This window comes from Patella vulgata, chromosome 6 (assembly GCF_932274485.2).
Source record: "Patella vulgata chromosome 6, xgPatVulg1.2, whole genome shotgun sequence".
NCBI classification, from domain to species: Eukaryota; Metazoa; Mollusca; class Gastropoda; family Patellidae; genus Patella; species Patella vulgata.
This window is the reverse complement of record NC_065884.2, coordinates 46130864-46341438: the sequence shown is the minus strand read 5'-3', so window position 1 is coordinate 46341438 and position 210575 is coordinate 46130864. Positions and strand designations below refer to the sequence as shown.

The 210575-nt window shown below is 33.6% G+C and overlaps 6 protein-coding genes across 12 annotated transcripts; 3 read left to right on the top strand and 3 right to left on the bottom strand.

Annotated features, from left to right (window-relative positions):
* Positions 1-13418: 13418 nt before the first annotated feature.
* LOC126824547 (gastrin/cholecystokinin type B receptor) lies at positions 13419-16119 on the bottom strand. The gene has a single exon (XM_050553780.2). It carries the CDS (start codon positions 15578-15580, stop codon positions 14477-14479), a length of 1104 nt encoding a protein of 367 aa, XP_050409737.1. The 5' UTR covers positions 15581-16119; the 3' UTR covers positions 13419-14476.
* Positions 16120-22711: 6592 nt separating this feature from the next.
* LOC126825606 (putative transmembrane protein 183BP) lies at positions 22712-38554 on the bottom strand. Of its 2 annotated transcripts, none has more exons than XM_050555297.1 (5): positions 38499-38554; positions 32085-32171; positions 30457-30567; positions 27860-28088; positions 22712-25592 (listed from the first exon to the last, which is right to left on the bottom strand). In XM_050555297.1, the coding sequence occupies exons 1-5, from the start codon at positions 38503-38505 to the stop codon at positions 25016-25018; spliced, it is 1011 nt and encodes a 336-aa protein (XP_050411254.1). In that variant the 5' UTR covers positions 38506-38554; the 3' UTR covers positions 22712-25015. The 2 variants fall into 2 exon arrangements, with proteins under 2 accessions (XP_050411254.1, XP_050411252.1); XM_050555295.2 differs by lacking the exon at positions 38499-38554 and adding an exon at positions 36033-36178.
* On the top strand, positions 36257-137424 carry LOC126825605 (liprin-alpha-1). Of its 6 annotated transcripts, none has more exons than XM_050555292.1 (27): positions 36257-36782; positions 57945-58046; positions 72667-72831; positions 89183-89257; positions 95099-95251; positions 100894-101115; positions 101693-101839; positions 102524-102658; positions 104675-104758; positions 105204-105398; positions 108263-108339; positions 108692-108773; positions 109327-109344; positions 114746-114963; positions 115556-115613; positions 120627-120716; positions 121306-121451; positions 121964-122145; positions 122528-122609; positions 122893-122974; positions 123468-123668; positions 124214-124389; positions 125557-125654; positions 126949-127124; positions 127350-127422; positions 129213-129235; positions 131233-137424. In XM_050555292.1, the coding sequence occupies exons 1-27, from the start codon at positions 36543-36545 to the stop codon at positions 131431-131433; spliced, it is 3501 nt and encodes a 1166-aa protein (XP_050411249.1). In that variant the 5' UTR covers positions 36257-36542; the 3' UTR covers positions 131434-137424. The 6 variants fall into 6 exon arrangements, with proteins under 6 accessions (XP_050411249.1, XP_050411251.1, XP_050411246.1 ...); XM_050555294.2 differs by having other exon boundaries at positions 115556-115742; positions 127350-127418; positions 131233-131255; XM_050555289.1 differs by lacking the exon at positions 109327-109344 and having other exon boundaries at positions 115556-115742.
* A 2540-nt stretch (positions 137425-139964) lies between these two features.
* LOC126824317 (uncharacterized) lies at positions 139965-160187 on the top strand. Its single transcript, XM_050553518.2, has 13 exons — positions 139965-140416; positions 141465-141486; positions 144034-144105; positions 145228-145358; positions 146303-146405; positions 147339-147454; positions 147752-147824; positions 152183-152344; positions 155646-155868; positions 156488-156621; positions 157614-157701; positions 158416-158545; positions 159022-160187. Exons 1-13 carry the CDS (start codon positions 140361-140363, stop codon positions 160127-160129), a joined length of 2418 nt encoding a protein of 805 aa, XP_050409475.1. The 5' UTR covers positions 139965-140360; the 3' UTR covers positions 160130-160187.
* A 5034-nt stretch (positions 160188-165221) lies between these two features.
* On the bottom strand, positions 165222-182718 carry LOC126824352 (eukaryotic translation initiation factor 4 gamma 2; the record flags this gene model as incomplete). The annotated part of the gene is made up of 21 exons (XM_050553563.2): positions 165222-166401; positions 166785-167003; positions 167398-167509; positions 168455-168659; positions 169280-169538; positions 170002-170081; positions 170372-170507; positions 170802-170900; positions 172866-173167; positions 173595-173720; positions 173875-173973; positions 174233-174368; positions 174700-174771; positions 175048-175158; positions 177030-177199; positions 178112-178204; positions 178658-178724; positions 180163-180273; positions 181907-182009; positions 182334-182474; positions 182606-182718. Coding segments are annotated over 21 exons (2823 nt in total), but the record flags the coding sequence as incomplete, so codon positions are not given.
* Positions 182719-185384: 2666 nt separating this feature from the next.
* Positions 185385-205469, top strand: LOC126823702 (zinc finger protein 76). The gene is made up of 15 exons (XM_050552657.2): positions 185385-185471; positions 194306-194454; positions 194979-195148; positions 195736-195850; positions 196474-196554; positions 196914-197018; positions 197726-197853; positions 198308-198376; positions 198889-198999; positions 199583-199784; positions 200723-200902; positions 201804-202025; positions 202539-202660; positions 202977-203165; positions 204024-205469. The coding sequence occupies exons 2-15, from the start codon at positions 194319-194321 to the stop codon at positions 204195-204197; spliced, it is 2004 nt and encodes a 667-aa protein (XP_050408614.1). The 5' UTR covers positions 185385-185471; positions 194306-194318; the 3' UTR covers positions 204198-205469.
* The last annotated feature ends 5106 nt before the right edge of the window (positions 205470-210575 follow it).

Sequence of the window (210575 nt, the reverse complement as noted above, 5' to 3'; positions counted from 1 at the left end):
GTCCAGGTTCATAAAGTTCCAGTTTAGCGAAAACAATGCAATGATGGATATTAAGTCATTGTTAACATGAATGGAATTTAGTAAATCATCATTGATTCTCGTAATAATAGTGCCAAGGGTATGGCCAGCGCGTGATGAGTAGGTTCATTTATATGCTGAGTAAGATTAAATGCTCAGCCGTCGAGCCTACACCACTGAAAAGGTGGAATATTAGTGGTCACGTTCAGGCAGTGCTCACTCCGGGTTTCATTATTTTCCGACAATTTTTTATTTTAATTTATTAACCATATATTTTTTCCGCCCAAAAACCCCTATCTATTAGGTTTCTTCAGTAATTTTTATTGCATTTTTTACTTTCAGTATAAATACATACAATATACATACGATGTTGCAATCAATACCTGTATTGGGAAAATGATTTAAAAAGGTTGTTTGTGCATGTGCATTGACCCGTTCAATAATTGGTGGCAAATTTTGTCGGACTGTATGTACTGGCCATTAAAGCTGTATTTAGAATACCTATTTTTATATTTATACGTTAAGATTTAATAATATGATAGATATTTTTTTAATCAATAGAACGTTACAATCATCACCATGCTTGTGTATGTGTGTTGTTGTGAAAGAAAGGAAACATATAAGTGTTGAAGCGGAATAATCTTAATATTTTAGTGTATTACACAATCGTTAATGTATAGACCGGGATCCAAATATAATTTTAAAGCTAAAATACTTTTTTCACTTTTTTGTTTTCAGATGATGACATAAAAATACATTTCTTTGAAACCAGGAATGTAATTCAATATAAGTATTTTTATAATACAAAAACTAAATAAAAAAAACTTGTTGATCATATTTTAGATACCAGTGATTTTCATAAAACGCTATAAGCCATTTTAAACACCAAAACATGTTATTTCGAAATTAAGATATTTTAAAATTATAATCTTGGTCCCTACTTAATTGAGTAGGATTGGATCCATATCCATATTGTTTGCTTTGTGTGGTTTGGGCAATATTAAAGATGCATTATGTAAGATTTAGATAATGAGTTGACAGTTATCGCTATAATAGTTAAAATATAGATAATGAAAAAGCAATATTTGTAAATTACTTCATTCCATTTAAATCATTAATTGCTAAATTAAATCATTAACTGCTAATCGTATTTAAATCTGTTGAAAATCAAAATCCTCCGAAGAGATGATTATGGGCCTGACATGTCTAATTAACGATTTATTGACAGGTCTGCATTAGGCTGATTTGGCTCTATGCATCTTTAATAAGGTGATTGAATATGGTCCAAGCCTGGTTTGTTGTTCCTTTAAACAGCGATTTGATATTCCGGTAGCCATTGTTGTTTTAAAATACAACAAAGCTTGGCCGGTAGAAGATTAGCGTTTGATAATGATATTCATTTTGTGAATTTAAATGGGTGACATTGGGTCCATTGATGACCAAGGTTATCGTGAATGGAATAATATCTTAAATGGAAAAACTCTAATAAATATATACTAAACAGCAAAAAAAACGTCAGTACGATTTAAAAATCAGAGAGGCACTTTAATCAAATCATTCTAGAAAACGACTTACTAAATGGATCAAAGCAATTTTTTGTGAACAGTATGTTGACACGTTAGTGATTAATTCATCATAATTCCAAGACATACGAGAAGGTTTAGAGTCTGTACACAGTCTATACATCAGTATCTGGTGTGTCCACCGCGAGTTTCAATAACAGCAGCGCAGCGTCTGTACATGGAGCGGACCAGACGATTGAAGAACGTCATTGGCACCTGGAACCACACTCTCAGAAAAGCCCGGCGCAATCCATCGGCTGTGTTTGGTCTCGGTACGACGTTATTAAGTCTCCTCTGAATTCCATCCCAAAAATGTTCAATCGGGTTTAAGTCCGGACTAAGGACTGACCAGGGCATAACGTTGACACCGTTCTGCTGTAGAAAATCCCGAGTAACTCTGGCGGTGTGGTCACGGGCGTTGTCATACTGGAAAACGTTGTTTCGATGACGTGCGAAATGTGGTATGACGTGGGGTCTGAGAGCTTGATCGATGTAGCGTACTGCTGTGGTGCCGCCTCCTCTCCCTGGACCAAGATTTTGAAACACCACAGGACCCACTCTCTGGTTCAGGCGGATTCCACACCAAACCATCATGCTTGGACCTCCCCATGAGTCTCTTTCCATGACACACTGGTCAGAATAACGCTGGCCACGTCGACGCCATATTCTGATCTTGCCATCTGCAGTTGATACGCAATACCGACTCTCATCTGTGAACAGAACAGTTCTCCATTGCCTGTGTTGCCAGTTATGGTGTTGTTGGGCAAACTGCAGACGTTCACGTCGATGGCGAGGGTTGAGGATCGGTCCACGGTAAGGTCTACGGCAATGGATGTCCTCTCTGATGAGAGGTCTGTGCACTGCATCGGTACTGATGGGTCTTCCGCGTGTTCCCCTTGTCTGACGTGCTGTTTCAGATGCCTGTGTGAAGGGATTCTGCGCAATATGGCGGTCTTGTCGCCTTGTGGTAACCCTTGGTCCACCAGTTCGGGGGCGACCATCCGTGGTGTTGGTGGCCCGAAAGCGTTGCTGAAGCCTGTAGATGGTCCGAACATTGACCTGGAAGTGATTGGCAACGGCTTGGGCAGTATGACGTTTTAGTGGGAATGATTCAACCAGGTATGGGGGTGCATTTTATAGGGCTGGTCCCGGTGAATAGCACGTGCAGCATGAGTTACATGAAAATCATGGAGAACACATTACCATCTCAGAAGTCAGGTTGCGTTTTTGAGAACATTTCCTGGGTTCAATTCTGTGTTTTGGAAGAAGCCTTATTTCTCTGGTAAAGTTGGAGATGTGGTCACAAATATACAATAAAAACATTTGGCAAGTTTTATGCAATGCGTCTATTCAGAGTAACATACCAAGCTGACGTTTCTTTTGCTACTTAGTATATAATTCAATTATTCTAAATCTATTAATAATGTGTCATTAATACTTATAAGCACCTTATCAAATTAATTTTATGCTGGAGTTGTCAGGATAATAAACAGATTTATGGTTCATGAACAATAAGCTGTAACGTTATAGCGGAGAATGATTTCATTACCTTTAAATGTATACGGAAAATATCAAGTCATCCATTCCGTCAGAAATTTCCGCTGTCAGGCAATACCATATCGATTATTTTTGATTCATTTGATAACAGTTCAGAATTTCGTTTAACGGCTTCTAATCAGTTGTTTGGGCCAACAAATATTCCATAATGCATTGAGCAGGTAGCCAAACATTTTGTAAACGCCTATATTATTCATGTAGGGTTTATAGTCGTCATCCCCGCCCGTCGGTCCGTCCGTCCGTTCGCCCGTCTACAATTTTTTTAACACTCTAGACCTACGGTTTCTGGGATTGTGTTTCTAACTGACTAGTGATAAATATCAGTTCTGTTGCTAAAACCGAAACGGTCTACAGGATTTCTTTTTCCAGAAGTAGATAGGAAATTCAGATTCGCCTATCAAGTTTATTCGTAGTTATTGCCCTAACCACGAAAACTTGAAATTCATTTTTCGAATATACATAAAATTTCACGATTACCTGGACTCAACATTGCAATTTCAACGAATTAGTTCTGTTTCTGTCTATAATAGCCAACCTGGTCAAGTGTTGGTAGTTCTTTTAGTTTCATTCATTTTCTAAAGTTTATATTATACTTTGGAATTTTACTATTCACGGGAACCTGAGATAAATACTGCAGGTGTATATGCAACTACATGTATTAACGGTGGGAGTATGATGTGTATCGTGGATTTTAGAAGTCCTCTATTATAGTAAATGCAGAAGGTACACATTACACGCAAGCCAAGCAATTCCTATAAGACAACCCTGATGACAAGACAAAATTAAAATATAAGATAAATCATTGACACACCAAAGTCTTTATTAATAATGATCTGAACAATTACAAAATCTAAACATGGGTGGAAATTGTATGATTTGGAAAGCTATGAAAGTAAATCCCAATTTGAAGAAATAGTAGACTGTCTACTGCCTGTCCTAGATTCTTAAGAATCTCTTTCGTCTTCCTTAGTCCCGTTGGAAAAGAAAAGTTGGACGCCAGTCCCTTCTTTTTCATTCATTTAAGAATGTTCTATTGGAATAACTTGAAACTGTGTCTGGAGATTAAACAATACTTCATTCATTTTGGGGACATTTAAAACTATACAGACAATAATGAAATGACCCAGTTTGTAATAAATAGTTAAATTAACTTAAAGGAGAGCCCCAGACTTCTCCGCGTGGTCATTGCAAATGTAAATGGGGTTTTGTCTTGTCTGAAAGTCACAGCAAAAAAGTAATGTGCCGATCGGAATTCACATCATAAATTGCTCAATGGGGTTATGGAACTAAAATGAATAATATGGCTTATTCTTCGTGTGTAATGAGGGACATGTTAGACGAAAGAAATGCATATTTATCCAAGCATCACTGCGGAAGTCCGTATAGAAACAGATTTGTTCGCGTGCCTGTTCAACGTTCCTGAGAATCATTCACAAATAACTGGTCAGTTTCATACACTAAAATATATCTGGGACAGTTCTTTTTACAGCTATCACTATAAAATAGCGATAACGGGTGTTCGCAATGAAAACGATGATAAATTTTAAAAAAACATGAAAATCTTTTCTCCGTGGTGTAACCCTATTTTCTGCGGTGATCCTCTTCTCTGCTATGAAAACCTCCAGTGGAAACCTTTTCTTCGCTGTTCCTACGGAGGAGAAAATTTTCCTGCCACGGAGAAAAGGTTTAAACCGCAGAGAAATACAAACTAGTATTATAATGCGAGGTTCCCACTGTCACGGTTCGCGCTACGATTGAAATCCTTGTTTTAATCGTGGAGTAATCGTGGTGATCCTATCAATAGGGACAAACCTAACGTAACGCATGCACGACAGTGGGAACCCAGCATAAAGTAGAGTATGAAAACTGCAAATTGCGATAATAAAACAAATATTTTAATGCAAAGGCAGGTCATTAGCAAAGTGCTTAGTACTATGGACCGAGTCGCAGATACATTCTCCTGATTAGGCAGTAGTTTTCTTATTTATTACTTACTACAAGGCCCGTGTCTTATGTGTGTGCCTTTCTTGTCCGCTGGTTTCTATTTACCTGATTGTGTGTTGTGTGGTTCTCCCCTACACTTACTGTTTCATGTGGAGCAAAAATATAAGGTCGATATCCTTTTGTGGACTGACAACCTGTATCTGTTGAAGATGCTGCGTCTATATGGAACCACGTTGGTTCAGTGAATAAGGCGCTCGTTTCAGGTGTTGGCCGCGTGTAATGACTTCCCCTTGGCGGTGTAGTCTTTCAGATGGGGCGAAAACCCGAGGTCCCGTATACACGCTTGTGTGTACGTAAAAGAGCCTTTGACGATGAGTAAGCACATCACGTGGTGTATGCCCGTCTTTATTTGCCTGGTTGGTACATGACGTTAAATCGCATTTCATTTTCAGTCTATAGATAAAGCCATCGTCGAAACAGACTGCTCAAAATTTATTGAGACTGTACGTGACTAATCGAAATAACACACCAGATCGGCCCAATTTATTACGCTGTTTCCATTCAAACTAACTAGGTTTAGCTCCTTTAACACAGGACTGAATTATAATTCCTCTCACTTTGTTAAGGATACAATGAATGTTAATGCACTTTTGTTTTCTATGTATACTCAGAGTCTACTAATTAGATTCCATTATGTGTTTCGACTACAAAAAAAGTAAAAAATAGCCTATAGATGATGGTCTAATTAACAGACAGGGAATGACGAAGCAATTCCATTATACAGTATACTCAAAAACTCTCAGCGTGACAGAAAACAAAATAGTAAACGACTCCTCGTGGCCAATAGGTCTTTAAAGGATTCCTCATACTGAAATCACATCTACTTGTATTTATATATTACTAGCGGTAATATAGCCATGAACCGGCAATGGCATAACTCCGAAATCGGAAGAGGTAGTCCATCGCCACCAGGCCTATGTTGCTCCCCTGTCCGAGCTACCACTATACATCAAATGTCAGCCTCGGGGCAGCCCTAGCGTGGCCGCCCATCCAACCCTGAAAAGACATACAAACAAACAAACCGACACAAATATTAGCATCGATGTTTGTGGGTTGTTCAGTAAGTGATTCTCTGGCTCACTAGCCAGTAGGTCCCGGTTTAAATCCTCGTGTTGACAGAGGAAGTATCTCGATAATTTCACAGCGTGGCGTCCCCATGACAGTGTTAAAAAACGTAGTGGCTAGTCTTTGTGATGGCACGAAAAACAAGGTTCCGTGAACACGTTGGAGTGTAGGCAAATGGCCGTTGTCTGATGGCAATCGAAATAAGTGTAGGCCGTAGCACCGCTGTCCTGGCAGCAATATATACATAGGACACTGCATGGCTTCATTAGCCCCTTTGGTGCAGAAAAGGGGGACGTTAACCCCATTTCATTTAAAATGATTTCCCTAGTATTAAATAATGATTTTATAAATATGCGATATGTATAAGCCTAATGAGATTATATAAATATTGTTGCCATGTTATGAGTAGATGTTGTAGGTAAAACACAATATACATGTACACTAATTAGCACCAGGTTCGTTTAGTTAAAAGGATGCATACAGAGTAGATACTTTTCTACGGCATTCTCTTTGACAGCTCTAATTAGGAGGATTTAAAGAGCAATAGAAAATCAGTATTGGAGTTTAGTCCCATTTGACTCCGCTAACTTCCAATGCTTGACCTGTAATGCTGTTACAGTTATTTATTTTTAATTTTCAATGAACGTCATGAATTCTTTTTTCTTTAAAGCTTATTTAATATATATTCAGAAACCGTTGTACCTATATCATTAACATTTCGCACGTGATACAGTATTGTAGGCCCATTGCTCATTTAGTGTTAACATAATACGAGTTTTAAAAAAAGAATGTAAAATTATCTTTGCCCGACCTAGAAGTAAAATCATACTCACTTCAGTTTACGTAAACAAATAATGGTCAGTATCCCCCCCCCCCCCGTCTGGCACTATAATATCGTATTTCTTCTTAACTTATTTCTACCCATTTTGGCTGAATTGTATCCTCCAGTTCATTTTCCGTAAATTGTTTCGTGTGCCATTCCATAAACCTTTTCCAAGAGATTGTTCCAGATGGTGTAATCCATCGGATTCAGATCCTGGGACTGCGGCGAACTCTGGTCTTAGTTTAATTCTAGCATATTCACATACTTAATCTTGTTCTTCGGTAGTTCCTCTCCATCGGGTACCACCCTTATAAACCGATGCTGGTTATTTGACCTTCAGTGGTATAGTGGTTTTATGGACAGGCAGATTGGTAGGATGAACATAGTGTATGGGATATAAATAATCTTTAACGCCCCTAAAACACCGTTAATTTGCTTCCATACACAGATCTGTAGGTGTATGAGGTGCGCCTTCGTCCCAAGGGTTAATGTTGGTCATGATCAGTAACTGTGCCTTCCTACTACACCGACTAATATTAGGTATTTGTGTATGCAAAGTCGCGTGTCGTATTGGGATATGTGTATGTTCCTATGTAAATGATTACTTACTATCACATTTATATACCTCTGTACCACACATCCTTGCCTCATAGCCACCAGTTATTTTTGACCAAGTATGGTTTAAGCTTTAGAAATAATGTCCAAACTATTGCTTTGTTTAGGTAAATTATAAGTAGTAAAGATTCTCGTGGGCGAGGCGGGTAATCTCGCTATTTCTAAGACGCTGATGCCACTTTCAATTCGAGAAGCTCACAAATAGTCCTAGCTAAAAACGTTTCCTTGTGTTGCAGACAACTAAAATTCAACCGATGTGGAATAATGAAGATTCCTTAAAATAAGACTTCGCGACAGTGCTCACCTTGTATTTAATTTTTTCCCGCCAATTTCAAAACCACATATTTCTTCTGCTCCAAAAAATATTTGAGTTTTTTTTATAACAATTAAATACGTGCAATATAGGCTACATTATACAGTTGTAAAATAATTTGTAAATTTATCCGATTCACATGTGGAACAAAAAATTTTTGGGTAGCTGAATCATACCTTTGCCAAGGAATTGAAAATGTCCCTTTATCCCCAAAAGACCTACATTGTCAAGTGCGTATTGAAGATATTTTAAAAGCTATTTAGTTCAATAACATGCCAATGGGTTTTTGTGCGTTTTTCTGCAATTTCCAGTCAGTTTATTCTTTAAATCTAAATCAATTAAATTAATAATATTTTTTTTTGAACGTCAAGACTATAATGATATGGTATTTGATGTATTATTATCAAATAAGATTATTTATTCATTTAGTGTATGTATGATTTTTTAGAATGTAATTTACTCAATTCAAAAGCACTAGAGATTTAGAAACTACTGTCATAATTATTTTTAACAAACGTTTCCTTTTCTTGATATGTTGTTTTTTCTGACGAATGCTTCGAATGTTTAGGTTTTTTTTCGTTGCTGTTGTTTTTTTTTTATCAAATTTACAATGTTTAATGTTTTGAAAATGTTTTAGGTTATTAATTCATTGGTCTTACTTAATGTGTCAATTGAGTTTTTATTACCAGGAAAATAAAACTCTATTAAATAATAAGATAAATGACTGCGAAAATTTCTCTCAGTTGGTCTTTTACAAAAAGCTTCTTTTCCAGTTTTGATGTGGCTGTAGTCCAGAAAAGAAGCGTGTTGCTCAGGCCATTTTTAAAGGGAATATGAAACATGAGGTGTAGTGTCGGGTGGGGGGGGGTGTATAGAAGATTATTTTTTAATTTTGGCATACCTTAGAGTGGCGTATACCTGAGTAGTATCTGGGGAGGGGCGTAGACAGTTGTCAGAGAAAGATTTCAAACACTGTGTCGGTTGCTAGAAATCTACTAGCTGCGCTTTAGATCATAGGGTTTGTCATTTGAGTCAAGTGGCGTGGTTTTGATCCCACACTAGTAGGGTCGCATGCCTAACCTCATTGGTTTTTGTCCGGGTATTCCAGTTTTCTCGGGGGGTTGGGTGGCTGAATGGTTAGCACGTGCGCGCTGTACCATAAAGTCTGTCATTGAGTCAACTGGCGTGGTTTCAAATCCCCGGTTGTACGTGGCAAGGAGTAGGGTCGCCTGTCCAACCTCGTGGGTTTTCTCCGGGTCCTCCGGTTTCCTCCCACTGCTAAAGACCCATGTGTTAGTCCCGAAATGACCTAGTTTGTGTCGAGTGGACGTTAAACCCCATTTCTCTCTCTCTCTCTCTCTCTCTCTCCAGTTTTCTCCCACCAATGCCTGGTGATAATGAGTAAGCGGGTAACAATACTCATGCGCCACTACCACAGTGACTTTTGCGCCATTTTTGCCATCACCTTGTCTCCTGAAATCAAGATTGGATTTTTTTGCAAAGCAAAAAACAATTCTTCATACTCAAATAAAAAGTAACACCACTTTCATTTTTCAAGTGGACGAAATTCAAGTTTGTTTGATTGTTGGTTGGGGTGAAGGTCACTCTAGAAAAAATTTTTACTTACGTGTTTGAACGTTTAATGGAACAATCCTTCTCTTTTTCCATATCATTCATTTTCAATTCAACTTTCAAATTTCAAAGTTTGATCCGAAAGAGTGGATGCGAAGGAAACGTGGTGTATTTTTGCGCCACAATGTCTAGGCCGTACTCAACCTAAAATGACCATCACAAGGTCCCTGCCCCTCACTGATAAAAGGTCCCCCGGCGCAAGCAATACAACTGTACCGTATGTAAGTCCCGTAATTACCTCTGTATTGAGTGGACATTAAACCCCATCTCTCTCAAAGTTTCCCACCCACCCTTTCCGAAAACATTGTTTACGCGATTGAGGCTACAGTTTTTATTGGATTTTTTTTTTTAATTTGGTGTGAAGCATTAGGACTGTGAGAGGATGAATCCTATAGATTTCAAACTTGGTGTCAAACACTGGTATCGGAGAGGCAGAACACTGTTGATTTTCAGCATTCTAGGACTCACGTGTCCGGAAAGCTTGTGAATACGATGGAAATTAAGGATCCTTGTCGAATTTGGTCAACATCCAAGTTTTCCTTTCAGATAAGCTGGTGTCTATGGGTATCTTTTTGTCGAGACAGCTGCTGTGAGGGCGTGTTTGCACGCTGTTGTGTTGTGTAATACAATACAATGTACACATTGGTGTGGACGTAAACGAACTCTTGACGGTTGGAATTCGACATACGAGTAGGCTGTAGTGCCGCTGTCTGGGCAAAATTTCTCCCATGTACACTGTAAGCTGTATACACATCTTCAAGAGCCCAGTCGGTGCAGAAAAATAGAAAGTTAAACCCCAGTTCATTTCATTTATTTACAGCGTCCTGTGAAATCTGGGATTAACCCTTAAAGTGATGTAAAATTTGTAACTCCATAATGTTTTCAACCGATGACAGAAAAATACATGATTTAATTAATTAATAAAAATACCCGGCCTTGGCCGGAGGCTTAATAAGTATAGATTAAAATGAAATCACATTAGGAAGCGGAATTATTTTTAATATATGTTATCCACGGAAATATTGTTTTGTAAAACACTAACAGTTAAAGAGAAAATATAGCTCGGGGATTTACTACATATTTTGGAATGACATTAGAAAAAGTGTCATAAACTCGCTACACCGAGTAGCCTAAATATACTCTCCAAGAAAAATACATGGGGTTTCACAGTCACTGCTAATTAATATAAAAAATCGTAATGGAGGTCGATGTACCTTATGGCAGGACATGCTGTCCTGAGTAACATAAATTATTGGAAACAGGCTATGGGGGTTCTGGACGGGTAGGTATTAATTAGTTTAATAATTGTTCCGGGAACAAGCCTCCCAGTAGGCTAGCGCATTTTGGTTCGCTAAGCTGACGCCCCCCCCCCCTCAAACACACACACACACACACACCCATCCACCCCTACCGGGCCATATGGATTTCTTTCCGATGGACGTGGGTTTAATAAATGAGTTTAAAAGAGTTCACAATAACAGATATATTTCAGTGAATAAAAGTGTGGGTAAAGTTTACAAACAATATAAAATAAAAGAGTTTACGCAACCTCAATAAACTGTTTTGTCCATCAATTCCAAACGGCTCAACAGGATTTTTCTTTATACTTATGCGAACTTTTTTTTTCAGGAAACTGAACTTAAACCGCAATTTGTCCTTTCAATGTTGATTAAAGATAATCCTTGCAATTCCAGCGTGGGGACGTTAAGAGAATACTTATCGAAATGTAGCCTAAATTAAAAAGTAAGTTTGATCAATATCAGGAGGTTAACATACCTAAAATAAAGGGAAGTAGGCCAACCTGAGTCAATACCAGGAAGTAGCTATAGGTGCAGGTCAAGGTCGTTTAAATTTTATATCCTGTGATCGTTTTACACATACAGGTGTTTAATTTTACAGTATTATACAGATTCGAGTTGCACAAATTTAAATAATTTAAATATTTATGCAAGTTTTCCTACCGTGATCACAGTTCAAATTTTAGTAGACTCCATCTCCAAGTAATCTGTTAGAGATATGGCGCTTTGCTAATTTGATCACAGTCTCGATTTAAGTTAAATCCATCTCCACTTAATCTGTTAGAGATATGGCATTTTACTACTTTGATCACGGTCCAGATTTTAGTTAAATCCATCTTCGGGTTATCTGTTAAGAGAATGAATGAATGAATGGGGTTTAATGTCCTACTTTTCTGTACCTATACTGGGATAATTAAGACGGGTATCTGTTAGAGATATCGCGTATAGTTCATCTGATGTGACTCCCTGACCTTATAAATTACATATGGTCCATATAGACATATAATTACAGCGGGGTTCTGTTTTGGTCATTTTTTTAGTATCTAGTTCTTCTACATAGGCCTAATCTACTTACAATATAATACGAGTTTCTAAATAGTTTGTAATGGTATTATATTATATTATGTGCTAAAGACCCCTTACGCGCTAGTGACGAGTGGACGTTACTCCTCGCCCCCCCCCCCCCCCTCTCTCTCTCTGTCTCTCTCTGGATAACTTTCCAAGATATTACAAACCCGTGATAATATACTTTACCTCTATAATACAAGCCTTTAGTAAATGATTTAAAAAATCCATATAATTGTCAGCTATGCGCCAATGAGTGAAAAGAGAAGGTAAATATCAACTATTTCGGTAATGTATCAATCGACCTGAATAGAAACTTATATTCTAGCTTTTAGGGACAACACCTTATATAAACAGGAAGTATGCACAGGTTGTTGGCAAGATAAACTTAAAGCAGTTAAATATGAGAACTTGACTGCTGGGTATAAATTATGTCTCAAACTTCGGCCATCCGTTATGTAATAGGTTGTGGTGGTGGCTGTGTTGTCGGTATAATTAGAATGCCCCGGTTCGAATCCTAGTATGAGCATGATTTCTTAGCAGACCCATCCTGCTGTAAATCTACTATAAAAAACGGGAACAACTTAAGAAGTGCTTTTTACGATCCTCAAACACCGATGAGCTTCGTGCCTTTCACGCTGGCAAGGAGAAGCTCCCTCAAGTCCATTCGTTTGACACTTTCCTCTCTAGCCGGATAAACTATTGATTAAGCGACAGAATTATCCCGGGGGCGGGGGTGGGGCGGATGGCCGAATGGTTAGCACGTGCGCGCTGTATCATAAAGTCTGCCATTGACTCAACTGGCGTGGTTTCGATTCCCTGGTTGTACGTGACAAGGAGTAGGATCGCCTGTCCAACCTCGTGGGTTTTCTCCGGGTCCTCCGGTTTCCTCCCACTTCTAAAGACCCCTACGCGCAAGCGAATTATTGAAATAAAATGTAACCATGTGTTAGTTCCGAAACGACCTAGTTTGTGTCGAGTGAACGTTGAATCCCATGTCTATGTCTGTCTGTCTGTCTGTCTCTCTCTCTCTCTCTCCAATTATCTCGACGATCGGTGCCTGAAATACTGTCAGACTGCATTTCCGGCAGTCTATTTTTTACAAGTTTTCTGGGGGAGCCCCCACCCACTTCGTCGACCACGAGTGGTGGCGCCGCCACTGGAACCGAGAATAATATTAGGGATTTTTCAAGCTTGGTTCTCACTTGTCATGTATGGTGCCTACACAGCTCACAGCGAAAGTGTTTGTAGCCCGTTCGTACAGAACAAAAAACACAACGTCCTGTGTTCAAATTGGTAGTGCGCATAAAAGATCCACGGGCTGTTGGAATTCGAAGAAGAGTAGGCGGGCCCCAAATTTCACGATACCCCTACCACCCACGCATTACACACTTGGCCTTAAAATAAAATTATAGTATGTTACTCTCAAAACCAAGTAAAACCCCATTGCATTCCAAGTCGCTTCATATAATACAATATATATTTATTTGGTAGATATACTTAAGCACATAACGCATACATATATATAAATATATATAATGATGATATAAATATAGATAACATATGTAAATAATCATGGGTATAGTATCCTGCGTTCGAATCGTGTCGTATTTTCTACTAGCAAACTCTAAAGTTATTTGACAATGAGATTTTCAAATAGAAAACACAATGGATTAGAGAGCCGTAAATACGACATAAATCGGAAGCAACGTTAAAATCTTTGGAAATGGTTTTACACAACAGACATGTCACCGAATCAGTTGCGCATAGGTATACATGCATTTTATCATTTGTTAATGGTTGAACAAAACAAAAGAATACAAAAATAGAAATAAACGAAACAAAATATCAAAATCTATTCGTCCTCATGAATAGTATCACAATTTATGATCGGGTTCGATGTTCACCTATTTTAAAATTGCGCAATATTAGCGTTCTTGATATTGTGGCACTTTTAGTTTATATGAAAAATCTATCACTGAATGAGAAAATAAAAAGCGAAACAATGGTTCCCATTTAACAGTAATGTTTGTATCAGAGTCTGGTGTCATTGGTTTTAACACATTCGAACTGTCAAAGTCTTACACGAGCGATTTCTGAAGTTAGCATGGTGTCGTTTGAAAGGGTGTGTTTACCGGTAGAATATTGTTAAGAGTTCTGTTCATTTCCATGGCCGGACTAAGCTAGTGCAGGGCCATAACTGTTACAAAATGCACATTAATATTAATATCACATATATAACACATTACTGTGTTAAAATAATAAAACTAATTGATGGTGATCTTTGACCAAATTAGCTAATTTTAAGCAAGATGTTCATAGAAGTAGAACATTATTCTATAGTTTTAGAGCAAGAGCAGAAATACTATGTAGAATTGATAGTTTTTTTAGCATTCAGTTCCGGATGCTATTTTTGTCTCTGGTCTAATCCGGCACTAGGATTTACATTTCGGTAACCGTGCACTATATACAAATAGTCATTTCATATGACACAGTGGCCACACCTTTAGCGTTAACAAACACTTTAACTTTTTAATCTAAACAACCTCCTAAACGTTTCGGCAACTTCGAATCTGAATTCTCCGCTACATAGTGCGTATATAATAGGGTTAGAAAAACTGTTCATGTAATAGGAACGAACGAGGACACCAAAGGACGCGGTGACTGCTAAGTTGATAATATCGTCCATACTGCACAGTAAAAAATACATCGAGTAGCCCAGGTGCGGGAGGTAACTACATAAAAATAAAATTGTCACTAAAAACATCATTAGCAAACCATTGTTGGCACTACTTCGTTCTCTGCATCTGCCCGCAGGTTTTAATCTTTCGGATTTAGGACTTTGTGGCTCATGAACAAATAACGACATTGACTTTTGTGTTATCGAATTCTTTTTTCCAGCAGATATCATCCCCATTTTACTGTCATGTGTACTTCCAGGGGTGTTTCCAGTAGATGTTTGGTCACTTTTTTCCATGATGGAAGCAATGGCAATTGATCTGTTCCTTTTATTTTTTTGCGCGAATACCTTATTTCTGTTGATCATGACCCGCGCAATCACAAGATAGAACACAACCAGTGATATGAAGTTCACTAAAAACAGACCGAGGAGAACAGAATGGAAAGCCAAAGCATAGGTCGTGTAGGCCTTATCATGGATGCCGCACATTGCGATTTTCCTTCCCTCCTTGCTTGTAATAGTTTCGGTAGTGAACATGAAAATAATCGGCCATGATAATCCCACAGCTGGTATTATGGCAAGAATCCCGATCCCCTTAGCTTCTCTTATGTCGATATTTCTTGAAAGCGGTTTAGACACACCACGATATCTCATAATAGCTATGGCTATTAATACGATGCTGGCAGCAATCATAGTTACAGACACCATTGTACAGGCAGCTTTACAGAATATTGAATGAGGTAAAATCTCAGGTAATAACATACCAACAATGTCCAAGGGCATGTGTATTATACATGATAATAAGTCATATATGGCTAAAATCGTAATCAGCATATTGAACGGTGATTTCCGATATCGAAATCCAAATATATATATCACTAAAGCATTTCCGATAGTCCCAATGGCCATGGCTATACCCACATAGGTAAGTACACTTTCTTCTGTCATCTTAAATCCTCAAAAGAATCCTTCACTCTTTAGATTATCCCCAACCTGAGCTAATATTTAGAATTCATACTCTATGTAACGTTCGTCGTTTATTAAATCACATCACATTTCTATAAATATGCCTTCAGGCGTATACATCTCTAATGTCATAAATTCTCGCCACATCCATAAGAAAGTATAATTAGAAATAATTAAGATGACAAATAATTCCCCACAACTAATATATTATGATGTTCGCAGCTTTCTTCCTTGTGGAAAAATGTTTAAGCTTTCTTCCTTGTGGAAAAATGTTTAAGCAAACAAAGTAGACTACACAAAAAAGTAAAGTATATTATATTTCACGCATAGCCTATAATACACATACGAACAGGATTTTAACGCTATGATTAAAGTGAAGCCATTCTGTTGTGATGAATTTAGTTGGTTTACGCATACGTCTGAATATCCAATCAGAAATATTTAAACTGACATCAAACAGTTTATATCAACGTTAACGACTGGAGAACCAAGACATGTCTGTCATGTGACAGTATAATACATGTCTATGTAGAAGGTAAAAAAGTCAGTAAAGGTCGGCTGCGCGCTTCTCATTTTATATTTTATTCGTTTGTGATTTTATATTTTATTTGCTTGTCATGTTATATTTTATTGGACTTGCTGCAATTATTATAAAGAACCAATAAACACTTCTAGTGAAAGCAGCAATATAAATACATGTATAATAATAATAATAATATTTTTAACCGTGTAATTAAGGTATAACTAATATCTTTATGAGTAATGGACGGGCGACGATTTGAAAACTCATCACAAATCATCAAATCATGCGCCAGTTATTAATTATCGCGTGTCTCTGTCCGCAAATAACAAATGAATTTAACAGTATGGACAACAAAACAGGTAACGGTTGTGAAAATAACCCAGAAATTTATTAGTTCAAGCTCATCACTATTTGTTATAGAGGCAGTATTACTTTCAACAACAAAAAAACTTTGTTATGTGAACCCAGATATTGTGGTATTTCCCAGATGTGGAACTATTGCGCTAAATTGTTACTTTATATTAATGTTAACTGAATAGTGAATACCAGAGGGACGCAATGGTGTGCTTTGCGTTCCCTTGAGCTTTTGCGCACCTCGCAAATCAATTTGATGAAAATACAGATCTATATTTCGTTTCGTTTTTTTATACTTTCGATGGCCTACACTACGTGAAGATCAGGCCAATTTTTTTGTTTTTTGTTTTGGGGGGGGGGGGAGGTCGCGTCAGAGATTATACGAGCGGCTTTTGACCCTATGACGTCAGACAATTGATTATCTAATCAGCATTGATGTTTACTTCGCCGTAACATTGGCTAATCCCTCGCACCATCCTGAATACGTCAATGATATCAACTCTTCCAGATCCTAGTGTAGGAAAGGTAAGTAAAACGAAATTTTGAACTATAAAGAACGAAACGAAATAGGATCCGTGTTTTAATCAGATTGCTCGCAAATGGCAAAAATATCACGCGGCTTCAATGCGGTTTTCAACATTATAATCATAATCATAATGCCCAACCAGTGTCAAACATATAGTGTTGGGCAGATATGCAACAAATCGACTCTAGCATGTTCCACACAGCCCGATATTACTGATGGCACTGGGAGGGACTGCCACCCCACCCCCTCCCCCGCACACACATAGAATATTGTTTTGGGGACCCGGACGGGATCTTGTTCCTGATGCAAAATAACGGGTCACCACGCCCCTGGTAATACCCTTTAGGATGGATGGTGTCTTTATTTACTTTTTTTCAAAATACCTTTTAGGATATACAGTACCTTTATTTACTTTAATAAAAAAAAATATATAATTTATTCAAAATAAATACCTTTATTTACTTTAATCAAAATATTTAATTTATTCAAAATACCATTTAGGATGGAAAGTACCTTTATTTACTTTAATCAAAATACCCTATAGGATACAAAGTACCTTTATTTATTTTATTCAAAATAAACCTTGACTCGAATCAATGAAACTTAAAACATGACAATGTAATTTGCACACACTCGAAGCAATTATATGTCGATGTTACACCAAAAAAAATATATTTTTACTAACAGGCAAAATGAAATGAAATTGGCTTTAATTTTCTACGTTTCTACTCCATCTAGGGGCGTAATTTTTACTGTGAATCCGTACACCTAAATTGCAACGGTATAGTATGACATAACCTAGTCAACTTGTCATGTTTGAAAAAAAAATCCCTGTTATGAGTATGTTGGTCTAAGGAATTGAGAGAGCTTCCGAAGATTTTGATAATTCAAAATATATTCTTGATTATCGTAGGAACAGTTGGTAAGAAGTTATCGGAAGCATAGTTTGTTTCAGAAATACGTAAACAAAACCTTTAAATTATGAAATGTTAAGGCGATCTATTGAACTTAAGAATTTTTACTTGTTGCATTTTTAATCCCAGTAGAAATTAAAACGTATTTTCTGACCATCAGAATTCGGCAAAATCTTCCCCAAAGTCCAGTAAATGGCATTTCAGAGACTAAGTAAGTGCCCCCGCGAGTCCCCTCAAGACCAGTCCCAAAAAATTAAAAGCTTAGTTACATAATCTAAAAAAGTTCTCTTACTGCGCGCAATTCCATTATGTCATCATTTTTCAACTCACCTCTCTTGTACAGTGAATCGCCCTTGCAGTAGTAGTGCGACTAATGTGAGTCGTGGCGTGGAGCGACAGACTGTAGAAGTCTTGTTTCATACTCTCATAAAACAGGCGAAATTGACAGACAAACCTTACGATTCTGTCCCATTTCTTATCCTCTCGTTAACGAGAATTTGGTCCCATCTGTCATGACATTGACTAAAATTTTCAGGCGCTAGATTCCATTGTCCTTCCACTCCTCTATAGTCTTATACTGTACAGTCTGGGGGCTCAGACTGTACAAATGTTCTGCCAACTATTCAAATAGATAGGCTCTCCCGATTTCACCTAAAACAACTAAAATGTACTCATATTGATTATTTAACATTTAATAAAGAAAGCAAATTCAAAATAGATAATTTCCCGGTTTGGATTCAATCAAATTTAAAACAGGTCCATAAATTTGGTTCACGGCAAATAAAGATGGAGGGGGTCTGTTACATAGGGAGCAGCATAGATTGGTGGAATTTTCAAATCGTCATAAAACGGATTCGGTGTGAGAGGCAGGGTAATGTTTTGTTCAATGACAATCTAGAATATATCCTATATGAAAATCGGTTGATTTGTAGATTAGGCTTTATATACATTACCTAATGAACTTAAAGAGGCCTCAGCCTAAGTGTTTAGACTATTGGGGTTCAAAGATATAGTTTATGATATCCGTCGAATGGTTGAGTCAGGGCGGCCTGAACCTGCACCGAGAGGGTGACAACAAACATTTAAGTAATCAATTGTATCTTCATATCAACTGGCATCCTTCTTGCTTGAATAAACATTTATAGATATTTAAAATTGAACTCGTGTTTCTAGGAAAAAAAATTAAACCCATTATGAGAGTTAAGATCTGTGGTTGAATAATGCACGTCACATTGACTCACGATCATTTGTTAAACGATTAAATTGGTGCAAATTACAAGGAAACAAAACAATATACGGTAACGACTGATAACATCGACAAACACCTCAGTTCAAATGTATTTATTAAAAATATAAGAGGGCTTGTCAGACCCTTACATGACCCTTTACGGCTATGAACTTTTGCGTGGCATTTAATACTTCAAAGTAGGGAATAAGCGGAGATTTAATCTCGAAAAATTCAGAATTACCATACCCATTCTTTATTGCAAGTGTTTATAAGGGTTCTGTGTCCAACATCGCGTTTACCAAATTTTATAAATTTGGTTGCAAAATGAGAGATAACTGTTATTTTTCCACATTCCACAAAGGAGAATCCCATAATGTTTTCAGAAGGCCTATTCCATAAGGAGTTCATTCCTGTAAGAATTAATGGTTTCGACGTTTACACAGGCCATATTTTGGTAGAGCGTTTGCGGGCAATGGTGGCGTCAGAGTCCTGGTCATTAAAGTAGCAGAATTGTTATTACTTTTTATAAATAAAACGTACAGTCTTTGCGCGGAGATGAAACATACTTCACTATGTAATGGATAATGTCCGAAGACTGTTTATTATGTGACAAGAAAGCATGGCTGAGAGGCGTGAGCCCCGAATCCTTGCTTTCGAGTCACATAATGGACAGTCTGAGGATTTTATCTTACTTAATACATAGCTTTCTGTTAAACAATCTCAGTGGTCAAATAATGTCACCATCACTCACACCCCAAACACCACTCACTGTGTTAAAACACAAAATAATGAATAGTTTCATAAAACAGCATCCATTTGTAATTATACACTTCATAGAAGTAGTTCAGTTTAACCATGTCTTCAAGTGGAGGGGATATTTTTATTACTCAATCTAAAACAATATATAATGATAGTACTGATATAGATACAGACAAGGTGTTGAGGGACGTTTTAGACATACAGGAAAATCAATTAATAAGCTTTCCTAAGTTTGATTTGGAGTATAACCTGTATTCTGACATTTCTGACGGGGATGCAAAATCGGATGAAAAACACAGTACAAGTAGGTTTGCTGAACCTCTTCATTAATCGGACCTAAAAAAAACCTTGTAAGCAATGGATTATGCCAGCAAACTAAACAGAAGGCGAAATGGGCAGTGAATTTATTTGTGAAATGGTCAAACCAACGACAGAATTTACCGTGTAAAGATTTACTTTAGATGTCTCTCAAAGAAATGAACGAATATCTTATTTATTTTATTGCTGAGATTAGGCAGGCGCGGATCCCCCCCCCCCCCTCAGCCCAGTGAGACTGGTCATCACTGTTCAGACCAGCACCTAGCAATGGGATTCACAGATTTTAGTTTCTGTTTAATGAGGCCGCGACGAAGACCAAATACCCTCCTGCGACAAAATGGAATATTTGTGAGATTTTTAGATGACATCTAATTTCAGGAACTGAGGAATGTGCTAGATGCCAAAATGAAAGATCTTTCAAGGAAAGGTATTGGATTAGAAAGAAAACAAGCAGGCATTATAACTGAACAAGAAGAAGATATCTTATGGAATAAGGGGTTACATGGAGAAAGTAACCCACAAACTCTTTTGGACACTCTTGTTTACCAATTTGGTCTTCATTTTGCATTGAGAGCTGGTAAAGAACATCGAAATTTGCGTGTTGGAAGATTTTCCCAGCTATCACTTGGTACTGACAGTGATAATAGGCGTTATATTCAGTATATGACAATTTCAAATACTCGCCCATTTACAATTGCGTTTTTTCGTTGGTTTTTTTTTTATTATTTCGGGTTTACACATTCACATGGTGCAGAATCGGGATATAAATTTCGAAATTCAGAATCTGTCGCTTTCATATCATGGACGTATTTCTCGTTTATGTTCTAGGTAATGGAATCGGGGTCTTTGAGTAGGAAAACTAATTAACACACCCACTGTTAAAACACACTCGCTTGCTTTCACTCATGTCAAAAAAAAACCTGTACACCCACCTACCCCAAGGTTTGAAAATAAATCTTGATAAAAAAAAATATTGAGCCCCTGTTTGCGCAGGTGAAAAATGACACTTTCTCATGTTATGTCAACTCTCACAAAACGGACGGAATTGACAGGAAGGCTTCAAGATCCTGTCCCATTCTAATCCTCTCGTTCAAGAGAATTTAAAGGAAATAACATCCCAAGGTGTGTAAATTTAAATAATAGAGCTGTATTGCCTATTTTCAAATTGACAAATTGAAAAATTGAAAAGGTAGTTAATAATAGTTTTATGTTTGACAATTAATGAAAATGTAAAGATTATTTTGTTGTAGTCACTGAGAGGTGAAATTGAGAATTTCAAGCTCAGTTTGGTTCAAGCTGTAATCTTCCCTTGAGCAATTGATTTTATGCTTCACTTCAATATATTGGTCCAGAATCAAAGTAGAGTGTTTAAAAAGTTGACATCAGCACGCCTATACATTTCTTTGAATGAATGAAATGGGGTTTAACTAGATAACAAACCTCATCTCTCAATCCTACGTCAGTATATCTCAACATTTTTAGCTAGGTTCTCGTAGCTAGGGTTTAACCTCCTACTGCTCTGCTCCGAACTGGGCTAATGAAGACGGCCATAATTATGTCATACAGTGCTATGAGGGAAATTTTGCCCAGACTACGGCCTACTCTTATATCGAATGTCAAGGAATCTTTTATGTGCGCGCCAATGTGTACACAGGACCTCGGTTTTTTGTCCCATCCGAATGACTAGACAGCTGTCCTTGTCAGGCCCTCCGTCAGGCATTACTGACAAGGGGGAACCATGCCTGAAAATCTGGATGAACTTTCTCGGTCAAGCAGGGATCGCAAATCCGACCCCCAGGCTAGCGAGCTAGCGTCTTACCCACTTAGGCACCGTGACCCCCACATTTCTTTGAACAGATTAAGCTTGCATGGGGCCCCTGGCTAAAATGTAAAAAGGTGCCCTTGCATCAACAGTTAAATGGAACATTCTGGTCATTGTCACACTCACACAAATGCAATTTGTATGTCAGTATGGAAGATAGATTTTTAATAGACTTAATAAATAAACAAAATAATTTTTTTTTCAAACTAATTTAGGGCCCTTAAGGGTCACTGGAAAAGCTTTACAAATTGTTTGTATGTGTCAACATATCCTTTCCATAAGTATAACACGAACCCGAATGTCAATACATGTATTACCTGCAACAAGTAAATTTCAACGTTAGTAATTTCTGCCTTTCTCCGTGGGAAGTCGTAACTTTCCATCAATAAACAATCTGTGACGTCATTCTTTTAGTCCTGCTCATATTCTAGTCTATATTTCTAAACTTTAATTCAGGCTCACAATCAGAATGCCCCAGGTTCGAATTGCTGCGTTGAGGGGCTGAGTCTGGCAATTATCATATGTATATAACTACTGGGTGAATTATAGATTTCTTACTCAACATGCTACTGTCATTTCTACTGACCATATAAAAAAAAAAATTCCTTTAGTGTATTTGATTTTTCTTAATTTTATGTTTAGTCTCTAAGTAAAAAATTATAGACACAATTATATATTTAAATTAGGTTTATTTCAATAAAGTAATAGTATATTTGTATACTTTATAAAATAAATAAATATTATAACAAAACAACATGGAATGAAGTCGTTTAAACATCTTTATAAATGCCAAACCTCAATTCTAAAAACAACTATATTTTGACAGTCATGACATTGCACTGCAACTTGAACACAACAACAATTTTCTCAAGATGTAGCTTTATATGCATCTGTCTCTGTCTGCATATTTAACAATATCAAAACAGTCTAAAATGTTGGTACAAAGAATTGGAAATTGCATTCATTAAATTTTGCTTGGCTGAATAGTCCTCAGACGTAGATATTTCAAGGGATTAACTCTATATTTTGGTGTGGTTTTTTTTTCCTCCAGACACTCATGTAAATAATAGGTTACCAGGCAACGAAACATATGCACACAGCAGCTAAATGGTTCGAGCGGCTGACAAGGGTTGTTGCATATTTATTCTTTTGTAGGTAATGAGGGGCATTAACAAGACAATTTCATACAGATCAGATTATACTTTCCGTTGTTTGAGGTTTCACAATAAAAATGTCTATTCAATAGACTTCTTTGTTTCACTCATTTAAAATTTAAATGATGCATATAAATTTCACACAGTTCGGATAATAACTTTTGTCATTAGAGCATTCACAAAGTTCATCAAGGTTAAACAAGGGCCATAACTCGAGATGTAATTGAAGGAAATTGCTGAAATTCAATCGGTTTCTTCATCTTACTAATTTTAATGATGCATACAAATTTTATACAGATCGGATGACAACTCTTTGGTGTTAGAGCGTTCACAAGGTTCAAAGTGAAAGAAATTGAAATTGAAAGAAATTACTGATATTCAAAAGGCTTCTTTGTTTCATTCATTTAAATTTCATACAGATCTGGATAATAACTTTTGTTGTTGGAGTGTTCACAACATTCATCAAAGTGAAACAAGGGCCATAACTTCAGATGTAATAAACGGAAATTGCTGAAATTAAATAGGCTTCTTCATTTTACTAATTGATGCATACAAATTTCATACAGATTGGATGATAAATTTTGGCGTTAGAGCATTCACAAGGTGCAACAAAGTGAAACAGGGGCCAAAACTACAGAAGAAATTATTGAAATTAAATAGGATTCTTCATCTCACTAAAGTCAACAACATATATCAATTTTAAAACAATCAGATGATAAATGTAGCCTGTAGAGTGTTCACAAGAAATTGTGATGTTGGACGGGCGGAGGGCGACAGCAATATACAACCACATATCCACTTTGGCGTATAAAAATGAAGATTTTGCTATAACTTGTACAAGTATTAAGAATGAGCTCAAGGTCTAGTGTTGAAAAGATTTACAAAAATTGGATTGACTTGAGTGTAATGTTTTCTTATAAGAAATAATTTCACAACCAGCATAAAAGACTGATATGCATGCTAGCTTATAACAAATGAGATACCAATAAAATTGTAATCGAAATACTAGAATCTAAATAATTATACAGTATTAAATCAAGATACAGCCTTGAAAAAGGTGATAAAAATCAAATAACAAATCATACAACACTGTTTAAAGTCAGCAGTCCACTAAGCCAATATCTGTAATGTCAAACTCTAATCTTTTGAAGAAAAAAGAAATCAAGTGGTAATAATACATAGGAACTGGATAAAAATAGATCTGATAATTATAGGTTACCTCAATAATTCTGCCTACAACACCAATGTGATTAATCGGATATTACATGATATTGGTCATATCAAATCCACAAATTATCATATTTTTGTATATATATATGGCTATTCACACAACAAACAGGGTTGGTTTTATTTTAGGCTTGAATTTTAAATCAGTCTTAATATTTGTGAGTTTTTTTGATGGATTAGATTGTTTCATTCATGTTTCAATAACTACATGCTGACATTCTACAGAATTCAAAAATCTGACCAAGACCTTTAAAACATTACAACTTTCATCGGAACCTTGCTAACAATTTTTCCCATTATCCCTACATTTTAACAACAGTCAATGTTTCTCCATTATCCCTAAAATATAAACAATAATCAATTTTCCCCATGTTATTCTTACAATTTTAACAATAGTAAACATTACCCCTACAATTTTAACAGTAGTCAATTTTCTAATTACGAATACATACGTGCCGAAACATTGGTATTATATGATGTATTTAAACATGTACATTAAAAATAAACACAGGAATTTACTATAAAAAAAAACCCATGGTACAATGGACATTATCATTAGATAAAAATTACGTATCTGAGCTATAGAATGAAATCAGGTTGTAAAAGGATATTTTGGATCCCACCAGGGAATGACTCGTACATTTATCACTGGATCTAAAACTAAAGCTGTCCCAGAATTCATAGACTGATGTTGATATCGGGAATCAAACATCAAACGAAGTGTGTGATATCGCATACCCTGCCCACTGACTGTCAAAAATACTCTGTTTAATACCATGCCCATGACTATTGGAACTGATAGAAAGTGAGTGCACGTCACTTGGAGGATTGTACAGCCAGCTTCTGTATTGTACGAGAGATCATCATAATGGTCAATAATATCTCGTTGACTTGTTAAAGTGTTTTTGCCTTGATGAAGAAAACCAGGTTTCACAAACTTAAAACAGAAATTCCAGTAGTTTTTAACTGGTTGATACCAGAGTAGTAAGCATCTTTGTCCAACTAGACTGTGTGGTTCACTTTCAAATGGCACAGTCTGAGTGAGTCTTTCTATGAATGGAGGATAAAAATGATAAAGAGCACGAACTACATTTGCTTTAAGACCATGTATTCTCTCAATACAGACAGGCTGTAATTTTTTGGGTAATTTGATCTTTGAGATATAGAATCTGAAATGAGATTTAAGAAAATAATTTACTCTGTATGATGCATTTCAACTAAAAAATGATTTCCTTGGAAGGTTTTTCAGACCTCTAACCGTAAACCTGACTTGAAAAGGCAATAGTCTTAAAATGGCTGACAATGATAACTGCAAGGTTTTGATGAACGCATAAGAAAATATCTCAACCAACCATAATAGCTGAAACATATTGGTTGTGTTTAATTCCATCACAATTCTACTCACACCACCTCCGTTGTCGGGACTGACACAACTGTGATGGGACTGAATTCCACTTCACAAGATTGCAATTCTGTCAATCCGGGACGTTCAGGACTAAAAATCAAGCATCCACCAAAAGTAACTGAATTCCATAGAGTTCATCCTTTAGCTTAGTCAAACACCTTCAAAATGTTCACCATAAAAATCTCAAAGAGATTTAAAGGTTTAATGGCAAGGGCAGTAACTTTTCCCACATTTTGTTGTGCTGAATGCTTTTTACTACAGACAGAGCAACAATTGGTCATGTCTTTACTACAGATTTTGTGTGAGGTTGATCAATGAACTTTTGAGATACACAAACTTGAACTAGTATACTATAAGCATGTAACAATTCGTCATATATATATCGGCGTAACCAACTTCTTAACTCTATTATACTTCTGCCTTTAAATCATGAATATTTACAAAAACCTGGCAAAATTTTTTTAATTCGAACCCTCTTCTTTGATTCTAAACCAACAAGCCAACAGTGAGGCTGATGTCCCCGCCGAAATCCCAAAATAAATAGATGACACATATTAATTAATCGCACATTTATTTTTTTTCAAAAGTATCAAGCAATGAAACCGATTATCAACTATACACCAAGTTTCATCACTCTCTATCAGATAGAAGCAAAGTTATCTGGTCCCAAAGCATCGACCAATAAAATTGCTTAGCTTTATTTAGCTTTCGCTCGAATCGTTAATCATTGAACTCAGTCAAGACATTCACCTAATGAACATCAACATTAAGTTTAAACATTCTATCTCAATTAAAAGCAGAGTTGTTATGTTCCAAAGTCTTGACCAATCAAATTGCTTATCGATCCTTAGCCTAAGCAGAAAATTCTCATCATCGAAATTAGTCAAGGTAATAATATAATCAATCTATACTCATCACTCTCACTTAATTAAAATCAAAGTCACTGGCCCTAAAGCATCAACCAATCAAATTCCTTATCTCTGCTTACCGTAAGCAGACGATGTCTATCATCCAACTCCATCAAAGTTTTCACCTAATGAACGCCTACACCAAGTTTGAACATTCTACCTAAACTAGAAGAAGAGTTATTGTGTTCCAAAGTCTCGACCAATCAAATTGCTTATCGCTTTGCTTATTGCTCTGCTTACCCTAAGCAGAAAATGCTTATTATCAATTTTAGTCAAGGTATTGATGTGATAAAACTATACATCAAGTGTCCTCACTCTCACTTAATTTTAATTAAAGTTATTGTGTCCCAAAGCATCAACCAATCAAATTGCTTATCTCTGCTTACCCTAAGCAGAAAATGCTCATCTTCGAACTCCCATCAAGGCACTCACCTAATAAACACCTATGCCAAGTTTGAACATTCTAGCTCAATTAGAAGGAGAGTTATTGTGTTCCAAAGTCTCGGCCAATCAAATTGTTTATCACTTTGCTTACCCCGAGCAGAAAATGCTCATTATCGAACTTAGTCAAGGTAATGGTGTAATGAAACTATACACCAAGTTTCATCACTCTCACTTAATTAGAACTAAAATTATCGTGTCCCAAAGCATCAACCAATTAAATTGCTTATCTCTGCTTAAACCCTTAGCAGAAAATGTTTGTGGTCAAACGCCATCAAGACATTGATCTAATAAACACTGTACACCAAGTTTGAACATTCTAGCCCAGAAAGTGTGACGGATTGACAAACAGACGGACGGGCGGACAGACAGACAGACGAACCCATGTAAACGGTCATGTAAAAGGGCAAAAAGGGAGAGAGAGAGAACTGCTATAAATAGACACAATAATTTGTGAGGTATCAGGATGGTGAAATTTGATGGTGGTCTGCCTCCAAATGATGTATGTGTGACTCTTAGTCTTAAAGATGCATTATGTAAGAGATAAATCTACCTATTGCTGGTCATTTTATTGGCAGATACAATATATCTGTGTAAAGGATGCTGACATACATTTTATTCTACTTCTGTTCAGAGTGAAAGTGATTGCTTTTTAACAAATTTCAATAACAATGTCAATTACCTTGTATATAAGTTTCTCCAGAAAGAATTTGTTGAGACTATTCTGCTGGTTGATTTACACAGACGAGCAAACACTGAAACAGTTTCTGGATATATATAGTAGGACAACTGATACCATAAATCTACTGGATAATCAATGCCATCTTTTTCTCTTAACTGGATTTGCTTCCCCTTTCTTGATTTTCTATTTTTTCTAGGAGTTTGTTGCGCTACTTCTATTTCTACATTGTCTGGTTTAATAATAAAAAAAAAAAAATATGCTATAACAATATATCTGTTTTACAATAATTATGAGATAGTCTAGTACATTGCCCAAAAAGGAATGGGGCTTAATATGATCCATTAACAAAATACTTCAGTTATCTGTATCTCCATGGTTACCTATGCAAAACGAAGGGGATTAATTTTGACTTAATATCAACAGTAATCTGATTAAAATACAGATCTATATTTCATTTTGTTTTTTTATACTTTCAATGGCCTCCACGACAGGTTGTAGTGAGAAGTCGCATCAACGTGTCATGAGCGGCTTTTGACCCTATGACATCAGACATTTGATCAACCAATCAGCGTTGATTTTTGTAGTGGGATACCCCCAGTTCTGTGCACCACAGACCTTTTCATTGGATAAGCCCTCACATCAACCAGAACATGGGTTAAAGACAATTCAAACGAAATTTTGAACTATATAAAAAACAAAATGAAATAGGGTATGTGTTTTAATCAGATTGTATCAACAGCTAATTGAAGCAAATAGTTTAGGGCATTTATTTCAAAAATTGAAACTGTTGGATAGGAGATAACGTCAATGTAATGACCATCAACTAAATCCAAAATAGTCAATCCAATTGTTAATTAACCAAACAAACTTTGAATAGTGAATAGTAATGCAATATTCATCTAAAAATTTTCAATAGTGTTCATCCTAGGTAGGCCTTAGAGAAAAAAACAGACAATGAGTAGTCTAAAAGTGGTTGTGATCATTTCATTTGTTGACAAAGCGGGTATCAAAAAGACTAATGATTTAATTGGAAACAATCCATAATCAAATCGCCACTGCAACAATTAACTCGTTTACAAAGTTGTAAAGGCAAGGGCAATAACTTGATAAACAAGAGCATTGCTACTGCTGCAATATACGTCCCATTCCTGCTTTGATTGATATGGTACATTTTAAAATTAAGACTATGAAATATGAAATGGCTGCAATGACTGTAATATGACAAGCGGCAAAAAAGGCTAGACATTGGGTTTGTTATGTTAAAGTCACAGAATAAATATTAACAAAAGATAAGTTGCTAGGCAACAATAAATATACGCTCAGAGCAGATAAATCGTCCGAGCTGTCACATATTTATTCTTTTGTAGGTAAATGGGGGCATTTACAAGATAATTTAATACAGATCGCATTATAATTATAATTTTCATCGTTTGAGGGTTCACAAGGTTCTACAAACTGAAATAAGGGCATTAACTCTGGGAGTAATTAACAGAAATTGTTGAAATTTGATAGGCTTTTTCGTTTTACTAATTCAAATAATGCATGGGATGATAACTTTTATCATTCAAACATGCAGAAAGTTCACAAAGTAAAAACAAGGGCCATAACTCTAGAAGTTAATAGACCTCCATTTCACAAATTTAACTAGTGCACATAAATTTCATACTTATCTGATGATAATCCAGCATTAAAATGGCTGAACAAAGTGAAACAAGTGCCATAACTCTAGATGTAATTAATGGAAATTGTTGAAATTCAATAGGATTTAAATGACGCATATAAATTTCATACAGATTGACTGATAACTCATGTTAGAGCGTTCATAAGGTGCAACAAAGTGAAACAAGGGCCATACCTCTAGACAGAGAGAGAGAGAGATAGAGAGAGAGAGAGAGAGAGAGAGAGAGAGAGGTAAATGGGGTTTAACCCCCACTCTACACAAATTAGGTCATTTCAGGACTAACACACAGTTCAATTTTATTTCAACAATTCACTTACACGTAGGGGTCTTTAGCAGTGGGAGGAAACCCACGAGGTTTGAAAGGCGACCCTACTCCTTGTCACATACAATCTGGGAATCAAAACCACGGCAGTAGACTCAATGACAGACCTTATGATACAGCGCACATGTGTTAACCATTTGGCCATCCAACCTCAATTAGAAGGAGAGTTATTGTGTTCCAAAGTCTCGATCAATCAAATTGCTTATCGCTCTGCTTACCCTCAGCAGAAAATGTCCATTATTGAACTTAGTCAAGGTATTCATGTTATTGTGTCCCAAAGCATCAACCAATCAAATTGCTTATCTCTGTGTACCATAAGCAGAAAATTCTCATCATCGAACTCCGTTAAGACATTCACCTAATAAACACCTAAACCAAGTGTAAACATTCTAGCTCAATTAGAAGGATAGTTATTGCGCTCCAAAATCTTGACCAATCAAATTGCTTATTGCTCTGCTTACCCTGAGCAGAAAATGCTCATTATCGAACTTACTATGCTGAATTATTCAAAATAGCTGCTTATGGTTTTCACAGTTAGAATGCCTGTTGTTTTCTGCTACTTCTGACGAGTTTAAAGAGACTTTTACATTTTACCTTCTGTCTCCCCTTCAGTAGTTTCTGTTTTAATTTCAAAATCATCCAGATCTTTCTCAAACCAACTTAAATCTTCTTTACCAAGATTTGACACCTTACTAATTTTATTTGCTGAAAAATAAAATATTTCATGTTTTGAAAACTTTGGAGAACTATATAAAAAGTGTTCCTAAAGTTACAACTTTGTATCTTTAAATGTTGATGTAAGCTTATGAAAGTTGAAGCTTATGATCTATGCCGACAGTACTGGACAACCAAACCACTAGAGCATTTTAGACATAGTTATTATGTAGCCCATCCAGAGCAATGAAATGAAATGAAATGAAATGGGGTTTCAACGTCCTACTGTTCTGCTCCGAACTGGGCTAATGAAGACGGGCATACGCCATACAGTGTGCTATAAGGGAAGTTTTGCCCGGACAGCAGCACTACAGCCTACTCTTATATCGAATTCCAACTGTCAAAGGATCTTTTTTAAGGTGCACACCAATATGTACATGGAACCTTGGTTTTCCGTCCCATCCAAACGACTAGACTGCTGTCCTTGTCAGGCCCTCCGTCCTGCATCACTGACAAAGGGGAACTACGCCGGAAAATCTGGATGAGCTTTCTTGGCCAATGCAGGGATCGAACACCTGACCTTCAGGCTAGCGAGCCAGCGTCTTACCCACTTAGCCACCGTGCCCCCCTCCCATCCAAAGAGACCATTTAAATTTAAAAACAATATTGGTGTCAGTCATTATCACATATGTAACAGTACTGGTTAAATACGTTCCAAATATAATTTTAAAACAGAGATCATTGCTACAATATATGCGTAATGAAGATTTCAAGAAATGGAAGTAACGAAAGCAAAAGGAAAACAATAGTTATCCTTCTATATAACTGTCTGAAGTGACAGTGATAACCAATACACAGACAAATTTCTGCTCACTAATAATTCTCACTGTGAGAGGACATCTGACAATTCAAAAAAGTAATTGAATGTCACTAAATAAGAGAAAACGAGAAAAATAGAAATAGTCCGTACATTGTCTTGGTTTTATTTATTCTAATTCTATACTTAACAAAAAGATGGTAATGCTCGGACATTGTTTTTTTTTTAGATACTGTACTCATTGGCATGCAAATAAAAGAACCCTTGACAGTTTGAATTTGAAAATTGAGTAGTAGGAATATTTTATACGGTGATTTAGGAGACCAGATGTAGGGCCCCCCCCCCCCACAACACCTGGGTCCGCCACTGTCAAAACCCATTTCATTTCATTTGAAAGTGATAGAGAGCTAGGTTTATTTAATTCAGTATCTGACAAAGAAAAACTTCCCCAATGATGTCCAAATATCAGAGCACAGTTTAAAGGCAATGCAGTGAACGTTTGGCCGAGTTGGCGGGCACGACATTATATTCAACATATAGTTCAGTTAGTAAGTGCAATTCAGAATTTGTGTAATCCAATCATTAAAACAAATACTAAGATTTCAGATAAAAAAAAATACTCCAAAAATGCAAACAACAGGGGACTGTATTCTCAAATACTGATAAGTATCAAATTATTTTTTACACTTCTTTAAATCAATCTGCTTAGCCCCCGATCTCTAATGGATGAAAATGGGAAATGATTACTTACAATCTAAATGGACATTGAAGACACCCTTCTTTGGATGAGCACTAGGGTTGGACATTGAGGCATTGGCAAAATCACTCAATTTTACATCTGAAAAAAATCAATTGGATGTTTGAGTTTAAAATATAATTTACATTTCAAATTACATATTTTTAAAAAAAAAAACCCAGCAAAGTCTTAAAGAAACTTTCCTACAAAAGTATTTATTGGGTGGTTATTTCCAATAAAAGCATGGCAATTTTGGTATGGAAAATAGAGACACAAAATCTTACTAGAACAAAAGCGTCACTAAGGCTGCAATATATGTCCACATTCCTGCTTTGATTGATATGGTACTTTTTAAAATGAAGAGAATAAAATATGAAATGGCTGCAATGACTATAATTAATATGACAAGAGGCAAAGAAGGCTAGGCATTGGGTTTGTTTTGCAAAATTTACAGACTAGGGGGTTGAGGCATGCACCAACATCAATAATTGGCGCCTTTGGGTAAAAGGAATAAGTATACATGTACCAAGTTCCAAGATAATCCATTCAGAATTGTGGCCTTTGGGACGCTAAACGCAAAAATTGGGTGTGGCTATGGCTCTTCCACTGAGGGTCGGGACATGCACCAAAATCAATAGTTGCCGTCCTAAGGTTATAAGGAATACATGTACATGTATATATGCCAAAATCCAAGCTGATCCATTCAGAATCGCGTCCTGTATACGACAAACACAAAAATTACGCTTGGCTCTGCCTCTGGGGTCATTTCAGGCGACCCACAGACATACATATACACACACACACAGACAGTGGCGACGGCATAAATGTGGACCTATAAAAATACTGGATTCCTTGAAAGACACCCATGGAGCGCACACAGGTAAAAAATGAGACGGTGTCACTAAATGGCAGCCTGACGATTAAGGGCTGTCTGCTTAAGTGACGTCAAAGATGCATGTGTAGATTGTCTGACCTCTTGGTGTGTATGTTGATAAACTTGATGGTGAGCAGATGTTGAAAAAGTGAAAGACTGAATCATACAACAGTTTCTGAGATAAAAACCACGGAAAAAGACGTGGGCAGGAGATAATCAGTGAATTTACTTAGGCTTCGATATTTATGATAAATGGACAATGATTAAAGACACCAACAGTTTCTGAGATAAAAAGCATGAAAAAGATGTGGGCAGGGGATAATCAGAGAATTTTACTTAGGTTTCAATATTTATGATAAATGGACAATGATTAAAGACACCATATGCAATGAATTTTCCTACGCCTTCGCACCCATTGCTACATGTAGGTACCGCGACAGCCAAGACATATGACACAGACATGACTTCTTTTAATAGATTATTTGTTATTTTATCAGACTGATCACAGCAAACAATCTTAAACATACATTATGCAAGAGCTAAATCTGCCTATTGCAGGTCTTTATTTAGGCCTGTAATGTATTAACTTATCCAACCCATAATCAACTCTTGATGTCAATGCTAGCCTGCGATGTTTACTGGATTAGAATCCCATTTGCTGCTCCACTTTCATTCTTGATTTAATCATAAAATGGATGATCGAGACTACATGTATGTTTTTTATACGGTACCGACTTTAGGAATGTTGATCGGGGCTAGGCCGAAAATTCAATCGCTAAAATCTTGGTTCAGAGTGGAAAAATTTGACTGAAATTTTCAGCAAATTCCTTTTACATTATCTATTTGTTAACTATTATGGTGAGAACTGTCAGCTCCCATAATGTATCTTTAAGTTTTTGAACATTTTGTTGAGATTCCGAAATCACTTCTTGCTGAAAACAAAAGCGTACCTATTAGTATTACATATGTACATGTAGTTATTAAGAGAACAAGATATGAAATGAAATGGGTTTCTTAATGTCCTACTTTTCTGCTCCTACCAGAATAATAAACATGGGCATATGCCATGCAGTGTGCAATGAGGGAAATTTGGTCCGGACAGCGGCTATAATAATGAGAACAAGATATTTGCACAAAATTGATCATATGAGAGAGAGTGAGTGAGAGAGAGAGAGAGTTTAACATCCACTGACACGCTAAAAAATTATCGAAATGTAAGTGAAATTACCGTTTATGTACGGGAGACGCTTGCGGGAAAATACTGCTCCGACATCACATGGCCGTAGATTTTCCATAAAAGCAAATTGCTACGGCTCACTTCACTGGTGAATCCGCACCTTATAATTAGTTTCTGCGTGATTTTAATATAGAACCAATCAAAAGATAGGTAACATTTTTGTGATTATTATGGTGCGTGACACCCTGAGCTACGACAATTACAGTCGTAGAAAACAGGATTTATCTGTTTTGCAGAATGAAATTTGCTAAATATCGACTAAATATAGCCTACTCTTTTTGTGGTATTATCTAGTTTATAAATATTTGACATCGAATTATTATGATTTAAAAAAATCTTAGCTGACTATAACGTGCAGATTTCAGTTTTAAAATTGGTACTAAATATAGCCTACTTTTTTGGTGGTATCATCCAGATTATAAATATTTGTCATATTATCATTCAAATTATTACGATTTTAATAAATCTAACCTGACTATAACGTGCAGATTTCAGTTTTAAAATTGGTACTAGTGATTCTGATGGGAAAATACCGCTTAAAACGTTACTCAGATATGTCTGAAAAGCATTTATTTTGGAGCCATGCCATGCATTGACTGGTATAGAGCATTTTGATTACATTATTGCCGTTGATTTCGGATTTTAAAATTCCATAATTTTGGATCTAATTACAATATTTTGAGGAAATAAAAATTTGGGGGTAGCATTTTATGTATATTATCAAAAAATATTTTTAAAAAAAATTGTGCTGACATCATTTATATTTTATTTCAATAATTCGCTTTAGCAATGGGAGGAAACCCATGGGGTAGGACAGGCAACCCTACTCGTCACGTCCAACCTAGGAATTGAAACCACACCATTCGGCCATACAACTCCCCCCCCTTAGTTACTAAGTTAGGGCCTTTCCCAAACTGCACGCAGCAATCCTTCTACGTCATACTTCGAGATAATGATCACTGCCCCAAATAGACTCCATTTAAAACGCTCACGTGATCATTTTGAGGCAGGACTTATCGACGGGACTACCGCTTTGTGTACACAACAGAGTAAAAATAACTTGATGAAGCACATGTATTATGTAAACACGTGTCATTGGCAAACTGTCAACTTCTGCCACTACGTTAAAAGCGGTATATAATATGTGCTAGTGGGTAATATTACAATACATTCTTTGCCATTGTAAACTGTCGCAAGAGTTTCAATCTGTTTATCTTTCAAAACAAGGTTAGATACTCCTAAATTTGTCTTCGCAAACAAAACCGCCTCTGTGAAATTATGTTTCATGGGCGCCGCCATATGGAATAATTAGAGGACTATTTTGTGATTCGGCTTTGGTTAGTTTGACATCTTTCATACACACAGCGGCTAAATAAAACATATTTAATTTCATTGAATATGACAATAGAAGAGAAATAAATACTTTTAAAAATTACTAAAAGCATACTCAGTGTTTTCGACTAAAATCGTCGATGTAGGAATTAAAATGTTGGTTAATTAGCTTAGGGAATGTTCTCAAGCGGAGCTAGCTGTAGACAAGACAGGCAGCCTAAGTTTGGGATGCCGGATGGGCCTTTCCTTTCAGTTATTGATTATAGTATCAAGAATAAAAACTAGCAAGGGTAAAGGTTAGAAAAATATGGTGTAGGGATTCTAAAATTGCTTTTGTTTTCAATTAGTCCAAACAATGATGTTTTACTCAATAATGGCCTCTTCTTGAATTTTGAAAACAGACTCTACAAGTTGCCTACTAAGTATTTCTACTTGCGATTTAGCATTTCATCATAAAATGTTGCTATCGATAGAAAATTTAATATCGGTTACCAGAGCGAAAACAATCGTATAGTAATACCATTTATGACCATTCGCTCACTCAGAGCAAGTTTGCGGTCCTTTTTCGTCTCCCTGTGTCTAGGCATCTTGAAAATATCTTAATAAATTCAAACAATTCCATTCCTTCACATTTTCGCCGTCAATCGTCTTGCAATACCAGCGCCCTCTGATGTTAGCTACGAGTTGTCGCACCTGATAAATGTATTGAATTATGGGATTGACACACTTTCCCGTAAAGTAAAATGGCTTCTGCAATAATCTAGTGATGGACAGGAGTAGCCGGTTTCTTACAAGAATTACACCTGGATTGGGTGTTAGGATAGATTATTGATGAAGCGGCGGAAATATTCTAGTGTTTTTGGACTTATCAGAAAGAAAAATGAAGTGATGGTGGTGTAAGGAATCTGGTAATTGACAGTGAAACTTGCATGTTAGAGGAATAGACCTCTTCAAAATCCATCCCTGGTTTGGGTTGATTCCCCCAGTTTCCAAATTTTAAGAAAATCTGCGAATAGATAATATCGCCAAGATGATGTGCGATGTGATGCCCACGATATCTGAGGATGGTACGAATGATAGAGACTCACAGGATTGTGGGGAGGACTCGAACTTTGAACAATTGATGGTGAATATGTTGGATGAGAGAGATAAATTGATGGAAACTCTTGGCGAGTCTCAAGAAGCTTTATCGCGAACGCAAGCAAAGTTAGCCGAAATAGAAAAAGACCGTGGTTATCTTCAGAAACAACTGCAGATGACAACGCCACAGGTATGTCACATTTTCTTTGATGTTGCGGGGGAGGCGTGAGACTGGCATCGGTAATATAAGGGATCTGATTATTTCAATGACAGTTCCATATATGGGCGCCATATTGTATAAATTAAGCCCCCACTCGTGTCGAAAGGGAGCATTCATATGGTATTAATGTGAAATAACCTGTAGGTTATCAGATTTACGTTGCTTACTGTAAAAAAGAACGGTTTTCTTTGATAAAACATGACCCCAGTAATGCATAGGATATAACTTCCTACAAGAGTGATGTCATACCTAACCTCGTTCTGGCACTGATTGGTCAATATTTTCCAATTTTCTTCAGAATTTGTGAGTTACATGTGGATGATCTAAATGTGAATGAATCAGTTTCTATTTTACCTATGACTAATTCAAGCCTTTCTGATAAGAGAATTGATAAACCTTGAAATATGTTTACACATATCTTGAATTATTTCCACTTCTGTTCACAAATGAATGGGCCCTATAATCAAATTTAGGACAAGCAAAGTAATGTAAGCAAATAGGGGGTGTTATTCAATATTGTGTCTGTTTATAAGACATTCAAAAGCTAGACCTCTACTTATAATAAATTATTAAACAGTTGAAATGACATGATTGGGGACAGTCTATCATACATGTAATATATTGTGTTCTTTATTTTGAAGATGTTATTTTCTGAAATAAAAATTCAATTCATTTCCAAATAATGACCCTTTTACTATGACAATGATTAAATTTAAACAAATAAATTAAAATGCACCTCAAGTTCATTAGCATGTAAAATTATCACCCTATTTAGATACTGTTGTGTACATGTGCATATGTACAGTATTCTGAACTTCTCAGAACACCTGATACCACTTTGCATCGGTTGGAGACTTTGCAAACACACACACACACACGCTGACATAACAATATTTGTAATAGATTGTTTGATGTGATTGCTCTAACATGTATACTTTACTACTATACTACTAGACCATACACACTGTTAGAGCTGGGCGGTATTTTGGTTTTTCGATATAGAACCGTTACAGAAATAAAAATTGTCAAAAACACTTTCTTCAGAAAAATGTTGAAAAACCGAACATACCACGATATAACGCTGTTTTGATTTTTCAGGATGGTATTTAACATAAACTTTGAAAAAAAAATGTCTTCCATTTTATGTTATTTAGGATATTTCATTGCATAATGATGGATATATATTAATATAGCAATAAATACTGTTATAAATTCCGGAGTGTTCATTCAACAAAATTAGCAAATGCCGATAAAGAGCTTTGTTTACATCACTTGACTTCTCGCTCAATTTTCCACCCGACCAATACCGTTAGAATTATCCCTGCTTCTATTCAATTCCTTGACGATCTAATTTTTTATTCATGCTTTGATTTTCCAAAGGAATCATTGATTTTCAAATTGAAATATTAATTATAGTGTACATGGTGAAGTACACGTACATGTATGGGTACATTACATGTATGGGTACATTACATGTATAATAAACACTATGTAAGTTTCAAATTCTTAAACTAATTGAGGTGAGAAAATTTCTAGTACAGTATTAAAAACCTAAGGTATAACTATAAGAAACATGTATAGGGAGAATCTATAATAGATAATTTGCTGTCACTCATGTTAAGGTCATTTGTTAACGATCTAGTACCGTAAGCCTTTATATTAGTAAAAAAGGACATTCACTCCTACCTTGCATGGTTAACACATTTTCAGTAATGAAGAGAAATCTAGACTATGATTTTGTAATATACATGCAATGTATATTCTATAAATAGTAGTTAGCTCATAACTAACCAATCATAACATGGTGTGCATGTACATTGTACTTAATCTTTATTGACCTGAAGATAAGTTACCGGTATATTATATTTGGTGTTCTCTATATGTATGCCATCTATTAATTAGGAACTATGATTATATTAATCTCGTTATGATACATGTATTTCACATCATGTTAGATGAAACATGAAGTCAGTTAAACCTTTTTCATGGGTGTGCATATATAATTAATTTTATATTGTATATTCTTAGTTCCCTATATATAGATCATTTTGTTTACTTCCCATCTTCATTAGCCCAGTTGGTGTTAAAAAGTAAAATTTTAGATCCCCGTTTCATTTCTTTACTACATGTACATGTAGTATGTGCGCGCAAATGTTACTTTAGTTTAAATTACTGGTACGTGTGTATTTTTTTATTAGTACAATATTTGACTGTTAATTTTCTGTATAGTTTTGTGAGTTTGCTGACCATCTGAATTTAAAATGTTTAAAAAAGAATAGAGGGCCATATTTTGATAAATTAGTTATTTTGCATACTAATTGAATTATTTAACTGACAATGTTGGTTTATAAAATTGATTTGCTAAAGTTGATATGCTAACACAAAAATGAGAATATTGTAACATTGTAATTATTGTCCAGTTTAAATATGGATAGTGCTACATGTATGTACTTACATTGCCAATATTTATATCCTTTAAAATGCTTTAAATCATATTGCATTACAGTTATTTTCATGTCTTTAAATATTAGATCATAGAACCTGTACTGTTTATATTCTGGTTAAATGAACATGAAGACAGACACAACATTAATTACTTAAGACTGTCTCCAATATGAAGATTATAATATCTAATAACATAACTGTCCATCCAGGGCTATGTTTTTGTTGTTGTTAACGATCAAAGTTACCTCTGAGCAATGTTTGTATTGATACCGAATGATTAGAATCTGTGGAATCAGATGAACTGTTTTATTTGTGATCTCGTGGTTGCAGCAATACACTGAGAGAAAAAAAAAACATTACCTGTAATATCTGCATTCAGTACACAGGTGGGCTGACATCTTAAGCTTAACCAATTAGTCTAGTTTGTTATGTACATTGTATATTGCTTCCAGTTTATGTGTGTTTATGGTTGTGTATGGTGTAGTCCTCCTGCACTAACTACTGTTTGTTGTGTAGCTTATCCAACAATAGAAAAAATATGTAGGTGGGCCGATTTAAAAAAAAAAAAAAAATATCAATTGGATAAGAAATGAAAAATCAGGTTAAAGACTAGTGGTACCGTAGTTGACTATACATTTGTGGATGTGTGTGGTTTTATAGACTACTTACCATAAACAAGTAATTAACAATCTGGTCCTATATAATAAGCTGATCAATATGGTTTAAATATAAATCTAATTGAATAGTTAAACAATTTGACCATCTGTTAAATATCAATAATCAGCCAGATTCAAGTATTCTATGACTGTCCCAGATTGTTATTAGTGCAACCTGATTTAGATTGTTTAAATACTTATAAATCAAATGCCAAAATATAAAGAATTAGCCTATTTACCATGCCCTACATGTATATGTATGGTACATGTACATGTAAGTAATAGCAGATAAAGATTGCTGTAGACATACATGTGGGTCATATGAGGGTTGCATGGTGGTCTGATTAATTTCAGTCCTGATCAAAATAAGACCGTCATTTATCTGATTTTAATTGTTTGTTTGTGTACAGAACAATGCATAAAGAATCTATATTATTTCCTGCTCTGTTTAAATCACCTAAACCATGAATTAAAAAAAGAAGTGAAATCAGGTTGTCCGGAGATAGTTAGCACACCTTTCATCATACATAATATCCATCCATCACCCCTTACTGTGATTTAAATGGAGATAAATAAAGTAAGCCATTCAAACACAAAGCCTATTGAATTTCAGCAATTTGCAATAACTACTTCTAGAGTTATGGCCCTTGTTTCACTTTGTTCAAACTTGTTAATGCTCGATTGGTGAAAGTTATCATCCGATATGTATGAAATTTATATGCATCATTTAAATTTGTGAAACAGAGGTCTATTGAATTTCAGCAATTTCTGTCAATAAATTCTTGCGTTATGGCGGTTGTGAACGTTTGAATGACAAAAGTGATCATCTGATCTGTATGAAATTTATATGCATTATTTAAATTAGTAAAACGAAAAAGCCTGTCAAATTTCAACAATTTCTGTAGATTACTTCCATAGTTGAGACCCTTGTTTCAGTTTATAGAACCTTGTGAACCCTCAAACTTCAAAAATTATAATCTGATTTGTATGGAACTGTGAGTATTGTGGTCAATTTACTGAACATCAAGTAAAATTTAGCTCACCTGTCGCAAGCGACAGGTAGTTTTATTTGCTACCTGTCAGACGAAAAAATCGCCTGTCGGCAACAGGTAGACAGGCAAACATTTCGAGCCATGATCCGGTAAAAAAAACAAAATTGCTGATTATTCATAACAGGTTCAGTAAGCTGCTTTAGTAAAAATGACCCACGTGGCAATCAAGCATCTTCCACACTCCGTATGAATTCCAGGTACCAGTAGATATTAAAATAATAACTGGATCATACATTGATTGATTCACTGACCAATTTTTAGAAAAATTTAAATGTTCATTGAATATAATCCATTGATAGAACACCGAATACACAGAGAAACAGTCATTAATATAGTTTCCTGATAGAATCTCCAATGCCGAATTCCAATGACATGTGACATACTGTATCAGTTGGAATTAGATCAGTAAACGATTTTTAAATAGTGTTTTTATTTTATACACATTCTGACAAAGGCTTAATTTTTTAAATATTGTCGTTTTTATTTCAAAGCAATTTCAATTATGGTTGTCATGTGACAATTGTGCCATTTGTCTTTTGTCCACGAATGAATAAAAAACTTTTGCAAGTTATGTGACTAGTTACGTGATAGACAAAAACTAAAATTGTGTTATGAAGAAATGCCATGGACGTGCTGTATCAGCTTATTTTGGCTACTGCATTTTCTGATACTGGCATTAGTAGAAAAAGGCTAATATTTTAGATCATCGAACGTGAACGTTTCATCAAATAAATGAAGACAGTAATTTATCCTGGAATACTGATGTGAACTTAAAGCTGGTAGGTGAATTAGATGTGGAAAATTTTCAAAAGGTGTACCTGTTGTTATTTTTGTGGTAATAACATGCATTAAAATAGACATTCTCCATAACAAATTACCTAGAATTACTTTAGTTGAAGTCTAGTTATATTAAAGGGAATGTAAGCTTATAATTAATCCATTTCCTACTGGACCTCATGTGACCCACTTCTGTCCGGTTCGTTTCAAAATGGATTAAGAACCCTGATTTTACTACTACATGTATATACTCAATGCATGGTGTAACTTGAATGTTGACGTGACAAAGCGTGACGTGACGTGACATACCTAAACACGTCAGTATTCCTTAGGAGTTCTAGTTGTGGTTCCTATTGCAGTGCCGCTAACTGACTAATCTGTTACACATATTCTAATCCTGAGTATGATGCATTCAAACTTCAAAGGCTGATCTGAATTTGGAACCTACATGTACATGTATATGGTCCAGGTAAACTCCAAGTGACCATACATGTAGCTATCGCTGTTTGAATTTTCACTTGACTATCCACACTAATACTAGGTAAATTAGAACCATTTTATGGTCAAGCTTACACTATGTTTAAATAAAAATGCAATAATCTTTTAGGTAACTGTATGGGAAAAATGGCGACAATCTATAGTCAAACAGTATGTTGGATTATTGTAGGAATTTAAATAGTCAAAAAATAAATTATTGTCAGTAAAATTTACATATTGCAATTATTTGATTTACTGAAATTATTGTCTGGCCCCATACTTAGTATTATAAAAGTTATAAACTACTTGATATAAAGATACATGTACCAGTTTATGATGTGTGATATAGATAGCCCAGTAAAAAGAACTGTAGGGGTTCTCTTGGTACATATATCATTGTAAACATATGGAGTATTATAGAAGTTCACCTGTCAAACATATACAACTAACTTTACTGTATTTAGTTTCCTGTTTATATACCTTTCTTCTTTGTCATATTCAATGAAATGGTACATTGGCCTTTATCTTATATATAAGAATATTTGGCACAACTACTCTTACACAGGTGTTCCTCCACTCGCACTACAGAAAAAACTACACAAATAATTGTTGTACCTCGACCATTATGATTTTGTTACAAATTATCACGTTTAATAGATTTTAAAAGATAGCTGACTCAACCTTCAGACATACATATGTGTGCAATGTGTAGCTTTGCCAACTTTTTATACGCCCAAATTTTCATGTGGATGAATATTGTCGTCGCCCCTGTCCGTCCGTCTGTTCATCCACAATTTGTTTGTGGACACTAACACTGACTACTGAGAACTAAGAAGGGGTTTATCTGTGCATGGAGTATAGACCATATATAAATCGCTGTCTGGGGTGTTGTTTGTACGTCTATTGAAAGAAAATATATTTCCCCATTATTACTCGGCATTACCTCATTGAAATTGTAAATAAAGTGCGTTAATTAACAAGGGTGTGAAATTAACTGAGAGGTGAGTTAATTAAGGCTACGAGTGAAAAACTGTGTCACGGTGTGTTAATAAACTGACAGGTAAATAATGAATGTCAAAGGTGTGTATTATTTAATTGGTGTGTTTTCTCGATAGTTGCATTAACTGCACCAAAAGGTGTATAATCATGGACCAGCAGGCTTTTTCTGACACATACATGTTAAATTAAAATTTGGGACGTAAAACTGTTTTACCATGCGATTTATCATTCAACCGTGTGTTTTACGCAGGTCTTTGTATAACTAAAGACAGGTATTTAGAAAGCCATGTGTGCTCGCTATGATCGACGTTTCTGTTATGTGTCTTTTGTATTGTACACCATATATATATATACATGTAAAGTTGCATTTAATGAAATAAAAATATGGACCTTTATCTATTGTACGGAAAGGCGAATTTACTGTCGTCATTTATAAATACATGTACCCAGCAGTCAGAGCCCAATTTGAATATCCACAGGAATAAAGAGAGAAAATCCAGCAAAAATTAATTTTTCTACAACCAAAATATATTACTGCTTTATAACTAAAAAGACGTGCATTGACCGTTTCACATTCATTAAGATTATAAAAATGCGCCACAATGCGTAAATTGTGTGTCTTACCTTCAATAACAATATCCATACAATAGAAATTTCCATATTGATAAATAATATGACACACAAATGATATTTTAAAACTAAAATTACTTTAGCCTTTCACTAAAATTACTTTAGCCTTTCACTAAATTTACATTGCTTACAATCGAACGATCCTCATTTCAGAACTTTGAACTTATAATCTAGCCCCGTGATATAACAAATCAAGGAAACACAGACGCTTGAATTCACAGTCAATACATCCATATCTTTTGTGAAATAGGTTTATTTATCTGCGATTGCACCGCAGTGATATCATAGTAAAATATCAGCTATTACGGCATAGAAAAAATGATTGCCAATTTACCGTGGTTAGGAACGCAGATTTTACTGGCTTATAACTTATAATGAAAATATAATTAATATCAAACATTGGCAGGCCTAGTTTTTAAATAATGAATTAAATAGAATTTTGCCTGTACCGATACATTACATGTTCGACATTTTTTAGACTTGCATCGATCGACTATTTCATACTCATTCCAATTACAAAAAATTTCAAAATGTGCACACATAGATGCTGCTCTTACTGTGTGCATAATGTAAGTTTTATCCATTAATATACATGTAGCTATTCCCATTCTAACAAATAAGTTACACAATAAATTTTAAATCGGTAAATTACACCTGAAGTAATATATATTCGGGTTTAAATCATAAATGAAGGTTCGGCCTTCGTCTCCTGTTTTTAAGCACACATCACCAGAAGTCACTGTCAACCTACCTGAATGCATGTACATTAACACATATCGTCGGATAATACATGTACCTTGATGACCCTTAGGAGTCTTAAGTCAGTGCATACTGTCAATCAAGTTTCCAAATTACATAAATTTACAGGTGTCATCAAAAGGAATCTATAATTGACTAAACTAGAAGCTCCTTTAACAACAAATTGTTACCATGCTGTAGTCTTGTAGACAATAGTTTTATTGTAAATTGTCATTAAGTAATCCTTACCCAAATTGTTGACCTCATTGTGAAATAACAATTACAATTGGTAAGCGACCAATCTGGATTTTCACGCAAAATAGGTGCCGTTTGTCATGGCTAAATTAAAAACGGGCTATGATGGATAGCACATCCATTTGACTTTAAATTTATAACATAACACTGTTTAAACATACACTATGAAAGAGCTAAATCTGCCTATTGCAGGTCTTTCTGTAGGCCTGAAATGTTATACATGTATAAACTATTAATTAGACCTTTATTAACAAAACAAGACCATAATCGACTCTCGATGGCATCGGATACTCGAGATTTGAACTAGATTAAAATGGTTCGCCATAGGAAAGCGAGGCTAAGTCCCGATTATACCAGTGCCCTGGTGACAACTGTGCACACATTTTGTCAAAACTACAAACAATGATACATGTAACTTGGCTGAGAATGAAGTAATTTGAATGAAATTTTCAATATTTTCTTTTTTTATCATCTATTTTTGAATTATTATAGCAAGAATGACCAACTCTAATTTAAACTCTTAACTAATGTATCTTTAAGTTCATGAGATGAAGAAGCCTATGGATTTTCATCGATTTCCGATAATTACCGCCAGAGTTGTGACTCTTGATCACTTTGAAAAATCTCATGGGCACTCTTAGAGGCTAAAGCTAATATCCAATTGACTTTAGATTTATACACAGTTCTAAAGGTTATGAGATGAAAAAGCCTATTGATTTTCACCAATTTCCGATAATTACTGCCAGAGTTATGGCCCTTGATCACTTTGAAAAATCTTGTGGATGCTCTAAAGGCGAAAGTTAATATACGATTGTTTATGGTCTTGAGACGAAGAATCCTATTGATTATCAGCGATTTCCGATAATTACTGCCAGATTTATGGCCCTTGAACACTTTGAAAAATCTTGTGACGCTCTAGAAGCTTATGACTTCAGATTTATACACGGAGTTTAAGGTCTTGAGACGAACAAGTATATTGATTTTCAATGAATTTTGATAACTTGAACAGCTAAGTCCATGATATTAAATGTGTTGTATACTAAACATTAGTATGGGGCAGAACTTTATAAAAACTAAACAAATTCTAATGATTTTCTGATACATGTACATCTAATTACTTAATGAGTTGTTACTCTATATCAGATTTTAGTGTAATATTATTATGAAAGTTTCATTACTTAAAAAAAGTAAAAATATGCGACAACTGTTGTTAACTGCCTGGACGATTTAACTGTTGTGGGTGTATGTTTTGTTGCCTGGCAACCTATCTTTAGCTTGTGGGCCCTGTAGAGTCCATTTTTATCACTGTTACACCCTAATGACGGACCGAAACTGCCTGATAAAATGGCCGCTTCTTGTATGAAGTTTCTTGTACGCAAATAATGTAAAAGTATGTATTACCAAGGTTGTGGACCCTCTAGAAGGCACAATTTTTATCCGATTTTGATGAAACTTAAAATATATACATGTATTTGCATATTTGAGGCCATAAGTTCCTGGATTATGGCCCCAGATCGTATGAAAAATCACTTCTTTTTTTTAGCTTGTTCTCTATCCATCTTTTGCTAAATGTGGTCATATCTTGCCTGGCAACCACTGGTTTATTTGATATAAATTTATCCCAGCAGTAGACATTCACAGTTACACGGTTTAGTATTGGCAAATGCAATATAGATGTCAAACATGTCCAAGTATGAACATGGCCTTAGATTCACGATAACCCAAGTCTTTATAACAAAATATACCAAGTTATTTATCAGTATAGGCGTGTAGGCCTACATGTAGGTTCATGGAATGAGATTCTTACATGGATATCTTAAAGATAATTTTATGCTGAGGACAGGACTTGGATCAGTGTGTAGGCTGAGACTGTTGGTTATTTTCAATGAAATAAAAAGTTTATGGTGTCATTCATTATATAGAGGTCAGTGACTGCCTTCTTGAGTTTAACATCAATTTACTAGCAAGCTATTTCTGCTTCTTATTGATTGGCACAATTTCTCTCTTCTCCTTATATATACCATCTTACTGGATACTCGCAATTCATTCCTTTCTGCTTGAGTACAGCCATATTTCTTACATTTAGCGGAACCTGCAACACACAGCGCCAAATTAATGATGGCTGGCGAAAGAACAGGAGACACAGACATATTCCGCTATTTCAATATTATTCACCTTCATTCCTAAAATAAGTCTATCGATTGTATTTAATATTTAAATCAAAATCAAAAAAGACCTGACTACCATTGTAACTATTGACAGGCAGCAAATTAGAATAAAGAGAAAAAATTCAAAAAGATTATTTTTGGCATGTGTCTTTGTCTTGACAGTAAAAATTATTTATGGGATCCTTTCTTCCTTTCCATGCAAGCCTGTGCCAGGAATAACTTTTAATAATAAATATTGAGGAAATCATAAAGTTCAGAAGCATGATGACATTGTAAGTTGCATAATGTGACCTTTTTGGTTCGTAAATTTCAACTGCAGTACTGACTAGCTATTATCATTTCATGAAAGCAGCATAGACAATATTATTGAGCGTGAATTAAAAATTCTGAGAAAAATTGCTTACAGTATTTAATTTAAAGGTCTAACTACAAATTTATTCTTGCAGTCCTCAAGCAGCTTTTGCTTCAGTTGTCAAACATTTGACTGGTGAGCTGCATGTACATGTACATGTAATGTCGCTATATAAGATACATGTAACTACATATCATATTTATGTGATTTATGGGAGATTTTTACTCCTTTCAAGCATGTCAGATATAAATGTAACTAATGATTAGACCCAACAGTTATTTTTTGATTCATAAAGCATCCTCAATTATTGATCACCATAAATAAGATTCAGCTGTCCCTTGTGAATGGTAGTGCAATAAATATAGACACTTAATCAGGATTTGTTAGCTAATCAGTTTGTAATTATATTAGTTTATTTTTAACTATCGGTTATGCTTGTTATTAAAAAGCAATTTAATTAACACAAAAATGAGCATACTTGTAGCTGAACTTATGGTGTATATACATGTGAGTGATATTTTTTGTTCCATTAATCCACTAAATCATCCAATCCAAATGTACATGATTGTAGGGATTTATTGACCCAATTTGTTTTATGATGCTTGGAAGATACTGCCAGTCTTTTGACTCTTTTAGTACCAGTGTAGATTTCCTTCAATTGGACATTACACAAGCACTGACCTACTTACAATATTTTACATAACTTGGCAGAATGGTCTCAAATTTTGCTACAGAATAAAAAATTTTAAGTCAAGTCTGTTCAAATTGAAAATTATTCTGTTATTGACTGGCCAAGTCCGCCATAGTGCTAATGTCAATTCAATTTTGATTGTGCAATTTAACCAATGAAGGAGAAAATAAGGGATGGATTGATGAAGATGAATCTTGAATTGTACCTACAATCATCAATACATGTATTATTACTTAAAAGGAAAAATAGTAGATATTTATCATTTTGCCTGTAGCATTTTAACATATTACAACTGAACCGGTGTATGACCTTTTATCATGGAAACATGTGTAGCTGTTAAGAAAACAGAAAGCCATCTGGTTAAGTTTGTGATATGCCATTGTTTTAGAGTTTTGTAATATTGGGATATGTTGGAGGATACAGATATTCAAGCTGTCTGTTTCTTCTTCTTTCTTTGACAGCTGAACAGATTTTATTCAGACATTTATACCTTTGAGCCAGCATTCTATAAATGTACACAGTTTACATTAACAACATTCGTTATTGTTAGTATGATATTTTACTCATAAAATCTGTAATTACCTTATACACACGGATTTATCATTTTTTGTAATCTTAATTGTTTTCCCTAAATGAAAAAAACAGGATTTTATTTATAATTGACCACTCCAGGGCTGTCGGTAGTTTTTCCAGATGATTTTGCCAAATTTGATTAGCATATTTAAAAATTGATTAGCAGTTTTTCAGTTTCAACATAAAACACCTAAATAACAAGATTATTTTAATTTCAGTTTATAACAAATGATTAGATTTCATTCTTAAGATTTTTTAGAATTTTAGCACTGCTACAGGTAACTGTGAACATTTCTGAATGTAGACTTTTGGTTACGTCTTATATCTGAATCCAATTCTTGGCAGTGGCTTCAGAAGTCCCACACATTTTAATTCTTATTTCTTCGTTAGAAAACAATTTCGTCTGCTTTTTATCGTGTGTTACTATTTTTGTTCAATCGGACGCACATGGTACTTGTATTTTACGAATAATCTCGATTAACTAGACGCACACGATATAAACAATAATATTTTACGGGAATTCTTACTTTGATGTCTCATTTTACAATACATATTTATTTTTTATATTTTATTTACAATACATGGGGGATACACTGAATTTATTTTTTTTCAAATTGAATACTAATATAATTACTCGAAATTGACATGTCTCGCAACATGAGTGGTACTACTTGATTCCCTATTTCCGGTTTAATAGTCCCAATTCATAGAGTTATGTCCCTGTATTATATAGTATAATGAATTGGGTCTGGGTAGTTCGAGAAGAAAATGTCACATGGAGAATTCAGTTTTGTTTATAAAATTTATTTGATATTTTATACGTTGAAAGTGTTGAGAAATGTGGATAAATCTTTGTGTCAATATCCAAAATGACAGGCATATTAATGATTCGCAGTTACTGCAAATTTTTGATTAGCAACGGACAAAATATGTATCGCAAATTGCGCTGCGATACTGGTTGTTGGCACCCCTGGACCATGCACTCTTTTGATAATATATTCTCTTGATGTGTTTTCTTAAAGGGGCTAAATCTCTAACTCAGTATTTTCCATAACATTCGAAATTAAAAACATGAATTTGAATTCAATATTGGACCATTGCAATCAATGTTGATGTTGGTAACTTACTGTGAAAATTATGGGATCCTAATAGCCAATATCTAAGACACAATGAACATTTTATAATCAGTAAGGTAGCGTACATGAGTCTTGTATATTTTATGTTTTTGAGTGCCATTTGTATAAACATAGAAAAACATACACTACAAGTCAATGTAGAATTAATTAGTAATGGCTGATTTACAAATGCCAAAATAATAATACAAAAATGTGTAGAATGGACTAATCAGGCATAAATTAGTCAATTTGGACTGTGTTACAAGATTGGTAGAATTTTTGCTCTTTAAATTAGTAGCATTGTATTAATAATATCTTTAGCTAATTATTTGATTCACACATTGTATAGAAGTCATATCTCATATGCTATTGAATCAAAATGAGTGACGGATTTAAACATAAAAAGAGTTATAATTGGGTAAACATAACTGGTTCTGTGGGATTCAGAATATCATGTTTAATACGTGATTGAAAATTTACTAATTGCATCATACACTGTAACTATTTAAGATTGAGATATTGTTGGATTCTGTAGAGTTTACCATCTGAGTTCCTAGACCATATGTTGTAGCAACTTTTTTCAGTAGACTTGCCCGAGCGAGTCTTGGTGGAATGGGATTGAGATAAACATGTTAATTGAAGTATACTATTTTAATCTATTTATGCAAAGAAGACAATTACAAATACTAGACGATCACAGGGCTGTTCCAAGATATGTAGTAAGAAAAGAGTGCATGGGTCATACGTAGGATGTGGCGACCGGCTTTAGTACGTGTCCGCTTTCCACGCCTGACAAAAGACCAATGGTACTACAACTGTTCACGTATTTTACCGAACATACATGTAGTTGATTAGAAATTACAATAAATGTTTTAAAAATTGAATAAAATTTACATTAAATACATTAATATGCACTTTTTAGAGTTTAGACCCATTTTTGTCTATTTAAGGTTCCAAAGAATAGAGCCATACACCCTTTAAACACCTACAGAAATATAAAGTAGTCAAGTTTGATAGTCATATTTAGAGTCTATAGCTATAGCCTTGCCTAATTATCAAAAATTCTTTCACTGATAAATATGAAGTTGAAGTAGAGTATTATTCACTAGCTTTCTAAAACTACTTGGGAAATACTAATAAATTTCAGTTAAATTTAGTGTCATATTTTGTTCAATTATTGCCCCTGTCCTTGAAATTGCTTTACTACATGTACATGTTAAAACTTGATATAAAGAATATTTTTCATGCTTGGTGTGATCACAGTTTGAGATAACTGGTATTGCATCGCATTTTGTGCTGAAGAAGTGACTCAACATCCCATTTTGTGATGGAAAAGTGGCTCATCACAGATCACAATAATTGCAATCCATAATCTTGATAGAATTGTTGTAATCTATTCATGGTACATGTACTTGAGATAGAAGTTCTGAGTTTTAGTGTATGTATGTATCCCCTTAAGCGGTTTTTGTGTTTATTTGCTGACACCCATGTCGGTGTGTTCGGTCACATTTATTTGTGGATACTCTGCAGATCACAATTTTGATCAAACTTAAAATATATGTTTATATCCCAAAGATCTTGGATACTCTGCAGATCACAATTTTGATCAAACTTAAAATATATGTTTATATCCCAAAGATCTTGGATGGATTCGATTTTAGCACATATCAGACTGTAACTTCCTGAATTATTGTCACTGATGGTGTGACATCTTGTTTTTAGAGCCCACAATTTTTGTCCAATTTAGATGAAACATAAAAGCCTGTGTCATGACAGACGCTGTGTAGCAGGACTACATGTATATACTTTACTTTTTTAATGACAAAGTAAAATTACAAGTAAAATTGTAGGCATACACAATAAAAAAAAAGAAAAGGAAATAAAATTATTATACATGTACTAATAATTATAACCAGTTGGTTTGTCGAAAAGCTTTCTAGTGGAGCGGTTCATAATATAATAAAAAGTGAAGCTACATGATAAACCAGTTTTCGGTTGTTATAAAATAAGTTTGATATGAACACAGTAAATCAACAAGAATTTGGACTGTACAGCGCAGTGGATGCTTATTACTACCTCCAGAACAATTCTGTTGATTTGTAGTTTGATATTTTTAATATTAAATTAAACCATACTGTATGTTAGTCCTGAAATGACGGTTTGTGTTGAGTGGACAGTAAACTTGATTTCTGACTGTACATGTACTGTTTAATCTGCTGGATTTCTAAATTATAGTTATTTCCCTTGAATCAGTAAGAACATACATGTAGAAAGTGTTATTTTACATTCATGATTTTATTATGACAACAGAAATATTGTTTTATGTAGAAGCATGGTAGATGTATTTATTGATTACATATTATACATTACACATAAACATTTATATCACCTAGAGATTGACTCTGCCCTCTTACATACTGTATATCTGTAACTGTACATGTATATCTGGATATTAACATGCTTGCTTTATTTACAACTAAGAGGGTTTCAAGTTTGTGTTGTTCATTTAAGACATTGATGTCCGGCTCAACAATACAATTAACTTCTTGTAAGCTTGGTTTCAAACATTACCCATTTCACAACATTATGCTTGGCGGGGATCTTCGGACGCATCCTGACGTCCGGCTGTGGTCGTGGATAACAGTCAATTTAAATATATTTGAGACTTCTGCCGTCATAGATTTTATAAAGAGAACGGAGGGGGGTGGGAGGAGGTATTAGTCTTTTGCCGGACTATGGGGTATATTGCGGTCACAGCGACAATATTAATGAATATTCTTGTATAATAATAATTGTATCAAATGCTAATTTATACAAACAAAACGAAGCCTAAAACTACGAACAAAGTATTTGTAATAAAATTATCATCAAACCCTAGACAGGGTATTTGTTCAAATAACAAATATTTTGTAGGTGTACGAACATCCTCGGTTTTGTCCTTTGAGAGGGGTTTATGTCGCGCTTGCGGTGCATCGGACTATGTTTGATTGGGTTTGGTGCAACTGGATGTATCTGAAAGTTACATGAAAAAGGCGACATAAAAGATCTTGCGGCACGATGTGACTGTGAAAAAAGTCAGTTGCATTTAGTTTCAAATGTTCTACCTTCCTACGATCGGTTGCAACATACATGTACATGTAAGTGGTTTTGCAACTGAATGCAGATTTTCTCGACTCTCCGTTATGTCATTGTGTAATGTCCCACGACATTATCGAAGAGCGATTGGACAACACAAATGTATTAAATTTGTATTCAAACAAAGGATAAAATACCATGTAATAGCTTTAAAGAAATTTATTGCTAACCTTAGACGATAGCATCACTATTTTGTACTTATCACATGGCCGCCATGTAATTCCTTTGACCGTAGTTTGGTGTCAAAGGGGTTGGTTGCCCACGATCATAGTCGACATAAGCCATCAAAGATTCAAGTTGCAAGTACATGTAATTGTTCATGTACTTGGTTCCATTTTAGTTAACTTCAATATCAGGCAATATCGCTTTAAACCTCATATATTATATTCATATACACAAACTGAAGAATCAGCAACTAGATTTCAAATATGACCTGAAATATGATTAGCTGAGGTTGAATTTCAAATGAACCTGAATTATTTCTTTCATGTGAATCTCATAAGGGGAGATAACTATATAATGATTGCTTTACTGATGATTCTTCTTTCACTGTACAAGTGAATATAGAGTAAAGTGAATTATTGTAGTCTGTGATAACCTGCATTTCCTTCAATTTTAAGATAGATCCGTAGATTTGCGTAAGAACTATAAACAGTATTATGCATTTGCAGACGTTGACAGGGTTGGTCAATTTATCAGTTTTTTTTTTTTCAAAGACTTAAAGCAAAATTTCACGTTTCCATACCCCTATTTATTTCAATATGGTAACTTAAAGTAAACAACAGCAAATGTTGCTGGGAAATACATTTGTATCAGTAAATAAAACAACCAGTTTTCGGTAAACACTGATGATGGTAAGGTGTAGGCCTACTGCTAAAATAGAGCAATAATACAAATGTAAGTTGGACTGTACCTTGTCCAGAATAACTTGTTTCTAGTGCTGTAATTTATTTATATTTATAAGATTACAAATGAAAATACTTGTTGACATGTTTTAATTATATATGTACATGTATGTATATGTATTTAAATCACTGCTCTGGTGGCCTTGAGAGGTCATGAGGTTGTCTTCTTCAGTACCTTCTAAATCTAGTCTTAGATAATTTTACCTTTTCTACCACTTCTTTTGGAGTAGTACACAAATCTAACCTATTTTGTTATGTGTTTAAAATGAAGTCGATGACAAGCGTTAACGAACGAAAATAATGTAAATAACATTACGAATTGTTAAAAAAAAAAACAAGGTGAAGCGAGAGCAGGTAAAATCGAGGCTTCAGCAGGCTTTGCATTCCTGTTCTTTTTTTTTATTATATATTAATATATTGTCTAGTTGAGTATGGTGTATGCAAATATATACTGATAGAAGGTCAGATTCCTGTGGCTGGAGACATACAAAAATATCAAGATAAAGGAAATTTGATTGATTTATATGACTAAAATCGTTACATATACACTACGTTCTCTTGTATTACATACAGAAGTCAGAGTTTTATTGAAACTGGAGAACAATAATAAATGATTTCCACTGCTAGTTTCTAAGAATTATCGACACGTCAGTTTGTTGAAATTTGTTCCATGGGCCACATTTAAACCCTTGGCAGGCCAGATGTTTGACACCTCTGGTATACAAGATCTGCATGTAATTTTTTTATGTAACTACTTTAATTCTTTGCTGGTTATAAATTGTAATCATCTTTTCATTGGCTGAGTGGTCAAGCAAGGTCATTTAAACAAGCTTCTGGTAGTGTAAATATAAATGACATAAAAGAAAGAAAAGTATGGTCTCATTTTAATTATACTGCCCAACAACCTAAGAATATTTTGGTCTAATTTGTTGTGAGAAAGTAGTGTCTCATTGATCAGTAGTCAAACAAAGTGACAGTGATAGGTTACTCTTAACTTGTGCTTCCAAATTACAGTCGAGAGTATCAATGTTAAAGAACTATGGTTGTCAAACCAACTCCAAGGCTTTTCTCGTCTTGATTTTAGTAACTCTAGATATATCAATAACAGACGGGATTAGTGACTTTAATTATCTGGCATTATAGACTTCCTTTTTATTTGTTAGCTGTATTAATTTACTGATAATGGAATGATTTCCTTTCACTCATTCCAATCAATTATATTGATATTTCACTATATAATTCCCCGGCTTTTTACTCTCAAGCTCACCAGTTACTAGTACACACTTTGATCTCCACGCTGGAATTGACGCACATGTACCTCCTCGGAATCTGAAGTTCTTGCTCAATTCCAGAAAACTTTTTATCAATTTTTTTTTGTCTTTGATACTTGAAATAAGAAGGAAGTTGGTCATTAGTTATAACTTCTGCAATGTGTGGCACACAGACGGTCTAACTCTAACAGACTTCACTTTCTTAGAGTTGTTACAGTATGTGAGTCCTGTAGTAAAGCAGTTTTTCATTGGTCATATGTGTGTATCGTTTCTATGGTTATGTTTAAATGGCACAGCCCACTTGCGATACCCAGGACTGAGTTAAAATTTCATGTTAGATGTATTAGCTGAAACACTGTGATATTGATTACAAAGCAGCTTTATCAAGCTTTTACGAAGGCTGACTAGGAAGATATATATGTGGTTGTACGTAGGATAGATGAAAGGTGTTTTTACTTGATCAGTACAAATTGACAACATTTACCTTTTTATTACCTATATAGTGTTATTCCTCCCACATCAAGCTGTGTTCAATATACAGATTTATTTTTGTATGTCATGTTATTTTGGAGTGAATAAAAATTTCAGTGTGACATTTCTTGATTTATGAGGTGGCTGGGGATTTAGTATAAGTATGGAGGTGTTTTAAAATGTTCAGTATTCCAAAGATATCTATTTAAATGGCACCATTTCTCTAGGATATGTTCTGATCGAGTCACTAATATGGAGTGGAGGGAAGATTGTTCCAGCTTTTCACTAAGTGGAAAAGGATAGATACCTTTGTGTGTTGTGTAAAGAAATATTTTTTTTTTTAAATCAATTATTTCCATGATCCAAACAAGGCGGATTAGAAGCCAGGAGTGAAATCGTCAAATTATAACATGTTGAAATATCCTTCCAATTCAATTTGGGAATTTAATTAGTTATTCGTATTTTGGATACTACCCCAGTCCAATGGCCAACGGTTTTAATTTATATACAGATCTACAGTATCGTGGTTTGGATTTTGTTGTGTATCGTTTAAAAAGTTTGGATGATAAGTACCTGAAATTCTTTATACAAGTAGGTATTTTTTCAATGCTGGGATACTGTAGAATAAATTTCTTTGTTTAAATTTAGACAACCTACATCTTTCTTCAGCAAAACAATTTAATTTTTCACGGATTAAGAAAAAATTATTCATGTTATTTTAAGTTAACTGTCAAATTAAAGTCTTTTTACATGTACCTTAAAGATTTTTGTTTACAGTTCAAGAAAATAACAGAAAAATATAATTATTTGTAAATTATTACAAATGTATTTTTAAGTCACAATTTTAATTGCTTTTGATTAAATGCAGATTCAGAATATTGATCAAATTTTAAATCATTTGATGATCTAAAAAATTTAATGTGAAGTGTGCAGTTATTTGTGGTTGCTTCATCGACATCCCCTTTATTATAAGAAGTGCACTCATGAATTATACTCAGAACAATACCTACTTCCACTAAACTTCTAACTGAATTTATTGCACACAAAGCTTATTTGAAGGGTTGATAAACATTACTGATTGATCGGTTCTTAATTTACTTTTTTTTTTCTTAATGAGAAATTCTACTGGACATATCTGTGGTATTTTACCTGCGAACACATTAAATGATTTTTCTTAGCAGGAAAATTGATTTTAATGTGATCGAAGACATCATGAAAGATTTAAAGAAATGTTACCAAAGTCCTAAGAAATTTGTAAACTTAATGTTTAAGAAATTGGTTTAGGGGCAAAATTTAAATTTGAAGTCTTTTGATTGGATACCAAATGTGCAACTAAGAAATTAAAAGATCAAAGACTCCCCTGAACATAATATTGACTCTTTCAAGAGTTAAAAAAACATTTTGTTTGATGGTGTGGACAGAAAAATTGATCGTTTTTGTATTAAGAGTTGACAGAGGTAAAAGAGTGTAAGGTTGGCTCGGGAAAATATAAGTTATATCGACAGACTAGTTACTACTGTTTCTCTTGGACATCAAACTTCTCAGTTTACCCAACTGAATTATTGATGCTCTTTTATTTCTGCCATCCTTACGTTACATCAATATAAACTATTCACATCTACATGTACATTAGAAACTAAAACACATGTATACACGTTAATAGATAAAACAGAATAGATTCTTACATGTTAATTGTACATCAGGATGTAGTGAAATAGTCTGAGAAACTTCTAAGCCATGTACACATTCTTTATGGCTGCTCTTCTAAATGGTAGGATTTCAGTTTTAGAAGTGCATTTTAATGAATGTCCTACAGTACCATAGGAGTAGGACATACAAGTAATTAGATTGTTTTTAAAAATATATTTTAGATTAGTTACAAGAAGATTGTAGGAAAACATCTTCATGTTTATACTGGTACACACATGTACACGTAACTCAAGAATTGTAACTGATTATAATTTTTTTATTGAAATTATATACTACTTTCTTGACTAAAAGTTATTTAATATTTAATAAGAATGTATCATATCTACATGTAATGTTTTGGCATCCAGATGAGATCATTGACCTCCATTTTGTGACTATATACATGTTCTGGAGTGTAAACATAGGTTTTCAACTTGATAATTACTCTATCATTTCCTGTGTATTTACTATTATTTCTGTGATTTATTCCCTAGAAATGCAGGAGACAATTCACACACTTTTGAAAATAAGTTGCGTATTGAATTCAACTGTAAAGGTACACATGTACATGTACATCAAAATTTAAAAGTATTTTTACTTAGGAAATGTCATTCACATCAATCACTATAGTTACGTATTTTAGGGAAGATTATTTTGTATGGTGCATATTTTTAGAGTTTAAGCCGATTGATTCTGCATAAAGCATATCATTTTCTTGTTTTTCTATTGTCAGGAATTAGCAACAGTTACCAAAGAATTAAATCAATCCCGAGACCAACTTTTGGAAAGAGAGGAAGAAATAGCTGAATTAAAAGCCGAAAGAAATAATACAAGGGTATGTATATCAATGTTTTTGCTTCAAAATTCTGGGTTAGTATCTACACCTTGTAAACAGGATGTTATACCCAAAACTGTTGTTTTATTATGAAAAAAAGGCAATTCTTTTGAATCCTGAATTTAGTTGAGTTGCATTCCACTTGCCAGTCAAATGAACATGAATTTTTAGATAATTTATCTTTAACATTGCTTTCCTGCATATGAACTGTGTGATTTGATGATATTTTAGCTTGTATTTGTGTCGTAAGTCGTTATCCATTTACAGTTATTGTTTTTTAAGGCGAGCGATCGCTCTTGAGTGCCTGTCACTCCCCTTAAAATTGAAAATCGCTCTCCTTTACAAAGTCGTCAGAGGTTTATTATCATTTATGAAACCAGGAATGACCTCCTAACATGCAGTTATTGATGTTCAGAACCATTTCCCATACACACATCATATCACTCTCCTTAATATCAGATCACACTCCTTAATTTCTAAATCACTCTTATCGAAACTGGGCAAAGAACTTTTTTTAGGGGAGCGATTTTTTCAATTTGTTGATTAAGGGGAGCTTTTTTTGGCTCTCCTCTAAAATACAAACAATAACGACTGCATTTACATGTACCATAAATATCAAAGCCTAAGTTAAATGAATTCTTGGATTATCCTTTGCCAACTTCAAAGTGTAAGTCTCTCAATGTTCTCACAACCGTTAGCCATTTGATGAACACACAAGAAACGCTCCTTTCGTCTGCCAGTTAGGGATACCCTTAAATGTTTTTACTGTTGGAGCCACATGGGTATTTTTCAGTCAATCCAGTGTTTTTCTAGTAAGTTTTCTGTCTCTATACTCTCTACATTTACCAAATATGCCATACTTTTATTGGAAATAACCTTATAAATACTTTCGTGGGAATGTATCTTTACCTTAAGATCTTTCTAGTCAATACTAATAGTATGGATGTGAACATAAAGATACAAGAAATTTAGTAAATGTACATGTACATGTAAGATACAATATGTACTTTAAAATTCTTTCTGTCATTAAGTTTGAATGTGCCATTGAGGAAGCTGTGAGATGTGAACTATAAAATATGTTTTAATGTTGCGTAAGATGGTATGATTAGCTATATTGCAAAATGAAGTTAAGAAATGAAATAAAACAGCAAAGAAGATAATATCAGAGATGTATATTTTAATGAGCAGACTAAGTTGATAGGTTTGATATTTTGTACATAGTAACATGTACATGTATGACATGGATGTGTAGGGAGTGGTTATTATTAGGCAGTACAAAAAGGACTAGATTTCCTGATACATGTACATCTTTATGTACATTAATTCTTTTTCTCCTAAATTTTCAGATATTCCATTTGTCCAAATTTTTAGATGCGTTAAGATTTTCATTCATTTCATTGCATCATTTAAGATACATGGCAGTGTTTTCGCCTACTCAGTAGACTTTTCCTGTAGTCATTATTTGATCTACACAGGGTTCATACATTTCCTGGAAAAAATGGAAAGTCATGGAATTCCACCTATGCAAATTTCAGGCCAGGAAAACCCGGAATTTGAGTATTTGACCATGGAAAGTCATGGAATTTTCCCCTCCATGGAAACGTGAAAATTTTGTAAAAAAGATAATATTTTGATGGCATTTTCTAGGGTTTATGATTATAATTTGAATGGGGGTTGTGTTTTTAAATAAAAAAATAAACAAGCTATATTCATATGTACAAATGTCAACAAGAATTTTGATTGGAATAGTGTAAGCACTTATTTTAGACGATAACAAAAGTTTGAACAATGACGAATGTCGTGCTTTGACATTGCCCTGCGCGAGTGCTATTAATTAGCAGACGATGTCACTCAACATGCTAGAGCGACTGTTACCGACAGTTATTTTTTTATATTTACCTTCATAATTTGTAAGAAGTTGATTTTATTGCATGGAGATGTAGATTAACTTAATTATACATGGAGATTTAATTCAGTAAAAATACTACATAGAGCCTTGGTTATGGTATACTTCTCATAAAAAACGTCACTGCACGCAAGGCGCTAATTTTGGTCCTGCAATATGACGGTTTTGGTCCTTGAAATTCATGGAATTTCATTCATATTTTAGCGTACGATCCCTGGCTATGTACATGTACATGCATATTTGTTTTATAATTCATGATAAAGCTATCATTTCAACTGTCAGTTATGTCATTTCAGAGATGACCACTGTGTCTTCAATAAGTTCATATGGAAAAGAAAATTTGCCACGGGCTGTTATTGTTATTTTGAACAAACGTTATTGTGGTATGTTAGAGAAATTGTTTAATTCCCCCATGATTGTAGTTATTTAGTGTACTTATTCCTACGATAATTCTCTCTATTTTCCTAATTGATAATGAGAATATATTTTATATTGGTACTTTTCACTTTGACAACGGCTATTTGCTCCCTGGGGGAAGAGTAATAATATTTATGTGGCAGGAAAATCCAATGGTGTGGTCTGAAATAACAGTTCAATGGTACCAAACCGATACCATTTAATTGTTCGTAAACAATTTTCTAATGTAGAAATGGCACCGTCCTCTTTTTAGCCATTCATGCAGTCGCTCGAGAATGGTGAATAATTTCTGGCTATTGTTCTGGTAATATATTTCCAATGGATCATAATTCCTATTTCATTTATTTTGCAGCAGACAAATTAGATATTGATATTAGGTTATCAAAGTATCTCAAATTCTAACAATTTACTTCTCATTCATAATTGATTCATTTTCATTGGCTAAAGTTGTTGGCTAGATGGAGTACACGTTTAGTCTCGTGTTGACGGTGTAATATCACACAGTGGGATGTTATTATATATGAGAAGTCACGTGTAGATTTTTACCAATCTATGTCTGTCATGCATTATTGAGTAGAGTAGTAGTCTCACCTTAAAACAATTTATATAATAAATTTATATGATAAAGTTATGGAAACCATACATGCGCATGTATAATGACCCTCTTTTTTTTATTCTCTGTGTTCCTGATATATGTATCACTTATATTTTTAGTAGTCTGTCTTTCATGTATTATTGAATACTGTATTCAATAGCCTTAACCCAAAAAAATTTATATACGATGTAAGATCATAAACTATATGTTTCCCATTACACAATTACATGTACATATGCATAGATTGTTTATAATCCAATGGTTGTGGTTCCTTTTGATATTTATGCATTTCAGATCATAGCTTTCTGGATTATGGCCCATGATTGTATGAAAAATCGCTTTTGTTTTTAGCTTGTTTTCTATCCGTCTCTTGCAAAATGTGGGCGCAGGACAGTTGCCCCGTGCTTTTAACTTTTAAGAGAAACAGGGCATATGCACTCATAGTCTCGTTGTTTTGCCACCCCTGTTGTGTTTCTTGTTGATTGTGATTCAATTTTTGGCTAGCCACGATCATCATTACTAACGTTGGTACGATAATAAACAAAGTCACAATTATTCATTTTTAGTAATTTTTAAGTTAAATTATCCATCTCAAAATGTATTCATACGCAATAAATATCGCAGGCTGACAATGGCATCGAGAGTTGATTATGGTTTGGATAAGTTAATTAATGTCTAATTAATAATTTAGATAACATTTCGGGCCTAAAGAAAGACCTGCAATAGGCAGATTTAACTATTGCATAATGCATGTTTAAAATATGTTTTATGTATCTTTGCTTGTGTTACACTGGTAAGCATACTTTTAACACAAGCTTAAGCAGGCTTTCATTTTTAAAATATGCAATTCAGTGGCTAGACACTTAATCATTTTTACATCAAAATACAATTTACAGCAAACCTTGAGGCCATACATTTTGAAACAGTGTAAATACATGTAAGTCTGTATGAATTGCTAAGTTCAGAAAATATTGATCATAGAATTTCTAAGAATTAACTATTTGTCCTAAGGGGTATTTAGCTAAATATAGTTTTACATGTACCGATATGTGTATATTTCAAAGTTCTAAATATTTTTGGTCATTTTGTGATGGGTTTAGCCCTTAAATTTATTTTTTTAAACCAACAAAAAATCATTATTTTAAAAGCATCAATTGCTTTAGTGATAATTATAATATAATATATTGGACAAACGATAAATAATCTTTTTTTTTTTTACCAAAAACTAGATTTCTAATGAATGGGGAAAATAAAGGCATTGTAATATATCATATAGATTTTCCAATAACAAATAAATAATTGTAGAACAAATAACATTAATCCACCTTATTTGACATGCTGCTATGGATATAATAAATAACATACTGTGTCTTTGCAATGGATACAATTCACATCAATTCTAACATAATCTTTATTGATATAAAGAAGGATTTAATGAATTAATACCAATTTTCTCACCCACACCCACACATTACATCTAAGTCAGGCATCTTATTATGTTATGGCTGGATAGGAAAATCTTATCAACAGGTCTAAGATGATGACGAGGTTAATAATTGATAGTAATATTATATTTACTTTAGTATTACCATTTGCAAGAATACTTGAGTTGACAGCGATCTATCATACTGTGCTGTGTAGGTTGGTTTTCACATATTATCCATATATGTACCCTAGCTGATGTTGCAGTTTGATTTAGTACCCTGTTTGGCTCAGTATATTCATCTTTTTCGTTGCAAAAAAGCAACCTTAGCATTACATGTTAAACATTATACATGATACAGTTTTCAATAGACCCATATAAACCTAATGATAACTACACCTGCATGGCTTTCAGAAAACCTAGTTCATTCACCGGGCTATCCAATGATACTTTAACTGTTTTGATACAGCAATATCTGATGGAGAAGTCACATTTTTCACCAAAAACATTTTTATGAGAATATCTCATATTTTTTCGACTACTTCCGGTTTAAGGATCATTGTCAAGATAGTTTTAACACGTGGCTTTGGCCCTTAATTTTCTGCACCAGAAGTTTCCGAAACATCCATATCGCATTTTTGAATAGAAAAAAAAAAATGTACAACTTATTTCAAAGATTGAGGCCCTTTTTGGACCACTTATGGCATCTAGAGGATTTTATATTTGGATGCACACCCTAGACCACCGATAGGACTTTGAGTAACAAAAGTTTTACAACATAAAATAGGCTCGGTTTTCAAGATAAAAACATCTCAAAAGGCTCCAAATGGGAAAATACTAGATTTTCGGCGTATCATAATTTATTTCCTAACAATTGGACATTATTTCGACTTCCGGTTTACAGATCATGAAACGTGAATTGTATTATAAAATAATCCTGGGCAATTTGTTATTTTCTTCAATCATTTTTGTCCAACCACTATAGCTTTGATTGCCCAAATTTAAATTATCTTCTTTTGCAAAAGGCGAATTGAGTTGAAATAACAGAATGCAGCCAAATGAAATTTTACATCCTGTCTACATGTACTTGTGGCCCAGTCTTTCAAGACAAGAAATGTGCGCCTGCATCAATCATTCTGCTGCTGTACATAAAGCTTACATGTAGTGAAAAGTTGGAACTTAAATTGTCAATTTCCACTTGGCCCAGGGTGTTGTTAATTGTCACAGAGAATTGTCAAAGGATCCTGAATGAGGTTGAAGTAACCCTCTGTAGTTCCACTTGTAAGAAGACACATCATCAAGCAAACTAGAATATTGGACTATTTTGTAAATGGTGATCAGCTAGTTAGTTTCTTATAAAAATATATTTTATTTTACTATCTAGAATTGAGCAGTATTGTATTAAACAATATTATTAAGATGGTTTTGTTCCATTTGTGAAGGTCTTTCATACAACGTTTACTCTGCTATATTCAGGGTATCTCAAGCATAATTTTCTGAATAATAAGAAGCAAGAACATTGTATCTCCAATAGAATATTCACAATTTATGAATAATAAAAATAAAGCAGATTCAATCCTGTGCAGTAAACAAGACAAATAAATTCTGCCAAATTGAGCTGTGCAAGCAGACTGTTGTCACATAAGAAAAATCTGATAATTGTTGGAATTTATATTTCATATTTAACTGTAAAGAATAAAAATAACTGTGTTAACATTTCTTGGAAACGAAGATCCGTAAATTACTATAGGATCATAGGTTATTTTCACAAAGTTATTAATTGGCATCTGAGGTGAAAGTTATAGACTCAATCTATATCATTATAGACTTATTGGTCTTTTGCGAGATCTTTAGGCTAAATCTAGATATCCTTTTCTTTACAAAAGTGGCTGTGGGAGAGAAAAAAATCTGGATAATTTTGTCTATGTTGATATAAGCCAGACATCATTAAGTACATACAAACTTGAACAGAATTTAGATAATTATTAGTGATTTATTCAATTTTTGGAGTTGCATTTTTGTGATTTGCTAAGATGTGTTTTGAAAATTATCCTGGAAATAATTCATGCTAGTCATAGATATTTAATTTATGTCCCCCGCCTTTTGAAGAAAGCAGGGGACTATTGAAATGGATCTGTCCGTCCGTCCGTCTGTCTGTCTGTCTGTTGGTCCGTCCAGCTGTCTGTTAGTCAGTCACACTTTTTGTGACACATTAACTCTCCTTCTAACTGAAGAAGAATGTTCAAACTGGGTGTACATGTAGGTGTTTATTAGGTAAAATGCTTTGAAGGAGTTCGAAGATGAGCATTTCCTGCTTAGGGTAAGCAGAGATAAGCAATTTGATTGGTTGATGCTTTGGGACACAGTAACTTTAGTTCTAATTAAGTGATGAAACTTGGTTTATAGTTTTACTACCACTACCAGGTACTTTAAAACCTTGACTGAGTTTGATCGTGAACATTTTATGCTTATACTAAGTATACATAATCAGTTTGATTGCTTGATACTTTTGAAAAAAATAAATGTGCAATTAATTAAGATGTGTCATCTGTTTATTTTGGCTTTTTGGCAGGGGACATCAGCCTCACCGTTGGCTTGTATTTAACTGTCACAGCTAGATGTACCCGTATTAAGGGTATAGAAATCTGGCTATGTTCATAACTGTATTTTAATAATAATAATACCGGTGATAAAAGATTTTGATTTGCTTTAGCGATGGGCTTAATGATCAGGAAACTTGCATGGTGTTGGACTAAATATTTGACAAGCCTACACGATTGCATGTTAACATTGACTCTCATCTATTTTATAATGATCATGCAACTACATGTGATTCAAATACCAGTAGGAAACATAATAAATTAAATCGAAAACCAATCAGGAGAGATGAAAAAAGTTTAGTTTGAACTATTTATTCTGTTAATAATCGGAACCAGTACTTAAATAGTTGCTCTTATTTAACCTAAAGCAACTAATGGCTCCATCTGATGAGTTAGAGACCTATTATTTATTTTGATATCTGTTTATTGATTTGGAAACATTCTTTAAATAGCCTTAAATAACAAAATTAACATACACCACAAATTGATTGAATTATTCTGACGAGGATAATAAGAGAAATCATAGTTAAGAAAAAAAATCATGCAGCAACAACAAAAGATATTGATGGCATTGTATTGTAAGTATAAACTCTTGAAGAGCTCATAATAGACTCATGATGAGATATTAATATAATTTATTGACCCACTCTTTACAAGAGGGGAAAAAACTGTCTTTATTTCACTTAGTTCATAAGTCTATAGAATAGAAGCCCAACCGATTCTCCTGTTTGGCCTGTACTCGTTGACTTGGATTGAAACAAACTAACTACATGTATACTACTTAATATAACAATAGTTAGAGCAGGCCAATATCTGTTATTTATTGATTTCTGCCGGTTTTTTATTAATTCTATTGCAATAGAAATATGGGATGGGAATAGGGAGATATATATATTTAGCTGAGCACTAATCCCAATTATTAATTACAATAAGTCATAATTATAAAGAGATCTATGAGCAAACATAAGGTTGCCCCAGGTTCAATAGCAAAATACAAACAACTGTTTAGGTCAGGTGAACTAAAAAAAATTCATATTGTTTAAAAACTCCAATGAAGCATTTTGAGTGCATGAAAGTTTTGCATCTGGGACTATATTGCTACTCCAACGGTACATTTTGTGATCTATAATTGTTTATTATTCCAACAGTACCTGTTATAGTGCTCAATGGTTGGTTGTTATTGCAACAGTAGAGCCTACATGTGCTCAATGTTTTGTTATTCCAACAGTACTTGCAGTACTCTGTGATTTTTTTATTATTCCAACAGTATGGTCTTTGATTGGTTATTATTCCAACAGTACATGCAGTACTCAGGGATTTTGTTATCATTCCAACAGTATGGTCTATGATTGGTTATTATTCCAATTTTCCAACAATTATTCGAACAGTACGTGTGGTGCTCTATGATTGGTTATTATTCCAACAGTACATGTAGTGCTTTATGAATGGTTATTATTCTAACTGTACGTGCAGTACACTTATGATTGATTTTAATTAAGCTAACAATACATTTATGTACATGCAGTGCACTATGATGATTGGTTGTTATTTTTGTCTGTGATTTAGATGAAAGCAGACGTTAAGCCTCACTTGTTATTCCAACAGTATCTGTAGTGCTCTGGTGTGGAATTTAAACGCTTTCAGATATTTAGTTTATTTATAGAATAATTAATTAGTACAGTCATTGATTAATAATATTTTCTGAGATCAACCATGAAATTCCTCTTGTTCCTAAGGTAAATGTCAAATATAATTTCGATTTTACTTATAACTACACTATTCTATCTCATTTGATTCAATAATTTGTGATCTCACTTATTTGATCTATATTGGTCCACTGTGATATGTTTCTAGTAACAGATCAGTTGCCTTTTACAAATTCTGAACTATTTTTGAAGTAGGTTAATGATAAGATGGCATTGGTCTCTTTGGTGTGTGGATTATACTTCAGAAAGAAAATTAAGTAATAATTGTCCCTTGAACAAAGTGTTTTCCAACACACCATCTAGAGCTGCCACATGAAAATCATTGTTTACTGAAATGATAATATGAATAGTACAGGTTCCACCATTCTGTCATGTATTCCTTTTATTGTCCCCTGCCTTTCGAAGAAAGCTGAGGACTATTAAAATGTGTTCATCTGTCTGTCTGTCCGCCACACTTTTTGGGACCCAATAACTCTCTTTCTAATTGAGCTAGAATGTTCAAACTTGGTATAGGTGTTTATTGAGTCAATGCCTTGAAGGAGTTCGAAGATGAGCATTTTCTGCTTAGGGTAAGCAGAGATAAGCAATTTGATTGGTTGATGCTTTGGGACACGATAACTTTAGTTCTAATTAAGTGAGAGTGATGAAACTTGGTGTATAGTTTCATTGCATCAATACCTTGACTAAGTTCGATAATGAGCATTTTCTGCTCAAGGTTGGTTGGTGCTTTGGGAGACGATAACTTTAGTTCTAATTAAGTGAGAGTGAGGACACATGGTATATAGCTTTATTACATCAATACCTTGACTAATTTTGATGATGAACATTTTCTGCTCAGGGTAAGCAGAGCGATAAGCAATATGATTGGTCGAGACTTTGGAACACAATAACTCCCCTTCTAATAGAGCTAGAATGTTCAAACTTGGTGTAGGCGTTCATTAGGTGAATGCCTTGATGGAGTTTGATGATGAACGTTGTCTGCTCACGGTAAGCAGAGATAAGCAATCTGATCGGTTGATGCTTTGGGGCATGATCACTTTAGTTTTGATTAAGTGAGAGTAATGAAACGCAGAGTATAGATTCATTATATCATTACCTTGACTAAGTTCGATGATGAGAATTTTCTGCTGAGACTAAGGAGCGATAAGCAATTTTATTGGTCAAGACTTTGGAAGATAACAACTCTGCTTTTAATTGAGGTAGAATGTTTAAACTTGATGTATATGTTCATTAGGTGAATGTCTTGACTGAGTTCAATGATTAACTTTTCAAGCTAAAGCTAAGCAGAGCTAAGCAATTTCATTGGTCGATGCTTTGGGACAAGATAACTTTGATTCTATCTGATAGAGCGTGATGAAACTTAGTGTATAGTTGATAATCACTTTGATTGCTTGATACTTTTGAAAAAAATAAATGTGCTATTAATTAATATGTGTCATCTATTTATTTTGGGATTTTGGTGGCGGGACATCAGCCTCACTGTTGGCTTGTTATGTCAAGTATTCCTTGTATTGTATTCTTGAATTAAGTTTGTGCATGATAAAACACAAAATACAGAATTTGAGAATAGGATAGAAGTTGTTCTTGCCCCAAGCAGGGTTGGATGGCTGAATGGTTAGCTTGTGTGTCTTGTATCATAAGGTCTGTCATTGAGTCAATTGGCGTGGTTTCGATTCCCTGGTTGTACATGACAAGGAGTAGGGTCGCTTGTCCAACCTAGTGGGTTTTCTCCTGGTCCTCCGGTTTCATCCCACTGCTAAAGACCACTATGCGCAAGCTAATTATTGAAATAAAATTGAACCATATAATAGTCCCATAATTATCTTTTTTTGTGTCAAGTGGACGTTAAACCCCATTTCCCACTCAGTTTCCCCAAAATATTTTGAATTTTTATACGCCCACATTGAAATGTGGTCGTACAATGTATATTGTCGTCGCCCCCGTCCGTCCGGCCGGCCGGCCGGCGTCCACAATAGCTTGTGGACGCTCTAGAGGCCAAAGTTAATATCCGATTGACCTTAAATTTGTACACAGTGTTTAAGGTCTTGAGACGAAGAAGCCTATTGATTTTCAGCGATTTCCGATAATTACTGCCAGAGTTATGGCCCTTGATCACTTCAAAACATCTTGTGGACGCTCTAGAAGCCAAAGTTAATATCCGATTGACCTTAAATTTATACACAGTGTTTAAGGTCTTGAGACGAAGAATCCTATTGGTTTTCAGCGATTTCCGATAATTACTGCCAGAGTTATGGCCCTTGATCTCTTCAAAAAATCTTGTATACGCTCTAGAAGCCAAAGTTAATATCCGATTGACCTTAAATTTATACATAGTGTTTAAGGTCTTGAGACGAAGAAGCCTATTGATTTTCATCGATTTACGATAATTACTGCAAGAGTTATGGCCCTTGATCACTTCAAAAAATCTTGTGGACGCTCTAGAAGCCAAAGTTAATAACCGATTGACCTTAAATTTATACATAGTGTTTAAGGTCATGAGACGAAGAATCCTATTGATTTTCAGCGATTTCCGATAATTACTGCCAGAGTTATGGCCCTTGATCACTTTGAAAAATCTTGTGGACGCTCTAGAGGCCAAAGTTAATATCCGATTGACTTTAAATTTATACACAGTGTTTAAGGTCATGAGACGAAGAATCCTATTGATTTTCAGCGATTTCTGATAATTACTGCCAAAGTTATGGCCCTTGATCACTTCAAAAAATCTTGTGGACGCTCTAGAGGCCAAAGTTAATATCCGATTGACCTTAAATTAATACACAGTGTTTAAGGTCATGAGACAAAGAATTCTATTGATTTTCAGCGATTTCCGATAATTACTGCCAGAGTTATGGCCCCTGATCAATTTGAAAAATCTTGTGGGCACTCTAGAGACCAAAGTTACTATCTGATTGACCTTAAATTTATACACAGTGTTTAAGGTCATGAGGCGAATGATAATTACTGCCAGAGTTATGGCCCTTGATCACTTCAAAAAATCTTGTGGACGCTCTAGAGGCCAAAGTTAATATCCGATTGACCTTAAATTTATACACAGTGTTTAAGGTCTTGAGACAAAGAAGCCTATTGATTTTCAACGATTTCCGATAATTACTGCCAGAGTTATGGCCCTTGATCACTTTGAAAAATCTCGTGGACGCTCTAGAGGCCAAAGTTAGTATTCAATTGACTTTAAATTTATACACAGTGTTTGAGGTTATGAGACGAAATATCCTATTGATTTTCAGCAATTTCTGATAATTACTGCCAGAGTTATGGCCCTTGATCAATTTGAAAAATCTTGTGGACGCTCTAGAGGCCAAAGTTAATATCTGATTGACCTTAAATTTATACACAGTGTTTAAGGTCATGAGACAAAGAAGCCTATTGATTTTCAGCGATTTCTGATAATTACTGCCAGAGTTATGGCCCTTGATCACTTTGAAAAATCTCGTGGACGCTCTAGAGGCCAAAGTTAGTATTCAATTGACTTTAAATTTATACACAGTGTTTGAGGTTATGAGACGAAATATCCTATTGATTTTCAGCAATTTCTGATAATTACTGCCAGAGTTATGGCCCTTGATCACTTTGAAAAATCTTGTGGACGCTCTAGAGGCCAAAGTTTATATTCGATTGACTTTAAATTTATACACAGTGTTTAAGGTCATGAGACGAAGAAGCCTATTGGTTTTCAGCAATTTCCGATAATTACTGCCAGTGTTATGGCCCTTGATTTTCAACAATTTCTGCTCTAAAGGCTAAAGTTATCACCCGATTGACTTCAGATTGATACACAGAGTTTAAGATCTTGAGACAAACAAGTTATTGATTTTCAATAAATTTTTATGACTTGAACAGCTAAATCCACGATATTAAAAGTTTTGTATACCAAACGTTAGCATGGGGCAGAACTTTATAAAAAACAAACAAATTCTAATGGTTTTCTGATAATTACTTCATGAGTTGTTGCTCTTAATCAGATTTTAGTGTATTATAAATGTTTCATTACCGAAAAAAGTAAGAATATGCGACAACTCTTGTTGACTGCCCGGACGATTTAGCTGCTGTGGGCGTATGTTTCGTTGCCTGGCAACCTATCTTTACAAGGAGTTACAGTATATGCTTGTAGCCGAAAAATAAAACTACAATTTGTTAGCACACAGACATCTGCTGAATATTTTGAATCAAAAATTTAGTTGTTTTCACTTGTCCATATACCAGGACTTCCACTTTAAAATTTTCACTGCCGGTCATTTTTGATAACCCACGAAAACTTTTCAAAGTAAATTCATATTTCATGTTTTTTATTCATGGTAGGGTATTGTGAATTCACGTTTCTATACCACTTCGTCAGTATGGGGTACACAAAAAATTATATATTGGACTTAAAAATGAAATATTAGTAAGGCTTATGATAATTATTTATTAATTAAATATTCCCTTTTGGATACTTAAATAATCGAAATAATGAATTGGCTGTAGAAAAAAAACATTCCAGTAGCTCACACGTAATTACCACATGCTCTATAGAAAACACACTGACCTGGATAATTTTGAGTTGTAATACAATAACTTCGAAATGAAGATAAATATATAATTACCCACAGCAAGTTAACTAATCTCTAGGTTTTATGTCTACAATTCCCACAAGGCAGTAATACCGCTATAAAAAAAATATAATGCATTTACGTAATTTCTATGCTGTTTTTATTTAATATGACAGTTGGTTGGATTCGAAGAGCATTACTTCATATCAATTGCTATTTTTTCGAAAATCATAATAATCTTGTTTACATCATGCGTGACCGTAATTGCGGTAAACGACTTTGTTGTAGAAAATTCTTATGATACATGGACAATATGGGGGTGCTCAAATAGTGAATGATTTACAATGGACCGCTTCAGGCCATATCGATTAACTTTCATTGTTCTACTACCAGACACTCATCATTAATTATCAACACAACACTCAGTATAATCTGTTGACGACTATGTATACAACTCTATAACACCAATCACGAGATTATGTGGCTTCTATACGTGTGCATTATTTTGTACTGGCCGTACAATTGTATAGTTACATAGTGGAGGTCGATCATAGCCATTTTTGAAAATTGGGTTTTGAAAAAAAAAAAATTCTTTTTCCGGCGTGTAAAATGACCGATGGGTCCAATCTGGTTACGGTCATTTTCCATAGACCTAGGTCTTGACTGGCATATACGGCCGACGTGGAACCCATGCCATATACTGATCCAAATAAACATAAGATCAACCCTATTAAAGATGGGTTCCCGTGTACAAACTGGTTGATTTAATGGTTTATATGGACCAAAAACATATTCAAACTAATTAATTTGTCACAATTATGCTTCAAATCCTTCTCAAACATTGTAATTGCGAAAGAATGCCCTGCTATTAAAATTCAATCAAACCAGGTCATGTTTACGTCACGTCTTGGGAGCCTGAGGAGAATTCATTGCATACATAAGACGATGTTGTCTTTAATCGCTTACTATTTATTACAAATATCGAATCCTAATTAAATTCTCGGATTATCCACAACCCGCGTCCTTTTCCGTCATTTTTATCTCAGAAAGTATTGTACGTCTAACTCTTCATAAAGTTTATCAACTTGTACATCAAGCGCTCAATGTTCGCTTGTGACCTTTGACATCACGCGTGCAGAAGTCCCTAATCGTCGGGCTGTTGATTAGGGGAACCCTTACATTTTTGTCCTGTATACGCTCCATGAATGTTTTTCGGGGAATCCAGTATTTTTCTAGTAAGATTGGATATCTCTACTTTCCATATATACCAAAATTGCCATACTTTTATTGGAAATAACCACCCGATAAATACTTTTCTGGGAACCCATCTTTAAAAACTTTATTTTGTACAAAGATAAGGTTTAGCTCCTTCAATATGTTTGTTTGCACTATATTCTTAATTTTTATTGTTTATTTTTTGCAGTTATTACTAGAACATTTAGAGTGTTTGGTATCAAGACACGAACGATCTCTAAGAATGACTGTGGTCAAACGACAAGCAACATCACCAGCTGGTGTTTCTAGTGAAGTTGAGGTGCTAAAAGCCTTAAAGTCATTATTTGAACATCATAAAGCCCTGGATGAAAAGGTAAGGTTCTATAAATATTTTAATGGGAAATGTGAACATTCAATTCTTTTACTGAATTTAACTCCTTATTTATAGAAAACTTAAATCTTATAAATTTGATTTTAACTTAAAATTATCTATTGTTTCTTAATATTCATCAAAATCAATATTTTAAAGCCTCTGTTTTTTTTATCATGAAATGTCTCACTAATCTTTAAATAAATGAAATTGAATATTCACATAGTTTAGCATGCAATTTCAGGAAAATTACAGACAAGTAATCAAATGTCAAATTTTTTGTTTCTTTTAATTATCTTTTTGTATTGTTTACATGTACAGTAAGGTCTAACAATGTTCGTCTTTAAGGAGTTCAAGTTCAATTTACTTCACATGATCTGTCATCTAGCCGGTGAACAGATGCTTTGAAAATTTTGTTTAAATTACTTTATTCTGAGCTCACTCCTATTTTTTATGCCCACATTTTTCATGTGGATGCATATTGTCGGTGTGTCCGCCTGTCCACAATTTTGACGAAACTTGAAATATTTATCTCCAAAAGATCTTGGTTCCTTTCGATATTGGCATGCATCGTATCACAGGCATCTGACCTTCTAATCGTATATAAGCATACACCATACCGAACTAGACAATAATATAATCCAAAAAGAACAGGAATGCAATGCCTGTTGAAGCCTCGATTTTACCTGCTCTAGCTTCGGCTGGGGTTTTTTTCTCAACAATTCGTAATGTCAGACAATCAAACCTCTTGTTGATTCACTGAGATATGTTTTTTCTTCAATCTAGCCATTTTGATTTGCATAAATACTCCCCACAAAACGAATCATAGCCACTTGTTTCCAATAATTACATTATGGTGTATGCATATATACGGATAGAAGGTCAGATTCCTGTATTCGGATTGAAACTTTATTGATTATCGCCCCTGATTGTACGAAAAATCACGATTTTAGCTTGTGGATACTCTAGAGGTCACAAGTTTTATCCGAATTAGATGAAACTTGAAATGTATGTTTATAACCCAAAGATTTCGGCTCCTTTCGATATTCGTGCATATTGGACCCCAACTTCCTGGATTATGGCCCCTGATTGTTTTAGCTTGTTTTAGCTTGTGGTGTCTTTAGAGGTCACAATTTTTATCGGATTTAAAAAAAAAACATTCAAATATATCACTGTTACACCATAATGAAGATTGATTTAGAATTTCTTCAAAATCGAACCAAAACTACCCGACAAAATGGCTGCTCCTCATATGCAAATAGTGTAAGAGTATGGTATACCAAGTTTGTGGACCCTTTAGAAGTCACAATTGTTATCCGATTTTAATGAAACTTTAAATGTATGTTTATAACCCAGAGATCTTGGTATCTTTCGATATTCGCACATATCGGACTGTAACTTCCTGGATTATCGTCCCTAATGTGTACAAAAAATCACATTATTTTTTTAGCTCGTTCTCTGTCCATCTCTTGCAAAATGTTGGCGTTTCTTGCATGGCAACTGTGTCTTAAATTAAATCATTAAATGGCCGAACCATTCTAATTTAGTTAAAATCTTGAGCATCTGATGGCACTGGGAGTTGATTATGGTCTTGTCACGTTAATAAATGTCTAATCGATAATTTATATAACATTTAAGAGCTGGCAGTTCTCACTATAATAGTTAAAAACTCGATAATGTAAACACAATTTGCTGAAAATTTCCGTCAAATTGATCCACTCTGAACCGAGAATTTAGCGATTGAATTTTCGACCTAGCCTCAATCATCATTTCTAAAGTCGGTACGATAAAAAACATAGTCTTGATTAAATCATGAATGAAAGTTGAGCAACAAACCAGATACTATTCCAGTAAATATCGCAGGCTAGCGATGACATCGAGAGTTGATTATGGTCTGGATAAGTTAATTAATAATTTAGATAACATTTCAGACTTGCAATATTCAGATTTAGCTCTTGTAAATGTATGTTTAAATGACTTGCCTAAAAATAACAATATAGCATTAAAGATGTTAGATCATAAAATAAGGCATCGATAAATACAGCCACAAAATAGTGATTCTTTTTGCAATACAAACAGTATTTTATTTCTTCAGGTGTCTTTAAAGATAATTCCCGGGTACAAACTGGGTGATTTGATGATATATTTGGACTAAAAACATATTCTATTTAATTAATTTATCATAATTTTGCTTCAAATCCTTCTCAAAACATTGCAATTGTCAGGGAATACCCGGCTATAAAAACTCTATCAAAAGAGGCCATGTTTGTGTCATGTGACACAACGGGTGCGATGTCGGAGGAGAATTCATTGCATACAAAAGACGATGTTGCCTTTATCGCTGACTATTTATTACAAATATCGAAGCCTAATTAAATTCTCGGATTATCCACTTCCCGCGTCTTTTTCCGTGATTTTTATCTCAGAAAGTGTTGTACGTCTAACTCTTCATAAAGTTTATAAACATGTACATCAACGCTCAATCTCCGCGTGCAATCTTCAACATCACGCGTGCAGACACTCCTAATCGCCGGGCTGTCGATTAGGGAAACCCGTACATTTTTTGTCCTGTATGCGCTCCATGAGTGTTTTTCAGGGAATCCAGTATTTTTCTAGTAAGATTGGATATTTCTACATGTACTTTCCATATATACAAAAATTACCATACTTTTATTGTAAATAACCACCCGATAAATACTTTTCTGGGAACGTAGCTTTAAAAAATTTTAAAGTTAATAACTAGATGTGTTCATTGCTTAGGATAAAATTATAGACAATAAAACAGCATTAGGAGGGTTTTTTTTTTTTTTTAAGTCTGTTAATAAATGCTGTTAGCCTTCCTGACAAAAAGAAACTGTTGACATTTCTGTGTCTGAAATTCGATTGTGATTTCTGTGTGTGTGTGAAAAACTGCTCTCTTTATCTCCAATGACCTTCAAACTCTGCAAAAGGGAAGGAGTCAAGCATCGAGAATCGGTTGGCATTTGATTCAACTAATGTGACCTCTATTACATAAAAGTTATAATCTATGGAAGAGCATAATTCCCTGACGTCCAGTCCATGATAATCTACTAATTACCCGCAAACCATCAAATCAATACAATAATAATGACGATTTATAACCTAAACCATTGTTCACCATGTTATGCAAGTATTTGGGCCATTTCTATAAATATTTCACCCAAATGTACCTAATTGATTTTGTAATTTTGCTACATATCAATTCTTCATGCAAGCCATGGTTTAGTATCTTGATTGACATCAGTATATGTTAATGGTTCCCAATGAACCGCTCCATACACTCTATTACCTATTGATGTTATATTGTGAACTGTAGTTAACACTTCAGCAAGTGATGTAGAGGAGCTAATTATTCATGTCCATCTGTTATCATCTTGTCTAACAGTCTGTAATGTTTGATCTCTGGTACCACTTGTAGTGTAACCATCAGATAAATAAACCATTGTTTCAGACAGCTCAATTGCTAGACAGAATTCGCCACTACTTTGTACCACAGATACTTTAAACAAATGTTTATTTTAACACTCTGGGCTACTTGACTATCAGCTTAGAAGGGTTTATAACTTATGCCATACGGAAATGGGTTAATACCATTGTAGTAATAACGAGTCTTCAATCAAGGATCCTATCAGCCATTATTAAAACAGTAAATTGAAAATTGCTGTCCTTCAATAATGAAGATTTGAAAACATATGATATTCCAATGTTGGTCATTCGGATGGTACAAACAAAATGAGGTCCTGTGTACATATTGGCATGTAGTAAAAGATACCTTGACAGTTGGAATTCGATATGAGAATAGACTGCATATGCCCAGATGCCCAGTTGAAGCAGAATTGTAGGGTGTTATACCCCATTTCATTTCATATGATATTTAGATGTTAAAATATTGGTATGTTCATTTTATAGGCTTGGGATTCATAGACTAGTTTTGATGATGATTCCCTCTCATATTAATTCAGATAGTTTTTGGCATTTATTTTCAAAGATCATTCAAATCCACTTTGAAATTATGATATTAAGTATGTTATTAAAATCTCAAGTCAAAAATCGAGAAAATCTGTATCAACTCTTCAAATGACTTAGTTGCTGGTGGGCATTTGTTTCACTTCCTGGCAGTCTATGTTAGTTTTGTCATCAAGGTGGTATTGTTAACAAGGGAGTGTATGCTTACTTTTTTCTGAACACCTTACATCACTTTCGACTCGTCTTACCCATTACACACGAAAATGATGCCTGTCATGTCAGTTTGTATTCATCTTGATATTTGGGGTTTGTGGAATTTTTTGTGTAGTCGTGAAGGGCATAGCCACTTAAATTACCACACTGATCAGCAGTGAATATTCGCTAGGCCGCTGCAGTCACTGATAAGGATGACATCAATGTGACTTAATTTAATGAGTCCCCAATATTAACTTTTTTCCTCCGACAAATTAAATTCTAAAACTTTTTTTTTTATGTATTGAAAAAATAAATAAAGACATTTGAAGTATTTGTAGATAAAAAATATTTCCTATTTAGTGTAAATGGGTATTAAAATGAGTAAAAGGCACCATTTTGCCCGAACGAGTTACATCTTATGCAAACAATGCACGCGCCATTGAGCCATTGATTGACGCCGCATGATGTGATTGCACGTGTTGATGACTTTTACAGAGATATTAGAAGACTTTCATAATTCTCTGTGAAACAGATTGTTAAATTACCTGTCTCTATTGTTGTGTGTTGTTGGGCATGAAGTGTACTACCTGTAATCAATGGTCTTTTATTTTTAACCAACTCCTAATAACTGCTAAAGCTGAACTAATTTTCAGCCGGACATTTCAGATTTTCAGGCGGACAAATACTTTATATGGTACATGTATATTATACCAAACAACTGTTAAAATTTATTATGTTTAATCTTTATTATGGTACTGTATTTTTCGGGGTACAAGTCGATACTTATTTACGCGGAAGTCAGGCCTTTGCCTTATACTCCACATTGACTTATAGATAAAGATAAAATAAATTACCACCTGAAAAAATAATTATCACACTTGTAGTTGTACGATATAGTCAAGTCTTTTACTCTCGTCTAGAACTACTTACGGTATTCCAATACAAATACAGTAAAGTCAAACTTTTACTATCGTCTAGAACTACATGTACTTAGGTATTTCAATACAAATACTTGTTGACATTTCTAAATATAGCTTGTATAACTTGTATTTACAAACATGACCCCCATTCAAAATATAATCATAAACGATAGAAAATTCCATCAAAATAAATCTTCTATCAACATTATGGAAATTTTCATTATGCCATCTCTCGTAATTTCTCCTGTCTCGCGAGAGTTCTACTTTATTTCTCAGTTAAATTAACCAATCTACATACATGCCATCTATTTAAAGTAACATTCAATTATTACCATGTGTGATCACAAACAGCGTGTGTATTGTCTAGTATTTATTGGAATTTATTGGATATATTGAAATAGAAACTGGTTCAAGTTAGTCCTACTTATAAACTTATTAATTTAAACAAAATTTGTCTCATATACTGCTCTGACTTATATATAGATGGAGGTTTTCACTATGACTCAGGTCGTTTGATATTATTGCCAATAAAGACATATAGAGCATTTTAGGGCCTGGATTTTCAAGTCTATTAATTAACGATTGACTTCGATGGATACGTCCTGCTTTTGCGAATGGAAATTAATATTTTTGACTTCATTTTTTACAAAAAAACTAGGTCGGACAATCATGTCCAGACGAAAGGCAATTGAACCTGTTAAAAGGAGTCATTTCGGCCGGACATTGTCTGTGTCCGACCACTTATTTCAGGGCATGTTTGTAACAATTATTCATCCTCTTGTTCAAGGAAGCTGACTCTTTATAGACTGTTGAGATTAGTATTTGGATACATATTGATTGTGTAAACTTGGGTGTACATTATCTATATTTCTACTGTTGAAATCTTTTTGATGTTCGTTTACTAGATGTTTCAACACTTGAACGATTGATAAATAGTCAATATTCACTGCCTGTATCTCTTCAACCGCTCTCCCATGTCAATTAACACTATTTATTGTTAGCATTTTACATGAACACTAATTGATTTCTTTTTTTAAGCCTGACTATCACCATAGGTTTTACTCTATACAATACTCCCACTTTACTAATAAATTCCCTTTTACATGAAATAGGCCACATAGGAAAATAGATGTGTAACACAAAAAGGAAGTCACTCCCAAAGGCTGTAGAGAATTTGAATACCAAATGTTTATATTGTTATTGTTAATTAATTAGATATAAAGGTTATGTTTGCCTTTTAATTAGCAATCATCTTGCCAACCATTTTCATTCTTCCGATGTTTTTCAAAAGTGTATTGAAATTGTACTGAGCAGTGTCACATTCCTAAATAATCATTCCTTTGTTCAGCACTATGTAAATCTTGATAGAAACTTTAATGGAAAACAAAGGTTCCCGCCAATGTAAAATTGAAGAAGACCCCTATACACTATTAAACATCCTTTTTCCTGGCTGTACTAAGAATTTAGATATAGTCAGGACAAGACATCGAACAGGCCATTAGTCAAGGTTAGCAGACACTAATTAGTTAACAAGTAATGTCGAACATGGAAACATCGTTTTCACTGATGGTTCTGAGAAGCTACCTGTAACTCTGTTTCTAACTCTGTCTTGTATTCTACATGTACATATATACGGGTATGTATTATTAGAAACATTCATGTGTTCTTTGTGTTAGCTTGAAAAAGATAATTTTTCTGTGTATGAATGGCACAATATGAATTAACCTTGATCATATTTTTTCTTTGACTAGATCTGACAAAGTCAAATAATATTTTCCAATTACAATTGGGATTTGAGGCCCAGAATGAAATGGGATTTAACATTCTACTTTTCTGCAAGCCCAGGAATGTGATGCCAAGATCATGTAATCAGGAAATAATGCCTTTTGTCCAGCTTCAACCAGAACAAGCCAAAGTTAAAAAAAAAATGTAACAAACAAAAATAGTATCTGTCTGAAAGGACACTCATTACATAAAAAACAAACTGTAGGTACTTATTTGAACAGCAGGAGTTTGTTACATTGAATACTTTAGTTAAAGAAATTTGGAGCTATGAGTATGTTATACCTCTAATCTGAAACACTGATGTTTGGAACATCCTCTCAACCAATGTTGACATATCTGAACTTGTTCATGTGTACTTGATCATGCCAGCTCAGCATAACATGCAAGCTTACTTAAAGTTGCGTGAGATTAACAATATTCTACAATTCTTAAATAGAATGCACAAGATAAACTCTCATCGCCCACTGCCGGAAAACATAACAGCTTTGCTTTGTTAATTAATTATTCAATTTTACATTTGTTTCTTAGCATGTTACTGTGTACCCCAACTAATTTTAATTTTTACCTTTGTTATTAGCATTAGCATTCATTCTAATGTCACATTAACTTTACATGTATTTAGCCTGAGGGGTACTTAATTGTGAGTGAATCGTTATTTCTGGTTAATAAAAGAAAATAATTTGATGCCTACGTTTAATTTGTGAGATAAATCCCTGCGGGTGTACTCTTAATGCAGATCTAACTTCATCTAAAAATATGTCATGAACTGCATAATAGTACAACGACATGAAAAAATGTAGGATGACATTTGTCTGATTTTTTATGGTTCCACATTGGACGTAGTATGCCATCGCCCCTGTCTGTGTGTGTGTGTGTCTGTTGGTTGGCTACAGGGTGCAATTCTTAATGGATTGTCTTGAAACTGTGTATACTTGTTCCTTGTACCCTAAGAATGATCCAGATTGCTTTTGGGGCAGGGCCATTCTCATTTTATATATGCCCACATGGAAATGTGGTCATATATTGCCGTTGGCTTCGTCGGTCTGTCGTCTACACTTTCTTGTGAACACTCTACAGACTACACCCACTTTTTGCTAATATTTAGTAGGGGTTTCAGGTCACGTGACTTTTAGCGTGAAATCAGACAGCCAGCGGCTGAAATATAGCCCCCTTCAATCTACGATTCTGAATTACTATTTTATGTAAATGTATTACTAACAATTGTATTGTAATAGTTTAATATCAATCTCAATATCTACAAAGATTCAGGCTGAAAAATTATCTAAATGTAAGCGAAATTACCCTTTGTTTACATGAGACGCTCTCGGGAAAATACCGCTCTGACGTCACGCGGCCGGAGATTTTCCATTGCTACGACTTACTTCATTGGTGAATCTGCACCTTAGTTTCCGGTGGAATTTGATATAGAACCAATCAAACGATAAATAACATTTTTGTGCTTATTATGGTCTTTGATACCTTGAGATCGGACAATTACAGCCGTAGAAAACGTGATTTATCTGTTTTGATGACTGAAATTTGCTAAATTTCGACTAAATATAAAATACTTTCTTGTGGTATCATCCAGATTATAAATATTTGACATATTATCATTCAAATTATTACGATTTTAATAAATCTTAGCTGACAATAACGTGCAGATTTTAGTTTTAAAATTGGTACTAACGATTCTGAAGGGAAAATACCGCTTATGACGTCACTCAGATATGACTGAAAAGCACTTATTTTGGTGCCATGCCACGCATTGACTGGTATAGAGCATTTTGATTACATTATTGACGTCGATCTCGGATTTTAAAATTCCATAACTTTGGATCTAATTACAATATTTTGATGAAATAAAAAAATTTGGGTAGCATTTAAAAAAAAATTTTTCTGTCATATGAAACTTTGACCTGAAACCCCTATATTTAGTCTGTAAATTTGGCAAAACAAAACCCAACACCTAGCCTTCTTTGCCTCTTATTATAGTCATTGACTTATTGCAGCCATTTCATATTTTGTGCTCTTCATTTTCCGATAATTACTGCCAGAGTTATGGCCCTTGATCACTTTGAAATATCTTGTGGATGCTCTAGGCGCTAAAGTTAATATGGGATTGACTTTTATACACAGTGTTTAAGGTCATGCCTTGCCCTTCTGGACGTCCGTCCATCCACAATTTGTTTGTGGACACTCAAAGATCTCGATTCCTTTAGATATTGGCATGTATCGGACCATAACTTCATGGATTATGGCCCCTGAAAAATCACGTATTTAGCTTGTGGACACTCTAGAGGTCACAATTTTCATCTGAAATGCATGTTTATAATCCAAAGATCTTGGCTTCTTTCAATATTCGCACATATTGGACCCCAACTTCCTGGATTATGGCCCCTGATTGTACGAAAAATCATGTTTTTAGCTCGTAGATCATGTATGACTTCTTGATATTATGTAAGAGTACATGCAGGTCAGATCAGAGACTTTTACGAAGGCACTTTCTTGCTTTAACATGTAGAAGCATAGACATAAGAAATTTACCTCGGAACATCTGAAGAACTTTAAGGTGCAATGGTGGGGATTGTGTCAGTGGTGTCACTAATTAATCAACTGAAAAGAATCGAACAAACTTCTGATTTATCCAAATTATCTGGTATTTGAACACTATGTAATATTTGTCTGATTAACCAGCATGTTCTTTTGTTCAAGAAGCGATTAGGATTGTCTAAACATGCACGAGTAATCCATATGTCATCACCCTTCAGTCTTAACCATCTTTTAATAAGAGTTTAAACACATCAAATTTCCTGTGTTCAACAAGGATCTGTAGTGAAGATACAATAATATTATTTCTGGAACCTAGCAAGATAATGGGCAGTCGTTAAATTGATAATCAACATTCCAACATAACGATGATATCAGAGTACTCAACAACAGATTGGCCATATTGATTTATTTCTACTCCAATCAAGAACTGTAGGAGGCCAGTTACCTTTTATTCTTCCTGTATTTCGTAAAACCCTTTCATCTCTCACTTGCATCATTGACATCCATATAATACAAATATAAATCTTATAATTTAGAATATAAAAATCTAATATGAAAATCTCAATATCAAGCTGTTTTGATTGACTTTGAAGTGGATGACTGGTTACAGTAAATACCAGATCTCTGTTGCTCAATAAACAATTATTGAGTTTTTATGATGGGGGAAAATACCTGATTGTTCTAATAGTGGTGTATCTATTTCATTACATACATACCAGAGTGCTATATTCAATTATTAATATTACGTTCATTTCACCACAGTTAATATGTAGACCTTAATTATATTTACCTGGCCAGTGGGCGTTGCCAATAATCCTATACATCTCGTTAATTATATTGAAAAATGAAACTTACACTTTTATTAATTTATTTTTTTTTAACCTGTAAAAGATTTATCCACTTACGTAAATTAAATGAAGTTATTCTATATTTCATGTATATTAAAGATGCATTCCCACAGAAATATTTATATGTTAGTTATTGCCAATAAAAGTATGGCATATTTGATAAATATAGAAAGTATAGACCCTTTATCATACCAGAAAAATACTGTGTCTACAGGACACAAATGTAAAGGTATCACTAACTGGTAACCGGTCTGCTTATTGTCTGCTCAAGTGCCTTAAAAAGAGCGCTTTGTATGTGTTGATCAAATGGCTAGTGGTTGTGAGAACACCGAGAGACTTAAAGGTACAGCAGACTCTGCAATTAAACAGCGTAAATAGAAGTTGACAGAGGATAATCTATATGTACTTAGACTAAATTGACAGCGAGTATCGACAAATGCAGGCTGAAAAGGATTCTTCCACAGTCAATTCAGAAACAAGCCAACCTAAAATGGATTCTTACGAATTGGAGTAATTTTCACACGATTAAAATCATAGGTCACTTATTAAAACTCCAGTACTGTAACTTAAGTACGATTATAATAATTATATTCATAGACCTATTTAGCTTTTTATACGTGTATGTACAATCATTGGTACAAGTCAGAACTGTCAACTCTACCGCATCACCCGGTAAAGTGACGCAAAAAGGCCTCATGTACCGCTGTACTGTGCGGTAATAGATTTCTACCGCATTGTCAAACAAAAAGTTTTTTTTTAAATTTTCTCGCCAAAACTATGGAAGTAAGGGAGGCAACTCTTTGCATGTAAACAAGAAAGGTTGCTACTTACGGTTATCAACATCGATTCGTGATATTCTAAGGTGTAATTTAGGTAATAGATTTGTTATTAAATTGTTTGCAACCTATTTTAGAGTTAATAAAGCGGACATAATTATTGGCACTTGTTCCAATACTCTTAAAATGTGTATCGATAAAATAAACAAACAGCGACCTGTCTAAGGCAGCAATGGCTGACATTTTCATTCGCGCGTACAGCATGAAATACAATATTTCGAAAAAAATCCTGTACATTGTGAGAGGATAATTGCCATGGGGAGCATGATAAAATCGATGCCGATAGCCTATTAGTATTAGTCGTTATGCAAAACTTATTTTTTACCGCATGCCCCCCACCCCCCAATTCCTAATGTAAAAATACTATAAAATCTGATAAGCATGATAAGCACACCAATTATCTTATATGAAATGATATTGACAAAAAACTTTCAGAATGGGGAACACAAAGATATTTTTAAAAGTTAAATTTAAGTGGAAATTTTAATTTTTTTTGACATTATGTCTTTCTGTAGGCTACATATTCAATTTTGATTAATTACATAAATTTTATATGGTTACCATTGCTTGTGTATATTTTATATCTATTACTACCAAATCATGGTTTCTACTGCATTTTTTTTTACACTACCCTACTGCATTGCAGCTCTGAGGGGTTGACAGGTCTGGTACAAGTACATGTACATCTATGATAGGTACAAACTTTTTGCCAGATCAAATCAAGGTGTGGGCCTGAAATCTTTGCTAAGTGTGCAAATATTGGTACAAAATTTATAGACAGATCAATTCAACCTTTTAAAAATGTATGTAGAGCAATAAATTATTTATGTTATCTATCAGATGTTTTATTAGCTTCATTATGATGGCAATAATACTACAGTAGGTATAATGTCAAACTTATTTACTACAATTATTTTGTAAAGTTTAGAGTTCAAACTGGTCAATTGTCACACTTTATTTTGCCTGTATGAATTTTAAAGTACCTTTTTTTTTTTGAATAATGTAAATATATATATTTTAAAATAGAGGGTAATTACTGTTATAGGTTTACACAAACCACAGCGATGTACTTTTCTCTTTTTTATATTGATTTTAGGTTTTCTTTAAACATCAGATGAATGCCTATTTAGCTTGCGTCTAAGAAAAAAAAAATGTCAAATGTATACTGTTACAACTTACCTTATTTCTAGACTATTAATTATCTTTCAGAAGTAGTTTATTCCTGGAATTTTATAAGACATTAATTTACCCCAACTGTTGCTTTTTCTCTTTCACTGATTGTGCAATGGATTTCAAGCAAAATGGTTAAAATAAGTATGTTTCTGGGTGATGCATAATTAGAATTGATAAACTATAGTTGGTTGGGCCCAAAAGAATCAGGAAAGAGACGGGCACCGTGAATGGGCGTTGGTGTGAAACCCTATTATTTTTGTTCAGATTATATTGCCTGCAAAACAGTTACATAATATTGAATTTTACCTTATTATTTTTGTTCAGATTATATTGCCTGTAAAACAGTTTAAGTAGTATTGAATTTTCATAGTCTTCACTGTTTGATGCCTAATGCAAATACCCTTTACATCAAATAGATTACAATTAAACATTGCCATAGGAAGTGACACCATTTTGCCAAAAACTGTATGTTCTATAATACAATTTTAATATTTTGCTGATAGCATTGTATAAATAAAGGAAGCAACAGAAGTTGTCTTTTTCACTGGACACCATTACTGGCCTCTGTCTGTAAAGATTTCAACATTTTAATCAATATTTCTGTATTACTGTCAACAAGTTTCATTGGTAAGGTGGGGGAGGGGGGAGTGGTAACATTGTTTTAAGGTAAAAAGGGCACTAATGAAACCACCAAAGTAAAAAGAGCACTAATGAAACCACCATAGCAGTGTTACATGTCTAGCTTTATTCATAATTTTGCATAATATTTTTTTTTAACTCGCATCATTAACAAGATTGCCATAATGATATCTAATTGTACAAAGATAAAAGATAGGAAACACTTTTACATTTTAATTTCCGGTATTTATTTTTTCAAAATTACGTCGTCGCCACCTTATCAATAAATCAAACAAATTGTCTGCATTTCTTTCCAGTAGAAAAAATTTATGTTGTCATCGGATTCATCGAAGTCTGAGTCATTTACTTTTGTCGTCATCAAATTAGTTGATCAGTTATTTAATGTGCGCGCTAGTTTGTCATCATATCGTGTAGGTACACTGTAAATAACAGTGCTAAGGTGATGGAGACCTGACAGTCATGACAGAAAGTCTCGAAGGACACATTGGCTAATCTTTCATAATATCACCATATCTTAAACTGTGATGAAGCCTTATAAAGAAAACCAATATCGTTACAAGAGTTTTTTTTTGCGTAAGACTAAGACTGTAAACCCTTCTCTCCAGGGACTGCAGTATAATACAACATAGTAGTGTGTCTTTTAGCTTTAAAGCAATTTTGATTTATCTACATTACAAATTACTGCCTGATTACTTTAGGTATGTAGGAGGAAGATGTTTTATCAAACGATTGTTCAAAAACAAGATATTTCATATAAAGATGTATCCTTCTATGGTTTGTAACTAACTGTCATACAAACTTGATGTTCATCTGATGTGGGTAATGTAGATTGTTCGGATTTTGATATACTTGTACATATGTTACATGTATCTTACTGTAATAAAATAAAGTGGAGCCCTGACGTTTGGATGAATAGTATCAGTAACAAAACTTAAACTGTAAACATATTGGTTAAACCAAATTATAAATACATTTACTAATTGTCAAAACTTCTCTGTGATCAACTTTAGTTCTCGGACACTATTGTGTAATGTTACCTGACAGACGCTTTATGATTAACTAACTATATACTATATGTAGTATTTAAATTTTTGTATCCAAAACAAATGGAACACATTGGAAAAAAAATCACATGCATGTACAGATATGAGATGTTTTTGATCGAACCATAAAGTAAATGTATTATTTTTCTGACAAGTAAAGAACTGCATACTAGATTACTACATAAATCTTATGATTACTTTAAAATTTATATGCAGTGTTTATGTTTAATGTGATAATTACTTTTGGAATTGTTGTCCTTTATCACTTTTAGTGTCTTGTGAACCCTCTAATGAATAAAGTTATAATGCGAATGCGATTGATTTGAAATATATACAAAAGGTTTATTTTCGTTATATTCATGAGATAAAGAAGCCTATCAAATTATAACAGGTACTTTTTTTGGTATGATAAATGTAAGAACTAGAAGCCAATCAAATTTTTTCATTTTTCTGATAATTAATTTGTGGGTTGTTAATCTTGATCAGATTTGGGTGTCTTGTCAATGATCCTATTACCCAAAAAAAGAGAGTAAACCTTTGTGGATTGCTCAGACTAGTTTGATACTGTGAGTGTGTTTCGTTGCCTGTCAACCTATTTTATTTTAAATTGTAATTTTAAATCGGATGTAAATGCACCAAATTTATAATACCCTACCACACCTACAGGACATCGGGAGTAGACAAATGACATAGCAAATTATAAATTTGTATAAATTGAACGAGCTGTACTTAATGTAGTATAGAATTGCCAATATTTTCTTTTTTCTGTGTGTGTATATTTTTCTTTACTTATTTTGTTGACCTGTTTCTGTCAATTAATGACATTTTGTAGAAGTGGAGAATCATGAATTTTACATAAGCTGTAATGGTGATAAGATGAACCATGCATAAAACGTTCTATTAATAAAATATATTATACAGTGACGTATGCACTTCATCATGGTCTATATTATTACACGCTTACTTCTGCTTCGTGGAACTTTTACTAAAAGATGTACATGTATACTGTTTTGTTGATTTTTTTTTTTCTTTACAAGAATGGTTTGTTGTGATTGGTTATACTTATTTATAGACAGCAATAAAACTGAGCTAATTGAATATTGTCGAAGCAATCGATACATATACTCTAAGAAGATAAAACTTCTGAAAGAAAAATATTTGATGAAAACATCTTTGGTCGATTAATCAATATTTATAATTTTGGTTTGCTTTTACACTTTATGAGTTTTTAGCAGATCTTCAATTGTCAGTTGTTGTTTTTTCTGCTGTGGTGAACCTAGTTGGGTAGGGTTGACTGTCTGACAAGGTGGACTCAAGGGGCTCTGTACACAAATGAATTAAAGAATTAACTTTGAATAATTGTGAGTCAAAATAAAGAGTTCAGTTTCATTTATTGTTATAAGTGCATTTCCAAGAAGTTAGTAATTTAATATGAGAAAAATGAGTTTGCAATGGCAAATGAAAGGCGTTGAAGAAGTACGTGACAAAACACAAACCATAGACCAATGTTTTTAACAAATCTTCATAGCTGTCATGTTCTTTTTTTAACACATCACAATACAACTATATTAATAAATTTAGTATCTAAGAGGGTTTTCCTGTCAAATTTGGTTTACATGGGGATCGCCATCTTGGTTCATGTCAGGCAAGAATATTTGAAAACTTAAAAAATAAGACAAACTTTTTTATTGGTCAAGAAATAATAAGACACGGCTTTCAATCGGTGCCGTTATCGGAAGTAGTTGATAATATTCCGTACCGAGTTTTGTGGACAAATAAAGTTGCTAATCAAATTCTTTTTTAAAAGTAATTTTCTTTTTGGCCAGATATGTCATTGAGGCCCTCTTTCCAGCAGAAATCACAAGTTTTATGGAGGGCAAGGGCTGCTTTTTTGTTCTGTAATATTGAAAAGAATAAGTACATCATTCTAATAAAGGATAAAATTTAAAAAAAAATAGAAACATATCCTTCAAAATCATAAAGATGGCGGGAATTATAACAGCATTTTAAACCAATGACTTGAATTCCAAACTAGTTATATACTTAAAAAAGACTGTGACTGGCTGTTGACCATTTGGTTTTACTTACAATAATGTAGTAGAAAAGCCGAAAATAGTTCAAAATAATGACATAAATGTATTGTGACACCAATGTAGCTGACACCAATTTATTTACCTTGATATTTTCTTGCAGACGGTAGGCAGGAATGGATTTATGTATGATTAAATACATGACACCATCTATGTTAAGTTAATTATGATTTTGAAAGGAGTGAATTGAAATGGCTTTGTCAAAAATAGAAATATATATCATTTTTATGTATAGGGGGTTCTTCTTACTAGTTATACTTAACTTTTGTTTTGTCTTGTTATTTTTAGGTACGAGAGAGATTAAGAGTAGCATTAGAAAGGGTTGCCCAGTTAGAAGAAGAACTAGCCACAGCTAACCAAGAGGTAAGTCCAGAGTTAATGTACTTATGCAATCAACGAAGACAGATCACAAACCAGCCGATTAAGAGACCGTTTGCCAACTATTTAATTAAAATACAGATCACAAACTATTTGATTAAAATCAACACAGATCACAAACTATCTGATTAATAGACATAACACCAGCTATCTGATTAACAGGCATATCACCAGCTATCTGATTCAAAGGCACTACATCCAGTACTCACTAAAAGATAGAAAATATTATAAACTGTCAGATATTAGCGGACCAAAACAACTAAAGTGTCGTTGGATTGTCCCATTAATGGACTATCATATGACATCTCGATGGTTAGGAAATAAGTTATGGTACCCCGAAAATGTAGTATTTACTATTTTGGCGCCTTGTGAGGAAGGCACCTTTTTTCTCCAAAAAAAAAAACGCCTACAATTTTTCTTACTCAGAGTCCTACAGGTGATCTAAGGGTGTGAATCCAAAACTAAAAGCATTGAAATAATATAAGTGGTCCAAAAAGGGCCTCAATCTTTGAAAAATTGTTAAATTAATGAAAATGCTCTTTTATTTTGCTTTTTTTTAAAAAAAACAGCTCAATGAATGTTTTTGAAACTTCTGGTACAGAGAGTTAAGTATCCAAACAACTTGTTAAAACTATCCCGACAAAGATCCAAAAGTAGTTGAAAAAATATCAGATTTTTTGAAGAAAAAAATAGTGCTCTTGCAATAAAAGTGATTACTACACCAAATTTCACCGGATCAAAACAACTAAAGTGTCATTGGATAGCCCGAATAATGAACGATCTTATGACATCCAAATGATACAAATTCCCAGGTTTGACAATAGATTATGGGATGCTGAAAATCTAGTATTTTCCTTTTTCTAGCCTTTTATCTTGAAATCTTCTCTTATTTCTTTTCTTAAACTTCTGTTACTTAGAGTCCTATCGGTGGTCTAGGGTGTGAATCCAAATTTATCTAAAAGAATCAGTATGATATAAAGGGTTCAAAAAGGTCCTCAATCTTTGAAAAAAGTCGAAAAATTGTTATTACTGAAAATTCTCTTCTACTTTTTTTTTTTTTTTTTTTAAACTGCTCAGTGGATGTTTCTGAAACTTCTGGTATAGGAAGTTAAGTTCCCATACTACTTGTTAAATCTATCCCATCAATGACCTGTAAACCAGAAGTAGTCACAAAAATATCTGATATGTTGAAAAAAAAAAGCAGTAAAAGGTACTCTTGGGAAAGACGCGATTTCTTCGTCGGGTATCACTGGGTCAAAACAACAAAAGTATCGTTGGGTAGGTTGATGAATGGCCAATTGCATGACACTCTTGCTGTCTGATTCCTGAATACCGGTCTAGTTATTATTATTATCTGTCTTTTAATCAGATAACATACAATTAAAATCCTGACCAGAAAATTGTTTCCTATTTTGATTTTGTCTTGGCAAAAATGAAAATTATTAATAAAAATAGAAACATAAAAGAAAATCTCAAAGAACGATGATAATTATTTTAATTTCAGAGTATAACATACTTTACAAACTAAACATATTCTTCTAAAAATGATAGAAATGATTGATAGTTAATACTACAGCACAAGAAAGAAAAGTTTGGACCCTTTTTCAGAAGACACTCTAGCTAATAATTTACATCATATTTTAATCGGATGTTATGAATCTGTTGAAAATAATACTGTAATTTTACATCTCCTATAAAAAAGCTAATAACTCAATTATAACCAATTTATTTATTGTGATTTTCCCACATTTTGAAGAAATCTAAGATATTGCAAACAATAGCCAAATGCAATAACAAATAGAAAGTATTTGCCTAAAAAAAGTTTAAAGTTACAGAATCTGATGTGCAAAGTTGCCAATTCCATTAACCATTATTATCAAATGCATTATGCTTGTAATCTTAATGTGTACTATTTGCCTTCGATAAATTTAGAATTAAAAGCTTACGGTTGATGAATCAGAGACTTGCATAAAAAATGACTAAATGAAATGAGAAAAGCTGTATATCATGTTTGATAGAGTAAATTATTAAAGTAACTGAATATTCATATTCATGCCAAGAGGCATGCTTGTGAAACTAACAGAGGAAGAGATAAATTAAGCGTATTGGTTTTCATGCTAGTTTGGCGATAACATTGATTATCGACAAACACATGATCTCATGCTTCTCGTTCTCTCATATTTCATGACAAATCTTGTCTCGTTAGTCTCAAATAACCTAAAAAGACTGGACAGAGTGCTGTAACATTTCGGCACTCACGTATAAATTAATTTTTACTGTTTTGTTTTCTGCTTTTGTTTTATTTCTATTTAAAAATCACATAATTGTATCTTCCAATTCTCAAACTAATGTAGTTGTTTAAATTTACCTAAGAAACCATTTTGAATGAACTTGAGTTATTAATTAATGTTGAAATAGTCCATGTAATGGTTGTTTAGGCTATCGATCTGCAATTGTGTTGGGCTGATTTCTATGCAATTAAAACAAGATCAACACACATTGAGAATGTCAAAGGTCACTGTGGACCTATTACTGTTGTAAAATTGATTAGGCCCTGCTCGCTTATTGATTGGACTTAATTTCTTTTATCGCAATATTGCCAACTTACTGGAAAACAGAGGGAAAGGTATGGAAATGGATATTGCTTTTGTGAAGAGTTAATTAAACTAGATGTAGATTTACATCCTGTATTCAATATGTTGATATGATATCAAATCTTTTAAGGAAATTAAGGTCATGATGATCTGGTGCCAGTGATAAGGACACAGGAATGAAAGAAGGTTCCTGAAATATTAAATGTAAAAGTGCATTATTCTATTGATTGGATTTATGCATGATTAGGCTAATTCACATGTAAGGTTTTGAAAAACTCAAAAGTAAGACGGCTAGATCTCTGTATATCTGTTTCGATTACATACAGGTGTCTCCATCTCACCTAGGAAAAACCTAGACTTTTAAAAGAGATGTATGCCAAAAGGTTATTATAAACCATGATTTTTTCCCCTTTTATTATTGTCAATATTGAATATTGATAGCCCCTTAACTGCCCCATTTTAGATTATATGTTTGTGTGTAGACGGTTATCTAGTAACTTAAAGATACATTATGGGAGATTAGATAAAGAGCTGGCAGTTCTCACTAAAATAGTTAAAAACTAGATAATGTAAAGGGAATTTGCCGAAAATCTCTGTCAATTGATTCACTCTGAACCGAGATTTTAACAATTGAATTTTCGGCCTAGCCTCGATCATCATTACTAAAGTCGGTACAATAAAAAACATAGTCTAGATTTTCCATTTCATGATTAAATCATAAATGAAAGTTGAGCAGCAAATCAGATCCTAATCCAGTAAATATCGCAAGCTAGCGATGACATCAAGAGTTGATTATTGTCTGGATAAGTTAATTCATGTCTAATTAATAATTTAGATAACATTTCAGGCCTAAAGAAAGACCTGCAATAGTCAGATTTAGCTTTTGCATATTGTATGTTTAAAAGGCAATGCTGCAAAATTTGTGTCCTCCGGAGTTCACTGACATGGCAAAACCCCTTGCACTTTTAAATAGCATAATATATAAGCATTTTGGCATAAAAATGTCATTTTTCTTTTTAGCATAATGTGATTTTCACAAAATAAACAGGAAAATTGGATTATTGGTCACCTTTAGATTGATCCTTTGTGACTCCAGCAATCTGATCGAGAATGGTTAAGATGGATGTGTAACTTTTCAGAACTGTTTAGTTTAACCATAACATGATGACATATTTTTTAACCTTCAAACTTTGCCTACACACACATTAAAAGATAAAAGCTTTATTATAAGCTCTCATTATAAGCTCAACTTAACTTGATCTTTGTAAAATGACCATGAAGTCAGTGGTCTGTTTATTGTGGTCAAATCTTGACTATGTTTGATACCAAATGTATTAAATATATTTCTCATGTTTCCTCTTGTCAGTGATGCTGGATGGAGGGCTTGGCTAGGAATAGCATCTAGTCGTTTAATTAGGGGATGCGAAGAAAAACAGGTACTAAAATCGAATAAGAACAAGCCATATAGCCGCTGTCTGGACAAAATTTCCCTCATTGCACACTGCATGGCTTATGCCCATCTTCATTAGCCCAGTTGTTGCAGAAAAAGAAGATTCAATTTCATTTTCTCAAAATGATGAAGAGGGAAAACAAAATATCATTGTTAAGCTCTTTTTGTGTGATGGCTGGAAGATTGGCAGATGATGTTGACATTGTTTTCTTTCTGTGAGCGGAAGTGTTTGAATATCCTAAAGAAGTTGAATTATAGTTATTTCAATCAGATAATGGAGATTTGAGACAACATCTTACACATTGACATATGGGTGATGCATAATAAATTGTACTTGAGTCTCAATATCCTTCAATTTGGGATCCTGTTTAATGCAAGATTTGGAGAGGTCTTGAGGATTTCCAAAACATGGCATAATGTTTGAAAGAAGTTGTTCTCGCTACTCAGTCATCTGAATAATAATAATGAAGTATGTGAGACTAGCTAATAGTAGAAACCAAATTGTCACAATACTAGCGCTTGTTATAATTCATTTAGACGTGATGACATGGAGATGTTGTATAAGAGGGTCGTGTTAAAAGTATTGACCGAAGCAAAGCATTTGATCAAGTTGATTGAACAACCAAATATCAGTCTTTACCTCTCTAATCTGCCTGATTTACACATTCCCCTTCTGTCAACACATTTAGATAATGTGTAAAATCGCTCAGGCTCTCATACATGCCTTCTGGGCTGAAGTTTTTCGGAGAACTGTTTGCGTCTTGGACACGAATAATCAGTCTCGTCATTGGAAGCATATCATCTCTAGGCAACTGATGAACAAATGATAGCTTGGTGTATGAAGAAGACTAGAAAAAAAATAGTTGCGTAAATGTTGAAGAGAGAAGAAACATAGATTAAGTGAAGAGCTTGTTAACCAAAATGCCATGATGATGGAAATCAGAGACAGTTTTTTCAATGATTAAAAAAATGGCTTCTCTATTTCAAACCTGTTGCACTATTGATTCTTAACTTTCCTAAATTTAACCACCTGTTGTGATGCAATAATAATACAGTGCAAATTACAACACATGTAGGACTTTTAATAGATTCTTTACGTCCAAGAAGTCCAGCCATTATCAACATTTAAACTTAATTGGGTTTGGCATAAAAAGCAGTTTTAACTTATCTACTTCAATCTTGTGTTAAATCTTGAGTTATTCTCTAAATTTACAGCTAAAAGAATACTGGAAAACTAAATAACTAAATACAAAAACTTTAAAAAAGAGTATCCCGGAATCTTTTTTTTAAAATTTGTGTTATTCTTTAATTTTACAACTAAAAGAGTGCGGGAAAACTAAATACAAATACTTTGAAATAGAGTATCATCCCTGAATCTTTTGTTAAATTTCTGTTTTTCTCTGATTTACAACTAAAAAAAACAGCTGGAAAACTAAATAACTAGAATCAAAACTTAAAAAAAAAAAAGAATGTCATCCCTGAATCTTTTAAATCTAGTGTTATCCTCTAATAGATAGCTGGAACTCTAAATACAAAAAACTTATAAAAAAAAATGTCATCCCTGAAACAAAAAGTAATACAGATCAACACCTCAGATGAAACTAGTATGAAATAAAACACACTCAAGTTAGAGTAATAATTTGTTTTAAAAAAACCATGACCAAAATATTGTATGATTTGGACTTAAAACTCCATAACATTCGTTCCCTAATCTAAATGACATTTGTACATAATATATGATTTTGAATTCCAAATATTTATTCCCCCTATCTTTCATTTCAGTTATTTACGTTGCGAGAACAGCAAACTAAATCACGACACTCCAGTGGTAGTATTGATGATGGCGGCAAACTTACGAAAGTGGCAGCCATTGAAGCCAGTCAACCTGCAGAAACAGCAGCTAATAATGAAAACAAAGAGCAGTCCCACCCAAAGGTATGTTACTTGACTGACAATACAGGAGAAATGTTCAACAAAACAAATACAGAAAATATATATATATTAAAGTAGAGAAAATACAAGTACATCTTTGTTTACAGTAGATAAATACATAAATTAATAGGGTTTTCGCTCCCTGAGGATTTTCCGACATGGTTTCCCCGTTTTAGTGGTGCAGGACGGGGAGGGGGGGGGGTGCTTAATTTTTTTTCTATGTGTATATTTGTGGAATGTTTTTCAATGTGATTAATTGTACAAATATTTCTTACCATACCAATTGACTACAGTTGTAAATTGTGTGAAAATAACCTTTGTGATTGATTTGCTTTCTCAAATAATGTGAAATAAGAATGATCTGACAATGCCATTATAAATTACTCTGTTCACTGTTCTTCCATAATTTGTATAGGAACTATTCTTATGTGCGCCCACATATTTGATTTTAATTGGGGTGACACAGTATGTAATACATTTCCGCAATGTTTAACACATGATGGCATTTGAAATCAAACTAAATTGGAAAGAAAACATTCCCCTAAATAACACGAAGGTAAAGATATATTAAGACACATGATGGGACAAAATGTTTCAAATTACCTATGTTATTTTGTATCGATCATTGTTAATATTGACGGTCTAAAGATACGTTCATAACACTGCCACCACTGTCTACAACAACTCTCAATAATTCCATAATAGAATTTTCATGAAATGTGCAAACACGTATCTACAAACTACATAAGTTTTCATTTATTGGTGATGATTTTGTGAATTTGTTCAAGCAAGTTGATTATGCCACACTCACAAATTATGTAGATTGATATCATTTTAATTATGTAATGTTTTATGGTTATTTGAATTAATATTCATGATCTGCTTTAGGAGTCTCATTGACCATTTACTTTGATCCATGAAATAAATGATCAACTATATATTATGGTACTCTGTCATGCTTACTCATAACAGCGACTGCTTGAAGTAAATTATTTTTAGTTTTATTGAATTGCGAATGTGTTCATTAAATAGAAATGTCAGGACGTTCACCTTTTTATCATCTTTATTATTATTGATGAATTGCTCTTAATGATTATAACAACAATACCAAACTAATGTATTATTAAAATATCTATAGTAGCATAAATGAATATTTTGGTGTCATACAGCACCAACTTAAAGGAGCTAAATCGCAAATATTTGGGACCTAGAAATTGATACAAATGGGTCACAACGCAATAATAATGTAATATGAATGTAAAAACTGAGTAACATTCAATCGTGTCCGTTTTTACTCTAATTCAGATCAGTTATGCTTGGCGAAATATGCCAGAAGTCTCAATCGATTAGCAATGTCTAGCATCTGGTTATTCCAGTCTACAACGATAGTATTTATTGTGCATGCTCTCCAGATAATATGACATCACCGTTTGACATGACTTGTTAAATATGTGCAGTCTCGTTCTTCGAGTCCCTTGTTACAAATGACGCTGAAACGCATTATGTTACAGAATTCATGTAAAATTGGTAAAATGTTTATTTTGTCTTAAATATTGATCAGAAGCCCATCTTTTCCCTGTAAGATCACAACATCAATGTTGATTTGAATTGACAAATAATTTGTGTTATCAAAGTCGAAGACTTTGGATGATATTGAGTTAGAGACTAAGCTACTTTAAATAATTCTTTTATACTATACCAATGTGTGTATCTAATACCAGTGGCATTACAATTACTGACAAAATAAACATTTTACCATTTGTACACAAATTGTGTAACATAATGCGTTTCAGCTGCTGTGGCCATATGTTGTTTTGCCTGGCAACCTATCCTTAAATAAGTTTAGACATGATTACATAGATTCAACCAAATTTATCCTAATCACCATATAATTTAATTATTTGAGGGTAAATTGACAAAAATTATAGATCTATTGTATTCTAGAGCGTTGACTGCCAAGAACAAGAAGTAAAACTAGTTGTATTAATATGTATTATGGTGAAATGGTTTCTCTGGAGGATAAAATTTGATAGCTATACATATTGAAAATTTTATTCCAATTAGTTACAAGAATAGTTACCTTAGCAATGAACAAACAAACAGGAATAAGTTAGTGTAAATTTTAACGACTTGTATATATCATGACTAAAAAAAAATGCTAGGTATTTATCTTGCTATTTTCGAACGTGTCAATTATAATTTGTTATTGGATATGAAATATTAATTAGACTTGTTATTTTATTAATTAGAATAAAACTGGGATATTGATACATGGTTACAGTCAAATGAGCATTATTAGCCATGTATAAAATGTCTGCATGTATTCAGCTCATCCAGACTTAAAGTTACATAATTTTAATAGGCATACAATTAGTCTTCTACATTTTTGTACATCATTACCAATCAAGAAGAGTTGTCTCCTCTGTCGTACATATTGACGTACATTGCTACATATGGTTGTGTACAACCGATTGGCATTGGTTAATCTTCAGTTTGAGGTACCATGTTGTACAATATTTTTTAAGTCATGACATTTTAGTCAAAGAGTTTATTGCCCAGTGAGATTTGAGTTATCCTTACATTTATATTGTACATGGGATACCTGACTGATTTAGTTTTTTAGACGCCCACATTTTCATGTGATCGCATTATGCTGGTGCCCCTGTCCGTCAGTGTCCGTCCACAATTTGTTTGTGGACACTCTACAGGTCACCATTTTTATTCGATTTTGATGAATCTCCGTTCCTTTCGATATTGGCATGTATCAGACCATAACTTCAAGAATTATCAATTATGGCCCCTGATTGTACAGAAAATCACATTTTTAGCTTGTGGACACTCTAGAAGTCACAATTTTCATCTGATTTTGATGAAACTTGAAATGCATGTCTATTGTTTATAACCCAAATATCTTGGTTACCTTATCAGATTTTGATGAAACTTAAAATATGTTAATATCCCGAAGATCTAGGTTCCTGTAGATAATCACGCATATTGGACCGTAACTTCCTGGATTATGGCCCCTGATTGTACAAAAAAATGCTTCTCTTTCCATCTCTCTTTCAAAATGTGGGCATATATATAGCTTTCAACCGCTTGTTATAGATAAACCCAGTTGGATTGTTTTAAAACTTGTTAATCGGATTTGTGAACATTGATTGTAGTTAGGTAGCCCCTGTCTATGTGTACAGTATGTAATGATAGAATACATTGGAAAATTCATGAGCTGATTTTTAATGAAGGTTTACTGATTCATTAGAATGTTTTTCAACCAGGAACTGGTCCACAATCACTACTCATCTTGTTCTTCTTTTTGAGGATGACACTCTTTGAAAAAGCCTATGGCTCGGCCAATTTAAGTAGATCGTCGAGGAACTTGGTATGCTTGTTCCTTTGACAATTTTGCATCGATTGACGGATTTCGATTTTTGATATGTCACAAGTGCAATATGGTTCCTGACCCATCGTACTTGTTAAAATAGATGATAAGATGCCATCACGGCTATATCAAAGCTAGGACATGCTGTATTTGACATAATTGCTTGCTCATGTGTAGGGATTTGCAATTTAACAATTTAGAATATGATAATTTCTATTTCATGTAATATTTGATAAGACAAATAAACATCCTAGTTGTATGTGACTTTATTTTTCCTCTTCATTAGAAAAACTGTATTATCAGTTAAAATTAATATCTTGGGGAGCTGTAGATGATCTATCTTTAAGACAGTATATTTTATTTTTCCTCTACATTAGAAAAACTGTATTATCAGTTAAAATTAATATCTTGGGGAGCTGTAGATGATCTATCTTTAAGACAGTATATTTTATTTTTCCTCTACATTAGAAAAACTGTATTATCAGTTAAAATTAATATCTTGGGGAGCTGTAGATGATCTATCTTTAAGACAGTATATTTTATTTTTCCTCTTCATTAGAAAAACTGTATTATCAGTTAAAATTAATATTTTGGGGTGCTGTAGATGATCTATCTTTAAGACAGTATATTGAGTCTTAGATTTATCTCTTATTTCTCTCATGCTCAGCATTGATTAAAAATAGATGGTTTGATGGGCATGATAACTGCTGTAAAATGTTTTGTTTTTGTCTTTTTACCAATATAATATGTCAATGACATTTACTTTCAATTTGTCATCAGAATTAACATTGTGAACTGTATTCGAGTTTCCTGTTAAGATAAATGATGATATCTTTTAGTGATTATTTTAATGCTTCCATTTAAAATATTTCAGTATTAGAATTTTTCACTATTCAGAATAAGATACAAATGATGATTTATGGACGTTTTAAAAACACCATTATTTTTTATATAGACAATGAGGTCATTGATCTTTCTTCATACAATAAGTAAATTTCTCCAAAGATAATGGTAATATAAATTATGTTCTGAATAGGGATGAGCAAATAAATTCAAAAGTAGACCAACAATAAGTTTAATGTCACATAATAAAGAGAGAGAAATGGGGTTTATTGTCTGCTTGACAACTATTTCAGGACTAACATGTTCAATTTTATTTCAATAATTTGCTTGTGCGTAGGGGCCTTTAGCAGTGGAAGGAAATCGGGGAACCTGGAGAAAATCCCATGAGGTTAGACAGGCGATCCTACTCTTTGTCACATACAAATGGGAAATCAAAACCACGTTACTTGACTTTATGATCTAAAGCAAACACATTAAACCATTTGACCACCTAACTCCTCAAATAATAACGGGAAATGATATATAGTATTTAGAATTTTTCTTAGTTTTCTTGGTAAAATACACTCAACACTATAACCAATCCATCATAATTTGTCATTATCAAGTTGTGTAATGGCTTTACCTTCATTAAAAAAAAAAATTTGATTACAGAATTATAGAAAATTGATTAAAGGGTCTTCTGTTCTATATTATGCCAATTATGGTGACAATTCAGCAAATAAAAATGCATTTTTAGTAACAAGATATGTGTTCAGTTTATAATTATAACCGTTTGAAGGAGGTTAATATTTCATAGTTTGACAATAAGGCCAAGTTAGAAATTGTAATGGTTTATTCTTTTACTGTTACTGATAAAAATTATGTCCAAATCTGTTATGTTGTTTTCAGTTTTGATCTTGATTGTATTAAAATCTTTTTTATGGTTGAAATAGTAGCATCAAATAACAACAACCGTTAATTGCTTTAATTTGTGTAGTCCTTGTCTGTTTACATTATAATTTACAACTTACATCCAATTTTCTCAATGTGTAACATTTAGTTTTAAAGCAATGCATTTCAGATTTTAGGGGTGTCACAAATCTGTTTGTAGTTTCATTTCCAGGAGGGAGTTTCTGTGTATAAGGTTTTCACTGGACTCTGCTGTGTCCTCCCACTGATATTATCCACAATGCAAGTGATTTATTATGATAAAAAGATTTACCATGTGTCAGTCCCCAAAAGATCTAGTTATGACAAGTGAATGTTAAACCCCAAATCTTTCCTTTAAGCATAATTTTTAGTGTTGCCTAAATTCTGTTCAATAATGACTTACACTTGAAAAATAGAGTGATGTTAATTATTGAAGGATATCTTAATGGTAACTCAAACATTTAATCATTTACTAAGAATAAATAATATTCATTTTATAATCATGTCTTTTCAGAGATTATCCAATGGTTCCATAGATCCTGATTCTGATGTGAATCGGGTCATAGAATTGCAAGAGACAGTGGAAAAACAGAACTCCGAACTCACGTCTGCTCGTACAAAAATGTTAGAAATAAATAACAAATTCACGGAACTGGAAGAAAATTTTTCAACAACCCAGAAAGAGTTGATTAAAGCTCAGGAACAAGTTGTTAAATTAGCACGAGATCTGAGAGAGGTGAGTAACCCTGATTCCACTTGAATATTAATCATTTATGTATAATTTTCATTCTTTCTTGTATTCAGTTAGATTTACCACATTAGCATAGTTGTATGGGGGCATGCAACTTGTGGTTTAGAAAACCAAGATTCTCATTTCGATCCTATTTGCCTGTACTCACTGATTGGCAGTAAAATTACTAGGCCCAATCCAGCTCACTAAAGGGATATGTCACCTAGAGAAAACATTGAATTTGGGAGATTAAGATTTTTTTAATGGATCCTCCTATTCAATATCATGGCAACACCATTAATTAAGGATCTGCTACATATACACAAGATTGTTTTAGGGTATCCTAATTGGATTCACAATCAAGACTTTTTAAAAATGAAATTTTTTTTTTAATATAATTGAGCATAAATGAATTATTATGAATTGTTTTTGTGTGAAACACACTGTTGGCTTATTTGTTATGAAGTCTACTTGAACTATTTATTAGCAAGACAGTTTGTATTAAAATTATTTGATAAAAAAGAATGTGGTTTCTAATGAGTAAAGATTAAAAATGAATAAATGTTTGTGTTATGTTTTTCAGTCCCAGTGTCAAAAAGAAGATCAGGAAGAAAGAATAGCTACATTAGAAAAACGTTACTTGAATGCTCAGCGTGAATCAACAACTGTCATGGATCTAAATGATAAATTAGAATCGGATCTAGCCTCTAAAGAAGCACAATTTAAAGCTGTAAGTATTTTGATAATTCATCATTTATTTTTTTAATTCCTTCTTTATCTATTTCCAACCAACTTTGAAACAGATATGTTGACATTAATCGTATACCCTCTGTAGTTGCGTAAATATGAAATTGCAGCGTAGGTTGTTAAACGTTTGTCTGGTAATACCCTAGCACAAGAAACACCTTGAAAACACTATAATAAACAAGTAGCATCAAAATAAAAAATACATGTTAATACAGAAAATGAATAAGTGTGTCTGTAAATATTATTTATAAAAAAAGAGGTGGGGGGCAGAATAGATTATCAAAATAGTTCACTCATAGTCATAAATATGTTCTATATGATCCAAGAGGAAAGTTGAAGAGTGCTCAACAAGAAACTTGAATGAACTGGAGACTGCATGACATCATTTTACCATTATGACAATTGAAGCCAGTCACACCATATTGGTTAACTCAAAACGTTATTAATTGGTTGTCTGTAGTAAATAAAAAAAAAAACTTTCACCAGTAAGTGAAAAGCGTAGCAATATCTTGTGAATGCTAATGTTCAGAATATGTACATGTATATGTATTCACATAGTTAAACCAATGCATTATCATGTTTTTGAAATCATGTCTTTGACATGCTTCAGTCCGCCTTATTTGTGTACATATTTAATTATCTTAGAAAACTTTAAATTCTATTACAGAGTGAAGAAAAATATAGGGCATTAGTAGAAAAGTTTGAATTAGCCGAACAAAAATTATCTCAATATCAGAAGAAAGCTAATGCTTTACCTACTATAGAGGCTGAATTACAACAGAGGATGGATGCTTTAAGTCAGGTAATTATAGTAATCATAGATATAACTATGGGGGGATGGTTCATTCGTATTGCAAGCTAGTGTTTCTTTCAGACCTAGTGACCCCATTTATCTTACAAATACCTCGAATGTAAGAAATTAAAAGAATTCAGTTGGCCAAACATCACAGGGGAGAATTCAGAGTTTAATTTAGTAGGTAATCTCACATTACTTAATTAAGAATGCAGAGTAACTGCACAAAAAAAGACGATAGAACACACATGTATGATAGATTTAGATACACATTCCCAGAGAAGTTGTAGCATTGACCTTGAAAAAATGTAGAATTGTTTCTTAAAAAGAACATAACAGATTTTTTGTTTGTTTGGTTTAGTTTTTGCAAATTTTGTATTATTTTATCCTCTATATTAACTTACTTTATGTTAGTTTATCCTATACATTAACTTACTTACACTTTCTGTTAATTTATCCTGTGTAATTTATGGTCTACTTAACTTACTTGATGTTATTTCATGTTCTACTTTAAAGTAGCTAAGTTTCTAACTCAGTATCATCCAAAGTCCTCGACATTGAAAACACGCATTATTTGTCAATTTAAATCAACATTGATGTTGTGATCTGACCAGGAAAAGATGGGCTTCTGATATCCAATATTCAAGATAAACATCTTACCATTGGTACACAAATCGTTTACCATAATGTGTTTCAGTGCCATTGGTAACAAGCGATTCGAAGAACAAGGCTAGACATATTCGACAAGTCATATCATACGGTGACATCATATTCTTATCTGGAGAGCATGCGCAATAAATACTGTCGGTGTAGACTGAAATAACCAGGCACTCGAGATTGCCATTCGATTGAGCCTTATGTTTTGCGGAACATAACTGATAATTAGAGTAAAAATGGAAACGATTGAATGTAAATCAGTTTATATACATTCATATTCCATTATTATATGCGTTGCAACCCATTTGTGTCCATTTCTCTAGGTCCCAAATATTAGCCATCTGCACTTTATGTTATTTCATGTTCTACTTTATTTAGACTTTATTGTATATCTTTAATTTACATGCACTTACTTTATGTTATTTTATGTTATATTTTACCTTATCTACACTTACTTTATGTTATTTTATGTTATATTTTACCTTATCTACACTTACTGTATGTTATTTTATGGTCTCCTTTACCGTATTTGCACTTTGTTATTTTACCTAATTGTCCAACACCTTTCGAAGAAAATAGAGGACTATTAAAATGGGTCTATCTGTCTGTTCGTCACACTTTTTGGGACACAATAACCGTCCTAATTGAGCTAGAATGTTTAAACTTGCTGTAGGTGTGTATTAGGTGAATGCCTTGTTGGAGTTTGAAGATGAGCGTTTTCTGCTTAGGCTAAGCAGAGATAGCCATAAATTTTGATTGGTTGATGCTTTGGGGCATGATAACTTTGATGAGAGTGATGAAACTTGGTGTATAGTTTCATTATATCAATACCTTGACTGAGTTCGATCAGTTTAATTGGTTGAGACTTTAGAAGAATACAATAACTTTGCTCATTGAGGTAGAATGTTCAAACTTGGTCTATGTGTTTATTAGGTGAATGCCTTGACAACGTTTGATCATGCACATTTTCCACTAAGGCTAAGCAGATATAAGCAATTTGATTGGATTAAACTTTGGAACACGATAACATTGGTTCTAATTGGGTGAGAGTGATGAAACTCAGAGATAGATTCATTATTTCAATACCTTGACTAAGTTTGATGATGATAATTTTCTGCTTAGGTCAAGTAGCGATAAGCAGTTTGATTGGTCAAGACCTTGGAACATTACTTGTATTTGAGGTTTAAACTTGGTGTAGATGTTCATTAGTATGGATAAGTATAGATAGTCAGCTTGATCGATCGATACTTTTCAAAAAGATAAAGTGCAAATAATTAATATGTGCCATCTATTTATTTTGGGATTGCAGCGGGGGGATCAGCCTCACTGTTGGCTTGTTTACACTTGCTTTATGTTATTATTTTGAAGGCTGAAGAACGACATGAATCAACAGAAGAAAGAATTGAGTCATTAGAACAAAAATTAGGTGATAAAGAATCAGAATTACAAAGGGTAAATATTTTCTTTTCATTATTTATAAGTAACAAGATCTGAATAAAGAAGTGTTTGTCCTCGGGGGTTATACTAGAACTTGTAGAAAGGTTGTAAATGTAGGAATTATTAATAAGGCAGTAGTTTTGTTTGTGGTTGCATTTATTTAGTTGGTCCAATAAGTTATGCAAAAACAAATAAACAATTGTGTAGAACACTGTATTGTACATGTTTTAAGAGATTAAATATTCATGAATAAATTCCCAGGGATCTATTTTTTAAATGCTTTTAAGAAAGAAAATGATGATTTTAGTAGTATTGATTTAAAGTTATACAACAAGATCTCTGTATTAATTGAAGCTTCAATTTAGATTTTTAGAAATTGGATTCTTATTTGTTGATAAACAATTCATGACAAAAAATGCTTCCTGTTTGTTAAGATATTTGACACTATTTTTGTTTTCAGGCTAGACAGAGAGAAAAAATGAATGAAGAGCATAATTCTAGATTGTCAGCAACTGTTGATAAATTATTAACTGAATCCAATGAACGTTTACAACTCCATCTGAAAGAAAGAATGCAAGCTTTAGAAGAAAAGAATAAATTAACTCAGGAATTAGAACGAACATGTAAATTGTTAGAAGAAACAATGCAAGAAAAGGTAAAATCAAACAATCTGATCAATACTCTTGAGTTTAAGAATAAGTAATGATAATTTTACACTAGGCAGAGTTGTTTGGTAAACATAATTATTAATTAAGAAAGCATAAAGTATACCCTTTGAAATGCCCTCTTTGTCATGTTTTGCATTTCTGGGTTGGCTACTGTGTGAGTCTTCATTTCAAGTGAAGTTTATATCACAACAGACTACAGCACAGTGGATGCTTATAACTGGCCCCTAGATCTGTTCCCTTGAAGGTTTGAGTGATGTCTTGTCCCTGGGTTTGTTCTCTGGGTTTCTATTTGGTTGTTGTGTGTGGTATGGTTCTCTTGCACTTACTATACTAAGGAGCAAAAGAAACATCTGGTTGTTATGTTACTCTGAATAGACACATTGCATAAAACTTGCCAAATGTTTTTATTGTATATTTGTGACCACATTTCCAACTTTACCTGAGCAATAAGGCTCCTTTTCAAACACAGAATTGAACCCAGGAAATGTTCTCAAAAACGCAACCTGACTTCTGAGATGGTAATGTGTTCACTGGGACCAGCCCATCACAGCAGTGCGCTACATCGATCAAGCTCTCAGACCCCACGTCATACCACATTTCGCATGTCATCGAAACAAAGTTTTCCAGCATGACAATGCCCGTGCCCACACAGCAGAACGGTGTCAACGTTATGCACTGGCCAGCCCTTAGTCCGGACATAAACCTGATTGAACATCTTTAGGATGAAATTCAGAGGAAGACTTATTAACGTTGTACCGAGACCAAACACAGCCGATGGATTGCGCCAGACTTTTCTGAGAGTGTGGTTCCAGGTGCCAATGGCGTTCATCAATCGTCTGTTCCACTCAGTGTAGAGACGCTGCGCAGCAGTTATTGACACTCTAGGTGGACACACCAGATATTGATGTATAGACTGTGTACAGACTCTAAACCTTCTCGTAATGTCTTGGAATTGTGATGAATTAATCACTAATGTGTCAACATACTGTTCACAAAAAATTGCTTTGATCCATTTAGTAAGTCGTTTTCTAGAAAGATTTTTGCTGTTTAGTATATTAGACCTGTAAATATGTTAAATGTATTTCTATATTTGTAAGATTTGAAAAGCCTGTCCAGCTAGTTTTATCTGTATCAAAGAGAAATTTGTATTTAATTAAAACTGGGTGGTGGGTGTGTGTGTGTGTTTTGGTACAGGTGATTCTATTAATAACAGTCTATCTACCTACTCTACCTAATTTGTTTACCTTGATAAACTGATTAATACAGGTGAATCAACAAAATAAAACAAATTAATCAACAATTTATAAATGATCTTATCATTATCTCACAAACACTACAAAATGCTAAACCTAATGATTTATCAATAAAAACCTGTTTTTAGACATGCGATTTTGTCGACATGGAGAAGAGAGATTAATTAAACAAGGTGACCTTTCTTGGATACAAAAATAGTCTTCTGGTTTTTAGTGTAATTTGTTCTGAGAACAGAATAGATCCTAATTGAATATGATTTTAAAAAGCCACATTCCAGCAGTAAGCCAACAATTAGGCATTGTATACAGTAGAATCTGTATTAAGCAGCCACTCAAGGGAAATTTTATGACTGGCCGCTTAACAGGAGTGACCTCATAATAAAATCTCAGTGTTTGTTATTGCTGACGTCAAGTAAATTTTACGCTTGGGTGCATTATTGGGAGCAAACATCAATATTTGGCCGTCACTGAAACTTGCTTAGAATGAAAATTCTTTGACTCAAAATCTCTGATATATCTTCTGTAAACGTGTCATTTTGTACCAACATTGATACTACTGTCTACCATTGTGATGTATTCGATAATATTTAACCATTTTTGTGAAGACAATCCATGAATTAATTTTATTTTATCAAAAACGCACATGTACAAAAAACCATCGCTGAATTTGTCACCGATTTTCAGGGGGTGCTAAAACTTCTGTTTAGCAACAAAGTGGCAATGGAAAATGGATACTAAATGATCATGACAAAACTCGGCTTTGACGGTACTCTTAGTTCATTTAATCAGTATCAAATAGTGTTTCATTACGTGTGAAAACAATGATCAGGGTTTTGTCATTTAATAAAACAAAAGATTAATTACCAGATAATCCCGGGTTTATTGTTATTTTCACAGTTCGTTTTACCTGATCGGTGAGGGAGTAGATAATTAACTATTAATCACGGGATCAGCGGAGGTACTACGAAGTACAACAAGATGGTATCATTCAACAATGGCCGTTGAATAAGGGCTATTTTTATTACTAAAATAGTGACCGCTGGCTGCTGTTAGAGGAGTGACCGTTGATTAAAGAGATGGAACAATAGAATTTCTACGGGGGGGGGAATTTCTCGTGACCGCTTACAAGGAGATGTCGCTGAATAGGAGTGGCTGCTCGTACAGATTCTACTGTATTCATTGTTTGAATTTAGAGTCTCTGATTGTCATTTGCATATGTACTGGTTGGTGTGTGCATAAAAGAACCATTGACCGATGGAATTCAATGAAAACAAAGAGGAAACCCTGCTATCTTGGCAAATTTCTCTCATAGCACACTGTATGGCATATGTCTTCATTTACCCATTTGGTACATAAAAGTAGGACACTCACCTCAATTTCATTTCATTATGGTGTGTATTTTTTTAAGTGAATAATGGCCATTAAAAATCATTAACTTGTAAAATGGTGTATAATAGAAAGAGACACATGTTTTTTTACAGGGCATATAAATATATTAAATGTTATTATATGGTTTAGATAGATAAATGAATTAGTGAATTGTATAATGTGTTACTGTTAGAATTCTAATTAAAGATTTATTTATTTTTCTGCTACAGGAAAGGATTAATGATGATTTAAATCAATATCGTAATGAAATAGAAACATTACGAATGCAAATGGATCACTTTATGAGGTAAGACCATATGATTGATTTTGATTGTGTATAATAGACCATTCAAAATTATCTGTAAATCTGTAGGGAGTTCTAATACATATATGACCTTTATATAAAAGACAAGGAAAAAGGTCATGTTTGTCTTTCTTACACCTATTTACCTCCATTAGATTCGGTTTTCTTTTTTAATGATATATTATTTTGAGATTTATGAATACATTTCAATATTCATAAGTTCAATAAATATCGAGAATTGAAATTAGGGCCAAGGTCATTTTTTGTACTGGAATATATATTTTGTACTAGATGTTAATAAATTTAACAAGTTTTACAACCTTTTCTTAACTTTGATATGATTTCTGTTTAATAGAACTGGTTTTGCATTAGAAGAGAGTGTAGCTAGACGACATCAACGAGGACGGGAGCAGGCTCTCCTAGATGATCCAGCTAAGGTAATGTCATAATATTAAGTCTTCATTATACATATTAATCATTGTTAGTCGTTACTCTTTCATTTCATTTTCAATTAAATATCTAATTTACAGAATCTGTTTTTAGTTGAAAACAAGCCATACTTTTGTTGATTTTGTGTATTTGATCTAACAACATCAAGTAGTTTGTATTAAAGTAATTCAATGATGAGATGCCATGTCATTGGAAAAAATGATTTCAACCAATCATATATTGTTCATTTGAAATTAAAACCAATATGTTAAACTTTGTGCTGATTCTCATAAATTGAAAATCTGTTAGAACTTAAATTATTGAATGATAATCATACAAAAACAAATTCAAATATTGTGTTCGTCATACTTTATTAAGGATAAAGATATTTAAATGTCATGTGGGCACATTTATTAATATTCAATTAATAATTCATCAAAAGTAGCTTTGTATAATCACATCTGTATGTTATGTTCTCTTCTATTAACAGTTAATAGTTGATTAATATTTACTTTCATCTTATTTATATAGACTGCAACTCTTTGCTTTTTATCTTTATAGATAATATCATATTTAAAGGTAGGATCTTAGGAAATTATAAAGTATTAAAGGGTATTAATATTTTTTTTTTTTTTTTCGCATCTTCCCCAAATTTAGCTTACTTTAAATTGATAAGTTCTGAAACGAAACACACAATTCAATCTGAGGTCAATTTTTTTTTGTTTTTTTTTTTTTGTTCTCTCCATATTTTGTAAATGTGTTCATAACACTAACACAAGATCCCTTTTCAAGGAGATGGTCTATCTGTTATTGTAACAAAAGCTATTTAATAATTACAGGCTAGGTACATTTTGAGTTATATGCCCTTTTCCTGTTTTTAGACACTATATTTCGTAATTTTGATTATTGCACAATAACAAATTTCACAATGAAATTCTTTTTTTTTTTAATTTTGAAAAATCCTAGCTAGATTTATTCCTTTGACATGTTAAATTCTATATTATGAAATATTAATACTGATTCAAATACCAAATCATAGATTATACATCACATAGTTCGAGGCATCAGTCATTTCTCGTCTATGCAGTAAATGGCCCTATTGAAAAACACTTTTTACATGCTGCGGCTTCAGGAAATATTAATTGAGTGCAATTTAAACAATTTTAATGGAATGTAATCTGAGAGCTTCTGGAGTTACCATAGTTCCTCTTGAAAGATATCTTTGTTGCTGCTAAATTTGTAAATAATTTGTTGATTTTTGCTGGATAAATGTTTATTTTAGATAAATTTGTAAACTTGTTGAACAATTATTAGTCTTAATAACGAAAACATCATTTAAACATTGTTTGTTTTATTCTCATCTATAATTAAAAGTTTTATTTTGTTTTAAAAGGTGTTCTTAGGGCATGTTTTTCATGAGAATTATACATCAGGAATATTGATTTGTGAATCAATAATCAATATGAGAAAATGTATGGACTTATTACACTCAAAAATTCTTAGTTGCAAAAAGGAGAGTGGGTGTCAAAGGGGCCTGTGTACTGTAGATCATAAGACCTGTTACCTATGCAAGTCATGGGTTAGATCCCAAGTATGTAAGAGGGAGTAGGGTTGCCTGTCTAAAATGGTGGGTTTCCAATGATAGTCTTGTTTTGTCCTACCACTAATGAACTATGCACCCAAGCAAATTAATGAAGTAAAGATATATCAAATGCTATTTCCAAAATGACTTAGTTTAAGTATCAAGTAGAAATTAAACCCCATTTCTTCCACTCTTGCATTATTATAGATTTTTAGCTTTATACCAATTTTGTTTGGTTTTGTTTTGTTTTTTTGTTAAATGATTAAAATGGAACAGAGCACTAACATTAGTTTGAAAATACAATGCTTTTCTGATTTTACCTGGATTATTACTAAGGTAACAATAACAACATTCTCAAAAATGCATAATTGTGATATAATCAATGTGTGTATCATATACTGGCTTTACTATGTCATAGAAACTGTATCTAATGGTAATGAATAACCTTAATGCCCTGATTGCAAATGACATGGTAAGAAATGTCATCAACACTATAAAAATCTCATTTTTTTTCTCTTATCACTGTATTATTCTATAATCCTCATATCTTATATCAAATAATGATTCTATTCTAAAAATAATTACAACATGATTGTAACATCGATCGTAATTATTACGTAGAAATGCTTATCTCACTATTTGAATACATCGATGCTTGGTAAATAGGTACACACAAACGAAACATGACAAGAAAAGCAAATAAAGAATTCATAAATTCTGCGAATGTTTCAACATGGGCAATATGCGACATTCTCACAAGTTATTATATATCTAGTCTTTGTATCTAGGATCTCTTTTATTGCGACATTTGTAATTAGTTAATGATTATTTTATCTGATTGTGTACAGTCTTCATCAGATAACGTACCTTCCAACCTGTAGAAATGTTGCTTTTATATTTTCTGACGGGAACTTAGAGACAGGTAAAAGCTGTGTAATCACTAGTCTGAGTTAGAGACCGTTAAAAACAAATTACAGGTACAATGAACTGTGGCTATTGATTTCGCAGGGTAAATATCTTTTATTTTTAGACTTCCATGTAAACATTTCAATGCCATAGTCCAAGAAATGCAAAATACATACACACACACACACACACATTTTGTGTGCTTAAGTTTAATCATTTTTTCTATGCCCTGAACATTGTATTAACTGCTTTTGAACCAATTAAAATTTGATTGTAAAATTATTTAAATGGCCCCATGGAAATAATGCAACAATGAATCTAACCATGGTAGGAAAATTCAAATCACTTTATAACGAACTGCCGTATAGCTAAGTTGTGTATAACTACTAAACAGTGATAAGAAGACTAAACCCAAGTTCAGGAGTAGAGCTCATTGCTCTACCACCCATCCCTCACTGTTTCTTGTCAGAGTCACTCGGTGAGTAAGACTCTGTATCACGGCTCACTAACAAGGAGGTCCAGGGTTTGATCCCTGTGTTGGCCAAGAAATTTCCCAGGAATTTTCCAGTATGTTTTCCCCTTGTCAGTGATGTAGGATGAACATAGTCTAACCATCCAGATATGATGGTAAACCAAGGTCCTGTGGCATGGACTGTTGGAATTCGAAATAGAGTAGGCAAAATTTCTATTTATAGCACACTGTATGGCATACGCCTGTTTTCATTAGCGCAGTAAGTACAGAAAAGTAGGACGTTAAACATCATTTCTTTCCATTATCTCTTGTAACTTTTCATAGTGCAATTCCCTCTCCCTGAACAATTGGCCATATCCCTCCTTTTCATAATTTCTGTATCAATATATGCAATCTGCTTGTTTTTAACAATATCAACTAACATACTCAACCATTATGTCATTTTTAAACCAGAATTTTTCTCAGAACAGAGGTGAAATGAAATGAAATGAAATGGGTTTTAACGTCCTACTGTTCTGCTCCTAACCTGGGCTAATGAAGACGGGCATACGCCATACAGTGTGCTATGAGGGAAATTTTGCCCGGGCAGCGGCACTATCGCCTACTCTTATATCGAATTCCAACTGCCAAGGGATCTTTTACGTGCATTCCAATGTATACACGGGACCTCGGTTTTTCGTATCATCCAAAGGACTAGACAGCTGTCCTTGTCAGGTCCTCTGTGCTGCATCACTGACAAGGGGGAACCACGCCGGAAAATCTGGATGAACTTTCTCGGCCAATGCAGGGATCGAACACCCGACCTCCAGGCTAGCGAGCCAGCGTCTTACCCACTAAGCCAAGTGGTCCCCTCAGAACAGAGGTGATCAGGGGAAAGATTAAAAGAATGGCAAACAACTTATTGTCATATGTTGTTAAAACATGAGGCCTATTTTAAATAAATGTTACTGTTTAAATATTAAAATTGTTTTTTTGTTAGCCTAAGTGCCATTATTATGATATCTATGAGGTAAACATTGATTAATTCAACATTTAATGGAGAAATTATATTCCTGGCAGTAGGAGATCAATATGTTTGGTCTACGTTTGTATATATAGATCCATGTATTTTATTTGTGTCAATACACAGATGAAGTAATTACGCCCTTACGGCAATATTATGTTCATTACCAAACAAGGCACAGTGACATAGTTGAAAAGAAGCTCTTTACGTCATACCTTTTAAAGACTTATTTATGGACCGCTTATTTTTTCTCTGCCAACCAATAATGTTAAATAAAACTTAATCATTCTTCTCATTTTGCCTTCATTAAACTATAATCAGTAAGTGACTTCGGGGTATTAATATAGAGTATGGAATTCATGATTGAGATTTACCTTGGAATCGATTAATACCTTAAGATTTCTAAATTAGATGGATATTATATTGTTAGAAAGTTGGAAACAATGAATTTATCAATAATTGTGTCAAATCTGAACAAGTCTGTATATTATAGGCCTACAGTAAATACTTGAAAATATTAGCAGACAGTAAAACTGATCTACATGTACTTGTGCCCATTTAAACTTTTTTGTGGGGCGTAAGCATTTTTGTATGTTTTATTTTTGCTCTGAAAGATAGAACACTTGAACTTAATAACATTAGGTTTTTTTTTAGAATTATTATTTTAAGAAGTGTGTAGGTCACGCTAAAAGCATTAATAACAATAGGAGCTGATCAATCGTTCATAATAAACACGCAACAAATGTTTAAGAGAGTTTTCACCTTTATGGAAAAGCATTAGAAATAGCATGTTAAATGTAAGTGCCAATGATGATTTTATTTTAGCAATGATGTTAAAATGTTATCTTTGCCTTTATATAATAAAACTAAAGGAGTGGGATTTTACATAGGCTAAGCCTGTTCCCCAGTCCTGTTCACAAATATTGCTAAAAATAAAATTAAACCAATATCTCAGATGAATATGTAATATATAATATGTAATATATAATATCAGTAACTTCAAGCTGTTAGTTCTTGCAACTGAACCACCAACATGGTGAAGAATATATTTATTAGTAGGTGCACAAACAAATAGGGTTTTCTTCATACTCGAATTCTCATGCTGATCTCAAATTTAACATACAGTTTTCTAGGGGCTATACTATATACCGGAAAACATCATGTTATACTGAAGACTGGAAATCGCCAGAAAAACACTAAATACCGGGAAACTCACTAAATACCGGAAAACACCCTAAATAGGGAACTCGGTGCCTGGTCCTCTGGAAAACACCGGAAAAACCTAAGCCTTACCTACCGCTGGTCCTCTGGAAAACACCGGAAAAACCTTACCCTAACCCCAACTCCCTGCAAACAGAGGACAAGGCTCTGGGTTACCTGTTTAGGGTGTTTTCCGGTATTTAGTGTGTTTCCGGTTTTTAGTGATTTTCCGGTGTTTTCCGGTATTCAGTATAACATGGTGTTTTCCGGTATATAGTATTTCCGGTTTTCTAGTGTCCACATTTAGATCCATGTGTTAATTCTAATTAATCCTGGACATAACAGGGATTTCTCAGTTATTACTCTCAAGTATCCATAACCAATGTAAGAAATGATTGTGTACGGTACTTGTGTAAGCCTCTTTGATCAAGGAAAAAATACAGTGTTGAATTTGGTTTATCTGAATCTGATGTGTTATTTCGATGTTTCAAAATATTAAGTGAAAGTCAGTTTCTGTACTAATTTTAGTTCCATATTTGATTGTTGACTACTTTAAACAAAATCAGTTCCATCTCAACCTTGGCTCTATCTTCATAAAGCAAATCAACACATCAAACTTAATTAAATTGATCAAATCACCTCATCAAAGACCTTAAATTTCTAATAATTTCAAAGGTCAAATGGCATCTAGAATTGAATGTTATACTCCAAACATACTTACAAGAACACATTAGATATTCAAATAAATCTAAGTAGTAGTATTCCCCACCCTTTTATCATTTTTTGACATTAATGGATAATTTGATGTATTTTACAGGTTAACACATTAAATGAACAGGAATGGGAGAAGATCCAACAAGCCCACGTTCTTGCCAATGTACAACATGCGTTTGATACTAGTGATACTGAAGGAACAGACGACAATGAGTCAATATTTGGAGCTGTAGATCTTCTGTCCCCCTCAGGCCACACAGACGCCCAAACCTTAGCCTACATGCTGCAGGAACAGCTTGATGCAATCAATAATGAAATTAGGTAGGATTTTATGTCAATATTTGTAGTTAGACAATAATTGATTGGCCGTGTACCTACTATATTTTTCCCCAATCAATCTACAATCAGTAGTAGTCGTCTGGTAGAATTAATAGTTTTACGTAATGTCTTCTGATTAAAGAACATTTATATTAGTCATTGTTGATATAAGTATATACTTGGCCAGCTATGTTAAACATCTTACCACAATTCAGTAAAGTTAACAAGTACCATTATTTCCATCCTTATTTTTAATCCAGCTGTACTCGTTTGAACTATATTATAAAAGTTCACATCTTTCAACATATTTATCCAATTAAGACTTCACAAGGAATCTGCAATTAAACTTAAAAAATAAGTTCTGTTAATTATCAATTCATCATTGTTTTTCCTATGTTATACCATGGACCCTATAATATTATAAATTCATTAAAAAAAATCTATGATAAGGTCAATGGTTACACTGATGAATTTAGGTCTGTAAGGTCTGGTGCCAATTTCAAATATTTTGTCGAAATATTGTAATAATCTTATGATTAAATTTGAACTTCACATTAGTGTTAACTGAAAATATTAAATGATTTTCTTCCCACAGATTAATTCAAGAAGAAAAAGAAAGTACAGAGCAAAGAGCAGAAGAACTGGAAAGCCGGGTAGGCAGTGGCAGCTTAGATGCAATTGCTAATAGATGGCGCTATGATCGCTCCCCGCCACTCAGTGGCCAGTCCACTCCTACACCCCGAACATATCAGTCACGAGATTTACTTCAAAAATATGCCACAGTAAGTCTGGGAAGTGTCACCACTGCTGACAATAATCACTGCCATTACACATTTATGTTGTGTTCGTGTTCTTTTATCACTGTTTCCAATCAAAACCTATATTGTCTTTCCCTGGCACAAAGTTTATTTACAAATCATACAACCTTTCTTAATTCTTCTTTCTTTTGTGAAAAACTTTTTGGATAACGGCCTTTACTTTTAAAGTCTATTCTTTAACAGTTCTAAAATAACTTGATTAATAATTCCATCTTCTTAATAGGCATGATTAAAGGGTTTTTTTTGTAATTCTATTATATTTTGAAAAATATTAATCTTTTTGTTAAGTAGTTAATTACTTCAAATATATCTTTTACTGCTACTTATGGAGAATATTGAATAGTCTTGTGTTATTCCAATTACTAATCCTCTGATTTGTTGTTCTCTAACATTTATCTACAACTAACTGTGTGCTTGTAATAACTATTTATAAAATCACTAATCTTTCTTTTAAAGTTTAAATATCATTTATTTCTAATATAACTAACCAGACCCCTCGTCATTAACCTTAAATATTTGTTTCTTGCCAACATTTTCTCTGTTAGGAGTAGTGCTAGCAAATAATAATAACAGTTCTAGTGTATGAAATAACTCTAGGTATTTCTAATTAACTTTGTGCCAGGATAATTTGTTAAAAATTTAGCTATTTTCTATTTTTGTTTCAATTTTTAGAATGGCTATTTTGATTTGGTTTCCTAACTTTCTAGTATTTTATGTTCGTGCGTAAAGTGGCATCTCTTCCCAGTACTTCCGACTGTCCTCCATTGCATGTTGTTGCGGGTTCGCTATATCGCTATTTGAACATTCAGTGTCTTTTGGCATGGTTTTTGGTTTATTTTGGTGTATTAATACATGTATAAGTTAATGTTTATTTTTATATTAAAGTACATGTAATTTATAATATGTTTGAAATAAGAATTATAGAACAGGTTAAGCCCACAAATCTGTTCATATTGTTTAAAAGTCATATCCATTAGACATCGAAAAGCTTTTAATATAAATATTTTTTATTAATAAGTTTTTTTTAACGCCACCAATGTGTAACATAATAGAATGTAATCCCCAACAAAGAATACTTGCAAATTAAGTTTTATTTATCCAATTCAATTTTTACAATCACTCTTTTGGTACGTAAAAATAAGGATTGAATAGTGTTATGGAGATAGTTATTTAGATACTATCCAGGGCCCTTATTCACGAAAACTTAAACTAAGTTACAACCGGAATTTAAAGAAATACTGCAACTTTATTGGATATATGCAAATTGATTTTACTGGTCAGCCAACCGAATTGCAGTATTTCTTAAAATCTCGATTGTATCTTAGTTTAAGTTTTCGTGAATAAGGGCCCAGCTCAATATGTAGAAATTAATTATCTACCAAGTGTTCCGTACACTTAAGCTGACAGCATTAAACCAAGAACTGAATTAACAATTTGCCAATAATGGTTTGAAACTAAACATTAAATACAGAAACTCCTAACAAATTGCACTACTACATGATACCTGAGTTGTAGTGTTATCTACTAGGCATTCAGTAACAATAAAGATGGTGCCATAAAAACAATAGAAATGAATTATCTATTAGGTGTTCCGTAAAAATTAAGAGAAAGGAATTATCTACTTGGTGTTCGTTAACAAGATGCTGGCATGTAACCAAAAAATGAATTATCTACTGGGTGTTCCGACCTGTAACACTAAAGATGGAGGTGTGAATCAATAGAAATTAATTATCTACTAGGTGTTCTGTAACAATAAAGATTTGTTGTGAAATCAATAGAAAGGAATTATCTACTAGGTGTTCTAAAACAATAAAGATGGCGGGTGAATCAATAGAAAGTACCATAATTTGGTCTGGAATATAGTACCTTTATACCCCATTGTTGTTTAAAAATTTAATAAACTGCTGACACATTATCAATTCACAGCAATCTTCAACCTAATAAAAGCTAAAGCCATTTGTTTACATTTTCAGACAATGTCAAATGTTTCTAGATAATAAATATCACAGCCTATCAAAACATTTTAGCTAATGCTCATAGTGGCAATGACCTGAAAGTTTGATCAAATTGTAAAAAAAGTTTTTGTCAAAACTGATATAACTTTTAGTCAAAAAAGCCATATCTGGTGAAATCGGGAAGTGTTCCTTTAAAGCTAACAATATCTACAAACTATGTTTAAGAAGATAAAACCAATACAAACAATAGAAATGTTCTATCAGTATGTAATATAATGTTTAATCAATGTACAATATAATGTATAGAATGTATATTTAGATAGGTAAAATGTCTCCTCTTATTCTCATGCAATACACTTTGTCTCTTTGACATTTTCACTTTAATTTACAAACATTCTTTCACTATATACCCTACTAGGAATGCGATTGATTAGACCTATGAATTCTAATGACATCAATGGATAAGTTATCTTTCCATTGTCGGAAGATTCTAAAGATCTCAGCATTGATCAGTAAAGAAAATTATATTTGGTTCTGAGAAAAGCAGTGATATAATAGATGTTTTTTAAAATAAATGTCAGACTGAAAATTCAATGTAGGCTGTTCAAATTTAAAAGAATGAAATATCTTTTGACATTATGTATGAAAAGTTAGTGAAAAACCTATTCTGATGTAAAAGGTATTAAAGAGCGTTAATAGAATTGATTAGCTGTAGACTTCAACATAAAACATATCAAGACATGCTTTCCTTATTATAAACTATGTATTGATAATCTTTTCTTAGAAAATATCATAGCTTCTTGCAGACTTTTTACGTCAAACTATGTCTATACATCAAATCTTTTCCTGCACTCTATTTCAAAGCTATTATGAAAACATAGTAATCGGAAAGGAATGTTAAATTGGTATTTTCAAAAAATGATTGAATGTAACTGATATACTTGAAACTTGTCAATTTTATGGTGCTATTTGATTTCCATCATATTTTGTTAAATCACATTGTATCCTTTAAATCATGTCACTACTCACAGGTCAAATTCTTTAGCGAATAACTAGAAATGTAAAGTTTTCTGGGTGGATCTCAAGTAATTTTGTAGATGATAATCGATTAAAATACTGCAGGACTTTTCAGTTCGCAGTCTAATTATTAGTCATGTAGATAAATATGGCCAAACTAAAATTGTTTTGCATTTGGAAAGATGGTTTTCAAAGCTCCCCAAAAGGCCAAGTCAATTTGCGGCATAAATTTATTTGACTTTTAACCTGTTACTACAATTTGAAATAGTTATGTAGTAATGTCAGTATTGATTAAGGATATGTTATAAAAAAAAAAGAAAACCGATAGAATTGAAACATTTTGTCTGGGGCTACGGATCCCATAGGTCAAACAGATTACATACATGAACTACATATGATATTATAATGAAACAAAAAAAGAAAAGATAATAAGAATAAAGACTTAGACGTAGCTACTTGTTGTAGTTTGTCTTGACATAGGCTAATTGACTTTTGGTTAGAAACAGTCATGTTTTCTTGTTTTCAGGATGTTTTTACTTAGAGCAGTAATTACTATTGATTAAACTAAACAACATGTAAACATACAAAATACAAGTACTCTAAAGTCATCAGGATTGTATTACTCTTGCAATTTAATTAAAGGCACAATGCAGCAAAAGGCCAATAATATTCATATTTAAATTTATTAAAAGGATAATTAAAGCTAGAGTAGAAGTTGGTAATTGTTTATAAGACAAATATAAAGATGGTCTTGTGAAATTAACAGGAAATTCATGCACCAGTTAATTTGAAATTTACATGGCCATAACTTCCTTCAGGATTAATTGATTTTAATTAACAAAATTTAATTCATGTACTTTCTGGTGAGACAACTGTATAACTGTGTATGGTATGAAACTCTAGATTTGCCCTTTACTCATTAATATAGGGCCTGTAAAACTACTTTATTTTATGATCAGTAGTGGAATACCGCGTTTTAACAGCGAAATAAAAGTGTTATTCCACTGGCTCCAAGTGGACAAAGTAGTCCATGTTGTTTTTACCTAAAATGATTGTAAAATCATAAAATAAATAGAACATTTGTCGTTTTGTCGTGAATAACATATTTTATTTCATCTCTAAGCAAGAAAACGTTTATATTTTCACTCATGCTACGCATTCGTGAAAATATAAGTTTTCTTGCTTCTCAATGAAATAAAACATGTTATTCACTCTAAAACGACAAATATCCTCTATTTATATTGTGTGTTTGGTCCTTCTGGAACACCTGATTCTACTTCACACTTATTTTAATTTTTTTTACTGTACTGTTTTGTAAGGTTATTTCCTATACTTGTGGCTTAATGCGACTTGCTTAAAACTACCCATTCCTGTAATTTCACCATCTGTGATCCGGTCACAAATTCACTTTAATCACAGTAGTTAGATAGCTAAACTTTCCAGATATTCCCACTTGTTTTTTACATTTTCGTTCTAACTTTAGACGCAAGATCAATATCATCGTCTAATTACATATATATAGTGTAAATAATATATTATTTGGTTTCAAATGAAAAAAAAATAATGCTTCAGAATTACAAAGGCGTTTTTACACCCTAACTAACAGTGATGTCATTTTTTTTGCTGGGGATGAAAAACAGCCTAGTTTTACACTTACTCAGAAGGTTTATTAATATATTTTTGGCAACTTAGCAATACTCTGGTGCTCCCCCCTTCACTTTTTAAAAAAAATAATCCTTGGGTAAAACTCAACCTTAAAATGCCTAACCTTTTATGACATTAGATCAGAAAATTCTCAAGTAAAAATTACATTGTTTTTGGGCCAAATAATTTTTTATTTGATTTGTATGAATATTGTGGATGTGTATATTTTCAGGCCCCAGCTGGTATGAGTGCTTCACAAATGTATACTTATTCTACATCTAGTCCACAACTAGCTACTAGTGCGGAAAATTCTGCTAATCCGGTAAAATATATCTTTTTGAAAACTTACAAAATTTCGTAGTCAGTAGGTTAGATAAATAGAAAAAAAAAAAAAATCACCATGTGTATATTAATGACTGTATTCAACAATAAAGGATTTTAGTGTTTACTATTAGTACCGGTACCAAAAAGATCAAATGATCTTGGATTTCATTGTTTAGTACTAGCACTAAACTAATAAAATAAACTGGGATATCGGTGTTTACTACTAGTACCATACTGATAAAATAAACTTGGATATTAGTGTTTTCTACTCTCACGAATAACTTAGATCAAATAATCTGGAATATCACTGTTTACTATGAGTACTAAACTGATAAAATAAACTGGGATGCAGTGTTGACCATTGGGTACTAGAATGATCCTAGGGTAGCTGTGTTTACTGCTAGACTTATTAAATTAATTTAGATTACAAGGTTTACTGCTTAACTTATAAATTTACTGTGAATGCAAAGGTTTCTTCTATCTGTTACAAACTTCTATATTAAGTGCAATATTTTTTTTTTTAGCAAACTTGAAGTTAAATAAATTTACTGATTTGTTATAAGAAACTAAGATTGTCTGTATTTCAGCCTCAATACAGTAGAGATGATAGTACCCTTAGTGCTCAAGAAGAAAGTCGGCAAATCAAATGTGAATCTAGTCCACCTACACCACGTTCTTTACGATTAGAACGTGTAGCTGCTGCCCTCGCACAAAGTAGTGATGATTCTTCTAGGTAATATAGCAGAATGGTTTGATAGTTCTACTATTCATTTCTACTGATATTTAAATTGTTTTTCTAGCTTCAAATGTTATATAAATTATATTTAGACATTTATTCACATGACAAGCCCATAATCAAGTCTCTAGACTATTGGATGGCTTGGATATTAAGTGCATTAGACCACATGCACCATTTAATCGGTTATGTTAAAATGGAAAATCGAGACTTTGTTTATTTTTGTAGCAATGACAATTGAGTCTACACTATTGTCAAAATTTCAAACTGAAAATTTCAATATAGTCATTTTTCATTATCTTTTTTAAAACTATTATAGTAGTTAGAACGACCAGCTTTTTTATCTAAATCTTACATAATGCGTCTTTAACAGCAATCAAGGTTTTTGTATCTGTTCTGTCGTATAATTAAATTATAAATTAAAAACTTCCTGGACATTAACATATCAATGCTTAATCGACTGAATACAGTACCCTGTATTAATGTTTACATGCTGCTTTATTTTTCAGTTCTGGTAAATTACACGATTTAACTCAAGGCACTGCCAGTCCATTGGGTAGTATACATAGTAGTCAAGATTCTTTACATAAACATCCCAAAAAGAAAGGTTTAAAAGGTTCTCTAGGTAGATTCTTTAGTAAAAAAGAAAAAAACAAAATGAAACAAGATCATCAGAGAGAACTAGCTGCTGGTATGTACAATATACAATAATATAATAGCATATTATGGGAATTATATACATTATTGCAGAAATAATACATTTTCAGATAATGTTATTACCGTTACAAAAATGTTCATTCTAAAATATAAGATCTCATGGTTTGGTGATGTAGTTCTTTTTTTGTAGACCCCCTCACCATGAGATATATTTCTGTCAACAAATAGAGTTTTTTCAGAAAATGACATGCAAATTTTGCAAGATGTTCTTTTTAGACTCCCTCTACCAAAAGAATCTTAATTTTCAAACAATTTTATCAATTTGCTTTCCCAACCCTCCAGAAATTTTAAAGGCAGCAATAATTCGTAGATTACTACATTAAATGTATGTGAATATTAGTATTTTATTATTTTAGCCTATGAATCGGCCGATGGTTCCGGTGATTCGTTAAGTGTTGGTTTAGGTCAATCAGAATTTGATAGAAGAAAAAAGAAAAAGTAAGTCATTTTCATTAACAAAAATCTTTAAAACAAATTAATGTATACAACTGGCTCTGCTTGGATCTGACTTGCATGTCACCACCTTGGCCATAACAATCTCTGAGAGGTCATACTGCTGCAGAACTGTTATTTATTCTACTAGGGTTTTGACACCCAACTAGTGACAACAATAGTCCTAATTCACAAGCTGTTTCTTACCCTGCATACTGGGTGTATATATCATTATTGAATATTTTTACTTATCTTGTTTCTTATATTAATATATGAATCTTTTTTGTAGGCATGAATTATTGGAAGAAGCTATGAAAGCTAGTACACCATTTGCATTATGGAACGGTCCTACGGTTGTAGCTTGGTTAGAAGTAAGTTACTGATTCTTATTACCTCCCTTTAATCTTCATTGATTCTGGTATATTTGTCTACTATGTGACCTATCATAACCCCTGCTATTCATATCGGTTTGTTACAGATAAATTATTATAGGACTTAACCTGAAATCATTGGGATCTCGTAGTTTGTGATATTCATTGAAAAGTCTTATGTTCCCCCATTTTTGAGGAGTAATTGCTGATCAGGAAACTATTTTTATAGTCATCCTGCAGGAACTCCTAAACAAGGTCATGTGAGCAAATTGGAGGTGTACTATTATTGATAGGTTGTATTTTTTTCAAAAATTGATATGAAAATGGTGGATGTTTTCCGAACAAAATTCTCCCCCAGTATTGTACACAGAAAATAAATGACTAAGTTTCAAGTACTTGACAATATATACTGTAACATTGATGGATGAGGTGCTATTGGTTATTTACAATCTTATTTTAGGTTGGATATCTATTTAATTTATTTATTTTGTAGTTATGGGTAGGCATGCCACCATGGTATGTGGCAGCATGTAGAGCAAATGTTAAGAGTGGTGCCATTATGTCCGCTCTATCAGATACAGAAATACAGCGAGAAATAGGTATTAGTAATCCTTTACATCGGCTCAAGTTACGTCTAGCTATACAAGAAATGGTCAGTTTAACCAGTCCATCTGCTCCAAAAACTTCCAGAACTGTAAGTATCAAATTTTGTTATTGTTTTTAAAGCCATGCTAAAGAGGGCCCATTACTCTCAACACTGAACTGCTTTGAATAAGACATTTTACATGAGCAGTCCTTGAAAATCTCTCAATTTTGGCCTGACAGATGTATCTCAGTTTTTGCATTGTATCAAATAAAATCATACCCAATGTAATTGCATGGTCAAATCATGTCCAATTCAAATTTTTTTTTTTACCAACTTTTAAAGACCGCCAAAGCGCTAATGCCTCCTTAAATAATCGAGTATGGTTTTCTCTTGAATTTCATTACTTAATATATTTTTTTCACTTTTAACACTATATGAATGAAAACTGTAGACCTCCAAAATATTTTAAAAAGAATGATGAAATATTTATTAGATTGGAATTTTTAAAGAATGTTGACCTCAGTGGATTGATTTATTCTGCATTGATAATGGATACCCAAATAAGGAGATAAACAACTATTTTAACCCATTAAATAAAAAAACCCTAAAATTGATTGATTTGGATGTTTAATTGTTTTTGTGAATATTTTTAGACTTTAGCATTCGGTGATATGAACCATGAATGGATAGGAAATGATTGGTTACCAAGTCTAGGTTTACCTCAATATAGAAGTCATTTTATGGAATGTTTAGTTGATGCTAGAATGTTAGATCATCTTACGAAAAAAGATTTACGAGGTCAACTTAAAATGGTTGATAGTTTTCATAGGTAAGTACAGTGGACTCTCTCACATCCGGCTTCTCAATACTACGGCATTCTGTGAAATCATTTTCATGTCCCGATTTATTTCTACCAAAAAAGTTTTGAGTAATCCGTATTCAGAATATTACAAATAACGACATCCAATCTGCAGTCCCGTCACACGATTTGCATTGAATTAACATTGTATAATCCCGCCTTCAATCGTCAGTGTTCCCTTACATACGATTAACAAGCAATCACCAATCAATTATCAGTGAGATTAATACTCATGTCGGTCTTTGTTGATTACCTTGATATCAACATAATGATGCATGAGTGGTTTCAACATCAAAGCCTTTAAACATTCGACACACGTCAGCCAATTCTACAAATCTAGGGTACCGGAGTCTGTCACGGTTTGTCGAATGAGCTTTTAAAGTTAGTAGCGAAAGTACAAGTGTTGATCAATGTGAGATAAAAATGTGAGGGCCATAGCAACGTAAATATTAAATTTTAGCCACCAAATAGATACAACCGAAGAAGATTGTACTTCCGATATTCGAAGATAAAATAGTACTTTCGGTATTGAGTATTCTGTCATGCTATGTAATCGGGCATATTTAAATGATCCTTGTCTTTGTTTCCTCAACTTTCATTAAAGAAATATTAAGTTTTGGTGGTTACACCCCAAATTGTCCTGACTTTGGTCCAAATAAATATTGGTTAGGACAAAATAGCATCAGTTGTCTATACTGTGTCCATGGTCATATAAGATTTCTATGCATATTATGATTGGTGAAAGAAAAAAATGACCTTCACTTTGGGTTGGAAGTATGTAGAATGCCATGTTTTAATTGGCAGAAGGATACAGTCATTGTGTGAATGTTAACAATCAGACAGCCAGTTATACACAATTTCCATTATTTTGTTCTAACCAATATTGGTTGCAGTCAAAATTGAGAAAATTTGGACTGGATCAATTAAGACTGTAATTTCAAAACAAAGTCAACTGATGAAATCTATATATAGCAGCAACAAAATGAAACTATGGATTTTGGGCTGTAACAACACTAAGCTTGCTTGTCCCTTTATTGAAGGGACAAATGCTTAGATGTTAGCTCCATGGTTATTTTCCAAAATAGGGACTTTAAAAAAGTTGCTGATTAAATTTTTGAATCTTTATTTATTTATTAGAACTAGTTTACAATATGGTATAAACTCTTTAAAGAAACTAAATTATGATAAAAAAGAATTAGAAAGAAGAAGAGAGGAGAGTGCAAATGAATTAAAAGGTAGGATTGGGTTTTTGAAAATTTGATATTAGTATTGTAGTCTAATAGTAAGTGCAAGGGGGACTGCACCACACACAAACAACTACAAAAGACAAATCTACAGACAAGACACAATATACAGAAATGAAAGACAACATTGGATCTGGGGGCTAGCCTTAAACATCCACTGTGCTGTACAGTCCCGGGTCTGTAGTTATACAGACTTCACTCAGAATGAACAACTAACTAACTAAAAGGGATTATTTCCCAAACATTGTATAATAATACTAGTGTGAGTCATTATTATTTTACCGTCTCCTCACAACATTCATCCCCCATCTTGAAATAGAATTATATCTTGATGATTTACCATCACCTTATACTCACCTACAAAGCATATGAGCTTTGTGGCCAAATGGTCTAGCATGTGTGCTTTAGATCATAAGGTCTGTCATTTAGTCGAGTGGTGTGATTTCGAATCCCAGCTTGTATGTGACAAGGAGTACGGTCTCGTGGGTTATTTCCTAGTCTTCCTGTTTTCTCCGACTGCTAAGACCCCTACACGCAAGCAAGTTATTGAAATAACATTGAACCATATGTTAGACCAAAAATAACCTAAGTTGTGTCCAGTAAAGATTAATGTTTTAGCAATTTCATCTTGTTTGTGAATTTGGTTCATTGACACTGGGACAATGTAGTGCAGAATTCACCATCAACTTTATATTGACCTTCTACTGATTGTCCCATATCTCTCACTTTGATAATTGTATCTTAATAATATATCATCACCTTTATAATTAATCCTTGAAATTTATATCTCAATGATTAACTTGATAAACCATGTTCATTTTATCATTATGTTCAATCTGGTTTCTGTTACTAAAATAACCCTTGTCTTAATTGTATCTCAATTATTAGCATTACATGTGTATCAATTCATGACTGCACTCTACTGGTAATCCATATTTTTAATTAGGTTTAAGCTGGTTATAGAGATCTGAGTACAGTGTTACTTCTGACATCTGAATACTACAGCATTCTGTGAAATCCGTCATCATTTTCGTGTCCCGATTTATTTTGTTATTACGTAACCCAAAAATTTTGAGTAGTCCAGATTCTGAATATTCCGGGTATTCAAGGGTGCATTATAATAATACTTCTGGTATTGGAAGGTACAATACTACTTCCAGTATAATGCTTCCGGTATTAAGGCAATTAAGTAATCCGACATATTGTATCGATACCTTACGATGTCGGAATTGACAGGGTCCACTGTATATGTATATACATGTATATATATATTACTGTTTTTCAGATGTATTAGTATGGTCTAATGAACGAGTTATAAGATGGTTACAGAATATTAATTTAAAAGAGTATGCGCTTAATTTACATGAATCAGGTGTACATGGTTCCTTAGTAGCTTTAGATGAAAGTTTTGACCATAATTCTATGGCATTAGCCTTACAAATACCTACACAAAATCAACAGGTAAGTAAATTTGTAAAAGAAATTGTAGGCACAGGGACCTTATTTAAAAACTAATTCAGAAAATAATGACTCAACTCTGTTTTGTAGCAATTCATGTATCATTCAACTGGAACACTAACATTTATATTTCACCGAGTCTTATGTCTTTGAATTTTGGTAATAATAATTTGATATTTGCCTGCTTGTTTTTATACTTGTTAAGGTTCATCTTAATCTTATTTACAGGCACGTCAAATATTAGAAAGAGAATTCAACAACTTGTTGGCCATCGGCACGGACCGCCGATTGGACGAGGTAGGTCAGTTATCCAATTTTTATCTTTAGCCTGCTGCCAAATATAGAAATCACTCCTCACATTTGTATCCTTTCTCCAGATTCCTTCTTACAGCTTGGTACTGTGGTATATTAGCCAATCAGGTGATGTGTTACATTGTGTATTTTGGACACAATTGCACTTTCAGTTTATTTTTAAGATTTAATATAAGTATTTTGGTAGGCTTACCAGAGAATAAACAGACAAAAAACAATTGCCAGTATTCTTTATATTTTATTAATGCATATGGTAGCAGCATGGTTGTTGTCATTGTAGTAAATGTTGTTGTATTGTACAACAGTCTTCCATTTATATTTGATTAAAAACAATGTATAAATCTGTGCTAGATCAAATTTAAGCAAATGAATGCTAAAAATTATAATTTATGTCTTAATAAGAACAAAATAAGTAAATTAGATATTTGTCGCAGTCTTGAAGTTTATTAAGATAGTTTCTGATGGCCGTTGATTATGTAAGCCAAAAGTAAAAAGAAATATAAGCTGAACTGAATTAATACTCCTTCTTCACTTACTATTGGAAACCTAATCCCAAAAAAACACTTGATGAAGTATGTTTGGAAGTAGCCACTATAAGTAATTTGAAATAAGTACCCTTAGAAAAAAATGGAGGGGCTAACTTTTTTCTATAATTATCACATCATATTTTCATCATTTAATATTCCTCAGCAGTAATATGTATTATTCATATTTCATTATTAATATTTTGCAATTCATAAATTGCTTGAAAGTGTCAATATATAGCTGCATGTATCTGCTTTTACTCCCATCCACTCCTAATTACTTTTAGTAACATTTTTGAATGATTATTTTTGTTTATATGATATAAATGAGAAATATAATCTATCAACAAGTATTGACAGGCTTTGATTGTCATTTGTCTCCACCAGTCCATTTACAAATTACAGTTCTTCTGGCTCTTACATGCAGAGTTTGTTTATTTATCAAAATTTGTGTTCATATTAACTTTCTTAGAAAAATGGCTACTGAACAGATTCATTTCTGGCCATCAATAAGTAAAGTGACAAATGAATTTTGTCGATATACATGATTTTTGATAAATAAATAAATACAGACTATACAATGTGCATCTGCTCGAAGAGATTATAGTGAATAATTACAATACATTCAAGAGAAATTACTATGATAGCACTTTTAAAGGAGACAACCCTGATTTTACAGGATATCTGTAATACTTGTGTACCGATATGCAAATTTTTAATGCCAAATTACAAAGAAATAGCATCTTTTACGTGCCTGATAGTTTCAAGCTCAAAATATTGAGTCATTTGCGAAAAATATCACTGTGGGTTGCATGCGGTTTTCATTGGATAAACATATTTTAGAGTCTTGTTAAGCAGTTTTATTCAACAAAATACATCTTGAAGAGCTTCTTTTTATCAATAGATTCTTGGTAGATATTTGGCTGAAAATGAATTGTAGTTGTTAAAAAAATTTGTCCTACTTAAATTTCATGTATCAGCCTGATGATATTGTTGATAGAAATATTTCAATATGGTGATCAGTTTTAATTATCTGTAATTAATAAACATTAATTAATTAAATGATGATTTTTAGCTTAAATGTTGATTTTGCCATTATTATTTATTTACAATTAATTTTTAGTTTGAAAAAAGGTCGTGAATGAAACATGCTTTAACTGATAAATAAATGTTGTAAAATTAATCTGAATGTAAATATTTTTTGTATATCATGATTTGATTTAGTTTTATTATTCAAATTATATTCTATTGTCAGTGACTAATATAACCAGAAAAACGGTAGATATACACTACTCAATTTTTTTTTCAAAGTTTGGTGAAAGAATGACTTTTTATAATCATAGAATTTTATGGAATGTGGTTAGGGTTTTCATTTTATTTAAAAAATTAATAGATTCTGGTTGTTTATTTTTAGCTTTACTTATATTTTTGTTATTTTAAATAAAGGCATTGGTAGGTTTTTAAGGGTGTTTTTCAACAAAAAAAATAATAAGAACGTATACATTAAATGCATGGGGGAATATCTATTTTGTATGGTTCTCCTTGGCTAAAAACAAAATTATTTGTTTTAAAATCTGTTTAAAGATAAGGTAGCTATGGTTTGGTAAATAAAATAAAATGTACCAATTGAATCAAAAGTTTTAAACCATATTTCGTGGAATAAACTATAACACGTACTTATGGAAGAACAATTACTGATTTATTTAGGCGACTTTTCGAAAAGAGTGTTCTCTCAATGTTTTCAAGCAAGTACAGTAACAAATGTGTAGTGCATTTATATATAGACAAGCAATAACAACAAATCAGAAACCATGCATGACAACAACAAGACCAAAGGCATGACAACAACAAGACCAAAGGCATGAAAACAACATGATCAAAGGCAAGGTGCATATGAAGGATCTTGTTGTTGTCATGCATGGTTTCTGATTTGTTGTTATTGCTTGTCTATATATAATTGCCCTACACATTTGTTACTGTACTTGCTTGACAACATTGAGAGAAAACTCTTCGAAACGTCGCCTAAATAAATCAGTAATTGTTCTTCCATAAGTATTTGTTATAGTTTATTGCTCTGTCCAGTTACTAAATGCCTCTAAAAGATCATATTTCGTGGACATCATTTTCTGGGCCTTGATCAGGCTGTGTAAAACAAATAAAATAACTATACTGGACTGGAGGCCTACTATGAAGTGAACTTGCTGAAAATATAATTTCAAATGCAATTAATCTAACTCTCTTATAGATGAACAAAATATGATCTGATATTATTCACTCTAAATTTGAAAGTTTTTTTTTTAAAACCAAACTTTGAATTATTAAATAAATAAATGGATAAGTTTGAATCATGATTACCAGTAGAGCAAAGATAATTTGTGCTTGCTGCTTGACAAACAAAATGGTACTTACGCAGATGCATAAACAGGGTAAATTGGGAGTATGTTTATCAATTTAATTACCTACAGCTGAACATAGGATCTTCAACATGGTCCCAGGAAGAACTTGAACACACGTGAGTTTGGGGGTCAGAAAAAATTATTGGTGGTGGATTAGTTTCCCAGACACTAAAGGGTTGACCTGTATTATAGGACCTAATTCTAGTATCTACACAAGTGGTGATAATATTTTTACAATATGTAATGATGAGGATTATTTGGACGGTAGTTGATATTATATGTAATAAACAAAGAATTTAAACATGTGAGTGTCTGAGTATGAGATTGAAATGAATAATGTGTAAGTAATAATGGCAGAACAGCAGGCTAGAGATGATTTCAAACTGATCACATTATAATTTATCATATACTTGTTTTTGTTGCCAAAGAAATATTATATTTCACATTGACATGATTATTTTTGTCTTATTGTCAGTTAGCAGATGCAAAATTTTTCCAGCAAAAATACAATTTTTAAATGTTATAAAATGCAATGGCCATACATGAAGATCGATATGTATTTCGGGTATTTGTACGATTAAAACAAATAAAATACTAGGATTTAACTTTTTTATTGTAAAATTTCAAAACATAAAGCATTCATTTCATAAATCACTTAAACTTCTACAACATCTATCTTATGTTCAGCAGAATGAACGTAAAGCTATGTAAACTTCTATTTACCATCACAAACTGAAGTTCAGTAAAGTCGTGCATCATTACAAGCCACATCATGTTGATCTCAGATTGAAAAGTCAAAGCTAATGGTCATTGTATTTTATAATATTCTGCAGCATCTAATATTACATGTTTTCAAACTATATTCTGTCTTTGTTTTAGGGTGAAGGTGGCAAGTTTAGACGTGCGCCATCCTGGCGCAAAAAATTTAGGACAAAGGATGGCAAAAGTCGTGAAGGTGGGGAGGAGGGTGGTGATACTACAGGGGAAGTTGGAAAACAATCACCCCAACATATACGGCGTAGTGGGACTGATTCCTCAATGTCACGTAGTAGAACGGCAACAACGGAACCAAATTACTGATATTAACTTATTGTGTAGGAATATTAGTTATTTATTGACTACCGTGTGTTATAATCGTGTATATTATGTCAAAGGGATCAAAATGTGTGTTCGGTCACAAATTACGCAAGGTTAGATTCAAATTGCAAGGTTGAAATTGGCTTTGAAATAAGGAAAGTGAATTGTGTATTAAATGTATATGAAGAAAGGAATTCAAGGACAGCCATTGACTGTTGAATATCTGCTACTCAATTAAAAGACAAGCAGATCTGGGAAGAAAGGGAGATAATACTTCAACAGCGAGTCAAACAGTGTGTTCAGATGCCAAAACTATGATGAATAATTACTGCTGTTTACTATCTGTTTTCTTCTCTTTCTTCATTCAATTCATTCCATTTAGCTCTGTTTTAAATGAATGTTTTTTCTACTTAATGACCGATCAACTCATTGTCAATTTCAACACTTGTCAATTTTGTCTTTTAACTTCACCTTTACTTAAAGAATATAAGTACTGTAGTAATCTCATATACATTGTACCAGTGAATGTGTCCATTACTTAATTAAACTCCATTGTATATAGGTATATCATTAACATTATTGTTCTGTTTGTTTTATTTAAATAGTATAATGATATAGGTAGTAAAGATTGTGTTAATTTGAACTCTACCTATGACTCGCATTGTAATTTATAATAGAAGGCCTATTATTCACAATAAGGCCACACGAATTTGATTTTTTGTTCTTCAGGAATACCTGTTAAAATTTTGCTTCTTATTTCTTCAGGAATAACACTAATCTAAAAACCAATAGTACATAAGGGGCTATTTATTTATCAAGACCCTGAAGAACAGATAAGCAAATTGGTTTGGCCTAAGTAGTAGAATTAAATTCAGTGTCCATTGGTTTATATCAGTTCATTTTGGTTTAATAGGCAAATTTTCAGACTAAAAAGTACACCCATGTTACAGCGAAAAGCCATGTAGTGCACTTTTAATTAGTCTTGCAACAGTTAAAAAAAATGGAACCGGTTAATTCTTGTGACAAAATCTAGCTGACACCAGTTAATCCCCGCCCAAAATATGTATTATTAATAATAATAATATCACTTTATTTGGAGTACTAATTTCAATTAATCTCACAGCCATATTGAATAAAATATGGTCTTGTGCAGGGCATCTTGGTACAGTAAAAAGGAAGCGATCTATATATAACGTGACAGTCAATCATAACAGTTTTTATATTGCCTGTCTACCACAATCTGATGTTAAACGCAATGTGCTGTTTATGGCACAGATACAGTTACATCGTGAATCGCCTGTGCATTTAACAATTCGGCCTAATGTTATCAGTTGGTGATTATAAATAATTGTAACATTAGGTCTAGTTTGTGTATCAATCTGTTTTGATTGTGATCACACTAACCTCTTGATGACATGCATATAATTTATTTAAAATTAAGGCCAGTGCTATGCAGAATATGTATTAGAACAGTGTATCTATAACTTTAAAGATTAAAATAAAGCACAGGGGTGTTTTGGGGTTTTTTTGATAAAAAATTAAACCATGAAACGGTACTTGTCTATAGAATCTTGCTCTAAGTGCCTATTTTAAAATCACCTGCCAAATGTTGGTTTATGTAGTGCTAAATACAATTCTAGCAAAGATGATGGTATAAGCTATGGACATATGAAAACAAGCGGACTTAGATTCTGTTTTAAGTACATTTAGTAGAAATACAATGTAGTAACATTATTATTATGCAAATGATGAATAGAATGAAAGATTTCGTATTTGTTATTGTATGATTTTTTACGATTTCCAAACTACTATTAATTATGATTTTAAATAGTGTTGACCTGGTGATACTTTCTTTTGTAATGTTTCTGTGATGGAGTGCTTTCGTTAGAAATATATTCCTTTATAAAAGAACCGAATTCTCCACAAAAAAGTCAATGAAGTATTAAAGTGGAATTTACATTGAACATATCCAAGCCAAAAGCTTATTGATGTGGAAACTATTTTCTGATTAGTTGTCTTAATTTTTCCTTCCAGAATGTTGAAGAACTAAATGCAGACCAAACAAACACTCTCAGTTTCAATATCTTAAAAATCTAATCCATGTGACAATAAATTTCTGAGAGAGAATAATTATGGAAGAACATTCCAAATCCTACTTAAAAAAAAAATAATTTAAAAATCAAAATATATAGCGTTTCAGTGTGGTGTAATATAAACTTGTAATGTTATTAACTTATTGAGTGAATGTGCTGAAATGTGATGTAAATGACAGTATATAATCTCACCCTTGATCCCTGTAACAGCTTCTCTCCCGTCTCCCAAAATATTGCCCCTCCCCAATACCAGAAGAGAACAATATCAATTGTCTGAGCTTTACAATGGCCAGCGCTTGGTTGTGACAATTTATTTAGATACCAAGATTGTGTGTCTTACACGGTTCTGTCCATTTTATCATTTTTCTGTTTTGATTTTTATTCATTTCTTAGAGTGTATTTTTTCATTTGCTTATGTGCAACTTTACAGCAAAATCATTAAATTATGGTTAAAGGAGCAGTTCAAGATATATTTTACTTAATAGAACTGGTTAAGTTGGGGTAAAAAGAATTTTGCAAACCTTTATACAATTCCTGTGTAACACATTCTTTTAGTTTCCAAGTTAGGTTGGCCGGAAGTCCTTTGGCTGTAAGTGCCTTGTTGATACTTACATAGTTATAGTGAAATATGATCGTCACAATTTTAAAGTCATTCATGCAATTGAAAAAATTAAGCAGAATTTTCCAATCGGCTTAATATTTTGATTTGAATTTTTGAGACAGGTAACTTAGGCTATTTCATCACATGTGAAATCGGGGACTGCTCCTTTAATTGTGTCTGTTATTTATTCCAAGATCTGAACAGTTTATGTGCATGTAGGTTTTTAACTCTTCCAAAAATCAGTTTCAATTGCTGTTACATTTCTTTCATCAGATATGTTTATTCAGACAGAAAATATTTCTACCTCTTGATAACAAGGTAATCTTTGCTTTTAACTTATGTATATATACATGAAGTCAAAATTAAGCAAATTTCAAGGGTAAGTTTTTTAAGGAACATTTTTTTGAACTCGTATAAACAAATGAGTATATTTCTTTTGAAGATGTAATACTCGCATACAAATTAATTGAAAACCTTGTGTACAAATAAGAAGTTTTGTATTCTTAAGGGATATTTTTCTACATTGAGTGATATCTCATAAATTTTTCAAATTAACTTTTGATTTGTCATTTACTATGATTTGTGTTTATCTGAATGTTCTACTCTGTCCAAGTGCAATATTGAGTTTGCTGTGTTTTTGTTTTTTTTAATATTTCTAAATTGTTTTCTTCATCTCTATCACTAGATCTTTAATTTTTATAATCAATGTTTCATGTGGAGAGATCTACATTTTGGTATGCTAGTATTTTAATGTTATTTTGTTTACTGGGCAAACAATGATATATAACATAATGTTTATATCTAAAGATACACATTATTAATGTATCATAAGGTGCAAAAACTATGAAAGAAATGATGATGTGTATCCATACACAAACTATACTAAGCAATTTGTTACTGTATTATATTTTTTTGTAAAAAATAAAATTCCATATTCATTTTTGGGTGTAGTAACATAATATTTCATGTTATTATTATGTTAAAATATTATGTTTCATACATAATTCACCACGAAAAATGAATTCACACTTTTGTATTTAAATTGTATTATATTTGTTTATATTATGTATGTATTATCAGAGTCAATAGTTTTAACCTTATACTATGAATAATATACAATATCATTATATAGTTCATTATACAATCTTATACAATTAATTTATATACAACTATTCTGAATATTTTATATTAAATCTATTGCTACTATTGGAAAACAAATCCAAATTTTGTTATTATATTAAATTATGCCCATTCTTTTTATCTTTGTTACAGGTTTTTTGCTGATTTTATCCAATTAAATAGATCTCTTTAATATAAATCTGCATAAAAAAATTTCTGTATAATTTCATAAGAAATTGTATAATAATATCTTTGAAAAATTAATTTGATTAAACATCCAGTGGTTTATGCTTACATATGGCTTTGATATTAAATTGTCAAAAGAATTGTTAAGGCCTTTGGCATTCATGGAGCTTTTTGAAATGAACTCATTTTAAGATGCCTTCATAACAATTTACCTCTTAATTAAATATTATATACCACAGGGAACCTCAAGTTAACGGTATGTTATATACATGTACTCAACTTGAATTATTCTCAAGTTCAACATATTATTATTATTATTATAATAATGAACTATATCATTTATTATTAGTTATTATTATGGCATAATATACCAAATTATTATATAGTTCAATTTACTGTCTCTTTAGATAATCATGTTGAAATTCATTCAATCTTATATTCCCTTGAACTTTCCTAGACATATATTACATAATGACATTAAGCGGGAAAAAATTATTTAAAATATGAGATAAAAAGATCAGAAGGGAATTAATTTAATTCTTTGTTAAAGCGTAAACTTATAATATCTTAAATCAAGTATAAAAGGCTTTTCAGAATGTTCACATCATTTTTGTGCTCCAGTCGATCATTGATCATTATGTAGTAATATTAATAGTTAAAAATATTTGGACCTCATTGTGTATTTCTTAGGTCATTATGCATGCAGTTGAACATTTCATAATGTATAGAATATTGTAAGGCTATATAGAAACTGTGTGTATATCATAATATAACTACTTCAGATAATATATTCAAATAGGAAAATCAGAAAATATTGTATTGTGCCATATTATAATGTATACTTAGAGTGCGTAATATCTGTGTAATTAGTCTCCAAATCATGGTAATCTCCCTCTTCTCTTCTCTCTACATACCCCCCACCCCCACCCCATTTCTACTACATTAAACGATATTGTTATGTTGTGAAATCTCAATGTATGCATGATGATACCTAGGAAGTTATCACCTTATGTTGTTAAAGTACTGTAGTATATATAACATATATTATAATATTGTACATTATGTATTATACTTGAACATATCAATGTTATTTCCTAGTTAATCAAATCCTTATCACATACACAAAATATGCTGTGGCCTTGCAATAACATCATTTTATCAGGAGTGAGCTTGGCTTGTGTCTGTCAAAAGTATAGTTGCCAGTTGAGTACGCAAATTAAGCATAATGATCGGTATTAAGGAATTGTTCCATGGATTTAAATATTCCTGGAACGATACCATCCATTCTCAGTACAAACAAATTGCAAGATTTCTGTGAAGTTAGCAGTTTATTGTGTTTAAAAGCAGACGGAAAGCTTGGTGCTGTTTTAAAAATAAACGCCATCTTGTAATTATATAATTATGTTAATGTTTAATAATAAAAAATGCATGTATGTATGTACCTAAATAATGTTCATGTGTACATATATAATAATAATAATAATAACTGATGGCTCACAACTAAACTTTTGATTGATATGATTATACATACTACTGTGTCAAAGAATTATAATAACATTGATAATTAAATACAGGGGCTGGGGCCCTAGGCTAGACTTCTTAAAGGGGGCAGCAACTTGTAGAGGAGAAATCTTTGTGTGTTTTCTTACCTTGTTAGCATGCATCATCCCTCGGAAACCATCAGTATCTGTATTTTACTTTGAGAGATATATAAGTTGAGCACCTTTCTATTATGTTTGTATTAATAGAGTGTAGAGAATGTTTGCCTACTCAGGGTGTACCATCTCAACAAGTAGCTGTCATCAGATCTTGTGCGTTTTGTTATGTTTTTCCTCCATTTTTACATTGTGTACTGGCATGTTAAGGTCCTATTATTTGGACCACTTGACTGTGACATATTTTTTTATATTGGCTGTTATTTAGCAGATGTCTAGAACAGCCTCACATCCACATTATCAACCATTTAGGATGAAATAAATGATAAGTACAAGGAAATTATATGTTTTATTTTTTCTTTATATGGAATTAATTTCATATACAAAAATAGTGTTTGCCGGTAATAAACAAATAAGTTGAGTGCCAATTTGCTCATATCAGCTTCCCTTGAAATGTTTGAAGGTACAGTATGCTTTTAAAAAGTTTATGGGCCATATATTATAGCAAATTTTGATGACCTGGGCAATAACTATGAAAAATAATCCAGACAAGTCATTGGGTTTCTTGCTGTGTATGAAGGGCAATAAATTACAAAAAAAGTATCAATGCTCCTCATAGGATTTTGACCAGGTTTCAGTCATACAAGTCAATAATCCTGCAAAAATAATTAATGCAGAACTCGTTTATGGTTCCTCCTTTTGACTGGTTTGGAAAGTCAACAAATGAACAATAAAACTTGTGAGGTTTGATTTGGTGCCTTAATTTGTTTTTAAGCATTAAAATGGTGGGCATTCAATGTCATAATATACAGATAATGAGATGGTATGATGTTCCTCATTTTGGGGCTATGGATGGAGCAATACAAGTTAAAAAATTATCGAAAGTTGTGCCACAAATTTTGATCTATTCTTCAGAATACACATTTTACACCACATATCAGCTTTTAGTGAAACATAAATGTTGATCTAATCTTCAGAATGCACACCTTTGAAGGTTTCACCAGTGTCAACAGCGGGATAGAACCCATAAGGCCGGAAGCACCTGGTTAGTGAGAAGTGCCCTAGATCAGTGAGCTACTGTGGCTCCCTGCCGACATAATGATAATAAATAAAAAACAAAATGTGTATATATTAAGAAATACAGCACCAAATCAAAGATTGAGGTTAATGGTAAACTGTAGGGGGGGGGGGATTATCTAGCAGTGGGTGGGACCTACATAAAAACAATGGGGGAGAGGGGGGGGATAAACATCCAAAATCAATTCTTAGCTGTTCAAAAAAATGTCCCATGCATTCCAAGACCAGGAACGAAATAGATGCAGTTCCATCCAAGTCATCAGGCGTCTTTTAATATTTGTGATTTTTGGTGACTTGATACGTTCAACGTCAACGCAGAAATAATTTGTCTTAAGAAGAGTTTTTAAACTCCAACATATTCAGGCAGACAAACTTTTGCACACTGCAGCATCATATAAGATCTCAGTACAAGGACTAGTTACCACACATCACATTGCTGGAAGTCGCATAGAAGTACGGGCCCGATGAACGTTAGTGGGGCAGACCTGAAATGCCCCAAACAGTTCCCATTTACAGACTCCCGGGCCGGTCATCAGCAAGCGCTGCCAGCGCGGAGTTTGCCTTGTAGTGGCCTCCCAATGAAAATTTGACGGCCGCATAATCGCTTGTTCTTGCTATTCCAGCTCGTGAACACAGCAACTTCAAAGGTAGCTGACGCGAATTACATTCCACCCTTCAATCGTCGGAAGAAAATTTTGAAAATTTAACGCGTTTTCCTGCTATATTTCAGCCAGGAATACAGTTACTAAAATGTGTTCCAACAGCCAATCAATAATTTAATCCACGGAGCCGCGAGTTATGGGGGCCTCGCCCTCCCCAATAAAATTTAGAAAATTAACCGCCCGTGAGTTAAGCAACTTCAAAGTTGTCAAAATGGTTTTGCAACCGAAATCCCGTTCTATGCCGACCCGAATACCAATCATCCAATCCAATCAGACTATTGCAGCTGCATTCACAAATAATACGTGATGCCCGAAAAATGTCGCTCAAAGCAGGGTTGCTCTAAACAAAATGTTTAATCCATACAGTACAAATTCGCGGTAAAATTAGTGTTTTATTAGATTTCGGACAACAAGATGATACGGTAATTTTTTTTCTCTCACTTTACCGGTGTGCCCGAAAAGACAGTTATTTAGCCAACCAGGATGATCTATTATTTTTTTTTATTTTTTTTTCCACTTTCCGTCTGCCCGAAAAGTCAATTTGTCTTGAAGTTAGGGTGGCAGCTGCCACCCACTGCCCCCCCCCCCCCTTCCCATCTGGTCCACCTAGGTATGAAATTCATTTTATTTTAAACAAACAATTTTTTCTTGGGGAGGCAGTCAAACAACATCGCCCCTTTTCCGCTGAATAGTGCAACGGAGTTCATAGTTGTAATAATCTTCAGTAACATCTTTTATAAATCCAGAATTCTTGGGTGATTCTTATATGTATTTATTCCACTTCCATTTAGTAAAATTGAAAACGTGTATTTAGTCGTAGTGTGTATTAAAGATGTGAAACGGAGAAGAACTGCATTACAAAATAAATGTTTGGATATGGCGGTCATTCAGGGTAGAGATCTATTCTCGAAGTATGAAGTAGGTGGATCTCTGTGTACAGAATGTTATAATTAGTGCCACGACACCGGTGTCGTCTTATTAATCTGGACCGCGTGTTTAAACCGTTTCCCGCCAATTTCTGATCAGTTGGATGGGCCGTGGGCTATAATAGACTAGACCCAATATGAAAGTAATGGTAAAGCTTATCAGTAAATTACAGTATTGAGCAGTGAGTGTGAATATATCTAAATGTAGATCTACTTGAAATAACAAGAGCACTGCAATGAAAAGACTGTTAATACGATATTGTATTTATGAGTGGGGATATTGAATTTTCTTATTCACACCGTGTCAACCGTCAGTTTTGTTTTCATTCTTACATGATTTGGCTTTTAGTAGCATGAAAGGTCGCTTTATATGGCCGTACGTGATTTTATGCTAGAATCCATTTTATTATATAGAAATATCGTTTCTTTTTGCGAGTCCGATACAATTCTAGAGATTAATTAATTTATGAATTTATACTGAATATAAAGGAATATTGTAAGCTGATGAGGGGTGTGTTGTGTTATATCGGTGCTTTCGGTTATATAACGGATTACTATACCTTCGTGGACGTGAAGGATTTCTTAAAGCAGATTTACAGACTATTTTCAAAATGTTTCATTTGAAATATCCAAAGAAATCCAATTTCTTCACTTGGGGCGAACTGGGGTAAGTTTGTATTGTAGATAATTAGGTCTAGAGTAAGTAAATTACAAAATATGAAATTATAGATGTATGGTGAAATGAACTAATGAAATCTAAAAAAGAGTAATGAAAATATTGACATAATAAACAGCTCCAACAGGTATAAATTAGTGTTTGGGTAGCACAGTTGATACACTTGTGTCCAAATGGTATAAATAGGTCACAATCTCAATACCACAGTCTTCAACTTAGATTTGAAATAAATAGCATGGTTAGCATGGTGTTACACCAGTCCTACACCAGTGTAAGATGTGCTAAACACTACACCACTTTAACCCTGACCCAATGTTAATTTGGCACTGTGATATGATGCTAGGTCAGAAATGCAATGTATGGTGTGATACTGAAATACTAATATGTAATGTATGGTATGTCACTGTAATGTTGAAATATAATGTATAGTGTAATAGCTGTAATGTGTGGTGTGTCTGTAATATTAATAATGTAATGTGTAGAGTAACAATGTTGTAGTAAAATGTTATGTATGGTGTAATACTGAACTACTGAAATGTAATGAATATATGGTGTAATACTGAAGTATTGAAATGTAATGAATGTATGGTGTTGTACTGAACTATTGAAATGTAACAGATGCATGGTGTGATACTGAACTATTGACATGCAAGAGATCTAAGGTGTGATACTGAACTAATGAAGTGTGGTGTAAGTGTTAAACTGAACTATTGATGTGTGGTGTGAATGTAACTCTGAACTATTGATGTGTGGTGTGAATGTAACTCTGAACTATTGATGTGTGGTGTGAATGTGAAACTGATTTATAGTATAAAGGATTAGTCAATAATGTGGATTACCAGTCAAATGGAAAGATTACAAAATTATATTCTAAAAACTGGAAGAAGCCTCGGTCTCCTATGTCTTGTCTGCGATATCACTTCTGTGGAAGCAGACGTTAAAGCACCAGGTAGTAGTGGTGGATTACCAGTGTTCTTGATATATCATCTAGATTAAGAATTGGTTTTATTAACATAAACTTTTTATATATTATTTTTAGGTGTTTGGCTCGAGCATTAGGGGTAAGTAAAAGATAATTCTATATAAAGGTTTCATTATATTTGAAAACAACATTACAAAGTTGGTGATCCACTATCTTGTTTATTAGCTAAATGATATAAACAACAATAGTAAATAAAAGTTGATTTTTTTTACTTTTTGAGATGAATGTGAACAATCTGACTTATTGTGACTTTTATAATTAAAATGTCTGTTTTTAATGGTAATTATTGGACAAAAAATAAGTGTAAAATCATTTATTCATAAAAAAATGATTCCTTCCAGAAACAAATGTGGGTACCTGAGCTTATCTAAGTAGAGAGGTGTATTTTGATAACCTCATGCAAGTAAATTAATGTAATGTAAAAGATTATGGTATATGTAAATACAACTTATTATGATGGTACATATATTGATAAATAGATATTAAGACATGCTTGATATATAGGTTTAATGTAATAGACAATTTATCTAGTGGATTTTAATAGCCAAATGACAGTTAATAAGATAAAGGATTAATCAATTTCATGGTAGTGGACATAAAAAAAATCATTTATTTGTCAGCCAAGACAGAGACTTGGGTTGCTAAGTGCTATAAAGGGGTGAAGAATTTCGTTTTCTATTCAAATGTAAATAGCTGTATGATCGTGTAGACCTTATTCATTTAATACAAAATATATATTTACATAGAAACATATGTTTAAAGTAAATATATACGGATGTATATGGATAGATAATCCCCCCAAATAAACTGTTAATCCTATTTATAAAAGATAATCTGTTAATAAAGACACCACTGATATATTAGATTTGATATAAATAGAAAGTGGGTTACCTGTATTGTATGTTATGACATGTTGATTATATGATATGATACCTATTGTATTATAATCATATTGTACCTATATATTAACTGTGTCAACCTGAAAAATTGAATTCTTTGTATTCTCTCATCTTTATATTGAAATAATAGTACAAGTGATCTTACTCTTTGAAATGATGACCCAATATAATAGTAACTGTTTTCTATACTTATGTGTTATAGTTTATTACTCTATCCAGTTATTTTAATTTTAAAATACATGTATCTCTAAATGATTATGGTAATAAAATCAGTATTTGGGGGTGGAGGCTATCAGTGTAATTGGCCCAAAATAGGGCTCATGGGGCTTATCCCCGAGACAATTTTTAAGCTAAACACTATGAAAACATACTTGCAAATTATTGCAAGATATTAGGCTTTATTAGCCAATAAAGTACAGTTCCTAAACACTTTCAAACCCTATCAATAGAATTTATCACACGTGTAATATAGAACAAAAATTAAATGATAATTAAAACAGATAAAGGTTTCAAAATGCATGAAGATAAGAGATTTCTGCACGCCCATAAGAACAAAATTCCAAATGGGGTAGAGGGGAATGTCAGTGGAACTAGCCAAAATGAGGTCCCTTGGACTTGTACAACAGGTTTGATTTCGGCTAAAACACAATATTTGTCCAGTTATCAATTTTTTGATGGTATATACAATTTGGAAACAACTTCCAGAATTTACAGTCCATTTCTTATATTCAACATTTGTAATAATGACCTCTCCTAATGACCACCAAATTTCAAGTCAATATATATCTTCGTTGTTGAGTTACGGCAATAAACATGTCCCAAAAATAGCCATTTTTTGCGTTAAACTGTCTCACTTCAATAAATTCTATTTTGAAACTCAAATTAATATATGTTTTGAAAAGGATATAAACACACTATAGAACATTTCCTAGAATACATTTTGGTAGTTGAATTATACAAATGGACAGTGTATTAAGGGAGTTATGACTAAATTACAAAAACATGTGTTTCTGTCAAATTTTCAGCATCACAGTGATGTGCTTGAAAAACAATGAAGACTTACAATAAAAATGTGATCTTCAGTAATATTATATTTTTCAATATATGTGAAATTTTAAAATCTAAAATGTTTTTTATTCATTTGAATTTGAATTTTTTTTCACTATTTAAAGGTTACGTAGTGTCCGTAACCATAAAGTGACCATTATAGTGACCCATACTTAAAAAGCTTCACAAAAGTGTATTTGCAACAGCTGCTGAAGCGAAAAAAGGATAAATTTTAATGACCAAAATATTGAACTAATAATACTTAAAACTGCGAAGCAATTAATTTTTTCACCCTGATGAGACACAAATACCGTGTTTTAGCCTTTTCCTGGTATATTGTGTCACTTTCCTCAGTACCTCATGATAATAATAGTAATAAATGTCCATTTGTAATGTGCTAGATCTGCTTGACTCATTCTCATGTACAAAAATTCATACACCACATTTGGGAATTGCTATATAATCTCCCCTAGGAAAATTTCAAAGTAATACAATTATCTATGAATTTTAATAATATAGTACCAGATTTTTCACATCTTCAGTATAGTTTAAAAAAACGGATACGAAAAATATCTGTTTTATTGTAAAGTATTAAGAAAATGATACTGTAAAAGTAGATGAATCTTATTTAATTGATAAAATGTTGCTTGTATAAGATGTTATGTATTTGCATTTTTCAGTATCGGGTAGAAATATTTCAAGTTAATATTACAGATGAGATTTATTCTACAACAGAAGGTGTCACTTTAAAGGTAATTTAATATTTACCTGATAATTTTATTTCTTTGGTGAAATTTGACTTCAGATGTATGTTTATAGAAGGCTGTGCCCCAAAACCTGTGGAGGCGATAAGTTAAAGTGGATTCAAAATTTCTGCCCCTCCCCTCCTCAGAAATTGTATATACAACTATGACCATATGATGATGACTTAACATCTAAAATCTAAAACTCTTGGGGGGTTGGATGGCCGAATGTTTAGCGTGTGTGCGCTGCATCATAAGGTCTGTTATTGAGTAAACTGGCGCAGTTTTGATACCCCAGTTGTATGTGACAAAGAGTAGGATTGCCTGTCCAACCTCATGGGTTTTCTCTGGGTACTCCCGTTTCCTCCCACTGCTAAAGGACCCTACGCACAAGCGAATTATTGAAATAGAATTGAACCATATGTTAGTCCCGAAATGACCTAGTTTGTGTCGAGTGGACTTAAACCCTTTTACTGTATTGGATATTAAAATTGTTATAAACAACAACAACATTTATATTTTATCATAGCTTGATAAAGACTATAGAAGCCTAGTTGAAACATCACTCAGTAATGAACAGTAATTGTATTCCATAGAATTGTGACTTGTGTATTATGATTTTATAGAGACACTTGACTTTTGCAACCACTCTGAAAATGAATTATTAAACAAGAGTAAGATGACTTCTCAATAGGCCTCAGATTAGGTTACAATAAATCTATCACATTACACTGAGATAATTACTTGAGAAAATTACAATTCTGTTATAAAAAGAAGAAATTTATACATGGTGTAGTTGTGAGACTTATGATATTCTTCATAAAATTGGACAATTGCCACGATTGGTAATTTAAAAATGTACTGTAATTTAAAAATGTACTGTAATTGTAATTTAAAAATGTACTGTAATTTAAAAATGTACTGTAATTTAAAAATGTACTGTCATCATGTACTGTAATTTAAAAATATACTGTAATGGATGTTTTGATTTAAAAATGTGCATTATAATGTAAAAAAATAATGTATTTAAAAGAACTTATAGAACACCCACCTGAACTCCCATCTAGAATGTGGTGGGTCAAACCCGGTCTTTTTAATGTCAAATTTATTTATATTATTTATATTTTCCAGGAGATGATGAAAATGATGGACTATAAAATATTACAAACTGTATTACACCAAACATTTAATATGCATACAGCTGATTGGAATATGTGTGTAATTAGTAAATGTCTACATTTACTCAATCATAAAGCATTAATGTAAGTATTATATAACTGGTGGTGTAGCAATAGTGCTGAGAACTGAAAGATTTGAGTTGGAATGACAAATTTAGAAATTTTAATATTTAATCGCTCCCAGACTGCATTTGTAAATCAATCTCTTGTTTGATCATCATGTGACCTAGTTATAAGGGTCAATGTGTCTCATATCTCACCATAAAAAGTGCAAGAATGTAAGGTATTGCTATTAGTGTGAGGAAATGTGTGTCTGGGAATGCTAGGAGCAGGGCTTTAGTTTCAGTCATATTTGCTAGACTCTGATTTGACTGACTGGCAGTAAAATTGACCAACAGGAGAACTTGCCTATCAGTCAAGTTACATCTCACAAAATTAGAGCTTAACATAATTTAATCCTAAACAACAAATCAAATTAAATAGGCTACTTTACAGTTTTTATATGTAATAACATCTAAAATTAGCCTATCTAAAAACGTTGGGTTGGAAGGCTATTTTGCTAAAAAAATATTGTCATATTCTTCGGAGAAATTATCTTGCTAATCCGTAGTACATTAAAAAATGACTGCCTGACAAATTTTTAAGTGGAATCCTTGATAAGAACAGTACTTACATTAATCTTCCACTCTTCAGTTTTCATTAAGATACAGACTGTACTGGATATTAGAAAGTGAAGTGGGCTACTCACCCTATTTTGGAATGCTGAATTACGGAATCATTATATTTTATTTGAGTATGTAAATACATTACTGTAGAGGACCTGACATCAAGTTCACAAAGCTTTCTCAGACTTAAGTTAAGAATTTACTCAACTTAAAATCTCTGTTTATAAGAAATGTCTTTGATCCAGAAACACAAAATTTGCATGTAGTTCCTTAAATCTGAGAATGCTCTGTGAAGTTGAGGCCAGATTCAGTGGGAGTTAAGTACAAGTATTAATCTGAAATATTAATATTTTATTTTTCTAGGTTTGAAGAACTCCACAATATTAGAATAGGCTATGAAACATATGAAGCTGTAGATATGAAGGGAATGATAATTAATCAACATATCTTACTTCGTGCTCTCAAGGTAAAACATAGTATTATTATAATCACATCTTTGTGGTCATAAATTTAAACAATATAGACTTTTATTTAGTGTTTTATTTGTACTATAAGTAGGTAATAAATAACTTAATGTAGGTAAAAGTATTATTGGTGTTAGTAAAAGTATACTTTATTGATATTATAAATTATGTCAAGTTTGTAGCTAAATACTGTTTTATTGCTGGTCAGTTGTTTATCTGTAGCATGGCTGTCTGAACAAAATTTCCCTCATAGCACACTGCCTGGTGTTGATCTGTTTATGTGAAGTAAGCAATGAATAGTTACTCTTGCTGAACTGAAGAGTTGTTCCCCTTTAATGTGCTTTTTGTTTAGTATGGATTACACTCAGTGCTGTAACTAATTCTCGATGTATACACCCAGTGCTGTAACTAATTCTCAGTGGATGTATACACTAGGTGCTGTAGCTAATATTTGGTGATACATACACTAGGTGCTGTAACTAATTCTCGGTAGACCTGCTTGTGTTGTTACTTATTTTCAGTGTATTCACTAGATTCTGTAACTAATTCTTATTGAAAAAACTCACTGATGTAATTAATTCTCGGTGTATACACTCAGTGCTGTAGGTTATTCTCAGTTTAAATGCTTGGTACTTCACTGGTAAATAATTCTCTGTGAATCTGTTTTGTCATGTAACTAATTCTCAGTGTAAATGTTTCGTGCTGTAACTAGTTATCGGTGTAAACAATCGATGCTGTATCTAGTTCTCAGTGTAAACAATCAGAGCTGTAACTAATTCTCAGTGTAAATGTTTCGTGCTGTAACTAGTTATCGGTGTAAACAATCGATGCTGTATCTAGTTCTCAGTGTAAACAATCGGAGCTGTAACTAATTCTTGGAGTAAATGCTTAGTGATGTAACTAATTTATGGTCAAAATTTATTTTATTTCTACAGATGTGTGGTAGAATGATTGCTCCAATGAAACTTATGCACAGAATAAAACATATGAAAGATGATTTTGAAGAAAAGGCAAGAATTCAATTATATGAGTTTTTAGATCTTATTTTATGGTAAGATATTTAAATTCTGTCATTGTTTAAATGGAGTAGAGATAATATCAACCTTTTGTTCTCAGTCAAGAATACAAAAGTACAATTCTTAGTTATGTGAAGGAAAATTTGTCATAGAAATAGGAGATTAATTTATATAAGCTTTGTCTTGTTTTCAGATCTATTCTATCAGTATTTCATATACTCATATCATACAGGAAGGAAAATATTGTTTAAACCAAACAAATAGGAAGTGATATGAGATAATGCTATCAATATATTATTAATAGTTGTGAATGTATTTGACATTTTTTATAGGTGTGATCTGTATCAAAGTTTTCAACCTTATCACGATCATTTATCTCCTGATAAAGAAAATAAACTTTTTAAGGTAATTATTAGCATATTTCTTTTTATTTATCTAGTTATATAACTAAATATTAGAGCTATGATTACATCTAACTATGTTGTCACATTGGATGGAGCCACAGTGACTCAGTGATTAAGACACTGGCCGGCTATCCAAGAAGTTTCAGGTTCACTCCCAATGTTGGCCGAGAAAGTTCCTAGGGATTTTCTGACATTGTTTCCCCTTATCAGTGGTGCAGGGACAGAGGGCCTGACAAGGACCAGTGTTTAGTCATTCGGATGGGATAAGAAATTAAGACCCCCGTGTACACATTGGCGGGCATGTGAAAGAACCCTGACAGGCTGTAGTGCCACTGTCTGGGAAAAATATCTCTCATAGAACACTGTATGTATACCCATTTTTGTTAGCCCAGTCTGTGCAGAAAAATAGGACGTCTTATTACTGGCCCAAATATCTAAACCTTGTATCTCAGTGAATGGAATAATGTCTTTTCAACACCATACTAATGGTGATTTGAATTTCTATGGTTATGTTTGCAATGTGAGTGGATGAATCTGACCTTAGACAGCAGCATTTCCATCTACTCTTGAATTCCTACTTCCAAATACTTTTACATGTTCACCAAACTAAACACAGACTGACCTCATTTTTTTTGTTCCATCCAAACTACTAGGCACACTTTCCTTGTCAGCCCTGTGCGACCCTTGGTTCTAATCGTTCCACCTTCTAGTTTAGAATCCAGTGCCCTGACAGCTCGACTACAGCTCATATAGTCAGTTGCCCCCCCCCCCCAATATTTTCATGAACAAAAATAGAAATCTGAAAAGAGCTCAGAATTGTGAGACATGTCATTAGCCGAGGAATTTTTGAAAATGGGGTGGGGGTAGGGGTATGGCCTTGTCGGGGAAAGCTATAGTCTTGTCAGGAATGAATGCTCAGTTTGTCGGGAAGCGTCGCGCCGTCTGTCGGGTTTTGAATATTTTTAATAATATGGAAGCGGAAAGAAAGCAGTCCAGTCAATGACGAACACCTACGCCATCTGAATAGAACTAGCACGTACACATGGCTTTTCTCAGTTCTTGAGTACTGTGTTCCTGTATACTGGCATCCAACTCCATGCACCGGACGAGCCCAGTGATAGAAGTGAGCAGCTGAAAAGCAGTATAAAATAAAGTATATACAAGTCTTCTATACATCTGAGATCTGGATAAAAAATGTGAAGTCTCATAAAATGAAAAATGTGGCAAAAGTAAATCGTTCGACTTGTTCTTGTTTTCGTAGTAATAGAGCTTGTATTTTAAAGATGACTTTTTACCAGTTTTTATGCTGCAACTGACATAATTTACTACCCACTACAAATTACTAGAAAGTATTCGAAATGCTTGGAAATCGCGTCTACGGCCGTCTGGTTTTCGAAATTTTCTGGAGGGGGCCCCCCAGACCCGCTGTCAGACGCTTCGCGCCTCCGGCGCTCGCGAGCAGACGGCTTCGCCGCCCACAGCTCCGCGGAACCTAAAGAAATATATTTGTCAGTAAAATATGCTGGCCCCCCCAAACAAGTTCGGCCACGTACGCCTATGCATAAGGCCTGTCATTGAGTCAAATGGCGTGGTTTCGAATCCCCGATTGTACGTGACAAGGAGTAGGGTCGCCTGTCCAGCCTAGTTGGTTTTCTCCGGGTCCTCCGGTTTCCTCCCACTGCTAAAGACCCCTACATGAAATAAAATTAAATCATATGTTAGTCCCAAAATGACCTAGTTTGTGTCGAGTGGACGTTAAACCCCATTTCTCTCTCTCTCTACGTTACTTCGGGACTAACATATGTTACAATTTCATATCAATAAATCACTGGTGCGTAGCTAGTGGGAGGAAACTGGAGGACCCGGAGAAAATCAACAAGGTTGGTAAGGTAATCCTACTCCTCGTCACATACAAGTGGAGGATCGTAAATATGCGATTTGAATCAATAACAGACCTTGTGATGTAAAGTGCATGTGTCAGACCACTTGAACATCCAAATGGTGAAGACTATAAAATTAATGTGATTGAAAGGTTAATATCCACAAATCCACAATAAATATATAATGACTCACTGACAATTATTCTTCCTTTAAATAAGTAGATTATGTTAATCCAGGCTGTGCATGTCTATATCAAATAGTTATAGATATTGGCAGGACAAATTCTCACCAAATGATAATAATGTACTAGCTTAATGTTTTCAGATTGACTTAAAGCAATAACACAATGCATTAGCATTAGGACAAAACAACAACAACATTGCTTATATATATGTAAACAAGTTTGACTAATTTAACATTTAAATTTATGCATAGTTATGTTTTGAATTTTTAACCCATATGTCTCTTTTAGATAGAGTATATCACATATGATTTAAATAAATCTATGGCAGGATAAATTGTTGTCATTAATCAGACTTTAGTCTTACTAAATGTTGAATATGTATGTTAATTTAGAAATTCTGACAGTTTAAGATCCAGTACTTGTATTATTCTTGACAAATGACCATTGTTTATTGGTCTAATCATTTTAAGTTACAAATGTAACAATCTGTATTCATAAAAACTTGTATTTCCCATCTGGTATACTACAGTTTCACTCAAATACAGCACCCACTAGGGAAAGTTGTGCCAAAAAGGCATGCATACATCATGAGTGTCACAAGCTGAGATAACATGATTTATAAGTAATTTGATTACATAGAATCGAAAATAACTACAAACTTTGATACATATAAAGATCATCTGGATTAACAGTGTAATTTGTGTTGTGGATACTTATTATGTCTTGGTATTCTCAGTAACTATCATTTAATTTGTGTGGCCTAATATCTTTGATTATTATGATTATGTAATAGATTATATTATAATCTGGTAATATAGTTAGTAGACAAAGCTTTGTTATAGAAGTATAACTAGAGAGAGCTGTGTGGAAGTACATGGATATCGGACATAATTAACTTGTATATATAGGACTCATACAGTTGGTGCTGTACAAAATGAAGGAAAAGACTAGTACCGGTTTGACTGTATGTTATATAGGGAAATTTAATTTGTGCAATTATAGCCTGTATTTCTATTTGTGTTGAGACTATTCTGGGGCCAATGATTAAAGCCTAATATGGTTATATATCCTCATTTTGAAAGAAAAACATACAATCTAGTGTATCTCTGTTTTAATCAAACAAACATGCTAGGTGCCCCCCTTCAAGCAATACTCTTAATTAATAGTGCCCTCAAACATAGACTATCGTCTCACCGTGACCTAATAATTCAGCCAGACTGTGGTTGAGAGTGGCATGGAGAGCGCAACAGGCCATGACCTCATTATGCGGTTATGAAACAATCACCATACCCGCTTAGTGTAGCAGAAGCATTGTGCCAGTGCAGCATGGTATTCTTGAGCGTAACGTCAACATGTTTGAGGTCTGTAGGGATGTGGTTGAGAATGACAAGAGCGTAGCGATAATGTATTGAGCATGGTGTGTGTGTAGTAAGAAGCCTTGGTGGAAAAGAAAGCATGGCGAGAGCATACGTAAGAGAAGTCTACTGAGAGTGGGGACAGTGTAGAGCCCAATCCACAAGAAAGTGACCATGCACCCATTCTACTTCCACCATGATCTCACCAAGTAGCCATAGCACCCAACGAGCTCCGATCAAATTCATACTATGAGCAGGGCCACGCTCCCGCTATGTGCAAATGCAACCAATCGTCTTGAGTTTTCTTGATGTTTCTTCTTTGGCTGCTAGATTGGAACTAATCGATGAGGCTCAGTACCTCCCCTACATATACAAAAAATCTGCTAATTGTGGTGAGATCCTTGTAACATTGGAGCAAGCACGTTCTCGTTAACAAGGATTTTGGAAGAGGGGAGGTAACTGCAGAACAAAAGGTCGCGGATAGGGTTTGTCCTCTCACTAACTTAACCTAATGCTTTACACCAAATCTGAAGAAAAACTGTTGTGTCTGTCGCATTTATAAGGATATTTGCAAAGGAGGGATAACTTCACAACGATTTCTTTAAAAACTTTAGCCCTCTATTGTCTTAACAAGTCACTTGTTGATAGTTTGACGGGCGGATACACCCACACGTATAAAAATGGTGTTGTTTTTAGTAATTGGCAATTTCTAGTTCTCACTCTGCCAACAACATCATCAAATCCTTAGTTATGTAAAAGGATGCATCTAAAAGTTTTTAAAAAGTGTTTTTATCTATTGTTAGAATACAAAAATAGGTTGACCATGATAAGGGGCTAAGTGAAAGGGATGCAACTCTTAAAAAAAAGTCATGTGGTTTATTACGGATGTACACATTCCATTTATTCATTCTTAGTTTTAATCAAATTTAATTATTGCAGCTTGTTGATTTTGAGAATCTGCTGAGCCACCATGATGAGAAAATTGCAGGGTTACTTAATCAAAAGTATATTGAAGAGGAAATGGATTTTGGCCATGGAAATCTTGGAAGTAAACGAAACTTTAAAGATCCAACAGTTCTTACAGAAGATAGAATTAGAAGAGTAAGTTTAACATTTTATATATTCCTTCTGGAAGTAGGTCTGGTATTATTACGTTTGAATGAGGAAAGTTATATTCCTTTAGAGGAATTTATTATAGTTATTACATTTGAATGAGGAAAGTTGTATTCCCTTAAAGGAATTTATTAGAGTTATTAAAGGACAACATTGCAAGGGGATCCCTATACCAAAATGAGGCATGTTTTATTGGCAAAATATCTAGGAAGTCAACTTTTGTATTTGGTTGTGTATAATCTGCATTTTAATATTTTATGATGCAAACTAATATAAAAGTAGACAATAAGAATTGTAGGTAAAGATTCCCCTTTAATAAAAGATCTATTTACAACAAAATTAGTAAGTGCCAGGAGGACCGTACTACAGGCAAAACAAAACTGATAAGACAAACCTGCTGACATTACAAACTATACAGACATTGAAATATTTAAACAACAAAATCAAATCAAGTTAATGTAAAATCTTTTGACACTAAAGACACCCCTTTAGTAAAAAATCTTTTTGCACTAAAGATTCCTCTTTAATATATAAAATATTTCTATACACCCACATTTTCATGTGGATGTATATTGTCGTTGCCCCTTTCCATCCTTGTATCCGTCCATTCCCAAAAAATTGTGGACGCTCTAGAAACAAAAGTTCTCAACATATTGACTTTTAATTCATAAAGTGTTTAAGGTCATGAGACGAAGAAGCCTTTTGATTTCCGTGATCAATTTGAAATGTCGCTAGAGACCAAAGCTTTCAGCCGATTTTGATGAAAATTGAAATATAGGTTTATATCCCAAAGATCCCGGTTCTTTTCCATACTGGCATGTATCGGACTGTACCATCATGGATTATGGCCCCTGATCATGCGAAAAAAATATCGTCTTTAGCTTGTGAACCCTGTAGACAGCACAATTTTAATCCAATTTTGATGAAACTTAAAAGATATGTTTATATCCCAAAGATCTTAGTTCTTTTCGATACTGACCCATGTAGAGCGGTGACATCCTGGATTATGGCCTCTGATTGTTCGAAAAACTGCTATTTTTAGCTTGTTCTTTGTTTATCTCTTGCAAAATATGGGTGTATCTTGCATAGCAACCGCTTGTTACACTAAAGATACCTCTTTTAACACTAAAGATTCCCCTTTAAAAAAATCTTTTTACACAAAAGATTCCCCTTTAATAAAAATCTTTTTACACAAAAGATTCCCCATCAATAAAATCTTTTTACACTAAAGATTCCTCTTTATTACACTAAAGATTCCTCTTTTTTACACTAAAGATTTCCTGTTTAACTAATAAAATCTTTTTACACTAAAGATTCCCCTTTAATAATATCTTTTTACTCTATGACTTTAAGTAGGAATGTAAGATCAATAAATGTGTCCTTTAGAGTCAAGTGATTGTTTAAGTATTTATTGTCTTTGATTTCAACTTGTAATCAATAATCATAAATCACTTGTAATCACCTTATATAGACACTTACAACATTATACTCTTGACCTACCCAAGTATAATTCTATAAGAGTGAATTCAATAAGCTATGTATAGCAGTTCACCTAATTATGCAATTAAATAAGTGAAATAGATTAGAAATTATCACATTCTTTATAATTTTATATAGGAATAACTAACTACCCAGATTTGGGAAATGTCTGTGCCCTGTGCATATATCAAAGGAAAAAATTATTAGATAATTTGTTGTTATTAGCTACATAATAAAGAAAATCTTTAGAGGGGTGGGGGTGTATGTGTCCATTAAGCTGTATTGTTCTAGGTGATTAGTGGCCATAAAAATGGCTACAGCTTTTGTTAAAGTATGATAATGGAATGAAATTTGGAATGATTATCAGGAGCACAGTTTTAATGAAGCATTTAATTATCAGTCTGTCCAAGACAATAAATGTAATTAAATTTGAATAATATAATATTCAATATATCTGTATAGTCCAATCACATCAGGGGGGTTAGATGGTCAAATGGTTAGCTCGAGCGCGTTGTATCATTAGGTCTGTCATTTAGTCAACTGGCGTGGTTTTGATTCTCCTGTTTCCTCCCACTGCTAAAGACACATACGCACAAGCGTATTATTGAAATAAAATTGAACCATATATTATTCCTGAAATGACCTAGTTTGTGTCAGTGGACATTAAAACTCATTTCTCTCTCTCTCCAATCACATCAAATAAAATAGCATCATTTTACAAATCAGACCAGACCTCCAAAGCACTTATGTCTCTTTAAGAGGCCATGTCAAATCCCAGTTTAGCTTAGTTACCAACCTATGATATCTACTGGCACTTCCAATTCTAATAAACAAAATGGTCTCTTTTAAAGATTTGGATGTTTATAAACTTGGATAAAGAGGGTGGATGTGTGAAATCCACCTTGGCCACCTGTGTTGAAAATATCATCTTAATAGCTTATTAATTGTAGGATGTTAGTTAGGTTAATGAGAAGTGGTACCAGTTGTTCTAGAAATAATAAGCATACACTTTAATATTTTATAGAGATAAATGATAAGAATAAAGATAATGATTTATTATGTCCCTGTACTTCACTTTTATTGACTTATGTATATTATAACGACCTATTTTATTCAACATGGTATAAATATATGTAGACACCATTCTATATAAATAAATTGGTTTTAAGAGTTGTGTAACATTTCTGCTGGATAGACAAGGAATAAGGGAATCACACCTCTTTTGGCTTGGTAAGAAAACTTAGATAAGAAATATGGTGGGAGTTTGTAAACGGGAGTATGGGTGAAATTTGTTTGCCACATTTCTTTAGAATTTGAGGAACATAAATTATGAAGCAGGATAGATATTTTTCCATGACAGTCAAGATCCCCAATACATAGATTGGACAAGATATTTTTCCATGACAGTCAAGATCCCCAATACATAGATTGGACAACATATCCGAACAAAATTTAAACATATTTGATATTATATATTACACTTGCATTGGTAGAGGGTTGGTATTACCTAGAAATGTGTGAATAATGCACTTCAGAAGATAGCAAAGTCAGACACAGTGGTTGACACTCTTTAAGACTCAACTGATTTAATTTTTTGAATTTGACTCTGGCCTCACCAATTTAAATTTCTGTTCTTAATTTTTACAGGGTTTGCTCTTTCAATAATCCAGTAAGTGTGTACATGTTTTCCATAACCTCTATAATTATTGTCTTTACATGAGTCTTATAACAAATAAGAAAATCATTATTTCATGAGATATAATATGAGATCAGTTATAAATATGATGGATGATATCATTATCTGTTATAGACCCAGTATCATAAAGCTAATTATAAACCACTTAAAAGTGAAATAAACAACTCACAGAAACAAGTTTATCAAGCTAAAGCAGGTTTTGTCCGACCAAGACCTGTCACGGCACCTCAACTCAGTCACTATAATCGTAAATTCAGCCAACAGACTATGACAGAAACAAGTGTTAGTGAGGCGTATAAAATGGTTCAAAGACGTTTGAGATCGGCACCACCAAGATGTGAGTATCTTTCTTAAGATTATAATTTTCAAAAATTAGACAGAATTTTCCAAAATTACACAGAATTTTCAAAAATTAAACTGAATTTTCAAAAATTAAACTGAATTTTCAAAAATTAAACTGAATTTTCAAAAATTAGACAGAATTTTCAAAAATTAGACAGAATTTTCAAAAATTAGACAGAATTTTCAAAAATTAGACAGAATTTTCAAAAATTAGACAGAATTTTCAAAAATTAGACAGAATTTTCAAAAATTAGACAGAATTTTCAAAGATTATCCATCCCTAATCATGTACGGACCTGATGATCTTTGTGGTCCTGAAACCTATAAACATTAGGGTCCTGACTGCTTGCTAAATGTTTTTATTCTGCTATCATGTAGAATAAATGTCTTTATGTAGAATAAATGTCTTTACATTGAATAAATATGTTTACATTGAATAAATATATTTATGTTGATGAAATATCTTTATGTTGATGAAATATCTTTATTTTGATGAAATATCTTTATTTTGATGAAATATCTTTACGAAGAATAAATATCTTTATGTTGATGAAATATCTTTATGTTAATGAAATTATTGATATGAAAATATTCTGTTGTTTACTGATTGACAGCCTCAAGAATTTTACCAGAAAGACCTAAAACTAGTGAGTACCATAGAGAAGTGACCCCACCTATAGTTACACCATTACAAGTTAAACAATATCAAGATAAATTAGGTTCACTACAATTTGCCATTACTACAGTTGTAAGTTTATAGTACGAATATTATTTATCATATAATTTACATAAACTGTGTAACATTGAGTGAAAAATATATTGATAAAAATGTTAAGGAAGTGAGATTAATTTCATATCCCAATCATCTTTCAAAAAGAGTAATAAAACATTGCCATATCTTTTCAATACAGTTAAAAAATATCAGGCATAGTAGATAAAAATAAACATCCAGAATTTCAAACTTGGCGACCGCAAACTATAATTTAATGAAAATTTTATTGGACCTGTCTTATACAAAGTATGAAATGAGAGCACAATTATTTTTCTGCCTGGTCTTACAAACAAAATATTGTATTTTGGCTCAGGGCGATAAAACTGTCTTTACCTAATCTCTGGTTTTAATCAAATTTAAGTTGTTTGTTGTTAGCGCTCATGGTACAATACAGGATCTGAAATAATATTTTCCTGTCATATTAGAAAAAGACGCATCCTATAATTAGGTTTAGTTATTATTTGAATTCAGTTTTATTTAATGTGGTCCCATTGTTAAAGATACATTATGGGAGATTTGAGTTGGCAGTTCTCACTATAATAGTTAAAAACTAGATAATGTAAAGGCAATTTGCTAAAAATTTCATTCAAATTGATCCACTATGAACCAACAACTAAGCGATTGAATTTTCCACCTAACCTCGATCATCATTACTAAAGTCAGTATGATAAACAGCATAGTCTCGATTTTACATTTAATCTTTAAATCGTGAAGGAAAGTTATGCACTAAATCGGCTCATAATCCACTAAAGTTCGCAGGCTAGCGATGCCATCTAGAGTTGATTATGATCTGGATAGGTTATTTAATGTCTAATTAATAATTTAGATAACATTTCAGGCCAAAAGAAAGACCTGCAATAGACCGATTTAGCTCTTGCATAATGTATGTTTAAGCTTAGTATTCATCTACTACATTAGTAGAATCCTACATCAAGTACATTTTATATACTGAAAATTTGACTTCACAGAAAACAAGAAGTGAAGAATGTTTACATGAAGAAATGGATTATATGTTGCCTGGTTATAGGGAAAAAAAGGAAAAAGACTCAAAACCTGGTAAGATGAAATACTTTGATTTTCAAAGTCATGACGAATGATTGTTAATTTGTTGACAGTAAACCAATACCATTCTTCACAAGAGGTTTAAAGTAATGAAATAAAATGGGGTCTATCATCCTACTTTTCTGCACTGACTGGGCTAATGAGGGAAATTTTGCACGAACAAGGCATTTTGAATTCCATCTGTAAAGGATTCATTTACGTGCATGCCAATGTGTATACAGGACCTTGGTTTTTCGTCCTACCAAAATGACAATAGGTTGTCCCTTATCAGGCCCTCTGTCCTGATTAACTGAAAAGGGTGAAACCATGCCAGAAAATCAAGAGGAACTTTCTCGGTCAATGGTGGGATTCCCGGGAGCGAACCTGAGACCTCCTGCTTAGTGATCCAGTGTCTTACTTACTGAGCAACTGCGGCTTCACGGTTTTAAGACAAACCCATTCCCTATATGTATGTATGCAATATTAAATTATGGCAAATCAAATATCCAGAGTGGTCATTGAATAGGCAATATTTTGATAAATTTATAACTAAAATAGAATGCTGGCCACGTCAAGAGGAATTTATCGTGGCTGCTTACAAGGTGATATCGCTGAGGAGTTGCTGTTCACACAAATTCTACTGTATGACATTTACACAGCATAGAAAATTTCTTTTTACACAATTTAAATAACTGGGAAGATGATGTCTTTAATGTTTTGTTTTTCCAGTCGAGAAAGAGATAGTGGAGGAACCTGTAAAAGTTGTAGAAAAGAAGAAAGATAAACAAGCTATAGTAGAAGAATTAGCTCATCCTTTAGCTAGCAATCCTGTCCACCATTTCAGAACATGTGATGCCAGGTAAGATGGAAGTCTTGTAAAAACTTAAATGTAATTATTTTTTAAGACTAATGATTGATTTTTTACTCACAAATTTAATGTAGACAAATATCTTAACAAAATCTCACTCTTATTTGAACTTGACTTATCAACTATTTGTGGAGTTGTTGGCCTTTGTCAAAATGGCTTTGAGTCTTATTTTTTACATGATATTTGAATGAAACTTTAATTAGTATATTGCATTATATCATGACGTCTTGGGGGAGTTGAAATTTAGCAGAGATTATGAATTATTCACAGAGTCATTGACTTGGCCTTAATAAGTCAAGTGTCAGTGTCGGTCTACATTTTTCATCTGATTTTAATGAAATTTTTTAGTTGCCTTATATCCTTGAAATATCAGATGAATTTTAAATCAAAATGGATTCATGAATTATTTGCAAAGTGATTGCCCTTGAATTAGCCAAAATATTAAATAAAACTTTGTCTTATTTCAGATATCGAGGCTGGTATAATGCTGGACATAAGAGAGGACTACATAAAGTTTTGATAGATTCTTCTTTTAATGAAGGCCAGAAAGGACATTTTCTTAAACAGCTCCAAACAGGTGTTGACAATGGTTACTCAAAAAATTATATTTACAGATATAACATGAAAAAATCAATAGTGGCTTTGAAAGGACGACCAAAATACCGACCTAGAACAGCGCCGGCTTTCTCCAGATGTTCTGAAACCATGACATCCCCAAAACAGAAGGAACAAAAAGGTCAAAGCAATAAGGAGAAGCTGCAGCCAGAGGAAGATGATTGTACAATTACGTCCAGTAATTTAAATGACAGTGCTTCATCAAGTAGCAGCATGAAAAATGAATCTCACTTAGTTGACAATAATGATGTTTTGCAGAGTAAAACATTTAAAAGTCCACAAAGGAAGTCTGATAAAAGAATTACAGCAGAAATGAAACCGTTGTTTATTCCAATTTCAAAAATTTGTACTAAATCTTTATCTCCAGAAATTGATTACCCACTGCCAGTGATGAAACATTCTAAACCAACAATTGTGGAAGTCGGCCATATTGGACGCATTAAACTATTAGAGAATATTGAAGAATCTCAAGACCTTGAGGAATTATTGGAAGAACCGACATATAATATGACAACTGCTTTTATTCTGAAAGCCCAGGACAGAAACACTAGTTTCCATGGTGATAATAAACAGGAATCTCAACCTTTGGAAGACGGACATGTACGTAGTGTTCCAGGTTCACCAAATCTGTCAACGAAAAATTACCAAGAAGAATCTCCTACTACATTACAAGTGAACTTGACAAATGTAATAGAAGGAAATAAATCTGAAAAAGATATTTTGTTTAAAAGAACAAATTCTGAAATTGACATAAAAGTGAACAAAACAATAGATGATGATAAAAGTGAACAATTTCAACCAATGTATGACCCTGTTTCATCATGTCATAAATCTTTATCTATTCCTAAATCACAGAATAATATCAGATCGTTAGGTTATATTCGACTGGCCAATAGAATTAATAATGACACTAATTCGCATTACATACAAAAATGTTTACTAAGTGCTTCTTCTTATTAAATAGATTCGTTAGTAATAAATATAGGGCTTAATTGGTTGAATTAAAGTTGTTTATATATATCTTGTTATTTACTAAATGTGAAAAAATGTCTTGAAAAATACAATTCATTCTGGTGTAGTAAGTAGTAATCTGCATGATCTCATGAATAGAAAACATTCCAGAATTCTCTCAATCCCTCCAAAATGTTTTAGTGGTGTAAACATGAGAATTTCGAGCAACAAGGAATGACCCAACTGAATATAATACCATCGAGACCAATCACCATAGCTACAAGCCAACAGTGAGGCTGATGTCCCCCGCCGAAATCCCGGAAAAAAATCGATGACACATGTTGATTAATTGCACATTTATCTTTTTCAAAAGTTTTGAGCAATCAAACTCACTATCAACTATAAACTAAGTTTCATCACTCTTTATCAGATAGAATCAAAGTCAAAGAAATTGCTTAGCTCTGCTTAGCTTTAGCGAGAAATGTTAATCATTGAACTCAGTCAAGACATTCACTTATAATTATAATGAACATCTACATCAAGTTTAAACATTCTACATCAATAAAAACAGAGTTATGTTACAAATTCTTGACCAATCAAATTGCTTATCGCTCCTTAGCCTAAGCAGAAAATTCTCATCATCGAACTTAGTCAAGGTAATGATATAATGAATCTAAAAAGAAAATGCTCATCTTCGAACTGCATTAAAGCATTGACCTAATAAAAGCATTGACCTAATAAACACCTAGACCAAGTTTGAACATTCTAGCTCAATTAGGTTTTAGTGTCCACAAGGCATTGACCTAATAAACACATACACCAAGTTTGAACATTCTAGCTCAATTAAAAGTTATCGTGTCCCAAAGCATCAACCAATCAAATTGCTTATCTCTGCTTACCCTAAGCGGAAAATGCTCATCTTCGAACTCCATCAAGGCATTGACCTAATCAACACATACACCAAGTTTGAACATTCTAGCCCAATTAGGAAGAGAGTTATCGTGTCCCAAAGCATCAACCAATCAAATTGCTTATCTCTGCTTACCCTAAGCGGAAAATGCTCATCTTCGAACTCCATCAAGGCATTGACCTAATAAACACATACACCAAGTTTGAACATTCTAGCTCAATTAGGAAGAGAGTTATTGTGTCCCAAAAAGTGTGACGGACAGACAGACGGACAGACAGACGGACGAACCCATTTTAATAGTCCCCTGCTTTCTTCGAAAGGCGGGGGACAAAAAAGTTTGATTACATCAGGATTCTGCTCACACCACATTGGTTTAGTAACTGATAGTACTCCCTTTGTGTCTCTAATGTAGCTGCATTATCAAATTGAATAGTGAAAACATAGTCGATACAACTGAAGGAATCTTGTACCTGAATCATTAGATTTTATCCCTGTCAATATATAACATTTCAATGTGGACGTATAAAAAAAATTCTGCTGCCATAGATTAGCACTTATTATCTTGAACTGTATCATTTCAAGATATCCATTTGCATGCAAAGATTAATTGCTAGGCAGATTTAATAAAATATGCCTATTTTTATAAGCCCACATATAATTGTGAGCGTATTATGCTGTCACCTATGTCCGCCCACCAACAATAATTGGCTTGTTAATGCGACAGAGGCTAGTTTTTAACATTTTTTTTTATTCTAATTTGTTTTGATGACCTGGGGTCATGGGAGGATGAACCTTATCACGCTAGTGGTATTCAGTGTGCCACAACCAGGATGAACCGTGCTGAATTCCAGCAATCCAAGATTTGCTGTTACAGAGATATATTATTTGTTCAGAAAAGCTAATGAACACCATATAGATTAGATTTCTTGAAGGATGCTAGATCTTAATTAAATTTGGTCAACAGCCAAGTTTTCCTATTGGATAATCTGCTGTCGAGACATTATAGTTGCTGTGTGGGAGTATTTGACTGGCTATTTTTGAAAATATGTATCCATCCATAAACATAGTTTGCCAGGCAATGAAACACCCCCCCACAGCAGCTAAGTCGTCCCGGCAGTCCACAAGTGTTGTTGCATATTTATTTTTTTTTGTAAGTAATGAAAGCAATTACAAGACTTATTACAAAATTGATTTAAGATACATCATGTAAGGATTTAGATAAAGAGCTGGCTGAGCATATAATGACAGTTCAAAAACAGATAATGACAAATGAATATAATAAAAATTTCTGTCAAATTACAATGTACTTTATTCTGAGCCAAGTTATGAATGTTTTAAGAATATGGTTTCAATTGTCAAGTACCACTGCTACGATAATAATAGTTTTAATTATTCATTTCATCAATAAATTTTCCAAGTCATTCCGATGTCCTAGAGAGTTAATTGTGGGCTCGTGTCAATAAATATTTGAAACAAGACCTGCAATAGGCAGATTTAGCTCTTACATAATGCATCTTTAAGATTAATTATCAGAAATTATTGGAATTTAGCTCTTCAAAGTTATCAGAAATCTTCTCTGTAATAAAGGACAATATTGGTGTCACTATCACATAATGATAAAACTGGTTAAACATGTTCCAAATATTATTTTAACACAGAGATCATTGCTAACATAGATGCGTAATGAAGATTTCAAGAATGGAAGTGACAAAAGCAAAAGGAAAACACAAGTCACCTTCTATATAGTAGACTAAAGTGATGAGTGATAAGATTCATGGGCAAATTTCTGTTCACTAATAATTCCTTTGAAGACAAGTTGTTATGCGAGACTGATCCATTCAGAATTTTGGCCTCTATAAGATCAACAACAAAATTGGGCGTGGCTGTCCCTGGGGGTTGGCTCATGCACCAACAAAATCAATAGTTATTGGCGTCTTTAGTCTATAAGGGATAGATATACCAAGTTCCAAGACGATCCATTAAGAATTGTTGCCTGTGTAGACAGCACACAGACACACAAGAAAGGTGGGTGTGGCTCTGCCCCTGGGGTTGGGCATTCACCAAACACAATGAGGATCATCCTTAGGGTATAAGGAATAAGTATCCAAAGTTTTGAAAGGATCTGTTAAGAAATGTGGTCTATAGGCGTGACAGAGACACAAAAATTGGGTGTGGTTCTGACCCAGGGGTTTGGGCATGCATCAAATATAACAGAGGTCATCCTTAGGGTATTAGGAATAAGTATGAAAAGTTTTCAAGACGATCCATTAAGAACTGTTGCCTGTAGGTGACACACAAAGAGAAAATGGGTGTGGCTGTCCCTGGCGGTTGGGCATGCACCAAAAACAGTACTGATGATCCTTAAAGTATAAGGCGTAAGTATGGAAAGTTTCAAGTGGATCTGTTCAGTAATGCGGCCTGTAGACAACACACAGAGAAAAAATGGGTGTGGCTCTACCTCTGGGGGGTCGGGAATGCACCAAAAACAATAGGGATCATCCTTAGGATATAAGGAATAAGTGTGTAAAGTCTCAAGACGATCAGTTAAGAATTGCGGCCTGTAGGCGACCCACACATACAGACGGTCAACGGCAAAACATTAAGATAGGTTGCCAGGCAACAAAACATACCCCCACAGCAGCTAAATCGTCCGAACAGTCGACAAGGGTTGTCACATATTTATTCTTTTGTAGGTAATTTGGGGAATTTAATAGACAATTTCATACAGATGACATTATAATTTTCGTCGTTTGAGGGTTCACAAGGTTCTAAAAACTAAAACAAGGGCTGTAACTCTGGAAGTAATCTACAGAAATTGTTCAAATTTGACAGGCTTCTTCGTTTTACTAATTCAAATAATGGGTATAAATTTCATACAGATCGGATGATAACTTGTCATTCGAACGTTCACAAAGTTCAACAAAGTAAATCAAGGGCCATAACTCTAGATGTAATAAACGGAAATTTGCTGAAACTCAATAGGCTTGTTCGTTTTACTAATTTAAATGATACATATAAATTTCATACAGATCGGATAATAACTTTTGTCGTCAGAGCATTCACAAGGTACAACAGTGAAACAAGGGCCATAACTCACGGCTTAATTAACGGAAATTGCTGAAGTTCAATAAGCTTCTTCATTTCACTAATTTAAAAAGAGAGAGAAATGGGGTTTAACGTCCACTCAACACAAACTAGGTCATTTCAGGACTAACACATGGTTTAATTTTATTGCAATAATTCGCTTGCGCGTAGGGGTCTTTAGCAGTGAGAGGAAACCGGAGGACCCGGGGAAAACCCACCATGATGCATATCAATTTCAAACAGATCGGATGATAACTTGTCATTAGAGCGTTCACAAGATTCAACAAAGTGAAACAAGGGCCATAACTCTAGATGCAATTAACGGAAATTAACGAAATTCAATAGGCTTCTTTGTTTTACTAATTTAAATGATGCATACAAATTTCATACAGATCAGTTGATAACTTTTGTCGTTAGAGCGTTCACAAGGTGCAACAAAGTGAAACAAGGGCCATAACTCAAGAAAAATTTAACGGAAAAAGCTGAAATTCCATAGGCTTCTTCATTTCACTAATTTAAATGATGCATATGAATTTCAAACAGATCGGATGATAACTGTTGTCATTCGAGCGTTCACAAGATTCAACAAAGTGAAACAAGGGCCATAACTCTAGATGTAATTAACGGAAATTGCTCAAATTCAATAGGCTTGTTCGTTTTACTAATTTAAATGATACATATAAATTTGATACAGATCGGATAACTTTTGTCGTCAGAGCATTCACAAGGTGCAACAAAGTGAAACAAGGGCCATAACTCCAGAAGAAATGAACGGAAGTTATTGAAATTAAATAGGCTTCTTCATCTCATTATAGAGTGTTCACAAGAAATTGTGGACGATGGATTGAACCAACGGCAATATACGACCACATTTCCATGTGGGCGTATAAAAATGGAATGACTTCACACATTTCAGTCCCACAACTGCCAAACCTAGGTTTGGAATAGGAACAGATAAAGATAATCAATATGCCTCAACAATCTTATCAACTGACATAGCCAAGCCGCCTACAATGATATGATGACCCTTAGGTCACTAAACTTATTATTCAAATATATTGTTTAAGACCACTAGGATTCTATAGAAACCAATACGAACAATTATCATTATTTACACATTACATTTTTATTTAAATCTAACATATATATATGATAAATAATGAGAAATGGTGATTATACAGATAAAATTAAACAATAGGGAATTGTCAATAATAAAATATCAGTGGCCATCACCAATTAAAAATCGTCCAAAAACCATAATTTACACCACAATATGTACAGAAAAACAAAGCAAAATTTGGAATTTACATTATTTGACCATTTAGAAAAGAGTTAATCATTTAGTTAGTGCCAATTTGAATTTAAATAAAATATTTAGTTTTGATTTGGTAACAGCAAAACGGTAATAATAAAGTTTAAATGGTACAAAACTAATGATATAAATACTAATAATATATGTCTTAAAAACATGTTATGTACAGGACAAACAATATGGATTTGGAATAAATCTGACCGGCAGAGATGAAATTTCTGATCATTAATTAATCCATTTATAAAATTAAATTAGGGTTTTTTTTATGAGTATATTTTGAATGCTATATATATATATATAATCTACATATTTAATGTAAAAAATGACAAATCTAAATGTTGGGAATATTTATTAAAATGAAGACAATATACATGTACAATCAAAAATTTTAACCGCCATTAATATGACTAGTCTTCATTTTATTTGTTAGGGTAGGGTAAAAATTCATTATAAATAATAAGTCACTGCTGGAAAAGTAAACATATGAACATATAAAACAATTCCATGCATGAATAAGTAGCTGTACTTTTAGTAACAGGAAAGGCTAGTAGTAGAGATCCATCACATGCAAACATATCTAGATAATTTGGTTTAAGTTCAGGACAACGACGAAAAAATATTGAAAATACGAAACCACACACACCGTTACCCACAATATCGTTATTTCAGAGCATCAGTTATTTGGTGCTTTATTTTTTTTAAACAGTTTTTTTTTCTCTGATATATTTATTCCATGTAGACATAACACAATAAGTCACAACATCACTATTTTATTTTTAAAGTCCAACTCTTGTAGTGGTTAATATTAAGTCCAATCTACACGGAAATATTTGCCTCTAAAGCATTCACTAAAATAATTCCATCAAAAACATCTGATCAATCTGGTGTGTTTATTTGTAGTGTTGTTTATTCGTCCTCTGACTCCTCTTCAGATTCTTCTTCTGCTTGTTCTAGCCAAGTTAGCCATTGGTTTACCTATAATGATATACAGTTTTATATTGATAAACCTGTTAAAAAATGTACCTTTTCCATTCCATATTCTGATTTATTAAATCTGGCATACAAATATTTTTTGGAACAGGTCCCCAAGGTACTATCTTATTTTTTTGTTGTTCTTGTGGCAGATGCTCTTAAAAAAAAACCAAAGGCTGCAATTGATATACAATCAACATGAAACTTAGCGAGTTGTTCCTTGGACAATTGCACATTGACAGGATCTGATTTTTGTTATGTCCCAATTCCAAGATGGCCACGATGACATCCTTAATTCCTGGTCCATATAGTAGAATGGTAATTATTTTTGCTAAGTGTATACAGATCATGTTTATTCAACGCAAAATAAAGTATATTCATTTTACCTGGAAGAGAGCTTTCCCTTTGCCTGGATATTGGTCATTGACCTCCTCTTTCCATTTCAAAAAGGCCTCTTCTTCCACAATCTCCATATCATAAAAATTCATGAAAAATCGCAGCAACATTCCTTTAGGGAAACCATTTTGATGACAGAAGACCTGTACAGCATACAAGGCCACAATATTCAAATCCATATGATCCCTTAAAAACATCTGTAGAACCAGCTGAAACAAAGTTTTTCTCATTAATATGAAATATAGCAGGAAAACAATTTCTAATCCATTTGTTTAATTACAGAAACAGTATTTAGGATGTTCTCCGGTAGATGCGTGCAAATTCCAGATCCTTGCTTTTTTCAAATGCAGGGCACTCGGTGTTTGACACTATTCTTTGTCATTACTGATGTAATATTAAATTTTTAATGTCAATTCCTATTAAATCAATGTGGCAATATTCTAGCGGTAACTAAAGTTTGCCTGCAACATTTAAAGTTGTATTGAGCCTCTGTTCAAAATAAACATTCTTTGTCTTCAAAAAGTCTGCAACCCGTAAAATCCTACTACATACATGTAAAACAAAAGTTTATGAAAGTTAGGAAATATCTAATTTAGTACTCACTTTGAGTTTATCCAAACATTCCTTTTCTTTCTCAATAACCATTTTATCAGGTACTTGAGTTTTATCGATTGTATCAGACAGTGTTGTTTCTTCAGCAACATATTTTACAACGCTATATAACAGGGAAAAAAAACATCAATAAAAGGTACAATTAACTACAGTATATATGAAATATAAATTCTTTTACCGAGAAGATTTCTACATACATGTAAGAACTTGGATGACATTCATCTCGCAATTAATACTAACATTGTCCGGTTGCTTATTTCATAACTCAAAGATACACCCACATCAGCTAAGTTGTCCGGGCAGTCAACAAGTGATGTTGCATATTTTTTCTTGTCAGTAATGAGAACATTTACAACACATGAAAATCTGATTACAAGTAATAACCCATGAAGTAATTATCAGAAAATATTAGAATTTGTTTCACTTTTTCATAGTGAACATGGGCCTCAAATCTGGCAGTAATTATTAGAAATCATTGAAAATGTATAGGATTCTTTGTCTCATGACCTTAAACACTGTATAAGTTTAAAGTCAATCAGATATTAACTTTAGCCTCAAGAGCTTCTACAAGATTTTTCAAAGAGGTTAAGGGCTATAACTCTGGCAGTAATTATCAAAAATAGTTGAAAATCAGTTTCAAGTCAATCAGATATTAACTTTAGCCTCAAGAGCTTCTACAAATTATAGTTGAAAATCAAAAGGCTTCTACGTCTTATGACCTTAAACAGTGTGTATAAACAGTCTATCAGATATTAACATTAGCCTCTAAGAGTGTCCACAAGATATTTCAAAGCCATCAAGGGCCATAACTCTGGCAGTAATTATCAGAAATTGTTAAAATCAATAGGCTTCTTCGTATCATAACCTTAAACACTGTGTCAATATACAACCACATTTCAATGTGGGTGTGTAAAAACAAATCGAGTATCAAGACAAACCCTGGTAACCAACGAACAAATTCAGATTTATAATTTATACTACATCCCAGGAATGGTGTCTTATGTTTATTTTCAGGGAAACCTGTATGTCATACTATTATTTGACTTACCTAGTTGTCAAAATGTTAATAAAGCGTGGATCTTTCTGCATGTTATTATCAACTCTATCTTTAATCCATTTGAATAGAGAATTAGCTGTAGGATCAAGTTGGATCTGTTTTCCTAGTTCCGATTGAATTTTCATCAGTGGAAACAGGAAACTTAATCCACGATCTTCTAGTGTTTCTAACAACCTTTCTCTCTTTTGATCCAATTCTACAAGAAATAAACATTCTAACAATTCTTCACAAACAAACATCAGATTGGAATACATTTATCTGTATTTAATACTAATAAATTATGTCGTGATTTAAACTAGTATCATTTTGTGTTACAATTGGTTTGATGAAGTTGAGAATTAATACAATTATTTCATTGTGAACTCAAGTACATTTCTTTCAGACTTGATACATACTTTTACGACACTTGACTTGAAACTCAACATGGTTTGTAGCAAATAGTTCAAGATGAATAATATGCAAGAGTTACATCTATTGCTTTTTTTCTGGCTTCAAATAGTTATATAATCTATTCACATTACATGCCCTTAATTGACACTAGATCACGAGATCTGCACCATTTACTCCATCAACGTTAAAATGGACAATCAAGAGTCTTTAATATCGTAGCAATAATATAGACTACACTATTCTGTCAAAACTTCAAACATTCGTAACTTTAAACAGAATTTAATTTAGAGTTTTCAATATGTTCATTTTTAATTATCATTTTTTAAACTATCATAGTGAGAATGGTCATCTCTTTATTTAAATATTACATAATGCATCTTTAATAAAATTAATGAATTCAGTTGTAAATATTCTTGTAAAAATTACCTGGTAACATTGTCTGTAGATCTAATTTACTATTAGTAAATGTAACAAGTAACCAATCCTTGTCTTTTATCTTATATATCTGCTGTAAACACAGCATAAATAATGGATAGTGTACACCATTTTCTAGAGGTTCAGCCAACTCAGCTAAACTAACTAGACCTTTTGTAACAGCCATGGCACCAAATCTAGCTGTATATGATTTGACGAGTTGAACTTCTTTCTCTAGTTCTGGTAGTTGATCCATTAGAGATTTAAAACCCTATAAATAAGTTTAATTCAAACTTTGTAATTATCTACTGTAAAGGAAGTTTGTAATTAGTGAATTAATGAAGACCTTTTAGTCATAGTTATACAAATGTAAGTCTGTATTGAGTATTCTGGATTTACTTTGTGATGGCCAGAAAATAGAACTCAATGGTTAATGTCGTACTAAAAATGCAATTTTATCCTGAAAGATTATAACGTGTAGAAATCTATCTTAACATTATCTAAACACATGAAAGTTGTTATAAAAGCTGTCTTTTGTACACATTTCCAAGTTGTCTCAGATTGGCAGAATCAAACTAGTCATTTTCCTGCCACATGCAGGATATGACTAGTCTACAACCCACATGGATGGTTGCCTTCGGGACCCCTGCGCTCTCATCACAGCAACAGACCAAAATGCATCTTTTGACAGCAACCAACATTCAGCAGACTTTTACATGCATTAGACTAATTACCTCCATAAAATGTTCTGAGTTGATCATATTTTCTTCTTTCATAGCAGTTATAAATTTCATCACATATTCACGGTCATCGTCTGAAATAATCAAATTAAGAATATTTACAAGGGCATCATCACACACAGGAATTTGGATGAAATAAAATTCAATGTGATTGGTACTGACAAAATGAGACAAGCAGCAAAATATGCATCGATGATTCAAACCATGCAATAGTCAACTATTAAAAGACAACTATGCTGTTCGCACCCGTTTTGTGCCATATCTCAACTAAGGGACCTGGTCACATAATAGTTACAAACATGATTTTGAGCCCTCAATTTGTATATTTTATTTGTATGAAAGATGAAAAAATAAATGTTCTTACCTTCTTTTTCTAGTACATCTATCATAAGTCTTGAAATAATGAGTGGTAGCATCTTACGAGGTACATTAGCCTCTTTTATCAGAGCAATGGCTTCAGATGTGTTCTCCTTTGCCAAATACTCTGTTCCTATCTGACTCTGAAAAAGATTACATTACAGCATAAAGTCCATTTTTGTTCCCTTTATTTCATTTCTGTGATTAAAAAAGTTTGCCAGGCAACAAAACATGTCCACAATGGCTATAACTCTAGAAATAATAAGCAGAAATACAAATGGGTTATTCGTCTCACTAATGTATACATACATACATTTTAAAAAGTGCGAACGATCAATGGAGTCAAGAAATTGTGGATGATGGACCACAAATGGAAATATACGACTAAATTTCCATTATATCCGCTACTTCTAGTGTGTAAATAATTCAACACTTACAGCAATTTTAAGAAGTTCTTCTTTACTTATTGTACCCTTCTTGTTATTATTAGTTTTATTCTTATCTTGAACTATTATCTGTTTAATAGGTAGTGGCTCCTGAAATATACAAATATTCAATTTATACATACTATATAGACAAATAAAGTGCAATATTAACAATTGAAAATTGTTATTTCTTCAACTTGCAGTTATTTTGAGAAGCAAAGTGGATAAATGTTAAATCATATCATGCAATACCAAAAGAGACACCAAAAATGTATACACTGAAACCCTAAATCTTTCATAAATATTTCCCAAGAAAAGAAAACATTTTATACATAAAAGATACAAAAAAAACCCATTTAAGTGTTATATTAAAGATACATTATGTAAGATTTAGATAAAGAGCTAACCAATCTTGCTATAATAGTTTGAAAATAGATAATGTAAAATGAATAATTTGAAAATTTTATTCAATTTACTCTAATTGCGAGCGAAGATACATGTACATGTATTTGCCTTTGATGGTTTGACAAGACTTGTGCAATAATTTTAACCACCGTACTGGTTGTTTGAAGCCAAGTCTCGCTCCTCCATTTTTAGCTTAAATCAAAATATGGCTGAACTGTTCTATTAAATATCGGAGAAATCCGATGCCCTTGAGAGTTGATTATGGTCTGGACAAGTTAATTAATGTCTAATTAATAATTTAGAAAACATTTCAAGCCTAAAGAAAGACCTGCAATAGACAGATGTAGCTTTTGCATAATGTATGTTTAAAATAACCATGGAAACAAAGACATCCCTTTCAGTATTTTAATTTTAATAATTTTGTGTAATATTAATTGAAACTAGGGCGGTGTATCGATAGTGATTTTTACTACCGGTCTTGAAAATATGTTTGTGTCGATACTGTCAATTATCGACCAACATTTCAATGCGGATTATGTGTTTAAAGTCAAAACCATACAATGTTGCGATAGATGTTTTTTGTTCCGTCTATTTCTCATATTACGTATATAAATTGTTGTTTAATTTTAAATTAATGTTATCACAAATTCGTAAATTGTTTATTATTGTTAAAGTAATGTACCCTTGATTCCGATTGAAGAAATACAAGCGTTTTGTCATCCATGAGTGCTATGTCATTTGTACTTGTACATTTGTACAAACGAATAATAGATGAAGAGAATGATGATAATTAATCCAGCTCTAATTTAAGTTATATGGAGTCCCAAAATCTTATAACGGTACAGCATATACCTGATTAATATTAGGACTCTTTTAGATGTATGTTATAGTTTTCATTTTTGATGTCATGATAATCAAAACTGTCAAAATGGTTGCTACTGAGAACAACACAAGCAGGTGAAAGCAGAAAAATTTAGACAGCTTTATTAAACGCAAAAAAAATGGTACCAAAATTGGTTTTTTTCATGTTGAACAAGATAATATATTATTTAAAAAATAACATTTGTTATACTATAGGCGTTATTGGCTACAAGAACTGCATGTGCATATCTACTAAGTACCGACACTGCGACAGTACGCTGATGGCCAAAGTACACCGCTATTCATCTAAATGTGTTTTTTCTTTTTTTCTTAATGTCAGTCTAATTTGAATTGTATACATTATTGTATACATGCCTTCTATACATTATATAGAATTAAATGATACACAGCTTGTTTTAGTTTTATTTTGTGTATAACATTGGTCATAAATTTACATATTACCAAATATAGGATATGAAAACAGGCTAAAGCTTATTTATTAAAGTCATCTCCCTAGCATACAGGTATTTAACAATCTACAATAGAAATGTTCAACATGCACCATTAGCTTTATTTTAGGTCTAATTTCTGAAGAAAAAAAACACTCTTCATGATTTAGGAGCATGTGGCGCCTCAGTTGTTCGCAGATTCTGACTATATTGTAAAAACTTCAAACGATTGAAATTTTGCTCAGAATAATGTTATTTGACTGAAATTTTCAATTATTTCTGAAACTATTTATCAAGAACGTCCTTTTCTTTATCTAAATCTTGCATAATGCATCTTTAAGCTTTGACATGTAAAACGTACCTGTTTAATAGTCATAATGGGTTTAACGTGGGTAGAAGGATCCTGATTACTAGGTCTAAGTGACCAGCCCTGGCTGTTAGGTGGAGTCTGAGCTGATTTAGGCAATGCTTTAGGTGTATTTGGTTTGAAGTTGAAGTTCTTAACAGGTCTCAGGCTAACTTCTTCCCTAGTTGGAAGAGGTGGTGTTGACATTCCATTAGTAGAACTGGATGTTGTCACTGTAGGAACAGTCGTTGGTGGTTGTTGTACAGCCATACGTTGAAATCGAGGTGGTAGATCCCGACTTCCACTAGCTCCAGCTGCTGCTCAAAATAAAAATAATCATTAATAGTATTGTAAGTGGAAAGTCACATCTAGACATAGATGACAAAATGGATGTGTAACAAGCCAACAGTCAAGCCGATGTTCCCTGCTTCAATCACAAATCAAATAGATGACATGATGTAATGAAATATTCTAAGTTCCATCACGTTCCCTGAATAAGAAGCATAGTTAGCATGGTTCCAAAGCAGAGACAAATTAAATCAATTATCTGTACTTAGCCTAAGCAGATAATGCTCATTTTATCCACCTAAGTAAAGGCATTCACATAAAAAAAACTATCAGGTTTGAAAATTCTACCTCAATTAGAAGCAAAGTCCAAAAGTCCAAAAACTAATTCTGAAAATGCTTAAAATAATGAATCACAAAAAAATTTAATTAGGTGTTTTGTGATGTCTAATACAGTACCTTGCTTTTGTTGATTCTGCTGTTGGTAAGGTGTTGAACCTTGTTGATTTTGTTGATTATTCTGCCTTGTACCTCTTGGACTTCCCCCATCTTGTTGTCGACGATTCTGGTAGTTATTTTGGTATCCTAAAATAAAAGCAATGATTAAGCCCAACATGACAATCTTTAAAAACTATTTGTTTTTCATAACCGGATAACTCATTTTCAATCTAACTGAATTCTGTTTAAAAAATCATAAACGGATATAATGCAAATGATGTCACTTTGGTAAAAATCTTACCTTGATTCTGATGATTTCGGTTTCTTCCCATCCCATTGTTATATGTAGAATTATTAGCTTCAAGTGAAATCACCCCTGGTCCGGTTCCTATCATATTATCTATAATGTTAAAATTACAATGTAAATTCGCCTAATATTAAAAAGTTTTAACACAAATCTAAATCAAATTCTTAAAAGACATTTAGTAGCTGCAATCTTATTCTAAATAAATTTTAAGACTTAGTTTTGTTTATGGATGGAAGTTCCAATGTTCTTTTTCAAATCCAAGTAAAAATCATGGATCCACCTTAATTCTAATCTACAATTGTTGAAGTTCTTCAATAAGATTTACATAATGAAGGCTAAAGTAATTTCTTACTCATGGAGTTAGCTGGTGCACTAAAAAGATCTCCCATGCCCCCCTTCATATTTTGTACCAGACCCCCGTTCATGGCCCGATTACCGATCATATTAGACATTCTATTCTGATGTGGTGGAATAAACACACCAAGTTCCTAAAAAGATACAAACAAAATATTATGTTAACGATTAAAATCAGAATTCTGGAGTAAAATTATTTCTCACTTTATTTCCTTTTTGGTATATCAAGGGAGAGGGAAATGTTTCTGTTAGAATTTAGAATTTATAAATCATGGAACGAGACCAAAATTTATTATATAGCGTATTACATATAGATGATTACATACATGCAGATAAATTTAAATGAACTTTGTTTTTTTTATTTCTTAGTTTTCATTAGTGAAAAGAATATTTAGCCGTTAAGATTATTGGTAAAGTAAAACCTCATTCAGTGTCACTTCAAAATTAATTTTATATTATACTTACAGCAGCAGCATGCTGACGAATTTCAGTAATTGTTTTGGGGCCAATAGAAGCTGCATGAAGACGTGGTTTCCACTGGAATAAAAAAAAAAGATAAGGATAAACAAAAAAGATTAATGACTGCAAAATATCATGCATTTTCTTTTAACATGTCAACTGGTACTTCAGTTGCCTGTTTAAATTGGTACTGACCAGAATTATACTGGCATCTGTATTCGAAGATATAGCAGGCACACGATAGTTCCTCATTACTTTTAAAGTTGCTGTCACATTATTTGAGCAAATCTTTACCCAGATTCTGAATAACTGATGTCCTCTGGTACACAGAGATACAAATAATTTAATAATTACCTTTTTAGCTCTCAACTCCACCACATCTTGCAGCATAAAGCGAATTCTAGGCGGTAGCTCACTGTTACCAGCAAAATACTTTATTCGCTCAAAGTATTGATCCATCCATGCCTACAAAACATCATTTTTAGGATTATACCTCAAAACTAAACAAGTGAAACTAGATTTATAGAAGATTAAAAACTCATCTTAAAAAGCAATACTAAATATACTATTCAAAAAAAGTAGGGGATATTTGATTTTGGGGGCATAATACTAAAATATGCAAATAAATACGAAAAAAGTCATTATAGAACCTAACAGAAGAAACATTTCCAGTTACATGTGACGCCCAAACGCACCAATAGCTACCGCATGGAATGCAGGTGATGCTTGGGATCATCATGGGGGTCCAACCCAAGATTTGCACGACTCTGACTTTGAATGTTACAGTCATTGTGGCATTGAATTCCAGGGTGGAAACATCAGTTTAATTGTTTTAGTGACCAGAAAACAAATTTTGATATGCGTCGGCTTACCCAAAATGAAAGGTTACGTGCCCTTGGCATGCTACAGATCGGCACAACACAGGTGGTTGTGGCGCGGACGATGAATGTTTCTCAGTCTGTCATAAGCAGGCTATGGTCCAGATACCGTGATACACAATCTGTACAGGACAGACCACGCTCAGGTCGACCAAGGGCGACAACTCAAGCCCAGGATCGATTTATCCGTACCTTGGCCTTGAGAAATCGTGTCATCACAGCAAATCAGATCAGCGCTCGTCTTCAAACAGACACTGGTGTGAGAGTGAGTGGCCAGACGATTCGGAATCGACTGCATAGGGGTCACCCTCGCGCCCGACGTCCTCGCGTGATCCCTTGTTTGAGAGATCATCACATTCAGGCAAGACGTCGTTGGTGTAGGGATCGTCAACACTGGGATAATCGACGCTGGAGCAATGTGATGTTTTCAGATGAGTCAAGGTTCACTGTTGATTTTTTGGACAGACGTAGGAGGGTGTGGCGTCGTCGAAACGAGCGCTTCCAAGACGTTAACGTCATCAGACATGATCGATTTGGGGGTGGTTCTGTTATGGTGTGGGGAGGCATCACTGTTGCTGGAAGAACGGCTTTACATGTTGTTGCAGGGCGTGTTACAGGCCAGTACTACCGGGACAACATCTTGGCAGTCCATGTTGTGCCGTTCGCACGACGTCATGGCCGCCGTTTCATCTTCCAGGATGACAACGCAAGATGTCACAGGGCCAGGATCGTTACAGGTTACCTCCAACAACAGAACATCACCACATTACCTTGGCCAGCACTGAGTCCCGACCTCTCCCCCATCGAGCATGTCTGGGACATGCTTGGACAGAGGTTACGTCAACGTCAACAACGTCCTGCCAATGTCCAAGAACTTGCTGCTGCGTTGCAACAGGAATGGGACAATCTGGACCAAAATGACCTTAGACGTCTCATTAGGAATATGCCACGTCGGATCAATGCTTGTTTGGCAAACAGAGGAGGATTTACCCGTTACTGACTTGGTTGTGATGCTGTGGTAACTTTGCTGTTTGACCCCGGGTATCATTGTACCCTTATAATGGTCAGTCTGTGCCTTACTTAGTCTAACGATCATTTGGAATAAATCGATGAATGTGAACTTCATTTCATTTTGTCAATTGTTTCTTCGTCAGTTTCATTAGGTGACTTTAATAACACTTAAAAATCAAATATCCCCTACTTTTTTTGAATAGTATATATGCAAGGGAATAAAACTGGTAAATTCTGTGTGAAAGAATAGTAAAATTATTCATCCTAGTTCTGTGTAACTGTATAAATTGACAGCTGTAGGAGTGTCGGTATAAAATGTATTGCCTAAGCTCACAGCTCGGTCAAAGTTTTCTTTAAACAGTCGCTCTGTATCCTGGTTAAATGGCTATCAGAGAATTTTACTGTTTGCTGTAACTCTGAAATGCTAATAGAACATGGATTTCTTACCTTCGCCCGGCTTGTGTCCAGACGAGGGCCGACAGTACGCATTATCTGACAGAGACATTCAAGGTCTTCTGCCATGTCCAGGACATCGGTATTCCTTTTCTTTTCCAAAAGCTGTTTGATGCATTTATGTAGAATTCCTTCATGAAGCATCTGGAGTTTACCCAGTTCACCTGAAAACGATGATTTATTGTCAAAATTAATTTAAGAAGAGTCGGTCATCAACATGCTCAGCCCTTGGACATGTTTTTGATGGTACATGGATAGACAAATGCTGGTTATAAGATTATAGCAAATTGTATCAGACATCTATATTTTGTCATCCCACTATAGTGGAAATAAATCGAGTATAATTACTAACTACCGCAATCTTTGGTATTGTACTCTATCAAATATCAACAGACTTCTCAATCCTAGATGTATGAATGAAAACAAACATTCATTAGGTTTCATAAAGACATCTTTGGTTTATACTCCTGAATAATTAAATACCAAACCCACAGTAAAAATGAAATGGGGTTTAACGTCCTACTGTTCTGTTCCTATACTAGGCTAATGAAGATGGGCATACGCCTTACAGTGTGCTATGAGGGAAATTTTGCCCGGGCAGCGGCACTATCGCCTACTCTTATATCGAATTCCAACTGCCAAGGGATCTTTTATGTGCATTCCAATGTATACACGGGACCTCGGTTTTTCGTGTCATCCGAAAGACTAGACAGCTGTGCTTGTCAGGCCCTCCGTCCTGCATCACTGACAAGGGGGAACCACGCCAGAAAATCTGGATGAACTTTCTCGGCCAATGCAGGGATCAAACACCCGACCTCCAGACTAGCGAGCCAGCGTCTTACCCACGTGATCCCCCCCCCCCCCCACAGTAAAAATTGTTTCCGTAAATATGCTTAAGTTCCACTGAAAAACTGATGTGCATGTGAACGAAGTTGTTAAGACACCATAACCAGTTCATAAGATCCCAGGAGACAAAATGTGAACGGATGAAAAGATTCCCAATTCAATAAGCTTTCCGGACTTCGCAGAGGGATAATGAATTTAACAGCATTGTGTTAAATGGTTAAAAATATTACCAATAAACTTGATGTTGCCAAGCATTTTCCATTTTGCCAAATGATATTGTTCTGCTTCTTCATCTGTAAGGGGGCCATCACGTTTGTCATATGCTGAAAAGAATTTAAAACGTAATGCATTGGATATTTCTATTTCATTTTCTGTATTGGTTAAATAAAAATTAATGGTCACTGGCATGTAAAAATTTTGCTACCACTACCAAATATAATTTCCATATGATACTCTTTTAAGCAATCACAAAACATCCTTTGAGTCTATTGATTAACTGGTTACTTAAAATAAGTCACACGGTACTTGGTAATAGTTTATTTACCGATTATTGTTATTTCAATATCCTAACAACTGACTGCAAGTCATATTCAAGAAAAACTAATTGCTGTGGTTCCAGGCAAGCAACATGCCTGGTGGTATTTCATTTTGATGTATGCACCTACATTTTCAGGTATAATCTATTATTAGACTGCATTAATGTTTGACAATCTGTAGATTCATTAAACTATATAAACAGTTAAACAGATCTGTCAAATAAAAATTGTTTAAATTACCTTCACTTGCGCGAGATCTGTTTTCAAATTCATCTTGGCACTTGTTCAATAAAAGACGACGGAATGTCTACAAAAAAATAAAATCAACAAATTTTATACATAAAGCAAGCTTGAATTATGATCTATTATTTGTAGTCCAGCAGAACTTTGTATACAATTTCCAGGTTAAGCCAAAGTTTTTTTTATGATTGATTTTAGTACCCGGGGTGTCCTCTTTCAGAATCTGACGGGTGGAACTTGGTCAACCTTGAGCATTTTGAAAAATTCAAGATGACATCCAAGACGCCCACTTTTTCAAATAATCCCCTATAACTTCCATAGTATTTAGTCTAGGATGCGAATTTTGTTGTCTTGCCATATGTTTTGGGGGCCAAGGAATACACTAAAATCGTTCATTATGTTGTGGGGTGATTAAATCATAGTAAAATCCAAAATGCCAGACAATATGGCCCTTTAACTGAGCCGCTCATTTCACCAAACCAAATATATCTAGAAACAAATCATGAAGTCTTGCTCAACAAATGATGCGTTTGCAGAGAACGGATAATGAGCTCATCACCAAACTATTGAGTGGTGTTCACTGGAAGATGGTAATCTGCCGGAATTTGATGCGGAACTGTATTGCTGGGTGAAGGATAGTTCACTGAGAACAATACAACCAGCCAACTTGCTCAGTCATGTGGCTCATCAGAGTGACATCCTATGTACAAGTAGTATGTTTGCTTGTAGCTGCACAAGGGATGGCTTAGGATGTAAAGTCGCAGGTTACAGCCAGAACCACAACTAAAGGATTAAACTGAATATTGCCAAGTTTTGTGGGGGTTATTTTCGTGTTTTGGGGGTAGAATTTGTTGTTTTTTTTGTTTTTTTTTTAAAAAAAAAAACCAGCTTGTGCCCCCCCCCCATCATTTCAGGGCTGGTCCTTGTGGTCCTGGAACCCCTGATTGGCATATAAGTGGTGTTATTGTATCACTCGTATGCTCCTTTATCCAGAAATATATAGTTTGTCCCAAGATATAGTTTGGTTTGGTGAGTTCAAGTGCCAAATTGTCTGGCATTTTGGATTTTACTATTATCTAATTACCCCCACAACACAATTTTAGTGTATTCCATAACTCCAGAAACATACGGTTAGACACCAAAATTATAATCCTAGAGACTAAATACTATGGGGATTTGAAATGACGGCCGTCTTGGACGCCATCTTGAATCTTCAAAATGCTCAAGGCTGACCGAGGTTCACCCGACAGATTCTGAAAGAGGACACCCTAGGCTACTACAATCAATCATAAAAAAAAACAACTTTGTATACAATTTCCAGGTTCGCTCTAAATATTGGGTTTGGCGACCAGACTATTAATACAAATAAAATAACTAGTTTATCAAAATAATAGAAAATCTTTTCAGCAACAAATTCTACACAATTAAAGCTGTAACTGGTACAATCCAATAATGGAATTTAACCCAGAAATTATTTCCTACCGATATCTAACTACAATACTTACAGTGATGTTAGAGTCGGGAGGTTCAAAGTTTGGTGCATCGTCACATAGTCGTTGGCATAGTTGGGCATACAACGAGCTATATTTGACCTCGTCGAGAGCCTTTTCAAAAATCTGAAAATATAGACATTTGTTTTCATTACAGCTCAGCTATAAGTCAAAACTTTATACTAATTTATAGTCTTTTTCATGTATAACTTTGTTGAGTAAGGAGAACTTTGGCCTGTATTACTAATTAGTACAGTAGCTACTGCATAGTAAGGATGCAGTGATACCCGGGGAATTGCGGTTATTGCCGGTTAATCACGGTTATTGGGTCAGGGGATTAAATAATCGCCTTCTTTCTCAATAATCATTATATCATGATTTTTGAGAATCAAATTCATAAAATTTTGTATTATTTTGGCCCAATTCTCATCAAAATGATGAAGGATGATAAAACATCTTGCGTAAATAGTTTATAGTTACCCCACTATACGCAATGCTGAGTATAGTGTAATCATAGAAACCAACTCGACTGGTCCGACTGTTGACCATTGATTATCCAGTTATAGTACAAGTTATGTGTCTGGATAATATTTCTTTATTACCATTAGAAACAATATAATTTAAAGATCACAGGACATTTTTGCTGTGGCATTTTCAAGCCTTGTCCTGCTTTACTAATTAATCACGCAACAAATAATTAAGTTCTCATTAGATTGTGTATTTTTAACTCTGTAGGAAATGTGACCCAATTATTCCTTCAATAAACATTGTGCTCGTCTTTGATTCCCTGAGAAAAAATAGTACCATGCTTTTCCTGACTAACAATGGCATACATCAATTACCATGACTTTTGAGGAATTTTAATGAGCCACTGTCTGTAATTGTATCTGCATCGGCCAATAAGTTTCAATGTCAACATTTGATATCGGTAAAATCAGATAGTAGCCATATCGGTACATCACTAAACCCAACATATTACTCTATTCTAGACTGTTTACGCTTTTATTAGTTTTAATAATCGTGTTTAACGAATCCTCCAAGAATGACTATTTGAATTATCATGATAAATGATCTCATCACGATAATCCAAGATATCACAATTATTCATTTTTCAATAACCATGATTAATCACAATTACTTTTGTATGTATCGTTGCATCCTTACTACATGAAAACAAGGGAATTGACACTGGGATATGTGGGACAAACATATTTTGAGTTTCATCAAAATCGGACCTCTTAATTGTACATAAAAAAATGTGAACAGACATCCGGACATGGACAACAAAACCTCAATCAGTCCAGTGGGTAAAATCATGTGATAGAAAGGTCGAAAATGGTAGCCATCTTGGATAATGACGCCATTTTAAAAATTCAAAGAGTTAAACAGATTTTTTTAATAAATGACCCGAAACAGCCACATTTAGCTGCCCCACTTTGTCATGTTCACATGCTTTAACAGTCAAACACAGAATGATAACCCAGCAAAAAGTCCAAGTTCACAAATCAAATGTTTTAAACTTCAACAGTGTTCCTTATGAAAATATTTGTAAAAAAAAGTCTTGCACTGTGCTTTATAAATATGAATGGAAAAAAAATATAGATATCTGCTCTTAGTCATTAAAGAATTCAGATTTTCCATCGGCTTCCCTTTCGTAGGTCCAAAATCAACACTAAGTTTGAAACAATGTCATGTATTGTGTTAAATTGTGCAAGTATAACAACAGATAAGCTCATTAAATGTGTAAAAAGTAACATACCAATAAAATAATGCCTTTAAGAACAACTTGAGAATCAATGCCAACATTCAATAATTCAAGACTCAATTTATCAAATTTTTCAGGACTCAGTTTGTTGAGGATTCTAGAAAAGTAAAAAAAATCAATCTACATATTATTACATAGCTTTGAAATAGCTAAACTGAATCATTTTTCTCCAAGAAATTAAATTATAAAAATTCAAATTTCATTATTCCCATTCAACAAATTTGAAATTCACTGTTTTTCACTGGATGAGCCAGTCCTTAATTTTTGACGTGGTTATCAAATGTTACTAGTTTTAAAATAGTCAACTTTAAAAAAAACCCTAGAAACTATGATTTCTGATGATTCCAGATTTTGGGAATGGTTCCTTTTTATAAATCGATAAATATAAATAGGTACTTTTGAGATAATTTGATTCACTCACCCTCTAACTCTACGGAAAATCTGGTCATATTTTTCTTCTCCATGATTGGCATCTCTTTTTATACTGCTTGGTGGTATCCATCTGGATTTAGTCACACGGTTGGCCGCGGCACCTGCGCCGGTAGTGGGTGGTCTAACGTCTCTGTTTAAAAAAAACCAAATAATGACGATATAGATGTGATCATATTTCACAAACCAGTATCAGTGTGATTAAATTTGAGTTTTGTAAATAAACTGAAACTGAATACCTCCATAAATGTATGAATAACTAACCTTCCTCCAGAGCGTGGAGAAGCACCACCCTTCCCTATCTTTGCGTCCAGTATGCTGCTTCTTATAATCCTGATATGTAGATTCACAGCAGGGAAAAATAAAGAAATAAAGGATTTTATTTAGATAACCTGAAATAGAAAAAGAAAAATTAATAAGCAGTAAATTCCTTAAAATATAATTTTTTCCAATTGGGTTTTTACAGCGCACTATAGCAAATCCAATTACACATCAGTATAAAATTAAGATTAGATCCAAATTTTGTTTCTTTTACTTGTTTTTAGACATTGTAATCAAAACTATGACATCACAACTGCATTCTGGCAGTTCTAACATTCATATAAAAATCAACAAACATATGAAACCTGTACACTAATAAAGACAATTTGATTAGTTATAAATTCATATGATCAAAACACTATTTACAAATATATAAGAAAGCGTAGGAGAGTTGCACCACATTAACTACACAGAACAATCCTATTAAAATATGTCAAATATTAATGAGTACAACATAAAAAAAATTACCGGAAATATGATTTTAATCAGATTGACATATTTATTGACTTACTAAGTTGCAGATATAATTCATGATGCTTAAATTGATAATAATTATATTTCTACATTTATCAGTAAGGAAGTCAAGTTACTGTGTGAATCTATCTTCAGTCAGCATCGTTTCAGGTCAATGTGAATAGGCACAATTAATATATTTTTTTGTATTAACCAACTTGAAATGAATCCAACTTTTATGAGGAAAATCAATTGCCCTATTTACGTACATGTAGGCTTGAACTACTGACCTGATGATTTTACATCAGACAAAAATAATCAACTGTATTTGACATAACATTAACAATCTGTCATTTTGCACAATGGACATGAGTAGACATCTGTCTTCTATTAAGTCAATTATCAAACAGTACATGTATATAGAAGATAATTGGTTATGTAACTTCTGATAACTAATTAAGTTAGTAATTGAAAGACTTGCTATTTTACAACTTGGACATTCACAGATTGGTTTAAATGAAGCCAAGTATACAAAATTAAATTTCATTTAGATATTAGAGTAGCATCTTAAGACATCTTATTCTTAGATGTAAATTTAACTAAGCAAATTGCAGTATATTATTATTAAGTTTTCATAATGACAGGAATCTACATGTAAAATTTATGTAAGGAATTAGGGTGAGATTGATCAAATTAATGAATCACAACACTTTTCTTTTAAAATACATTAATGATTTAAAATTGTCTCCAGTAGAACCTGCCAATTCCTTACAAGAGATTTCACTGTAACTATTTCAATGGTTCCAGGTCAATCATATATAATTAACATAATTGACCTGAAAAGAGGAATTGGGGCAAATGCCCCAAATCACTAGACGTAAAATGGAATGGGTTGTGATTATGATTAGCTGGCAAGTGCAGACTCTTGGTTTGGTCTATAAATCCCAACTAAACCCAGACAGTTGGGCATGACAGAACCTGAAGTCAATGCTAATGGTTTATTTGTCATGGTTATATATATTGCACCACAATCATTCAACAATGTCACATAAATTTTAACTAACTTACATTTATACTCATATACTAAACAATGAAAAAAATATCAGTAGTAACCAATTATATTTGATGAACAAAGAAACGTTCTAAAATAAATTAGAATGCTACTGGTGGTTTCTAAGAAAATTCTTGAATCAATTTTTCCGTCATCGACGAAACGAATTCATGTCGAGGCATCTTCTTCACAAAGAGACCCAAACATGAGAAAAAAACATTTCTTTACAGAACTAAACTGGAACATTTTCTATATTTTAACAGAAAGAAACATTTTTTTCTCGGAACTATACTTACTCTATGTGGAATAAGGGTTGATTTTAACACCACACATTCAAATAAAATCAGATTTTTCGTCTTCAATTTCCGACTTGCTTTCCTGCTCGGCAAAAACTCAATGATCCCAAGATGCAAGTGCGCTGATGCATCATGGGAGTGGTCAAATTATAACGAATGTTGAGTCACTCAGATTGACCTATTTTACTGTACATCTAATAATTAAATAATATTTTGGTATATTTCAGTTTGAATAATTGGTCAACTACAGATTTTGTAAATGTCTTTAGTATTTTCACAGAAGATATTAAAAAAATAATTTATGTTAATTAGGTTTAGTAAATGGATTTATCCCCCTTTGACCATTAGTGAGTGCCGCATCCTCTGTTTTAATTAATTTCAAAGTATGTTTTCTCGTAGGTTTGGGCTATTCGTGGACCAATAAGGGTGTAGACTTGTAATAATATTTAGATTTAAGCCTACTCTTAGTCTTACTCTTCTTAGTAGTCTACTAAGACTCTTAGGCCTGCCTGATTATAAATTCGCTTGTCATTACAGCACCCCCCTCCCCCACCCCTCAAACAGAACAAACTCAAAGCTATCGTTTGCATACTGTCTTTGCAGGCAGGAACATTTTCAACGGAAGAAATGCAAGAGGGTCACAATCTGTTATTATTAAATTCAAAAAATATATTTTTGAAAATGACGAGTTATCTTCTCAACTAGATGTCACCCTCCATAATTTAGCACGCTGGGTCGAGCATTATATAAATTATATTGTTTAAAATCTACTTTCTATTTAATTATCGGGTTAAAAAAATCTATTTTAAAAATTTCCCACGACTCATAAATTCCGTTTTAATAATTTTTAATTGGAAAATATGCTCTTTGAAGAGTCTAGTTTTTTTTCTTTGCAAAATACTAATATTCTTTCCTTGGTCAGATCCTGCATAAATTATACAGTAGCCGGCCAAAAAATTTCTAATGTCGATGTGCGGTGCATGGCGGTCTAGATTCTGATGATTTTTGGGTAAGTTTTCCCAGTGTTCATTGTAAATTTTCTCTAAGTACCTTGGGAAGGGATGATAATGTGTGTGGCATTCTGTGATGGAAGCTGAAGTCAAGGCGTTGAACGTCGATTAAAATTTACCATTTAAATTGTTTATATGGCTTATCGTAATTTTCACAGATACAAAATGGAGGAACCTAACACCACGCTTGACCTCATTTTCATCTATAATCTACCCAAAACAGACATAATAAACTCAGTAGCCTGAGTAGGCTGCGATTGGTCGTTGACCTCTACTTCTGTTCTACTTTTCTAGCTCTTCTTCTAATTCAGTAATTGACTAGCCTACCTACAGTAATATGTAGCTGAAAACTTAATTTAATAAATAAAAATAAATGAAAGAATGCCAGTCTTTTATATGACCATGGATAGACAACCTACTTGAGGCTATTTTTGTCTCCATCAAAGAATACATGTCAGCTCAAGGGCTCAAACAAATTTGATAGGACGGGGATCATACTGCTAGGCTACTCTTCGATCGTAGATAAATTCCCAGGTTAATTTAAATTTGATCACCAAGTTTCTAGTACATTTAGGCTAGATACAGCAGTTCCATAGATTTACCAAAGTCCCAAGACAACACATATTTTCAACTGCATTCCATCCTACTTTTTTATTTTAATAAGCTCACTTTGAAATGTGGTCGTATATTGAAGTTACCCCCATCGGCATCTGTCCGTCCATTGTATTGTCAATGTCCACAAAATTGCTTGTGGGCGCACTATAGCCAAAGTTAATAAATATTCTATTGACTAAAAATTTATACAGTGAGTGTCAGGGAGACTAAGAATCCTATTGATTTCAGGGGCGGATCTAGGAATTTTGAAAAGGGGGGAGGCCAAGAAAATTATCCGTCATTTCCTTGCATCTGTAGCCATTCCAAGAGCTATTTACCAGAGTTATGGTGCTTGATCACATTGTCTTTGAAGTGTCTTGTGGCTGCTCTAGAGACCAAGGCTATCAGCTGATCGACTGTAAACTTATATACAATGTACAGTGGTTAAGGTCATGAGACGAAGAAGTCTGTTGATGTTCGATCATTTCCAATAATTACTGACAAGAGTTGCATGTACGGTATATCCTTTGATCATGCATTGAAAAATCATGTGGACTCTCTAGCGACCAAACTTAACAGTCGATTGACTTTAAAGGAGGAAAGTCGCTAATTCAATATTATTCACTGTTTTTGACATTGCAAACACGACCTATTGGTCAATTTAAATCAACATTGATGTTATTTTACCGTGAAAAAATGGGCTTCGAATATTCAATATATATGTTACAAGTCCCTGTAGGTTACAGGCCCCTTCGTTCAACATCAGTTCTCGTGATATGGAACATCCAGGTTATCTGTGTTGTAATGGTTGTCTGACAATTACAGTTACCAACATTTGTTGCTGTCTGTGTTTGTTCCTGTGTTTGTGGCTGGAGTGGGATACGAACCCACACCTTTGAAGTCATATCTGACAATTACTGCCATGACCCTTGATTAATTTTTATACGAGTTTGTGGACTCTCTACAGGTCACAATTCTTATCCAATTTTGACGAAACTTGAAATATAGGTTTATCCCCAAAAAATCTCGGCTGCTTTCGATATTGGCATGTATCGGATCGAAACTTCATGGATTATGGCCCCTGATTTTACGAAAAATCAAGTTTTTAGCTTGTGGACCCTATAGAGGTCAAAATTTTTATCCGATTTTGTTGAAACTTGAAATGTAAGTTTATAACCCAAAGATCTCGGTTCCTTTCGATATTTGCGCATATCGGACTGTAACTTCCTGAATTATGGCCCCTGATTGTACGAAAAATCACGTTTTTAGCTTGTGGACCCGATAGAGGTCATAATTTTTATCCGATTTAAAAAAACATATTATTATATCACCGTTACACCCTAAGGAAGGCTGAGTTTGAATTTCGTGAAAATCGGCCCAAAATTGACAGACAAAATGGCCGCCGTTCGTTCTCAAATAGCGTAAAAATATGGTATATCAAGGTTGTGGACCCTATAGAGGTCACAATTTTTATCCGATTTTGTTGAAACTTGAAATGTAAGTCTATAATCCAAAGATCTCGGTTCCTTTCGATATTTGCGCATATCGGACTGTAACTTCCTGAATTATGGCCCCTGATTGTACGAAAAATCACGTTTTTAGCTTGTGGACCCTATAGAGGTCATAATTTTTATCAGATTTAAAAAAACGTATTATTATATCACCGTTACACCCTAAGGACGGCTGAGTTCGAATTTCGTGAAAATCGGCCCAAAACTGAAAGACAAAATACCCGCCCTTCGTTCTCAAATAGTGTTAAAATATGGTATATCAAGGCTGTGGACCCTATAGAGGTCACAATTTTAACCTGATTTTTTTTGAAACTTGAAATGTAAGTTTATAACACAAAGATCTTGGTTCCTTTCGATATTTGCGCATATCGAATTGTAATTTCCTGAATTATGGCCCTTGATTGTTGGAAAAATCACTTTCTTTTTAGCTTGTACTCTATCCATCTCTCGAAAATGTGGGCGTATCCTGCCTGGCAGCCGCTGGTTTTTTAAAAATATGGTCCTTGCTCTAGAAACAAAGTTGTTAACGTATTAACTTTTAATTCATATAGTGTTTAAGGCCATGAGACGAAGAAGCCTTTAAATTTCCATGATCAATTTGTAATGTCTTGTGGATACCCTAGAGACTAAAGCTTTCAGCCGATTGATTTTATGCTTATCATGGTTATGGTCCTTGATCAATTTGAAAAATCTTGTAGACGCTTAAAGTTGCAATTTCATATTTTTAAGTTATATTTTTAAAATTTATTAAAATAAAGCCTTAAAATAGATGATATCTATAAACAGTCCTACCTTGTTAAAGAATAATCCTATTAATCACTATTGCCAGTTGAGAAATTGGCAAAAATATCATTTTCTTCGTCAAATTCAAACGTTTGAAGATAGCTACTCCATGGTGGAGAATAGAAAACAAGGGAGGTAATTGTGTTATTATTTCTGGTGTAAATGAGTTTTAAGTGTGAGAATGACACCTATGATCGTATAATAGTGAGTTAACAACCTATTGAGCAAAAGACATAGAAATAATTATGTTTTGACTTTCTTAGAAAATATGAAATTGTAACTTTAAGAGACCAAAGTATTAACCAATTGACTTTGAACTTGCGCACAGTTTTTATACACCTGTATTGTTGTCGCCCCTGTCTACAGGAGTACAGGTCACAGTTTTTAACTGATTTTGATGAAAATTGAAATATAGGTTTATATATCACAAAGATCTTGGTTCTTTTCCATATTGGCATGTATCGAACCGAACCATCATGGATTATGGCCCCTGATTATTCAAAAATCGTGTCTTTAGCTTGTGGACACTCTAGATGCCACAATCTTTATCAGATTTTGATAAAACTTAAACATACATTATGCAGGTCTTTCTTTAGACCTTAAATGTTATCTAAATTATTAAAGATACATTAGTTAAGAGTTGGTCATTCTTGCAATAATTCAAAAATAGATGATAAAAAAAGAAAATATTGAAAATTTCATTCAAATTACTTCATTCTCAGCTAAGTTATCATTGTTTGTAGTTTTGACAAGATATGTGCACAGTGGTAACCAGGGCACTGGTATAATCGGGACTTGGCCTTGCTTTCCTATTTTTAAATTAAATTTTTAAATAGCGAACTGTTTTAATCTAGTTAAAATCTCGAGTATCCAATGCCATCGAGAGTCGATTATGGTCTTGTTTTGTTAATAAATGTCTAATTAATAGTTTATATAACATTTCTGGCCTAAAGAAAGACATGCAGTAAGAAGATTTAGGTCTTGCATAATGTATGATTAATTAAACATTAACTTATCCAGACCATAATCAACTATCGATGTCAACCCTAGCCTGCGATATTTACTGGATTAGGATCCCATTTGCTGCTCGGGGGATCACGGTGGCTAAGTGGGTAAGATGTTGGCTTGCTAGCCTGCAGTTCGATCCCTGCATTGGCCGAGAAAGTTCACCTAGATTTTGCGGCGTGGTTCCCCCTTGTCAGTGGTGTAGGACGGAGGGCCTGACAAGGACAGCTGTCTAGTTATTTGGATGAGACGAAAAACCGAGGTCCCGTGTACACATTAGTGTGCACGTAGAAGATCCCTTGACAGTTGGAATTCGATATAAGAATAGGCTGTAGTGCCGCTGTCCGGGCAAAATTTCCCTCATAGCACACTGTATGGCGTATGCCCGTCTTCATTAGCCCAGTTCGGAGCAAAACAGTAGAACGTTAAACCCCATTTCATTTCATTTCATTTGCTGCTCAATTTTCATTCATAATTTAATCAGGAAATGGGTAATCGAGACTATGTTTTTTTATTGTACCGACTTTAGTAACAATGATCGAGGCAGCGTTGAAAATTCAATTGTTAAACTCTCGTTCCAGAGTTGATCAATTTGACTTAAATTTTCAGTAAATTCCCTTTACCTTATCTAGTTTTTAACTATTATAGTGAGAACTGCCAGCTCTTCATCTAATCTCCCATAATGTATCTTTAAAATGCATCTTTATAACCCAAAGATCTCAGTTCCTTTGTATATTGGAGCATTACAGACCTAACTTCCTGGATTATGGCCCCTGATTGACAAAAATATCCATAGGCCTATTAATATCAGCTTGTTTATATCCCTTATTGTACAAAAATTGTTTTTCTTTTAGCTTGTTCTCTGTCAATCTCTTACAAAGTGTGGTTGTAACTTGCATGACAGCTGATTGTTTTATTTAAAATGTTAGTATTACATATTTTTGTACATACCGTACCAAAATAAACTATTAGACTAGTTTTCTCAGGTCCATATCCATACATTTAGCTGTTGGTCTGTATACTTTTCCTCACTTGTATTAAAGATATAATGATTTCAACAAGTACCACGGTACTATGAACCAGGAACTGAGCATGATGTCATCCACAGCCATCTTGAAATTGTGACATACCTGAAATCAAAGTCCGTCAATCGATTGGCCAAGGAACAAACATACCAAGTTTCATGAATTGGTGGAGCCTTTAAGGCTTTTTCGAAGAGAGTCCCCAAGCACAACATGAACAAGATGAGATGCACTTGGGAACCTGTTTCTTTTCCACAAATCTACCTATATGTAAATGTAACAAAACCAGGGTATTACTGTTTTTAACATAAATACCAGTACATGAAATTGTAATGATTTTAGCCAAGGGTTTCTGAAGTCTTTCATTCAAGCTATAATCATATCCCAGGGGTAATCTTATTCCACTATACCTGGGCAGCATCGCAAAAGTCAGTTTACCCATTATTTAAAAACAAATTTGCACACAAAACATTTACTATCTACCTATGTAAATGTAACAAAACTAGGGTATTACTGTTTTTAACATAAATACCAGTACATGAAATTGTAATGATTTTAGCCAAGGGTTTCTGAAGTCTTTCATTCAAGCTATAATCATATCCCAGGGGTAATCTTATTCCACTGTACCTGGGCAGCATCGCAAAAGTCAGTTTACCCATTTTTTAAAAACAAATTTGTACACAAAACATTTACTATTCTACATATGCTGGGAGTATCAATAATGAAGATTTGTAAATAGGAAGGGGGGTTGGATGGCCGAATGGTTAGCACATGCGTGCTGTATCAGAAGGTCTGTCATTGAGTCAACTGCTGTGATTTGATTCCCTGGTTGTCCGTGACTTGTTTCAGTATATTACACGTCTTAAGCTCGGGACTATTAATATTAAACAACTTAAAATACAGACACTCGTACATGCTTTGCAATAAAATATGTCACACGGGTCCAAAATTTTAACTAGTATAAATAATGTACGCCTGGCACATTGCCCGTACCATTATTTGAAATAATGATACGTCAACATCAAAGAATGACGTCACATCTGTGTTTTAAATCAATATATACTCTTCAAAAAAAGTAGGGGATATTGAAATGCAAATACCTATGCAGGTTGTGGTATGATAAAGAGTCATGGACACTTGACATGCTTTGAGAGTATGTTCACAGATGAAAAATTTATCGCCCCAACAGAACCACTGAGCTGCACATGCGACACGCAATAGCGCCATACACATGGGAGGGGTTCATTGTCAAATACACTTCAAGAAAGGGTTGATGAAAACTGCCGCGTGCTGGTTTATCTATCCATGTTTGCTTTCCTATCGGTTCTTGCATAAGATTTACTGTTTGCTTTAGTGTGTTAAGTTTAATTTTATTGGGAGACATGTTCGTCAACGTCAACATCAACCGACAACACTGCAAGAATTGGCCGTGACATTGCAAGAGGAGTGGGTCAGATTGCCCCAAATCGTGATTGGACGGTTGATTAGGAGCATACCACGACGAATTGCTGAATGTCTGGGGATTGGTGGAGCAATTACTTATTATTAAGACAAAAACCAAAAACGCCCATGTTCACTTTTGACGGTGTATCTCTTTGCGAGTGAAATGGGGCCGTCAGATAAGCCGTCCATATGAACTGTTTATGCATATGAACTGTTTATGTTCATGTGAAAGCAACTGGCCTGTTATTAACATACACCGGTTACCTCTAATAAAAACTCATCTGGATTTTCCGACATGGTTTTCCCTTGTCAGTGGTGCAGAACTGAGGGCCTGATAAGGACAGCTGTCTAGTCCTTTGGATGAGACAAAAAAACGAGGTCCCGTGTATACATTGGAATGCACGTAAAAGATCCCTTGGCAGTTGGAATGCGATATAAGAGTAGGCGATAGTGCCGCTGCCCGGGCAAATTTCCCTCATAGCACACTATATGGCGTATGCCCGTCTTCATTAGCCCAGTATAGGAGCAGAACAGTAGGACGTTAAACCCCATTTCATTTCATTTCTAATAAAAACAGCAGTGCATTTCTGCAGTTTTGTATTGTTTCTGAATATCCCCTACTTTTTTTGAAGTTATATTATATAATGTCTTGCTCAAGACCATTAAACAACTTAAAATACAGATACACTATCCAGCACATGTATTTCAGTGAAATTATCTTGCAAGTCCAATATTTTGTCTGGTATATAATAATGTCTAATTGGCATTTTACCTATACATTATTTGAAATAATGGTTAGAGGTGGGAACAAAGTTCAAGTCCCCAATCAAATCATCAAATGAGTCAGCAATTAATGGCAAATAAGGCAAGTTAGTTATGTTCGCTCCCATGACTAGGCTGGTCCTTTGCTCGCGGGACTCAAGTTCACACCTCTGATAATGGTAGCCCTACAACAATTTTAAAGGATGACATCACATCTGTATTTTAAATCGACATAATGCAAGAGTAAAATAATTAACGTTTGAAAAATAGCCATCTATTTTATAGTCTCCTTTTGTTGTTTAAGTTTTAATATTTGTAAAAAACCCATCACATTGGGTAAAATGGTATAATACGATCACTTATGATATATTTGTAATAACATAAAACAATTAAACAGGAATTTTCACACTAGGCCTAACCAACTGTCTTATTTCTGTCAATAATATAAAAGTCAAATTTCACATTCATGAATAGTTTTTAATGTCAACCATCTTGGAAACAAATCCTGGTACCTCTGCATCACCATAAACATTTCAGGATTCAAAGCTCAATGTACATAATAAAGAGAGACCGGTGTCATGAATGAGGTTTGGCATGCTGTGGGGATGGGGTGGGTGGTCTAATGAATGCACTTTAGATCATAAGATCTATCAAATGGCCTGCTTTTCATTCCCAGGTTGTGCTTTACAAAGAGTAGGATCGCCTGTGAAACCCATGGGGTCGTCTGGTTTCCTCCCACTGCTAACGATCCCTAGTGAATTATTGATGTAAAATTGAAAAATATGTTAATCACGAAATGACCTAGTTTTTCTGTCTCCTTTGCCTGATGGTAAAAACTTGTAAACACTCAGTTCCCCTGCACCTGATATCTTGTAAATGCTCTGCAGGTCGGAGTGTTTAAGATTTGTTTCAAACTCGCTGGGATTTTTCAGGTCTTGCCAATTTAAGGAACTCTATGGCATCAAACATTTGATTAACCAATCAGTGTTGATGTTTCTAGTGGGTTACCCGCATTTATGTGCACCTCACGCCAAAAACTCGCCGTAACAGACCGTTTCATTGGCTAATCCCTCACATCATCCAGAATGGGGGTTATATAACAACTCCTCCAGATCCTAGTGTGGTAAAGACCAGTAAAATTTTGAACTATAAAAAACGAAATGAAATAGGATCTGTGTTTTAATCAGATTGATTGGTGACAGACACATTTGTCATTTGGGAGATTCATACATCTTGAAATGAAATAATTTTATTTCTGCAACATATCATATTTTGATTAAAATTGTCAAAAGGAAGTTATTTCACAGGATTATAAGTACTAAATAGGCATGGTGACAACTGATTCTGCATCATGGGAAACAAGAAGATCCCATGGGAGCTCAAAAATCAAATAGTTTTATTTAACCCTCCCCCCAATGCTGAGAAATTTTGGGGGGTGTGAAACTTGCTAGAGTCAATGTGTAGCATTAGTACTCCGTTTGGTCAATTTTACTGCCATGATTATTGATATATACTGGCAAATATGACCAAAACAAGAGCACTGATACAAGAAAATCAAAATGCACTCTCTCAGCTTAATTAAGCCCTGAAAACCAGATTTAGATTTTTATATTGTTTCCTAGACATAATCTACTAAATAGAGAACATTTAAATATTCAAAGAGTTTATAAGTAGACAAAGAGTTTATAAGTAGACCTACTCTCTTTATTCCAGATACTTTTGTTAAATGATGGACAGTATAGAGGTGTTAGATGATTTATCAGGAGTAGGCAGTGATGCAATACGATGTCTTACAGACGGACATTTATCACATGATTCCGAAGACAACACAGGATGTGATGATGTCGTTCTTGGAGAACCAGGTTTAAATAGTTTAATTCTGATCACATGAACACTGACTGGTGAAGTATTTTCATGCAATTAAAATACTGCCTTGGGGTTTTCAACCTGGGGGAATTTAATGATTCAGTGGAATGAGATTGTCCACAAATTAAAAAATGTATAGGACATTTCCAAATTTGTAATGTAGATATATCTAGATGGAAGTCAAGGTATTAAGATCGTTTCTGATTGTGGAACATGGTGGGCTGCAGTTGGGGGGAATAGTTGGAAAGCAAGACTGAAAAAGGGGGAAAGGTTAATATAATCTCCCCAAAAATGAGGTCAATGTTGAATTAACTTCAGTTGAACACATGTGGACTGTGCTGTAGATTTCATTATGGAATTTAACAACAAAATTGTCTTGGCAAGAAATGCTGGATGAAATTTTTGTTATGAAAAACCAAGATTATCAGATGCCAGTATTGCCCCATTTTCCATCCTCCAAACGATTATATTTTCTTCAAGTGTTCAAAACCTCTCATAATAAATTTTGATTATATTGTAGAAATGGATGAAGAAACTGCTCCAGTAGCATACGGTACAGTAGAAGGGGAAACAACCTGTGTAACATCAACTACTTGTTTATCGCTGGTTGGATCATCAGGGGTTGCAACTATATCGCCAATAACATCTGAACAAGTCATAGGTCTAGGTCTACTTTTACAAACTTCTGAGGTAAACATTAGTCACTTAAAGTCTGAGTACTTCAAGGATTATTCAGCTGTAATTGTCCATCACCAATGAATAATCACAAATAAATACTACAGCTCAACAAATTATTTCTGACATGGTGGATGCCACTATATTTAGATTTGTTTAGGTGAATGCTTAAATAAATATGGCCTTAACTATGACAGTGATAGAAATTTCTCAATGCACAATATACAATTTCAAACAAAGAAAAATTTGTATGATATTTGGCAGATTGGTTCTCACGAACACCGGATACAGTTTCTTATTTAAAGTTTTCACATATAGCCAACAAACTTTTGGATTTTTTCTTTGATCACTCCATTCAAATTAACATTTTAAGGACACTGCCATAGATGGGTTTGTGGATATAATTCTAGTCTCATCCTTAGATTACTTAATTTCATAAAATTTAATAGCTTTAAAGGGGAGTCTGCTGTCTGATTTACTATGTTTTTTGCTTATAAATTCCAATATATGAATAGGCACATTTCTGATAAATTCTCTATGTAAAATTGGTCAGCATTTGCAGACATGAAGTTTGATGATTTGCATCAACTTTTCAATTTTAGGGTCAAGAAAAATCTCAGCATGAAGAACATAATTTACCTGTAACTGATGTTCCACAGATGTTACAAGCGGTCACTTTTGCAGACGGCACAACAGCATTCATACAACATAACAAAGGTAACAAAGGAAACTTTGATTGAATGAGATGCTTAATGTGGGGGTGAGCAGGGGGGGGGGGAGCAAGAGACATTCACTCACAAACACAAAAATCGTCAATACAATTGAAATCGTTAATATAGTCTATGTTCAGATAACCGAGACTCAACTGACATGTTTAAAAAGTCTATAAGATTATTTTTGTTGCACATCTTGTGGGACTAGGTTTATGTTGTCTAAAACTATAAATATTGTTTTACCTTAAATAAAATTTGTTTCCACATATACCCTTTCTTCACAGTGAAGAAAATTTAACATTTTAAAATCAAATTATTTTTTGTCAAATATCTTTGAAATAAATTCACATGCAGCTCTTCGTTTATTAACAGTGGTTGACAGGTCCCATTATAACATCACAGCTGGCATCCTAATTTTCCAATTTAGATGAAATTATTTGTATTTTGGTTTGTGCTGTTCTGAAACTATCTTAATATTAAAATAGATAAAACATAAACAAATGGATGAAGTTTTACTTTGACATCATACAACAAGGATTCGTGCTGAAATAAACTTACACTGTAAATATAGTATTTAGTTGTAAGTGGTTCCTCAGGTTTCTACATATTTCTTTTATTCTGTTTTAGCTGATGTTAAGTTTACTGAAGGTCAAACATTAACCTTAGAAGATGGGACCACAGCTGTTGTGCAAAATATGACCCCAAGAGGTTAGCTTTATCAATTGAAAATAATCTGTAAGACTTAGCATAGCATTTTATTTGATCAAAATTGATCAAATTTATTCTAGTCATAGGCTAGGCAGTAATAGACTGCAGAATGTTTGGGGAAGAAATGATCTTTATTCCTACCAAATATGAGACAGGTTTCTTATTTTGCGCATAACTTGACCATCTTTTATAATTAATAACTAATTCTATGGTTTTAATTTTAATACTTTTATGGAACTAGGTTGCATTAAAGTCACTACTCCAATACTTTCATATCATTTGTTTGCTCAACAAGGCCTCTCAAGTAGGGTCTCATTTTCATTAGACTGCCCAAATATATCGCAAGTTATATTTTATAGAGGCTCCACAAGAACAACAACAAGCAACACATAAAATAGTAGAAGGTCAACCTATACAACTTGAAGATGGCACCATGGCTTATTTACAAACTACTAAAGGCCCAGGTGAGATCAACAACCTTTATTACCATAAGTGTAAAAGAACAAGTACAAAATTTCAGTTAAAGCGAACGTCCAGCCAATGGAGATTCTTTGTTGTCTATTTATTATCTGGTATGGTATTTAAATAGTTTCCACAATGCAAAACTAATGTTCAACTCATTTTGCCTTTGGAGTCGTGGTGGTCACTGTGTGACATATGCCCGTCTTCATTAGCAAGGTTGTTGCAGAAAGGGAGGATGTTAAACCCCATTTCATTTATTTTGCCTTTAATGAATAAATTAAGATGGTGGCTGTGGCTTCATCAGGGTAACAGTAACTTTTGTAGCTTTGTATCGAATCAGGACTATTTTGATTGTTTGGTTGTGTACAGTGGAGATGACAGTTACATGTATCCTCATAATATCACAGCTGACATGTTAATTTGTTTATTAAAAATGAAAGAACTAGAGCATGATTGGAACTATTTCAGTGTTAGAAAATGAACACGGTCATAGCCCTACTAAAACTGTGCCTGATTATATGATTGGCACCAGAGGAATTGTGCCAGAATTCAGGCCTAGCACAGATGACTTGTTTCAAGTCATGTACGCCCCTTTAGATTTTCATTATACTGCTTTGAATGGCTTTATTGGCATCATAAATTAACAATAACACAATATCAACAGATGTCTTCACAGTACAGTACCTAATCTGGTTTTTTTTTATTATAGATGGACTTCAAGCTATTACCTTAGAAGATGGAACAACAGCATATATTGCCCATCCTAATCCTGATGCTTTATTTGCTGAGGCTACTGGTTTGGATGGAGCTTTACCTAATTTAGAACAAATGACTCAGGTAAGTGATAATCGTGCTTACTTTAGTCCCATTTATACCACCTTAATTCAAACAGAAAGTATATACAGAAGGAATAACTACCAGGCATGGTATTGCTAAAATTTCTGTCAACTACTCAGCATAGGTTCTCTGACATAGGTGTAATAGTCAGGGGGTTAGGGGGCTTACGAATTTGTTCAAAGATTTTTGTTTGATCAAAGCAGGACATTTTGGGCACAGAGAATATTATTTTTAGTCTGAACAGTAATCAGATATTGTTTGTTAAAGGATTGTAAATAAATTTGTGCAACAATTTTATAGCCCTACAATGACCGAGAGTCCCAGTACACCTATTTCTTGGCATAGCGTGTATGGAATGGGCACATTGCTAGGGTGCCCTACGTTCAAAAGTTATAGCTCTATATTTATACATTCAACTTTGCGTTTTTAAATACTTATTTTATTGTCATTTTAGGTAACACAAAGCCCAGAACTCTCTGAAGAAGGGGAAATCAAAGCAGAAGTCAACGACCCAGGAACCATTGTAAGTATAAACAATCATTAAATTAATGCACATAAATCTCTTTAAAAAAACACAGATAAAAGCTAATGACAGCCTTCAAGATAATAAATAGATCAGGGCATCAGGCTATCTTATGTCCTACAATTCTTCAAGAGATACAAGTATATCTGACACAGTCAACTTTTGTTGCTTTTAGGGGGAAGTGTTTTCTTGGCTTCAACTTGTATAGGGCACCTTCACTAATGCACTCTTGATCAACCTACCAGGGATACAGAATATTGTACAAAATATTTTGAATCGTTTTGATTTGATTTGATAGCCTGTGTGATCAAGGTCAAAGTTACTATTAGGCTGTCATCAGCCCAGAATTCAGATGTCGTTAATGGTGTAATCAACAGAATGATAATGACATCTAATTTTAGTGATCTTGGCCGGGTATGATACTCCTAGACTAGGAGTACTACCTAAATATTATTGTAATATTTGTTTCTTCCTGTTCAATGTATAAAGATTTGAATTAATGTTTATTCTAGAGAATTGTAGATCGTGATAATCAAGAAAGAACCCTTCCATTTGGTGATAAAGCTTTCCGGTGTATGTATGGTAATTGCGGTAGATTATATACAACTCTTCATCATTTAAAGGTAAATTTATTAAATGCAATGAATTAACAATCATCCAAAATTGAAGATAAGGAATTTGATCAAAAGAAGCATCTATACATCCTTTGATCTCAGGAAAAAATGCCTTTCGAACTATGTACTTATTAAAATAACAGCTATTTTAGTGATTATGTATAAGAGACAAATTAATTCAAATGCAACAGAAAATAATCAAAAGCAACAGATCAAATTGTAGTGGTGAAGTATTGCATATGGTAAAACGATGGATGTGCACGTTATAAAGTATGGGGCATGGGCACTTATCTGGTCAAATTCAATAATTTTATTTATAGTATTGAACGTATTGATAACCTACACTTCAGTGTAAGAATAATATTATGAGTTTAAATCATAACATTCTGACCAAAATAAGCTAATACTTTTTATCGCCTAGAAAATTAAAGAAAGTCAGCTCTTTAGAAATATGAAAACTTTTTATAATTTTATATATATTGTTGAAATGTTTTAATATAATAAACCATAGTAATTATCATTCCATAAAAGTGTGTTATTTGATTATGTCCCAATTACTAAATGCCATTCAAAGGATATATATTTATTGTAGGTTCATGAAAGATCACATACAGGTGATCGACCTTTTAAGTGTGATTTTGTTCAATGCGGCAAGGCGTTTGCTACTGGTTATGGGTTAAAGAGTCATCGTAGAGTTCATACAGGGGAGAAACCATATAAATGTTCTGATGGTAATTGTGATAAAGCTTTCAAAACATCTGGTGATTTACAGAAACACGTGAGAACACATACAGGTAATATTATTACAACGCCCACCCCATCTTATAGGGGGGTTGGATGGCTGAATGGTTAGCGTGCGCGCGCTGTATCATAAAGTCTGTCATTGAGTCGACTGGCGTGGTTTCGAATCCCCGGTTGTACGTGGCAAGGAGTAGGGTCGCCTGTCCAACCTCGTGGGTTTTCGCCGGGTCCTCCGGTTTCCTCCCACTGCTAAAGAAACCTACGCGCAAGCGAAATATTGAAATAAAATTAAACCATATGTTAGTCCCGAAATGACCTAGTTTGTGATGAGTGGACGTTAAACCCCATTTCTCTCTCTCTCTCTCCACCCCATCTTATAAAATATTATAAACCAGAAAATATATTTTCATAAAATAGATCAACATGATAGTAGTTAAAAATATCTGTAAGAAATTATAAACCAGGTTTTTTTTTTTAATAAAATTGATCAACATGATGGTAGTTACAGACATATGATATAGCTTAGTAATATATAGCACCATTTCCACAAGGACTGCTCAAAGACTCTTCACGTTAAACAAATGGTAAAAGAAAAATGCATGAAGTAAAATATCACAATTGTTCAAAAAAAAAAAAAAATTTGCAAATTTTCAAAGTAAAATATAAATTAAGATCATTCCGATAATTAATCATCCGCTTCTTTAAACAGAGGAGTTTTAAGACATATTTTAAATTTTGATAATGAATTGTTGCTGTGAATAGAATATTGGATAGCCATACAATTTCTTTAATGGTCGAGAAATGTCTTATGTTGTTACATTCAGAATTGTAATATTAAAGTGTATCTCTCTAACAAGATTTACAGTCATTCGGTGGTACATTTTCATTGTGTAGTATATTAATAAATTAAGCTCTTGCCAGTATGTACAAAAGTGAGGTGTATGTATTTTGATTTAGGAAAATACTGATCTTGGTTATGTTTCCATTTCAGGAGAAAGACCTTTCAAGTGTCCATTTGAAGGATGTACAAGATCTTTTACCACCTCTAATATAAGAAAAGTTCATATCAGAACTCATACTGGTGAACGACCTTACACTTGTTCGGCTGAAGGCTGTGGTAGATCATTCGCTAGTGCAACTAATTATAAGAATCATGTTAGAATACATACTGGTAGGTGGTCAAGTTCTTATATGACAGGGGCATTGACAAGTGGTTGACCGATCAAGGGGGTTCAGGATATGAGCCCTCTCAAATTTGGGTTTTTTTTGGGACAATTTCAGGGTTAGAAATGCTAAACATTTGGTCCATTTTGGTATTACAGTCATAAAATCATCTCAAAAGCACATGGAGCCAATTTTTGAAACCATTGAAGCCTCGTAACAAATTATTTATACCTTCGCAAAATTTATATTGTGCGGTAAATGAGTTTTTTTAAAGATTGTTGAATTTAAATATTGCACCAGGAAATTATAATTACCGGTATTTTTTTTTTCTTTTCAAACATACTGGGAACCAAAATATTAAGGATAGAAGAATACTTACCGTTAATGCTAGACTGATAACTTTGGGTTTTAAAGTTTGATGTTATAAAGCTCCCAAGCCAACTGCCCTAACAGTATTACATCTGTGTTTTAAGATGACATTTTCACATTATCTATTTCAACTTTTTTCATAGGGGTACACTGTTTTACCTTTAATAAAATAAGGTAATATATTGCAGACTACAATACTCAATAACAATAGCTTGAAAGCTCCTACAAATCTTCTACTGTTCATTTGATTTGCGTGCACTTGAAAGAACCCTGGACAGTTTAAATTTGAAATATGAGTAGGTTGTAGTGCACCGTCCAGGCAATATTCACTCAAAACACACCATCTTTATTAGCCCAATCAGTGCCGAACAGAAGGACGTTAAATTTCATTTCATTTGTAAATGTCATGAAAAGAAACATTCTGAGATCATTACAGAAGACAAATTTCATACTCTTATCAGGAACTTGTTATATTTAATTGAGTAAATATTGTAATTATTATGCTATTATTCTTCTAAGCTTCTTTCTGATTTTTGTAGGTGAAAAGCCGTATGTTTGCACGGTACAAGGTTGTGGTAAAAGATTTACAGAATATTCTAGTTTATATAAGCATCATGTGGTTCATACTCATTCCAAACCATATGAATGTACACACTGTGGTAAAACATATCGCCAGACATCTACACTGGCCATGCACAAACGTACCGCACATGGAGAAGAAATAGCTATACATGAGGCAGAAGCTCAGTTATTCACGCAAGGTAGTATTTTGTTGTTTCCATTGTGGAGTAATTATTATTTGAATTTTAAAAATGTAAACCATACCCTTATTACGCACATCTCTGTGACATTTTCTAATAATAACATAATTGTATAAATTTGGTTTGGATCAATATTTAACTAAAGTATCACAAAATGGCATAGCAATTAGGGTTTATCAAATGATGAACTACATTGGCTCATAAGATCGAATACCAGGGTGACATAAGAAGCATTTTGACATCATCTGTATGGCTAGCTATAGTCTGACACTCATTTCGGACACTTCCCAAACCCCAGCAACAGCATGGATAACAATAAATAGACATATTTAATAGAAATGAAATGTTAATTCAAATACCAGTAGATAAATGTCTTAAGTACTGTAAAATGTAAGGATTAAATGTTGCATATTTTTTAGAATTATGCGTGTATAAACTTAATTTTTTTTTCTCAAGTGCCAAACCTAAAAAATTATGTATTCATCCATAAATATAGTTTTATTTTATTATCAGTTGAAGGTGATGAAACTGACCCTAAGCGTCCTCGTTTACAGTATATTGCTACAGCTGAGAGTAGTTCTGGTCAGGAGGAAGGGGAAGGCATGTTAGTGATAAATACATCGGAAGCCTCTCAGGTACTCTATCATATTCACTTATTAATTATAACCTGGCTCATATATTCCAGAAGAAAGAAAATTTGGGATAAATTCCACAAATATTTTTTTTTTTTTTTAAATATAAACAAACGTAAAAGATATTTGCATAAATGATTTTACACTTGGTGGAATTAAGTTTTGTTTTTTTTCTTTTATGTATTCTTCCCTGCTTTGGTCACTTCTTCGTCAGACTGCGCGAAACGTTTTGTAAATTCCAAGCCATGTGTGAGTTTCACGCAGTGAATCATATCTGCATTTAAATGAAGATTCCAATTTCTTCACCTTTAATTTTCAGGTGTCAAATTTGGAAAACGTTCAGCTGGTACCTGATGATCAGGCACATACAATACAAGTGTCCTTACCATGCCTTCAACAGTTAGAACAACAACATACTATATCAGGTTTTACTATCAATGAACAAGGTCAACAAGTATTAGTTGTTACTGATCCTATTCAATTAGAAGCCTTACAAGCTAGTTTACAGGTACGTTCTGTCAATTTCTAGCCTTTGTTACATCTTTGAGTAAAGTCTTTGGTGAAACATTGTGCCTATATTATTGTATTACCTTACTGTAGGACGGATATGGCTACCATTGTTTCCAATGCATGGACTATAAAAAGAATTGGCTTATTCACCAACAGTTACAAACTGGATGATACTTATTTTACTAAAATAGACAAAAACATTAAACTAGCATTGTCAGACACCAAATGTACACCCACCAGTAGCGTTGTGTTGGTAGGCAGCAAGGACATCACAGGATGTTGCACAATCAAAGAAGCAATGGCTTCATCTCAAAAACTCTTGAGATTTGCAATATGTGTGGGGTTTTTTTGCTGCTTATGAGTAGCCAAACATAATCATCAAGTTTGGGGGAAAATGTCAAAAAAACTATTCTGTTTATCAAATAGAATAGAATGTTTAATTAACAAATGATATTTATATAGTTTGTCTTAAACTTGTTCAAGTTAGCATTGCTCTGATAAACACAGCGCAACTTTGTTCAACACGCTTTCGAAAAAAGTGATTTGGCACCCACTTCTACCCCAGAAAATTTATCTTATAATAAATATCATGTAAAGTTTTATTTATTGTATTTCTATTGTATAACATTTGTTAATATTTTGTATATAACTTAGTAATTACCTGTTCTCTTTTCACTCTTCTTTATCAATGTATATATATATATATACTATCTCTTATCCACCATTTCTGTATTTCTCATGTCATTGTAATATTATGGCATAAATATGTATTTACATGCTTACAGAAAAAGAGTGTTTTTTGCAATAAATATTAAATCTTATCTTATATGATGTATTTAATTATTGAATATTTCAGCACCTTACAGGTACAGCTCAAATAGAAGGTGTAGATTGTACTGCTGTTTTATCTACAACTACTACGACTACAACCTCAGCAGACACTATTGTTCCTGAAACTGATACAACCTCAGCTGATATCACTAATACAACAGACACATCATCTTTAGTTACTGTGAAAGTAGAATTGTAATTTCTTACATTGTTTGTTAATTATTCTTAAAAGTTACAGTAATCAACTTTAATGAAACTACCGAATCTGTTATAATTTATTAAAATAATTTATAATTCATGCATGTTAAATATCTAAACCATCAGAAACATCTACATTATGGGAAGATAAACAACATCTACATTATTGAAGAATGAAGATGTACACCATCTACATAATTGAGCAAAGAAATTATCCATTCAAGAGAGGAGAAAGAAAGCATCCGTTTTAGGATGATAATTTGTCAAGTGTGTTAAACCATAAGTCCATTCTATTATACTCCCACAGCACCTAATATCGTTGGGTTAGTCACAGTGGTCGTAGACGAATTTTAGGGGGTACTGAAACAAAAGTGAGATCCATTTTTACGCAGGGTTTCATATCTGTCACCAGTCGATTTATTTCAGAAGATAGATACCAAGCTAATACTTGACACTGATTTTGAGCATAAACATCTTTTCGGCATTGTTGACTTGACAGATTTGACTTCAGGTACCTCAGTAACGTTTGTGTGACCTGGTGTGTAATTGTTGACAAAATTGAGTTATGAATTATGAATTTGTTAATGAATGGATCTGATATGCGAAAATTGTATGTTTATGAATGATTGTTTTAGGGTGTAATAATGGCAAAAGGTCGCAAAATCCACCATTACGGGTTTGCAAATGGTTTACAATAGTGTAGAATTATGCACGCAATGTTAAATATTTATCAAGTCTGTTTATTGTTTGTTAATTAAAGTATTGTTATTTGATTATGGTAAAGTAACCATTTTTTTTTTCGTTATAAAAAAATAAAATTGACATCCAGTAACAGATACCATTTGGTGTGTGTAAAGCAGCTGTGTGATTAAATTTCAGTGAATAAACTAGTTAAGCCACTCAGAAATCTTTAACCTAAACTATTCAAAGCTCTGTGATACACAAACAGTCTGTATGTGAGGTTGGCCATAAGTCTGAACCAATATCAGAATTATAATAATTAATATTCTCAAATATCAGAAGAATGAATACCTAATTTTTGAGTTAATTTTTTAAGTTACCTGTTTTAATTATTCATTTGAAATACATGTACATGTATTATAAAATATTTGGATCATCATATGGCTAATATTTTTGAATTTGTTGAATGTTTTATAAATAGATTTACCATTAAATATTTTTTCTTATATACTTTTTAAATAAATTGCTCATGTTATAAAAAAGACCAATAGCTGTAATTAAATGGTTTGTAAATAGTGTACATTGATTAAAAGATATTAAAGGAACATTATAATTAATTGTACGTTTTTGTCAAATAGGCATAAGTCGCTAGTAGCTGAGTGTTTCTGGGAGGGGAGGGAGCAGGCAAAAACTAGATCTTTGTACGATCTGAGAAATATCTTCCTCTAGGGTTAGGGTTCGGGTTAGGTTTATAAATTACATGTCAAACGTACAAATTGAAGCTGTAAAAACGGTGGATTGTGGCAAAAACTATTCTGAAGGGTTAAGGTTAGAATTGTGGGTATAGAAACATAGATATTTCTCAGATCGGGAAGATCTAGTATCGTGCCATACACTCGGTGCGGTTTTAAAGAACTCGATGGATACACCACTGTATTCTGGGCGACCTTCGGTTGCACGGATTTTTGCACTATAGTTCAACCTGTGGTCGTGACAAGCCATACCATACGATAGAGCACGGTCGGGATAGTTCAGACTGTAGTCCGAACCATAGTCTACATCCGAAGGTCCCCCTGGTGAATGCCCGGAGCAGTGTCCTCTATTTGCCGTCATCAGCTGACCCCACCTTTCTGATAACAGATAAACATCAGCATTCTTCTTTCCAGGTTTCCACGGAATGAAAATCATACATACATCACTTAGAGTATCCCTGGTCGACCCTTTCAAACCAATGTTACATCGACAATAGTATCTAACTGATCTCTGTTCTCGCAGGTGGATTTCCATCACTAGGCACCTAAAATATACGGAGTTCATCACACTAGCATTGGTAGAACACTTCTCACCGAGTCATAATATATCTTCATTATGAAGAAGTTTATGAGCATGCATATTCCTCGCAGTGTTTCGTTTGATTAGACATAATCCCACTCAAGCACTGCCATAATGAAAGCAAATTTCTCTTCTAAATTATTACTGGTCAGTAGTACGATTAACAACCAACTTTCTGTTGTTGAAAGTAAAATATTTACGACTTAAAGTTGAAAAGGTGGACGTATTAGGTTGAAAAGCACGAGCGGTATATGTTTCCCACACGAAAATGTCCATTTTGGATAAGAATTTTCTCTTTTGCTTTTTATTTTCTACTTTCTACTGCAGATCGCATTTTGAATCTGATACCCCGCCATAGTCCAAAGTTTTAGGGAAGACCCAAGATTAAACGAAGGGCTTTCATGTTGCTGTACTTAGGAGAGATTTGATTGAACGGGAAGAATAGACACACTCCCTCAAAAGCTCAAGTATCATAAGTCAATCCAGAAATGGTCAGAGAAGGATTTGTCGGGCCATTGCTTCGGGAATATGAAGTTCATTTTACGCACCCACACTATCAAAGTTATGTTCGGTGAAATACGTGAACAGTTCAAATTGAATGACAGTCGTTTACGCCTGTTTAGTGCATTCTACGCGTTTTTAAATTATCATTTTGTCGTTTGTGAATCGGCCTTCACTAGTTACTTCAACATTGTGTTGTAGGATATGTTTTTGTTTGTTCATTACAAAATGGCACCCGAAATCATAGGGTACACAACTCGTGTACTGATTTTAAAATGTTCATTGTGTCTTAAATATGGATATTAGGATCCTATAGTTTTACGACAAGATAACAACATCAATATTGATAGAAATTGATCAATATTGAATTCTAATTCGTGCTTTTAATTTAAAATATGGAAAATAGTGAGTTAGTGGCTTTTAAATTTTATCCAGAGCTATTATCCGAAGATCCTCGGTCGACCTTTTCAAACCAATTTTACGTCGACAATAGTATCTATCTTATCCAACACCAACACAAAAGCCCCTTTTTAGGAGTGCTTGTTAACAATAATGCTGACTGTTTTCCAATTTATTATGCATTTTTCATTATTAATGATTTTAATCAATGATTTTTTAAAAAATATCTTTTGATTTAAATCGCGATAGCACCAAATGCTCTAGTACTTACTTCCGATTTCTTTAATAATGACCTAAATAGTTTTACAATATTGACTAAAGTTATACAATTTAATTGTGAGATAGATCTACTATTCAGAATTTTATATATTGTTTCAGCAATGTTCCATGTCGCCAATATCAATGAGCAACATAGACCTCTATCTATAACTTCTCAAATGTTAAAGCAATAAAATTATGTAGGCCTATAATTACAACGTTGATTATTACATAACGCTGGTGGTCCGACAATTAAAGTTTCCGTTATCTGTACATGTGGGGCGACAACAACAAGATGAATTTTAAGATATCAGCTTATTGTTTATGATTGTTTCAAAGCTCTAAGGTTTTCTTACCACCAAAGGCCATACATACTATAGCGTTAGTGTCGCTTTTTTTTGTTGGTTTTGTTATCCTAAAACACCTCAGTCTGTTAATTGCCATCACGACGTAATAATGTTCACACGATCAAAAGCCATAACACGTCACAAGGCCATTTCCTCGTAGACATTGCCTTATCGTTTCACTTGACACTTGCAACTGGAAGAATTGTAAAACCCCATCACATGTTACCGTGTGGTAAAACATTATTTGTGTGTATATTAAAGTTGAGTGACTGGAAAAATTGGTTAATTAAATAAGATGGCCAACAAGAACTCTCAGGTAAGAACACCACACTTTTAATTAATAGTAGGCAACTGATTCTTTAGATTTCACATTCAAATTTTGATATATATAAAGGCGGGGAAGGGATTGCGCCAAAGGTTCAATCTATAGTACTCCGTTAAATGTTCCATATAATTCGACGTTTAGGACTGTTATCGCTTATACGACGAAGAGTCGTTTAGGCGTGTTTTATTGAAGCGGATCCGACGATTTGGATACGTTTAGGCTATAGTTCGCTTCTACTAATTTTATATATAGTCAAATTAGTAAATATATTACCGACCTTTTCACCATAAGATGGAAAGTACCACGACTTTAAAGTACAAATTATTAGATGTAAATAAAGGAATTCATATAAGCTCGATCGCCCAGGGACGGTCTGGTAGTGCTTCCAATAATAGGGTAGTCTTATGTTTCTAGCTTATGCACAAGTTTAGCGTGACAATCAAGACTAAAAAGGACACCCAAACTAAAAAACAATGACACCAAACATGTGAGAACATTAACGTCTTTGGAGTCCCTCAAATGCTACCCTGAATCATCGTATTTTCGCATTGGCGAAGGCAAGTGTGGCATAAGTACAGGGAACTTTAACTGTGTGTTCAAAAATAGAAAACAAAAAGCGCACAAGGTTATGTGGCGTGAATGAAAGTTAATTACAATTACATACCCTTTATAATTTGGGATAAAAACAAGTGTCGATTCATTACCTTTATGTGTTGATTTCTTTTAGTGAGATGGCACTGGCAGTCAGCCTTTGTTCAAAATTTTGTGTCCAAAGATAAAGCAAATGTTGAGATATTACTGATTGTGTCTTGTTCGACAGTCGACTATTAAAGTCGTGATAAAAACTAAAATTTTAGCTCTCTAAAGGGGGTACGGCTCTATTTTTTGGAACCTTGAAATAGACAAAAATGGTTCTAAAAGCTGACATTAATGTAATGTGAATAATGAAATGTGTGTAAAGTGATTTAGATTCAATTTTTGAAAAAAATATTGTAATTTCTAATCAATTATGTTCGGTCAAATACGTGAACAGTTAAAATTGAGCGGTGGTCGTTTACGCCTGCTTAGTGCATTCTACACATTTTTTTGAATTATCATTTAGTCGTTTGTGAATGAGCCTTTACTAATTACTTCAAAATTGTAGTAGTAGTAGTTCTTGGTGTTTAACGTCTGCTTCCACATAAGTGATATCGCAGACAAGACATAGGAGAGCCGAAGCTGATTCCTGTTTTTAGAATATGATTTTGCAATCTTTCCATTTGGCATTAGGCCATGGATTTGGTTTAGTGGGAAGTTCTTCCCTTTATTTAATATAAAACATATCGTTTGGTAGATGATTTCGTCTGCTTCTGGATTGGTAGATGTCATCGTTTGGGGTTAGTGTTTAGGTGCCAGGCCCGTCTTGTCGTGGCCTCCCCTTACTCCACTATCCCACTCTTTGGGCTTGGTATCAGTTTTATTTGCAGAATAGTGTTTAGGTGCCGAGTTCGTCTGATTGTGTTGTAGGATCTGTTTTTATTTGTTCATTACAAAATGGCACCCGAAACCATGGGGTACACAACTAGTGTACCGATTATAAAATGTTAATTATGTCTTAAATATTGGATATTAGATCCCATAGTTTTACGGCAAGATAACAACATCAATATTGATTGAAATTGATAATATTGATTGAAATTGATCAATATTGGATTCTAATTCGTGTTTTTAATTTCGAAAATTATGGAAAATATTGAGTTAGCGATTTTTAAGTAAGTCAATCAGAGGGCGTGTCTGTTAAAATAAAACCCAATATTGCTATGGGTTCGTTTTCGTTCACGGATCCTCGTTTTTGCGTACCACCCTTATGGCTAGACGCTGCTTCTTGCCAGGAGTACACAACTCATTAAACCACCGTGGCCTCTAAAGCTTTCGAAGGTCGAGTAGAAATGTCACAAGAGTAGATCGTAAAAGTGTTTTTTCACCGAAACATCCCGGGTGGTGTGTGTGTGTGTGGGGGGGGGGGGGGGGGTGCAGAATAAAGCGCAGAACTAAAGAGACATTAAAGGAATTTTGAGAATTTGGTGCCATAGTCTTTGCAATGGTGTCTGATTTGTATTATGTCGTGATGTCGGGTTGTCTTGACGCCGGGTTGTCGCCTTTCCAAAACAATGTTAGAAGCGACCATGCTCGTCTCAATATTATGATTATGTACACTGATCCTGGTGTTGGTCAAGAAAGTTCCCCTGGATGTTGCAATGTGGTTTCTTCCAGTCGGTAGTGTAGGACAGAGGGCCTGACAAGGAACAGTGTCTAGTTGTGTAAATGGAACAAAAAACACATGCAGGCGAATAAAAAGTGCTTAAGAATGAGTAAAGAAGTTATTTTCATCTACCGGATTATTTGTTAATCTGTTATTGTTAAACATGAATAAAGGGATTCTTTGTGTATGTACCGGTATCTTCTTAAGTTAATATTGTTCTAACAAGAAAAGAACCCTGTGCGTAGCATGTACGTAAAAGAACCCTGTATGTAGCATGTGCGTAAAAGAACCATG

Coding starts and splice junctions, on each gene's coding strand:
- LOC126825606 (XM_050555295.2), bottom strand. CDS start 36,099: ATGCCTAGACACAGGGAGACGAAAAAGGACCGCAAACTTGCTCTGAGT. Junction 32,172..36,032: donor TGAGCGAATGGTCATAAATG/GTATTACTATAC, acceptor GATTTTTTTCAG/ATGTAAAATTGAGTGATTTT. Junction 30,568..32,084: donor CTTCAATGTCCATTTAGATT/GTAAGTAATCAT, acceptor TTTATTTTTCAG/CAAATAAAATTAGTAAGGTG.
- LOC126824547 (XM_050553780.2), bottom strand. CDS start 15,580: ATGACAGAAGAAAGTGTACTTACCTATGTGGGTATAGCCATGGCCATT.
- LOC126823702 (XM_050552657.2), top strand. CDS start 194,319: ATGATGGACAGTATAGAGGTGTTAGATGATTTATCAGGAGTAGGCAGT. Junction 196,555..196,913: donor GCAAAATATGACCCCAAGAG/GTTAGCTTTATC, acceptor TATATTTTATAG/AGGCTCCACAAGAACAACAA. Junction 200,903..201,803: donor TCATGTTAGAATACATACTG/GTAGGTGGTCAA, acceptor TGATTTTTGTAG/GTGAAAAGCCGTATGTTTGC.
- LOC126824317 (XM_050553518.2), top strand. CDS start 140,361: ATGTTTCATTTGAAATATCCAAAGAAATCCAATTTCTTCACTTGGGGC. Junction 144,106..145,227: donor CAGAAGGTGTCACTTTAAAG/GTAATTTAATAT, acceptor TATATTTTCCAG/GAGATGATGAAAATGATGGA. Junction 146,406..147,338: donor TCTTACTTCGTGCTCTCAAG/GTAAAACATAGT, acceptor TTATTTCTACAG/ATGTGTGGTAGAATGATTGC.
- LOC126825605 (XM_050555289.1), top strand. CDS start 36,543: ATGATGTGCGATGTGATGCCCACGATATCTGAGGATGGTACGAATGAT. Junction 58,047..72,666: donor CCGAAAGAAATAATACAAGG/GTATGTATATCA, acceptor TATTTTTTGCAG/TTATTACTAGAACATTTAGA. Junction 72,832..89,182: donor ATAAAGCCCTGGATGAAAAG/GTAAGGTTCTAT, acceptor TGTTATTTTTAG/GTACGAGAGAGATTAAGAGT.